The sequence below is a fragment of the Achroia grisella genome, unplaced genomic scaffold, assembly GCF_030625045.1.
Source record: "Achroia grisella isolate CSIRO2021 unplaced genomic scaffold, CSIRO_AGI_Agris_v1 utg567, whole genome shotgun sequence".
Classification (NCBI taxonomy): domain Eukaryota; kingdom Metazoa; phylum Arthropoda; class Insecta; order Lepidoptera; family Pyralidae; genus Achroia; species Achroia grisella.
In genome coordinates this window covers 1,705,806-1,994,163 of record NW_026712947.1, presented here as the reverse complement: position 1 = coordinate 1,994,163, position 288,358 = coordinate 1,705,806, and the positions used below count along the sequence as shown (strand labels likewise).

General features: G+C 35.0%; 4 protein-coding genes across 4 annotated transcripts; 2 read left to right on the top strand and 2 right to left on the bottom strand.

Moving 5' to 3' along the window:
- Positions 1–16,354: 16,354 nt before the first annotated feature.
- LOC131848680 (heterogeneous nuclear ribonucleoprotein H2) lies at positions 16,355–36,508 on the bottom strand. The gene is made up of 9 exons (XM_059198606.1): positions 36,234–36,508; positions 35,020–35,148; positions 33,455–33,619; positions 30,655–30,793; positions 19,888–20,039; positions 19,746–19,760; positions 18,889–19,016; positions 17,515–17,622; positions 16,355–16,789 (listed from the first exon to the last, which is right to left on the bottom strand). Exons 1-9 carry the CDS (start codon positions 36,352–36,354, stop codon positions 16,661–16,663), a joined length of 1,086 nt encoding a protein of 361 aa, XP_059054589.1. The 5' UTR covers positions 36,355–36,508; the 3' UTR covers positions 16,355–16,660.
- Positions 36,509–36,683: 175 nt separating this feature from the next.
- LOC131848643 (peptidyl-prolyl cis-trans isomerase G) lies at positions 36,684–61,254 on the top strand. The gene is made up of 20 exons (XM_059198565.1): positions 36,684–37,025; positions 38,363–38,468; positions 38,817–38,904; positions 40,152–40,181; positions 41,004–41,143; positions 43,415–43,532; positions 43,893–44,075; positions 45,653–45,691; positions 46,315–46,381; positions 46,534–46,635; positions 49,148–49,217; positions 50,144–50,212; positions 51,490–51,555; positions 52,729–52,882; positions 53,669–53,956; positions 55,265–55,558; positions 57,083–57,185; positions 58,987–59,077; positions 59,716–59,809; positions 60,827–61,254. Exons 1-20 carry the CDS (start codon positions 36,831–36,833, stop codon positions 60,891–60,893), a joined length of 2,364 nt encoding a protein of 787 aa, XP_059054548.1. The 5' UTR covers positions 36,684–36,830; the 3' UTR covers positions 60,894–61,254.
- Positions 61,255–78,860: 17,606 nt separating this feature from the next.
- Positions 78,861–285,577, top strand: LOC131848642 (protogenin-like). The gene is made up of 24 exons (XM_059198564.1): positions 78,861–78,966; positions 228,771–228,954; positions 231,225–231,349; positions 251,819–251,969; positions 253,635–253,700; positions 254,628–254,814; positions 255,315–255,440; positions 256,128–256,292; positions 257,804–257,876; positions 259,762–259,956; positions 260,548–260,636; positions 262,294–262,375; positions 262,725–262,895; positions 263,184–263,295; positions 263,614–263,766; positions 264,873–265,006; positions 276,475–276,638; positions 277,450–277,543; positions 278,108–278,256; positions 279,366–279,492; positions 281,081–281,177; positions 281,933–281,993; positions 283,615–283,704; positions 285,266–285,577. The coding sequence occupies exons 1-24, from the start codon at positions 78,909–78,911 to the stop codon at positions 285,575–285,577; spliced, it is 3,165 nt and encodes a 1,054-aa protein (XP_059054547.1). The 5' UTR covers positions 78,861–78,908.
- Positions 270,724–272,430, bottom strand: LOC131848679 (uncharacterized). The gene has a single exon (XM_059198605.1). It carries the CDS (start codon positions 272,251–272,253, stop codon positions 271,498–271,500), a length of 756 nt encoding a protein of 251 aa, XP_059054588.1. The 5' UTR covers positions 272,254–272,430; the 3' UTR covers positions 270,724–271,497.
- Positions 285,578–288,358: the final 2,781 nt, after the last annotated feature.

Genomic DNA, 288,358 nt, shown 5'->3' with positions numbered 1-288,358 from the left:
ATTATTTTTAGTACTATTAAGTGAAAGAGTTATTCAGGTAGTATCTATATAACATTAACAAATAAAGCATTAAAATTGATTTTTTTTTATAAAATCGATCACATGATCAATTGTCTGAAAGGATTTCTGTTTTCATCTACATTGGTTTTGAGGTTTTTGTTACTTAACATGCCATTACATCTAACTTAATTATCTCAAATCTAGAAAACAACCTAAACAATTTGAAAGTTAAATATATTTATAGATTACAATTTTATTAATGGTGTTTCAGTTCCAAGACAAATCTTGTATGTTTTGTTGTAATTTGAATGCAAGTTGTACATCTGACGGTAAACGGTCACCGTCGCCAAGTACATGAACAGCACCATGGATATCCGATGTATAAACTATATTACTGTAAGTTTCATCAAAATCCGTTTAGCAGTTTTTGTGAAAGAGTAACAAACATCCATCTTATCCAGATTTTAGTAAGATAAAATATGTTAGGTTGTAGGAAACATTGGATCTACTAAACCGATTTTGAAAATTCTTTTAGTGTTGGATAGTCCATTTGACGGGGGAGGCTATACAATATTACGCTACGTCCAATATGAGCGGAGCTCAATGAAAAATATTGCAGCTCCGCGCCAACGGTAAAATTTCACGCAGACAAAGTCGCGCTGTTCAAATAGTACTCATAAATCTTGTATCTCTGTTATCGAACTCTTCCGAAACGACTTGACCGATTTTTATGATGTTTTTTGTGTATAATTGTTAGGTCTGGTAATAAGTCGTTGATTATTTTTTAGATCCCTAAGTGATAAGTGTATCCAGTTGTTTTGATATACAAATTATTTAATTTATATGGAAAAACTATATGTATTTTTTTGTTAATATTTTAGAGAGTACTTAAAAGTAAATTAACTTAAGTTTGTTCTCTTTAAAATTATTGATATAGATATTCTACTAGCCTTACTCAACGCCATAGCAAAACTTTTCGATCGAAATTTTGCCATACATTTTCCATAAACGTTCCGCTTTACTCAACATACTTATTATTACTATACAAAGGTATTTTTTTATTATATCTAATCTGAAAATTTATTACAACTACAATGTCGTGTACGTTGTTTTCAAAATTTTGTATGGTCTTAGATTTTTCATGCAAATGAGCTGAAGATAGGTCCTTTTTTAGAAATAGATTTTTTTTCTTTTAAGTATAATTCTTTCTACAATAGAGTTGCCAACCGTCCTGTTTTCCCAGGACATGTCCTAGTTTTTAATGTCCTGGGAAGTCCTGAATTTGGCAGCGTCCTGGGTTTTTAAAACATGCGCGCGTCTTAATTACTGATATTCAACAGTATATTTTTATCAAATACTTTTTATTAAACACCTGATTATATTAATTACTTGAATTTTACTACATATTAATATAACTGTTGCAACACTATTACTGTGTTCTGTTTTAAAACGGATAGTCCTAGATTTTGCACTTTCAATCCAGGTTTTAATTTGTGTGTTGTGGACTTCATAGTGTATTGCTGGCCACTTAAAAGCCACTTTTTACATTAAAAAGAATGTACATAAATTTGAGTGCTTAATTTTTGGCATAAGAAAAATATACGATTATATTTAACTTTTTTTGCATCGATTTATTTTATATAGTTATAGAGTAGATGCAATAGCTTTCTGCACATAAAGAAACGACATACAAACATATAATGCATACAGAATTATCCATCACATTGTGCTTGGCAACCCTAATCCAACAAACTTGTTTTCCAGGGCCGTAAAATACTTAATAAAAAAAAAACAAACTCGTTTTATAGAAAATCTGCCTAGTGTGGAACGTTTATGGTGTACTGTATATATTTGTATTATAATAATTTCACATCATTACCTCTTTTCATGACAACTGGCCGCTTACAGACTAGACAGACACGTTCCATATTTTCACCTATAAAATATTCTCACGTCATCCGTCACTCGCTACATACAACTATAATTGAAATAATATTTTCTAGTATCGATTTATATAATTTTCCTTAATATACATTTTATCATTTGCTGAGGGTCTATTTTATTTACATTATAATTACTACCGACCCCACATTGGTGACCTACCGACTGGAACAAATACAACATAATGGAACAACAAATCGGGTATGTACCAAACGATACTAACAATTCCGGAGCCGACACATTTCGAATTGGCGTGAAAGTACCACCTTTCTGGCCCGAAGAACCAGCCGTATGGTTCGCTCAGATCGAAGGACAATTCACATTATCAAACATCACGGCCGATACCACAAAATTTTATTACGTGGTCAGTCAACTCGATCACCAGTACGCAGCCGAAGTGAAAGATATAATTGTTTCACCACCACCTACGGATAAGTACGAAAAACTAAAATCCGAACTTATAAAACGACTTACCACGTCAAAGGAGCGTAGAATTAAGCAATTATTGATGCACGAAGAGCTCGGAGACAGGAAGCCTTCACAATTCTTGCGTCACCTGAAAAGTCTCGCTGGACAAGCAGTAAGTGAAGATCTTTTGCGTACTATCTGGTCCAGTCGCTTACCCGCTAACCTTCAGGCTATCGTCGCTTTGCAAAAGGATAGCACACTTGAAGCCACCGCCGACTTGGTTGATCATGTACACGATATCGCACCACCTACCATCGCACAGGTAACGTCAACCGTACCGGAATCCGCGTTCAACACCATGTGCCAGCGAGTAGAGGAGTTAACTAGCCAAGTACAAGCCTTAGTACTAAAGCAACAAGATCAGTCTCGTTCCAGATCGAGAGGCAGACCTTACTATGGTGGACGTACTAATTCAAGATCCCGCTCCCGATCTAAATCACAAACCAACGATGTATGCTGGTATCATAGAACCTTCGGAGCTGCAGCAAGACGATGTACTACTCCCTGCACATACAAGTCGGAAAACTGCACAGGCAGCCAGTAGTGGCGGCAAATGACTGCCTAGTATGCAACGGCCGCCTCTTCGTCACTGACAGGAAAACCAAGGTCCAGTTCCTAGTAGACACAGGCTCTGACTTATGCGTATTCCCAAAATCAGCGACCAGAGGACTACGACCTAAAACCAGGTATGAATTGTTCGCAGCTAATAATACAGTCATAGCAACATATGGTTATCTCCAACTGCACCTTGATTTTGGCCTCAGAAGAGATTTTAATTGGAGATTCATCGTGGCCGACGTTACCAAGCCGATAATAGGAGTCGATTTTTTAAGTCACTACAATTTATTAATCGACTGCCGCAATCATCGACTTATAGACGGACTCACCACTCTCTCCATTTCAACCCCTCATTGCCAAGATACATCACAGGAAACAATTACAATTAAAGCAGTTACAGGAGATTCACCATTTCACGATTTGCTGCGCCAGTATCCTGAAATCACACGACCTGCCGGTGCACTAACCCAACCGAAGCATAACACGCAACATCACATCCGAACCACTCCCGGACCTCCAGTTGCATCTCAGCCTCGCAGATTAGCACCCGACAGATTGCTCATAGCTAAAAAAGAATTTGAAGATATGTTACAGAATGGAACTGCACGGCGATCCGAGAGTTCCTGGTCATCACCTCTTCATCTTGCACCCAAAAAAGATGATGGCTGGCGTCCTTGCGGAGATTATAGAGCACTCAACGCACGGACGATACCTGACAGGTATCCAATCAGACACCTCCAGGACTTCAGTTACCACATATCAGGTTCGCAAATACTGTCAAAAATTGACTTAATAAAAGCCTACAACCAAATTCCCGTAAATGAAGCCGATATTCCAAAGACCGCCATCACCACACCCTTCGGGTTATTCGAATTCCCGTTTATGACTTTCGGCTTAAGAAATGCAGCCCAAACATTTCAACGATTTATCGATGAAGTGCTACAGGGACTCGAATTTGTATTCGGATATTTGGACGACATTCTTATCTTCTCCAGAAGTCAGGAAGAGCATCTTCAACACCTTAGAATCCTGTTCGAAAGATTCAAAGCTTACGGCGTATTAATCAATACAGGAAAGTGCGTCTGGGGCGTTAGTGAGCTAACATTTTTAGGATACCACGTTTCCATATACGGTACTCGCCCACTTCCAGAGAAGATCACAGCAATTCAAAGTTATCCACTACCTAAAACCGCCAAGGAATTGAGGAGATTCCTAGGAATGCTGAATTACTACAGACGATTTATTCCTAATGCAGCACAAATACAAGGAGACCTCAATTCAAAACTCGCAGGAAACATCAAAGGTTCAACTCCTATCAATGTCACCGAAGACTACGAAGCCGCATTCAACAAATGTAAGTCCAGTCTTTCTCAGGCTACGCTCTTGTCACATCCAGATGTTCAAGCCGAATTAGCCTTATTTACTGATGCATCTGATGAAGCTATTGGCGCCGTTCTTCAGCAAAGACAGAACGATATATGGTCTCCATTGGGATTCTTTTCACGCAAACTGTCATCTTCACAAAAGAAGTACAGTCCTTACGATCGTGAACTTCTAGCCATATATGAAGGAATAAGATACTTCAGATTCATGCTAGAGGCTCGAAATTTCGTCATATTTACTGATCACAAACCCATTACCTTTGCATTCAAAACAAAACGAGATAAATGCTCACCTCGTCAATTCAGATATTTAGACTTCATATCCCAATTTACAACAGATTTACGTCACATTGCTGGTAGCGACAACGTTGTGGCCGATGCACTTTCTCGCATAGAAGAAATCGGGCATGAGATAAATTATGATGATCTCGCACGCGATCAGGCTCAAGACCCTGAACTGCAAGATCTTCTCAGAAAAGGATCAGCACTAGATTTAAGACAGACCGATGAGAATGTGTACTGTGACCACTCAACGGCATATCATCGACCATACTTGACACCATCATTCCGTCGACAAGCATTCGAGAACATGCACAATTTAAGTCACCCCGGAGCAGCAGCAACAGCCAAACTAATTGCACAGAAATATGTATGGCCTGGTATACGACGTGACTGCAAATTATGGGCTCAACAATGCACAGATTGCCAACGTAGCAAAGTCACACGTCATTCATTCTCACCTTTCACTACATTTCCCATACCATCCGAACGCTTTTCTCATGTTCACCTCAACATAATTGGCCCTTTGCCACATTCTTCTGATTACAGGTACTGCCTCACCGCCATCGACAGGTTTACTCGTTGGCCTGAAGCTTACCCACTGGTGGACATCACCGCAGAATCATGTGCAAACGCCTTCATTTCCGGCTGGATTGCCCGCTTTGGTTGCCCGCACTCCATAACCACGGACAGGGGGCAACAGTTTCAGTCAAACCTCTTCCAGCACATTTCACAACTGGTCGGTGCTCAACACAATTCCACCACTGCTTATCATCCGCAGTGCAACGGCATAGTAGAGCGACTACACCGCCAACTCAAGGCGGCGATTATGTGCCATAATAATCCACAGTGGACCGAAGTACTGCCACTGGTTTTATTGGGTATCCGCAGCGCCTGGAAGGAAGACCTGAAATCTTCAGCAGCCGAACTTGTCTACGGCGAGACACTCCGATTGCCTGGCGAGTTCTTCACTCCAGCTGCTAACACCACATCCGATCCCACGGATTTCGTCGCTCGCTTGCGCAGACATATGGCCAAGCTTACACCAACTCCTGCATCGTGTCACAGTAAGCCAACATTTTACCTTCCAAAAGATCTCTCCAGTGCAGAATATGTATTCTTACGCAGAGGTCCTATCAAGAAAGCTCTCGAACCACCCTATACGGGGCCGCATAGAGTTATCTCAAGAGAAGCTAAGACGTACAAGATCGACGTTCAAGGCAAGGACCTTACCGTCACCATAGATCGGTTGAAACCAGCTTATATGGCACGCAGCGACAACGACTCCAGTCCGCACTCTACGTCAACGCAACAGCGATCACAACCCGCACCTGAGAGACCACGTACTACACGCAGCGGCAGGACAGTTCACTTCCCGGACTACTATCGCCCGTGACACGGTCTCGGCAAGGGAGTGTTATGGTGTACTGTATATATTTGTATTATAATCATTTCACATCATTACCTCTTTTCATGACAACTGGCCGCTTACAGACAAGACAGACACGTTCCATATTTTCACCTATAAAATATTCTCACGTCATCCGTCACTCGCTACATACAACTATAATTGAAATAATATTTTCTAGTATCGATTTATATAATTTTCCTTAATATACATTTTATCATTTGCTGAGGGTCTATTTTATTTACATTATAATTACTACCGACCCCACACGTTGATAAACTGTCTTTACATGTAGACTCTTTCACGAGAAAATCAGCTTGGTGCACCAGCCTTCGCTAACGGTATACGCTGGCGGCACCAGTGGAGGATGATAAGATGGGCATGAGATCAGGTCATCGTAGCACATTCACCAGGAATATAAAATGATGGTTTCCAAAGGGAACCGTGTGGAGGTCAACCTGATATGGTACATTGCTAGCGGGGCTATTGATCCACAACACACAATCCTCTTCCCAAAGGCAGCTTATTAGTTGCCTTATCCTATGGATTACATTTCATCAAGTTGATGGTTTCGGTGACCACCACTTTACTTCCGATGGCCGCGTGTTCGATTCCTCGCACGGCACAAACATTTTCTATTCATGAATGTAATGTGTATTTACGAAAAAAAATCAATGTATTTCTGATATGTGCACAATAAAGATATATTTTTTTTTTCCAAATATTCTCATCTCCCCTCTTAAGGAGAGGAGATGGCAACATACCCCCAGACCAGGCAGAAGCACAGTCGGCCGGGGTTCAGGGCCCCAGGAAGAGAAACCGGCGTACAATGCGGGCAGAATCTAACAGCACCGCTTTCTGCATCTTTCCCGGGAGTGAGCCGCCCCGGAATCCCAACCGTCTGAGATGTTGTTCCAGACTGGTTGGGATAAGACCGTTCACCGACATAACGATTGGAATGATTTCGGTGGACATCACCCCCCACATTTCGGTCACCTCGTGAGCCAGGTCTTATTGTTATTATTATTATATTATTATTATTATTATCATCCCTCTCATACATCACCTCTTTTGAAACACTCCGACCGCTATTAATTCGTTTTATAATGTGACTTACAAAGATGTTAGAGGTACATCGGCAACTTTGTATAAAGTGTAGTTACACCGGTGAAATAATTTTTATTTTTTTAAATTTCACGACCACGGTGGACTTGTGGGAGCACACCGCTTTACGTCCGATGGTCGCGGACTCAATTCCTCGCTCAATTTTCTATTCATGATCATGATTGTTTGTATTTACGAAAAATAATGTATGTGTATCAGTTATCTAGTACCCATAACACAAGCTTTAGTTTAACTTGGGTCTAGATGGCGCTGTGTGAATTGTCCTGAGATTATTATTATTAGTTATTGTAAATTGTCATACAAGAACGTTTTGTATGGAGAGTGGTTGAGGATATGTAGTCTCAGAGGAGCCTGTACTCTGGCACTCGGGCGCCTACGACGGCGCCGCGCCGCCGCCACCCGCGCTTTCTGTAGCCGTCGCTGTTTATGTAGTTATGTCACTTGTATTACACAATACAAATCTATTTTTTGCTTCGATGGTCTAGTGGCATAGCATGGCTACACTATCCGATGGTCGCGGGTTCGATTCCTCGCACGGCACACTTTTATTCATGAGTATGATTATTTGTATCGGTCTGGGTGTATTCTATGTATATAGTTATTGGGTAGTTAAACTAGTGTTGCGTGTGATTTCGTCCCCGTGTACATTTGTAGGTGCTGACTTTACTTACCATATCATACTCGTGAACTGACTGACGTGACTGGTCTGCTCTAATCACTACGATGATTTATTCTTATTTAGTTACTCAACCAGTTGGTTGTATATTTAATATTTTCTCCATTTGAATATTTAATTGAATTAGTGCTAATGGTAGTTTGTATTCACACACTTCAACTTCCGGCGCCCCCGGGCGCCCCTCCGATCGATCCCCCTTCCATTTCAAACGGGGATCGAAATTACGACGGCCTGAGTCGAGGTTCGAACCCCTAACGGTGCCTAGACTAAAGGCGTATCCGTCACGCGGGAGTTGGCCTTCAGCCGCTCCATAAGTCCTTCCGCGGGTTTGGAGTGCCATCTGTACTCGCCCCCTATCGTCCGGTGAAGCTGTAAAGGCCAGCTGCGGCCAACAGCATTAGAGTAGTCCGAAAAAAAACCACTTCAGCTTAAAATGTAAAGTAACAATAAAATTATTTAAAAGAGCAAAACGCAAGTTTCTCGCTCCTTCTTCTTGTGATGAGACAGCTTACCGAATGAGCGGTAAATAAAAAAATGTTATGACTATTCAAAATTGCTTCAATGTAAGTTTGTTTGTTTGAATAAATGATTTTCTATTCTATTCTATTCTATTCATTAGCGCAAGTGCGTTTATTATTTCATAATTGTCCATTAAACAATAATAATACTTTTCTGAAAAAAAAAATGGGACCAATCTGAAAAAAACTCTCAGAGGAGATTTCTCCCACGTATACTTACATTGTGGAATGAACTACCTGCCGTGGTTTCCTCGAGAGACTAGAGCATGGGATTTTTCAAGGTATATTATGGGTTCTTAAGGATCGGCAACGAGCTCGTGACACCTCGGATGTTTCAGGCGCCCATACGCTATGGTAACCGTTTACCATCAGATGGGCCGTATGCGTGTTTACCACAATCGTAGTAAAGCCCTCCTGGTGTATCAGGCGTCCATACGCTATGGTAATCGTTTACCATCAGATGGGCCGTATGCGTGTTTACCACAATCGTAGTAATACTCCTGGTGATTCTGGCTTCCATAGGCTACGGTAACCGTTTACCATCAGATGGGCCGTATGCGTGTTTACCATAATCGTAGTAAAACCTAACTGATGTTTCAGGCGTCCATACGCTACGGTAACCGTTTACCATCAGATGGGCCGTATGCGTGTTTACCACAATCGTAGTAAAACCCTCCTGGTGTTTCAGGCATCCATACGCTATGGTAACCGTATACCATCAGATGGGCCGTATGCGTGTTTACCATAATCGTAGTAAAACCTAACTGATGTTTCAGGCGTCCATACGCTATGGTCATCGTTTACCATCAGGTGGGCCGTAAGCTTGTTTGCCACAATCGTAGTAAAACCTAACTGATGTTTCGGGCGTCCATAGGTTACGGTAACCGTTTACCATCCGGTGGGCCGTATGCGTGTTTGCCACAATCGTAGTAAAACCTAACTGATGTTTCAGGCGTCCATAGGTTACGGTAAACGTTTACCATCAGATGGGCCGTATGCATGTTTACCACAATCGTAGAAAAACCCTCCTAGTGTTTCAGGCGTAAGGTAGTGTTTATCATCAGATTGGCTGTACGCCTGGTTTCCAGAATCGTAGTAAAAAAAAAGTTGTCACCTATGGGTAATGACATCAGCGGTGCAAGACAAGAGCGGGTGGCGGGCCGCGCTGGCGGCTGTCGGGCGCCTGGTTATTTGTGCGCGGCGGTGCCGGGATGCCGCGCCGGCCCGCCGCCGCCGGCGCCCCGCGGTCCAAACCAAACCGGGCCCGGCGTCGGGGACGAGCGCCCAGCGGGCTAACCACCACCAACTTGTACTATTACTACATCACATTATGTTAACTGTGATATTACCTATGGACATACTTCTTTTTTTTTATTTTGTCACATAACAGTCAATTAATATACAAGTGTTAGAATTCACATCATTATTGTAGAAAAAATCAGATATTTTAAAAATATATTAAAAGAAGGTAGTTTGTTTTTAGTACTAATGAAGTAGCCAATGTAAGGAATATTACGAATATTGTAAATAGCGCCATCTAGTATTTATAGACCAACCTACTACACTGACTTTGGTCTATAAATACGGAGGTCGGTAGTTGAATAATCCTGTTTCGTTGCGTGAGCCGCGGCATTCAGTCGACGAGGGCAGAGCGTGCCAGTTGTGTTTTGGATATTAAATTGAATTGTATTAGCAATGGGTTTATCCCGGTCTTAGTTGGGCCTGGGGGGAAGCTGCAAGTAGTGAAGGTGAGTGTTAATGCATTCTAAAAGGGCCTTTTAAACCTACACCCGTGTCACAAGTCACGGGCTCTACTTGAGGTTTCCCTTGCGGTAGCCGGCTTCAAAGCCTCTGTCATCCGTCATAATAAGTGCTTCTTACACAAGTAATCTAATATAACAACATTAAATACTTACAGAACTAACTTATTCCATCACTGAGAAAGCTATTTGATTTGTTCCATTTACTGGAAATATTGCATGATTAATAAACTATCTAATATCTTATTAATATTATAAACGCGAAAGTTTGTGAGTATGGCCGGATGTTTGTTACTCCTTCACGCAAAAAATACTGAACGAATTTTAATGAAGCTTTACAATAATATAGCTTATAAATCAGAACAACACGTAGGCATTTCATGCAAGTCAAAGCACGGGCACATATTATTTTAAACTATAGTCAGTTATAAAAAAATATTATTAAATTCATACCGAATTAAAAAAAGTATTGTAAAAAAGTTAATAATAAATTTTTGCGGTAGACAATTCAGGGTATGAAAAATGGTTTAGATCCTATTTTTAGATCTACAGAATATAACAATAATCTATACATATAAATAAAATAGGTGTGTCTGTTTGTAATATTGAAATAACTAACTAACTACTAATAACGTTTTTTACTACATGCATATGAATATAAATACAGTACATACAATAAAATAACATTTTTTACCATTTTTGTCTGTCTGTCTGTTTGTTCCGGCTAATCAAAAAGACGGGACTTTTTCTGGCTGATGGAATAAGGAGTAACTTTTATTTTAGAAAAATAAAGTCAAATTCCACGCGGACGAGGTCGCGGGAACAGCTAGTAATATATATGATAATAATCGGTCAAACCTTCTACAAGTTTTGTTACAAACAGTGTGACACAAGAATTTTATATATTAGATACGAATTTAATAAGAAATACTTTACTTATGCTGTGGCTTTTGTAACATTTTGTAGTCTTACTAATTTCCGCTTGCCGCTTATTGTGTGTACCATAATCGCAAGTGCCTCCCTAATGATTGCTCATGATTTATTTGGTGAGTTTAGTTTTATTGCCCCTTGATTTTAGGGATCGAATGATGGAAAGGTGTCTATGCGAACCAGACGTGTATGTTTGTTTATCCCCTATACACAAATGGAAGAACAATGATGTTGTTCTCCCAAATGGTGTTGGACCGCCGTGATTGCGCCGTGGCGTAATGGTTAAGCATCGCGATTTATAAAAAGGTCGTGAGGTCTAATCTGTAAATACAAAAAGTTTGTGTTAAATTATTTTTAGCACTCTCTGGTTATGGAAATATTAGAAACTAATGCGAGAATGCAGGAAATAAATAAGTAAAATAAAACGGATATAAATAAATAAAATAAAACGGATATAAATAAAACTGAAGTGTCTGTTTGTAATTTCAAATTAACAGCTTTTTACTAAATCCATATGAAAGTATATACAGAAAAAAAATTTAAATGTTTGTCTGCTTGGTCTCGCTAATCTCTGAAACGGTTGGACTAATTTTGACGAGACTTTCATTCGCAAATAGCTAATATAGTAAGGAGTCACTTGGCTACTTTTAATTTCGAAATTTTCTATATTTTAAATAATAAACAAAAGTTCCTTTCCAAGTGGACGTAGTCGCGGGTAACAGGTTGTATTTAATATTATAATGAAGTAATATAATCTCAGGAGAATTCACACAGCGCCATCTAGACCCAAGTTAAGCTACCTAAAGCTTGAGTTATGAGTACTAGAGAACTGATACATTTACATAGATATATTTTTTTGTAAATACATACATATTATACATAGAAAATACCCAGACCGATACAAAAAATCATACTCATGAATACAAATGTTTGTGCCGTGCGAGGAATCGAACCCGCGACCATATGTCGTAAAGTGATATTTAAAGAAATCTCCGGTGATAGTTTTGAAAATTATTTTATTGACGGTCTCGGTGGTCTAGCAGTTTAACACACCGCTTTACTTCCATTGGTCGCGGGTTCGATACTCGCACGGTACAAATATTTGTATTCACGAGTACGTTTGTTTGTATCGGTCTGGGTGTTTTCTATGTATATTACGTTTGTATTTACAAAAATGTCTCTAAGTATTTATATCAGTTGTTTAGTACACATAACACAAGCTCTGCGTATGGTACGCAGAGCTTGTGTTATGTGTACTATGTGAGTGTGGGCGCTGTGTGAATTGTCTCGAAATATTATTATTTGATTTTACAAATATTTTGCTCTCCATGACCAGGGCTGGCCAATAAAAACTATTAATTTTTTGTTGGATCTAGATGTTATCTAGTTTAGACGGCCCTGGTATGTTCTCAAGAAACCGCTAGACAGATGCGTGTATAGTATATAGTGTGGTAGAGTTATCACCCTGAACTACTAAGATGTGGGGGGAATGAGATTGTTAATAACGTGGACTCATGACCTCATTACTAGCAATGTACCATGTCAGGTTGACCTTACGTTCCCCCTGGAAACCATCGTGACAAATTCTTGGTGAATTTGTCACGTTGACCTAACTGACCTGACCTCATGCTCATCTTATCATCCTCCACTGGTGCTCCATCAGCGTAAGCCGTTAGCGCAGGCGGGTGCACCATTCCATTATCATCCATAATAAAAATTACTAAGATAGGCACACTACTTAATATTGTTTTCATTCATGATCACTATATATTTGTTACCTTTAATTTTCTCTCGTTTGCATTATTATATTTTAATATGTATAGTACATGTTACAACAGAGCACTGATATCTATAGCACAGGTGTAATACCTAGTTTAGGATATCAGACTCCTCATTTTGTATTGCACAACTTTCTGACATTGATTACCTAGCTAATGAACTTCAACTATTATGTACTCTCCTATCTAATTTTCAGGTTACGATCACTGATTAGATTTAATGATTTTTTTTAAACAGCATATGCTGGTGGTCACTCTATTCTCCCAAATCCCGAATTTAAATGAAATTGTATTCTGTAAATATGTACAACACTTAAAATACGAGCTGAGTTTCTTATCAGTTCTTCTCATCTCGAAATCATTCCGAACTGGCTGTACATTTGACATATCATAAGTCTGTAATACCTACATGAATTAAGATATTTTGAATTTGAATTTAATCTTGTTTATACAAATAAAGCAATATTATTATTACCTACCAGCCCGATATTTAGTCTCTGTTTTTTGGAAAATATTGTTTTCAGCAATAAGGCCGCCTCATCTATACATATAAGTAAAATTGGAGTGTCTGTTTGTAATATTGAAATAACTTTTTTTACTACACGCGTATGAGTATAAATACGGTACATACACCAAAATAACATTTTTTACAATTTTTGGCTGTCTGTCTGTCCCGCTTATCTCTGAAATTGCTGGACCGATTTTGATGGGACTTTTTTGGCAGGTAATAAAGAGTAACATAGGCTACTTTTATTTTAGAAAAATAGTATAAAGTTAAATTCCACGCGGACGAAGTCGCGAGTACAGCCAGTATAAAAATATGTTAAACACGGAGTTTAAAGTAAAAAAAACACAATTCATACAAGGAATTTCATTTATTTCTTCTCTGTATCTCGTACAGTTCACAACGGATAGAAATGTGTATAAAATATACATATTTAAACTACAGTTATTTCATTTCATTCATAAATTTAGTCACAAAATTTAACCCTTCGAACGTCTTGTCACAGATCTGTGCCCGCAAAACTGACTTTTTAACCAATTTTATCCTTATTTAAAACAAAATAAGATTAAAAACGCATTTGAATCGGCCGCTGCGACAGACGACGGGCATTCGAAAGGTTAAATGCCCCCCTCCCCCCTGAACCCGTCTTGTCACATCCGGTCACATTTATTATAACCTCTCTAGGTTTACAATTAAATAAACCTAGTTCCAATACAAAAATATAGGAGGAAGGGGGATTATAGTAATGTGGGCTGATGATCTTATTGCTAGCAATGTACCATGTCAGTTGACCTCCACGTCTCCAGTTCTCCTGGAAACCATCATGATAAATTCTTGGTGAATCTCTCACGATGGACTAACTGACCTGACCTCATGCTCATCTTATCATCCTCCACTGGTGCTACCAGCGTAAACCGTTAGCACAGACGGGTGCACCATTCCATTATCATCCAAAGAAAATACAAAAATTCATATTGTAAGACATTTCAAAAGTGACAACTTCTTATCTCTATCTAACTCCGCCCCCCCCCCCCCTCTCCCTTTATCGCAAATAAAACTATAATAAATCTATCTATCTATCTAATATGTGACTTCATTTACGAATGGTATGCGACAATATCCGATGCAACAGACTATAAAAGTCATCGCTTTACATACTACATAATGTTATGATATATTTGTTTTATTTCAAGTATTCGTACAAAATGTTCTACATTTCATTGACAATTCATTCATCGAGGTAGGATTTAAATACTAGCTAACGTCTCCAGCTTTGTCTGAGTAAATCAAACACTTATAAAAGGTGTTCTTATTTATTTTAATTACGAGTTTTGAATCTTGAGAAATTTATTGCCCTTTTCAATATTAATTTTCTCAACAAAAGCTCCAAATGACGATCAATTCAATCTATGGCTATACCAAAAATCATCAAACACGGCACAGTGGTTTAGGTAAGAGAAAAGAACGAAAAAATAACATTTGTATATAATAAATCTGCGTAAGTCAGTAATAAGTACATATGTTATATACAGGTTTAGTCGGAAAGTAACACTGCACTGTAACATATTAACAATAAATTTGAATTTAAAAATGAATCTGTATTATTGTAAACATGTACAACATTTATTTGAAAAGAATACGAGCTGAGTTTCTTGTCAGTTCTTCTCATATCGAAATCATTCCGAACTGACAGTAGATTTGACATATCATGAGAGTCTGTAATAGACCTACGTGAATAAATATATTTTGAATTTGAGTAACGTGGCGTCCAAAAATTACGTGAGGTGTTTTTTTTTTATTTTCTGGCCCCCCTGGTGAGATGTCGTGAGATTTTATTGGGGAGGGCCCCATCCCCCAATCTCACATGACATTTTTCAAAATGTGAGTTTCTTACTTAAAAATTATTTCGTTTTGTTTACGACTAGTTAAGACTAGTAATCAATATTGCTGAGATTTATAAGTGTAATAAGCATGTACAATCTGGATGGACCAAAATAGTGTATATATGAAAAAAATTGCGTGATATTTGCCGAGACCCCCCCTCTCTCCACCGCAAGTTTGATCATTTGACTCGACCCCCTCTCCCCCTTAAACATCTCACGTAATTTATGGACGCCCCCTAACTAATTGATCCCGCGTGATATTTGTAGAACAAAAGTTGTTTGTTATGGTTTTTTTCCTATGCTTGCTGCTTAATAACCTTTCTGACTAAACCTGTATATGTCTATTTTAGTATAATGTATATCTTATGTATAAATTAAGTAATAAATAATTACATTATACCCGGCGCTACTCGAGTGATGACTTATCTTTCTAGTTGAAAGAAATATTAAAATCTATAAAGAATTTATTGCAAATAAAAAAAAACATCTTCATTATGAGTTTATGGAAAAGCAAATTAAAAACGTGATTAAACCAGGTTTCATTCATTTTAGTTACTGATATTGGGCAGTTACAACCGCCACGATGAAACTAAACATCTGGTAGATTCTGAAAATATTCATCTACCCTCACTTCTCTTCAAATAAAAAAATATCGACAAAAAAACACTGCGATCCGCAGTATAGTACCGAATACGTTCAGTTTGAATCTCCATAGTAATTATAATTAAATAATAAATTGAAAAATATGTACAGTGCCCTTATATGACTTAGGATCGTGGAAGACTATTCAAGATTTTATGGTTGAAAATAGAATGAGTACACCTAATAGATCCTAAACACAGTTTATAAAGGTGGTAAAACAATCAAAATGAGATGCAAAACGCCTACAAGGGAGTCCGTCCTCCTTCGAGAAGAATACACTCTATCCTGAGGAGATAAAAACCATCGCTCCTAAGAATTTCTTGTCACTGACGGGTCTAAGTAGCGGACTCTGAAAAAGGCGAGCACAATAGATCTATGTAGGTCGCAGTGCTACAGGCTCAAGCACTTAACAATAGCCCAAACTGAGTAAAAAAAAACCTACACGGTAGACGAACTAGTCCGTCCTGCTTTGGGAAGTATACACTCTATCTATATAGGAGATAAAAACCATAGCTCCTAAGAATATCCATCAATTCTTGTCCTTGACGGATCTAGGTTGCGAACTTTGTAAAAGGGCGAGCATAATAGATCTATGTAGGTCGCAGTGCTACAGGTCTTAGCACCTGACAATAGCCCAAGCTTTTCAATAAAAAATATATAAAATTCATCCATTTTGCATATATAAGGCCCAAGTCCTTATTGAACTAAGGTCTACGGCATTTTATTTCTGAGATCCAAATGCTGTCAAGGTCACGTGTACATATTTTCCAATTTAAGGTCTTATATTTAAGGTGTATGTTTTGAAGATCAGTAATCCCGGAAGTTCCTGTTCTGCTTGAAGGAGCCCCCGCCGCTCGTTGCTCCGCCCCCGGGGGACGAGTTGAGGAACAGCTCGATGTAACGATGGTCCATGTTGTTCTTGTCGCGGCGCATCGCCTGCAACAGTCAGTGTTAATAGATCAATTTCTTAATAATATTATAATTGCGAAAGCAACTCTGTCTGTCTCGCTCTCATGTCAAAACTACTGTATCGATTTAAATGACATTTTGTACACAGATAGTCTAGACCTTGAGAAAGGACATAGGCTAGTTTTTAATGCGAAAAAGGGTTGTAAGGGGTTGAAATGAGAGATGAAAGTTTGTATGGAAGAACCGTCATTTTTGGAGATGAAAGCTTGAAACTTAATATTAAGTTAAAGCTGTTGATTAAATATAAATAAATATTATTTATATTTAACTCTCAAAGTTTACAAAACTTTACCCTTAAGGGGATGAATAAAAGTTTATATTGAAATACGTTTTCGTTTTAAATTGAAAAACGGATTGACCGATTCTCTTGAAATTTTGTGAGCGTATTGAGTAGGTCTGAGAATCGGCCAACATCTATTTTTCATCCCCCTAAATGTTAGGGGTAGTCCACCCCTAATTTTTTTTTTATTTTAAGGCAAAACAACGTTTGCCGGGACAGCTAGTATATATTTAGATTTGTATTAAAAATTTATTGTTCCTTTTGTAGATTCTTGTTTTGTTAACTCCATTTTTATTCTATTCTGTTATATGTCAGTAGTCTATAATTATACCTAATATAATTTTTCTCCGTAAACCAAATCTTTTTTTTCTCTTACCTGTACAAATATAATAATACTACAGTATATTCTTACCCTCATCGCGTCCTCGTGGCACTCGAACTCGACGTCAGCCTCCCCCGAGGGCCGGCCGCTGTTGTCGTACAATATGTTGATATTGGTCGGCCATATAGGTTTGAAAAACTGCAAAATTTATACCGACATTTTCTTAGTAATATTATAAACGTCAGAAGTTTATATCTACTGAATGCATTTTGATTAAACTTTACAGTATTATAGCGTACTAGCAGATCAGCGCATGTTCTTCTGCATCACACTCACTTGACATTTATCATTATACTAGCTACTCGCCCCGGCTTCGCACGGGTGTACTATATGTCATTATATATATCATATTAATATAATCCTCTTGAATCACTCTATCTATTAAAAAAAATGCTTCAAAATCCATTGCGTAGTTTTAATGACTTAAGCATACATAGTGACAGACAGCGACAGCGACTTTATTTTATACTATGTAATGATATCGCCAAATTTACATAATATCTTTATTATAGCCTGTTTTATTTTTATATCTAAAGTATATTACTGCAAGGTTTCATCAAAATCCGTACATTTTTGAGTGAAAGAGTAACAAACATCCATACACCCATTCATCCATACACACAAACTTATGCATTTATAATATTACTTTTATTTGACTATCTTTAAATAGGTATATAGTTATGAACAAATCTATACAAATAAAAAAATAATGAGCCTATTTGGAATTTAAAATTAATAGGTTTTTATTAAATATATGCAGGATTATACTGTACTTAATTATTATAATAAAATTAATTTAAAAAAAATCGACATTCTTGTTTATGTCTGAAACTGCTGGACTGATTTTAACGAGACTTTCATTTGCAGATCGATATCGTTATAAGGAGTAAGTTAGGCCGGTTTCCCAATTAGTGCATCTATGAGACACAGTCACCTACATACATCAAAATAATAATTGCATTTAATAATGTCTAGTAAGACAAATTCAATATTGTCTACTAAGGCACTGCTGTGTCTAAACTGTGTCACCCCACCTTACATTTTCCTATTGTTATTTAGTATATAAGATCATTATTTCTATGTACATATTGTCAGTTTATCATCATCTGTAATATACATCGTCTCGACCAACAACATCTTATTATTCACCCGCAACAGTTCGCGTACCCCCAGAGGTAAGTGAAGTTGGATCAAGGGGTACGTGCGGCTATCAGTAAAACAAACACACACACGAACTCTCACATTTATAATATTAGTCTGATTGCTACGTAAGGTTTGAGATTTTTTAAGTGGTACGCAGCAAAAACTATTTGGAAACCACTGATTTAGGCTCATTTAATTTAGACATCAATCGAAATTAATTAAAAAAACATTTATTCTATGAAGTGTATGGAGTATACTCACGTAAGCTATATCCTGTGGCGTGGCTTTGAATGGCAATCCGCGCATGTGCACGCTGAAACAGCCGCCGCCACCACCGCCCCGGTTGCGGAACCCGCCGCGACCACCGAAGTTACCACCACCACCACCACCTATAAGAGGAAATACAGACAGACATAATTGCTGTAGTTTTTTAAGTATATACACGCATACATACGTGAGCAACGCGCTCGTGACAATCCTTAGGAGTGCATAAGCAACTCACCGCCCATCGTGGATAATTCACCACGATTTAACATTTTTTAAAGTTATCTAGTGCCCATAACGTGAGCTCTGCCTAGCTTGGGACTAGATGGGGCTGTGTCAATTGTCCAGGGTTATTTTTATCTATACGTCTATACATATAAAAAAAATTGGAGTCTCTGTTTGTAATATTGAAGTAACCATTTTTTACTACATGCATATGAATATAAATAACATACACCAAAATAACATTTTTTACAATTTTTGTCTGTCTGTTGGTTTGTTCTGGCTAATCTCTGAAATGGCTGGACCTATTTTGTCGGGCCTTTATTTTGGCAGGTAGCTGATGTAATAAGGAGTAACTTAGGCTACTTTTATTTTAGAAAAATAAAGTTAATTTCCACGCGGAAGAAGCCGCGGGTGCAGCTAGTGCGGGTACAGTTATTAATAATTTTAAACTTCATTTTTAAAGGTTACAACTGGAAGAAAAGGCAATTAGAAATGGGAACAAAAATTAAAATTTCTACCAAGATCCTCTGGCGCCAATTCATCCAGAGAATCTGTTTCTGTCGCACGGTGTGGGTCTGTACCCTCGGTTGCCACGGAAAAATAACACCTAATAGCATCAAATTGCTAACCTCTACCAAAAGATCCTCTGGCGCCAAATCGTCCAGAGAACCTGTCGTTTCTGTCGTACGGCGTCGGTCTGTACGCTCAGTTGCCACGGAAAAATAACACCTATTACCTTAGTATAAATAGCATCAAATTGCTAACCTCTACCAAAAGATCCTCTGGCGCCAAATCGTCCAGAGAACCTGTCGTTTCTGTCGTACGGCGTCGGTCTGTACCCTCGGTTGCCACGGAAACCGCTCTCCATCCTAGCGCCGTAAGCGCGCACCTCTTCCGCTGAGCTCCGGAACACTTCTATATATCTGCGAATGATAACCCATACTACAGACACTGTCGGGATATGAGTTTATAGTAATTCTGTGGCGGTACTACTTGGTAACAATTTATACATCTATACATATAAATATAATTGGAGTGTCTGTTTGTAATATTCAAATAACCGTTTTTAACTACATGCATATGAATATAAATACGGTACATACACCAAAATAACATTTTTTATAATTTTTGTCTGTCTGTCTGCCTGCCTGTTTGTTCCGGCTAATTACTGAAATGGCTGGACCGATTTTGACAGGACTTTTATTAACAGGTAGCTGAGGTAATAAGGAGTAATTTAGGCTACGCGGACGAAGTCGTGGGTACAGCTAGTATTAAATATAAAATTGGGTTGATATTGTAATATGTCATTTATCTTCTTGTGATGAGACAGCTTTCCGAATGAGCGGTAGCTTAAATTTAAGTTCATTTCAATAAAGATTTTTCTATTCTATTCTTATATTCGATGTTTTATTATGAAACATAGTTGCCAACAATTGTTACAAACAATAACAAATATATAACATTGACAATTTGTATGAAACATTTCAGAGTTGTTACATGTTGTGCAATTGCAACTGCCATATTGTTCTTACATAATCGAAACACTGCTGGCCTATTTTGGATATTAATTTCCATGCAACTGATTCCGAGATTCAACTCCAGATTAGATCTACTGCACACTCTAATAAGTTTTACATGAGAATTATTAAAAAAAATGGCCAAAAGGATGTCGCCACAAAAGAAGCGGCAGATAATACTATAGAATTGATATTTTTTTTTACAATTGTTAGCATTAACTAAAAACAGAATTCGATTATGTAAACCATTTGCAATCGTTACTCATTTTGAACAGAACGAAATTAAGTTTTGCTAATGTATATTAACTATTTACCAATCATTACATAGTAAAACAAAGTCGCTGTCGCTGTCTGTCCGTCGCTATCTATGCTTATATCTTTAAAACTACGCAACGGATTTTGAAGCGTCTTTTTTAATAGATAGAGTGATTCAAGAGGACGGTTTATATACACAACACATGTACACCCGTGCGAAGACGGGGCGAGTAGCTAGTTGCAGATAAAACCGAGTATGTATGTTCCACGATTATAAATGTCAAATAGTTCAAACATAATCGCAAACTTTAATTTAAAATTATTTTATAAATATACTTTTGTAATTCTCTCTTTAGTAGATATTGTTAAGTTGTTTTATTAAGTCAGCCGAGCACCTAACATATCAATTCTGTCTAATGATATCCTCTGAACACGATACAGACTTGCATGTCTAGTGTGTGGTTCGCCGTAATGTGTATTAAATGTAAAGTGTTTTATTGGCCAATAAAGTTTATTATTATTATAAATAAATAACAAATTTAATATACCTTTGCTCAAAATCCTGAGGCCCTATTACGTAATACGGTTTCTAATTTCAATTGTTAGCAATTGTTTCAATCATAATTAAAAATTCTATTCCTGACTTGACAAATTACAACATCAATAACAATGTACCTTTTAAACTACTATATTCTAGAATAAAATTAACAGATCTTATAATGTAATATATAATTATTACTATTGAAATTGCTAAGTCATCAAATGGACCAATTTGAGATGCGTAGCCGTAAGAAGATTCTGTTATTTCATGTGTCGCATGGACGAAGAGTACAGTCGCGAGTACAGGTAGTTTAAAATAATAAACGTAATTTCAAAATTACTAATAACACTAACCATTACTGTAACATAAATTAAATGTACTAATTACACAATTTATATTCAGAATCTACCTATAATATTTACATAAACGAGATGTGCGTTTCAAAACAACTATATTTTTAAATTATAAACTGCATTTATATTATTTTGTTTAATTCCGCTACAAGCATGTGTGAGACTACAAATATTCAGTAGAGAAACTGTGTAGCTGTCTTCTAAGCTACATCCGAGCTTTATTCAATGCCTGTTGATGCCTCGTTCAACGAAACACGTGTCGCGATATGGGTGTAGACTCAATAACGGTCGGAATTTGATCACCAATAGAGAAGGTATATACGCTTCCTGCAGCGGTGGTCAGGTTTCCGCACTGAATATTTGTGGTCTCACGCATGGTAATTGTAGCAGAATTAAACAAAATAATATAAATTCATTATTTAATGAAATTAATAAAAATAATATATCTATATTAACAAAATATATAGTGTTCCTTTTTTTTGTATTAAATATATTCCCAAGAAAAGTTAATTATTCGAAATTTAATTAAGAACAATAATAATAATAATAATCTCAGGACAATTCACACAGCGCCATCTAGACCCAAGTTAAGCTAGCTAAAGTTTGTGTTATGGGTACTAGATAACTGATACATATACATAGATATTTTTTTTTGTAAATACATACATATTTTACATAGAAAACACCCAGACCGATACAAACAATCATACTCATGAATACAAAATGTTTGTGCCGTGCGAGGAATCGAACCCGCGACCATCGGTCGTAAAGCGGTGTGCTAGACCGCTAGACCACCGAGGTCGTCATACAATGATGTTGTTTATTAAATAAATAACTTATACACGAAACTGTTATTCGAGATATTACTAATTTAGTAACACGCCGTCGCTTCAAAAATATACTTTACGCCAGTACAAATAAGACTACTATTTACTTCAAGCCGAGTCTTAAACAATGTCAATTACCACAAATATTATGTAAACAGGTAAAAGCATCAACAGACTGTTACTACTTATACGTTACACGAAAACGAAATTATAGCGCGTTGTAGCCGAACAACGCCATCTAGTGTCAAAATTTAAAAGATGTATTTAATGAAGATTGAACATGTATACGGTCTCTATAGTTCCTGTAATGGGAAATACCATAAATAAATATACAATTCCACCATCTTCGAGTCTTCCCCGGCTCGTGGGCCCGGCGTTCTCCCCGCTCCCCGCGCCCCTCGCCCCTCGCTCGCCCATACCTTCGACAACTCAACATCCAATCACGTTTGCACTTTGATGCCATCATATTCCACCTCACTTTATTGTGTCTAAGTCATAGACAACAGCGTTTTTTTTTTTTTTTCTTAAATTATCTCATATATAACTTTAAAATGTAACTGTATTTCTTTATACTCGAATGAACTATATGCGCTGTAGTATGGTGTGGGTGAGATTCATTAACGTTTCGTTTCACACTTAAAATTTAGCCGCGTTTTACAAATAACGACTTAGTATTTCAGCTGTACCACATTCGTGATATATTAAATGATTAATAACTGTATTAACTTCAATATAGCAATTGTTAAGTGTAAAATTAATAACTGTTAACCGCGCCATGTTACAGCTCACATGATATAGTGTGTTTTTTGTATAATCATAATTTAGTTTTAGTTTCTTCTGATTTTTAATAGAGTTATGACTTAAATACAATAAAGTGTGAATATGAGATAGCATGCGAAAGGTGCATTCATTTAACCAATTTTAATTAGTCTTTTCGCCTACTTGATGAATATTTCCAATAACTGGTTGACGTCTATGGTCTATAGAATAAAAAATAAATAAGAATCATAAATAGTTTAAAAAATAAGACGCAAAATTACAGGATATATGAATAATGTCAGACCTATCCTTTTTTATCTATACATATAAAAAAAATTGGAGTGTCTCTGTTTGTAATATTGAAATAACCGTTTTTTACTACATGCATATGAATATAAATACGGTACATACACCAAAATAACATTTTTAACTATTCTTGTCTGTCTGTCGGTTAATGTTATGTTCCGGATAATCTTTGAAATGGCTGGACTGATTTTGTCGGGACTTCTAATGGCAGGTAGCTGATGTACTAAGGAGTAACTTAGGCTACTTTTATTTAAACAAAAAAATAAAGTTAAATTCCAAGTGGACGAAGTCGCGTGTACAGCTAGAATGTAATATAGTAGTTTCATTACAACACGAATCATTTCATCTAACGTTACGTATTTAATTAGTGTATTTGTAGTATATACTTATAAAAACTAGTAAAAATTAATCTATAATAATAATAATCTCAGGACAATTCATACAGCGCTATGGTGTTATGGGTACACGATAACTGATACAAATACATAGATATATATTTTTTTCGTAAATACATACATATTATGCACAAAAAACACCTAGGCCGCTACAAATAATCATACTCATGAATACAAATGTTTGTGCCATGCGAGGAATCGAACCCGCGACCATCGGTATAAAGTGTGCTCAACCGTTTGACCACTGAGGCCAAAAATTAAGAGTAGCAACATGTAGGAATCAAAATACATAAATGGCTGCAGGCCAACTCCAGCTTGACGGATATGCTTTAGCCTGAGTGTCCTCTTAAGGACGGACAGTGTGATTGGAGTCGTCGTCCTCGCCGGCGGGGACGGTGTCGTGTTTGTGTAATAGCGAGATAGTGTTCGATCTGAATTCGATTCGATCTATTCGAAGCTGAATACAAATGTATCATTACATAGTACAAAACAAAGTCGCTGTCGCTGTCCGTCCATATATTTGCTTAAACCTTTAAAACTACGCAACGCATTTTGAAACGTTTTTATTTAAGAGATAGTGATTTAGAGGAAGGTTTATATGTATAATACATGTACACCCGTGCAAATCCGGGGCGAGTAGCTAGTAAAATAAATTGACAATATGAAACGCAGTCTACATGAGTGGCTTCAACTTCAATATGTTTCTATAGACCATAGAGCGAAACCAACAACAATCCTTACCCCAAATCAACCCCATCCACTACACCAAAAGAATGGGTGTGGTTTGTGAGCCAAAAACAACCACGGTGGACATCCCAAGATGCTTAATTTCTTTTCTTAAAAATTTACTAAAAAATACTTTATTTAATCAAAATTTAGGTACAATATATTAAGGAGATACTATTTTATATTATCAATGAAGTACTGCAAATAAATTTCATGTTAGAATTAATTGATTCTAAATATATACAGGGTAGGTCATAAGAGGTATTTACAAAACCAGTAATTTATATCTATATGATAAACAAATTTAATTCCTTCCAAATCTTAGTTAAAAAATTCTTACTAGTCTATACATATATATAAAATTGGAGTGTCTGTTTGTAATATTGAAGTAACTGTTTTTTACTACATGCATATGATTATAAATACGGTACATACACCAAAATAACGTTTTTTACAATTTTTGTCTGTCTGTTTGTTCCGGCTAACCTCTGAAGTGGCTGGACCGATTTTGACGGGACTTTTTTTGGCAGGTAGCTGATGTAATAAGGAGTAGCTTAGGCTACTTTTATTTTAGAAAAATAAAGTTAAATTCCACGCGGGCGAAGTCGCGGGAACAGCTAGTATATAATACAATTTTAATTTTTAGATGCTTTTAGACATTTCAATCTCATAGTTGAGTAGCATCCACAGTTAATTGTATTATTGTATATGTAAAGTCTAGTACGACTCTTAAATATTATGTATAATGGATAATTAAATGAGTAAATAATCTCAAAAGCGCCATCTACTTTCAATCTAAGCAGAACTTAAACTATGGAGACTAGATATACTTAAGTACTATTTGTAAATGCCTACAAATTTACTTAATTCATTAATTCCAATAGTGCAAGCGTATATACTGTAATTTATATAATAGTATCACCACATAATCTTATTAATATAAATACTAGATTTTAAGACAAACTTGCTGTCCCCAAGTATCGTTTAGAAAAGTCAAAAGGTCTTTTATGGGAATAGGTATAAAAATTTACAATAAGATACCAAAGGATATGTTGGAATTACCCTTAAATGAATTCAAAACATCTGTTAAATCATATTTACAGAGCAATAGAGCAAGAGCCCACGACTGCCAGACATACGTCATTTTAATAAACCTGAAAGTTCTTGTATGTATGTCCCCAACACAGACAACGATCAAATCCAATGGATCGTGGTTCCTTTGATGCCATCAAAGGTGTAAAAAAAATCATATCAAATTCGTTATTTTAGGAAACTCATATTTTCATATATTGTTCGTTTTTATAACGACATTAGTAATTCAGCTGGTTCCAACCCCCGCCGGATATATTAAATGATTAATAACTTACGTATTTTAATAAAGCTGAAATTTATATATATTATTGAGAGTGTCTCAAAATTAAAATGCCAACTGTTTTCTTGGTTCCTTATCCTACCAGACTCATTGATATATTGTTTTTGTATAATTTCATTTAGTTTTATTTTCTTCTGATTTTTTTAATAGAGTTATGACTTAAATATTATAAAGTGTGAATGCCAGACCCATGCGAAAGGTGCAAACTATACTATTTTATAAATAAACTTACGTCATTTTAATAAAGCAATTTATATATATAATCTAAACTTGATGAAATTGCCAATAACTGGTTCCTTATCCTACCAGACTCATTGGTCCGTATATTGAACAAATACAATTTCAATCAAATTCGTTATTTTTAAGAATCATAAATAGTTCGTAAAAATAAGACTCTGCTCGTTGCCAGATATATAATATACTATTTTAGAAATAAACTTATCATTTTAATAAAGCTGAAATTTATATATATTAAATTGAGAGTTCTCTCAAACTTTGACTTTCCTAAAATGCCAACAGTTTTTTGGTTCCTTACCTACCAGATATTGAATATATTGGGTAATAACGGTATACAATACATATCAAATTCTTTATAACATTTTTAATTGTTCTATGTCTGTCTGTTAGTGTGGTTCCAACCCCTGTTTATACTTTTTAGAAATAAACTTACGTCATAATAAAGCTTTTATATATATTATTGAGGTTCTCTCACTGAGTTTCCTATTTTGCCAGACAGTTTTCTTCCTAATCCACCAGACTGATGTAACCGTAATTGGAGTAACTTAGGCTATACAATTTAAACAAAAAATCTTTATTTTAAGTGCTCCATTTTTTCAATATTGTTCGTAGCATTATTATAACTTGCTCTGCTCATGTAATTAGTGTGGTTCATTACCCCCTGCCGAACCCCCTAAATTATACTATTTTAGTATTTAATTTGTATTTTAATATGAAATTTATATATATTAAGAGTTCTCTCAAACTGACTTTCCTAAAATTGCCATACAGTTTTCTTGGTTCCTTTCCTACCAGACTCATTGAAACCGTATATTGGGTAACAACGGTGTATACAATTTCATATCAAATTCGTTATTTTAAGATATATATTGCTCGTAACAGTATTATACTTGCTCTGCTCGTTGCCATTATGTGGTTCAACCCCCCGCTGGACCCCCTAAACTATACTATTTTATAAATAAACTTACGTCATTTTAATAAAGCTGATATTTATATATATTGTGCCACGCGCGAGTTCTCTCAAACCATCGGTTTCCTAAATTGCCAGACCGTTTTCTTGACCACTGAGGCTCATTAAACCGTATATTGGGTAACATACAATTTCAATCAAAATTCGTTATTTTAAGATGCTCCATTTTTTCACATATTGCTCGTAACAGTATTATAACTTGCTCTGCTCGTTGTCGAACCAAGAAAACTGTCTGGTAATTTGGAAGTCGTCGTCCTCGCCGGCGGGGACTCAGTTTAATAGTTCTCTCAATAACATATATAAAGTTCAGCTTTATTAAAATACAAATTTATTTATAAAATAGTATAGTTTAGGGGTCGACTGGGGGTTGGAACCACATAAGGGTATGGCAAAAGCAGAGCAAGTTAAATACTGTTACAAGCAATATTGAAAAAATGGAGCATCTTAAAATAACGAATTTGATATGAAATTGTATACACCGTTGTTACCCAATATACGGTTTCAATGAGTCTGGTAGGATAAGGAACCAAGAAAACTGTCTTGCATTTTAGTAAAGTCAGTTTGAGAGAACTCTCAATAATATATATAAATTTCAGCTTTATTAAAATGACGTAAGTTTATTTCTAAAATAGTATAGTTTAGGGGGGTCCGGCGGGGGGTTGGAACCACACTAAGGGTCTGGCAAAGCATAATACTGTTACGAGCAATATGTGAAAAAATGGAGCATCTTAAAATAACGAATTTGATATGAAATTGTATACACCGTTGTTACCCAATATACGGTTTCAATGAGTCTGGTAGGATAAGGAACCAAGAAAACTGTCTGGCAATTTAGGAAACTCAGTTTGAGAGAACTCTCAATAATATATATAAATATAGCTTTATTAAATGACAAGTTTATTTATAAAATATATAGTAAGGGGGGTACGGGTTTTAAACACACTAAGGGTCTGGCAACCAGCAGAGCAAGTTATAATACTGTTACGAGCAATATGTGAAAAAATGGAGCATCTTAAAATATACGAATTTGATATGAAATTGTATTTGTTACCCAATATACGGTTTATGATCTGGTAGATAAGGAACCAAGAAAACTGTCTGGCATTTTAGGAAAGTCAGTTTGAGAGAACTCTCAATAATATATATAAATTTCAGCTTTATTAAAATGACGTAAGTTTATTTCTAAAATAGTATAGTTTAGGGGGGTTCGGCGGGGGGTTGGAACCACACTAAGGGTCTGGCAACGAGCAGAGCAAGTTATAATACTGTTACGAGCAATATGTGAAAAAATGGAGCATCTTAAAATAACGAATTTGATATGAAATTGTATACACCGTTGTTACCCAATATACGGTTTCAATGAGTCTGGTAGGATAAGGAACCAAGAAAACTGTCTGGCAATTTAGGAAACTCAGTTTGAGAGAACTCTCAATAATATATATAAATATCAGCTTTATTAAAATGACGTAAGTTTATTTATAAAATAGTATAGTTTAGGGGGGTCCGGCGGGTGGTTGGAACCACACTAAGGGTCTGGCAACGAGCAGAGCAAGATATAAATACTGTTACGAGCAATATGTGAAAAAATGGAGCATCTTAAAATAACGAATTTGATATGAAATTGTATACACCGTTGTTACCCAATATACGGTTTCAATGAGTCTGGTAGGATAAGGAACCAAGAAAACTGTCTGGCATTTTAGGAAAGTCAGTTTGAGAGAACTTCAATAATATATATAAATTTCAGCTTTATTGAAATGACGTAAGTTTATTTCAAAATAGTATAGTTTAGGGGGGTCCGACGGGGGTTGGAACCACACTAAGGGTCTGGCAACGAGCAGAGCAAGTTATAATACTGTTACGAGCAATATGTGAAAAAATGGAGCATCTTAAAATAACGAATTTGATATGAAATTGTATACACCGTTGTTACCCAATATACGGTTTCAATGAGTCTGGTAGGATAAGGAACCAAGAAAACTGTCTGGCAATTTAGGAAACTCAGTTTGAGAGAACTCTCATTAATATATATAAATATCAGCTTTATTAAAATGACGTAAGTTTATTTATAAAATAGTATAGTTTAGGGGGGTCCAGCGGGGGGTTGGAACCACACTAAGGGTCTGGCAACGAGCAGAGCAAGTTATAATACTGTTACGAGCAATATGTGAAAAAATGGAGCATCTTAAAATAACGAATTTGATATGAAATTGTATACACCGTTGTTACCCAATATACGGTTTCAATGAGTCTGGTAGGATAAGGAACCAAGAAAACTGTCTGGCATTTTAGGAAAGTCAGTTTGAGAGAACTCTCAATAATATATATAAATTTCAGCTTTATTAAAATGACGTAAGTTTATTTCTAAAATAGTATAGTTTAGGGGGGTCCGGCGGGGGGTTGGAACCACACTAAGTGTCTGGCAATGAACAGCGCAAGTTATAATAATGCTACGAACAATATATGAAAATATGGAGTTTCTTAAAATAACGAATTTGATATGATTTTTTTTACACCTTTGTTACCTGGTACCTGCCAGAGGAACCACGATCCAGGTTTCATATTTGGGGATCGTTCTTATGTGTTGGGGACATACATACAAGAACTTTCAGGTTTATTAAAATGACGTATGTCTGGCAGTCGTGGGCTCTTGGGCTACAAAGGCTATTACTCACTAAACGATTACTTGAATGACGAGCGTGCATGGCAATAGTTGTTCATGCACGGGATTTTCATTTAATGTTAGACATAGACACCTATATAAATACACATTGTAAATAAACTGGTTTAAAAAAAAAAGTAATTCAATTGAGTTTCTTGCCAGTTCTTCTCAATTGGATCTATATTCCGAATCGGACGGTAGGGAAAAAAATAAAATTCTCTCTTTCTTTTTAATCTATTCTATTCTACACTATTCTGAATGATTTGCGAACGCTTGGCTGGATGGATGGATGTTTGTTACTCTTTCACGCCATATCTAGTGAATGGTATTTAATGAAACTTTACAATAATATAACTTATACATCATAACATATAGGCTATAAATTTCATGTTTAGTCATCAATAGTATTTTCTGTGAGAGAAACAATAAAGAATTTCATTCATTCATTCATTCATTCAATTAAAAAATATACCTCAACAACTAACCCTGTATTTAACAAAATATATATCAAAAAGTCTGTCTGTCAATATTTATGTATCATCCACAAAACTTTGGATGAAACGTTCAAGATTGCCACCGCGGCTTGCACAAACCACAGATAAGGAACTGTCCCCCCACCTGTGTCCTATTTTCTCCCTGTCCCTGATGAGAGCCTCCTGAGCACTCTCCTTGTCAACGAAGTGCACGAAGGCCTCTCCCGAAGCCCGCCCCGTGTGGTCGGATAGCAAGTGTACCCCATCTACGGCGACTGTCAGTCCTGCCCCACCCGACGTGCAAATAAAGATATGGTTATGGTATTTGTAGGGCCCCTTTGAGTTCACTGTGGTCTATGGGCAATGTTATAGTTTCATCTTAATATTATAAACGCGAAAGTTTGTGAGTATGGATATTTATTACTCTTTCACGCAAAAAATACTTAACGGATTTTGATTAAACTTTACAGTAATATAACTCATGCTTCAGAATAACATATTATATTTTTTATTGAAATTAAAACGCGGATGAAACCGCGGGCACAGCTAGTATGGTATAATTAGGTATGTTTGTATTACGTGATATGAATAATTTTTTTTACACCTTCAGCTACGTTTACACTACGAATCGTTAAATCGGGCGCGTGAAAAATCGTGCCGTGTAAAAGCAACTAATGATTTAAAGAAATAGAAATAATCTTTATTTAAATAAACTTAATATAAGCACTTTTGAATAGTCAAGTTTTTTTATTCTACCGCTCATTCGGAATGCAGACTCATTACAAGAAGAATGAGCAAGAAACGTGTGTTGCTCTTTTAAATAAATATTGATTTACTTATATTTAATTAAGAACAAGGATTAGGCATGCGACAATCGACATAGAAACCGCTACGCACTTAATCTCTGTTCAATCAGATAACATTGTCAGCGCTATGAATTTTAAGTTAGATATCTTCTACAAAAACATTATTATCATTTATATTTTTTTTAATTAAACACTATTATTTAGTTAGTTGTTATTATTTCTTATAATAATATACTTTAGTACTAGATATGTGTACGATTTTGTAATCGTAGTTTTCTCTTTGTTACCCGATTGGAATAAAAGAAATTCTAAGTTCGAAATTGATATTAAATCTATATATATAACTCAAAGGTGACTGACATAGTGATATATAAAGGCACAGCCCACTGGACGGATCGGGCTGAAATTTGGCATGCAGGTAGATGTTATGACGTAGGAATCCGCTAAGAAAGGATTTTGATTAATTCTACCCCCAAGAGGATAAAATAGCAATTTTAAACTGATCGTAGATGTTCTATGACGTAGGCATCCGCTAAGAAAGGATTTTGATTAATTCTACCCCCAAGAGGATAAAATAACGCGAAATGAATAGCAATATCTTGATTTATGTTGTCTATAAAACTTCACATATATCTGTTGAATATAATTTTATTTAGAAATATGTAACTAGGGTAAATCTATAATTATTATCATTACATAGTATAAAACAAAGTCGCTGTCGCTGTCTGTCCGTCCCTATGTATGCTTAAGTCTTTAAAACTACGCAACGGATTTTGAAGCGGTTTTTTTAAATAGAGTGATTCTAAAGGAAGGTTTATATGTATAATACATGTACACCCGTCCGAAGCCGGGGCGAGTAGCTAGTATTCCTTTTCCTATTTTTTTTATTTTTACGATTTAAGGTCCTTCAAGACCGGACATATAGTTCATTTGGTTTCATTCGATAGAAATACATAAAAACCGATATCTATCAAAATACAAAACTCGTAGTTGATTTTAAGCGGACTGCAATGAATAGCCCGATTTACACTAATGTGTAATTTTTCTATGGATTCTTTCGATGATTTATTTTTGTCTATGGATGGAGTGCATAGAGAAAACGGGATGTAATGAAAAGTCCTACTTATACATATTACTTTATTTTTTTATAGTCAACCATAGACAAAACAAGAATTAAGGATGGACATGGATATATCTAGATGTCACCAAGTTTATGGTAAACCAAGCAAATGACTTGGATCACTTTGCTAGCTGGACATTGTCTGCCCGACCTCAGGATAGTGTGGAGGCGTGAAAGGGAAGGTTTTGCAAAGTGGAGAATACATATTAGGGTATTAAAACTAATGTTTCTCAGTATGAATGTTTGTCAATATGACCTTTTTTTTTATTAGGGGTTTTAGGCCATTGTCAGGTATTAAGTTAAGTTACTAATAATAATATTAGATATAGATTAAAGCTGTGGAAGACCTCCATAGAAGTAGTACTGTGACCTCAATGAACTAATGTGCTCACTCTTTTTTTTTTTAAATATCTTATTTCAAACCTAGGCCCATCAGGGACCAGAATTGAAGGATATTCTTAGGAGAGGTGGTTTTTATCTATTTTTGACCTTCCTTAATTCCTAAACAGGGTTTGATCAATTATAATTTCAAAAAGTGCTTAAATCAAGTTTATTTGAATAAATGATTTTCTATTCTATTCTATAATGCAGAATTATTTCATATAATTTTGTAGCTATCTGGTTCAAATATTTCTATTTGAACGAACTGAAATTAACTATATTCATATATCTTACGAATGAAATAAATGATGAAACAGATTCCTAAAATCTCAGAATATATGGTCACTTATAAAAATTTTATTCTGTTGCAAAATTAAAAGCCTATGCATATGTAGTATGACCATATTAAACTCAATAAAAAATGAGACAATAATTTTGTTTTTAAATAAACCATTCATTGAAAATTATTTATATTTATATATATATTCTATACTTCTATGTAATAAGTGATAAATTAAAATGTTACTCCTGACCACAGTGAAACAAAATACTCATATAGGGTACTTTCTATCCCCAAAAGGAACATTTGATGATTTCATTAATGGATTTCCTTTTCTAATTATTGAAAATGTTCTTACCATCAAAGAATTGTATGATTTCATCCTTGGAGCAGCCGAATGGCAGTCCTCGGAGTTTCACCACCCCCATATCATCAGAGATATTGGGTATGCCGTCGAAGCCGTTCTCGTTTTGTCGCATGGCATTTAGTGCCCACTCCATATCTTGGCGGTCGGTGGAGAAAACTGAAAAAGATTGGTACGATGTCTCTTTTTTAAATAATGTCTTTTTTATTTTAAATACAATTTTCCACAGACATTTTCGTCCGTGTCTTTTTTTAATTTACTTTAATATTATTATATTTCTTTAATTTCCACTTTTGTACAACTCCAGCCGAGATGTTACAATTTGCCTAACAGTGGCACCGAGGCAGACCTTATCCGTCTGGCCCAGAACCACCGCTGGCCGGCCGGGTGAGTTGACAACATGCAGTGTCACCTATCTTTATTTGGAGCCAGTTACATTTACTAATATGCATATACAATTATATAAATCTTACACTACTACTAATTTCACAGTTTTCACAGATGTCTCAATGTCTGTAATAGACAATATATGGTAGGTAACACTTTACGTTCATAAGGAGCTAAAATGTCCTACATGAATGAATGAATTTGAATATTGTGGTATCATTGATACTTGTCATATAGCAGAGCAGTATTTTTAAATACAAATATTTATACATGCAAATAGTCGAATCCTCGATCATTAGAAGACAATGTGCAAAACTGCTAAACTACCAAAGTCAAAATCGTATTTAAATACAATAAATAATTGCACCAGATCACACTCCTATGAGCTAGCTGGCCTCAAATCTCGGATCGAAATTACTATGGTCTAGGCTGTCATAGAACCACCCTAACAATACCCTTAGACTAGTTGAATCCTTCAGGCACAAGCCTGTCAGACTGCCAGGCGAGTCCTGCACACGTCTGGAGCACCCTCTGTACTCGCAATTATTTTGTGTTGTGAAGCAGTAAAGGCCAACCATAGGTAACAGCATGTGAATAGTATAAAAAATGGAGTTTAGGGTATTATTCCATCTTAATAACATTATAAATACAAAAATTTATGAGTATAGATGTATGGATGTTTGTTATTCCTTCACAAAAAAATTATGGAACGGATTTTGATGAAACTTTACAGTAGTATAGATTATCCATCAGAGTAATACAGACTATAAATTTCACATGAGCACATACATATGAATGCAACTGATTGGGATAAACAATACAATAAAAAATCCCCATTCTTACCTGGTACTGATTTTTTGTAAATTTCTAATTGTAGTAAAGTTTAGTGTTAAAAATATAAAGTAAAAACAACAAGATGACCAACTACTTGCAGTTTGTCATAAACCCCTGTGGGTCGATATAGACCACTTCAGCATTCAGAACCGAGCAGCCAGAATCATTGGTAATCAACGTCTATGTGACAGACTCGACCCATACAACTTACTTGATATTGCATCTCTGGTATTTTCCGGTGCTCATGGGCGGCGGTAATCACTTACCATCAGGTGAGCCGCATGCTCGTTTGTCCCTGTGTTATAAAAAAAACTAGCAATCACCGTACTAAAGCATACCTTCAATATATCTCTTCCCCATGTTTTCCTTATCCTTTTTCAGGGCCGCATCCACATCGTCTTGACTTTCCACCTCCACAAAGCATTCTCCTGAAGGTCTTCCTGGGCGGACCTCAGTCATATGCACTCCTGTAAAAAAATACATTATATTACAAGTATGAAACAGCATAAATAACACAACTGTTGTAAAGTTGCTTATGCTAGTATGGCCAATTATATTACAAGTATAAATTCAGTATAAATACCCTGTGTTATAAAAACTGCAATCACTGGTATGGATCCAATAGATCTCTTCCCCAAATGCTGTAAACCACTTTTCAGGCAAAATAAAGATATTTGTTGTTGTAGTTTATTCAAGTAATAAGAAAAAGACTAGGTAAACGGGGAAAAATATATATTAATATAGACTACTTACATATTAGAACAGAAAGAAGAAATTTGAAGTAACAAAAAAAGAATCTACAAAAGCAACTATAAATTTTAAATACAAATTTAGAATATAAAAATGTTTCTTCATTAGCCAGTTACAACATTGGTGTAAACTTTTTCAGGCAAATTAAAGATATTGTGTGTGTGTGTAGTTTGATGCAAAATAAAAAAAAGTTTTACTATCTATTTCTGTGTAAAAATATAATTATCTGCTCTTCCTTACCCCATTTGTTTGTGGTCACCGTAATATGTTTTTCTCTTCCATTCATACCTGTCAGTTCATCATTCTCAGTCAACAGTGTTAATATATAATTTGGATTTCATAACATATTTTTTTTATTCTGAATATGTTTTGTATCTGTACAATTTTAACAACCACTATTGGGATTGTCATAACTGAAATATCCGGATATTTCAGTTACCTGTTGTGTAGGGTGGAGAAAGAATAGTCCCCGACTAGTGGGTTCATTGCTGGTAATATAATTGACTATGCGGTCATCCACCAGGAACCAACACATGATAGAAACCATCATATTTTAGTATTTCAGTTATTTGGTAGTAAAATTCGCCATGCTGACCTCATCCTAATGAAATCATGCTTCACCGGCGGTTAGCTGCGCATATGGCAAATGGATGCTATATTATTCAATAAAAAAACGAATTACATTCAAGCTCCAGATTAAAATAAAAACATGGCAAATGAAAGCCATCTCTGATCAGCTTGGTTATAATAAATTGCCATTTTCTTGAAAACTCATAAAATATTTTTAAATTAAACATATTACCTTCTTTGCCATTGATGACATTGACGCCGTCGAGAAAATCTAGAACATCTTCAACACTTGTGGAGAAAGGCAAGCCGCGTAGCTTTACTATGTGGCTACTGTCCCCCGACCCCAACATCATTGAGTCTGCTCAGTGCAAAGAAGTTGTGATGACAATATTTTACAACAGAATTAAAAAACAAAGTTTTCAGTATCACTACGACACAAAAATAGAAAGATTTTATAGAAATCAATGAATTATTTTTTTGTTTTTATAGCGTCACAAATTCCTTTCAACGAATGAATGAAACGAAATGAAGGAAAAGAACTGAATTGAATGAAGGACGAGAACGAATCAAACAAAAAATGCTTAGGATGACTGACTGAACTGACATAGAACGGACAGTATAATGACATTACATTAAAATTGGCATATTTATTTCATTCACTGCACAGAGTACATACCTTTAATTTCATTTATCTTCTATAATTATATTCTTGCTTTTTTGCAAACATCGAGTAAAAAATTATTTAAAATATCAAATTATATACTGAATTCTTTTGTTAATGTCGTAGATCTGCTGCATTTTAAATAGGTGGTGGATATCCGTTGCAAAAATGACTGTAGACGGGGACGAGAAGCCTGTAAACGATCGCGTGTTCATGGACATTTCCATTGGCGGTTTGCCTTCCGGTCGTATAGTCTTCGAATTATTCAACGATGTGGCTCCAAAAACGACTGAGAACTTCCGTGCCTTATGCGCTGGAGACATGGGAGTTGGGAAGGTTACCGGGAAACCTTTGACGTACAAAGTAAGCCCAAAAAATTGTTTTTTTCATGGATGGTTATGGTATGGTACACCCGCCTATCGGTTTACGCTGGCGGGGCACCAGTGGAGGACGATAAGATGAGCATGAGTCAGGTCAGTTTGTCCATCGTGTTCGTCCGTGGTGGAGGTCGACCTAATATGGTACATTGCTGGCAATGGGGTCACTGGACCCCATTACTAACAATTCCCTTCCCCCCGACCCCTAAGATTATGTTTGTTGTGCAGATAAGTGTCAGACATTGAAATAGTAACAACCTGATTTAACAGAGGTAAATGGCTATGAAACTATTCATAGAAATGACAATCTGTATTAAGTCCTTGTTGGTAGTTCACATCTTTAGCGGCTATGTTGGGGCCGCTATTATTTTTGTTTGTAATGTGTTCCATGTATTGTGGCAGCAGCAGGAAAGGAGGACATGGAATGATGAGTCCAAATTGGCTATGTACATATTTATAATAATTAAAAGTATTTACAATGGATATATATGTATGTATAAGAAAGCTATTCAGTCTCGAATGACAGTCCTGTTATTTTATTGCTCTGTCGTAGCTAGGCAACGGTGTTGCCGCACTATAATAGTAAATTCGCCACACATCTAATTCATCTGGCAAACAGCTTGCTTTATAATCAACTAGTGGTCCATTCTGGCTTTGCACATATGTGTTGCAAATCTTTTAATTTCTCAGCTTGTTTGATGCACATGAACATGCATGTATTGTACATATAAACCTTCCTCTTGAATCACTACATCTATTGCTGAAAACTGCATTAAAATCTGTTGCATAATTTAAAAGATATAAGTGATCAGACAGTAGTGGCTTGATTGTGTTATACTATATAAAGATGAGTAAAGCAGATTAAAGAATAAAAACTAAAGTATGACATCTAAATCCTCCAGGATGAGAAGTTGTGAATAGTATCATGGGCATCCCATGATTATATGATAATCATAGTGCTGATCATATTAGATTTCTGCATTTTTGATAACCTTTTTAATACCACTTTTATCTCGACTGAAGTTGAGTTATATGTGAAACTTACTGACCTGCACAACTTCATCTGTGTTTCATTTCCCCTTTGCAAAATTTTAACCTTTTTCAATATTTTTCATTGCAGATCCGCTCCTATTGGTCGTAGTGTAATGTTATATAGCTTAAAGCGTTCCTCAACAAATGAACTATCCAACACAAAAATAATTTTTCAATTCGAACCAGTAGTTCCTGAGATTAGTTCATTCAAACAGACAAACAAACTTTTCAGCTTTATAATATTAGTATAGATTTATACTGTTGTTTACTGTAATACTATTTTGTTTCCAGGGTATGGTCTTCCACCGTGTTGTGAAGGACTTCATGATTCAGGGGGGAGACTTTACCAATGCTAATGGAACTGGTGGGGAATCCATATATGGTGGTACCTTTGAAGGTTTGTGGCATGTTTGATATTTGTAATCTATCTATATACATAAAAATTAATTGCTGTGAGAATGACTTAACCAATTTGTCTAATTTTACTCTTGAAATATTTGTGGAAGTCCAGGGAAGGTTAAACGGGAATAAAATATCAAGAAATTGCATGTGAAATAGCAAAAACAACAATTATATTTTCCAATACAAACTGCTGATACCTGTCAAACTAAACTTCAAAAATCCTTTGACATATTTAATTTTAAGGCAGAACAGAGTTTGCGGGGTCAGCTAGTTCCTTTATATTTTTATTACTTTATATTAGAATCAGTCTTACAAGCTATAGTCATATTAATAATGTTTTCAGATGAAACATTTGAATTGAAGCATGATCGGCCATACTTGTTGTCTATGGCAAATAGAGGCAAAGACACCAATGGATCACAGTTCTTTATGTAAGTTTGTGACAGGAGAATGGTAAGATGGGGACAGATTAATCTAGAAATTAAATAATAATATATTTTTAAACAATATATTATCACTTAAACTATTTTTCTTATTCACACATCGCCATCTAGTTCCAAATGAAACTGAGCTATGGGTATTAATAAGAAATAATAATTATTTTTTTTGTTAATTCTTATACATATAAAGTTCATTCATTCATAATTTAAGAGCTACGCTCTTGTCGGCGGAGCTCTTGCCACTCCGCGATCTTCCATTATGCTCTTTAATTCTTGATACGACACGACTCCCATTTTGTCCTCAATTTGTTTGATGTAGCTATGCCTTGGTCTTCCCCTCCCCCTCTTTCCTTCTATTTTCCCCTCAATAATAATTTTCATGAAATCATCGTGCCATATATGAAGTAAGCTACAACAAATAATCATAATCTTTCATATAGAGATGAAGTATTCAGACAAAATGATGATACTCATGAATACTCATGAAACTCAAATTGTGTCTATCGAGAATTGAACCTGGGACGATCAGAAGTAAACAAAATTATGTAAATGGTGATGGTAAATGGTAATTTTAGTTTAAATTGATTATTAGTTCTTGAAGCATCAGATACGTTAGATCTAATGTATTTGATGAAGGAGAGGTATGGAGGGTTTATTGAGGAAATTTATGAAGATAATTAAAATAAAGAACTTGTATGATTTATTAAATTGTTACATAAAAGGATATATTAAAAAATATTATTAAATTTAAAAACATAAATGTATCAAGTAACGAATGCTGCAGTTCTCACGATAAAAAAAATCAAGTAAAAATTCAATACAATGATCTAATAATATTGAATTTTTACTCCATCTATCTAGAAATAGCGGCAATTTATTTCCTAGGTAAAGGTAGGGGAGCACTCTCCGCGATATCAAGCTATAAAAACATAATAATTTGAATTAATTGTATAAAATAATTTATCTCCATCAAGTAGTCATTATTATATTATATCGAAGTACGTACTATTTTGCGGAAGTCTATTCCGCAAAAAGGTACCTAATTGTATAAAATATAAAAATGACTTGACGTTAATATGGCCTGCACGTCGTCGGGCCTGGTCCTCGAATCCTCGCGGGCCAGGCCCGGGGCCGGGCCGCGGACGTGACGCTGGTGTTGTGTACGTTGCGTAGAGGGCGGTGCGGGCGGCGCGTGCAGCTGGCCCGCTATCATTCTTGTTGTGTTCTGTGTGTTGTAGAACAACACAGCCGGCGCCGCATCTCGACAAGTGAGTATACCACTTTATTATCATCTGCTTCTTCCTTATCCCAATTATTTGGGGTCGGCGTAATATGTTTTGCGCTTCCATTTATCCCTGTTCGCAGTCATCGCGTTATTTACTTCCTTTCTTACCATATCATCTTTCACACAGTCCATCCATCTCTTTTTCGGCCTTCCTCTGCCCTTATAACCATCCACATTCGTATGTAACACTTTTCTTAAAATATTATCCTCGTTCCTACGCATTACATGTCCATACCATGATAGACGATTACTCTTCAACCTCTCTGACACCGGTGCCACTTTCATACTACCTCTAATGTATTCATTCTTTATCTTATCCATTCTTGTCACACCACACATCCACCTCAACATTCTCATTTCAGTTGCATGCAGTCGTCTTTCATCCGTCGCCTTTATCATCATAATAATCATAATCATTAACATAAGTAATTAATTATTATAATATCTATGACTGTGTAAATGGTTAGATAATACATCCTCGTTAAATTCCAACGGGGATTGAAATTACGACAGGCTTAGTTATGGTTCGAATCCTTAGCCATACAGACAGCCAGACTAAAGTCATATTTGTCAGGCAAGAGTGGCCTTCAGCCGCTCCATAAGTGCTCCCGCGAATTTGAAGTGCTCTGCACTCGCCCCCTATCGTTCTGTGAAGCTGTAAAGGCCAGATCAGGCCACCAGCATTAGAATAGTAATAAAAAGATGCTGTGGCTTATGGAACTGCATGCTAATATGATAGGAGAAAGTGCATGATAGCTATAATGTGAATATGTTGAATACAAGTTGGTGTCTGTTTGTCCATCAGTGTGCACGTAGTGTTCGGTCACGTGGTGGGCGGCGCGGCGCTGGTGAGGCAGCTGGAGGCGCTCCCGGTGGATCGCAACGCGCGGCCCCTGCAGGACGTCGCCGTCAGTGGCTGCGGACAGCTGGTGCGGCTGCGGGCAGGTCGGTACACTGGCACCACACCCCACAGTACAACGCGCGGCCCCTGCAGGACGTCGCCGTCAGTGGCTGCGGATAGCTGGTGCGGCTGCGGGCAGGTCGGTACACTGGCACCACACCCCACTGTGACCCGCCCCCCTGCAGGTCGGTACACTGGCACCACACCCCACTGTGACGCGCGCCTCCTACAGGTTTGATAGACTGGCACTGCACCTCACTGTGACCCGCCCCTCCTACAGGTTTGATACACTGGCACAGGTTTGATTCACACGAGTTGACTCTCGAGTGGTTTATAGCCGAGTGAGCCGAGTGAGAAATTCAAGTTGTGACAAGTTTACCCGCTGTAGGTTCTTTGAAATTACGTAGAAATCTGTTTGTGTGAGTTGTTACTGTTTAATGTTTTGGTTATTTATGACTGTGTGTTATTAGCAAGTAGTGAAAATTAGTAAAAGTGTGAAAAAAGCAATTGTGTGGTCATTTTTGATAAAAATTTAGATTTAAAAACCGTTATTTGCAGGTTTTGCAAAAATAGAGATTTTGGTAATACAACTAACTTGATTTCCCACATGAAAAAAAGTTTTATACTCCAAGTGACTCGAGTCAATAAAAATCACTCGAGTTTTATCTTCACTCGAGTGAGAAAGTTACCAGTACCGAGTGACTCGAGTCCCATCACTAAAGAATAGAATAGAAAATAATTTATTCAAATAAACTTACATTGAAGAACTTTTGAATAGTCATTACATTTTTTAATCTACCGCTCGTTCGGAAAGCTGTCTCATCACAAGAAGAACGAGCAAGAAACTTGCGTGTTGCTCTTTTAAATAATTTTATTATTACTTTACATTTTTAAGTTTAAGTGTGTGAATACAAACCACCAATTAGCACTAATTCAATTAAATACTCAAATAGAAAAAATATTGAATATATAAATATTGGTTATGTCAGGTATTGACCGGACTGTTTGCCAATCAATACCCTTTCAAGAGAAATCTTGTTTCCGTTGAGGATAGATTACGTCTGTCAGAACAAAATTGATGATGTTATAACACTACAAGCCAAAACGAAAACGTAGCGAGTTCTACTTTTAAACTACCGCCATCTATTGACGTAATAAGGAACTAATAATAATAACCCTGAACAATTCACGCAAGGTAAGCAGAGCTTGTGTTAGACAACTGATATAAATATTTTTGTGTAAATACATAGAAACCATCCAGACCGATACAAACAATCATACTTAAATATATATACAAACAATCATACTTAAATATATATATATATATACTCATACTTAAGAATAATGTTTGTAGCGTGCGAGGATTTGAACCCGCGACAACCATTGAGGCCGTCATAAACTGACTAACTAATTGCAATAAACAGTGAAGGTATTCTGTAAATCTATACATATAAATTAAATTGGAGTGTCTGTTTGTAATATTGAAATAACCGTTGTTTACTACATGCAGATGAATATAAATACGGTATATACACCAAAATAACATTTTTTACAATTTTTGACTGTCTGTTTGTTCCGGCTAATCTCTGAAATACCAGCTATTTCAGAGATTAGCCAATTTTGACGAGACTTTTTGGCAGGTAACTTAGTAACAGTAAGAAGGAGTAACTTAGGCTACTTTTATTTAAAAAAAATAAAGTTAAATTCCACGACGAAGTCACGGGAACAGCTAGAGTTTAATATAGCATAATAATATATATGTATATATATTATATAGTATAATAATGATAATAATTGTTAAAATTATACAATTTATTGTTGTTTGAAAAAATGGTAAACATGTTCTATATTGTTCATGTGAAGTTAACCTACGAAATATATATATGTATTATATTGTGATAATATATTTATTACATATGTAAATTGTCTGTAAAAATACTACACACAAAATACTAAAATAAAGAAATAAAATCTATGCCACTAGTGAGAAAAGAATTATTATCAATTAAAAATTAATACTTTCATGATTGTTCTTAATATATATATTTGAAAAATATTTTAAATACGTTAAGCATTGTTTAGGTCCTCCATTACATATACAAATAAAACCTTTTTTCTTTTTAGTTTTGCTAGCTGTTACCCCCGACTTTGTCTCTATTTCACCCCTTCAGGATTATTTTTTGAGACGAAAGAATATCTCCTCGTGATATAGTCTATTTTTCATATGTTCAGCCATTACAAGACAGACAAGACAGACAGAAACTACTAATGGTATCGATTTGCCTTATGGTAATTATAAATATGTTAATTTACAGGTAAGAAGCGTAAGCAGGAGAAGGAAAAAGAGAAGGAGGACAGTGATGCGGACTCGGAGCACTCGCACAAGAAGGATAAGAAGAAGAAGAAGGACAAGAAGGAAAAGAAGAAGAAGAGGTAATTATTATTAATTAATATTATAACTAGCTGTCCTGGCAAACGTTTTGCATATGAATTAATAACGCTATAAAAAATAGGGGTTGGTGATAGAAGGGTGAAAATTTAGAGTTGTATGTATTTTTTAATGACACATAATAAAAAATAGAAATAAATAATTTACCCAAAAATTAAAAAAATAATGTTAGGGGTGGACAACCCTTATCACTTAGGGGTATGAAAAATAGATAGTAGCCGATTCTCAGACCCACTGAATATGCAGTTTCAGAGGAGTATGGTGACTTAACATTGTGACACGAGAATTTTATATATAAGATTTTACTGTGCACATAATATTTGTACAAAATTGTTACACTACAGACAACATTCCGGACCATCAGCAGACGAGGAGGAAACCACCGACCAACCCTCGCATCCCCTCGTGACCACCTCCAAGATCGACCCTCGAGATATTCCTGACGTGCCCACCAACCGGTTCCTCATGAGAGGCGGCCGCGACCAGGACAACAGAGAACGGAACGACCCGAGGAGGGACAGAGAAAGGTATAGTGTTAGAGAAGCCCCATCCGATCGATCCCCCGTCCAAGTCAAACGGGGACATACCGACAGTCGTATCCGTCAAATTATTTCAGCCGTTATTCTCTAAATTGATGATACTCTGCATTTATTTCTTTGCAGTTTTTGTCAATTTTTACAGTAAATTTAGTATAACATAAATATTATGTTCATTAATTATTATTTTTAATGCTAAAATAATATTGAATTAATATAATGTTAAAACTGCTATGCGAAATATGAAAGTATTGAAAATAAAAATTATATATTCTTTGAAAATATTTATGACTGTCATGACCCGCGATATAAACTTTGTCTGCGTTAGAGAATTTTTATATGATTAAATCCGCTCCTATTGGTAACGACGCGTAAATGTTATATATGCGGCGTTATATTGCATCTCTGTTCATTTTCTACCGCATATATCACGGGGATTTCCTCGACAAATGGACTATCCCAACACAAAACTGAAATACCATTTCATTATGAACCAGTAGTTCCTGAGATTAGTTCATTCAAACAGACAAACAAACTTTTCAGTTTCATAATATTCCAGTTCCGAACGTATTCCATTTAAATTTAATTTATTTAATATATTATAAAGTTGAAGAGTTTGTTTGTTTGCGGGTGCTCATGGGCGGCGGTAATCACTCCATCAGGAATGCTGTTTGTCCCCTGTGTTATATAAAAAAAAACATATAAATTAAATTGGAGTGTTGTTTGTAATATTGAAATAACCGTTTTTGATAGATGATAGATATTTGGAGATATTTAATTTAATTGACGACCTCGGTGGTCTAGCCATCAAGCACACCGCTTTACGACCGATGGTCGCGGGTTCGATTCCTCGCACGGCACAAACATTTGTATTCATGAATATGATTGTTTGTATCGGTCTGGGTGTTTTCTATGTATAATATGTATTTACAAAAAAAAAATCTATGTATTTGTATCAGTTATCTTATTAATTTTACAAACTTTAGCTAAAAGTATTCTTTAGTCTAGATGGCGCTGTGTGAATTTTTTGGGACTATTATTATTATTGTTATATATTTAAGATATACATGTTATTTTATTTGAATGGCATATTATTTAGATAAATGTAATGAACCGAAATATTTATTTTATTTTTAATGTTATATGTAATTATTTTCTGTCCATTACATTATTATTTTTCCGCTAGAGAGATCGCCATTCGTATACCCGCAGTATTAGGATTATCAAAGGCCTTTTAGTATTTGTAAGTATATCTCTTATTATAATACCCTGCGAACTCCATATCACATTTTATTTTAATGCGAAACCATTCTGTCTGTCTGTCTCGAATTCAAAATTCCAAATTACTACTGAACCATTTAAATGTCATAACTATTTTTACACAATTACTTTATCAGTTTTAGACCTCATCACAAGATAAATAGTGTGTACGTTTTAAAGCAAAAAGTTTTGTATTCAGGAAACGTCGAATATAAACTACCAACCAATATTTTAAACGATGTTATTTTATATTAATATTATGTTGTTTTATAGGCTGTTGATTAAATATAAATAAATATTTCATTCAGAATGCGTTTCCGGGAGAGAGATCGATTCTTAATGCAGTGGTAGGATAAAAGGCCGGGTGTGTATTTGTAAATTCGTAATTTTTATCCATTAGAATGATGACACTTTTTATCGAGTCGAATTTCTTGAATGTTTGTTCTTTGTTTTCGTGCTAAATCGCTGGTCACTGTTCCATACGGACAGTTTAATTCAGGACACAGAGACATAGCTAGTAGTTCATAAAAAAATTGAATTGTCCTATCATATCTGCCATTAGGTGTTAAGTCCGCCATATGTACTTTTTACCTGTGTATGACGTGCAATAAAGTTATTTAAATAAAATAAATAAATTATTATTGTTATTAAGATTATTTATATAATAAAAGAGTAGAATAGAATAATATTTATTACTATCACACATCACAACACAACAATGTCGATGCTCAAGCAGCATATAAATTATTATAAATTTAAATAGAAATAACAAATACAATACAAATCATTAAGAGAAAAAAAAATTAAATAAAAAAAAATAAGAATAATATACATCTTCCTGAGGAATTCACACAGCGCCATCTAGTCCCAAGCTAAGTAGAGCTTGTGTTATGGGCTAGACAACCGATATATAATACATGGATACATTATTTTTTGTAAATAAATACAGATTATATATATAAACACCCAGTTTGTATGAAACAATCATAATGACTCATGAATACAAATGTTTGTGCCGTGAGGGACGGGACATTGAGGTCCCAAAATATCGGATAGTGAAAGCAGTGTGCTAAACCACTTAGACCACCTTGTAGGGAATGGTCTGTCATAAATTTAGACTAATATAGTTAATATTTGTATTTATAAGTATATTTCTAGTTCTAATATATGTTTTTGTATACTGTGATAGCGTTACCGCACTCCGTCGAGATCGCGGTCCCGTTCTCGTTCAGTGACTCCGCCCCACTGGCGGCAGGCGCAGCGGAGAATCATCAAACTCTCAGAGTTCGAGGTAACACCTTCAAATATTTTTACAATAGCTGGACTTTTTTTATATAATGTAATGGTGCACCCGTCTGCGCTAACGGAGCACGCTGGCGGGGCATCAGTGGAGAATGATTAGATGAGCATGAGGTCATGTCAGTTAGCTATATCAGTATAAATTCTTGGAGAAGTTGTCATTTGTGTACCTAAATGTATATAGTTATAATGTAATTGCGGTGCCCCTACGGGGAATCACACGTTTTATGTACTTCTTATATTAATAATACTACCTTTTGCTCGCTCGCGTTATATTATCCCCTTAGGGGTGGAATTTATCAAAATCCTTTCTTAGGGAATGCCTACGTCATATATATACATACGGGCGAGTAACTACTATAGAATAAAATTAGATTATATTTAATTAGATTTTGAAGGGAAGACCTGGTGTCTAAGCTATAGCCTAGTTTGGGCTATAGCTATAGCTTAGTTTGGGCTCCAGATTTCCCACAAATTATATTTGTGATTTTTATTGTTGGCATTTATATAATAAAACTGGAATTATGTAATTTTTGGAGATGAAATAAAATATATGTATTATTAAAAAAAAATCACGTATTTAAAGATAATATTTCTATTTAAGTGTTATCGTTCCAAATAACTTTATTTATTTGACCCAATATTGGAATATATATTTTCTTTCGACATTTTATTATAGGGAATCATTATGATAAATATATCATCTTGTGAGGAGATTATTAATTATCTGAATATTATTATTATCCAATCGCGACACATACAAAAGTAATAACTGTAAGTATCATTATGAAGTCTGTAGTTAACCTAGAAACTATCGTAGTTAATTTGTGAGTTACTTACTTAACTGATTTCGTTCTAATATTTTTGTCCTTTGCTGCCCGCCAGCGTGTACCATTTGCTCAGGTGAGATTACCATTCAATCAAAATAACCCCAGAATCTAAATTAAAAAAATATGATTAAGAGTCTGTTCAGGTTACGGCCACTGATTAAATTTACCATTTTTTTATACTACTATGGTGGCAAACAAGCATACGGCCCATCTGATGGTAAATGGTTACCGTAGCTTATGGACGCCTGAAACACCAGGGGTGTCACGTACGCATTGCCGACTCTTAAGAAACCTTAATATACACTTCTTGAAAAACCCCATGCTGTAGTCTCGTGAGAAAACCTCGGCAGGTAGTTCATTGCACAATCAAATTCAAAATATCTTTATTCATGTAGGTCTATTACAGACTCTTATGATATGTCAAATCTACCGTCAGTTCGGAATGATTTCGAAATGAGAAGAACTGACAAGAAACTCAGCTCGTATTCTTTTCAAATAAATGTTGTACATGTTTACAATAATACAGATTCATTTTTAAATTAAAATTTATTATTAATATGTTACAGTGCAGTGTTACTTTCCGACTAAACCTGTATATAACATATGTACTTATTACTGACTTACGCAGATTTATTATATACAAATGTTGTTTTTTCGTTCTTTTCTCTTACCTAAACCACTGTGCCGTGTTTGATGATTTTTGGTATAGCCATAGATTTAATTGATCGTCATTTGGACCTTTTCTTGAGAAAATTAATATTGAAAAGGGCAATAAATTTCTCAAGATTCAAAACTCATCATTAAAATAAATAAGAACACCTTTTATAAGTGTTTGATTTACTCAGACAAATCTGGAGACTAATTCTAATTGCACGCGGGAGGAAGCTCCTCTGAAACCGCACTGTCTGAAACCACTTAGGTTCTAGCGTGTGGGGATGAATTCCTTGACTACCTTTAGATAAAACTGCGAACAGGGATGAATGGAAGAGAAAAACATATCACGCCGACCACAAATAAATGGGGTAAGAAAGAAGCAGATGATGATGATAAAAATGCAATAGCATATGCTGATCACTACATTCGGCCTAATTGAATTAAAAAATGAATCTGTGCTTTGTAATCATGTTTAAGTTCATTTGGAAAGAATAGGTGCTGTCTTTCTTGTCAGTTCTTAGCTCGAAGGCACTCTTAACTGACGGTAGATTTGACATATTCTTTATAAGAGCACCGTGCGTTGGCTTACTACTCTAATTTTAACCCAAATGTTGTCAGTTCGAATCTAGTCGACAGCAAAAATCTTTGTCGGTTTATATTTCTTCTCTCTGGTGAGAGATAGCGGTAGATTTGCTTCTGCTATGTTGGTTTAAAATATACTGAGCGAAATAGTAATATAATGTATGTACCGAGCGAGGAATCGAACCCGCGATCATCGTATCTAAGGCGTAAGTGCGTTACAGCAGTGTCGACAATTGTACTGACTACACCCCATCTGGAATGCCTACGTATTGTTTAATAATTTTGTATAAAAACTAAAATGATGACTGATAATTAATTTTTAATCTTATTATTTTAGTACGGTTTTGTTCATTGTTAACATCAGTTTAGCGGTGTATATATATATATATATACACCGCTAAACATATATATATTAGTAATATTTGTGGTTACTTACAGCGTGTAGAACAAGAGCGCAGCGAGAGGGAAATGCTGGAACAACGCAACAGACCTACTGAACGACCGCACAGTGAGTAAACAGACTGTAGTATATATACCTACAGCGATACCGAGCGATCCCCGTACAATACAAACGGGAATCGAAATTACGATGGCCGAGGTTCGAACCCGTAGCGGTGCCCTCAAATTCTCTAGGATAGTACTGAGGCTGATGAAAGGCGCGCCGACCCTACCACGTGCAAAATCTATAATCATTACATAGTATAAAAGAAAAAGTTGCTGTCGCTGTCTGTCCGTCGCTATGTATCCGCTTTAAAACTACGCATCGGATTTTGAAGCGGTTTTTTTAATAGAGTGATTCAAGAGGACGGTTTATATATATAATAGATGTACATCCGTGCGAAGCCGGGCCTAGTAGCTAGTGTTAAATAGTAAATAAGCGTTTGCCTCAAGAAAAAAGTTCAGATTTAATTAATTAAAAATAGAAAACAATAAAATCATAACTATCTTTAATGATAGCATATTGTGGATGGAGACCAAGATGACGAGCAAAAAGTAAAACGGCACCCTAGTAGTTGTAGAATATTTTTGTATTAAATTGACTTATGTCATATAAAAACAATATAATATTATAAAAAATATAGACAAAAAAGGTATATAAAATAGTTTCTGTATAAAGGTATATAGAATGGTCTGAAATAGTTTTTGTTACTTTTTATTTTTCAATTACCGACCTCCGTATTTATAGACCAAAGTCAGTGTAGTAGGTTGGACTATAAATATTAGATGGCGCCCCCGTGTGTGAAACACGGGGGCGGTGCGATTCCTTAGTCACATCTACATGTACATTTACATTAGTAACATAAAATGCAAACTACCTTCTTTTGATATATTAAAATAAGTCAGAATCTTTATTAGTTTGTACCATATTAATAATTTAATTTTTAGGTATATTTATTAAAAAATTAGCTTATAATTGAATATGTGGTTCTCCAGGTGAAGAAGAAGGTGGCACTCCTGAACAGCCCAGGGAGAGAGAGGAGGGAGAGATTGATTCTTCACATGGTATGCATTTTTTTATTGGGTTGTTTGGGCTATTAACAGGTGTTAAAACCTGTTAGCATTGCGACCTACACAGATCTATTGTGCTCGCCCGTTTTTAAAGTTCGCTACCTAGACCCGTCAGGGACAAGAATTGAAGGATATTCTTAGGAGCGATGGTTTTTATCTCCTCAGGATAGACTGTATACTTTACAAAGGAGGGCGGACTCTTGTCAACCGTTTAGGTTTTTTTTATTGAGGAGTTTGGGCTTTTGGCAGGTGTTAAAACCTGTAGCACTACGACCTCTATAGATATTATGCTCGTCCTTTTTCAAAGTTCGTCACCTGGACCCGTCAGGGATAAGAATTGGTATGTACTAACAATAATATGTCAGGACAATTCACAGCGCCATCTAGTACCAAGATAAACAGAGCTTGGGTACAACTGATATCAACATGTATTGTTAATTTATTATATGTATTATTAAAGCATATTAGTGTTGAAATATTTACCATAAGTTAGGTAAATAACAAACATGTGCCTTTTACCATAACTGCTTTTCTACCGCTTTATGTGTTTTATACTACTATGGTGGCAATCAAGCATACGGCCCATCTGATGGTAAATGGTTACCGTAGCCTATGAACGCCTGAAACACCAGGGGTATCACATGCGCGTTGCCGACCCTTAAGAAACCTTAATATACCCTTCTTGAAAAACCCCATGCTGTAGTCTCGTGGAGAAACCTCGGCAGGTAGTTCATTCAACAATCTAGGTGTACGCGGGAGGAAACTCTTCTGAAACCGCACTGTTCGGGACCAGTTAGGTTCCAGTGTGTGGGGATGAATTCCCTGTCGATGGCGAGCGGTGCGGTGGTATAAGGTGGCTGTCGGCATCATGTCGAACAATTCCTCAGAACACAGTCCGTTGTATAATCGGTAGAACACACAAAGCGAGGCGGAGTCTCGCCTCAGGCTGAGTGGCTCGATACCGCCAGAGAGATTTGATGTTTTGACTAAAAGATTAGCTGGTAGAGAATTCCATATTGCATTAAGCTCACCAATTGTATTCATTTTAAATATTGCAATAAAAAATAAATACAAATAATATATTTCTTCTTCTTCATCTTATATATACATAGACAACCAGACCAGAACTAACAAACAATCATACTCATAAATACAAATGTTCGCATCGTACGGTATATCGAACCGGCGACCTTCGGAAGTCAGGTGGTGTGCTAAATGGCTACACCATTGAGGTCGTGAATATGTAATATTAATAACAATTATATCAACAGAGAGATCCCGCCACGAGAAGATCGACTACAACGCTCTGGACTTCGAAGAGGACGTGGAACATGAGGGTGAGTATTATAGATAGATATAGATAGTTTATTTTATTTATTAGGACTAACAAACAGTAATACAATATTTTATGTATATACAATTTTTGCCCGTGGCTTCGCTTATTCGTTAATTTATCCCCTTAGGGGTGGAATTTATCAAAACCCTTAGGGGATGCCTACGTCATAGTAGCTTTATTTATGTATGCAAGTCTCAGCCCGATTGGTATAAAATTGTCAAAGTTTCATACAAAGTTTCATCCCCTATTTTATCCCCTTGGGGGTAGAATTAATCAAAATCTTTTCTTAGCGGATGCCTACGTCATAACATCTACCTGCATGCCAAAATTCAGCCCGATCTCTTCAGTGGTTTGGGCTGTGCGTTGATAGATCACTATGTCAGTCAGTCAGTCTCCTTTGAGTATATAACTCAATATTTAAATGTGATAAGGTGAAATATTACTAAAGGAAATTTATATAAATATGCAAATTTGTTTACAGAAGTAGTGCTGAACAATAATTCATTATATTTTACTAGCTACTCGACCCGGCTTCGCACGGGTATACATGTATTATATATGTATAAACCTTTCTCTTGAATCAGTCTATTTATCAAAAAACACCGCTCCAAAATCTGTTGCGTAATTTTAAAGATTTAAAACCTTTTTTTTTATTATTTTTTCTTTATATTTAAAGTACTTGTCAATATAACAGTTGCACTAAATCTATCTATTGTAATTTTGTATCATTACATAGCATAAAATAATGTCGTTGTTTGTCCGTCCTTAGCTTAAATTTTTATTATATATATAATACATGTACCCGTGCGAAGCCGCGGCGAGTAGCTAGGAATAACATACGAGGTGGAATTTCAGCAAGAGTAGCTGAAATTCCGCCTCGTTTTTTTTTTTTTTCGGACTACTCTAATGCTGTTGGCCGTAGCTGGCCTTTACAGCTTCACCGGACGTTAGGGGGCGAGTGCAGATGGCACTCCAAACCAAGGAAGGACTTATGGCGCGGCTGAAGGCCAACTTCCGCCTGACGGATACGACTATAGTCTGAGGGCACCGCTAAGGGTTCGGACCACGGCTCAGGCCGTCGTAATTTCGATCCCCGTTTGAATTGGACGGGGGATCGATCTGTGTTATGACCATCATAACGCACTTATATCGTAATATATTATTATGGTCGTAGAGGAAAGAGCATCCCACAAGCGGCGAGCGGAGCGCGAACAAGCTCGCGAGCATGCTCGGCGACATGTACAGCGGCCTGCGACCGAGCATCGTGCTGACATGCTCGCACTCGCGCTCGGCGTGCAGCCCAAGCATGACAAGCACGATCAGCACAGGTAATAGAATATATCTTAATAATATTAGAAACAGGAAAGTTTGTGAGTATGAATGGATGTTTGTTACTCTTTAATGCAAAAACTAATTTTTATGAAACTTCACATTTATATAGCTTATATATCAGAATAAAAGGCTGTGAATTTCATGCGGGTGAAATCGCAGGAACAGGTAGTTAGAATAAGTTTAAAAAATAGGTTATAAATATTATTTTTGTATAGTAACCGTAAAGGTGACGGATGATAGACAACTGCATGCAACTGAAATGCGAATGTTGAGGTGGATGTGTGGTGTGACAAGAATGGATAAGATAAAGAATTAATACATCAGAGGAAGTATGAATGTGGCATCGGTGTCAGAGAGGTTGAAGAGTAATCGTCTATCATGGTATGGACATGTATTGCGTAGGAACGAGGATAATATTTTAAGAAAGGTTACATATGAAAGTGGATGGTTATAAGGGCAGAGGAAGGCCGAAAAAGAGATGGATGGACTGTGTGAAAGATATGGTGAGAAAGGGAGTAAATAACGAGATGACTGCGAACAGGGATGAATGGAAGAGAAAAACATATTACGCGACCACATACAAATGGGATAAGAAGCAGATGATGAGTAACCTGATTTTTATCTGTCAATTCGGTCTCCAAGGTTAAAACGCAAACTTTAAATGTATATTTCTGTAGTAACAATTCAACTGACAGTTAATTTTCGTCCGTGATTAAAAAACATAGATGTAAGAAGTTTTTTTTAAACTCAACTGAGGATTATTTTCCGTTGGCCGTAATCAGCGCCCCCCCGCACCGCGAGCCCCGCGAGTGGCGGCGGGAGGCGGCCCCCCGCCTGCCGTCGGCCGTGGCCCCCGCGCCGCCGCCGGGCCCCGCCGCCGCGCCGGGCCCCGCGGGCCCCGTGCGCCCCGCGGGCCCCGCGCGCCCCGCCGCCTCGGGCCCCGGCCTGGGCGGCGGCCTCGAGCTGCGCCCGCAGTCGCACGCGCCCGACGACTACGACCCCGTCACCTTACTGCGCAGCACCTTCAACAGGGACAAGAAGGACAGGGGGAAGGAGGTTGCGAGGGACAGGTAACATTTTTTTTTATATTACGACTAGATTTCCCGGCCTGGATTCGCACGGATGTACACGTATTATACATATAAACCTTTCTCGTGAATCAGCTACTACTAAAATGTGCAGTTTAAAAGATATAAGCGAATAGACAGCGGAACCGACCTCATTTTATACTATACTAGGTTTTGCCCGCGGCTTCGCTCGCGTTAATTTATCCCCTTAGATGTGGAATTAATCAAAATCCTTTCTTAGCGGATGACTACGTCATAACATCTACCTGCATGCCAAATTTCAGCCTGATCCGTCCAGTGATTTGGGTTGTGCGTTGATAGATCACTATGTCAGTCACGTTTGAGTTATATATCTAAATATATATAACTCAAACGTAAATAGGTAGGCTGTTTGTTTTTCAGCATCTTTATCTAAGATAAAGATGCTGAAAAACAAACAGCCTACCTATATATTTATGTTATAATTTAAACCCCATTTGGTCGCAATTGGTCAAGCCGTTTCTAAGGAGTATCGTTACAAAAAGTATAAATGTGATCTCTGAGATGGCTCTACGTTTCGCGCTCCGTTGAATGATTTTTTGGGGAGTGTCTAAAAATTTCTCAGGAAACAGAACTTTTTACGAACACTACACTCATAACTTCTTGTTACGTGCCGCAACACCGACCACGGCAATGTACCTATCCCGCCTACACTACGCTACCAAGGAACAGGACATTGTTGACTACATCCGGACTAAAAGCAACCTTACATTGAGGGTGACGCAGTTGGAATCGAGCCACAACGCGAGCTTCATAGCGTTCGTGGCCCTGGTCCCCACCAACATGCTGCCCACCTTCATGAAGGAGGACTACTGGCGAAGGGGGTGGTCTATCGGCGCTACCGTGGCAGATTGCCGTCGTCAGTGCCGTGACCATAGAGACAATTTTATTTACATATTTTATTATTATTTCTTATGTATGTTAGTCTATAAGGTATTTATAATATGGGCCATGTAGCCTGAATTAAATAAATAAATAAATAAATAACCGTATAGACTAGCCACTATAAAAACATTTTGTTTACATAATTGTTTACGCAAATAGACTGACAGTCCCTCTGATGGTATGTGGTAACCGTCGTCTACGTATATAACCTATACTACGAACATCAAGCCATCATGAATTGACTACATGTAATTCCTAGTGCTGCATATACTCACAAACTAAAGTACTTAGGTAGTAAGGCTGATCTTATGCTTAATTGCCACGATTTCTTCTAAAATTGTGTATAAAAGACGTTAAGATTTTAATGAGTTGATCATATTTTTATAGGAAAGAAGAAAAACCAGAACGTTCGGACAGGCGTGACAAGGACAAGGATAGACTGGAGAAAACGAAAGAGAAAGAAGATAGACGGGAGCGGCACAGAAGCGAGAGAGACGATAGAGAGTCTAAATATTCGGAATATAGACGAGAGGAGAAAGACAAGAAAGAGGAGAAACGGGAGAAGGATAGAGAACGATCAAGGGAAAGAGATAGATATAAGGATAAGAGTGAAAAGCGTAGAGAAGATGAAAGGGATAGAGATAGGAAGAAGAGGCGTTCACATTCGTCTAGTGTTGAAAGGTATTTTTATGTAAATACTAGCTTTTGCCCGCAGCTTCGGTTGCGTTAATCTATCCCCTTAGTGGTGGAATTTATCAAAATCCTTTCTTAGAGGATGCCTACGTCATAGTAGCTTTATGCATGCAAAGTCTCAGCGCGATCGGTTTAAAATTGACAAAGTTTCATACAAACTTTCATCCCCTATTTTATCCCCTTAGGGGTAGAATTAATCAAAATCCTTTCTTAGAGGATGCCTACGTCATAGTAGCTTTGTGCATGCAAAGTCTCAGCCCGATCGGTTTAAAATTGACAAAGTTTCATACAAACTTTCATCCCCTATTTTATCCCCTTGGGGGTAGAATTAATCAAAATCCTTTCTTAGAGGATGCCTACGTCATAGTAGCTTTATGCATGCAAAGTCTCAGCGCGATCGGTTTAAAATTGACAAAGTTTCATACAAACTTTCATCCCCTATTTTATCCCCTTAGGGGTAGAATTAATCAAAATCCTTTCTTAGAGGATGCCTACGTCATAGTAGCTTTATGCATGCAAAGTCTCAGCCCGATCGGTTTAAAATTGACAAAGTTTCATACAAACTTTCATCCCCTATTTTATCCCCTTGGGTGTAGAATTAATCAAACTCCTTTCTTAGCGGATGCCTACGTCATAACATCTACCTGCATGCCAAATTTCAGCCCGATCCATCCAGTGGTTTGGGCTGTGCGTTGATAGATCACTATGTCAGTCACTTTTGAGTTATATATATTTAGATAATGTAAAATGTAAAAGTTTGTTTCTTAAGTACATCTAAGCATAAATGCTTAAAAAAATAATAATCATAATAACCTCGGACAATTCACACAGACAATCTCGTCTCAAGCCAAGCAGAACTTGTGTTATAGCTATTAGACAACTGATGTAAATACCAAGAAGATACCACTGAAATTTCATACAAACACTTACCATTTGTATCTATAAATATATACGTAACATATATAGAAATAATGTCTTTATTATTATTATTAAATTCTTCGATCTGAGTATTTCTATATATGTTACAACATACATTCAAACAATCATACTCATAAACACAAATTTGTACTGTGCGAGGAATATCCACAACCATCGGTAGAAAATTGCTAGTCCACCTAATTCGTAATCTATCTATACATATAAATAAAATTGGAGTGTCTGTTTGTAATATTGAAATATCCGATTTTTACTACACGCATATGAATATAAATACGGTAGGAGTGCCTACGTTACTCCTTATTACATCAGCTACCTGCCAAAAAAGTCTCGTCAAAATCGGTCCAGCCATTTCGGAGATTAGCCGGAACAGACAGACAGACGAAAATTGTAAAAAATGTTACTTTGGTGTATGTACCGTATTTATATTTTTATTTTAGAAAAATAAAATTAAATTCCAAGCGGATATATATATGAATATGTAAATTTGATACAAATAACATTTTATGTATGTATGAATGAATGTTATAAATATTATTGTATGTGTCTTTGTACAATATTAACATTACTTGGCAGGTCGAAATCTCCAAAACCCAAAGACAGAAAACGTTTGGAATCTGAGGATCAAGAAAAAAATCGAGTGCGATCTAAAGATGGCGACGAAGATAGCAAGAAGAAGGTATGTTGCACAGATATTTTAACTAAAACGAACTTACCACTTCATGTATTTATATTATTTTGTTTCTATAATTATCATGTGTGAGAGCACAAATATTCAGTGTGGACACTTGACTAGCGTTACGACCTTCTCTATTGGTGATCAAATTCCGAACGTATTGAGTCTACACCCATGTTGCGACACGTGTTTCACCTCTGAACAAGGCATCATCAGACGTTGAATAGAGTTCGAATAGAATAGAATAGAATAGAAAATCATTTATTCAAATAAACTTAATTTAAGCACTTTTGAATAGTCATAACAATTTGTTTTTTATCTACCACTCGTTCGGAAAGCTGTCTCATCACAAGAAGAACGAGCAAGAAACTTGTGTGTTGCTCTTTTAAATAATCCTTGTAAGTTTACATTTACAAGTCGAAACGTGTGAATACAAACTACCAACAAGCACTAATTTTTGGGTCAAATATAAATATGCAATAAGATTAAATCAGTCGTAGTGATAAGAGCAGACCAGTCCCTACAAGCAGCACTCGTTTCACGAGTATGACGGATGAGCCAGCCATCACTGCGCTCGACCATATTTTAGGGAGCCCAATGACCCGGCCCACCACGCCGCCACAAGTCTGGACATTTTAGTGAGCATGACTACTCATTCCACACGACCACGTCACAGCTACAAAAATTAATATAGATTGGAAGCCTACTGTTAACTGTTAAACGAACAATCACGGTTTTAAACAAAGTATAAATCGATAAAGTAGTAATTATATACATAAAATTCTCGTGTCACAATGTTAGTTACCATACTCCTCCATAAAGATTGACCGATTTTTATGAAATTTTATATGCATATTCTGTAGGTCTGAGAATCGGCTAGTATCTATTTTTCATACCCTTAAGTAATAAGGGTTGTTTTTTCTTTTTTGGACAAAATTTTATTTTTTATAATGTGGCATTAAAAATACTTGATTGGTGGTGATAGAAGGGTGAAATTTTAGGGTCGTATACCCTAAATTTTCACCCTTCTATCACGAACTCTTATTTTTTAATAACGATTTCAATTGAAATAGAAATAGAAATAATCTTTATTCAAATAAACTCATTACAAGCACTTTTGAATAGTCATATTTTAATTCTACCACTCTATGTAGAATCAGCTATTGTAGATATATTATTGTAATATACACTATATATTATTTTAATTTGTAATTTAAATAATGTAAATTAAATATTGTAATGGGTGAAAACTGTGATTGATACAGTTTATGCTGTAAATAATATAAATGACGTAGTGGAGTAACTTGAAACAGTCATGCTCGCTATAAAGTTCAAACCTGTGGCGGCGTGGTGGGCCGGATCGATGTGCTCCCTCTAATGTGGTTGAGTGCAATGATGGCTGGCTCATCCGTCATACTCGTGTACGGGTGCTGCTTGTGGGGACTGGTCTGTTCAGGTTGCGAACACTGATTAGATTTTTTGATTTTTTTGATTTTTTTTATATAGCATATGCTGGTGGTCACTCTATTCTCCCAAATATGAATTTAAATGAAATAGTATTATTGTAAAAATGTACAACATTAAAAAAAAATACGAGCTGAGTTTCTTGTCAGTTCTTCTCATCTCGAAATCATTCCGAACTGACGGTAGATTTGACATATCATAAGAGTCTGTAATAGACCTACATGAATGAAGATATATTGAATTTGAATTGAATTTGAATTTTGAATTTAATTTATATAGCAAAACAAAGTGTGCGTGGTCAGCTATTATACATATATACATCATTGTAATATTTTTATAGGAAGATGAACGGAACGAAGCACGCAAGGAGCTAATGGAGATCGTGAGGCTCATCAAGTCGAGGCAGCGCGACAGGGAGAACAAGGCAGCAGGTGACAATCATAACTTTCATAGCATAGGGGACAAACGAGCTTGCGCCTCACATGATGGTAAGTGATTACCACAGCTCATGAGCACTCACCCGCAACACCAAGCACCCGCAACACTCGGGGAATTGCAAGTACGTTGACTTTTAAGAAGGAATAAGCTCTTTTCCATTGCTGGAAGGTGATTCCACAATGTGGTTTAACGTTGCATAAAGTTTCTGATCTGTTCCTGTTATATTTATTTATTTATTCATTTTCAATCACACAAATGTTATAATAACTTGATTATATATTGGACCCCGCACTAGGCGAACCTGTATCGCGGGAGTTCATAAAAGAATTATTAACTATTATAAGATCTATGAGTAGAGTAGATGTGACAACAGACAAATGAAGATGTTTTAGTTTGATATCATAAAAACTAACCAGATCAATTGTCGATTACTTAATATTAAATAAAATAAAAAAAGTACTTTAGAGTCTAACACAGTACAATTATTTTATTTTATTTGTTATGTTATCTATAGATATATTGATAAATGTCAAGTGTCATGCGAGCGAAGTTGCGCGGGACAGCTAGTATTATTGAAATTGTTTGCAGAAATAAAAAAAATTGCGATAAAAAATATGTTATTTTTTATCAGAAGCCAAGAAAAGGCGAGATTCATCCGACTCGTCATCGTCCGAGGAAGAGCCTCGCTCGAGCGATCGTCGAGCCAAGCGGAGCCACACGCCGAGGTTAGTCTATACAGTCACATAGAACAGTTTTATATAATGTTATTAAAAATTTGACGGCTTCGGGGGTCTAGCGATTTAGCACACCACTTCTGATAGACGCGGGTTCGATTCCTCGCACGGTTCAAGCATTTGTATTCATGAGTAAGATTGTTTGTTTAGTCTGGGTGTTTTCTATGTATATTATTTATGTATTTACATAAATAAAGTGTATTTATGTAATTGTATCAGTTATCTAGTAGTTGTGTTATACAACGCCCAGCGTTGCTTGGGACTAGATGGCTCTAGTCTAGTCTCTGTCCAGGTGTTTATATCTATGCAGTCAGCCAATTAGGGGGCGTTCAAGTATTACGTAAGCACTATGGGGGACCGGAAGGTCTTTGGTTAGCTTATTTTGGATGCCATGGGGGTGGGGGAGTCTAGGTGATCATTACGTGATCGGCAGTTATTTACCTTTTTACACGAATTGCAACCCTCACATTGTCTTTGCTAAAAAACAATACATTAATTCAAAAATATTTACGTAAGCTTAGCGGGGACTGTAAGAGCTTTGCTTACTTTTGCTGACACGGGGATGGGGAGGTTAATAATTGTAATAAATCTACTTACGTAATACTTAACTGCCCCTTATATCATCTGCTTCTTCCTTATCCCATTTATTTGGGGTCGGCGTAATATGTTTTTCGCTTCCATTCATCCCTGTTCGCAGTCATCGCGTTATTTACTTCCTTTCTTACCATACCATCTTTCACACAGTCCATCAATCTCTTTTTTGGCCTTCCTCTGCCCTTATAACCATCCACATTCATTTGTAACATCTTTCTTAAAATATTATCCTCGTTCCTACGCATTATATGTCCATACCATGATAGACGATTACTCTTCAACCTCTCTGAAACTGCCCTAAGGGGCAGTTCACGATATAATTATAATATGTTCCACAGATCATAAAAAGTAACTCAAGATTACAAAGTACGAAAGTACAGCAGTTGTTCTAAATTTTGATTGATATTCTTGCAGAGGTCGTGGTCGTTCGTCGTCCCCGGCAACTTACCGCCGTGGTCGTCGTCGCTCGCCCGACCACTGACCACCGCATCACGACACCTACACTAGTGATACCCCGCCACGCCGTATTAAAACTACATGTCACATCAGACAACCGTCACCTATATATTAACTAGCGAATGTACATGTATTATACATATAAACCTTCCTCTTGAATCACTCTATCTATTGCTGAAAACTGCATTAAAATCAGTTGCGTAATTTAAAAGATATCAGCGAACAGACAACGGGAGAGACTGTTTTATACTATATATATATAATACGAAGGAAAATCTATACAGAGTTTATGAAACTTGCTCGGACTTCGTCATATGATAAATAGATATCTGTGCTACTGTTCATGTATACACGATGATTACCATTTACCATCAGATGGGTCATCATACATCCCATACAGACGATCATACATACAACACACCTATATCTTTTACATCCCATATACAATATATGATCATATATACAACACCCCCTCCGATCGATTCCCAGTCCAATTCAAACGGGGATCGAAATTACGACGGCTTAAGCCGTGGTCCGAACCCTAGCGGTGCCCTCAGACTATAGTCGTATCCGTCAGGCGGGAGTTGACTTTCAGCCGCTCTATAAGTCCTTCCTTGGTTTGGAGTGCCATCTGCACTTGCCCCCTATCGTCCTGTGAAGTTGTAAAGGCCAGCTGCGGCCAACAGCATTAGAGTACATACAACACACATATTTTAATGCCAAATCATCTCATGATCTTGGTGGTAGGTGAGATAAATCTAACAGATTGATAACTAATCACTCTAATTGCGATACGGTGCATTTTTTTTTAATTTTACTACATAATAGTGGTATGACGAAACAACAATGTTACAATATTTTGTTGTATTTGTTGTGATTATGAATGAGCTTTGTGTTTTTTTGTTAATATTAATGGACTTATACTGGAGTTTAACTATGTGTAGCACTTGATAATAATTCTCTTTGAATTAAAGATGAGGTTTTTTATAAGTTAAGTATGTGTTGCATTTTTATTTGTATACTAGTTATGCCCGCGGTTGCGATTTGTTTCACCCGCGTGAAATTTATAGCCTATACGTTATTCTGATGTATAAGCTATATTGCTGTAAAGTTTCATCAAAATCCGTTCAGCAGTTCTTGCGTGAAAGAGTAACAAACATCCATCTATACTCACAAACTATAATCTTAATAAGATTTGTGGATTAAAGTTTTTATAAGTTAGGCTTGTTACCAGTGTGTTGTTTACACACCAGGTCATATGTTGAGCACAGCACGATTACTCTTAAAAACGACTTTAAATTATTTTCAACTAGATACTCGCTCCGGCTTCGCACGGGTGTACATGTATTATACGTATAAGGGTCCGTTCAAGATTTATTACAATTATTTACCTCCCCATCCCCCGTGTCAGCAAAAGTAAGCAAAGCTCTTACACTCCCCCCTAAGCTTAGGTAAATATTTTTGAATTAATGTATTGTTTTTTAGCAAAGACAATGTGAGCAATTCGTGTAAAAAAGTAAATAACTGGCGATCACGTAATCATCATCAAGACTCCCCCACCCTTATGTCATCCAAAATAAGCTAACCAAAGACCCCCCGGTCCCCCATAGTGCTTACGTAATACTTGAACGGCCCCTAAACCTTCCTCTTGAATCACTAAAACCGCTTCAAAATCCGTTGCGTAGTTTTAAAGATCTAAGCATACATAGGGACAGACAGGGACAGCGATGTTTTATACTATGTAATGATAGCGTGTAATTTTGCCGCTATACTAAGTCTATGGTAACGTTTATCACTGACCAATCCTCAAGGACCGATCGGATTTGAGTGGTAAATGGAGACCTGAACGTCGTCTACCTTCGATGAAGTTTTGTTCTCAATCAGTCCAGCCGTTTCGGAGGAGTATCGTTACAAACAGTGCAAATTTGATATCTAAGATCGCTCTAAGCTTCGCGCTCCGCTCAATAAATTAAAAGCTACAATTTCATGAATATGTTTAAAGGTATTACTATATTCCCAACAAGATCACAATTGCAACTTTTACAGTGGATTCATATAATCAGGTGGATCAGGTATAATCCGTACAGTCGACGCCAATGACGGCATTTGATTGGCGCATTTACAAAGTGGGCGGGACGTAGCAACCAATGAGCCAATCGTATGACGTCGAAGGGACAAGAAATAGAAATAGAAATAATCTTTATTCAAATAAACTCATTACAAGCACTTTTAATTAGTCATATTTTGATTCTACCACTCATTCGGAATGCAGATTCATCACAAGAAGAATGAGCAAGAAACTTGTGTGTTGCTCTTTTTAATAGATGTTTTTTTTATGTTATTATTTATATAAAAAAATAAATCTATTAAAAAGAGCAACACACAACTTTAACAATAACAAGTAAGAGGCATGCGATAATCAACATAGAAGTCGCTACGCACTCATTATTAATGTAATCAGATAATATTGTCAGTGCTATAGATTTAAAGTTTTTCTATAAAAACATTATTATCGTTAACGAATTCTTCAATTTTAGTAAGATTTTTTGCAAAGTAACTGTTTTATTTGACATTTAAATCTTTTTTCAGGCAGATTTATAACAGACTCTGGTATTTTATTGTAAAACCTTACGCAATTGCCATAAAACGAATTACTAACTTTAGCCAAACGACATTTAGGTAAAATCAGTTTGTTATTTTTACGTAAGCTTTTATTAGTGCAATCACTAACTCTTTTGAAGTTGTCCAGATTCGTCCCTTCGACGTCATACTATGATTTTACCTGATTATGTGAATCTGTAAATGAAATACTCAAATGGTTAATAGAAAATTCGCAAGTCCATCACATTTAATACAATTGAGAGAGAAAAAGTAGGATCTCGTAATAGTCTAGTATAGTTTTAACCATGTTAGAAGTTTTAGACCCTGAGGAAATTGGTCTACTTGAACTGTTCCTGGCTCGCGGCCCATTCGATATCAAAAGATATCTATACATATAAATAAAATTGCAGTGTCTGTTTGTTATATTGAAAAAACCGTTTTTCACTACATACATATGAATATAAATACGGTACATACACCAAAATAACGTTTTTTCCATTTTTTGTCTATCTGTCTGTCTGTTTGTTCCGGGTATTCTCTGAAATGGTTGGACCGATTTTGATGGGACTTATTGGCAGGTAGCTGATGTAATAAGGAGTAACTTAGGCAACTTTTAGGTAAAAAAAATCTTTTACTTTAGAAAAAAAAAATTAAATATCACGCGGACGAAGTCGCGTGTGCAGCTAGTTGTAAATATTACTGATACTAGAAGTGCCTATAAAGCAATTTCTATTATGTTTTATCTTTTATAAGATAAGTAACTCTTGAAAAATTTCCATTATTGCTGTGTTCAGTATTGGTTTGTTATTTGATGAGAGTATCGAAAAAGTCGTTTAGATTTTTAATAATACAGCAATTTCCAAGAACGTTTAGGTATAACGTTGTACTGATAATAAAAAGAAATGTGTCTTTTGCTCTTTTAATACAGTTATAGATTTGTGTAATATTAATATTCTGGATTGACTGTGTACACTAACCTATAAACCTTCACATCCTATGTAGTTGTAGCCCACTCATGCATAAACGAAATAACTAAACTTTGGAAAGTTTACACTCTTTCCCGAGGAGATAAAAACCATCGCTCCTAAGAATATCCTTCAATTCTTGTCCCTGACGGGTCTAGGTAGCGAACTTTGAAAAAGCGAGCACAATAGATCTATGTAGGTCGCAGTGCTACAGGTGCTACAAACATCTGGCAATAGCCCAAACAACCCAATAAAAAAAACCTATAAACCTATTCTGCAAGTTGTCGAGTCATTTAACAAATGTACCTATCTGTACTAATCTTATAAAGCTGAGTGAGTTTGTTCGTTTTAACGCGCTAATCTCAGGAACTACTGGTTCGAATTGAAAAATTCTATTTGTATTGGATAGTCCATTTGGAAGGCTTTAAGCTATATAACATTAAGATACGACAAATATAAGTGAAGTATCAGTTAAAAGTGTTGGAAAACCGGGTAAAATTATTCATATTTGAGCTTCCGTTGCGTGCAAAGTCGCAGGCACATCTCGTCGAATAAACTTACACTTTTACATGTAATATTGATGTAAAAGTGTAACAATTGTATCAAAATACTATATTATTTAATTAAATATAGTATAAAGGAGAAAACTTGCTTAATCATTTCTTTGCATGTAAAACTTTTCATTTTCCCGTCGTTAAAATTTTCTATTTTGGTACATTAAGTATTTTTTTTGTGGATCATAATGGAATGGTGCACCCGCCTGCGCTAACGGTTTACGCTGGCGGGGCACCAGTGGAGGATGATAAGATGAGCATGAGGTCAGGTCAGTTAGCCCAACGTGACAAATTCACCAGGAATTTAACACGGTGGTTTCCAGGGGGAACCGCGTGGAGGTCGACCTGACATGGTACATTGCTAGCAATGGGGTTATCAATCTACATTACTAACAATCCCCTTCCCCCCTACATTAAGTATTTAAGTAGTTGACCCGGGATGTAAGCTAGCTCCATGCAAAATTTCATTTAAATCAGTCCAGTCCTGCAAGATTAGCGTGTAGGTACAGACAGAGAAACAATAAATTTGAAAAGATCTAAGTGTTCTATTTCACTTCTAACGCCTCTCTGAATCGGTTTTTGGCTTTTTTTTCCTATGTACAGACATTCAACCTCTATTGTTTTATTATATGTATAGATGCGTTTATAATAATAATAAACTCTTTATTGTGCACATAGAATACAATAAGAAAATCAGTAAATAAACGATTAATTACAAAAGGCTGTCTTATCGCTACATAGAAGAGGTAAATGGCATACACAAGACACTATAATTATTAAACGTATAAATAGACATACATATATAGATATATACAAATAAACTTACACATATACAACATATTGGAAGATTTCAGAAATAAATAGGTAAAAATGAGCTATAGAGACATATAATGAGATCACACGGTTTTTGAATATTGCATGAGATTGAGCTGATTATAATAAACAACACGAAATTTTACACAAAAGAAGTGGAAAATAAATTTCAATTAAATGTGTATTTAATTTGTAACTTGTGTAATCTGTAGATTTAGTAGTATATAACAAAATTGTTTTAAGGATGTATGTTTTGTATGTTACAGTATATATTCATTAATTTGTTTAGTGGAGTTAGCACTAACAGATTTCGTCGTAGCAGAGACACCTATACCTAAAAAATTATACAACGCAAGTGCTTTTCAGAGCCACTAAAATGTTCATATATAATGACTTTATTTACTTGGAAGAGGTTTGAATGTAAAATGAAGGAGTTTAGAATAAAATTATTAAAAGTATGAACTTGTTGTTTCATTTGAAACTGACATCAGAAAGCAGGTTTTTTTTAAGAATAATAACGTATTGATGCACCCGCTTACGCTAACGGTTTACGCTGGGGCACTAGTGGGGGGTGATAGGATGAATATGAGGTCAGTCAGTTAGCACATCGTGAGGAATTCACTAGGAATTTATGAGGATGGTTTCCAGCAGGAACCATGTGGAGGTCAACCTGATATTGCACATTACTAGCAATAAGATCATCAATCTACATTAACTATCACCTTTCCCTTCTATTTATTATGGATGATAATGTAATGACGCTAACGGTGTACGCTGGCGGGGCACCAGTGGAGGATGATAAAATGAGTATGATCTCAGGTCAGTTAGCACATCGTAAGAAATTCACTAGGAATTTATCAGGACGATTTCCAGGGGGAACCGCGTGGAGGTCAACCTGTCATGGTACATTGCTAGCAATAAGATAATCAATCCACATTACTAACAATCCCCTTTCCCCCCTACTGTTGGATATTGTTTAGTAAATATTGCGTCATTCATTTTTAATCTATGGTATCACTACAGTGGCAGAATTCCTTTTGTCTTTCCTTGAAAAGGGAAAAACTGAACCAAAAAACAGTCGCAGAGCTTTGTCATATTTATCTGTGTTTTGTGATGCGCTGCTCTGCGTTTTGTTTGAATTGTTACGTTAGAATTGTTTCTTTAATTTTGTATAAGACCCAGAGGTAAAAAATTGGACAGAGGTTAAACTAGAGCCATCTAGTCCCAAGCTAAACCGGTGTGTTATGGGTACTAGATAACTGATAAATACATAGATGATTATCTTTTTGTAAATAAATACATATTATACATAGACAACACCCAGACCGATACATACAATCATAATCATGAATACCTTACGAGGAATCGAACCCGCGAATATCTAAAGTAAAGCGGTATATTATACCACTATACCATTGAGGTCGTAAAAATACTGATCAGATCTTTATTAAATTTATATCAGACCACACGAGAAGCGCTGGCTTAAACTTACACGGTAATGTATAACACTGACCTGACCTCATTCTCAACTTATCATCCTCCACTGGTGCCCGCCAGCGTAAACCGTTAGCGCAGGCGGGTGCACCATTACATTATCATTTATAAAAAAAAAATATCCAACAGTTTTAAATATTTTTTAGTACCTGTCTATTTAATATTTATTTTCCAAATGAATATGTAAAGATTTATCAAACCAGATTGTAGGACACACCTCGGAAATAATTTCAAGGCTCAATAGTTTGGGAGCGTGAATCACCGTACCGCGTCGGTAAGCGTAACGAACTTTGCGTATTTATATTATTCTAGATCTATCTATCTATATCTTTGTTTGGGCGTCTATTTAACTTTGTATCGACAGGGCTGCCTATTGATTTAATTATTCAGGCTCGGTAGTATGCGTGTGACACCCCTAATGTTATATAGAGCCTACACAAAGCCTATTGTAGGCTTTGTGTAGGCCCTAGGCTATATTTTGTCACGATGGGCTGACCTGACCTGATCTCATGCTCATCCTATCATCCTCCACTGGTGCCCCGCCAGCGTAAACCGTCAGCGCAGGCGGGTGCACCATTCCATTATTAACCATTATAAAAAAAATATAGGACATTTCTTTCTGGTTTCGTGTTTATACTCGTCCGAAACTGCTTGATCGATTTTGATGTAATTTTATATATATTCAGTAGGTCTGAGAATAGGTTTATAACAATTTTTTATATCCCTAAGTATTAAGAGTGACACACGGCAAAATTTTTTTTTTAATTTATTTTATTTTTATTTTTTTATTATGTGACATTAAAAACTACATACAGTCTTAAATTTTCACCCTTCTACCACCTAACCCTAATTTTAATAGTGATATTAGTATTTAAATATATATGGCAAAACAACTTTTGCGGGGTCAGCTAGTAATATAAACATATTGTAAAACAAAGTCTTTCAAGTAAGTGAGTTACTGAACTTTTAAGAAAAGATGGCTAGAGGAAGAAAGTAACACACACACGCTTCCAAGCTCCCGTCCAATACAAACGAGGATCGAAATTAGGACGGCCTGAGCCAAGGTTCGAACCCCTAGTGTTGCCCTCAGACTAAAGTCATATCCGTCAGGCGGGAGTAGGTCTTCAGTCGTTCCATAATAAATTATTTAAAAGAGCAACACGCAAGTTTCTTGCTCGTTCTTCTTGTGATGAGACAGCTTTCCGAACGAGTGGTAGATTAAAAAATGTAATGACTATTCAAAAGTGCTTCAATGTAAGTTTATTTGAATAAATGATTTTCTATTCTATTCTATTCTAAGTCCTTCCTTTGGTTTGGAGTGCTATCAGCACTCACCTCTATCATCCGGTGTAGCTGTAAAGGCCAGCTGCGGCCACCAGCTATCGAGTAGTCTGAAAAAAACGCTTCCACAATTGAGTATAGCCCTAACGACAACCTACACCTTTTAAAGTGTGGGCTAACGTAGGTACTCCTAGCTGGAGACTCGGCAACTCGTGACTCCGGCGACAGCGCTTGTAGGTACACCATATGGTTTTTTATGGCTAAAAATCCCACACAGCCCCTCCTTAGCCCTCTGTCAGAGGGACGTTCTTTTAAAGATTTTTCCACAGCATTAAAAAAGGGGAAGAAATAGAAATAATCTTTATTCAAATAAACTCATAACAAGCACTTTTGAATAGTCATATTTTGATTCTACCATCATTCGGAATGCAGACTCATCACAAGAAGAATGAGCAAGAAACTTGTGTGTTGCTCTTTTTAATAGATGTTTTTTTATATAAATAATTACAGTATAACAAGTAAGAGGCATGCGATAATCAACATAGAAGTCGCTACGCACTCATTATTAATGTAATCAGATAGTATTGTCAGTGCTATGGATTTAAATTTTTTCTATAAAAACATTATTATCGTTAACGAATTCTTCAATTTTATAGTAAGCTTTTTTGCAAAGGTGTTTTATTTGACATTTAAATCTTTTTTCTGGCAGATTTATAACAGACTCTGGTATTTTATTGTGAAACCTAATTAATTAAGGGAGGAATTAGAAAAAGGATAAGAGGGAAGAGATTGTGCGCCCGGAACCTCGTCTCACCGTGAGATGCGCTAAACCACTTCACCGCCGGAATTTTGAAGTGTGGTATTTCACGGCTCGGGCATATAGCATGCTCTACCACTTATAAAATCAATAGAGCTGTTCATAGGTACCGGATGACTTTGATCTTTAGCGGCTATGTTGGGGCCGCTATTATTTATATTTATGTGTTCTTTCTAGCAGCAGCAGGAAAGGAGGAGGTGAAGTGTGAGTCTAGTGGTGGCTATGTACATATTTACATTGATGAAATATTACAATAGATATATTAGTAGAGCAAAGTTTTAAATTAAACATGTACTCATATACGTGAATCATAATATTTAATAAGAAATTTTGATTTTTTGACGGGAAAGGAATAAAAAAAATAAAAAAAAGGGTTGAATAGTGCTTTTTTTAAATAACTCGATAACGGTAAGAAATATGAAAATATGTTTTAGAGAGAAGTTGTAGAGAAAAAAATTTTGCGCAAAACAGGTGTTCTTCATTTTTTCATTATCTGCTGTTGTTTAGCCACATAATTAAAAAAAAACTATTTTCAACCCTTTTTTTTAATTTTTTCATCACTTTCCCGTCAAATTAAATAAAAATTTCGTTTAGAATATTATTTTTCATGTATTTGCGATTTTATTTTTTATATTGCACCAAAACTGGTCACATCATGGTTAATTTAAAATCTTACTGGACTAATAACTACATTAGAAGTATATTTACAAGGAAGCGATTCGGTCGCGAATCACAATACTGTTATTTTACTTGTTCCATCGTAACTAGGCAACGGTGTTGCTGCACCATGTTAGCAAATTCGTCACAGATCCATCTGCTTTTTCCTTATCTCATTCATTTGGGGTAAAAAGATTTTCTCTACCATTCAACCCTGTTCGCTGTATATATAGATATATAGTAGGCATCCAGACTTTGGTAACTGTGCGAAAAAATTTGCATAATAAATGTACGTATGATATGTATGATATAAAAATTTTAGTACTCAATAGATTTATATTATTTTGTTTAATTCCACTACCATTAGCAAGTGTGAGACCACAAATATTCAGTGCGGAAACCTGACCACCGCTACTGGAAGCGTCACGACCATCTCTATTGCTTATCAAATTTATATATGAACCCAATCGTATACGGGAATGCTATTTCATTATCTAAATGGTTCTTATGATTAGTTTTCTAAATATTAATTATAAACTACATAATATTTGTTGATAATTTACTATAAAATATTTACCTTGTTTTTCAAGACTTTTTTACTTTTCTAACTAATTAGTTAAACGCAGCTGGCCTTTACAGTTTCACTGAGCTATAGGGGGCGAGTGCAGATAACACTCCAAATCCACGGAAGGACTTATAGATTGACCGAAGGCCAACTCCTGGCTGACAGATACGACTTTAGTTTAAGGCACCGCTATGCGTTAGAACCTCGACTCAGATCGTCGTAATTTCGATCCCTTTTGAATTAGACACTTATTCCTTCTTAAAAGGCTGGCGACGCACTTGAAACCCTGGTATTCTGATGGGCTGCGGTAATCATTTACAATCAGATGAAGCACAAGCTCATTTGTCCCCTATGCTTTTAGAGAAATGTCTTTGGGCGCTAATAATAACCCTGTATTGCTTTTAGTTTTTTTGGTAAATTAATTACAGTAATAATATAACAAACTAGCTTTTACCCGCGGCCTCGCTCGCGTTAATTTATCCCCTTAGGGGTGGAATATATCAAAATCCTTTCTTAAGGGATGCCTACGTCATAGTAGGCAAAGTCTCAGCCCGATCGGTTTAAAATTGACAAAGTTTCATATAAACTTTCATCCCCTGTTTTATCCCCTTGGGGGTAGAATTAATCAAAATCCTTTCTTAGCGGATGCCTACCATGCATGCCAAATTTCAGCCCGATCCGTCCAATGGTTTGGGCTGTGCGTTAATAGATCACTATGTCAGTCACCTTTAGAAAAAAATAATATAAATTGAACTTTAAGCCATATCATCTATTATTATTTTTATAATAACAAAAACTTTTTGCCAGTTGGTTTCCAAATTTTTTATTTATTTATATTTTGTTTTTTTTTTCGTGTACTATCATTTGTCACACATTTGAACATTAAGTGGTATGTTTGTTGGGTTCTCGTCATGGCATGCTTGGTATATGTCACACACATCTTACTTTACTTTTATTTATTTGATAAGGTCCTAAGGCATTTCGCGTTTCAGTCTGCGATCAGTTGGCTCACTTTCATAATTGTCTTTGCTGAGGGATATAATTTTATATTCTTTCCTCCTATAATGTTCTTATTTCAAAACTTCTTGTTTGACAGTGTCAACCTTCAGATCATGATGCGGCTGTTCATTTGTGACATAGTTCATGGTTTTTTTTAGTGGATGATAATGGAATGGTTCACCCGCCTGCGCTAACGGTTTACGCTGGCGAGGCACCAGTGGAGGATGATAAGATGAACATGAAGTCAGATCAGTTAGCCCAACGTGACAAATTCACCGGGAATCCATCACGATGGTTTCCAGGGGCAACCGCGTGGAGGTCGACCTGACATGGTACATTGTTAGCAATGGGATCATTAGTCCACATACTAACCCTTCCCCCCAATCGTTGCTTACCATCCAATGATAATTGAAAATAAAACAGGATGGTCTTTCACCTATTAGAGGCCCTGGTCACATTAGGATAATGGGGCCTATGACCATAGTAATAAAGCACTATTTTGTTAGAATACATAACGTAATTTTTGAACATGACTCTTAAGAGATTTATATCGGGATGTCTTATCTTCAAAATAAACCAGGTAAAAATAATTTTAAAAAGTCGTTATGTGATGAAAGGTTCAAGTTCTTGCTGGACATTTATAAAAACAATTACAAAAACGAACAAATTGACCATAGTCGGTAAGCGTTTGTTAAGACTGATTTTCAGGCGAGAGTAGAGGAGCTATCGGTTATCGTTTGGTAATGAAATAGGGACTAGACTAGAGTGAGGGGCCCCAATCCATCGCGGGGCCCTGGGCACGTGCACAGTGTGCGTAGTGGGGATGAGGGGCCTGAAATAAACCAGTAAAATATTATAGGGCGGTAAAAGGAATGAAAATTACTAAGCCTACAACGAATCATAAGTTTTCGTTGTAGAATGGATTTTTTAACTAATTAATATTAAATAGTAATAGCAAATTAAGATAATTCAAGCCTGAATACCAAGTTTAGATATTTGAAGTCTATACATATAAATAAAATTGGAGTGTCTGTTTGTAATATTGAAATAACCGTTTTTTACTACATGCATATGAATATAAATACGGTACATACACGAAAATAACAGTTTTTACAATTTCTATCTATCTGTCTGTTTGTTCCGGGTAATCTCTGAAATGGCTGGACCGATTTTGACGAGACTTTCATTGGCAAGTAGCTGATGTAATAAGGAGTAACTTAGCCTAAGTTACTCCTTTTATTTTAGAAAATTCTCTAATTAACTTTTTTGTTAAGTTCCACGCGGACGAAGTCGCAGGTACAGCTAGTATTAAATAAAGTTAATAATTAGTACGTAGAGTGGGCGATAAAGGAAAGGGAATTGTTATAATACAAACATATACTTATTAAAATCAAAAATAATTTATTCATGTAGGACATTTATAGCCATTTATGAACGTCAGGTATTTTGTCTTTCTTTCTTTTGTCTGGCCTTAGTCCCAGTTGGGGTTGGCCTTCTCGTCAATCTTCGTCAGTACGGTCTTTCCTGGGTACTTTTAGGTGTTATTCCGGCGTATCTCAGATCCCTACTGATAACATCTTTGTGAGGGGGGAAGGACATTGTTAGCAATGTGGATTGATAACCCCATTGCTAGCAATGTACCATGTCAGGTCGACCTCCACGTTTTGCCCCTGGAAACCATCGTGTTAAATTCTTGGTGAATTTGCACGATGGGCTAACTGACCTGACCTCATGTTCATATTATCATCCTCCACTGGTGCCCCGCCAGCGTATACCGTTAGCGCGGGTGCTCCATTCCATTATCAACCCTCAAAAAAAACATCCTTGTGAGACGGGGTCTGCCGCGTCTTCTGTGCTGGCTATTCAAGTGAAGTACTGTTCTTCTTATAGGGCTTGATGGGGGTCTCACCTGACCGTGCCACCTCAGGCGGCCTCCAAAACCTTCTCCAGTAAAGGTATCGCCCTAACATCAAGATTTTTGTATTAAAAATCTTTTTCTACAGTATTATCAAAAGAAACTCTACATAACTTTTGGCCCTAAAAAAGTAAAGCAACAAAAGAATGAAGTGACAATTTACAATTTGGTATTTGAAAAATTAAGAAAGGAAAGAGACAATCTGGAGTCTTTTGAAATGTGGTGTTAGAGGAAGATGGGAAGAATTAGCTGAAAGGATAAAGAAAGAAACGAAGAAGTACTACACAGGGTAAAGAAAAAAGGCAGATATTGAACACAATAGAAAATAGACGAGGAAAAATGTTAGGACACTTGATACACGATGATTTCATGAAAATTATTATTGAGGGGAAAGTAGAAGGAAAGAGGGGGAGGGAAGACCAAGGCATAGCAACATCAAACGAATTGAGGACAAAGTGGGAGTCGTGTCGTATCAAGAATTAAAGAATGTGATGGAAGATCGCGAAAAGCTCCACCGAAAAGAGCGTAGCTCTTAAATTATGAATGAAATATAACATAGGTATATATTATTGTACTAACTGGTAACTATTATTGTCAACTGGAAACACAATTAATCAGATTCCCTCTAAGAAGAAGATCCCTATTCTCTCGTAATAAGAAACAAATGACATATATATATATATATATACTACTCGATGGATTTATTTTATTTTGTTTAATTCCGCTACAATTAACATGTGTGAGACTACGAATATTGGGTGTGGAAACCTGACCAGCGCTACGACCTTCTCCAGTGGCGATCAAATTCCGACCGTTATTGAGTCTACACCCATATCGCGACACGTGTTTCGCCTCTGAACGAGGCACCATCAGGCGTTAATTGGAGTTCGGGTACAGCTCGGAAGCCTAGTGTTGATTCATCGGCGACCAAACTGCAAATCAATAACGGTTGGAATTTGATCGCCACTGAAGAAGGTCGTAGCGCTGGTCAGGTTTCCACACCCAATATTTGTGGTCTCACACAAGTTAATTGTAGCAGAATTAAACAAAGTAATATAAATCCACACCAAAGTAATATGGAGAGGAGAGAAGTATGATCGGAGTACGAAGACTGGACCGGGTAAGGAACAGTGATCTTAGGTTGAGGACGAAAGTAACAGATATATTGTCAAAAATAGACCAGCAGAAGTGGCGATGGACTGGCCACATGATGCGAGATACTAGGGAAAAATGGAGTAGAAAAATAACAGAGTGGTATCCTAGAGAAGGAAAGAGAAAGAGGGGAAGGCAGATGATGAAATGGGAAGATGAGTTGTAGTCACCTGTGGGCACAAAATGGAGAAGAGTTGCACAGGATAAGAGTCAATGGAAGTCGCTGGAGGAGGCCTATGCCAAATGGCACACTGAAATTAGAGACATATTATAAAAAAAAAAAGAATTTGTATATTATAGTTAAAAAAAAAATATTTGTAAATTTCAGAATAAATGGCTTATTAAAATAATATAAATCCATCGAGTAGTGATATGGACTTCCGCAAAATAACATCTAATTCGATTAAGTACATATATATATGTAACTGTCTGTCTGTCTGTCTCGCTTTCAAGTTGTACGGTGTCATTTTTAAAGCTAAAAGCCTGAAACTGATTTTTTAGGCTGTTGATTAAGTTAATATTTTTTTCATTATTTGGTCAAGGTCCCTATTTAACGAGGACGTAGTCGCGGGTACTGCTGGTACGGCTGCTGCTAGTATCATATATATATAAATATATATGTACATATATATATGTGTATGTTACAAAACAAATATATGTTTTATTGAAACGTGTTTCTCGTATATCTAAACTGATTTAGGTTCACCCGATTTTTCGATGGGACGAAGCGTGGAGTAAATTGCATTAGATTATTTCGCCAATGTAAATAATATTACATGTTATTGATTTAATTCAAAACCGTTCAGACACCGTGACCTACAGACGTACATACATATCTATACATATAAATTTAAATTGGAGTGTGTGTTTGTAATATTGAAATAACCGTTTTTTACTACATGCATATAAATATATATACGGTACATACACCAAAATAACATTTTTTACAATTTTTGGCTGTCGGTCTGTTTGCCTGTTTGTTCCGGTTGATCTCTGTAATGGCTGGACCGATTTTGACAGGACTTTTATTGGCATATAGTTGATGTAATAATGAGTAACTTAGGCTACTTTTATTTTAGAAATATAAAGTAATTTCCACGCTGACGAAGTCGCGGGTACAGCTAGTCTATTATATATTTGACAGCCTCGGTGGTGTAGCGGTTTACCGTACCGCCTTACTTCCAAACATCGCGGGTTCTATTCCTTGCAAGATTCTAACATTAATATCTATGAGTATGATTGTTTTTGATTGTCTGGGTGTTCTCTATGTAGGTAATAGGTATATTATGTATGTATTCATCAAAATATATATTTAAAAACTTATATCACTTGTCCAGTACTCATAATACAAGCTCTGCTTAGCTTGGGACTAGATGGCGCTGTTAATTATACTAGAGTATAATCATTTGTTAGAAACACATTTTGTCAAAGCCTAGTCACTAAACGATTACTTGCATGACGAGCGTTAATAGTTCATGCACGGGATTCTCATTTAATGTTAGACATAGACACCTATATAAATATACATTGTAATAACTTTTAATTGAACTGACATTTAAAAAAAAACAATATCAGTTAAGTTTCTTGTCAGAAAAGTACGGCGGAAGGTAGGAAACAAAATATTAAACAAAAAACTTGGCGTTCCTGAGTGGCTAAAATGTCCTGCATAAATAAATGATTTTCTAATTGGAATTTAAATTCTTATTTAATGATTGTATTATGTAATACTAGCTGTGCACGTGTTTCACTCGCGTGAAATTTGTAGCCTATATATTATGATGTGTAAGCCATCAGAATGTACTTAGTAAGTAAGTAGTGTATAAAGATTGATTATAATAAACAACGAGACAGTATACACTGAAATGCCGTACCTATCATTTGCCTAACAAGCACCACTCTTATATGGCGACCCTGCCAGGATTCGAACCTGAGATCTTTTGATGTACATCACACTATATTATTTTAAAGTTTCATCAAAATCCGTTCAATAGTTTTTGCAAAAAAGAGTAACAAACATCCATCCATACTCACAAACTTTCACGTTTATAATATTACTAGTTTTTCCCGCGGCTTCGCTCGCGTTATCATAATGGTTTTTATAAATAATAATTTTACAATTTTAATTTCATTTCACCAAACACGCAATATCAAATATTATAATTATAAAATCCATTCTTCATCATCATCATCACCCTTGTGTTAAATTTCTTATTTTCAAAGATTTTGCGACGGGACAATTCCCGGATCAGGCCAGCGCCGATATATACATATATATTATTACTATATTAAATAATAATAATAGTCTCAGGACAATTCTCATAGCGCCATCTAGACCCAAGTTAAGCTAGCTAAAACTTGTGTTATGGGTACTAGATAACTGATACATATATCCATAGATATTTTTTTTGTAAATACATACATATTATACATAGTAAATACCCAGACCGATACAAACAATCATACTCATGAATACAAATGTTTGTGCCGTGCGAGGAATCGAACCCGCGACCATCGGTCGTAAAGCGGTGTGCTAGACCGCTAGACCACCGAGGTCGTCGACTAATATACTTACATTATAATATTTACTTTTAGTGTTACATCAATTTCGTAGTCAACGGCTAACCAGGGGGCAATTTCATACATAATCATCTACTTAACAAAGCACGTTTATCTTAGTCTCATCTACATATTTTTGCCGGCAACCATTTTGATTTTATTCTATCCTGTGATTCTGGTTGAGAGGTGAGTTATTGCAGCGAAATTACTGGGTATACAGTATTCAAGATTTCTGTATTGCTAGGTTTTATCATTTCTGATTCTTGCAGGCATTTATAGGCTGCGGTAATGGTATAGCTTTAGGCCGGGCGTTAGCTTCATTTACTACTCATGGTGTAGGTAAAGAAAATATTTTAAAATATTCATTTTGTTTGTATAAATAATAGCTATTCTTGTTTTTTTATTATATATAATAATAATAGTCTCACGACAATTCACACAGCGAAATCTAGACCCAAGTTAAGATAGCTAAAGCTTCTGTTATAGGTACTAGATAATTGATACATATATACCTAGATATTTTTTTCGTAAATACATACATATTACAGGTAGAAAACACCCAGACCTATACAAACAATCATACTCGTGAATACAAATGTTCGAACCCGCGACCATAGCAAGCAAGTAAGCGTGTTTAACCGCTAGACCACCGAGGTCGTGATATATATTAATATATATATTTATAGACATTTATATATATATATATATGTAATATTTTCTTAGCGGATGCCTACGTCATAACATCTACCTGCATGCCAAATTTCAGCCCGATCCGTCCAGTGGTTTGGGCTGTATGTTGATAGATCTCTATGTCAGTCACCTTTGAGTTATATATATTTAGATAAATTTTATAATTGAAAAAAAAAATCTATAACTATGCATTGTTTTTAATGTTCCTAAAAGGATAGAGGTACGCACTTCCTCATACGTAATTCTCTATCATAATAGTGGGCTATAATTCTACAGTTGCAATTTATAAACAGTATTAATAATTTATACTTAATTAGTACATTAAATAATATTATAAATTTAATTTTAGTTTGTCACGTAGATAAATAACTGTTGAAGTGTATTTATACTCAATACGTGTAAACACAGATCAACTGCAGTGAGGTAGGTCGCCTCTACTCTGTGCAGCGGGGGAAAGGGGAATATATCTCCAGGTTGATCTCCTCGCGGTTCCCCTGGAATCCATTATGTAAATTGATGGCGAATTTACTATGAGGGGCTAACTGACCTGACCTCATACATTATCATCCTCCACTGGTGGGACACTAACGTAAACAATTAGCGCAGGCGGGTACTCCATTCCATTATTATTATGAATTAAAAAAAAAACTCTATGTAGCGCAGTTATAGAGTTAGGGCGCTTGCACACTGCGCTGCATCCCGGTGACATAGTTGTGGATGCAGCGCGTGTTTCAAAGCGGAAGTATAATGCGATTATCGATTTGCTTATGACAGAAGATGCGTTGAATGAACAAGGATGGAGGACCGGCGGGGGGTCGCGGGGGCACCGGCGGGGCGCGGGGGGTCGCGGGAGGGGGAGGGGGCCGCGGGGCCCCGCCGCGGCCGCGCCGTCAGTGCGCCGGAGGCAGCGGGCTGCGCTGATCGTCTGTACGCAGCCCGCCAGACGCGAATTTCGAGTGTGGTGCAAATGCATGTGTTTTTATGGCGTTCTTATTACTGCGACTGTTGGTGGTGGCAGTGATCGCGGCGGCAGCCGACGGTTGGTTTCGTTTTGTGCTATGTTTGTGTGTACACGTGCTCGCCCGGAGAGTGTTTACGGCGGCCGGCGCATGCGTCCGCCTTGTTTGCGTCGTGGGTCAAACACCGGCCTAACCTACGAAAGCCTACCTAGCTATCTGTGGTCAAGTAAGTCTAGGATGTAGAGCAGGAGGAGCAGAGATGCCGGTGGGACTGCCCGCCGCTGCAGGTAATCGATGGCCCCAGTGGAACGCGTATTTGCTGGTGCGTCGTACACCAAAACAAGTTTTGCCCTCCCCCAAACTGTTCCGTTGTAGGTACTTACGTTTACTATGTGCTCGCTTGTTGTTCATTTACTGTTGTTATCTAATACAATTGATGTTTTTCCTATTACAGTTTACAAGCTGTAATTGCTGTTCAATTAGTACTTCGTATTGCCTACGAGCGTATTAACGACTAGTTGAGACATCTTGTACGTTTCTCATTGAAATTACTTGAGAATGAATTATAACCTTCACTTGCTAAAGTAATGTATAGACCTACATAACCAATTTATCTATTATTATTTATAATTAATTCGTTAGATTGCCTACTTTCACAAATCCATCTAGGTAAGTAGTACTTGTTTTATGCTATATTCCTTTTACTATAGCTTAATTAGTATTTTTTTAAAATTAGTATTTGACGCTTTCAATTACCATAGACATTTTTATAGTTATCTATGAAGTTTTAGTTTTGGCGCGCAAAATTTTTCACACAGTTTAGTAATGTAGAGCATCATTATTTTTAATCTGTATTATATATATTAATATTCTAAATACAAAATCGTTATTTTTCCATTTTTCTGTATCATCATTAGTAATACCACATTAGTTTCTAATCACTATACCCATTCTACAGTTAAAGCTTGAAGAATTCGATCTGAAGAAGTCAATTTGAAGAATTCACTGAAAAATAAATGAAACCGTAGTACTTAAATATACATTAAAATATTTGGACAACCATTTTACATATTTTTTATCTAGCTATACACTTCTGTATTCGTATTCACTCCAAATACTGTAATATTTTACGTTTCACCAAAAGAATAATTTGTGTGAAGAATAACAAACCAAATTACAGTTCTCGTGACCCCCGATCTTTCTGGGAAATGAACGTATCGAGCAAATATTGATATTGCTGTGCAAACTCGATATCTTACTGTACTACAACCACTCTTATTCTACATACACACAGCCCACTTAGCGGGGAAGCATCTTAGCGTCGACTATACTGTTTATTTTTTTTATACCCCAATAAACTTGATAGGAATGAACTAATTGCAACTTTCTTGCATTATCGGAAGTTTCAAAATCCTTACTCATGTATTATTTACTTATGACTATTTTGCTATTTGACTGTTATTCACAAATTCTTAACTATGTAAAGCTGAAGAACATTTCTTTATAAGAACAACTCGCAAGTTTCTTGCTCGTTCTTCTTGTGAAGAGTCTTCGTTCCGAATGAGTGGTAGAATAAAAAAGTATGACTTCAAATGTATTTATATTACTTAAGTTTATTTGAATAAAGATTATTTATATTTCTGTTACCAATTGAATCATTTATATACTCAATATAGAACAGATATTTTGAGACTGAAGAAAAATTCTAAACGGATTAAGCCTATAATAATATACTTGGTATAAAATTATATTTCTTATTAGAAAAGTTTAATGAATTTTCTTTAGTAAACAGAAGGTGAAACGAGAAAAATTTCAAATCACTATAGTGTAGTACGAAAGTTGTTTGTATCAACCGATTTGGGAGCAAACTTGGAACGCTTCGAGCGTCTGAACTAGGTTACTAATAATCTGGCGCTATGTACAAATTGTCTCTACCACTATTGAACTTTATGTTTCCCTTAAATTGAAAATCTAACAAAATAATGAAATAAAAAAATTATCTGTCTGTTTGTTCCTGCTAATCTCTGAAATAGCTGGACCTATTTTGACGAGACTTCCACTCGCATAGCTAATGTCATAAGGAGTTTTGGCTACTTTTATTTTAGAAAATTTAATCATAATTCCACACGGACGAAGATTCTGGTAAGAGTTTATAATATTAGTAAGATCTAGATCTTACTAATATTATAAACGCAGAAATTTGTGAGTATGGATGGAAGGATGTTTGTGACTCCCATACAAAAACTATTGAAAAGGTTTTGATGAAACTTTACAGTAATATAGCTTATACATCAGAATAGGACATAGGCTGTTCTTTAAAAAGATATTGTGCGAATTGGGCGAAACATAATGAATTTATATGTAATGTAACACTAGTATGTAATAAAATAATAATAATATATTATGATAAAAACGAAGATAATGAAAAAACATCGAGACAAAACCACACTGAAGATTAGCGTATCGATTTCCTTTCCTTCCACATTCTTTATTAGTTCATCCGAAGAAACTAATTTGAATATCTAATAAACTCTGAATTATTAATATTTTGTATATTATTTACAGTAGATAGCACCTTACGCTTCAGGGGAACGCTTAATGCCTTTGTAAATATATTTTATAACTTCCCTAGTATAACTGTATCTACAGTCAATATCAAAAGTAATTGAGCAATTCATACGTCCAAAATTTCTGCACATTCCGTCAGAAATCCAAAGATTTTAGAAGCGGATTTGTGAGTTAACTGATCAGGTAAAATTGTTGAATGTTAATAACTAGTTAGTAAAAGAAGATAGCAGTTCTTGTCCGAGTACCTACCATCACTTTGAATATCATCTACCATCTTGGAAGAGAACTGCTAACAATAAAGACAGACCACTGGAGATAGTTGGAGGAGGCCTATGCGTGCTAGCAAACAGATAACAGATAATGTAAATATTAAAAAAAACTAATATCTGAATAAATGGTTTATTATTATAAAAGAAGATAAAATTAAAATAATAACTTCCAATTACATGTAATAAATGTACAAAGTTAAAAGCACTGGAATGTTACAAATTAGTAATAGTTCGTAAACTCGGGATGTGATTACGAACTGAGGTTGTAGCAACATCAATAACACCCCATCGACATTACTCATGGGAACTAAGGTCACACGTCTTTTATTCGAAACGGCTTGTACTCGGCCAGTCAACGTCATTCATGGTAAATCTGAGGGAGATACTCCTGTTTTGTAATACGATACAAAAGTATAGATGAAGTGCTCTATTGTTCTACTTGGTTCTGATAAAATTCGTTAATTAAACGATGTAATATAACTTTGTACGCCTAAATATAAATCTGTTGGAACAATTAGAGATTAACAAATTACAAGTTATTCAATTAAGAAGCCGAGATTGTTTTGTATTCAGCAAAGTGGAGTTATGATTTAACAAGAGCTACTGATGTGTTGATACATTTACAAATTTTTAAGTCTAACATCTAATTTTATATTTGGAAAATGTATTATGTATTCACTTGCAATTCCCCCCAGGCCCCTCTTCCTCTGGGCACACTGGGCACGTGCCCCGTGATGGATTTGAGCACCCTAGTCTAGTCTAATCCATACTCCATTACCGAACGATAACCGATAAATACTGTACTCTCGCCTGAAAATCAGTCTTAACAACTGCTTACCGACTATGGTCAATTTGTTCGTTTTTGTTAATTTCTTTATAAATATCTGGCAATAACTTGAACTCCTCATCACATAACGACTTCTTAAAATTACTATTTCCTGGTTTGTTTTGAAGGTAGGACATTCTGGATACCAATACACTATACATTTCTAAAGAGTCATGTCCAAAAATTACTTTGTTTTTCTAACCAAATAGATTCTAACCAAATAGATAGATAGATAGATAAAAATTTTATTTACGTTAAAGGCACACACACACACAAAAGGCACTGTAATAATAAGAACAAAAATAAAACAGATATACACATTACATTAGTGAAGTCAAACAAAATACAATACACAACAATTATACAGATAAAATAAAATGCAATACAGATAACAAAAAACGGTATGAGTAACGTAGTGTGTGTGCATAGCCCATACGTAAAAAGGCAGCACCTCAGTGTATTGTTTGCAGCATACAAGCAGCAAACCACTGATATTCAGGCACTGCCCAGAGACATACGCGAGGACGCATGTAACAAGACCACAGCTTGTAATCAGCCCTATTACATTATCATAAATATTAATATATTAAAAAAAAAAAACTATAATAAAACAAGAAATAGGTATAACATATAGGCATAAAATGTATAGGAAATTATTATCAATTCATATAATAAAATAAATATGAAAAACAAAAGAGAAAATAGAATTATTGCATAAGAGTGTGAAGTGTTTAAAGGAGTGTTGAGTGTTGAGTGCTTTATTGCTATGGGCCTCTAATAGATGAAAGACGGCCCTGATCCCCCTGGTGTTACGGGTGCTCATGGACTGCGGTAATGTCAGGTGGACCGCAAGCTCGTTTGTCCAACGTTTCAATTACAATAACGAACATCTTCAATGAAGAACTTCAATCAAATCTTAGTACCTTTTGCAAGTTATTGTATAATATGTTAGTTGAATATTTTATTTATTCACTAATATAATTAGCGAGGTGTCACCTATGGTATATGTGGTATGTTAACTTCCTAATTTTCAATATTTTGCACTAAACTAATGAATTACATAATATTACTAGTTGTCCGGGCAAACGTTGTTTTTTTACATATAAATTAAATTCGCTATTAAAAAATTGGGGTTGATGATAGAAGGGTGAAAATTTAGGGTTGTTTATATTTTTTAATGCCATTATAAAAAATAAAAATAAAAAAAAAATTGTGGTGAGCTACTCTTAACACTTAACAACTTATTCACAGACCTACTGAATATACATATAAAATTTAATCACAATCGGCCAAGCCGTTTTGGAGGAGTATAAACACGAAACCTGACACGAGAATTTTATATATTAGATAGAGTATTTCTAAATCATTTAATACATACGTATAATGTTTCTTTGTAGTTTGTTACAAAAACAAAAAGTAGACCAACTTTCTTCATTAAAATGAAATTTGCGTTTGTATTTTAGGAAACTGTTTCGTTAATCAATATGATTGAAGTAAAACATCTATATACACATCATCATATGTATGATATTATAACTAAGAAACTAAGAATAAACATTTTGTTACCAAAATTAATCATCCTATTAATATAAATAAACGCATTTTTTATTATACTGCTATGGTGGCAAACAAGCATACGGCCCATCTGATGGTAAATAGTTACCGTAGCCTATGGACGCCTGAAACACCAGGGGTGTCACGTACGCATTGCCGACTCTTAAGAAACCTTAATATACCCTTCTTGAAAAACCCCATGCTGTAGTCTCGTGAGAAAACCTCGGCAGGTACTTCATTCCACAATGTAAGTGTACGCGGGAGGAAACTCCTCAGAAACCGAACTGTATTTATTCTTATTTTATAAATTAATACATTCTTTTACTGTATTAATTATTTTATATTAATTATTTACCTTGTAAGGACTATATACTATTTATGCAACATATAATCAATCATATGAACTAGCTGTGCGTGCGGTTTTACTCGCATAAAATCTATAGCCAGTGTTATTATGATTTCTTGTCAGTTCTTCTCATCTCGAAATCATTCACTGACGGTAGATTTGACATATCATAAGAGTGTAATAGACCTACATGAATAAAGATATTTCGAATTTGTGAAATCTACCGTCAGTTCGGAATGATTTTAAGATGAGAAGAACTGGTTCTTATCTCGAAATCATTCCGAACTGACGGTAGATTTGACATATCAAAAGAGTCTGTAATAGACCTACACGAATAAAGATATTTCGAATTTGAATTGGAATTTATAAGTTATGGTATCGTAAAGTTTCATCAAAATCCTATAATTTATAAGTTATGGTATCAAAAGTTCAGTAGTTTTTGCGTGAAAGAGTAACAAATATACATTCATCCATACTCACAAACTTTCGCGTTTATAATATCAGTAAGTATATTCAATTTTCCAGTTCCAAAAAAGGAGAGAGTAAGTAGTCACTACATCTAGTGCTATAAAATCACTTGATTCAAAACAAATATTTATTTAGCACGTACAAATATTTGTAATATCGTGGAAATCAAATTTGATGCTGGGATATAAAAGGAGTTTCACTGCCGGCCAAATTAAATTATTACAAACGGTTAGAGAGCTTGAATAAATGTAGTTGTATGTTTAGCATAACAAGGGTTTGTAATTTTATTAAAACATTTCTATTTTTTACCTAAGGTGTGCCGCTGAATATTATTCTTGCTCAAAAATTTAATTTCCCAATTCATTTATAACATCAAAATTCATTCATTAAATTTCAGAACTGTACTTACATTTAAATGTTTGAATATTTTACAACAATTATGTTTAATATTATTATAGAAATTAATAGTTTAATAGCATTTAAATTCAAATTTTTTTATAGCATTCAAATGCATTTTTTAGTGCTTCCGCCATGTTTGACGACTATAAATTGAAATGTAGCTTACATTTCAATTTATAGTCGCAATATTATTTTATTCAAGAACCTTAGCCACAGCAACGCGTGGCGGGTCTGCAAGTATATGTGATACCAACGTTTGCCCGCGGCTTCGCTCGCGTAGTAGTAAGTATTATTATTAATTAGGTGTAGTTTTTGCGGCTTTACTTTTGTTTAGCGTATGTAAAAAATTAGGGACTACAAAATCTAAGAAGATTTATACAAATTTTCATCCCCTATTTTATCCCCTTAGGGGTGGAATTTATCAAAATCCTTTCTTAAGGGATGCCTACGTTATAGTAGCTTTATGCATGCAAAGTCTCAGCCCGATCGGTTTAAAATTGACAAAGTTTCATACAAACTTTCATCCCTTATTTTATCCCCTTGGGGGTAGAATTATCAAAATCCTTTCTTAGCGGATGCCGACGTTATAACATCTACCTGTATGCTAGATTTCGACCCGATCCGTCCAGTGGTTTGGCTGTGCGTTGATAGATCACTGTATCAGTCTTTGAATTATATATATTTAGGTAGGCACGTTAAATAAATACACATATACACAAGAAAAAAGCAGCATATACTAGGTAAAATGTCACAAGTAACACAGTGTAGAAGGAAACATTCATAAAGAGAGAAAGTAGGAATCGTCCATATAGAGAGAGTATAATCGATGTAAATCCACTTTGTTCACAGTAACACGAATCAGCTGCTGCGTATAAACATTGAAATTAGATTAGCAAGGTCGCAATAACCTTATAAGTATTTACTTATTTCAAGACGTTGGTAATTTGTCTAGTCTGTTCAAAGGAGATGAAAGGAAAAAGCAATATTGAGGTACAAGTAAACAAAGTAGATGTTTAGGAACACACCAATATGTCAGACGGTAAATATGGAATAATGAAAGAACCCGGCACGAATTATTGTCATCATTGATATGTTGATAATATAATTTTGTTTCACAAACTCAATATGTAATTCTACATCTAAATACATATAACTCAAAGGTATAAGTATAAGACATAGTGATCTATCAACGCACAGCCCAAACCACCGGACGGATCGGGCTGAAATTTGGCATTCAGGTAGATGTTATGACGTAGGCATCCGGTAAGAAAGGATTTTGATTAATTCTACCCCTAAGGGGATGAAAATTTGTATGAAACTTTGTCATTTTTAAAAAGATCGGGCTGATACTTTGCATGCATAAAGCTACTATAACGTAGGCATCCCTTGAGAAGGATTTTGATAAAATCAACCCCCATGGGGATAAAATAAGGGAAGATGCAGGATGTAAATGTACTATTTTGTACCTATCAGTACTTAATGGAACAAATAAATTAAGACGAACGAATTAATTTTTAGTTCCTTAGGCTACTTTTATTTTAGAAAAATAATGTTAAATTCCACGCGGACGAAGTCGCGGGAACAGCTAGTTCTCTATAATAGTCAAGTACCATAAAGAAAGTACGTAAGGTTTTTTTTTCTTACATATATTTAGGGATTTTAATTATATTATGATAATGCCAGTCGCATTGTAAGTATTGAATTGAGAAATTTCTACATAGTATAAAACAAAGTCTCCCCGCTGTTTGTTGTTTGCTTGTGCTTTTTATATAACACAACCAACAAAGTACAAAATTAGGAACACACCAATAAGTCAGACGGTAAATATGAAATAACTAGCTTTTGCCCGCGGCTTCGCTCGCGTTAATTTATCCCCTTAGGGGCGGAGCCTAATTGAGGCACGTTATGTAACCATTTTATTAGTTATTTGATTTTACTTTTGCAATTCCTTAAAAAGATACTATCCGTAACCGAAATTATCCGAAACTAATGGACAATCCGAAAAAATTCATATCCGCATCCGGTATAATAATCTTTCCTATATCCGAAACCTATCCGTATCGGAAATTTTATATCCATAACATCCCATAGATGTATAGTCAGGAGTTTAATTATAATAATAATAATAATCTCAGGACAATTCACACAGTGTCATCTAGACCCAAGTTAAGCTAGCTGAAGCTTGTGGTATGGGTATTAGATAACTGATACATATATATAGATTTTTTTTGTAAATACATACATATTATACATAGAAAACACCCAGACCGATACAAACAATCATACTCATGAATACAAATGTTTGTGCCGTGCGAGGAATCGAACCCGCGACCGTAAAGCGGTGTGCTTGAACGCTAGACCACCGAGGTCGTCATTATTAAATAGAATAACTTTATTGAGATATCTTCATCCACATTAAGCTTCCGTAAGCCTCTCCATCGAATTGTTCACTATCATCTTCGTAATTGTAGGAAAATTAATCAATTTTATGTTGAAATTTACCGCAATGAGACTAATAAGTACAGTGTCAATAATCTCTAACTGATATTGTAATAGGAAGCACGTGTAAGTTGATATATATATACATATCTATACATATAAATAAAATTGGAGTATCTATTGAAATAACCGTTTTTTACTACATGAATATAAATACGGTACATACACTAAAATAACATTTTTACAATTTTTGCCTCTCTGTTTGTTCCGGATAATCTCTGAAATGTCTGGACCGATTTGGACAGGACTTTTATTGGCAGGTAGCTGATGTAATAAGGAGTAACTTAAGCTACTTTTATTTTAGAAAATAAAGTTAAATTCCACGCGAACGCAGTCGCGGGAACAGCTAGTAAATATATATGTTTAGTATAGTGTTTGTTATCCTTGCTTCACAAGACTTGTGTCGAATAGACTTGAATACGCTCACTTATCTACGATTTCCCATTCGGAATGCCCAAATGAGGCCCTCAAGATATTTTTTACTCGTGTTTTGCTTAAAAAAAGACAGTTGCGTGGTTGAAAGACACGATCAAGGCCAAATGGCATAACCAATAAATTGTAAAAGATTTTGTAACATTTCTTTCTATAATAATGTCATAATATTGTTAGCTGATGATGGCAATTTATTATTTGCTAGCTACTCGCCCCGGCTTCGCACGGGTGTACATGTATTATATATATGAACCTTCCGATTGAATCAGTCTATCTATTAAAGAAAACCGCTTCAAAATCCGTTACGTAGTTTTAAAGATTTAAGCATACTTAGGGACAGATAGCTGCCGCGACTTTGTTTTATACTATGTAATGATGTTGTTAACTGGGTCTTTACATGAATAATTTTATGGTAAACAAAAGTGTCTATATTGAGAAATAAAGGTAATAACGTCGAGAGAGGTAAATTTCTTTATCTATACATCTATACATATAAATAAAATTGGAGTGCCTGTTTGTAATATTAAAATAACTTGTTTACTACATGCATATGAATATAAATACAGTACATACACCAAAATAACATTTTTTACAATGTTCATCTGTCTCTGTCTGTTTGTTCCGGCTAATCTCTGAAATGATTGGACCGATTTTGATGGGACTTCTATTGGCAGGTAGCTGATGTAATAAGGAGTAACTTAGGCTACTTTTATTTTAGAAAAGCAAAGTTAAATTCCACGCGAACGAAGTCGCGGCTACAGATAGTTTAACATAAAATTATGCGTCTTAAAACCCGGTTAATAATATGAATAATGAATATTAAACATATTTTATTGTCTATGTGTTCTTAAATATGAACTTTATATTCTTGGATTTTGTGTTTAACCCATCCTTATCTATGGGACCTTTCCGTAATAATAATAAATTTTATTTAATTAACCAAGATGTTTTACAAAATCTTTACATATCAAAAATCTCATATTCTTATTTATATATTTCCTTAAGCCGGGGCTGGGATCTCCTTGTAAGCATAATTAAATACTTGTGATAGGAGATCACGCTCTTCTACGGTTATTTATTATTATATTAAGAATTTGTTTCTACTGTAAATAATGTGTGTGTGTATGTATGTGACTGTATATGTGTGTGTGGAAGGGTGTTGGGTACGAATGTATATTTATTAAAATATTATAATCATTATATATATATTACATTGTGACTACTTTCCTCAAACCTTTCCGTAAACGATTGGACATAGAGTTTCTTCATGCAATATTACCAATAATTCCTCTTTAATTTCAAACATTGATATACAATCACGATAAGACATAGAACTTATTCTAAGCATACTAAAAAATGCGGACTTTTAACAATATAGCTTTATTCGGAGATTATGAACCGTTACTTTGTAACTATAGGTACCAATTCCACGAATGTTGTAACAGATAATGTTTTTGGTACAACATGAGGAACTTGTATTATGAAGGGAAAGTGATAGATTATGGTAAAACATTTTTATTGTAATGTAAACGAACTACTGGCGAATACAATCATTTGAGTATATACTCAACGTGTCGTATATATAACTAACTGCACCCGCGACTTCGTCCGCGTGGAATATAACTTTATTTTTCTAAAATAAAAGTAGCCTAAGTTACTCCTTATTACATCAGCTACCTGCCAATAAAAGTCTCGTCAAAATCGGTCCAGCCATTTCAGAGATTATCCGGAACAAACAGAGTGACAGACAAAAATTGTAAAACATGTTATTTTGGTGTATGTACCGTATTTATATTTATATGCATGTAGTAAAAAACGGTTATTTCAATATTACAAACAGACACTCCAATTTTATTTATATGTATAGATGTATAGATTATATTATGGTACTACAATGTATATAGTAGTAACGGCGAGAGGTTCCGATTCCAGCTCGATGGGCACACAGCCAAAATCTCATTATTTAACAAAAGCAAGGCATTCTATCAAGGAATAAAATCTATGTCTCTCTCTGAACAGTGCCTAATCTCCCCTATGTTTGAGCAAATATCGCATCAATTAAGTCATTCCTTAATTACGATACTCATAATCAATACTTATGAAGATACAATTTGACTTTTTACTAATATTATAAAAGCGAAAGTTTGTGAGTATGGATGGATCGATGGATGTTTGTTACTCTTTCACGCAAAAACTGCTGACTAGATTTTGATAAAACTTTAAAGTAATATAGCTTATCATCATCACCATCATCGCAGCCTGGAAGACGTCCTCTGCTGCACATAGGCCTCTTCCAAAGATCTCCACGACGATCGGTCCTGCGCTGCTCGCATCCAATGCCTTATATATATATATATATAAAAAATAAAGTCGCTGTCGCTGTCTGTCCGTCGTTACATATGCTTAAATCTTTAAAATAAGCGGTACATTTAAAAACAAAATTGTTGACTATTCAAAAGTGCTTAAATTAAGTTTATTTTATTAAACGAATTTCTATTCTATTCTATTCTTATAAAGATCCAGATTAGTCAAGGAACTGTATTAAGCTCTCGTATCTATGTAAATAGGTGATGATATAATATTTTAAGGCGCAAATTTGTTGAGTTTATCTGTGTAGATAATGTTTATTGGCTATTGGTTTATTTCATGTCCGCCATTAAGACAGACATGTTATACGTAGCTTTAGTTAATATATTCCTTTCTACTTAAACACAATCAAGTATCTTATAAATATGACATTCGTTGTTCTAACTACCTTGAAGTTTATAAAGAACTAGACCCGTCCTGGCTTCTCATCGGCATTACATATCTTTAGATTCTCTGCTTGTTATATACTATAATACAAATGTATTATACATACAAACCATCCTCTTGAATCACTCTATCTATTGCTGTAAATTTCATTAAAATCCGTTGCGTAGTTTAAAAGATATGGACGAACAGACAGCGGCGGTAATTTGTTTTATGCTATGTAAAGAAGAATAAGATGAAATTTATCGATGATTGAAAATACTTGGTTAATATTTTAAATTTTAAATAGGAGAGCTTTGGAAGTTTTAGGCTATAAAAATTGTAACATTAATACTAAAAAAAAGATTTAAAAGATAAAAGAATACAGATCTCGTTTGTTTCTTAAATTTTTTTGTTGTCATTATTTTTGTCTTTTGTCAGTTATTGAACTAGTGTGATTTCATAACTTAATTTTGTCATTGTTAGTAGAGTTTTTAAATAACTAATAGTGATAATAAAGTAATAATAAAAAAATGAGATTTTTCTGAGTTTTGTCAGCCAAAGTCTATCAAAAATCAGTCTATTGAAAAGAGCAACTCACAAGTTTCTTGCTCGTTCTTTTTGTGATGAATCTGCATTCCGAATGAGTGGTGGAATCAAAATATAACCATTCAAAAGTGCTTGTAATGAGTTCATTTGAATGAAGTTTATTTCTATTTCTAGTCTGAATCCAGTAATGGCTGGTAGACAGTAAACAATTGATATTACAATATGTCAGTAATCTTAATACATATTGAGTTTGTCAGATAGAGCAACGAATGCTGTAAAACTGACACCAAGAAAGCTTCAAGAAGAGTATCTGATATTCATGTTGAGATCAGAAGAATGCGGTTTGAGTAGAGAAGACATAAAGTTCATCTCTTACTCTTTTCACATTAGATTGTACCTACTTGTGATAAGGTTTTAACCTACTTATATCATGAATCTAGTATTCATGGTAAGATCAGAAGAATGCAGTTTGAGTAGAGAAGTCATAAAGTTCATCTCTCACTTTTTTCACATTAGATTGTACCTACTTGTGATAAGGTTTTAACCTACTTATATTATGAATCTAGTATTCATGGTGAGATCAGAAGAATTCATCTTCTCTCACTCTTTTCACATTAGATTGTACCTACTTGTGATAAGGTTTTAACCTACCTATTTTAGGATACTCATAGTCAATGCTCGTAAAAATACAATTTTACTTTTTACTAACATTATACACGTGAAAGTTTGTAAGTATTAATGGATGTTTGTTACTCTTTCACGCAAAAACTACTAATGAAAATAATTAATAAAGTAATATAGCTTATACATCAGAATAAAGATAAAAATTTTATGCGAGTGAAACCGCGGGCACAGTTAGTTTATTAAGCTTTAGCCTACTTATATTACCAATTAAATAATAAAACAGGCAATGCCCAAATATTGTCATCCTTCATATGATTTATATATTTTAAAGATATAAAAACAACAGACTGATTAACTGTTTGCAGTATTATATTTCACACGTACCTATGTATTGTGTATCGTCAGGTATTATAATAAAACGAAACAGTCATTTTTATTCTTAGATAATCTCTCAACAGGTTCTATTCTATACACTTCTGATAGTAACAGCCCGCTTCGGCAGATATACTAAATATGAAACGAAACGATGAATCGATGCAGCATCGGGTGCGTACCCGATGCTGCATGGTTTATAAACGGAAAAAAACCTGCTCATATTATATTTCTATCTATGAATAGGGGCCTATCTTTACGGCATACGCCTTTTGAGATAGACAGAGAGGTCCGAGTATCACTTGCTTGTATCTTTATTCACATTTGCTTGCACGCTTGCTTCATTCACTAGGCATATAATTTGAGGTTATAAACTAAAATTATTCTCGAATTATCGTCGCAACTTAAGCACCTAAATGATTTTACATACCTGATTGTAAACATGTAAATATAACACGCGTAATGCTATAAGATATAAACCATGTCATACCACAACCGCCATATTAGATTCAATATGACGTCATTCCAACCTAAAGCAAATGGGCCACAAAGATGAAATACCTCGTTTGTCGTAATCCTATGAGTAGTTTACGATTTTAAAAGCTTACGTAGCTCCGAGTGTTAGGCTAGGTACTAATGTAAACATCTTGCTATAACAGATTAAATAAGTTTGTGGAAATCAAAGTGTTAGAGTGGGACTGCGTCGCATCGCGCTGCTAGCAAGGTCAGGGGCCCCGGCCGCGCCGCGCCGCCCGCTAGCTCCGCTCCTTTATTGCCCAAAAACAGCAACTACTACTAATATAATCACATTGCTCTCCCTATCTCCTCTGTACCACGTTTAGGAAATATAATCAACCTTCTAACACGTGCTTGACCATTTAACCCATTTCAATACTATATTTACGTCGGATTTCGATCCGTTAGACTTGGGAATTTTTATGCTGACAAGAACAGGTGTAAGCGAAACTTTAGCTCTGATATCCCGTGTAATCCTTTGAAGAAATCACGCATGCGAGTTTCAGATCGACTAGGCAAGAATTACAAAGGGATCAGATAACATGTATGAAAGAACAAAAAGGTTATACAGTAGATACCGATTAGATAACGAAGGGAAATCGTTTGTTGATCTCGTTCTTCAAGATTACGACCGATGGGAACCACTTCTCGACTGTAGTTTAGCAAAAAATGTTTTTGATTCCAACGTGTCTAGTTGGTTAATGCAAAAAAGGTGGGGAAAAAATGCGATCCGATGAAACAATATATTATATGCTGTATGAGAATTTTATCAAATTAATATTTGCAAATATGTCTATAGACTCTAGAGACGATAATGGTGGTGTACAAATAAAATCTTTTATCATTGAGGCACTGCCTGTAAAATATTTTCTGCAGTGGGTAATGTGAATAATTAAGAAGTAATGTCAATGGTATTGAAAGGAATGTGATCATCATTCATTGTCCACAGGCCTTCTCTCATGAGGTAATTAATTTTATTGCACTCTAGAGAATGTATGACCATAATGAATATAGTATTATTCCGTTGGCGTTTCTTGTTTTTGTAACATTCAATAAAATCGATTCTAACGCAAATGTTTCTAAATTAATACATAAAGTACAAATAAACCATAACATTATTGGAGCGTCCGATTGTGTTGATTGAGAGATGTTTAATGTATTTAAAGTAACGGCATTTGCTAAACCTCAATAATGAAGGGAAGAAATTCTCCATGACGCAATGAAAATTCCAACTCGCCAGATTTTGCGGTTATTAAGTATCTGAACGATTTTCGGTAACTTTATAATATTTTAACCGACAGATGTTATGGGTTTACTCAATCAAAATTATTCAATTATTCACCGCACATCTTGCTATCAATCAACGTTTGCTCTGTTCACACCACGCGTTCACCACCGTACGGGTATAGATATAGTACAAACACGTTTATCAGCGGCTAGAAAAAAAATAGGAAAGATAGGAATTTTTTTTTTAATATGACATATGTTAAGGATACTAAGAAATTCGCAGTAATACAAATGCCATCAAAATACCAAATAAATGAGAATAATAATAAATTCAAAATAGTATACGTGGCATCTAATAATAAAAAGGCATGCGTAGATAGCAACGAGAACATCGAAGAAGAAAATGATCTAATGAAAGCGTGTATTAAAAAACAAACAAATAATGTAGATAAAATGAAAATACTAATTACTGGTAATAGTGTTGCTGTTAATTATCTTATTCAATTAGAAATATATGTATGTAGTAGTACAAATATAAAGAAATACAAGCACTTTTGAATAGTCATATTTTTTATTCTACAACTAATTCGGAACGCAGACTACAAGAAGAATGAGCAAGAAACTTGAGTGTTGCTCTTTTGAATAAATGATTTTATTTTTAATAAATAATTACACAATAACAAGTAAGAGGAGTGTTATAATCAATATAGAAACCGCTACGCATTCATTCTTAGTGCAATCAGATAATATTGTCAGCGCTATGAATTTTAAGGTTTTCTACAACAAAATGATTATCATCTATAATTTTTTCGATTTTAAAATAAGCTTTATTAATATAAATTTACAAAGACTAAACAAGCTAGAATTGGTTGCAAATAGCGAAGAATCGTATCTAGCGGAAGGCATTGGAAGGTAGGAGGAAGTCACTGGCGATAAACAGGCAATATGACAAAAGTTTCCTGGTTGTTATTTTTGTATTAATATCGATATTATTAAAGCTGAACCGAATATTATTATTAATTTAGTTATTGTTATTTTTAGAGTCGTTTTGAAAGGAACATTGGCCACCCATTCAGTTATGGATGGATTATTTTCCTCATCTTCAAAGTGAAGGTTTACAATATATTAAAGAGAAATGACATATCTGTATATAGAAGCGAAATACAAAACTCTTATTTCTAATTCATAAAAATATCTAACATCTAATGAAGCTATTTTTGCTATAATATAATATACTCCGTGGTATAAGCGTTTTAGGACAACTTTACTTTCGATGATCGCGGGTTCGATTCCTCGCACGTTCCATTTTTATTCATGAGTATCGGTCTGGTCTGATCGGTCTTCTATGTATATTATGTATGTTTATACAAAAAAAAAATATATTTAAGTATTTATATCAGTTGTCTAGTACCCATAACACAAGTGTGGGACTAGATGGCGCTGTGTCAATTGTCCAGCTTTCATCATCATCATCATCATCGCAGCCCGGAAGACGTCCACTGCTGGACATAGGCCTCCCCCAAAGATCTCCACGACGATCGGTCCTGCGCTGCTCGCATCAAATGCCTTCCAGCGATCTTGACCAGATCGTCGGTCCACCTTGCTGGAGGCCTTCCCACGCTGTGTCTTTCGGTCCGTGGTCGCCACTCGAGGACTTTACTGCCAACCATCAACGGCCATCTGTCCTACGAGCTATGTGCCCTGCCCATTGTCACTTCATTGCCCAGCTTTATTCATTATTTATTATTAATATAATTTTGTAGGTTGGTTTCGCGGGATCAAAACCGAGGTCATCCGGCCGTCAACGTGCCATCCACAACTGGCCACTGTTCATGACGGTTAGAACTTTCCATCAGATGGTCCGCCAGTTTATTTGCTATTCGCGGCAGTATAAAAAGTTAACGAGAAACCATATATACGTCGATAACGGCCATAATAAATATTTATATAACTAGTGTAAGATATACATACCAGTTTATCGTGCAAGCTCTACTTCTTTACCTTACCGTAATCAATAAACTATTGTACACGTAATTTCTTAGTACGTGAAATTCAGTATATAGACTGAGTCAGAGCATCTGCTCCTTACAAGTCTTTTATTTTTACTAGTTCCGGAAAAGGATTTTATAGCTTTATCACTTACTACCCTGGCTTCGTATGGGCTCTAGATTAACTACTTATTATAAATAACGTATTTATGTGTTATGGGTAAAAGAAGTCCATTTAAGGATTTTTTTAGAAATCTCGTCCATTCTCAATGTTTGTAAAAAGTTAGTTTGATATTAATATTCATTTTTCTTAAATCAATCTGCTAGATAACTGACACAAATACATAGACAATTTTTTTGTAAATACATACTATTCATAGAAATAGATAAACAATCATACTCATGAATACAAATGTTTGAGAGCAATCGAACCCGCGACCATCGGAAGTAACCGGTGTGTAACCGCTAGACCACCGAGGTCATCAAATAATGATATAAAGGAATATAATGTTTTAATTTAAGTTTTACATGAATAAACAATATTTGTATGTCGAAGAATAAATAAGAATAAAGAATAAGATTTCAGACCGTGACTCAAATATGCCTCTTGTATTTGATACACGAGTGGATTAGAATAATTTAAATATAATTAGTAATTAGTAAGCAAGTTTAATTATTACATGTGTTATTTTATATTATTAAAACTCTATGTATTCAATACCCAAAGAACGGGACTGTTAAACATTGAAACATCTGAATATTAACAACTAGCTGTACTCGTGACTTAATCCGCGTGGAATTTAACATAAAAGTCAATTAGAGAATTTTTCTAAAATAAAAGTAGCTTAAGTTACTTCTTATTACATCAGCTACCTGCCAAAAGAAGTCCCGTCAAAATCGGTCCAGCCATATCAGAGATTAGCCGGAACAAACAGACAGATAGATAAAAATTGTAAAAAATGTTGTTTTGGTGTATGTATTTATATTCGTATGCATGTAGTAAAAAACGGTTATTTCAATATTACAAACAGACACTCCAATTTTATTTATATCTATAGATTAATTAATTAATTTAATTATTTCATTGTATAATTAAATTAATAAGTCATTTAATAAATTGTATTCACATATATTTCCACTGGAATTAGTCTAATCATGAGAACTGCATGAAAGTCCGTTCAGCAGTTTTTGAGATTAGCACGATCATAGAAACAGACGCGGCGGGGAGACATTGTTTCTATAGTACATATAGGTGAAAATATTGATTCTTTTAATGATAGCATATTTTTTATGCGCAATTTTAATAAAATATGAGCATTCTGCATTCTTTGTTATTCTTTCGCGCAATTACTACTGAATGGATTCTGATGAAACTTTATAGTAATATAGCTTATGGTACAGAATAACACATAGGCTATATTTTTTAACGAAGTTTATATACATAATGGTAACGCGGATGAAACCGCGGGCACAGCTACTAAACTATAAGTGTGCGAAATTTCATACTCCGTTGTCCACGGAATTTTCTTAATAATGAGTATAAAGCTTTTGATTCATGTATAAATCATTACATAGTATAAAACAAAGTCGCTGTCGCTGTCTGTCCGACCCTATGTATGCTTAAATCTTTAAAACTACGCAACGGATTTTTAAGCGGTTTTTTAAATAGATAGAGTGATTCAAGAGGAAGGTTTATATGTATAACTTTTGCCCGCGACTTCGCTCGCGTTAATTTATCCCCTTAGGGGTGGAATTTATCAAAATTCTTTCTTAGGGATGCCTACGTCCTAGTAGCTTTATGCATGCAAAGTCTCAGCCCGATCGGTTTAAAATTGACAAAGTTTCATATAAACTTTCATCCCCTATTTTATCCCTTTGGGGGTAGAATTAATCAAAATCCTTTCTTAGCGGATGCCTACGTCATAACATCTACCTGCATGCCAAATTTCAGCCCGATCTGTCCAGTGGTTTGGGCTGTGCGTTGATAGATCACTATATCAGTCAGTCACCTTTGAGTTACTCCTGTGAACTTGGCACACGATATTCAAAAATCGACTTTTTTTTTTAGAGTTCTGACATCCTTTTGAATAGTTCTAGAGTTCTTTATAATCATTTTAAATAGTTCCGATGTTTAAATTAAAAAAAAACAAATTTTAAAAAATCGTGCGCTAAGTTCACGCAGCGCACGAAATCACGAAAATCACAAATTTCTTCGGAGTTCTAGCTTGCTTTACAATAGTTCTACAGTTCTCTATCAGTTATATCAATAGTTCTAGCGATTAAAACGAAAAAATCGATTTTTGAAGTTTCGCCGCGTCCAAATTATAATTCATATAAGAAAAGATCAATTTCCGACGCGAGTTCTAGCCGATCTGATAATAGTTCTGGGCAGCATTCTCCGAGTTCTACAGAAAAGCTTCATAACTTTTTCCTGGAAAATAATTATTTTGCAAGTTATTGCAAAAAATATAAATCTACAAAAAAAAAAATTACGAGTTCCAGCTGATCTGATCGGAGTTCTGGGTAGCGCTACCTGAGTTCTATCGAAAAGTCTAGTAACTTTTTTCTGTAAAATAATTATTTTCCAAATTATCGCCATTTTTTACTTTTCAAGACTGACTTGTAGGAGAATTTTTCTTTTGACGAGTTCTAGCCGATCTGATCGGAGTTCTGGGTAGCGCTACCTGAGTTCTATCGAAATTAATTATTTTCCAAATTATCGCAATATTCCAAATATCTTGAAAAGTTAAAAATGGCGATAATTTGGAAAATAATGATTTTACAGGAAAAAGTTACTAGACTTTTCGATAGAACTCAGGTAGCGCTACCCAGAACTCCGATCAGATCGAATAGTACTCGTAAAAAAAATTCTCCTATAAGTCAGTCATGAAAAGTAAAAAATGACAATAATTTGGAAAATAATTACTTCACAGGAAAAAGTTACTAGACTTTTCGATAGAACTCAGGTAGCGCTACCCAGAACTCCGATCAGATCGACTAGAACTCGTAAAAAAAATTCTCCTATAAGTCAGTCATGAAAAGTTAAAAATGGCGATAATTTGGAAAATAATTATTTCACAGGAAAATGTTAGTAGACATTTCGATAGAACTCAGGTAGCGCTACCCAGAACTCCGATCAGATCGGCTAGAACTCGTAAAAAAAATCTCCTGTAAGTCAGCCTTGAAAAGTTAAAAATGACGATAATTTGGAAAATAATTATTTCACAGGAAAAAGTTACTAGACTTTTCGATAGAACTCAGGTAGCGCTACCCAGAACTCCGATCAGATCAGCTAGAACTCGTAAAAAAAAAATCTCCTATAAGTCAGCCTTAAAAAGTTAAAAATGGCGATAATTTGGAAAATAATGATTTTACAGGAAAAAGTTACTAGACTTTTCGATAGAACTCAGGTAGCGCTACCCAGAACTCCGATCAGATCGACTAGAACTCGTAAAAAAAATCTCCTATAAGTCAGTCATGAAAAGTTAAAAATGGCGATAATTTGGAAAATAATTATTTCACAGGAAAAAGTTACTAGACTTTTCGATAGAACTCAGGTAGCGCTACCCAGAACTCCGATCAGATCAGCTGGAACTCGTAATTTTTTTTTTTTGTAGATTTATATTTTTTGCAATAACTTGCAAAATAATTATTTTCCAGGAAAAATTTATGAAGCTTTTCTGTAGAACTCGGAGAATGCTGCCCAGAACTATTATCAGATCGGCTAGAACTCGCGTCGGAAATTGATCTTTTCTTATATGAATTATAATTTGGACGCGGCGAAACTTCAAAAATCGATTTTTTCGTTTTAATCGCTAGAACTATTGATATAACTGATAGAGAACTGTAGAACTATTGTAAAGCAAGCTAGAACTCCGAAGAAGTTTGTGATTTTCGTGATTTCGTGCGCTGCGTGAACTTAGCGCACGATTTTTTAAAATTTGTTTTTTTTTAATTTAAACATCGGAACTATTTGAAATGAATATAAAGAACTCTAGAACTATTCAAAAGGATGTCAGAACTCTAAAAAAAAAAGTCGATTTTTTAATATCGTGTGCCAAGTTCACAGGACCCTTTGAGTTATATATATTAGATACATGTACATCGGGGTGAAGCTGGGGTGAGTAGACAGTATAATGATAAACAAATGACATGAGATAACAATTCGACGCGTAACTGCAGTGTACAAGTTGCAATTTGCCGTATCATCAATGATGTGGTCATGCACAATGCTCAACAATTTATCAGCTGACCCACTGACCTAATTAATTGATTTACTCCAATCATACATACATTTGTGTATGTTTCACCAATTGGATTGTGGAATTCATAGTATGCATTTTACAGCTCTGATTACTCGTGATAAAAAATAATGTTTATCATTACATAGTATAAAACAAAGTCGCTGTCGCTATCTGTCCATACCTATGTATGCTTAAATCTTTGAAACTACGCAACGGATTGTGAAGCGGTTTTTTTTAATAGATAGAGTGATTCTAGAGGAATATTTATATATATATATATATAATACATACCCGGGCGAAGCCGGGGCGAGTATCTAGTTATAATCTAGCTGATCTAATATATAAAAATGAATTGCTGTTCGTTAGTCTCGCGAAAACTCGAGAACGGCTGAACCGATTTGGCTAATATTAGTCTTGAAATATTCATGGAAGTCCAGGGAAGATTTGAACGATGATAAAATATGAAGAAATTGGATGTAAAATAGTAAAAATTACAATTTTATTTTCCCATACGAACTGTCAAACGGGGTGCGTTATGAAATTTATTGTGTATCTAAACTTCATAACTTTAATTGTGAGGCAGATTGGAGTTTGCGGGGTCAGCTAGTACTTAGTAAATAAATAAAAATGTGGTCGAGCGCAGTGTGGCTTACTCTTCCGTTATACTCGTGTACGAGTGCTGCTTCTAGGGACTGGTTTAATCCTACTTAATTGTTCAACCAGTTGATTGTGTATTTAATATTGTAACTTTAATAAATTAGTGCTAGTTGGTAGTTTATATTCACACATTTCAGTTTAAAAAGTTAAAGTTACAACAAATATTTAAAAGGGCAACACACAACTTTCTTCCACGTTCTTCTTCTGATGAAATAAGTATGACTATTCAAAAGTGTTTATTTAAATAAAATATTATCACATATATAATCATAATAAAAATCAATTCTATTCTACATAATGTATGCTGAATAATATAATATCTCAGGACAATTCACACAGCGCCATCTAGTCTAAGCTAAGCGGAGCTTGTGTTATGGATACTAATCGACTTATATAGATACATAAATACATTTTTTTGTAAATACATATGCACAGTATACACTCAGATACAAATATTCATGTTCATGAATATAATACTGTACCGTGGAATTGAACCCGCGACCATCGCAACTAAGGTAGTACGCTAACCCGCTACACCACCGAGGCCGTCACATATATAGGCGACGGTTGGTACTTACTTTCAATCAGGTGGGTCTCGTTTGCATTTCCAGTTAGGAATACTAAAAAGGCCAAAAGCTGCATCAAATCTAAATGAATTGTTCATATTGTTGAGTTGTACTTGAGATGTACCCTTCGTTTAAAACAGGTTCTGATGTCCATTCATAAGAGTATTAGGGTTTCTACTTAACATGCGATTCATCCGTGTTCTGATCATGTATTCAGTTTAACATTATAAAAACCTAAAATATGGTCGAGCGCAGTGATGGCTGGCTCATACTCGTGAACGAGTGCTGCTGGTAGGGACTGGTCTGCTCTTATCACTACAACTGATTTATTTTTATTGTATATTTATATTTGACCCAAATAAATTAGTGCTGGTTGGTAGTTTGTATTCACACGTTTCGACTTGTAAATGTAAACTTACAAGGATTATTTAAAAGAGCAATATACAAGTTTCCTGCTCGTTCTTTATGTGATGAGACTGCTTTCCGAACGAGCGGTAGATAAAAGTGCTTGAATTAAGTTTATTTTAATAAATGATTTCCTATTCTATTAGTTTAGCCCGCGACTTTGATCATATGACCTCATTTATACTATATTATATCCCTAATACTCGTGAACGGGTGCTGCTTGTGGGCACTGGTCTGTTCAGGTTACGAACACTGATTAGACTATTTGCTTTTGCAATAGCACATGCTGGTGGTCACTATATTCTCCCAAATTTGAATTTAAAAATGAGCTGTATTATTGTAAACATGTACAACATTTATTTGAAAAGAATACGAGCTGAGTTTCTTGTCAGTTCTCATCTCGAAATCATTCAGCACTGACGGTAGATTTGACATATCATAAGAGTCTGTAATAGACCTACATGAATAAAGATATTATGAATTATTAACCGGGTTGGAAAAAAGATTTAAATATATAGTATAAAACACTTTACAAAAAAGCTTAATCAAAATTTATGATTTTGTAAATGATAAGTAATAATGTTTTTGTAGAAAAACTTGAAATTCATAGTGCTGACAATATTATGTGATTGCACAAAGAATGAATGCGTAGCGGTTCTATGTTGATTCTCATGTTGGTCGCCTGCCAATAATATACTTAAACCATACCACTTACAAACGCACTGACAAGCAAAGAAAAATTATAACAATCGTTATCAAATCAAATCAAATTTGTTTTGTGATTGTAGAATATTGTAACTCATTATATTATGTTTTACCTCATTAGGCATGCAAAATTAAAAATTAATTCAATATATTTCTCGTTTAATATAAATAGATAACTCTGGACAATTAATAGAGCACCAGCTAGTCCTGCGGTAAGCAGAGCTTGTATTATGGTACTAGACAACTGATATAAATAGTCAGATACTTTTTTTTTAAATACTTACATAAGGTACATAGAAAACATCCAGACCGATACAAACAATCATACTTATGAATACAAATGTTTGTACAGTGCGAGGAGTCGAAGCCGCGACCATCGGAAGTAAAATAGTGTACTAAACCGATAGACCACCGAGATTGTTAAAATCTATACATAGAATTGGAGTGTCTGTTTGTAATATTGAAATAACCGTTTTTTACAACATGCATATGAATATAAATACGGTACATACACCAAAATAACATTTTTTACAATTTTTCTTTGTCTCTTTGTTCCGGCTAATCTCTAAACTGGCTGTACCGATTTTGACGGCACTTTTCTTGGCAGGTAGCTGATGTAATAACCTAACCTTAAGCTACTTTTATTTTAGAAAAATAAAGTTAAATTCTACGCGGACGAAGTCGCGCGTACAGCTAGTATAAAATATTAAAGAAAACAACTATAGAGTGTTTCTTTATTAGCGAGTAACATAGGCTGATTAGACCCGGCCAAATTCGCGGTATTAGACTCTACTATAAACACATAATCATTTTATAGCCAAATAATAGAACTGTTATTGTAGACTCTAATTCAAGTCATCCTGTGTTGCCCGCTGCAAAATGACCGTCCGTTTATACAATCCATTAATATTTATTGTTGCAACTATACCACTCGGTACCTGCATATGTTCATTGATAATAGAATAAAAATAGATTAAAAAAATGTATATCGTCAATTAAATAGAAAAATTAATTTTATTTTACAAATGTAAGAATATTATCAGATGGAAATTTTTGTAATAAAAAATAAAAATAAAAATGATATTTTTCAAACTCAGAAGCTAGAATTGCCTCCTTTTGTAAATAAAAATAGATTAAAAAAATATATATCGTCGATTAAATAGAAAAATGATATTTATTTTACAAATGTAAGAATATTATCAGATGGAAATTTTTGTACTAATAAATAAAAGTAAAAATAAAAATGTCGTTTTTCAAAATTAGAATCTAGATTTGCCTCTTTTATATGTCAATTAAATTAACCACTCCGTCTTAATCATTATCTAAATACTTTTAAAATGATATACAATACTTGTATGTAAATTTACAACTTTCGAGGATCGAACCCCTAACGGTGCCCTTAGACTAAAGTCGTATCCGTCAGGCGTTTAGTCCTCAGCCGCTTATAACCGTAACCCACAGTAACAAGAATAAAACATATTATGGTGACCTCAAATCAATGTGATAATCGATGATGATGCTGTAGCAATTGCTGGATAACTTAATAAAGATAATTAAGATTCGAAAGCACAGTCAATTTTTTAAACAAATACACATTGTGTGTGTTAAAGTGTAATATGAACGTGGATGGATGGACATGGAGAGGACGCCCTAAAAAAGGCGGATGGATTGTGTGAAAGATGATATGAATAAAAGGAGAGTATGCTCAGATATGACGACCGACAGAGAGCAGTGGAAGAGAATGACATATAGCGCTGAACTCAAATAATGGGATAAAGGCAAGGCAATGATGATGACACATCGCAAAAAAAAATACAAACATTTTTTTTCCAAAAATGCTATCTAAATCGTTATAATTTTTATATTAAAAAAAGACACGAATTGTTCTTGAGCTAACACATATACCACTTATAGATTCGTAAAGAAAGTAAAAATATCACAGTCAAAATTTGGATGAGCTCTCGTGTAAAATTTACCGTTTGCATCATGTGGCCCTTTTGCATTTAATCAGCTATGTGTATACCTAACACAAATCCTAATCATCATTACATAGTATAAAATAAAGTCGCTGTCGCTGTCTGTCCGTCCCTATGTATGCTTAAATCTTTAAAACTACGCAACGGATTTTGAAGCGGTTTATTTTAAATAGATAGAGTGAGTCAAGAGGACGGTTTATATTATACTAGCTTTTGCCCCCGGCTTCGCTGGCATTAATTTATTCCCTTAGGGATGGAATTTATCAAAATCCTTTTTTAGGAGATGCCTACGTCATAGTAGCTTTATGCATGCAAAGTTTCAGCCCAATTGGTTTAAAATTGATAAAGTTTCATACAAACTTTCATCCCCTATTTTATTCCCTTGGGGGTAGAATTAATCAAAATCCTTTCTTAGCGGATGCCTACGTTATAACATCTACCTGCATGCCAAATTTCAGCCCGATCCGTCCAGTGGTTTGGGCTGTGCGTTGATAGATCACTATGTCAGTCACCTTTAAGTTATATATATTTAGATTTAGATAAAATACTTCCATTCTAAAAAAGCATGTTAAAAAATTGAAAAGTTCGTTAACGATAATAATGTTTTTGTAGATAAACTTAAAATTTTAAACGCATTTTGGTGATATTTTATAGCTTATAAGTCAGAATAACATACAAATTTCATGCGGTTGATATCGTGAACATAGCTAGTGATAAATAAATAACAAATGAATTAATATTAATCCATTTAAAATTATATTATTGAATTATGAGTACGTCTTAGTACAATCTGCTCACTTCACATACCAGTAGGTCAGTGTGGACTGACCTTACGCAACTGGATTTGGCTATACAAACAGCAAACAGACAAAGAGGTTTCAACTTTAGAATGGGGTCCTTATATCAATTTAGTCAATGATAATAGTCTAGTCTGTAGGCATTTGGACATGTAAATTTTTTAATACACATAAAAAACTGGTTTTGTATTACGTTGTGCATGTTTTAGAGATGTGCTAAATTTAGGTAGTCTGGCTGGACCTCAAAGTTTTCTTAGGATCAGTTATATTGAGAGTATAGTTATGTTATATATTATTAGTAACTTATTACAATTTACAAGTGCTTAAGAAATACTCTATCTTATTAAAGGTATAAAGTAAAATCATCATTTTTGCATTTCTGTTTGAAACTGAATAGAATGGAAAATTATTTATTCAAATAAACTTATATTGAAGCACTTTTGAATAGTCATCACATTTTTTTAATCTACCGCTCATTCGGAAAGTTGTCTCATTACTAGAAGAACGAGCAAGAAACTTGTGTGTTGCTCTTTTAAAAAAAATATTCTTACTTTACAATTTAAGTTTAAGTGTGTGAATACAAACTACCGATTAGCACTAATTCAATTAAATAATCAAATAGAACAAAATATATACTGATTTTAATAATATTAATACGATTACGATTTTCACTGAATTTTTTAAATGTTTATATATATAATATACATACAATAGTTATATGGTCTCCATCAGCGATGTTATGGGTATGAAATTTCGGAAACGGATAGGTTTGGGATATAGAAATGATTATTACCGGATACGGATACGGATGCGGATATGAAATTATTTCGGATCGTCCGTTAGTTTCGGATAATTTCGGTTACGGATATTATTTTTTTAAGGAATTTTAAAAGTAAAATACAAATAGTTAATAAAATGGTTACAAGACGTGTTTCTGTTAGGCGCCGCCCCTATCCGATATTATACGAAACTTTTATTTCGGTTTCAGTTACGGTTACGAATATTTTTTATATCGGATATCCGATATGTTGGAATTACCCTTAAATAAATTCAAAACATCTGTTAAATCATATTTACGGAACAAGGCCTATTACTCACTAAACGATTATATGTTTAAATTCAGTGCATGAACAACTAGTGCATGGCAATAGTTGTTCATGCACTGAATTTTCATTTAATGTTAGACATAGACACCTATATAAAAATACATTGTAAATAAACTGGCTTTAAAAAAAAAAGTAATTCAATTGAGTTTCTTGCCAGTTCTTCTTAATTGGATCTATATACAGAACTGAACGGTAGGAAAAAAATAAAATTATAATGTAAAAATTTAACGGTCATAAGCGGCAAAAATGTCCTACATGAATAAATGATTTTTGAATTTTGATAGTTTCGGTTACGGTTATGGAGCTCCCTAATATCCCTGGTCTTCATGACACACTGTGTAGGAAACCAAGGTGGATCTATTCAAGGGCGGATCCAGGGGGGTCATGGGAGTCATGACCCCCTGAGCTGGTTCCAGGACGTAGGCGGACCACTAATTGAACATAATGATTTTATTTATATATTTTAACACCATTCAGATTTTACGTAACTGCATACCTTCAATATTTAATCAATTTAATATACTTAATATAATAACTTTGTACATTATTAAAATACCTACTTTTTACTTGTATCTATTGTTATTAAAATTAAATTATAAGTTCTTGACCTGACCACGACTATGTGACCCCCTCCTGGCTCCAAAGCTAGACCCACCCTTGGATCTATTAAATTTCCGACAAAGTATATATGAATATTGTAGGACATACAACATCCCGATACAGTCAATAAGAGTCTGTAATAAGAATTGTTGCAAAATCGGTGAAAAATAATAATCTATAAATAAGTCACATAGTAATAATTCAACCCATATCGATTTATAGAGTATATGTCATAGTAAAACCGAATAATCTATGCTAAACCTTAACTAACATAGAGCCTGAGCTTAGCTGCGCATTAGCGCTGAGAATTCAGTATTAGAATAACTAAGATCCCCGAGTGTAAGGTGCAAGCTGAAAACTAATACAATAACAAACAGCCGCGATTAACAGGTAGCTTCAAACTTGCCTCTATCTATCTATACATTAGTACTATATGTTACTACTAGCTGTCCCGGCAAACGTTGTTTTGCCTTAAAATAAAAAAAAAATTTAGGGGTGGACTACCCCTAACATTTAGGGGGATTAAAAATAGATGTTGGCTGATTCTCAGACCTACTCAATACGCTCACAAAATTTCATGAGAATCGGTCAAGCCGTTTCGGAGGAGTATGGGAACGAAAACTGTGACACGAGAATTTTATATATAAGATATACTAGCTGTTTCCGCGTTCGTCCGCGTGGAATTTAACTTTATTTTTCTAAAATAGTAGCCTAAGTTACTCCTTATTACATTAGCTACCAGCCAAATAAAGTCCTGTCAAAATCGGTCTAACCATTTCAGAGATTAGCCGACACAAACAGACCGGCACAACAGACATATAGACAAAAATTAAAAAAAATAATTATTTTATTTTTTTTTTATTTATTTATTTGAGCTACCAACAAGACATACACTATGAGGTTACAATTATTATAACTTGCGAAGAGTTCAGGTATATAGTGTTGACTTAATTACTGGTTGCCACGGCACGCGATATTGGTTACAGAAGTTTATATATATATATATGTATACAATTATTATTATTTTATTTTTTTTATTTTTTTTTTTTTAATTATTATATTTTTTGTTTTTTATATATACTATATTTATATATGTATTTATATTATATTTATATGTGTATAAATATTAAAGTTTTAATTTAATTGTGTTGTTATTATTATATATATATATAGTATATTAATTATAAATAATACTATATATATATAATACTAACTGACCCGCGTAACTTTGTCTGCATCACTCACTATATATATCATATTTATTTACGTAATATCTTTTTAAATTTTTGCCTATCAAAATGCGTTCAATACACAGTACATGTACACCCGTGCGAAGTCGGGGCGAGTAGCTAGTTATTATAATATCCTTTACGTACTACGAATCCAGCTTATGTGATTATACAAAAGAATCGATTTTTATGAAGGTAATTAATCAATAGGTACGAAATGAGGTGAGTACGTACAGACAATTCAGTACTAACCAAGGACATTGTGGCACACTTCCATTCAGTCTTTTCTAAAAGACCCACCGATTTAGGGATGCGCCGTTATATTTAAAATTTATCGATAACTGGCTACTCAATACCGGCTTCGTACGGATGTACACCCTGTGTACATGTATTATAATAAACCTTCCTCTAGAATCACTCTATCTATTAAAAAAAACCGCTACAAAATCCGTTGCGTAGTTTTAAAGATTTAAGCATACATAGGGACAGATAGCGACAGCGACTTTATTTTATACTAGATGAAAACCCGGCTTCGCTCGGGTGAAATGTGGGTAGATATTTCTGTAGTCATCGGTTCTCATGGAATATTAAAAGTAAGCAAGGCATAGATTTGTAAAGCTTTGTTCATTGTGTTTGATAAATATAGTAAATAAAAAGTGCAAAAGTTTTTATACAAATAATTTTTATTTTTTTGTATAACTTTAAGTTGGGCTAAAAAGGACTTGTATCCAGAGCCGTAAAACAAATTAATAAAAAAAATTACCAAATTTGTCCCGCGATCGGCCAATTTCAGGTTTCAAGAAAAAACATGTACTCTTTTATCATAAAAAAAGTGTCAAAAACAATATTTTCGCGAAACGTCAACGACCGAAGAAAATGCTAGTGAAATGAAAAGATGGCGACTGCGGTTTGTTTGTCAGTGTCATTAGAATTTAACGGAATACTCCATAATCCGAATTTTGCGGATATATGTTGTCGACTCGAAATCAATATTTTTTTATGTTTTGTTTTTCACATAAGGTTTCGTTCGAGTCTACCGTACCCCTTGATGGAATTATTAATATAGACTATGTAATGATAACAATAATGATTATGTGAGCCAATATTTTGATGAAGTCTTCCGTAAAGTCGAAACAATTGTAACTTTATAGTTATACTTTATACGAAATGGGGAGAAACTTCGAAGAGTTCCCGTGACTTCTGACCCGAATGTAGGGTTAATAAGGGGATCCTTGCCGATTTTCAACTGTCTTTTTTTTATATTACTATTTTTGTATAATTTGACTACTACCTAGTACGAATATTTTAAAGTTTCGATTAACTTTCAGTTCTAACATTCCGTTAACAAACTAATACGTTGTACGGGAACGCAGTCGCGGGTCCATCTATTCTATTATTATGTGATAAAATGAAGTGTTTGTCATTCTAGTAAGATTACCATGTTTGTATTCGCCTACAAGAAGTTCAACTGTATTAATAACTTGCTACTCGCCCCGGCTTCGCACGGGTGTACGTGTATTATAATACACCTTCCTTTAGAATTACTCTATCTATTAAAAAAGACCGCTTCAAAATCCGTTGCGTAGTTTTAAAGATTTAAGCATACATATAGATAGACAGCGACAGCGACTTTATTTTATACTATGTAGTAATGGCACGTGTACGTTTGTACGCTTGTGTAGATAATGAAACAGAATTATTTAGAGAGAAGTAATTACAGATAAATATACAATAATAACAACCCAAGTTAATTCACCGCGCTATCAAGTCTGAAGCTAGAGCTTATGTTATGGGTACTAGACAACTGTTAGAATTACTTACTTACAAATCATACTCATGAATACTTACAAATCATACTCATGAATACTTACAAATCATACTCATGAATATAAATGTTTGTATCCTGCGAATCGAACCCGCGACGATCGAGCGCGAAGAAGCTTACTTCGCGACTATTAGAAGTAAAGCTATGGGTTAACAGCTAGACTATCGCGGCTGTCATATATCTTCGAATATAATTTACCAAAGGACGACAAATGTATCTTCCACACTTAACCTGGCACCACATTACATATTTAAGTTTAAGTCACACTTTTGTCCCATCCGAATACCATTCGATTGGCGCTTCTGGCCTTACACCCCGTTATCTATGGAAATACGCCAATCAGCGCATACGTTCGTCCGACTGAACCTAATAATGTGAGGCCAGATTTACGTATATATAAACATTATATATTCGCTTACATGTCGTTACAGAAATTGTGTACTAAATCAGATTGAGATGTTGCTCTTGAGGTAGTTTCGGTTATGTATCAATATTATAGTGAATATTGCAATATACTCTTACGATATTCTTTAGGTACATTTTAACAGTGGAATTAATAACAATAATAACAATCTCAGGACAATTCACACAGCGCCATCTAGACCCAAGTTAAGCTAGCTAAAGATTGTATTATGGGTACTAGATACCTGATACATATACGTAAATATTTTTTTATAAAGACATACATATTATACATATAAAACATCCAGACCGATACAAACAATCATACTCATGAATACAAATGTTTGTGCCGTGCGAGGAATCGAACCCGCGACCATCGGTCGTAAAGCGGTGTGCTAGACCGCTAGACCACCGAGGTCGTCAGGAATTACAGGCATAAATGGAGATAGACAATGTCTGTATCTCATCGAGTATATAAGTACTGTATCAGGTAATATTATGTTTAAAAGTATTGTCTCTAATATTCTTCTTATCAATGTAAAGTTTAGTAATATAGCAAAGTCTCTAACATAGCTTAATTCAGTAAAAGCACTTGCAGTTCTTAACTTCATTTTTGCTGTAAGACAAACTTCTTTATATACTATAGATTCACCGTTTGTGTTCCGGGTCCATCAAGAGCCAGAGAAGGAAACTCCGAGCAATTCCCGGACTTGTGACCCTTTGCCGAAATTCGTCAAAACGCAACGCATCGCTCGTGCTTCTCTCACAGCCCGACAAATCTTGTAGAAGCCTGCAAATGCAGCTTTAGATACACGTTCTAGTTTCGAACCCACTGCAGTTAATTCTAAATTAATTACATAAACGTGTGGAAATGAACTATGTACTTACACAGTTATCAAATAAAAAATAACAACTATTTTCCAACTAATGTTAACAGTGAAATGATTGTACAAGGTACGCTTCCTTGTGGCTATAACGCAAACAACTTCAATGGGTACATTCAAGATGTAAAGATAAGCCTCAATTAGGATCTAAATCTATGAATAAACAATGTCTTTTAACATTCTAAGTAGATAATTATACGAGAAAACCAACCAGTAAAAAATTGATATGATGTAAAAGTTGGTTCTACTAAAACTTTGCATATCTATTTCCCTTGGTCTTGGCATCACGCGTGAATGGTTGGACCGATTTTTTTATTGTGGTTGTTATTATCAGGAGAAGGTTCGTATGAAAGATATAATTAAGAAAGTTCCGCCAAACATTAGAAAAGCTAATTACGAATTCAATATTTCATAATTAAGACAGTACAACATCCAGGATCAGCTAGTGAAAGAGAGAGAGACGAAGTTAGCATTTCATGACTTCACTGTGCTGGTGTCGGGTCCAAACTCCGAGAAGTTGCCGGGACTTGTGGCCAGGGTGTAGGTTTAAGGGTCCCTTTTGCCAACGTACGTCGACTCATCTTCACTGCTCGAGGTTCCTTCCCTGTCCAGCCAAATCTGGTAGGAGCCTTTTAATCCATCTTTAGATACACGTTCTAGTATAGAACCGTTCTATATAGTAGAAGATATTTTCAGTATAATGTTCTTATTTTTTAAATCTCGGTTTATTATTTATTTTGTATAAATTAATACCAAAAAGTGGCAAGAACTGTTTATTTATTTGTAAATACATAACAGATTTATTTAATTATAGAAAGATGTATTATCACAAGTAGTACCTTGGGCTATATTTAAATAAAACATAAATAAAATGTTACCCTGAACAGGCATCTTGATATATTATTTTAAGCAACGTTTTCCTCTTTATTCTCCGAATTGGCGATTTTGGGAGATTTTGCGAATGAAATTGACCAATGGTATGATACCAAAACAAGAATATTTGATTAATTAAGCACAGCATATCATGTATATGGATAGTTAACTGGCGGAACTTCTGCGTCCAATTTCACCCATTTCTGCTATAATTTTCATTTGAGTTCTACGCGTATTGCTCATAGCGTATTCTATAGCTTTCCTCGGTAAATGGACTATCCGATACTAAAAGAAATTTCAGAATCGGTTCAATAGAGAGAGATCTAGAAACCTACTACGTCACAATCTTTACCTCTTTATAATATTAGTATAGGTAGCTATGTTATAAATTCATATGTGTATATTACTATGTGATAGATGATATGAATAAAATGAGAGTAAGCACAGATACAATGGCCGATAGGGATCAGTGGAAGGACATGTCACTGCGCCGAACACAATAGGCCTAAACGCAAGGCAATATGAATGATATCACTATAGCGACCCTAATTTCTCATATTTACTCTCCAGAAAAACTGACACCGTTCTTGATATAATTAAGACTAAAAATATAAATACACACAAATACAAATGTAAACAATCCTAATACGATACCGACAGAATAACTTGAGACCTGAAAATACCGTCCAATTAAGAACGTTGTTTGATGTCGGTTGAAAAAAAAATATTCGTGTCGCCTAAGGGAAAACTCGATTTATCCAAATAGGAAAAATTTAATTTGCAAGCAATCTCGTTTGCCCAAATATTTGGATAATTGGCCAATTGCCCGACAACTGTTGGTGATAGCCTAATTCGCAAAACTCATATAAAATCTACTCGAACCAATAGATCGCTGTTAATTGAGTCATATGAAACTGTGTTCTGAAAACAATGATTATTTACTATTATTAGCTAATAATAGCTAGTAATATTCGAGTCTATTTTCCTCAACATGGTACAACAATATTATAAAATAGGTGTTTTAATCTAAAGTAGGAATCATTAATTTAATATGTGTTTATTTTATTTCATATTTTGCGGTTTCCATCAGTACATAATGTATGTACAATGAATATGTAAATATATTGCACATCTAGCTTAATATATTTAATCGAATTAGATGTTACTTTACAGAAGTCCATTACACTACTGAATAGAATAGAGTTTGGATATTACTTGGAAGTCTGAACAGCGATCCGCGACTCAACAGTCACCACTAGGCTAACAGTCAAAGGCTTCCAAGCTGAATCCGAACTCAATTCAATGCCTGATCATGTCTCTTTCAGAGGCGAAACACGCGTCGCAGTAAGAGTTTCCGCACTGAATATTTGTGGTCTCACACATGCTGATAGTACCGGAATTAAACAAAATAATATGAATCCACTAAGTAGTAATTTAGATTAGCTTATGACTAATTTATGTTATATGTAACTTAATTTTAAGACAATAACTTTAATAGGAAAAGTGAAATCCTGTGGTGATAGTATAAATGTAATAATTATTGAAGATTTGTACAACTAATGTCCGATTGATTATAATGACGATGATGATGCTACAAGAATATTTTGGCTTAGATTAGCTAGATAGAGAAACAGAAGTTAAATATGTTTATAAACCAGAATACAAATCAATTACTATAGAACAGTAAATGTACCGCGTCAATGCTACCGCGAGTTTGGAGTGTAAGCGGTTCTAACTAGAAACTCGGCTCTGATATTTTTTTTGTTATAAATTACGATGCTGGCAAACAATCATACGGCCCATTTGTTGGTAAACAGTTACCGTAGTCTATGGACGCCTGAAATATCAAGGATGTTGCCGACCCATAAAAAACTTAAATATATACAAAGTGTAAATTCAAATGCAATTATTCCATAGTATATTATATAGTTCAAATGGCTGAATGAAATCTAAACAATAAATGTAGTATTATTACTTCAGAAGTAATTAATCTAATAACCACAGGGAACCTATTGACCAGACCCAGGGCAGGACAGAATAGAAAAGATTAGAGGAGATCTTTGCTTTGAAGCAAGTAGACGACCAAGAACTATTGGACATACTGTAAATAATAATAACATTTCAACTGTTAACTGTCATTATGACATTAAAGCCCCATCTGTGAGTCCAATTCAGGCAGGCAGGCAGGACATCTCACAGATGGGGGTTTAGGCCCATCTGTGGAGGATACATTAATCTTTGAAAACGAGGTTCTAAAAATCATCGATGGGGCTATAATGTCCAATGATACAATAATTTTTGAAACTGAGGTCTCAAAAATTATTGAATGCTTCACAGATGGGGATGTTGTGTCTTAGTCCAATAATCGGCTCCTTCGCAGATGAGAAGATAATAACAATGTTACGTCTGAATAAAGGGCTATAATAATTAATCCAGCTAGGAAATTGGCGTGTACTTTATCAGATTCATTCACCGAATCATGAGATATCGATTGAATCAATTCACGTAGAAGTTTTCGTTGATTGGAAATTCAGTCCTGATTGATTACCCCACAACTGAATAACGTCTATAATGAGTTAGTTTTAAAGTCATATTTTAAATGATAAATTGAAATTACTTTCTCCTCAGCAATTAGAAATTACCTTCTTCTCGGCAATGCCGTCATAATGCTAGTTTGTGATGGTCGTGGTAAAGCATGGCATTTGCAATTTCCCTGGTATTGCGGGTGCTCATGGGCGGCGGTAATCTCCTACCATCAAGTGTGACGCAATCTCGTTCGTCCCCTATGCTATAAAAAAGGCGATTACTCCTCTCCATCGGGTGGTATCAGTTTGTTTTCCATTTCAGTTATTGAACGGGATCTCATAAGTACACTTACAGATAATAATAACCCTGGACAATATGAAAGTGTCATCTAGTCCTAAGCTAAATAGTGCTTGTGTTATGGATACTAGACAACTGATAGAAATACACACATTTTTGTAAATAACAAACACATAGAAAACACCTAGTCCGATACAAACAATCGTAATCATTATTACAAATATATACATCGTGCGAGGATTCGAAATCGCTACCATCGGAAATAGAGCGGTGTCCTAAACCGCTGGTCCACCAAGGTCACAATAGATAAACCAAATTTGCAATATTCATACAGAAATGGGCTATCTGTCTGTCTATTTCTAACCTACTAAATTGTTGAATGGGTTTTAATATTTAAATGAAATTATTTAACACAAAAAACAGATCAAGTTACGATAAAGTATAAAATAATTTATTTTTGTATTTTCCTTTACATTAACATTTATTTGAAAACAATACGAGCTGAGCTTCTTGTCAGTTCATCTCATCTCGAAATCATTCCAAACTGACAGTAGATTTGACATTACATAAGAGTCGGTAATAGACCTACATGAATAAAGATATTTTGAATTTGAATTTGTACACGTATAAGTAAATTTTCCGAAAATCATATGACGATAAAAAAAATACAATAAAAAAACTATCGATAAAGTTTAGGAGTAATGTTAATCACTACACGGCAGACAGATGTAGGTACTGGTTACTGCGCAGACCGGAATTGTTCGGCAAATCAGGTTGAACGGGTTCTAGTAAGACCTACTGTTATGGAGCATTTGAGAGTTAGAAAAATCTGTGAGAAAATTGTTCGTTAGCTAACGAGCTCCTAATGTTACGTTTCTTCGACGGTCATCTGCCCTATTGTTCGTTTATGTATCAAACACATAAAGGTATTACCACAGATCTTCAAATAAAAAAAAAGAAACAAGGTTTTTGCGACACTCGTTAACAAGGCATAAGAGTTGTTACATCAGTCCTTATTTGTATTATGAATGGATTGAGTGTATAACTGTTCCTTTGTTGATTGTCGCATGCCTAATTCTTGTTAATGTGTATTTATTTAGGACAGTGAAGAGTTCTTCTTGGGATGAGTCTGCGTTTCTAGATAGAGATAGAGATTGAGTAGAATAAAAACATGTGTCTATTCAAACGTGCTGATGAGTATGATTGTTTGTATGGGTCTGGGTATTCTCTATGTATAATATGTATCTATTAAAATATATCTAGTACTCATAACACATGCTCTGCTAACCATGGGAGTAGATGACGCTGTGTTAATTGTCCAGGATTATTTATTTATTTACTAAAATTTGTGATATGAAATATACTAATTACTTGTAATAGGTATTTAGTTTATAGGTTAAACTGGCGTTAAGGAAATGGATTTAAAAGCAAACGAGTTAACAGTTGATGTTTACTTTTAAAAATATTTTCCTATACTACGTGTATACACTAACATTTTTATTACATTATTGCTCTAAATATATTATAAAAAGCGCATGAAGAAGTCGCAGAATATGGTTTTGTCCCATTCGGTGTCAAGCCTCTTGGTCTGTGGGGTCTAGGACCCTATATATATATATATATATATATAACCCTATATAGAGCGCTAAAAGGCTTTTTAACAAAAAGGTTAGACGACATCACACAAGACCGAAGAGCTGGCAGCTACCTCGGACAAATAATCACCTATTACTTAATAGCGATTTTAATTTATATCGCAAACCAATGTTTGCCGTGACATCTAGTTTTAGTGAAAATATGTGTTTTTAAGATTATGAAATTTAGTAAAGTCGATATTAAGAACATTTTCAGCGAGTTATGTAGTTATTGTAAAATTCCTTTGAAAACTACATTACTCTGTGGCCTTTTTACAAGCTTAACAGATGCGTAAAAAATGTTAAACTTATAACTGTTAAAGCTTTTGCTTCTGCCCAATGGAAGATTACTTAGATCCCCTGATTCCCTAGTTATAATCCCTAGACAGCCGATCAGGGAAAATAAGTAATTTTAGATTATTGATTGTCTCGTTTAACATGAAAATTGGCAGACATTATGAATTTGAAATATTATTTTATTCGTAAAATATTTCTGCGATTAATATCGAGAAAACTTTAATTGGGTACCTTCTTCAACAAGTTTGATGTATTATGACTAATTATAAATAATTTTACGAGAAAAACACCGTCTCTTTAATACGTATTAATTTATTTTTCATAGATCCGATCATTATTCGCAGTTTATAAGATTTAAATTGTTGAGAGTAATAAATGCAGAGGCGGATATCTTGCTAATCTTAGTGTGGGATTACGTGGGGTTTTGTATTTTCATTTAATTATTTATAAATTAATATAATATAATATAATAATATAATATAAATATCAAAAACAAACAATAAGAGGTCTATGGTTTTCTTTAAGCAAGGAATCACTACATTTTTAATGCCATTCGTATTCATCTTTCGGCTTCGTCAGGTTATCTGTATTATGTTCAAGTTTCAAATTTCGAACGGTATTCCTGTTAGTTATTTTATTTTTTAATATATGGCTTGAGGTAGTGGTTTACGAATTTGAATCGTTTTCAAATTTCGAATTCTTCTTTTCAGGTCTTAGTCATCTTAAAATAACTATATATCCACGATTTTATTATTACATATTTACAATCAATTGATATTTTAAAGGTTTCATCCTCATAGGTTTACTTATAGAACGAAATATTTTTTATAAAACTGAGTTAGCAGTTTTTCAAATATAACATTCTGATACTACACTTGGTTGCAAAGATTCATTATATTTCATACTAATAAGGGCAGTGCGCACTCTTAAAACGTAGTGTTTATTTGCCCAGTGTCACATTATATGTGCTCGGCGCGTGTTAATTTTGAATTCTCTATTTTTTAAAACTCTTTTTTTTATCTCACAAAAAATAGGTTGAGGAACAGGTCACACGAATTAATACGGCGAGATATATAAAAATTAGATATTTATAGCATTGACCGAATAAATATGAATAAAATGAAATTCAAATTGTGCGTAAACGATTGAAAGTCTGAAAACAACTTCGCATTGAATTTAAAGATTGTTTCTTTTCGTTGTATCGATAGGTATAACAACTATAACAGAAATTGTTTATTTCTTCCAATCACAACGAATCTGACAGTACTAAATATACCGTAAAAATATTACGAAATGTAACCAAAAGTTAAAAAGGAACTCTGTTGATTTGTTTGTCCATTTTCAGAAGCTACTGATGTCGTTGCAAAACGTGATATATTTCTTTTATTGTACTTTACTGACAAAACCTGATGATATTATAGTTTCAATGGATGATGGAATGGTACATATGCTTGTGATAACGGTTTACGCTGGTGCCCCCAGTGGAGAATGATAAGATGAGCATGAGGTCAGGTCTACAAATCAACCCATCTCTACAAATTCACCAGGAATTTATCACGATGGTTTCCAGGGAAAACCGTATGGAGGTCAACATAATAATGGGGGTCACCTATATACACGGCTATAACGTCATCATGTGAAGTATCGAGATCCTCTTATGTCTTGCTAATCTTTTTTTTTTCTGTTCCTTGTATGTCCGCAATCAGTAATTGTACTATAATTGGATTGGACTTGCTTATCTGGATGACTAAGATGTTGCTTCCGTACCTAGTAATTTCTCTGCTATGTATTCACCTAATAATAATAATAGTTGTTGGTGGACATCACCAAGCCGCATGACGAGAACCTCGTGAAAGCCGAAACTGAGAAAAAGAGAAAATATCTCGACCTGGCTCACGAGGTGACCGAAATGTGGGGGTGATGTCCACCGAAATCATTCCAATCGTTATGTCGGTGAACGGTCTTATCCCAACCAGTCTGGAACAACATCTCAGACGGTTGGGATTCCGGGGCGGCTCACTCCCGGGAAAGATGCAGAAAGCGGTGCTCTTAGATTCTGCCCGCATTGTACGCCGGTTTCTCTCCCTGGGGCCCTGAATCCAGGCCGACTGTGCTTCTGCCGGGGGTAAGTTGTCATCTCCTCTCCTTAAGTGGGGAGATGAGAATTTTTGTATAATGATAATAATAAATCTCAGGACAATTCACACAGCGCCATCTAGACCCAAGTTAAGCTAGCCAAACCTTGTGTTATGGGTACTACATAATTGATATAAATAGTTTTTTTTTAAATACATACCTGTTGTACATAGAAAACACCCAGACCGACACAATCGTACTTATGATTACAAATGTGCTGTGCGAGGAATCGAACCCGCGACCACCTTAGTAAGGCGGTGCGCTAAACCACTAGACTACCGAGGCCGTCAAATACAAACTAAAACACATCATACAAATCAAGCTCCTTGATGATAACAATAAATTACATACACATCTCAACGCAAAGGACTTTGCGCAAAGTTTACTCCTGTATAAAGGTTTCTACGTGATTCATCACTTTCATTTGTTAGATTACAATATTTCCCTCCAAAATCCCAGTCAAGATGTCGCTAAGCACAGTCCTCGCAAGTTCCTAATTATACTAAAAACAGGAAACAAACACGAAGTGATATTTAAATACTCATTTATTCCATTTGTCTCCAAACAAACCAGGCCTGTCATTAGTATCGCCGAGAGAATGCCTAAGGGATGTTAATAAAACCTCTATTCAACCCTACTTGCCAATAATAATTAATTAAATTCAACCCATTAATATTATACGAGTTTAAATATATTTCGAGGGAAGGGGATTGATATGAAAATTATTATCAACTTGCCTTCTATGCAATCCTCTCCTTTTTTTAATATAACGCAGAAGACAAACGAGCAGGATCACCTGATGGTAAGATTACCGCCGCCCATGAGCACCCTCAACACCAGGGGAATTGCAAGTACGTTGTCGGCCTTTTGAAAAGGAATAAGCTCTTTTCTTGAAGATTTCAATATCGTATTCTTTCGGTATTTTCTTCACCTTATTGTCCTCCATTGATGCCTACAAACTTATGTACTGTTATGGTGGGTCGCACTAATCAAAACATCCTTAAAAAAATCGGCAAGTTACAAATATGCCTAACTTTAGTAAAGTATAACTACCTTGGAGCAGTGCATGAAAAAATACTGGCTGTTATAAAAATCCAGAAAATTACAGATAATATGCGAACTTTAGAGTGGCACCATTAGTACATTAAAATTGTGAGCCTACAGTACCTGACTATGTACCAGTAAAACTCACTACTATACGCTGTATGTACCTTATAATAACGTCTATTGATTTATTATAGGGTATATACTAGTAAATTGCTCGATGTATTAAAAAAAACATATATAAAAAAACTATTCCAAAAATAATCTTCTCCTAGGTTTTTTTTTTAATTTATCCATTTAAAATTTTGCATGTTTAGGCTGTATGTAAAACTTAGTGATAACTTGATCAGTGATGTCAGCCTCTATGATGCAACACGTGTCCTATACTAAATCACTCGACATTAAAAAACTAACCTAAAAGAATAAAATTCTCTTTCTATACTCACATTTCAAATTGTCCTCTAACAATTAAAAATGTACAAATCGTTAAGTTTTATTTATAAGACGGCTGTTTCTTTATATATGTTTCCAACATACTCGTGTATACCTACTCTTTTGAAGGTAAATTACTTATTTTATTAGATACCTATTATTAAATGTTTTCTCAATCGATGTACAAATTATTTGGCTTTGTATAACGAGCCTGCCGCGTTGCTCATTTCACGTGTTGGAACCCGACGAGGCGCGCGGCCCCGGCCGACGACCCCACTACCATAGACTAGAAACGTATAATATGCAAATAGGTAAATTTCAGCAAACAATACGCTAACACTTCAGCGTATTATTTACGTTTCTCAAACATTAGCACGTGTTTTTGTAGCTGTTCTAACCAGTCTAGATTCGGCTATACTTTAAATATATTCGTTACAATATGTTTTATTTTTCTGACTAATCGAATTAATTTTATAGAAGATTAGGCTGTATGGCCTTGTACCTTTGCCTTTCCACTTGCAGATAAAAAATAAGTAGTAAGTCTACTGAATGGATTAGATTTTGCTATAGACTATACAAATCTTCAGTGCAAAAGATGAGAGCTACGTGTTTAATATCTTTCATTTGACAGGATTGTTATACAGACTTAGCTATCTATGCTGAAAGATCAATATATTCTCGATAAAACTCAGTATACGTTGATTTCAGAATACAAGCTAACGACCTCTTGTTTAGGTTCATGAGATCATTGTATAAAAATTCAGTATATTACTCTAAACAAGTATTTTATCATTCAATCAACTGCCTATGTGGCTGAACTATACAACATAAGCTTTCACTTCTGCTATTAGGATGTTAAATTGAAACAAATTTTCCAAGCTGTAAAAAAATCATCACTTTACAAAATGGTGTTAGAATTCTAATGCCCGTTCGTAGATGGAGAATAAACACCCCAAGTATTTATTCACTGGCAACAATATAAATTCAATTCATTGTCAACATTCCAATTTTAAAATTAATTCTATTTTTGTATTTAAACCTATTAAAATTTATATAACTCAAAGGTGACTGACGTAGTGATCTATCAACGCACAGCCCAAACCACTGGACGGATCGGGCTGAAATTTGACATGCGAGTAGATGGTATGACGTTGGCATCCGCTAAGAAAGGATTTTAATTAATTCTACCCCCAAAGGGATGAAATAGGGGATGAAAGTTTGTATGCAACTTTGTCAATTTTAAACTGATCGGGCTGAGATTTTACATGCATAAAGCTACTATAACGTAGGCATCGCCTAAGAAAGGATTTTGATAAATTCCACCCCTAAGGGGATAAATCAACGCGAGCGAAGCCGCGAGCAAAAGCTAGTTACACTATAAAGTTGTCGGCTCTAAATTAGGTGCACATTTCGTTTTACTTGTATACGAGTAGGCAAAGAATCTGGCTACTCGTAGACGAGTAGTCTATTACAGTTTGCATGATCTGTGCTCGTACGTCACGCCAGTGATCGTTAATGAAGAATTTTTTTCTGGTGTCTTACGCACGGACGTATTAGACGAAGTGACCTTGTACAAAGCAGCCTAGACAAATTTAGTTGTTGCAAAACAACTTGGAGTAGTTACGTGGCCGGTGTATTTTTAATTCGGCCGTGTGTGGGGGCGCTGAAGGGAGAAAGGGCCGCGGCTGTAGCGTACGTATGGCGCATTGGCCGTTGATACACCGGTTACAGCGACCATAGATCATTAATTTTTATAGATTATTTTATTTTTAATTATGGACGAAGGTTTGAAAATTGAAAAATAAATAAACTGTACGTTTTAATTAGGTAATTTACACAATCATTATATGATTATAAATATAGATTTAATTTATTATGTTGTTTATGTTTATAATTCTAACATACAAGTATCGTGTTTGTTTTGGAATGTAATAGGCTAAATTAAAAGGAACACGTCGTGATATATGATATGTCGCGTACATACTTTTTTGTGTAATAATTAACTTGACGGAGACGTATCAATTTCTTTGTACTATTTAATAATTGTATAGAATAAATGGCAATGGTTGCCAGAGCCGTAAAACATAATAATAAAAAAACTCACATTTATCGAACAATGGCTTCTATTTTTTTGTACCTAAGTGATAGATCTCTGAACTATTCTGTTGCTCTGTGTCATAGGATGGGGGCACTTACGGTTTTTTGCGTTTATTGCGTATTTTATTATGTTTCACGTGTAGGTAGTATTATATTGATCCTCTGATATAGATTTAGTTACCATAAACCTAAAACCTAAATAAATAGACTATTTATAGAAGAAGGCATTACGTTTATATCCTTCTGGTCCATCCGTAGAACCAACAAGAGGGGAACTGCAATGAATAATGTTAGGAAATCGAGTATAATGAGAAGCAGGCGAAATTGTGCGGATCAGCTGGTTGTATATACAACTAGCTGTGCCCGCGGCTTCGCCCACATGAAATTTATACTCAATATGTTATTCTGATGTCTAAGCTATATTACTGTAAAGTTTCAACAAAATCCGTTCAGTAGTTTTTGCGTGAAAGTGTAACAAACGTCCATCCATACTCACAAACTTTCGCGTTTAATAAGATTATCTTATATATAAAATTCTCGTGTCACAGTTTTCGTTCCCATACTCCTCCGAAATGGCTTGACCGATTCTCATGAAATTTTGTGAGCGTATTGAGTAGGTCTGAGAATCGGCCAACATCTATTTTTCATCCTCTAAATGTTAGGGGTAGTCCACCCCTAATTTCTTTTTTATTTTAAGGCAAAACAACGTTTACCGGGACAGCTCGTTAATATAGATTGTATAGTTTTACTTTTCTTTTATTTAAAATAGCAACAACATTCTTATTCATTATTCTTGGTTGATATAAAAGAATATTATTCGAAAGTGTTTATAATACGTTTATGTGATTTAACGATTATATGCATTTCAATGTTGCCATCTCGTTTCTGTTTGTTGCAAGTTTTGTTTTACAGCTCAATATAATCTGAGCTCCAGTTTTTCAGATAGTAATGATGTAACGTTGGTTGGTTTAGATAAATAAATCTTCTCGCCACGATGATATACTTTTTACTACTGCAAATTGTAAATAAACCTCAACCTACCTGATGGAAGGAACTCTCGCTTCGAAAAACAGAATGAACACCGCAAATCAGAATCATACGAGTATACCATCATCTTATATGCTACGTTTACATTCAGCTGCTTCCCCTGCCACTCGCGCTGCCGGAAAGATTGCCGGGCGACAACTGAGCGAGAGGGCTGAATGTAAAAACACGCTGCCACTCGCGCTGCCAGTCCTTTGACTCGCACTCGAAAAACCGACAATTGAGGGAGCGCCGGGCAGCGCGAGTGGCAGCGCCAATGGCATAGGAAGTGTTTCCACTCTTGTTTACACTCTCGCGCTGCTCACTTCCCTGCCCACTCGGGCTGAGTGTAAATTGGGCATACTGTAATTATTTATATAAAAAAAAATCTATTCAAAAGAGCAACACAAATTTCGTTCTCATTCTTCTTGTGATGATTCTGCATTCCGAATGAGTGGTAGAATCAAAATATGACTATTCTTTTTATTTACTATTTCAAATTCATCAAAATTATCAGAATTTTATCAGAAATACAAGTGGAAAATGTAGTAAATTCATTTTTTCATTCATTCAAATGATCAACGCGGTAGACTGGTAGGGAATGCCATCAGGCTAATGCCTGCCTGTCGCCTGTCCGCCATGTGTACATTTTTGTGTGCAACAGAATAAATAAGTAAATCCATCATATCGATGTCCCTATCGATGAACTATCAGTTCAAAATAACACCTGTTTCGTGAATATTGTAAGCCAGGGCTTTCAAGGGCCGTACATCACTCACGGCCGTCCAAATCGAATTCGAGTCTCGTAACTCTGTTAGTATGTATTTGTGTTATATTTATATAACAGATTTTTTAATTAACAAGTATTCAATTAAATAAATATTCACATATTACAAAAACGTGCCATTCGAGCGATTTACTGTATGAAGAGTCGTGACTCATTAAGAGAGAAATTCAAAGAGGCAAATATTCTCACCGTTGCTTCTCAATTTATATATTCAAATATCCTATATGTTCATAAAAATCATGACTCATTTCCAAAAAAACAGCAATATTCATAATGTTAATACTAGATTTAAAGACAAACTTGCTGTCCCCAAGTATCGTTTAGAAAAAGTCAATAGGTCTTTTATGGGAATAGGTATAAAATTTTACAATAAGATACCAAAGGATATATTGGAATTACCCTTAAATAAATTCAAAACATCTGTTAAATCATATTTACTGAGCAAGACTATTCTTATTCTTGCTATAGCTAAATTAAAATGCCCCTACATTTTAATTTAGCTATAGCAACTCTATTGATGCGTCCTGTTTTTAAACTGAATTATCGTGGTTAGTTCAACTTCAAATAGAAATGTAGATTTTTTTTCCTAAATACATGACAATGAAATACAAGAAATTATACAAATCATATTACTTAAGTAAAGAATTCGAATAATTTCTTTTTTTTTATTGTAACATTAAAAATTGAATTTTGTAATTTAAAAACCCAGGACGCCGCTTTGTAACTGGTCCTAGGACATGTCCTGGAAAAACAAGACTGTTGTCAACTCTACTTGTCTGACTTCAATTAATCCATTGCGAGCAATGTACCATGTCAGGTTTACCTCCACGCGGTTCCCCCTGGAAACCATCGTGATTCCAGGTGAATTTACGATGGGCTAACTGACCTGACCTCATGTTCATCTTAGCATCCTCCACTGGTGCCTCAGTGTACCGTTTGCGGGAGAACGCCTTCCACACTCATCCTTGATAAATTCCAGGTGAATTTACGATGGGCTAACTGACCTCACGTTCATCTTAGCATCCTCCACTGGTGCCTCAGTGTACCGTTTGCGGGAGAACGCCTTCCATACTCATCCTTGATAAATCATCGTGAAAAATTCTTAGTGAATTTGTCACTATGGGCTAACTGACCTGATCTCATGCTCATCTTAGCATCCTCCACTGGTGCCTCAGTGCACCGTTTGCGCGGGAGACCGCCTTCCATACTCATCCTTGATCAATCATCGTGATAAATTCCAGGTGAATTTACGATGGGCTAACTGACCTCATGTTCATCTTAGCATCCTCCACTGGTGCCTCAGTGTACCGGTTGCGGGAGAACGCCTTCCACACTCATCCATGATAAATTCCAGGTGAATTTACGATGGGCTAACTGACCTGATCTCATGTTCATCTTAGCATCCTCCACTGGTGCCTCAGTGCACCGTTTGCGCGGGAGACCGCCTTCCATACTCATCCTTGATCAATCATCGTGATAAATTCCAGGTGAATTTACGATGGGCTAACTGACCTGGCCTCAGGTTCATCTTAGCATCCTCCACTGGTGCCTCTGTGTACTGTTTGCACGGGAGAATGCCTTCCATACTCATCCTTGATAAATCATCCTGATAAATTCCAGGTGAATTTACGATGGGCTAACTGACCTGACCTCAGGTTCATCTTAGCATCCTCCACTGGTGCCTCAGTGTACCGTTTGCGCGGGAGAACGCCATCCACACTAATCCTAGAAAAATTCCAGGTGAATTTACGATGGGCTAACTGACCTGACCTCATGTTCATCTTAGCATCCTCCACTGGTGCTTCAGTATACCGTTTGCGCGGGAGAACGCCTTCCACACTCATCCTTGATAAATCATCGTGATAAATTCCAGGTGAATTTACGATGGGCTAACTGACCCGACCTCATGTTCATCTTAGCATCCTCCACTGGTGCCTCAGTGTACCGTTTGCGGGAGAACGCCTTCCATACTCATCCTTGATAAATCATCCTGATAAATTCCAGGTGAATTTACGATGGGCTAACTGACCTGACCTCATGTTCATCTTAGCATCCTCCACTGGTGCCTCAGTGTACCGTTTGCGGGAGAACGCCTTCCACACTCATCCTTGATAAATTCCAGGTGAATTTACGATGGGCTAACTGACCTGACCTCAGGTTCATCTTAGCATCCTCCACTGGTGCCTCTGTGTACTGTTTGCACGGGAGAATGCCTTCCATACTCATCCTTGATAAATCATCCTGATAAATTCCAGGTGAATTTACGATGGGCTAACTGACCTGACCTCATGTTCATCTTAGCATCCTCCACTGGTGCCTCAGTGTACCGTTTGCGGGAGAACGCCTTCCACACTCATCCTTGATAAATTCCAGGTGAATTTACGATGGGCTAACTGACCTGACCTCATGTTCATCTTAGCATCCTCCACTGGTGCCTCAGTGTACCGTTTGCGGGAGAACGCCTTCCACACTCATCCTTGATAAATCATTGTGATAAATTCCAGTTGAATTTACGATGGTCTAACTGACCTGATCTCATGTTCATCTTAGCATCCTCCACTGGTGCTTCAGTATACCGTTTGCGCGGGAGAACGCCTTCCACACTCATCCTTGATAAATCATCGTGATAAATTCCAGGTGTATTTACGATGGGCTAACTGACCTGACCTCAGGTTCATCTTAGCATCCTCCACTGGTGCCTCAGTGTACCGCTTGCGGGAGAACGCCTTCCACACTCATCCTTGATAAATTCCAGGTGAATTTACGATGGGCTAACTGACCCGACCTCATGTTCATCTTAGCATCCTCCACTGGTGCCTCAGTGTACCGTTTGCGGGAGAACGCCTTCCACACTCATCCTTGATAAATTCCAGGTGAATTTACGATGGGCTAACTGACCTGACCTCAGGTTCATCTTAGCATCCTCCACTGGTGCCTCAGTGTACCGTTTGCGGGAGAACGCCTTCCACACTCATCCTTGATAAATCATCGTGATAAATTCATGGTGAATTTACGATAGGCTAACTGACTTGACCTCATGTTCATCTTAGCATCCTCCACTGGTGCTTCAGTATACCGTTTGCGCGGGAGAACGCCTTCCACACTCATCCTTGATAAATCATCGTGATAAATTCCAGGTGAATTTACGATGGGCTAACTGACCCGACCTCATGTTCATCTTAGCATCCTCCACTGGTGCCTCAGTGTACTGTTTGCACGGGAGAATGCCTTCCATACTCATCCTTGATAAATCATCCTGATAAATTCCAGGTGAATTTACGATGGGTTAACTGACCTAACCTCAGGTTCTTCTTAGCATCCTCCACTGGTGCCTCAGTGTACCGTTTGCGGGGAGAACGCCTTCCACACTCATCCTTGATAAATTCCAGGTGAATTTACGATGGGCTAACTGACCTGACCTCATGTTCATCTTAGCATCCTCCACTGGTGCCTCAGTGTACCGTTTGCGGGAGAACGCCTTCCACACTCATCCTTGATAAATCATCGTGATAAATTCCAGGTGAATTTACGATAGGCTAACTGACCTGACCTCATGTTCATCTTAGCATCCTCCACTGGTGCTTCAGTATACCGTTTGCGCGGGAGAACGCCTTCCACACTCATCCTTGATAAATCATCGTGATAAATTCCAGGTGAATTTACGATGGGCTAACTGACCTGGCCTCATGCTCATCTTAGCATCCTCCACTGGTGCCTCTGTGTACTGTTTGCACGGGAGAATGCCTTCCATACTCATCCTTGATAAATCATCCTGATAAATTCCAGGTGAATTTACGATGGGCTAACTGACCTGACCTCAGGTTCATCTTAGCATCCTCCACTGGTGCCTCAGTGTACCGTTTGCGGGAGAACGCCTTCCACACTCATCCTTGATAAATTCCAGGTGAATTTACGATGGGCTAACTGACCTGACCTCATGTTCATCTTAGCATCCTCCACTGGTGCCTCAGTGTACCGTTTGCGCGGGAGGACGCCTTCTATACTCATCCTTTAAAAGAAAGTAACTACAACTCTATGGTGTAGCTAGTTATAGGCGTTTGTTATTCTTGTTGCGTGCCGTTTGAGCGTTGGGCGGTTAATCGATGAGGGTGGTGGTATGGGGCTTTAAATATTTCCTACTGTGGGGTAACTCCGGTTCAAGGGCGCACGATGATTGATTTATCATAAACTAGGAAATGTTTTTTTGTGGTAAAGGAAGTTATGTACTTGTTACGTATACAGCTATAACAGTTTGCATACTTACTTACCTATATTCAGAGAAATTTATAATTAAATTTTTAATTATAGTTATTCATACTAATATTATAAATGCGAAAGTAACTCTGGCAGTCTGTCTGTCCCGCTTTCACCCCAAAACTACTGAACAGATTTAAATGAAATGTGATACCTACACAGATAGTCTAGATTCTGAGAAAGGACATAGGCTATTTTATGCGAAAAAGGGTTATTAGGGGTTGAAATGGGTGATGAAAGGTTTTACGGATTTTTTTTAAGCTAGAAGCTTGAAATTTTTAATATATATACATAGTGGCTTCCCGCAGTTACTATATATAATTGTTTCTTTTCTTTTAATTTCATTTATTTTCTCTTCTGTCTGTTTTTTTTTTGCTTCTTTTTTATTTTTATATTTGTTATAAATATAAAAATAGCTTAAAAATATCCGTAAAACCTTTCATCACCCATTTCAACCCCTAAGAACCCTTTTTCGCATAAAATAGCCTATGTCCTTTCTACACAATCTTTCTGTATTTTTTTACGTGAAACGGCTGCTCGTTTGTGATACTTACGAATATTTGTTTACTGTCGGTTATACGTTACGTTAATTAGATAGACAGATAATATTTCTGACGGACTCGGTGGTCTAGCTGTTTAGCACACCGCTTTACTTCCGATGGTCGCGGGTACAATTCCTGGTACGGTGCAAACATTTGTATTCATGAGTGTGATTGTTTGTATCGGCCTGGGTCATTTCTATGTATATTATGTACGTATTTACAATAATATCTAAGTGTTTATATCAGTTATCTAGTACCCATAATACAAGCTCTGCTTACCGTGCGACTAGATGGCGCTGTGTTAATTGTCCACGGTTATTTATTATTATTTTACTGATCAGTGCCACGCTATGACACGAAGACGTGAAGTCCGTAGTAATTCATATAATATAGGTGACGGTTACCACATTCCATCAGGCGAGCCGTATGCTTATCAATCATTCCTCTTACATAAAATATTATAGTTTACAATAGTGGTAACTCTTCAGAGAGATACCATTAATGGCATATGTTTCAGTTTTATCTAACCATCAGCTTGCGATCTACTTGGCCGGCAGTTTCACATTCCTAGTATTGAATAAGGAAAAGAACACTATTCTGTACGAAGAATAATAATAATTCTTCTCGCACGATCAGGTATTAAAACCACTGGTTCAATCAAGCGTTAATTGTTAAGGTTTACAAAAGGAAGAGATTATTCTATTTGGTTGATTGATATCGCTTAATCTTACGCTGATCTTAAAATAGATTGTAGAGTTACGTAAGAGGACACTCACTACTAAATAATGTTTAGTAATATTACACAGCAAACACAACTTTTTTTTTTTATTATTTAAAAAAAAGGTGAATTAGAAATGGACGATGTCACTTATGCCATGTTGATAAATCAAAATAATAACGAAACGAATACATATATATATCAGGATAATTCACACATCTTCATCTGACTCAACTTAAGTTAGCTAAAGCTTGTGTTATGGGTACTAGACAACTGATACAAATACATAGATATATATATCTTTTGTAAAAACATACATATTATACATAGTAAACACCCAACTGATACAAACAATGATATTCATGAATACAAATGTTTGTGCCGTGCGAGGAATCGAAACCGTGACTATTGGAAGTAAGGCGATGTGCTAAACCGGTTCTAACCACCAACCACCAACCACCTCCAATATGTACATAGTAGAATAAGAATAGAAAATCATTTATTCAAATAAACTTATATTGAAGCACTTTTGAATAGTCATCACATTTTTTTTAATCTACCGCTCATTCGGAATGCTGTCTCATCACAAGAAGAACAAGCAAGAAACTTGTGTGTTGCTCTATTAAATAAATTATTCTTAACTTACAATTTAAGTATAAGTGTGTGAATACAAACCACCGATTAGCACTAATTCAATGAAATAATAAAATAGAAAAAACATTCGATATACAACAACTGGTTAAACAATTAATAAGAGAAAATAAGTCATAGTGATTAGAGCAGACCAGTCCACACCAGTAGCACCCGTTCACGAGTATGACGGTTGAGCCAGGCACCACTGTGTTCGACCATATTTTAGTGAGCCCAATGACCCGGCCCACCACGCCGCCACAAATCTGGACATTTTAGTGAGCATGACTACTCAAAACACCAGGCCACGTCATGAGTGTATTAATAAAGTATTAACCCGTTATTCTCCTGGAAACTTAACCATTATTTTCAACAATTATATAACTGTCCATAATTTAACTGTATAAAAATATAACTGTAGTTCTATTAGGTAGTAATTACTAACTTTTTAGGCTCGTTTAAATTTGGGGTGAGGCGTTTAATTAATTAGCACGGACATTATGAATGATTAGTTATGAGTTACATTCTGTTTTGGGTTAGCAGAGCCTTTTATTATCTACATTAATACAATTTTATTATTAACTAGCTCTACCAGAGACGTGCCCTTGGAATCAAAATAAATCATTTTTCTAAAATCAAATTAACCTAAATTACTCACTAGCTGTTTGCGAGTGAAAGTTCCGCCAAAATCGGTCTAGCCGTTTTAGAGATTATACAGACGACTAGCAAGAATAAATAGACAGACAATTTATTTTATTTCATTTTTCAATAGAAATAGATATAATCTTTATTCAAATAAACTCATTACAAGCACTTTTGAATAGTCATATTTTGATTCTACTACTCATTTTTCGTTCTTTCTACTTTTTATGTATGTATCGTATATTAATAAAAAGTTATTAATTTGAAATTACAAATATGAGTAATACGTTTATTTATTTATATTTCTATAGATTTTTTTTCTGCTCCTTTTATTTTATCCTATACTTCGACGATAACAAAGTTATAGACAATTTTTACATCACAGAAGATCGAAGAGCTGGCAGCTACCTTGGACAAAGAATTAGTCTAGCTATTCAAAGAGGGAACGCTGCCAGTATCTTCGGAACGTTGCCTAAAGGGACCCCTTTGAATAATATATTTTAGTCATCATATTATTATACATATATTTTTTTTAAGCTTTTTATTTTAGGTTCTTAGTTGTACAATTAGGCTATGTAAATACTAGTTATATAATAATATGTATATAAATATTATATATAATGTAAATTTTTTCTTAATGTAACATATTAACCTATGTAAATCCGCGTGATTTAACAAGTTTTCAATATCGGTAGTCTGTTGCCATTTTCCTTAAACCGTAGAGTAACATGTTCATGTTAATATGTTGTTAACGAGTGTATACCAACTTATAACTAAGGAATGAAAGTTCGCATTTTGTCAATGGATTTGTCTGTAACTTTCCCGACAGTAACATTCGGTGCCATTTTCGCATCATTGGCTTCATTAGAATCATTATAAATTGTGTCACTACCTATATTTTTAGAGAGAGAGAGATGAACTTCTTAGCATTCCATGATCTACGGTGCGGTAGAGAGAAAGAGATGAACTTCTCCAGGATCATCCTCTCATACTAGCCTCACCAGCACTCTGAATCCATATATCCAACAATCCAACGCTTCAATTCAGATCAAACATCAGATGGCAATTGTGAGTAGCTATGACGTGGTCTGGTGTTTTGAGTAGTCATGCTCACTAAAATGTCCAGACTTGTGGCGGCGTGGTGGGCCGGGTCATTGGGCTCCCTAAAATATGGTCGAACGCAGTGGTGGCTGGCTCATCCGTCATACTCGTGAACGGGTGCTGCTTGTGTGGACTGGTCTGCTCTAATCACTATGACTTATTTTCTCTTATTAATTGTTTAACCAGTTGTTGTATATTGAATGTTTTTTCTATTTTATTATTTCATTGAATTAATGCTAATCGGTGGTTTGTATTCACACACTTAAACTTAAATTGTAAGTAAGAATAAATTATTTAAAAGAGCAACACACAAGTTTCTTGCTTGTTCTTCTTGTGATGAGACAGCATTCCGAATGAGCAGTAGATTAAAAAAAAAATGTTATGACTATTCAAAAGTGCTTCAATGTAAGTTTATTTGAATAAATGATTTTCTATTCTATTCTTCAATGGATGAATCCATTGATCCTTGCGGGTGCCGGGTCCAACGTGTCCCAGAGAGGGAAATCCCAAGCAGTTCCCGGGACTTGTGACCCGGGTGTAAGTTTAAGGGGCCCCTAGCCGATGTACGTCAAACTCACCTTCACCGCTCGTGTTTCTCTCCCTATAAGGCTAATTTTTTCGTGTTATATAACATACATCTTTTTCCCGTCGAGTAGCTTTATTTTGTAGTCCGTTTCGGTTTGAAGGGTGAAATTTAGTTCAGTTTTCAGAATATAGATACATTGTCTCTGAGGCCAATGGAATAGCATCGCTTAAGTGACGGGTTATCCGTGATGCTGTTCATATTATGTAGGCCATAGTTTTCACTTGTAAATATATTTATTATCTAAAGATCTATCAGCTTTTAATCCTTTCTAAAGATTAGAATGTGTAATGCTCTGCTAATTGCAATTGAACCCTGTACTTCCTTTATAATCAGCAACCTTACTCACACCGCTACGAGGGATGTCACGAAATAAATTAGTTTTCACACAAGTCCAAAACAAGCGGCGTTCCGAACAATCTCATTTCGTCTAACCTCTGTCTAAGCGTCAAGTCTGTCTGTCACAATCAGATAAACTAAACTGAAACGGTCACAGAAATTCGCCTGAACTAATACGGTTACATAGGCCATAAATTGTTTTAACCTACCCAAGTTTTTTTTTTGCGTCTTAATATGACAGACATTGACGAGTTTTGTGGTTCTTTATTTCTCACTACTTATGTTATATTATCGTCTGTTGATTGCGGGTTAGAGTCAGCACAATAAAAAATTAAGGCACGGTATTGTTTGCAGAACCACTGCTGGCGATGTAGCTTATCAGGTCAACCTCCTGGAAATTGTGATCAAATAATTATGAATTCGCAAAGATGGCAATCAGATTTAACTACATACTGGTTCTAAATATACGTAATAGATATGACGTATAATTTCAACAAATATTTCTATAAACTAAATCAAATAATTTGCTTCTTATATCTCTTATAAGTCAACTCTTTATAGAGCCTGAACAGGATAATAAAGCAATATCAGGAAATGGTCAGCCCTCTCAGTGACCGGATGGTGGCATTAGTATGGCATGCACGTTTTTATAGCCTGTACCATAACGCACTCATGTGCCATTTGTCACTAATGTAATAATAACAGCTAAACCTGAGCCATAACAATGAGAGACTCAGTTATTAGGTACGAATTATGGTATACATTACTTAGGATCTAATGCTTTCGCAGGAAATGGTAACCAATTAGGATGGGGTTCTTGTGGAGCATTTTTTCTATATACACTCAAATAAACTTAATTTCTATATGTGTAATTTAGAAAATAACACCATCAATATTTGCAGTTTACTGTTCTTTTGGTCTAACAATTTGGGGATTAGCGACAAGCCTTGTGGAACACCAGCTTTAATTAAAGTCCAAAATATTAGAGTAATACGGTTGATCTCAGTTCTTATGCATCTGCTATTTACATAATCTCAGTAACAGAGATATTGTAAGAAAGATGTCAGAAGATTACGGTAGAGAAAGCAAGAATTAAAATGTTCGAGTTTCTTCTTTGTGGGAATACCATAAAGCTTTGAGAGATGGCAGACTTAATTAACGACCCGGCTATTATACCAACTAAGGATGACCTTTTATACATCTGATATTTGTTCTATACTAACATCCTATGATAAGAAATATAATTTTCGATAGTTGATTATATCTATTTATATGTTGATCTATCGCCTTTGTTGTGCCTGAGCTAACAGACAACTCTAGTTTTGTCACTTCACTATGCTTTTATTTATAGCTTATTTTACGTGTTTTTTTTTAATATTGCCACTGCTATGTAGATTAAGTTTACTGATACTGATTTACAGTTCATCAAAAGTAAAAATAGTACTTCAGGATTTTATTACTATTTTATCGAATTTGAATTAAATCTTGTTGTTGTTGTTGTATGTAATATATATTATACTTGACAAGACTTCGCACTTTAAGTCAAAACGTTTTGAACGGTATTTCTAACTTATATTTCGATATTAGATATTACGGAGGAAAAAGCATTTCCAAGGTCACTATTTTTATACAAACAAATCCCTTTAGGTCACGTAATTAATTCGGAACAGTCAACGTTATTCTCGCAAATGGTAATTTGTATAATTTATTCACTAATAAGCCATTTGTTAGATATTATATTTAGGTATTTATATAAGGTGATAGTTTAACAACGTTCTCACCAAAACTTTAAGTATATATTTTTATCTGCGACTTTGTTCGTTTGTTGATTTACCGCAAAAGTATTTTACGTGCTTCTCTATTTCAAATGCTGCCTGTTGGTTTAAATCCTTGGCACTTTCATATTGATCATAAGTTCTTCTTCATCCTTGGCTTTTGCTGTTACGCGGAGTCTGCTTTCCTAATCATAAGGCGACGCTGTTAAGCATCGTCATTTGACATACCTAACTCCTTCATATCCCTATAGACATTAGTCAGCCAGGTAGTTAGTGGCCTGCATCGTCCACTTTTCATTGTAGGCAGTTCTAGACTAAGTGGTTTTCGGATTTTTAAAAAATATGTGGGTATATATCATACGTACCACCTAAGGCTATATTTTTTAAGCTTTTCGGTAATAGGTATCACTCCGAAGCTGTTCCTTACATGCTCGTTTCGGACTTCACCCATAAGTTTAACTCCACCTGCATAACGAAGCATGCGCATTTCTTCTTTATAATTATAATATTACTATATTTTTTGAAGTCTATGGTGAATAGATATCTTTTAGGTAATCGCGCTACATCCTAGATCTCGCCATCTTTTCCCATTAGATGAGGTAATCCCAAGCGCAAACCCATTAATAATAAAAAAATATATATTATACCTAAAATTTTGTGACAAAACCTATCGCAAACATATTTCTAGAAAGGCAAAGAACCTAAAGGTATAAATTTAAATGTCTTCAGTGATTGAAGAGATTTTCTTACATGCCTCAGACAAATATTTTTAACATCATAAATAGTTACTGATTTCTTTCAGATCTCTGAGCCGATTTATGTGATTAAGTATTTATGTATTCGAAAAGAGAAGTTCTCGAATTGATCGCATAAAAAATTCATTGACTTTGGTTTGTTTACTATTCTTATTCAATAAAAGAAATTATTTGAGCATAATTCGAATGTCGATATAAATAGTGGAAAAGTATGAAATAATAACTTAAGGTGACTACTTTTAATCATAGTATAATCTTATATAACTGGTCAAAGTCGCTGGAAGGCATTGGATGCGAGCAGCGCAGGACCGATCGTCGTGGAGATCTTTGGGAGAGGCCTATGTCCAGCAGTGGACGTCTTCCGGGCTGCGATGATGACGATGAATCTTATATATAAAATTCTCGTGTCACAATGTTACCATACTCCTCCCAAACGGCTTGATCGATATTTATGAAATTTCATATGCATATTCAGTAGGTCTGAGAATCGGCTACTATCTATTTTTCATACCCCTAAGTGGTAAGGGATATCCACTCCTAAACATATTTTCTTTATTTTTTCGACATAATATTTTATTATTATTTAGGATTGAAAAATACATACAACCTTAAATTTTCACTCTTCTATCACCAACCCCTATTTTTTACAGCGTTATTAATTTATATGGCAAAACAACGTTTTCTGGGACAGCTAGTAATACTATATTAGAGTATCATCCTGGGTGGTCAAGCGGTGTAGCACGCCGCTGTACTTAAACAATGGTGACAGGTTCGATTCTTTGCACGGTGGCAACATTTGTATTCATGAGTATGATTGTTTCTATCTGTCTGGGTGTTATACAAGAAATATATATTAAATCTATCAGTTGTCTAGTACCCATAACACATTCTACTTAGTTTTGGGACTAGTTGGCATTGTGTGGATTATCCTGAGATATTATAATAATCTACACTAGAGTAAAACTAAGCTTTGTATTGCTTTTACAGAATAAGAATTAATAAAGAGTCTCAGACTTACTAATTATTTATAACAGAATTATATCAAAATTCTATTACTTACTAAACGATTACTTGAATGACGAGCGTGCATGACAATAGTTGTTCATGCACGGGATTTTCATTTAATGTTAGACATAGACACCTATATAAATGTACATTGTAAATGAAATGGCTTTTAAAAAAAAAAAAAAAGTAATTCAATTGAGTTTCTTGCCAGTTCTTCTCAATTGGATCTATGTAATGAATTGGACGGTAGGGAAAAAATTGAAATTATAATGTAAAAATTTGACGTACATAAGCGGTTAAAACGTTCTATAGGAATAAGTAATTATTGAATTTGAATTTGAAAACAATATGAATCCGTTTAGTAATGTAGCGAAGCAGGGAAAGTCGCGGGTAAAAGGCAGTAATAAAATAATTTGTGTTACACGAACCCTCTGAAGGGACACGTAAACATTCTCTTCCAATAATTTAGGTCACCAGTCCGACACCCGAGCCAAGTTTTCTGTCATACCTAGGGTTGCCAATCCCAAGTTTTTTTTTTAATGGATGATAATGGAATGATGCATCTGGCTACGCTAACGGTTTACGCTGGCAGGGCACCAGTGGAGGATGATAAGATGAGCAGGAGGTCAGATCAGTTAGCCCATCGTGACAAATTTATTAGGAATGATGATGATGATGGTTTCCAGGAACCGCGTGGAGGTCAACCTGACGTGGTACATGGCTAGTGATAGAGTCATGAGTCCACATTACTAACAATCCCCTTCCCCCCGCCAAACCCAAGTTAAAAAACGCAGGAGTTAGAGTTGTAATACCAGGACAATGCAGTTTAAAATCAGGACGCAGGAATTCAGGGAGGAAGAAGAATTGTCAACAATGTAGACCGATGGTACATTGTCAGCAATGAGGCTAGAAGTCAGGTTGCCCTCCACGGTTGCTCCTGGAAACCATCGTGACAAAGTCCCGGATTAAATTAAATAAGTGAAATGAAATACAAGTAATTCAAATCATATTTTTAGAGTGCCAAAGAGTGGAACACACTTCCAGCTTTTGTGTTCCCGGAGAAATACAACCCCGGATTCTTGAAGTCTATGGTGAATAGATATCTTCTGGGTTAGCGCGCTACATCCTAGGTCTTGCCATCATTTACCATCAGATGAGGTAAGACCAAGCGCAATCCCATTATTAATAAAAAAATTAAATAAATTGATACGTGTTCGAAATTAGTTATTAAAAGAGGCCAGAACGCTGTTAAATCTATTACTAGGACATGTCCTGAGAAACCCAGGACGCTGTTAAATCTATTACTAGGACATGTCCTGAGAAAACAGGATGGTTGGCAACTCTAGTCACACCCTGTATTCGCAACTGAACCTTCGTTTATATAGAGCAGAGTTCTTAATCACATTGCTATTGAGGTCACTAATATCGAGATAGATCTCAGGTTTCCTCGTTTCAAGACTTGTCACATGAACTCACATCACGTTACGATTAAGCCGAGCATTGAGTAGTAAATATTTTTTAGGCAGTAGAAATATGATACTTTGTCAACGGTTTTATATAGTATCAACTTTAGTAATAGTTATTGCAGTGAGAGGATTTTTATATGAAACATGAAGAATGACGGTAAATTGCATGTTTTTTTGAGTTCTTCGATTTATTTAATACAAGTTGTGACCGCGGTTTCATCCGCCTGAAATTTCAATAAAAAATGTAGCCTATGTTATTCTGATGCATATGTTAGCACATGAAACCTTTTTTTGTAAAAATTATTGTTATCATTACATAGTACAAAACAAAGTCGCTGTCGCTGTCTGTCCGTCCCTATGTATGCTTAAATCTTTACAACTACGCAACGGATTTAGAAGCGGTTTTTTTAATATATAGAGCGATTCAAAAGGAAGGTTTATATATATATATATATATATATATAATAAATACACGTGCGAAGCCGGGATGAGTAGCGTTCTGTAGTTTTGGCGTGAAAGAGTAACAAACATCCACACTAGGTATCATAGAATAGAATAGAATAGAATATCCTTCCTAAGAACCATCTTTTCATAATTATATTCAGCAACATAATAATACAGTCTCTGATAAAACAACTAACATTTGATTTAAGCTCACATAACTGGCACGTGTTCTATACCAATTCATCTAGCTAAAATGTTATAAAATCAGAGTAAGGTAAGGGTTTTGAAAAAGCGAGAGTTATGTAGGTTACGCGGCAATAATATCGTATGAAATACGGCTCTTATCATATTTTCTACGTTAGATATCCGTTCTCTGAAAAATTACAATCATGTATAAGAGTAAGAGTTTAAAGAGATTTTAAACGTATTTTCATTACATTGAAATGTACTTTTTTTATTAATTTATCTCAATAATAATGCGAAAACTATAAACTTTATTAAATATAAACTAGTATAATGATATTTGCAGGTTTTATAGTATATAGTCCTATTGCTTGTTAGCAGGTTGTCTGTAAGAAATTGCTTATAGAGATAAGAGCCCCTATTGTAATTAATTTTTTATTTACTTATTGTATTCTATGTGACACACAATAAAGAGTTTATTATTATTATTATTATAACCGCACACCGCTTTACGTCCGATGGTCGCGGGTTCGATTCCTCGCACGGCACAAACATTTGTATTCATGAGTATGATTGTTTGTATCGGTCTGGGTGTTTTCCATGTATAATATGTATGTATTTACGAAAAAAAAATATCTATGTACTTGTATCAGTTATCTAGTACCCATAACACAAGCTTTAGGTAGCGTGGGTCTAGATGGCGGTGTGTGAATTGTCCTGAGATAAAAAAAATTATAAGTTGTGTAATGACGGTTTAAGTTTATAATAAAAGTTTTAAACGTAAAGCTTATTTTATTCGTTTTACAATATTTAAATAAAAACTTATCTATAATACGTTATTTTTTAATATTAATTTAATAAAAAAATATCGTAATAATTCATTACAAATACAAATCTTCAAAGTGCTCTTTCTTCTTTGTATTTAGGATTATTTAGTTGGTTTTTTCAGTATTTTTTTTTATTGGCTTGTTTGGGATATTGTCAGATGTTTGTAGCACCTATAGCACTGCGACCTACATAGATCTATTACATTTTTTCACTAACTAAAGCTTAGAGACAACTGACGCAGAGATATTGTTAAATATTTTCTGATTTCCTACATTTTGGTAAATAGAAAGTTTCAATATAGTTATGTTACTCACATGTAAATGTACTAACTCTTATATCCCGCCCTGCTGACATTGCCGTTCTAAAAAAGGGCACTCCCTAAACAAACATCCCCTATTCATAGATAGATACAGATACAGATACATAATACGTAGCGAAATACATTTATTCTTTCTCTGACAGTTTTCGTTCTCATCGAAAATATGGCGGAAAAACAACAAAAAGTTATTAATAAATAACATTTCGATTATCTGATCAGGGAAATATAATAATCACATTTTTGATCATTATATTATACATTTTACACAATATCAAAAATGACTATGAATTTAGAATTATGTATACATAAACTCGGTTTTAAAAACATGTATAAATTGAAGTTTGTATCGTAGAAGTCAAAGCGAGATAAATTAAAGAAAGATCGATACAGATCACGACGGCCTGAGCCGAGGTTCGAACCCCTAGCGTTGCCCTCAGATCGGTCAAGCGAGAGTTGGCCTTCAGCCGCTCCATAAGTCCTTCCTTGGTTTGGAGTGCCATCTGCACTCGCCCCCTATCGTCCGGTGAAGCTGTAAAGGCCAGCTGCGGCCAACAGCATTAGAGTAGTCTAAAAAAAAGTACAGATATAATCTTTCCATAGTACAAAATGAAGTCGCTTCCGCTGGTTATTAGATCTTTTAAGGGTTGAGTTTGTTCGCTTAGATCTTTTGAACTACGCAACGGATTTTAATGCAGTTTTTAGTAATATATAGAGTGATTCCAGAGGAAGATTTATATATATAATACATATGCTGAAGCTAGTAATGAATACATTACAAAATAGACTTTTCATTATATATATCTATATATAGTACACCTATCTTCAACATACGCCAGAACCTTCCAACGTTTACTAATTAGCTGTCCAGTTAAATATAATACTTTAACTCGATTAAAGGGATGTATTTATAATTTTACAATTGTTTACAAAATTATTAGAGCCCCGGGGCTGTCTGTGGTCTGGCTATGGCTAGCAAGTAGAATAAAGTGAGATTATTATTTGGGTTAAAGCACAGGTTAAACTAAAGGTATGGCTAACGTGACCATTTATTCTTTGACTCAAAACGGGACATTTATTTATATCAATTAATAGACAGTCAATAAAGGAAACAATTTATTAAAGCTAATTCTTTAAAAAAAAGTATTACCCCCGTAAAAAGGGAGATGTAACATATATAAAAGAATAATAATAATTAACTCTTTATTGTGTACACAAAATAAACAATAAGAAAATACAGTAAATAGAAAAGTAATTACAATAGGCAGTCTTCACGCTATATGCAGTCTCTTACAGACAACCTAGAGGAGAGGACGTATCGTCGATTAAATAGAAAAATGTCATTTTTCAAAATTAGAAGCTAGAATCGCCTTCTTTTATATAAGTCAATTAAATTAACCACGCCGTCTTAATCATTATCTAAATACTTTTAAAATGATATATGATACTTCTTTGTGAATTTAAAACTTTAAAGGTAAAAATAATTTAAATTAATTTAAAAACTTTAATTGCTTGTCTACAAGACAATATAAAAATGGCACGTTTTTTTATATTCACCTTAATTATCAATAATAATCTACATCACAACCGGCCCGCTCGACTAAACATATTTTCACCGAGTTTCCAAAAACGGGACAATTTTGCGTCCCAGAGTTAATTTCGGGGACACCGGGACTTGTTGTTATAAAAAGGGACAGTCCCGTTTAAAACGGGACGTCTGGTCACATTAGGTATGGCCAACGGCTGTAATTTCTTATCAACACTAATTAAATTATTTAATTAAATATAATTAGTAATTCAAATTGAAATTAAAAAATCATTTATTCATGTAGAACATTTTAGCTGCTTATGAACGTCAAGTTTTTACATTATAATTTTTTTTCCCTACCGTCCAGTTCGGTATATAGATCCAATTGAGAAGAACTGGCAAGAAACTCAATTGAATTAATTTTTTTTAAAAGCCAGTATATTTACAATAGATAGGTATTTATATAGGTGTCTATGTCTAACATGAAATGAAAATCCCGTGCATGAACAACTATTGCCATACACGCTCGTCATTCAAGTAATCGTTTAGTGAGTAATAATATATTTTATATGTTTTTATATACCTTGATTTTAACGTATAGAAAAACATTTAAACCATTTCTTGGTCTATATTAAAATGGGCAAAAGTTTGTAAGATTGCCATCATTCGGTATTTAGTTTGAAAATGCAACTCCATTAATATAAACTGCGCATTTCGTTCTACATTTGCCCATTCACGGACGAAGCCCCCTCCGATCGACCCCGTCCAATCAAACGGGGATCGAAATTACGATGGCCTGAGCCGCGGTTCGAACCCCTTGCGGTGCACTCAGACTAAAGTTATATCCGTCAGACGGGTTGGCCTTCAGCCGTGCCATAAGTCCTGCGGGTTTGGAGTGTGTGTGTGAGTAGTTCGATAAAAAAGGACGAAGGGCTATCACTGTGTTATAATAAGAAAAAAATATAGAATTTCAGTTAGTATTACTATAATAGACTACTGCGGTTTTGTAAAAAAACAATATAGGTGGAAGCAATCAAAATAAGTGTTCTCAGTATGCTTGGCGGCCATCTTGCATCATGGCCGCACGTCAAAGGGTCGTTGCACTCGCAATGCTGCGGCAAAGCGTCCATTCATAACAAAACGCACGTACCTTTTCCAAATTACTATGTAATGATAAATTATTACTCATGATTCGCGCCTTTATAAAAATCTAATTAATTATTCATTCACAAATAAGTGTTGGTTACATTTTAAAATATGGCGGCAGGCTTTGTTGTGTGACTCACTGTATAAACACCGAAGTATTTATTATCCTACAATTACGAGTAACTAGTTACTTAGCTAGTTTATTTACTTATAAGTAGTTTATGATGAGTTAACAATTTATTTTATATGTATTTTTATGTTATACGATATCGATATAATAATATAACCATGTGAACATAAAAAAAACTTAAAACATTAAACGTAATTAAAAAAGTTAGCTTTGAAGTGTTTTTATCTAAATCTAGATTGATTTAATAATAATTATAATAATCTCAGGACAATTCACACAGCGCCATCTAGTCCCAAGTTAAGCTAGCTAAAGCTTGTGTTATGGGTACTAGATAACTGATACAAATACGTAGATATATTTGTTTTCGTAGATATCCCAGACCGATACAAACAATCATGGATACAAATGTTTGTGTCGTGCGAGTAATCGAACCCGCGACCATTGGAAGTAAGGCCCGTGTGCTAAACCGCTTCCGATGGTCGCTGGTTCGATTTCTCGCACAGTACAAATATTTGTATCATAATTTGTATTGGTCTGGGTGTTTTATATCTATCTGAGTATTGATATCAGTTATTTAATACCCATAATACAAGATCTGCTTAGTTTGTGACTAAATAGTGCTGTACGAATTATCCAGGGTTATTATCTATACATATAAATAAAATTGGAGTGTCTGTTTGTAATATTGAAATAACCATTTTTTATTACATGCATATGAATACAAATACGGTATATACACCAAAATAACATTTTTTACTACTTTTCACTGTCGGTCTGTCTGTTCCGGCTAATCTCTGAATGGCTGGACCGATTTTGACGGGACTTTTTTTGGTAGATAGCTGATGTAATAAGGAGTAACTTAGGCTATTTTTATTTTAGAAAAATAATGTTAAATTCCACGCGGACAAAGTCGCGGAAACTAGTTAAAAAATCAATATATGTCAATGTGCTAATTTTGATGATTTATTTTTACTTTGCATAGATATCCAAAACAATGTTAATCAAGTATGAAAATAGGACATGACGCAATGTTATTTAGATATATATCAAATTAACTTTAGCTCCTAAGCTTAAACTAAGTTTCTAATCCAACTTAGTGTCAGTGCCTGACGAACTACCAGTTAAATAATTGAATTATTAACCTTCTAATTAGTCGAGGAGACAGGGTCCATGTCTTTAGGATATTTGGACCCAGTACATAACTATATTTTTTTAATATTTACGCCTGGTTTAGGCTGTAAGATTTAGGCCTGATTTGAATATTTGAGGATATTTTTATAATAAAAATTTAATTAAAAAAAAGGCATTCTTCCAGCTCTTCATATGTATGTGTATGTACATACAAACATCCTGGATGAAGTCGATGCGACAGGGTATATGTCTTTAGGCTATTTGGACCCAATACATAAGTATCTTTTTTTAATATTTAAGAATAATAAAAATTTAATTTAATTAAAATTAAAAAATCATTCTCATCAACTATTTATATATCTACAAACATACATCGTAGGTGTAGTCTATGCGACAGGGTATATGTCTTTAGGCTATTTGGACCCAATACATAAGTATCTTTTTTTAATATTTAAGGATAATAAAAATTAAATTTAATTAAAATTAAAAAATCGTTCTCATCAACTATTTATATATCTACAAACATACATCGTAGGTGTAGTCTATGCGACAGGGTATACGTCTTTAGGCTATTTGGACCCAGTACATAACAATTTTTTTGTATATTTAGGCCTGAATTTAATATTTAAGGATATTTTTATAATAAAAATTTAATTTAATTAAAATTAAATTAGAAACAATACTCTTCATATATCTACATACATATATCCTGGGTCAAGTCGATGCGACAGGGTATATGTGTATAGTCTATTTGGACTCAGTACATAACCATTTTTAATATTTAAGCCTAATTTTATCCCGTTACTGGGAAAAGGCATGCTCTTTAAGTCTTCATCTATTTATCTATATCTTAGGCTGAGTTAGACCATGTTTATCAAGCAATAACCCAACGATGACAATATACTATTTTTCAATTTACACTCTCAGATCTAGAGGTCTTTAAAACTTGCTGGTTATATTTTTAAAAAGTTTTATCCTTTTTTTTATGACAATGAAATGGTACACCTGCAGGCGCTAACGGTATACGCTGGCGAAACACCAGTGGACGATGAAAAGAAGAGTATGAAGTCAGATCAGTTAGCCCATCTTGGTAAATGGCAATTTACCACGATGGTTTCCAGGGGGAACCTAACATTGATGCAATGGGGTTATTAGTTCACATTATTAATGACCATTCCCCCTTCATTTATAAACTAATAGGCTTTCTCGAGATGTTGGTACTCAATTTAAAATATCCTGAGCCCTCGTGGGCGGGACGGCAATATCAGGAAGATCTCCACGCCTTCCTCCCATGGAAATCATTGCCGTTGATTTCTAGAACATTCTTCATAGTGGAACAAGTGACCTGAATTCATACTGACATACCACCCTCCACTGGTGCCCCGCCAGGGTATACTGTTAACGATGGGTGCTCAACATCATCATTGTCTAAAAAACTATGGCCTTGAGATCATCAAAAGTCGATCACGAAGTCAATCAAAGAAAGCAAATAAATTAACAAAGTAAACACTTAAACAGCTTGCCATTACTGATGTCATTGTGATTGGTAGACATCTATATTATTATTGATTGTGTAGTAGTTTATATATATAATATAATTCATATTGATACTCTTATTGTAACTGATTTTGGTTTCTATGAGCATTGAATAATTTAATACATTTTATATGACGACCTCGGTGGTCTAGCGGTCTAGCATACCGCTTTACGACCGATGGTCGCGGGTTCGATTCCTCGCACGGCACAAACATTTGTATTCATGAGTATGATTGTTTGTATCGGTCTGGGTATTTTCTATGTATAATATGTATGTATTTAAGAAAAAAAAAATTATCTATGTATTTGTATCAGTTGTCTAGGACCCATAACACAAGCTTTAGCTAGCTTAACTTGGGTCTAGATGGCGCTGTGTGAATTGTCCTGAGATTATTATTATTATTATTATTATATATATTTATATTTGTGTGTATATTCTAGATCTTATTAAATTTTTTTTTGTTATCTTAAATATAATAAATTTATATGTATCTGTATATAGTTAAAAAACCCGCATGTTAGTTGTTTTAATGGGGGCTGCCTGAAAACAAGCGCTGTATAGTTGCACCTCAACAGCTGAGGCAGCTCCTATTGCCAACTTTGTATGTTAGTTTTTATTTCTTATTTCGCAAACTTCCTATTGAATCACTCTATCTATTAAAAAAACCTCTTCAAAATCCGTTGCGGAGTTTTAAAGATTTAAGCATACACAGGGACGGACAGACAGAAAGGAACGGAAGACGGAAAGAAAGAAAGATATAAACGAACAGACAGCGACAGCGATTTTGTTATATACTATGTAAAGGTGTAGTTATTTTTAAAATTCGATACAATAATATTAAAAATAATTATTTTTAAAATTAAATACATAGAGTCGGAAAGACAGCGACAGCGACTTTATTTATACTATGTAATGATTAGTAAGATAGTAATTTTCAAAAACTATTCTCAAAATTAATTACTACATCTTTTGTATAGTTAGTCTACAGAGATAAGAACATTTTAGCATTTTATGGACTCACCGTGCGGGAGCCGGGTTAGAAAGGGACTTAACAGTTCCCCAGACTTGTGGTATAGGTTTAAACCTGGTCCAGAAGTCCCGCTGTTGAGAAGTTAATTTTTAACTAGACTTACAAAGTAGGTAGGGTATTAACCTTAGCACAGTTAGTAATATGACTTTCTTTATGCATACTATAATACTTGTAACTCTAGACATTAGCCGCTGTAAAACTGGAATGCATAGGTACAGTAAAAGCGCCTCCACACAGACTTAAAATCGGTGACAATATCGGAATAGTGGTGATGGTATATTAAATAAGGTGTTACGTATGAATGTTGATGATTATAAGAGTAGAAGAAGACCGAAAAAGAGATGGATGGACTGTGTGAAAGATAATATGGCAAGAAAGGGAGTAAATAACGAGATGACTGCGAACAGAGATGAATGGAAGAGAAAAATATATCACGACGACCTCAAATAAACGGTATAAGGAAGAAGCAGATGCAGTGAGCCAGATTTCTCGTGTATTTCTGTTTCAGCCAACAAATATATTGATTTCGGTTGAACGATAAGAGGTAATTTAGTGATGTACTAATGACCTAAACTGTACTAGATGTTAGACCCTATAGATAAATAAAACCTAAGGATAGTACTGAACTGTGTATATTCCGTAGTAAGAATAATCTCATTCTCTCTTTTATTACATTTTTTTTCGGACTACTCTAATGCTGTTGGCCGCAGCTGGCCTTTACAGCTTCACCGGACGATAGCAGGCGATTTTTTTTATTACTATGGTGGTAAACAGGCATACGGCTCATCAGATGGTAAATGGTTACCGTAGCCCATGGACGCCTGAAATATCAGGGGTGTCACGTGCGACCCTTAATGGACGCCTGAAACACCAGGGGTGTCACGTGCGCGTTGGCGACCCTTAATAAACCTTATTATAGGTCCGCTGATTTTCAGTTGGACCCAAAGTACGCACGCACATATATTACAATAGAATAGAATAGAATAGAAAATCATTTATACAAATAAACTTACATTGAAGCACTTTTGAATAGTCATAACATTTTTTTTTTTTTAATCTACCGCTCATTCGGAATGCTGTCTCATCACAAGAAGAACAAGCAAGAAACTTGTGTGTTGCTCTTTTAAATAATTTATTCTTACTTACAATTAAAAAATACGTATACATAAATATTATAAAACAAAGATTATACAATTAAAAAAAAGAGAAAATTATATAAATAATAAATAGCAAAATTATATTACTAACTATATAAACGCGGAAGTTTGTTAGTGTCAATGAATGGATGTTTGTTTGTCTTTCACGTAAAACCTACTAAATGACTTTTAATGAAACTTCCCAATAATTTAGTTTATACCTACATCAGAATAATACAGGCTAATTTCACGCGGGTCAAACCACGAGCACAGTTAGTAGCTTTATTATAATATAATAATAATAATAATCTCAGTACAATTCACACAGCGCCATCTAGACCCAAGTTAAGCTAACTAAAGCTTGTGTTATGGGTACTAGACGACTGATACAAATACATAGATATTTTTTTTTTCGTAAATACATACATATTACACATAGAAAACAATTTATCTATTAATTGTATAAGTCTTAAAATAGTGTCATTCTGTTTATTTGCTTTATCGGAAATTCCATTTAATTCAATTTTATTAGATACTAGCTACTCGCTCCTGCTTCGCACGGGTGTACATGTATTATATATATATAAAACTTCCTCTAGAATCACTCTATCTATTAAAAAACCGCTTCAAAATCTGTTGCGTAGTTTTAAAGATTTAAGCGTACATGGACGGACAGACAGCGACAGCGACGTTGTTTTTTACTAAGTAATGATAAGTATATAAGTATCTTATGTACCACGTGTATGATACACATGGTGTATGATGATGATGGCATTTGACAAGTAAATTTTTTCTTGACTTTGACTAAAGCCCTCTCGTTAATTTTAAACTTTCGTGCTTAATATACATTATTTAAATTATTAACCGGGTCTTAACACGAATAATTTTATGGGCAATAAATGTATTTACCTCTTAAAATTATCATCTGCGTGGAATCCAGTCATAAATAAATTCAAGCAAAGTTCAGTAGCATCAATAGTCAATAAGTGTACGGATACCGTGAGTGCTGTGTGTCGCGAACTTTCGTTAAACAATCTAGTGACGGTAGATGAAGAAAAAACTGCTGTCACCTATCTACATTGACATCGCTGTTACTCCAGTCAGCTCGTGACCACGGCTAGTGCAACCTAGTCGAAACGTCGAGAGAGGTAAATACCTTTATTTGTCAAAAATTATTCGTGTTAATAATTTAAATAATGTAAAGCTCTCTCATAGCGACTGATTCTAGGGCTGTGTGTCGAGGTTTTTATGTGGGAACTACTTAGATATTTAAGTAGGTGGTAAACGCAATAGGTGGTTGACCCCTCGCTGACCGCTTTCACTGGCTGCCTGGAGACTAGACCTGAACGATCTGTGGTACTTAACTTGAATACCACCATTAGAACTTTACGAATAATCACAGTATCCATTTAACAGTGACCCCAATACGCCTGCTTGGGGGAAGGGGATTGTTAGTAATGTGGATTGATAACCCCATTGCTAGTAATGTACCATGTCAGGTCGACCTCCACGCGGTTCCCCCTGGAAACCATCCTGTTAAATTCCTGGTGAATTTGCACGATGGGCTAACTGACCTGACCTCATGCTCATCTTATCATCCTCCATTGGTGCCTCGCCAGCGTAAACCGTTAGCGCAGGCGGGTGCACCATTCCATTATCAACCCTAAAAAAAAAATACGCCTGCTTGAGGAATGTCGAACTATATTAAGATTAATTCTGACGATGTCATAAAGGAAACAACGAATTTTTGTATACTAGTTGTGCCCCGCATCATTGTCCGCGTTGTAAAAGTTGTCCTTCGAAATATATCTTAATAATTAATTAATAATATAACTATGTCCAGCAGTGGACGTCTTACGGACTGCGATGATGATGATGATGAATTATAAAGGCGATGAAAGTGTGTGAATATGGATGTTTATTTTATTTATTTATTTATAAAAACTTCATGCACAAATATAAAACAAAATAAAGGTGCATATGGAGTACTTAACACTATAAGGCATTTTCTCCCAGTCGACCATAGGGCAAACAGAGATTAGTGGGCGGTGCATTTAAGTAAATAATAACATGAAATAAATAATAAAAGGAGGAAGGTACAATTATAATAAAATTCATAAATTGAAATATATATATCCAACTACATACATACTTAAATAAGAATATATAAATATAAATATATTATATATATATTCAAGTACATAATAAAATACATTAAAAAAATTATTATTCACGTTATTCTTTCACGCATAAACTACTGAACGGATTTTGATGAAACTTTACAGTAATATAGCTTATCCATCAGAATAGCTAATGTTAGCTTAATGTTAGACATAGACGCCTATATATAACGCAGATAACGGTAAGAAACGCTCTGTTTGTTAGGGAATCTTCTATAATAACAATGAAAACTGTAATTACTAAACATACTTGACGACCTCGGTGGTCTAGCGGTCTAGCACACCGCTTTACGACCGATGGTCGCGGGTTCGATTCCTCGCACGGCACAAACATTTGTATTCATGAGTATGATTGTTTGTATCGGTCTGGGTATTTTCTATGTATAATATGTATGTATTTACGAAATAAAAAATATTTTCTATGTATTTGTATCAGTTGTCTAGGACCCATAACACAAGCTTTAGCTAGCTTAACTTGGGTCTAGATGGCGCTGTGTGAATTGTCCTGAGATTATTATTATTATTATACTATATCTTTATTTTGTAGTTTTAAATATACATGTACTTCCAACTATTATGTTACTTCAAAAGTGTTATAATATATTTAAACTAGCTGTCCCGGCAAACGTTGTTTTGCCTTAAAATAAAAAAAAAAATAGGGTTGGACTACCCCTAACATTTAGGGGGATGAAAAATAGATGTTGGCCGATTCTCAGACCTACTCAATACGCTCACAAAATTTCATGAGAATCGGTCAAGCCGTTTCGGAGGAGTATGGGAACGAAAACTGTGACACGAGAATTTTATATATAAGATAATAAATATGACAATATATATATTTGTTCTACAGTTCCCTTCTGGTCTCTATAACATTGTTTTTTTAAATTAATTTACATTTTTTGGCGCCAAAATATTCTTACTTTTTATATGGATTTATGCACACTAAGGAACATCCTATACAGCTATATTGGTATTATAAACTCTTAATACAGTCTTACTGATAATTATTTTACAATATAAATTCAATATAATATTTATCAATATATAAATCGTTGGATATTTAACACGCCATTTTAAAAAAAAGATATTCAGGCTTATTTCTTCTCAATTAAATCTACATATATACTGAACTGGATGGTAGGGAAAAATTTTAAATAAAAATTTCGACCATCATAAGCGGCTAAAATGTCCACTGCATATGAACTGGACTGGACACAGGGAAAAAATATTAAGACAAAAACATGACATTACTAAGGGTTTAAAATGTCCTACATGAACAAATTATTTTAAATTTTGATTTGACTTAACGGCTATACCAATTAGCATCTTATCACAATATTTGGCATAGACAGGAATTTAGAATATGTTTTTATCTCGGTGAAGCAATTTTAACGTCACTAGTATGTCGTGAGTCGTGAGTACAGTCTGTAAGGTGATAATCATTACTGCACAGTACATTAATATTATATAACTCATATTATATACATTACTTGCTGGGATATTATGTTCCCCACGTAACAAGAGCTCTTGGTAATAATTAGCGGATAAAATATTATATAAAACTATTTCAGAACAACACATATACTTTAAGTTCCATACGTTAATATTTTTTGGCATTAGATGGCGCTGCGTAAATGAACTAATTATCATGAGTATCTAATTAATCCTCCTAAACACAGCCTCCTTAACACTACACCAAATATATTGTCGCTCTGGAGACACTGGACTTTTTTATTTGAAAAGAATACGAGCTGAGTTTCAGTTTCAGTTGTCAGTTTATCTCATCTCGAAATCGTTTCGAACTGACGGTAGATTTGACATATCATAACAGTCTGTAATAGACCTACATGAATGAAGACATTTTGTATTTGAATTGGAAGTATATATATATATATATATATGAATATCCAATAAATGAATGAAGACATTTATCATAACAGTATTTGAATTTGAAAGTATATATATATATGAATATCCAATACAATCACATCCAAATCATGTGGTTATCACGTCGGCAAGGAATGCTTGTATCTAAGTAATTGTTAGGAGTCGTGACTCTTGCGCATTCCAAGTTGACGTCGCTATTGCTTAATCATTAGACACCATTTTGCTTTCATATTGTCTGGAATCAAGTTACAGGCAGTTCTTTTAAAAGTAACTTAGATAGGGAAATATTAAAATCTCTTTGCTTTTATGTATTTTCAACTGTAATCTTGTTAGATCGGGTTCTTTTAAAAGTAACTTAGATAGGGAAATATTAAAACCTCTTTGCTTTTATGAATTTTCAACTGGAATCTTGTTAGATCGGTTTCTTTTAAAAGTAACTTAGATAGCGAAATATTAAAACCTCTTAGCTTTTATGTATTTTCAACTGCAATCTTGTTAGATCGGGTTCTTTTAAAAGTAACTTAGATAGCGAAATATTAAAACCTCTTGGCTTTTATGTATTTTCAACTGTAATCTTGTTAGATCGGGTTCTTTTAAAAGTAACTTAGATAGCGAAATATTAAAACCTCTTAGCTTTTATGTATTTTCAACTGTAATCTTGTTAGATCGGGTTCTTTTAAAAGTAACTTAGGTAGGGAAATATTAACACCTCTTTGCTTTTATGTATTTTCAACTGTAACTTGTTACCTCTTTTTAAAAGCTTTCAGGTATTAATCAAACTGAAGTTTGTTAAAAGTAACTTAGTGGGTTCTTTTAAAAGTGATTTAGGGAATTTAGCTTAACTAACTTGAGTTATATGAGTTATATTTATTTACTTTTAACATTATTGCCATTTCTCAGTTTGTATTCATACAAAATACCAAGTATGTAATGCTGAACAAAATTAAATTAAAAGTGCAACACGCAAGTTTGTCGCTCGTTCTTCTTATGATGAGTCTTCTTTCCAAATCGCTTATTTAGTAGAAAAAATAAAAATATTATATAACTATTGCTTATATTCATATAAGCAATATATATCAAAGTGCTTATATTATGTTTATTTGAAGAAAGATTATTGTCTATTTCTATTTGTTTAAAAATAATTCAAATATTTAAGAATTCAAAAGAATTTAAGTATACTAATATTATTAGTTTTGAAAAATTTTAATCTTAAAGTAATTTGTACCATGTCAGGATTGACCTTCTCGTGGTAAAATCATGGTGAATTTACCATGATGAGCTAACTGCCTTCAGTGGTGCCCCGGCGGGGGAAACCCTTAGCGCAGGTGGCTACACCATTCCATTGTCATACATGCAAATAATACATGCAATCTTTGGGGGAGGCCTATGTCCAGCAGTGGACGTCTTCCGGGCTGCAATGATGATGATGATGACATGCAAATAACCTCTTCAGTGTTATAACGTTAGCGCGGACGAGTGCACTATTCCATTATCATCTCTATTATCATAAAAAATAGATATTATAAAATGCATAACGTGATATGTGAATTTGAAAAAGAGTATGTTATTTACAACTGAAATATTCTATTTATTACAATAATGTGTGTATATGTGCGTGTTTGAATACATTTAAGCTCCTCAAGGTTCATAAACACGTTAGCATCGTAAGTTTACCGGTGTGAGGGTTACAGAATACAAATATAATCCTCTTATTCACATTCTAGAATGTATTGTGACTTTGTAGACGTAAAAATAAAGTAAATAAATAAAATCTATATATATCTTTTTATAAACGAAATGGGAAACAACCCGTGGTAAGTCTAGCCGGCTCTTGTAAAGTTAATAGGTCTTTTGTAAGTATAAATTAAAGTTTGTAATATCGTATCGTACAGTATCGAAAGTTATTTTGGATAAGTTAAACCCCGTCCAATCGATCCCCCGTCCAATTCAAACGGGGACCGATGTTACGACGGCCTGAGCCGAGGTTCGAACCCCTAGCGGTGCCCTCAGACTAAAGTCGTATCCGTCAGGCGGGAGTTGGCCTTCAGCCGCTCCACAAGTCCTTCCGCGAGTTTGGAGTGCCATCTGCACTCGCTCTCTATCGTCCGGTGAAGCTGTAAAGGCCAGCTGCGGCCAACAGCATTAGAGTAGTCCGAAAAGAAAAAAAAAGTGTAGGTTAAAAGGAATTTTTAATAATTCCGCCTTTTTTTTAGTAATTGGTTGATGGCACTATATATTATATGGCACTTATTTTTTTTTATATAAATAATTACAGTATAACAAGTAAGAGGCATGCGATAATCAACATAGAAACCGCTACGCTCTCAATCTTAGTTCAATCAGATAATATAACACATATTTGTATTTGTACAGCACAAATATTTGTATTTGTGCTGTGCCCACATTCACGTTTGATTGTTTGTATTGATCTGGGTATTTTTTATTTATACATTTTTATAGTGGATGATAATAATATGGTGTGCCGCGATGGTTTACGCTGGCGGGGCACCAGTGGAGGATCCAGTGAATCTGACATTGCTAGCAATGGGGTCAGCAGTTCACATTACTAACAATACCCTTTCCTCCCTCAATGTAGGTATATATTATATTTACAAAAAAATGTATCTCAGTATTTATATCAGTTGTCTAGTACCCATAACACAAGCTCTGCTTAACTTGGGACTGATGGCGTTGTGTCAACTATCGTGGGATATTATTATTATTATTAATTTTACCTATTAAAATTAATAATAACTTCAAATGAAAGAAAATGGGTATGATGTCACAACTGCTAACCTATATGGAGTATTTTTTTGTGTGTCCAGTCCAGTCTCCAGATTTAAACTCAGGACCTTGTGAATGTAAGTGCGGATACTGAACCACTAGGTTAGTAGGACTGATGATCTTATTGGTAGCAATGTCAGGTTGACTTCCACGCGGTTGGCCCTGGAAACCATCGTGATAAATTCGTGGTGAATATGTCACGATGGGCTAACTGACCTGATCTCGTGCTCATCTTATCATCTTCCACTGGTGCCCCGCCAGCGTAAACCGTTAGCGCAGGCGGGTGCATTCCATTATTATCCATGAAAAAAAAGTAAGATCTCATATGAAATACTATATCTGTAATTAACCCCTGGATAACTAATAAAGTGAAAATAACAACTGCGGTCCGTGGGTCAGGGGTCAATCGATAACTCCCACGCGACATCATATGACCTCATAATCATTTTAATTAATGCAAATTAATATATAATTACAGTTCACATTGTAATTTGTAAAAATATGTTGATAAACGCCGGTATAAAGTATTAACTTACAAAGGTCATGTGAATATTAAATGTATACATAAGAAAAAGACAAGAAAAAAATGTTTAAACAGATTAATTTCAGCATTTTTAATCTTTTTTTTTATTAAGATTGCCAATCAAATGTGGCTTTAGCTAGAAAAGTTTTTCTTTTTTTTACCCTAATGTTGACAACATACTGACCATCCGATGGTAAACGAATGGTAAACAATTAAATATAGATTTTAATTATAAACATTTTTTTAATACAAATGGAAATAGTACAAATAATTCAAATAAACTCTATACAAGCACTTTTGAATAGTCAAGTTTCTTGATTCTACTGCTCTTTCGGAACGCATATTCATCACAAGAAGAATGGGTAAGAATCTTTTAAATAGATATTTTTTTTATATAAATAATTACACACTAACATGTAAGAGGCATGCGATAATCAACATAGAAACCGCTACGCTCTCAATCTTAGTTCAATCAGATAATATATAATCTTAGATTTCATATTAAACTGCTTAGCCGGTGTGGTGACAACCTAAAAACCCCTTACGGAGATACTTACCCTACAGGGGGAGGGTAATAGGTCGTTACTGTAAGGAAGCTCGTGGTAACTGGTAATTTTCTCCTATAGGTACATATGAGAAGGCCCATTTCGCCGTTCAGTCGACCCATTAGAAGTGCATTCACCTTACAAATGCCACCCAAGTGCTGACCTTTGGTGCAGTAATATGTTCCCTTAGTCATAAAACTATTTTTTTAATAACCCATTAGTATCTATTTATACTTGTAGTTATTTTTGTTTAGTAGTCGCATTTCCTTAGTTATCATTATCATTACCTAGTATAAAAAAATTGACAAAGTTTCATACAAACTTTCATCCCCTATTTTATTCCCTTAATTAATCAAAACCTTTCTTAGCGGATGCCTACGTCATAACATCTACCTGCATGCCAAATTTCAACCCGATCCGTCCAGTGGTTTGGGCTGTGCGTTGATAGATCACTATGTCAGTCAGTCACCTTTGAGTTATATATATTTATATGAAAGGAACCGGCCCGAATTATTGTCATCATTGATATGTGGATAATATAATTTTGTTTCACAAATCCAATATGTAATTCTACATTGTCTATAACTGTCAAGTACCTGAAATAGAGTATCTAAGTATTGAATTCAGAAATCTCTATCATTACATAGTATAAAACAAAGTCGCTGACGCTGTCTGTCCGTCCCTATGTATGCTTAAATCTTTAAAACTACGCAACGGATTTTGAAGCGGTTTTTTCTAAATATATAGAGTGATTCTAGAGGAAGATTTATATAATACATGTACACCCGGCCAAAGCCGGGGCGAGTTGCTAGTTAACAATCAACAAAAGACTATTATATGCGTGTGGGTATCAAATACTTGGAAATATGTGTATTTTTTTAAATTAATTGTTTATTTAATGTAATTGATTTTTTTATTTTTATACATACATAATTAAAATAATATATGTATATTATTTTAAGTTCTCTTCATTTCTTCCAGCAACAATCCTCGGCTCGCTTGTTTCTGAACTACCATTAGCAGGTTTCTGTATATTTTGAAAATACGATTGGATCCGATAGAGATGTTTATCTGGCTCCACTAGTATTAATGTACATTAGTATTTTATTAAATATGTTTTCTTAATTGATACCACTATATAACGTTTATGAAATTATCTAAATATGTTTTGAAAGGGATCAGAAGGGATCTTAAATGTTAGGTCTAAGCAGCTTAGCTATTACTGAATGGAGTGAGCCAGTGATTTACACATAACGGAACGTTTTGTGAATGTCTTATCTCCAGTCATGCAGAACATATAATGAGATGGTGATGACGGTCAACCATATATATCCATTTATGTATATATATACATACTGAAATTGCCTTTCGAGGTCATAAATCCATGCCTTTTTTGGGGGATTTGGGCTATTGCCAGTTCCAATGGCATTTTTTGGTTTGGGCTATTGTCAGATGCTTGGACCTGTAGCTCTGCAACCTACATACGTTCAGTTACTTTACATTTTTAAGTATTAGTGTGTGAATACAAACTACCAATTAGCACTAATTCAATTAAATACTCAAATAGAAAAAATATTAAATATACAACCAAAAGGTTAAACAATTAATAAGAGGAAATTAGTCATAGTTTTTTTTTAAAGGATGATAATGGTATGGTGCACCCGCCTGCGCTGACGGTTTACGCTGGCGGGGCACCAGTGGCGGACAAATCAAAATGAAGTCATGTTGGTCTAACGCGACAAATTCACCGGGGCTTGTATCACGATGGTTTTGGTTGGCTCTACGCTGGATGACGATCTGTCCAGTTATTAAAAGTTTTTTATGATCGCCATAATTTCTTAGTGTAGTGATTAGAGCAGACCAGTCCCGTATTTAAAACAGACTTCGTTTTAAAATACGAGTTTATGACGGACAAATCAAAATGTATTCATGTTGGTCTATCTCAAAGGCATCTACTCAATCTAAATATATATAACTCAAAGTTGACTGACATAGTGATCTATCAACGCACAGCCCAAACCACTGCACGGATCGGGCTGAAATTTGGAATCCAGGTAGATGTTATGACGTAGGAATCCGCTAAGAAAGGATTTCGATTAATTCTACTCCCAAAGGGATAAAATAGGTGACGAAAGTTTGTATGAAACTTTGTCAATTTTAAACCGATCGGGCTGAGACTTAGCATGCATAAAGCTACTATGACGTAGGCATTCTCTAAAAAAGGATTTTGATAAATTCCACCCCTAAGGGATAAATTAACGCGAGCGAAGCCGCGGGCAAAAGCTAGTAACTATATAAATTAATAAATTGGTAATCAGTAATAAAAATTGTTAATAAACCTAAATAAATAAACAAAGAAAAAACATCAGTAAGTATCAAGAAAAAGTTACTTTTAATTACGTTCATTTAGTGAATGAATTCAAACATTGTTACCGAAAGGACAATAGAAAAAAATGTCGACTTATTTTCCTTTATAATGTCAACAATCTAGAACTTAATACAAAGAACTTGTAGTTAGTTTCCTAAAAAACATTTATCAATTAGTTTATTTTCATTACGTTAATGCAGCACGACGTAATTTCTCTTTGATTGTATAACTCTCTAAATATACAATTAAGTTTCAAAGAACTACCAAAAATATGGTGAAAATTTAATTTTATCTTATTATTTTCTACTGGTATTGTTTTCGATATATATAGTTTTGGATATAACGATTCAAAAATGTGTATATATTATACATACACATTTTTGAATCGTTATATCTCAAAAACGGTAGCTCGTAGGTAAAAAAACATTAACACATTTTTTGTAGATCATTTCATGCTCTATAATTTTTGTCTGAGGTATTTTTTTGATGAAACTTACCGTATTGCTGATAATCGCGAAAAACTCATGTTTTGACCTTTGACCTTCAATAAAAAAAATTCCATAGGGGGGAAAGATGGGGAAACTTTCAAACTTTATTTTTAATTATATTTTAAACAATCTTACTGATTTGCAGCTTAGTGGGAATTTAGGTAACTGGGAACATCTAAATTGACCGCACTAATATTTTATTTATATTTATTTATTTATTCATCCAAAACAATACAAATTGTGTAGGATAACATAATAGTAACTTTACAGTAGATTTTCGTCAACAACATAATACCAACTTAAGCAGTAAGTCTCGTTATATCAGCTAGCATAGTGCAATAGGTCCTTACAAGACTTTATGGTCATCATTATAATATTTATTTATTTATACTCTTTATTGCACCAATTACAGAACAAAAACAAAAAAAAACAATTAAAATGGAAAATATACACTGATACAAAAGGCGGTCTTATCGCTAAGCAATCTATTCCAGACTACCTTTAGGTGGATAGAGAAATAAAAATAAGAACAGGGTAGGTGGCGCACGTAATAAACAAAAATAAATATATAGGACTCAAATATACATAAATATAAACATATATACACATTAATACATATATACATACACATACATATACTTAATAGTGCACATACATTTGGAAAGAATGAAGGAAGATTAGTTATGAGAAATATTCATCTCATCATCATCATCATCATCGCAGCCCGGAAGACGTCCACTGCTGGACATAGGCCTCCCCCAAAGATCTCCACGACGATCGGTCCTGTGCTGCTCGCATCCAATGCCTTCCAGCGATCTTGACCAGATCGTCGGTCCACCTTGCTGGAGGCCTTCCCACGCTGCGTCTTCCGGTCCGTGATCGCCACTCGAGGACTTTACTGCCCCAACGGCCATCTGTCCTATGTGCCCTGCCCATTGCCACTTCAAAGTCGCAATTCTTCGGGCTATGTCGGTCACTCATCACTCAAATATTCATCTACGGAATAGTAATACTTATTCAGTAAAACTCAATCCGATCTCACGTGTTGTATCATTCGCCGGTTCGCATCAACCAGTGTCTTTATCAGCTTCAACTGGCCTTCTCGAGGGTGGTGCATCTTCGGCACCAAAATTGTCGGATCGAAATTTAGCGACCAGTTCTGGCACTGGCGTACTGTTAACACACCTCTACACACATCGGTCAATTTCTTTCTGGCTTGAACAGCATTTTTTGTAATTATCTTTGTAATTTCTCACACACAAGCCTTACTATATGAGCTCTCAAAGCATATAAAAATTATACGGCTTAAGTGTGAATTTGAGTGCAAAAAATACAATTAAATCCTAAGTTAGGAAAAAACGAAATTACTTTCCGAACAACCTGATAGTTTTTAACTTGTAGAATGATACAAACGTTATTACTAATATTTAATTTTTTAACTTAGAAAGTGTAGAGGAACACTTGTATCTTGCACAGTTTACACATTTAGTTTAGTTTCTTCTCATCTCGAAATCACTCCGAACTGACATAGATTTGACATATCATAACAGTCTGTAATAGACCTACATGAATAAAGATATTTTTATATTTATTTGAGTTTTCAGTAATATATTCAACGGTTATGATTCCACGTGTAACTTAATTTATAAAACCTTTTCCTATGTTTCTAAAATTAACCTTAAAGCATTGCGTATTTAAATAAAACGTAGATTTTCATTAAACTCATTCTTTTTGCAATCATAAGTCAAGTAGGTAATCATACTTCTTGCGTAGGTAGGCGTATCTATTTTTGGTTTAATAACTTCGTGTCGATATCGAAAATTCTAAATAATTGTTTGGAACATATCTGAATAGAGCCTGATTTCTAGACTCTGGTATATATAGGTATATCATTAATTATTACTAGCTAGTATTCACGCTTATTCCAGATTTTAGTCCAGTAATTTTCCTATTCTATAAATGTAGGTAATTTTTAGATTTTAAATACAAAAATTACGTGTCACGTTGTTTGTCCGTGATTGACTCCTAAACAATTGAACGAATTGCAAATTTCATTTGCACATTGTGTGCAATTTGATCCAACTTGAAAGATAGGATAGCTACATCTCAATTTATAGTCGCAGTATTATTTTATTCAAGAGCCTTAGCCACAGCAACGCGTGGCCGGATCTGCTAGTAAATTTATATGTTTGTTTGTTTATCACCGCTCGCTATCGACAGGGAATTCATCTCTACACGCTGGAATCAAAATGGCCTCGGATAGTGCGATTTCAGAGGAACTTCCTCCTGCTACATAGATTGTGGAATGTATCACTCACCCGTTGAGGTTTTCTCTAGACTCTCACGTACACTTAGATTGTGTAATGAACTATCTGCCAAGGTTTTCTCTAGAGACTACAGCATGGGCTTTTTCAAATATGATTATATATTAAGGTTTCTTAGGAATGGGTGACACCCCTGATGTTTCAGGCGTCCATAGGCTACGGTAACCGTTTACCATCAGGTGGGACGTATGCTTGATTACGAATATAGGAAAATAAAAAAACCCTCTTGACGACTGAACGGCTGAATAGATCTTAATGACTTGACGTGAATACCTTCACGGCTGTAATCTAATATGGGGTAGTCAGAAGCACTGTTAACTGTTGACAAATTAGTGAATACAATACTTGACATGATAAAATTCGCTTGATATGTTGATCTACCGTTTTTTTTGTATTAATTTGATTTATTAACCGTATTTACATCACCGGAGAGTTAGTCAGAAATGTTAATGAAATACAAACTTTTTGTTGTTCGCCAGATTCTTATGACCATAGAGCAAGGGTCTTCAACCTGCGGCCCGCGGGCTGCTTGCGGCCCGCCGATGTGTTTTCTGCGGCCCGCCAACAGCATTGCCGTGGGCCTCTGCTTTTGGTGGGCCGCACGCTGTTGTTATTGATTTTATTTTTATTTATTTATTTATTTACTTAATACAGAAAACATGTGTACTAATTTACTAAAGAAACGATGATATTCACAGAAGTCTGTGTTGCAATAACGACAATATATAATTCCAAAAACTAAAATAAAAATATAAAAATACATACAATGTAATGTAAAAAAAAAAAATATTTAAATTTACCAAAAACAAAGAAAATTTAACTTAATCAAAAACAAAAAGAACCTATGCCTATATATTGAGAGTGCTCAATAACGACGCAATGTAAAATAAAAAAAATCCTAATCAAATACCTATGATGCCGCACGCAATGCAGTAAAATTTTTTTGGCCCTCGATTTGTAAAACATTGAAGACCGATGCCATATATGTCTATGAGTGGTCAGTAAACCATTCGACCACGACGCTCTCCACAGCTTAAAGTTTAAGCTCCCAGCGAGAATTCCTTATGAATGAATTGCTCCGTTCATTGATAATACTGTAAATTGTATTATGGATGCGTAAATAAATTATTCAGAGGAATAGGGCAAGGCTTCAGATCAAGTAAATCCCATAATAAACATAATACGTTGAGGATTGCAGAGAGAGCTTGAATGTTGGAAAAATGTGGTTATTTTAGGTTTTACATTGTAAGTACGTAAATTTTATACAAACTAAGTGTAGCTATTATATTTAAAGAATATAATAACTACACTATTTATAGAAATATAAATAATAATAATAATCATCTCAGGACAATTCACACAGCGCCATCTAGACCCAAGTTAAGCTAGCTAAAGCTTGTATTACGGGTACTAGATAACTGATATATACATATTATACATAGAAAACATCCAGACCGATACAAACAATCATACTCATGAATACAAATGTTTGTGCCGTGCGAGGAATCGAACCCGCGACCATCGGTCGTAAAGCGGTGTGCTAGACCGCTAGACCACCGAGATCGTCGATTATATTTATAGAAATATAAATAATCTTTATTCAAATAAACTCAATACAAGCACTTTTGTATAGTCATATTTTTTAATCTACCACTCATTCGGAACGCAGACTCATCACAAGACGAATGAGCAAGGAACTTGTGTGTTGTTCTATTGAATAGATTTTTTTTATATGTAAATAATTACACAATAACAAGTAAGAGGCATGCGATAATCAATATAGAAACCGTTACGCACTCATTCTTAGTGCAATCAGATAATATTGCCAGCGCTATGAATTTTACGTTTTTCTACAAAAACATTATTATCGTTAATGAACTCTTCAATTTTATAGTAAGCTTTTTTACAAAGGAAGTGTTTTATATGACATTTAATCTTTTTCGGGCAGGTTTAGAACATACTCTGGTATTTTGTAATAAAACATTACGCAATTATTAATAAAATAACATGCGTAAATATCGTCAAATGGTTTTCGACTTTTCGACAAAGCCCATCCTTGGCGCAGCTGAAGAAGTCGTAAATATATGACGTCACATATATGTGCTTCTTCAGCGAGAGAGTTCGATGAGAAGTCGAAAATTTAGGACCTCACCTATTGTCACACATTGTCACAGTTTGTCACAGCTCTCAAAGCCCTCTATCCTGTGTGATGCTATTTATGAATTGGCAGTAAAAACCATATTCGCAATAAATGGTTGATAACTGAAATTTGTACAAACCAATATACTTACAACATAACCAATATACTTACGACATAACCAATATACTTACGACATAACCAATATACTTACTTACAATATTTTTTTGACTGTGAATACTAAACATTACCGGTCTTATTACAAAAAATCTGTTAAAACTCGGACGAAACGTGGTCTAAATGGTCGTGGTTTAAACCATTCCTAAAGTTAATACTTGGAATAAACCTAACATTATTACGAATCCAGATCTAACAGAGGACTACTTAGTACTACAGTTAAATCGTTCATTATGTATTCCATACAGAAATCAGTCACTCATGTCTGTCACCGTACAATTACGTTCCATTTTACCAGAAAACTGAAAAGATCAAAAATAATATTAGTTCAAAGAAAAATGTATAAACTAAAAATAAATTTATTTCTATTTATCTATGTCTTCATTATAACTATTTCATTAATATATAATATTTATTAATGTACTATTAGGCTGAAAATCAGTTTTAAATTACAAGTAGGAGTCCTATACGGAGAAAAGGAACGGCGAGATATTTTTATTGGATCGTTCGAATGGTGACTATTTCAAAGTCAAATGAGTGAAAAAATAACAAATAACGTCTTTTATATATTTTTATTGTCGTAAAATTTGCTTTAAATATTTTTAGTTAATATATTTTTAATTTAGTTAAACTATTTTTCCAAAAACTACAACTTACAATAGAATTTTTAAAATGGAGTTTGTATTTTTGCATTTAGACCACTGTTAAACTAGGGGCATCGCAGGTCTAACTTTAGACCATAGACGAATCACGATTTAGAGATAAACTTCATTTTGTAATAAGGAATACATTGGTGAATGGTTTATTACTAGTGCTAAACCAGGTTTATCTTTTTGTAATAAGGCCGTACGTGTTTTACCTTAAAAAAAATCATAAACAAAAGGAAATTTTCATATAAACAAAAATATGCCCAAACCGTAAACGCGTCCTTAAAATATAATGCGCACTAAATTTGCGGCACCCTCCCTAACCCCAACTAAATTACGTTTCATTAATTTCACCGACTTTTTCAGAATCCTTGTTTGAATACGAAAGAACAAAGGATTAATCAGTTCTATTCACAAATGGAAGACAATTTTAGGGAAATATTAAGTTCTGGATGGTAACACTGATAATAAAAAAAATAATCTGAGTTTTTTACAGTAGTTTCAAATATATTCAGAGAAATATAACAATTTCATTATATACAGCTAAAATGTCATCTACTAAAGCTTTCTTATAAGTTTAATTAGCTACCTGCCCCGACTTTACACGGGTGTACATGAATTATACATATAATCCTTCCTCCTGAATCACTCTATCTATAGCTAAAAATTGCATTAAAATCCGTTACATAGTTTAAAAGATTTAATCGAACAGACAACGGACTTGATTTTATACTATGTAAAGATACTGACATGATTCGTAAGTGGTAACCGTCGTCTGTGCCATGAACAGCACTACGGATATCACGTTATCATGTGGCGCCCGTGATATCACTAATTTTTGACATTCCAGAGACGAAGATGTTAGTCTATATTTCTCTAATTTCACTGCCTAATCTGCACTCTACAATCAAAACGCAGATTACCAAGCAACCTGCTTGGTGGCTGAAGTAGGTGATATTGAGGTAACAACGCAGACGACGGTTTACCTCTGAACAGAGTGAGAGAACTCTAGAAAGACGAAACATAAAAAAGTCAAAAATTAATATCAATTATATATTCTTAATGCATGATGCAGTAATAAAAGTCCTCTAACCTCGGTCTCGTCTACTTCAGAAATGATGCCCAAAATACGGTCTACCTGCTCTCCTGTTCTCTGTAACCATCATCCTGCAAAAAGGAAGATCTAAAATATACGAATAAATGCGCTAAAGTCAACGCAAGATTCTAAATTAAATACATTTAGTTGCTATTAAATCGAAAGAAAAAGAAGAATGTACAAAACGTAGTATGTGTCCTAAGAATATCCTTCAATTCTTATCCCATACTGGTCTAGGTAGCGATCTTGAAATAAGGGCGAGCACAATAGATCTATACAGGTCGCGGTGTTAGAGGTCATAGCACCTGACAGTAGCCCAAGCCTCCATTAAAAAAAATGTCTTAAAAGCTTGGCTGTCAGCTGCTGACAATGATAAAAACAATTTTGCTGGGCTAAACATTATATTTAAATCACATAAATTTGATAACACTGAGCAATTGCTGATAGACAAAATCGTGGAAACCAGAGAGAAAAAGAATCAACGGTGCCACTCTATGGCACTTCTGTTTTACTATCACCATAAACTTGTTGTTGCTAGCAACAGTATGTGGATTGTTTTTTTAAATTGTTGTTTTTTTTCTATACTTCTATTTCTATGCAGTCTATTATTATACCTACTTTCCGGACGACTAAGGTCACGTCTCTTATCCTATAATTTGTATCTATCACCTATCTACCTTTGGGATTACAATCATAAAGGTATAGTTTTGTTATATTATTATTTATTTTTAGTTTATTCGGCAAGACGTTAGACAAATTGAGCAATTTTTTATTGAACCAATATCTTTCAGTCGCAAGTATTGGCGTTTGAGAAATGTGTTGTACGTTTCCAGCACTCGTAAGTTATTTGTTAACCTTACGAATATATCTAAAGCGAAATACCAAACACGCATGATTGAACTTATAATCTTGTTCAGGTAGATTTTGTGCGAAATCGACTGTGTGGTACTTCTGTTACCCTAGTTGATTAGTTCCCAAATTCATTTTTAACTAGCTGTGCCTTCGGTTTTACTCGCGGAAGATTAATAGCCTATGTGTTTTTCTGATGTATAATTAGACAATTTAAATGATGTGAAAATTTATATTATATATATAGTCAGATTTACCTCACATATTCTGGTTTTAAGTAGCTGTACTCGCAGTTTCAGTGTCGTGAAATTGATAACCTATGTGTTATTCTGATGTATAAGCTATATTACTGTAAAGTTTCATCAAAATCCAGTTTTTGCGTGAAAGAGTAACAAACATCCATCTCTCCGTTCCTAATCACAAATATTCGCATTTGTAATATTAGTAAGATATTTGTTTTAATAACAACATTTCTACTTGACTCTTCTAGGCTAAAGAATGTTGGGAAATATACCAAAGTGGGCAATAATTAATTTTGTGATAATTGATATACGCCAGCCACAATTGTAATAATTAGTTCAAGAATCAAATAACAGATGGCGCTAAACTGATAATTTATTTTTTTCGTATAGTTTGGCCAATAACTATAAATGTACACGGCTACTATGTCGCAGGTTCTAATAGTTTAATATAAGAGTGGCGTTGCCTTCATGGCAAAATTTCATGGTTTACGGACCGCGACGGAGTGAATGAACGGTGGCAGGATGAATGGTTTGAGTACAACTATGCAAACGTGACAGTATATTGTACAATTCAATTGTTTTAAGTATTATGGCCAATAAAATTTATATTAGAGTATTTACTATCTGCGACTTTCATCCCCTGTTTCACCCCCATCCAGATTGTTTCTGAAATAACATCCTCGGTGATAAAAACTACAACTATGCAAACGTGACAGTATATTGTACAATTCAATTGTTTTAAGTATTATGGCCAGTAAACTTTATATTAGAGTATTTACTATCTGCGACTTTCATCCCCTGTTTCACCCTCATCCAGATTGTTTCTGAAATAACATCCTCGGTGATAACAACTACAACTATGCAAACGTGACAGTATATTGTACAATTCAATTGTTTTAAGTATTATTGCCAGTAAACTTTATATTAGAGTATTTACTATTTGAGACTTTCATCCCCTGTTTCACCCTCATCCAGATTGTTTCTGAAATAACATCCTCGGTGATAAAAACTACAACTATGCAAACGTGACAGTATATTGTACAATCCAATTGTTTTAAGTATTATGGCCAGTAAACTTTATATTAGAGTATTTACTATCTGCGACTTTCATCCCCTGTTTCACCCCCATCCAGATTGTTTCTGAAATAACATCTTAGGTGATAAAGACTACTATTATGCAAACGTGACAGTATATTGTACAATTCAATTGTTTTAAATATTACCAGTTAGTTTTTTATTGGAGTTTGTTTTTATTTTTTTATTGTGCAGATTATTAACAGATTTATCCTACATATGACTTAAAAAATAAATGGTACAATGGCGGACTTATGCCAACTGTTTTGGGATAAGACCGTCATTTCTTCCAGTCAACCTTTGAGTGACAAAGGAATGGAGTGGTGGATACAGGTACAATAAAAAAAAAATACGCAGAGTTATTATCCGTGCGACTTTCATCCCTTATTTCACCCCCATCCAGATTGTTTTTGAAATGACATCCTCTGTAACTGAATTCTGCTCTGAACACACAAATAAATATTCAAAATAAAAACTGCTTGTCCTTTGTAAATCTTGGATGTCTTGTTAGGTTATAAAAATTAAGTTAATATTCGGAGATCGTAGATTTATTGAAGTTACGTTATCCTTGGTTTTTTTGGACTTTTTGATCCAAGAAGTTTGATTTTTTTTTTTTATTAGGTCACCAACTAGGTTTTAACACTGTTATATTATATATAACACATTACAATCTATTTATACTAAGCGCAACCTTAATTACAGGCAACTACGACATTTATGTGACAAATTTGTGCTCACAATTAACAATTAACAAAACATAAAAAACAACTTAAAGTTCTACCTATATAAAACGTGTACTGATTCAACTAGAACTTATAATACTATTGAGATATCTGCGAAATCTGCAATAACTATTACTAAATATGTCAACTGATGAATGTTTCTTTGAATAAGTGTTATAAGTTCTCATTAGCCTGTTTAAAGGTGAGTAGAAGCCCAAATTACTTCGTGCGAGATTTTCTATAAATATATTATATTTACCAGGTCTAGGGAGTTTAGGTGGTATTAGAATATTAACTTTATACAACAACTCTGAACAGTTTAATATGCCATTCCCTAATTTCCAAAGAATTATGTTTCTTTGGAAATTAGGGATAGCTAAGGAAATGGTTATTTTTATTGCAGTATTCCACTACCCTAATTTGTAGTGCATATCAGTTATTTATATTATTAACCGGGTCTTAACACGAATAATTTTATGGTAAAGTGATGTATTTACATCCGCGTGTCAATGTCAAGTTTGACACATTGATCTGTAATTGTCAGTTGTCAAAATAGAGTGATATTAGCATTATATAAAAATGAGGAGGATGGCGTTTCTGCGAATGTCCTATTGTTGTGTTAAAACAGTAATCAATAAAAATCATTAAAAAGGCGTGTTATTTTTATTCAACGTGTAATCAGAAGGCCTGGTACACATTAAATGGCGACGAGAATCAAAAATATTTAAAGGAATTCGCATTTTAAATAAGACAAAAAGTAATCGGCATGGCGTCGAACATTTTATTCAAATCATTTCAAGAAGGAGATGATATTAACTGCTTCTTGGAAAGAATGGAGCAACACTTCACGGCAAACGACATTGACAAGGTAAAACAATTACCTACATTACTTATATCGTTACATCAAGATGTATATAAAATTTTGAAAAGCATGGTGCATCCATCTTTGCCAAAGGAAAAAAGTTATAAAGAAATCGAGGAAGCGTTAAAGTTAAGATTCCAACCAAGAGTGTCACATTTTCGAAAAAGAATAAGATTCTACAGCTTACGGCAAGCGGAAGGAGAATCAGCATCAAAATGGTTTACAAGAGTAAAGGAAGCTGCAACGGAATGCAACTTTGAAAAGAATATTGAAGAAAATGTAAAGGATAAATTCGTTACGGGGCTGAGACCAGGACCCATACAAGACAGATTATGTGAGGAGGCAATAACAAGAAATATCAAGGAATTATTGGATATAGCCTTAAACAAAGAGTCAGCTTATCAAGAAAATAAGGAGTTAGTAATTGTTAATAAAATTTCTAGTAAATCCAATAATAAACAATATGGTTCACAGGTCAAAATAAATAATAAACAAAAGAGCGACAGGAAAGCTCAGGATATTTTAAAATGTATACATTGTGGAAAACCTAACCATTCATTTGCTAAATGTAAGTACAAAACCTATAAATGTAAAATTTGTAATAAAATTGGGCATCTAGCTATAGTATGTAAAAATAAGCCCACAAATAGTATAGACATTAGGGAAGAACAAGTAGATATGTTTATGATGGTACCAATAACAGATGTTAATCATATTTCTCCATTTATGGTAAAGTGTTATGTAAATTCAATCCCTTTAAACATGGAATTGGATACAGGTGCAGCCGTTTCCTGTATACCAAAAAGAATTTATAGTGAGAAATTTAGTAATGTTAAATTAGAAGGAACTCCATTAGTATTGAAAACTTATAGTGGTGAAATAGTAAAGCCTGTTGGTAAAATTTCAGTTGCATTGCAAGTCAATGAAAGAAAATGTAATTGTTCTTTGTTAGTGGTAGAAAATGGGTGTAGAAATCTTTTTGGTCGGGATTTAATGAATATATTAAACATAAATTTGAAAGAGTTAACAGATTTGAATTCAATAGATTCACTAAATTTAGAAAATATTTTGCAGGAATATTCAGATGTTTTTAAAAATGAGCTGGGTGTTATTAAAGGTGAAAAGATTCATTTAGAATTAAAAGAGAATACAGAACCTATTTTTATGAAGCCTAGACCCATTCCTTTTTCTTTTAAAGATAAAGTAGAGCATGAGTTAACAAAGTTAGAGAACGAAGGAGTTATTACCAAGGTGGATAATTCAGATTGGGGAACATCTTTAGTACCGGTTATTAAGGAGAATGGTCAATTAAGATTATGTGCTAATTATAAAGTGACTGTTAACAAATATTTAAAAGATGTAAATCACCCAATACCTAGAATTGAAGAAATATTTACAGCTCTGCAGGGAGGTCAGAATTATAGTAGATTAGATCTTCGAAATGCTTTTAATCATTTAATATTAGATGAAGCTACAGGAAAACTGTTAGCTTGGTCTACATCAAAAGGTATTTATAAATTAAATAGATTACCGTATGGTACTAAGCCAGCTAGTGCTATATTTCAATCAAAACTTGAGAAAATTTTGCTAGGAGCTAAAGGGGTAGTCAATTTTATTGATGATGTAGTGGTTACGGGTGTCAATGACCTTGAGCATCTTCAGAATTTAAGAGAGGTTTTAAAACGTTTTAAGGATGCAGGCATAAGACTTAACAAAAACAAATGTATATTTTTCAAAAGGAGATAAGGTATTTAGGCCATATTATTTCAGGAGAAGGGTAAAAAAAAAGATATTTCACATTTAGATAGTATAATTAAAGCACCCCCACCCCAAAATATTTCAGAAGTAAGATCTTGGATAGGCATGGTTAATTATTATGCTAAATTTATACCAATGTTATCTACAAAATTAAAACCTATTTATGAATTATTGCAAAAGGGTTCAACATTTAATTGGTCAAGAGAGTGCCAAGCAAGTTTTAAATTAATAAAAAAGGAGATCATTTCTGATAAAATATTAATTCATTATGATAGGAATAAGCCCTTAAGATTAGCATGTGACGCATCAAATAATGGTATAGGTGCTGTATTAAGTCACATTATGTCAGATGGTTCAGAGAGACCTATTACTTTTATATCTAGAGTGTATACAAAAGCAGAGAGAGGATACTCAATGATACATAAAGAAGCATTAGCTTTATATTGGGCAGTCAGTAAGTTGTATCAGTATTTGATAGGAACTAAGTTTGAGTTATTGTCAGACCATAAGCCTTTAAAAGCTTTATTTGGTGAGCATAAAAGTTTGCCACAAATGGCAGCAGGTAGATTACAAAGGTGGTCATTATTTTTGTCTGGGTTTGATTATACATTAAATCATATTAAAGGTACAGAAAATGTAAATGCAGACTGTATGTCTAGATTACCATTACCTGTCACTGATAACATGTATTATAAAGAATATGATTATATTAATTTTGTAGAAGATCAAAATGTAATTGATGTTAATAGAATAAGATCTGAAACGCGAAGGGATCCTATTCTTAGTTCGGTATTTAATATGATAAGATATGGTTTTTCAAATAATGTAAGTGATGTTTTCAAGCCATTTTTACAGAGGAAAGACGAGTTATATATTGATAAAGGAGTAATCATGTGGGGTTATAGAGTTATAATTCCAAAAAAATTACAGAATTTGTTATTAAAAGAGTTACATTCGACACATGAAGGTATTGTAAGGATGAAATCTAATGCTAGGTCATATTTTTGGTGGCCAAAAGTGGACCAGATGATTGAAAGTTATGTAAAAAATTGTAACATATGTATGTCGATGCGTCCAGAACCACCAAAATCTAATATTATTTCATGGCCAAAAACAAATAGTCCATATGAGAGAGTACATGCAGACTTTTTAGGTCCATTTAAAGGTAGAAACATTTTACTAATTGTTGATACATATTCAAAGTGGCCAGAGGCATTTATTATGGAAAATACTGATTCTAAATATACAATAGAAAAGTTTAGAGAATGTTTTGCACGGTACGGTTTACCAAAAATTTTAGTTACTGATAATGCAAGTGTATTTGTATCAAGAGATTTTTCTGAATTTATATACAAGAATGGTATTAAACATGAAACGTCACCACCATTCCATCCAGCAACCAACGGTTTTGCTGAGAATTCTGTAAAAAGTTTTAAATATGGAATGTTAAAAGCATTAAAAGATGATTTAAATTGTAATAATTCTTTTCAAACATTAATGTACAGGTACTTATTTCATTATAGAAATTCTATTCATAGTGTCACAGGAGTTTGTCCTTCTCAATTGATGTTTCAAAGGAAACTTAGAACTAGACTAGATTTATTATCCATAAAGGAAGAAAAAGGGGAGAGGATTAAAAGAGGGAGTAGACAGGATACATTTAAGGAAGGAGATTGGGTATATTGTAGGGATTATAGAAACCCAAATAAAAAGGTTTTTGTAAAATGTATTATTGATGAGGTCTTGGGACAGAGAACTTATTTATGTAAAGTAGTAAATGAGAATTTAATATGGAAAAGACATTTAGATCAAATAATAAGCTCTCCATCCCAAACTAATCAAGATTTTAATCAAATAATAAGCTCTCCATCCCAAACTAATCAGGATTTTAGTATTGAAAAAGTAAATTCAGAAGATATAACTTTGAAAGAAGTATGTTCTGAAGTTGTAGTTCCTAAGAGTATATTTGATGAAAACATTTGTAATAGAGATTGTAGTAATAATAATAATTTAAATAGATCTTTAGAAACTATTGTAACTTCTCAAGTAGGTGATTCTGAGGGAAATAATATTTGTAGCAATGTTTCAAAAGATGATAATTCTATAATAGGGTCTAATTGTAATTCTGAAATTATTGGTTTAAGGCGCTCACAAAGAGAAAGAAAACCTATTGTAAAACTCAATTTATAGGGGGAGTATTTGTGATGTATTTACATCCGCGTGTCAATGTCAAGTTTGACACATTGATCTGTAATTGTCAGTTGTCAAAATAGAGTGATATTAGCATTATATAAAAATGAGGAGGATGGCGTTTCTGCGAATGTCCTATTGTTGTGTTAAAACAGTAATCAATAAAAATCATTAAAAAGGCGTCTTATTTTTATTCAACGTGTAATCAGAAGGCCTGGTACACATTAGGTAAATAAAGGTATTTATCTCCCTCGACGTTTCCACTAGCTCTAGCCGTAATGTTATTAAAAATAACTTAAATATACATAATAACCAGTTTTTAATATGTATATTCCTTATCCAGTTACAATATTTCCTGATAATGTTGATAATTTCTATTTCTAAATGATATATAAATGAATTTCTAAAGTCGGGTAAGTAATTTTGAGTTTGTTCAATACAAACAAAATCTTTTGTCTTTAGAACAGTAGTTTAAACGAATATAAATATTCATTTAATAGAAATCTTTCATGAAACCTCTTTAGGGATTACGTTAATTCTTTCACGTGTTGTACAACTATTGCCGTGACCTTTCCGCCATGTTGAATTTAAACTGGCCTAACGTATCAAATATTTATGTCTGACCACTTTAACTACTATATTGGTACCGAAAATAATTTATACATGTACAGTCCGTACTCATTTGTCATTCAGAATAACTACTCCGCTTTTTTTTCGGACTACTCTAATGCTGTTGGCCGCAGCTGGCCTTTACAGCTTCACCGGACTATAGGGGGCGAGTGCAGATGGCACTCCAAACCAAGGAAGGAATTATAGAGCGGCTGAAGGCCATCTCCCGCTTGGCGGGTACACCTACTCCGCTTACAGTACTTATAGCAACACTAACTGCTTCCCGTAACTTCGTCTGTATTTCTATTTAAGACTAGCTGTACCCGCAACTTCGTCCGCATGAAATTTAACTTTATTTTTCTAAAATAAAAATAGCCTAAGTTACTCCTTATTACATCAGCTACCTGCCAAAAAAGTCCCGTCAAAATCGGTCGCGGGTACTATAATTTTAGGTCATTCTGCTCATTTTGTTAATAACTCATTTATGTTACAGCTAATGTCAGTAAAAATAATGTATTTAGACCTAAACTCATGAATTTTAGGCTCTCAATTTATATGTACCTGAACCAACGGCTTATTAAGTTCCAATATAACTTTTGTTAGATCCCCAGCGGTTATACAACCTGATAGACGAATCCGTAATTGTATCCGATCTCAACAGTGACCGGAGTGCATTCACCCTACTAGGCTTTGCATGCTGGTTGCGCGGGCGCAGGTATTTCCGCAGCGGGGATGGAGCAAACGGGGGAGGGGGGTCGACTCGTGGGAGACTCGTGGCTTAGGAATGTCGACCATTGCCTGCTGGCATGTGGATAACGGCTAAAATCGTCCTTGCTGTGTTACGATTCCGCACAGAAATTTAGTTTCGATTTTAAACCCAATGCGTTTGGCAATAAAGGTGTTTCGCAGAACGGAACTGGTCGAATTTTGTTTGTGTGACTTGTTATGTTAGGGTACAGTGATTCATTGTTCGTTTAATAGTGTAAATAATAATGTTTTAAACTCATTCAAAGCCTCTTGTATAGCATTTTGTTATTATTCATTTGAAACGATTGCTGAAATGAGGTAGTTTAATTTGACACTATGTTATTTGTTCGTTATATAATATCTAAAATAATACTAGTTAATAATAATAATAATAAATGCATATTAATCATTAGTAAGAAAATTTCTTTCTTCATCATCATATAACTCGTCCACGCTTGGCTAAGGCCCGCGTGTTTGAACGTGTTACCCCCGTAAAAAGGGAGATATATAAAACATATATATATATATAAAATAGCTAGCTGTCCCGGCAAACGTTGTTTTGCCATATAATTAATAACGCTATAAAAAAATAGGGGTTGATGATAGAAGGGTAAAAATTTAGGATTGTATGTATTTTTGTATGTTGTATCATAAAAAAATAGAAACTAAAAATTTTGTCTAAAAAATAAAAAAAATTAGGTAGGACTACCCCTAACATTTAGGGGGATGAAAAATAGATGTTGGCCGATTCTCAGACCTACTCAATACGCTCACAAAATTTCATGAGAATCGGTCAAACCGTTTCGGAGGAGTATGGGAACGAAAACTGTGATATGAGAATTTTATATATAAGATAATAAAAAGCGTAAAAACCAGCAAAAGCCGAGTTAATGAGACAACAATGATGATAATAATAATCTCAGAACAATTCACACAGCGCCATCTAGACCCAAGTTAAGCTAACTAAAGCTTATATTACGGGTACTAGACAACTGATACAAATACATAGATATATTTTTTTGGTAAATACATAAATATTATAAATAGAAAATACCCAAACCGACACAAACAATCATGCTTATGAATACAAATGTTTGTGCCATGCAAGGAATCGAACGCGAGAAATCATTGTGAAAAAGACGGTGTGCTACAACGCTAGACCACCGAGACGCTGTCGATGTGATGATAATATAACATGTTAGAAAACTTGATAAATCGTATTATTCAATTATCTAGCACTCATTAAAATTCGGATATACTTCAACTATGATTTGAAACAGTGGTTCAAAGTGTTTGTTATTAAAAATGTGTTTAGATATGACATATATACATATATATAGCTACTAGCTGTCCATACAAACATTGTTTTGCCATATACATTAATAACGCTATAAAAATGGTTGGTGATAGAAGGGTGAAAATTTAGGGTTGTGTGTAATTTTTTGATGATTTCATGAAAATTATTATTGAGGGTAAACTAGAAGGAAAGAGGGGGAGGGGAAGATCAAGGCACAGTTATATCAAACACAATAAGATGAAAATGGGAGTTGTGACGTATCAAGAATTCGCGGAAAGTGGCAAGTTAATGCCAAATAATAAAAGAATAAAATAAAAAAAATCGAAAAAATGAAAAAAGCTTTTTGGGGTGACAACTTTAACACTTAGGGGTATAAAAATTAGTTAGAAACCTATTCTCAGACCTACTAAATGTACATATAAATTTTCATCAAAATCGATCAAGCCGTTACGGAGGAGTATAAACACGAAACCTGTGACACGAGAATTTTATATATTAGACTAGAAAAAAAGTAATAAAGAATTTTCTCGACGTCTGGATTGCGTTGGATTTAAAGAAATTCACGAGGTAATCGTCAGTGTTTTCATTTTCAGCGAGATAAATGTACGTAACCTCAAAGTTTAGTAATATTTTCAATCTGCGACATTCATCGAAACCAATAAAATGCTCCTCCGACTAACTGGCTGGTGAATCAACTGAATCACAAAGTTTTATTACACTTTATAAAATAAACTAGCTTTTGCCCGCGGCTTCGCTTGCGATAATTTGTCCCCTTTGAATGGTGGAATTTATCAAAATCCTTTCTTAGGCGATGCCTACGTCATAGTAGCTTTAAGCATGCAAAGTCTCAGCCCGATTGGTTTAAAATTGACAAAGTTTCATTCCCTATTTTATTTCCTTGGGGGTAGAATTAATCAAAATCCTTTCTTAGCGGATGCCTACGTCATAACATCTACCTGTCCAGTGGTTTGGGCTGTCATTTGATAGATCACTATGTCAGTCAGTTACCATTGAGTTATATATATTTAGATATACATAAAAAACACCCAGTCAAATACAACCAACCATACTCGTGAAATCAAATGTTTATACCGTGCCATCATGTGATGGACCATCGAAAAGTATGGCGGTGCTAATTGTACCGTGCGAGGAGTCGAACCTGCGACCATCGGAAAGTAATGCGATGTAATAAACTACTAGACCACGATGGCCGTCATATAATTATTTCGCTAAAAAATATTCTTACGAAATGCGAAAACATTTTTATTCCCTATAAAACTTTATTAAAAGTGTCCATTAGCGGGAATCGCTACAATATAAAAGGGCTAAAGTTCACGGAAAGCAAATCCAATTACCGCCCTGGCTGTTTAAAATGGTTTTTAAACCGGTTTCAGCTGGATAATTGCGGATAATTGCAGTTTAAACTGGAGGCAGATGCCCAGGCACCTGTTATTGAAGACTTCATGTTTGTTATGAATTGTTTTTAAGTTAATGAGATACGACTTTCACTGAAGTGTATTACAACAAAAAAATATAACAAAAAAAAACATCAAATACAAACAACATTGTGAGAGACACGAGAATTTTATATATTAATAGCTAAATGCGTTTTTCTAGCTATTACCAGAAATGAAAACGTATTTTATATTCGTAATATTTTATTGGTACGTCTTAACAGAACTGTGGCCAAGACAAGAATGAATAATTATCTATTAATATCCTTTACAGATCAGTTTTCTACCCTCACTATTTTAATAAAAATTATGAAACTAACTCGGTCGATATCAATAGTATTACTTCTATTTGTAATTAAACAATTCGTTATTAATCAGCACATAATATCATATTAATATTCAATTATTATAAATATATCTATTATACAACTCTGTATATTTATTATCGAAATTATTATAATCTAACAATATGTATGTAAAATTCTCGTGTGATATTATTATTATTCATAACATATAAAAAAAATCTGTATTGTTGTAGACATGTACAATATATATTTGAAAAGAATACGAACTGAGTTTCTTTGTCAGTTCTCATCTCGAAATCATTCAGCACTGAAGGTAGATTTGACATATCATAAGAGTCTGTAATAGACCTACATGAATAAAGATATTTTGAAATGGAATTTATGCCCTGCTTATCTTTAACCTTAAATGAATTTTCAATTTGGTTTTGTATTCAATATATTTTAGATTACTTGAATTTATTATTATATAACATTGATTTAATTTTATTTATTGATAGTTTTTGGGTCTTATTCGGTCTAAGTTTGTTTGATTTTAATTATAATTGATTAATTTAGTTTGATCAGATTCTAATTGTAATTTATAATATATACATAAGGGCGGTATACCATACAATGTTAATATAAAAAAAATTGTAATTAATTTTAATGAAGATAGATAAAATTAACAAAAAAATAAAATAAAAACCTTAAACGAATGATTTGATTTGATTTGATGTCGTAAGGTGATTTTTTTCGGGATATTGTTATTGGATGTTACTTTGTGGATGGATGTAAAGGGAAGGGACGCCCTAAGAAAAGATGGATGGATTGTGTGAAAGATGATATGAATAAAAGAAGAGTATGTTTAGATATGACGACTGATAGAGATCAGTGGAAGAGAATGACATACTGCGCCGACCCCAAATAATGGGATAAAGGCAAGGCAATGATGATTGTTATTATTAATATTTATATATTCTATATTCTCGAATTTCTTCGGTGTTATTAATTAGAGTTACGGGTCATACTGACCAAGTAATTAACATATGTTCAATTTATTGTTATTTTGTCTTACTGCAAAAATATAAGCACGATACGACAGGTATTTAATAGTGCTGCTTTTTGCATTGTGATATATGTATTTGGCGGTAGATTAAATTATTATTAACTCAGTTTTTGATGATTATTATTATTATTATTTTATATATGTTTTATGTATCTCGGACGGGAGTAATATGTTCAAACGTGCGGACCTTAGCCAAGCGTAGATGAGTTTAAAAGTTCTATGAGGATGATAAAAGTTATGACGAAAGAAATTTCTTTACAACACGGCATCTGTTTAGTATGACGGCTTTTTGTAATTGTTCTATTGTAGAGGAGGGGATCTGCAACGTGTCTACGTGTTTGATAAGACTTGGTATAATTCCTGTAGTTGACAGAACTATTGGTACTGTATGGATGGTGTGTGCTTTCCATTGTTTTTTTAATTCTATTGCTAGATCTGAACACTTCGTTAGTTTTTCATTGATGTTATTATTATTTTATATATGTTTTGTATATTTTTGTTTTTACGGGGGTAATACGTTCAAACACGCGGGCCTTAGCCAACCGTGGATGAGTTATATGATGATCATCGAAGTGATTATTATTATTATTATTTATATATATATATATATATTATATATCTCCCTTTGATGGGGTAATAGACTGATCATTGCGGGTAAAAATCACCAAACAATGACAGTATAAATGATGAATGATGAGGATGGATAATTCTTAAGTGAAAGACAAAAATTTGCGGACTATTCTACAAGTGTTTAATATTACAGCTTTTTGGAGAACGATGAAAGTAAGTGGGTGAAGTTGTAATATCTTGAGGCTAGTGTGTAGGGATGCTGGGATGACACCTGTGGACGAGGTAATAATTGGTAGAGTTTTCACTGTTTCTACCCGCCATTGTATTTTTAGTTCTATTGCCAAATCAGTATATTTAGCAATTTTTTCTGTATGTGTTTGTAAAAGATTATTATTATTATTATCATCTTTTCTCTTTCTTTCTCTTGCTTTACAAGTTTACAAGAAGGTAATACTCACCTACACTGGCCTTAGCCAAGTGTGGGAGAGGTTGTGATGTGTGATGATATTGTTGAGGAGGTCAAGAATTTTCGAGTTATGCGACACGTATTTAGTATTGTGGCTTTTTATAGGAGATATGTTATTATTATTATAATATATATATATATATTTTTATATCTCCCTTTTTACGGAGGTAATATATTCAAACACGCGGGCCTTAGCCAAGCATGGATGAGTTATGTGATGAAGATAGAAATTTTCTGACTATTCGGCATGTGTTTAGTATGACGGCTTTTTGTAATAGGTCTATTGTAGAGGAGGGGATATGCAACGTGTCTAGGTGTTTGTTCAGACTTTTTGGTGTAATTCCTGTGGATGACAGAACTATGTTATAATACTATGTAATTATTACTATTTTTTTTTATATATATATTATATATCTCCCATTGATGGGATAATAGACTGATCATTGCGGGTAAAAATCACCAAACAATGACAGTATAAATTATGAATGATGAGGATGGATAATTATTATTATTCATAAAATTATTTTTATATTATTATTATAATTATTATTATTATTATTGTTTACTCATTATTAGTATTTTAACTCTGATTATGCCGGTTTTTTACGCTTTATAACGTATACCACACTTACGGGCAGAAACCAAGTAAGTGCCGCGTGTGTGTGTGTGTATGTGTGTGTGTGTGAGAGTATTATTATTATTATGTTGTTATTATAAATATCAGAGCGATGAAGTCATCCGTAATTAAGTTAGATATCGCTTAGCTAAGCAAAGCATACACTTGTTATAATATCTACAAAAATATGTTTATATAATAGTACAGGCTTGTACAAATGGTATGCGTACCGATCTGGCGCCGTATGTTTGTGCAGTGACGCGTTTCGCACTGCAGTGACGTGAATTCAAATTCCGTATTCAATAGTATATAGTAAATTATTTTACATTTCTTACCTAACAATTTTATAAATAAACTATCTGACCCGTAAACGTTGTTTTGCCATATAAATTAAAATCGCTATTAAAAAACAGGGTTGATGCTAGAAGGGCGAAAATTTAGGGTTGTATGTGTTTTCAATGTTAAATCATAATAAAATAAAATTAAAAAAAAAATGTCGAAAATCTATAAAAAAAATATGTGGGGTGACACCCTTAACACTTAGGGGTATAAATATTAGTTAAAAACCTATTCTCAGACCTACTGAATGTACATATATCATTTCATCAAAATCGGTCAAGCTGGTTTGGAAGAGTATAAACACGAAACTTGAGACACGAGAATTTTATATACTACAGTAGCTACTCGCCTCGGTTTTGCACGAGTGTACATGTAATGTAATATATCCATAAACCTTCCTCTTGAATCTCTGTATATATTAAAAAAACCGCTTCTGCTTCGCTTCTATTAGTCGTAGCGTAATGTTATATAGCTTAAAGCCTTCCTCAATGAAATGACTATCCAACACAAAAACAATTTTTCAATTCGAACCAGTACTTCCTGAGATTAGCGCGTTCAAACAAACCTCAGCTTTTTTAATATTAGAATAGATGACAATATGAATATGTAGTTATAAGTTTCAGTTGAAATAAAAATGTTTGTATGCCACCGCGGCACACTGGCGTAAGGAGGCGGGTGCCGCGTAATTGGAGTGGGTTCAATGCCCCGCTAGGCCACCCTATCCCCCATGACTCGTGAATGCATGCCGTGTAAGCATCACTGAAAATTTCTGCGTTAAAAATATCTGCAGGTGTATAAACCGTACTTACCTAATAATAATGGACTCGTCCACTCTTCTTTCTCTTTTAAACTTTAATACGAGATTTAGATCACGCAACCGTAATTATAACACCTTCTATCTTCAGGTTTACTCAAATAATACTTCTTATTATAATCCAATAGTTCGAATGTGTCTCCAATACAATGAAATTCATGTCTCGAATAGAAATATAGATATTTTCCATTCAACGCTGGTCCAGTTCCGGAGACAATTAAATTTCCACCGCAAAGAGACAAATTATATTTAACATTGTACCAATTTTCTTTTCTTTAATGTAAATAAAATTCTGTTAACATGATAATTCATTGCATTACGTAGTTATATATCATTTTCTATTTAGTTTCCTTTTCATTATATAACCTTATCTAGTGTATATTGAATGCGTCTATATAATTTAGCTCTTAGGCATACATAGTGTTGGATTACAATCCAGTTCTGTACCGAACTACACGCTCCTATTATATTATTATATTGATTGTAATCTGTTTTATATACTAATAAATAAATAAATAAATAATAATAACCCTGGACAACTAAAACACAGCGTCATCTAGTCCCACGGTAAGCAGAGCTTGTGTTATGGGTACTAGACAACTGATATAAATACATTGATATATTTTTTTGAAAATACATACATAATATATATAGAAAACACCCTGACCTATACAAACATACTCATGGAATAGAAATAGAAATAATCTTTATTCAAATAAACTTAATATAAGTACTTTTGGTATAGTCAAGTTTTTTATTCTACCGCTCATTCGGAACGCAGACTCATCACAAGAAGAATGAGCAAGAAACTTGTGTGTTGCTCTTTTAAATAAATATACGCGTAGCGGTTTCTATGTTGATTGTCGCATGCCTAATCCTTGTTGTTAATGAAATATAAGTATGATTTACTTATATTTAATTATTAACAACAAGGATTAGGCATGCGACAATCAACATAGAAACCGCTACGCACTTAATCTCTGTTCAATCAGATAACATTGTGCAAGTGCAAGCATGAATACAAATGCTTGCATCGTGCGAGGAATCGAACTCGCTACCGTTGGAAGTAAAGCGGTGTATTAAACAGCCGGACCGCCGCCGTCATGAATGAACTTAAAGTATGCCTTCAAGACGTTTATGTCAGATGGGGTAGTCAGAGGTATTGTCGACGTCATACAACTTTTGAGATACCCTTAATTCTGTAGGTATATTTAGCATAGCCTATTTTTTTTATTGGGTTGTTTGGGTTATTGTCATATGTTTGTAGCACTTGTAGCACTGCGACCTACATAGAATAGAATAGAATAGAAAACCATGTATTCAAATAAACTTAATTTAAGCACTTTTGAATAGTTATAACAATTTGTTTTTTATGTACCACTCGTTATAATAGATCATAGATCTATTGTGCTCGCCCTTTTTCAAAATTCGCTACCTAGACCCGTCAGGGACAAGAATTGAAGGATATTCTTAGGAGCGATGGTTTTTATCTCCTCAGGAAAGAGTGTAAACTTTCCAAAGGAGATATTTCGTTTATGCATGAGTGGGCTACAACCACATAGGATGTGTAGTGGCGTTTCCTCTTCAGTTTGGCAGAATCTGCAGATTTTTGTCGTGCATAGGCCTAGTTTTGCCATATGCTTATTTAATTTGCAGTGTCCTGTGAGGGCCCTAGTCATTATGGCCATATAGCACGGCCTAAGTGTATTTAGTAAACTCTAAATTATCATTACATAGTATAAAATAAATTCGCTGTCGCTGTCTGCCCCTAAATGCATTTAAGAAAGTCCTCGTATGCTTAAATCTTTAGATATATATGTAGATAGATAGATAAATTCTTTATTCACAATTACAGACACATAACATACATGAGATATAGAAAAAAACAAGAAATTAATAATAGAAATGTAGGTGACAACTTTAAAACTACACAGATTTGGATTTTGAAGCGTTTTTTAATAGATAGAGTGATTCAAGAGGAAGGTTTATATATATAATACATGGTCACCCGGGCGAAGTCAGGGCGAGTAGCTAGTATAGTATAAAATAAAGTCGCTGTCGCTATCTGTCCGTCCATACACAAGGACGGACAGATAGCCACAAAATATTTCTTTAATATTTATAATAATGTAATTTAAATTTAACTTTTATATAAAGTAACATCATAAAGTCGCTGTCGCCGTCTGTCCGTCCCTATGTATGCTTAAATCTTTAAAACTACGCAACGGATTTTGAAGCGGTTTTTTAATAGATAGAGTGATTCAAGAGGAAGGTTTATATATATAATACATGGTCACCCGGGCGAAGTCAGGGCGAGTAGCTAGTATAGTATAAAATAAAGTCGCTGTCGCTATCTGTCCGTCCATACATAGGGACAGACAGATAGCGACAGCTATTTCTTTTTAATATTTATAATAATGTAATTTAAATTTAACTTTTATATAAAGTAACATCATAAAGTCGCTGTCGCTGTCTGTCCGTCCCTATGTATGCTTAAATCTTTAAAACTACGCAACGGATTTTGAAGTGGTTTTTTTAATAGATAGAGTGATTCAAGAGGAAGGTTTATATATATAATACATGGTCACCCGGGCGAAGTCAGTAGCTAGTATAGTATAAAATAAAGTCGCTGTCGCTATCTGTCCGTCCATACACAAGGACGGACAGATAGCCAAAATTTCTTTAATATTTATAATAATGTAATTTAAATTTAACTTTTATATAAAGTAACATCATAAAGTCGCTGTCGCCGTCTGTCCGTCCCTATGTATGCTTAAATCTTTAAAACTACGCAACGGATTTTGAAGCGGTTTTTTAATAGATAGAGTGATTCAAGAGGAAGGTTTATATATATAATACATGGTCACCCGGGCGAAGTCAGGGCGAGTAGCTAGTATAGTATAAAATAAAGTCGCTGTCGCTATCTGTCCGTCCATACACAAGGACGGACAGATAGCCACAGCTATTTCTTTTTAATATTTATAATAATGTAATTTAAATTTAACTTTTATATAAAGTAACATCATAAAGTCGCTGTCGCCGTCTGTCCGTCCCTATGTATGCTTTAAATCTTTAAAACTACGCAACGGATTTTGAAGCGGTTTTAATAGATAGAGTGATTCAAGAGGAAGGTTTATATATATAATACATGGTCACCCGGGCGATATACGAGTAGCTAGTATAGTATAAAATAAAGTCGCTGTCGCTATCTGTCCGTCCATACACAAGGACGGACAGATAAGCAGAGCTATTTCTTTTTAATATTTATAATAATGTAATTTAAATTTAACTTTTATATAAAGTAACATCATAAAGTCGCTGTCGCCGTCTGTCCGTCCCTATGTATGCTTAAATCTTTAAAACTACGCAACGGATTTTGAAGCGGTTTTTTAATAGATAGAGTGATTCAAGAGGAAGGTTTATATATATAATACATGGTCACCCGGGCGAAGTCAGGGCGAGTAGCTAGTATAGTATAAAATAAACTTGTCGCTGTCGCTATCTGTCCGTCCATACACAAGGACGGACAGATAGCCACAGCTATTTCTTTTTAATATTTATAATAATGTAATTTACTGCCTAATCCTTGTTGTTAATTTAACTTTTATATAAAGTAACATCATAAAGTCGCTGTCGCCGTCTGTCCGTCCCTATGTATGCTTAAATCTTTAAAACTACGCAACGGATTTTGAAGCGGTTTTTTAATAGATAGAGTGATTCAAGAGGAAGGTTTATATATATAATACATGGTCACCCGGGCGAAGTCAGGGCGAGTAGCTAGTATAGTATAAAATAAAGTCGCTGTCGCTATCTGTCCGTCCATACACAAGGACGGACAGATAATTCTGTAGCTATATTTTTAATATTTATAATAATGTAATTTAAATTTAACTTTTATATAAAGTAACATCATAAAGTCGCTGTCGCTGTCTGTCCGTCCCTATGTATGCTTAAATCTTTAAAACTATGCAACGGATTTTGAAGCAGTTATTTTTTTAGATAGAGTGATTCTAGAGGAAGGTTTGTATATATAATACATGTACACCCGTGCGAAGCCGGGGCGATTAGATAGTATATAGTATAAAATAAAGTCGCTGTCGCTGTCTGTCCGTCCATACACAAGGACGGACAGATATTCTTACAGCTATTTCTTTTAATATTTATAATAATGTAATTTAAATTTAACTTTTATATAAAGTAACATCATAAAGTCGCTGTCGCTGTCTGTCCGTCCCTATGTATGCTTAAATCTTTAAAACTACGCAACGGATTTTGAAGCGGTTTTTAATAGATAGAGTGATTCAAGAGGAAGGTTTATATGTATAATACATGTACACCCGTGCGAAACCGGGGAGAGTAGCTAGTATAAAATAAAGTCGCTGTCGCTATCTGTCCGTCCATACACAAGGACGGACAGATAGTCCTCGTATTTCTTTTTAATATTTATAATATATGTAATTTAAATTTAACTTTTATATAAAGTAACATCATAAAGTCGCTGTCGCCGTCTGTCCGTCCCTATGTATGCTTAAATCTTTAAAACTACGCAACGGATTTTGAAGCGGTTTTTTAATAGATAGAGTGATTCAAGAGGAAGGTTTATATATATAATACATGGTCACCCGGGCGAAGTCAGGGCGAGTAGCTAGTATAGTATAAAATAAAGTCGCTGTCGCTATCTGTCCGTCCATACATATGGACGGACAGATAGCGACAGCTATTTCTTTTTAATATTTATAATAATGTAATTTAAATTTAACTTTTATATAAAGTAACATCATAAAGTCGCTGTCGCTGTACGTCCCTATGTATGCTTAAATCTTTAAAACTACGCAACGGATTTTGAAGCGGTTTTTTAATAGATAGAGTGATTCTAGAGGAAGGTTTATATATATATAAAACATGTACACCCGTGTGAAGCAGGGGCGAGTAGCTATTTATAAATAAAAAAAACTATAAATTCGTATTCGTATACTTTCGACCGTTTATTTATGATTTTTTTAACATTATCCCACAGATTCAAATAGCTAATTAATTGAGAAGACTCTACTGGTATAGGTAGAACTTTTTGTTATTATTTATTTATCAGATTCAACTAATATCAGTTAAAATTAACTATTATATAAATAACTTATAGCGGCCAGAGATTCATTCCTACGAGTTAGAAAATATCGCATATACCTACTGCACAAAAAAAAAGTCAAATTAAAAGAATCTCCCTTTTTTGGAGTCGGTAAAGATTGTAAAATGTAACAAATTGAAGCACGTGCAGTGAGGGGAGCGGCGTGGGTTTCCCACTAGTACCTTGACCGGTAATAAAAAGCCGCGGTACGAGATCAACTGAAGCAAAATAATAATAAAACAAACAATAAAAATGCAATAAAATATAGTAAAAAACCAGTCAAGCGCGAACCTTTTAGATGACTAAGAGTTCTACATCATTTCGCCCACTATAGAGTAGAGCTACAACCACTCACGCTTGGCCATTCCTGTAAATTTCGTTGGTATGCCTTAGGTTTTTTTTTAATTTATTTTAGGTGATCAGCAGCTTATACACTTTATACATCGTATATAGTTTTACATTATTAGTAAAGCAAGGTATTAAGTCCGCCATATGTACACATTGTTTTTGTGCATTAAAGTTAAATAAATAAATAAATAAATAAAATAAAATAAAGCCAATAATAGCACCTCATGAATTCATCTTTAATATTAAACTTATATTTAAGTTGGTTATTTAAAAACGATACAGTTAAACAGTTAAATAGGTCAGCTAAAGTTAAAAAACATGATAGGGTGAATACGGTTGAATGTGACTTAAGGCATTTAAATTACACGAGATGAAAATTACACACAAAACTAAATTACAGGACATGAAAATGTGAAATTCACTAAATTTTATGTATTAAGAAGGTTAGCTTGTCATCAGGTGCACTATTCATTTATTTACCATTACAGTTAAGTAAAAAAAGACTGACAAATTACACACTTTGGACAATTAACACAGTGCCATCTAGTCCCACGGTAAGCAGAGCTTGTGTTACGGGTACTAGACAACTCATATAAATACTTAGTTTTTTTTTTTGTGTAAATACATACATAATATAAATAGCAAACACCCAGACCGATACAAACAATTATATTATTATAGTAACATCTTTGCAATGTCTGAGGAATCGAACCCGTGATCATCAGAAGTAAATCGGTGTGCTAAACTGTTAATGTATGTTGCATGGAAAAAAGCCAAAAAAAGTTTCATAATTCTAGCTTCAAAAATTACGAATTTCCATATAAACTTTCATCCCCTATTTTATTTTACTCCCTTTTTACAAACATTGAATGTCATATTTATTTATATTTAATCAACAGCCTAAAAATAAGTTTCAAGCTTCGAGCTTAAAGAAGGACGATATATCCATACAATCTTTTACCTCTCCTTTCAACCTTACAAGACAGACTTACTTTCGTATTCATAACATTAGTAAGAATAAGGATTTCTGCTTATTGTATGTCAATTTGTATGCAGTTTGTATTCAAAAAAATATACCATTTGATGCGGAACCCGAAAAATTTGTAGTGTACATTTACGGCAGATATCGTGATACCGCGCAAAACTCCGACGTAACATCTCCCCCTCCACTCGCGGCCCGTCAAGCTTCCGCACTGAATATTTCATGAGCCCTTTGAAGACACCGATGTTATTATAGGATAAAATGCGAATCGCTCAACCGTTAATGTTATACTTAGGGATACACGTTTCGGTGAATGCTCCGTTTGCTGACAAAAGCATCTGTCACGACTACTGCATATTTTTAGTTTGTTATCGGTGTTTCCTTCACTGGAGCGTCAATCAAGGAGGGAACTGGTACCTAAAATACACACATAGGAAGTATGAAATTGGCATCGGTGTCAGAGAGGTTGAAGAGTCTATCGTGGTATGGATATGTAATGCGTAGGAATGAAGATCATATCCTAAGGACGGTGTTACATATGAATGTGGATGGTTATAAGGGTAGAGGAAGCCCGAAAAAGAGATGGATGGACTGTGTGAAAGATGATATGATAAGAAAGGGAGTAAATAACGCGATGACTGCGAACAGGGATGAATGGAAGAGAAAAACATATTACGACGACCACAAATAAATGGGATAAGGAAGAAGCAGTTGATGATCTACCAAATTTCAACTTAACCACGATGCTATTAAACCAATTTAGCGATTAAAACAAAAAAAAAACTAAATGTAGAATATGATATAAAACTGAGTAATTTTAATGATTTACCTGTAAAATTTGTTTTTGTTCTATTTTATTATTTTTATATTATTTCGGCACTGAATAAACATTTTTGATTTGATAAATATTGAGACTGTTGTTAAACATATTTTTTTTATTCATTCATTTATGTATTCCTAAAAAATACTTCGTCTGTTCCTACTAATTCTCCGGTGAAGGAAACACCGATATCAAACTGAAAAATAAACCACATATTACGTTGAAACGTTGGATTCAAGTGTACTCAGCAAAACAAAATACAAATTTGAGCAGACCAGTACTGATGCAATATAAAATAGCACTTTTAGGTAATATTAAAAAATAAATATATGAATGTGTGTATTACATAATTGTTTGTATCGGTCTGGGTGTTTTCTCTTGTATAATATGTATGTATTTACGAAAATAAAAATTATCCATGTCTCTGTATCAGATGTCTAGTACCCATAACACAAGATTTAGCTAGCTTAACTTGGGACTAGATGGCGCTGTGTGAATTGTCCTGAGATTATTATATTATATAGATAAATAGCTAGATATTCATATAATAATAATAATAATAATCGAACAGACTGTTCTGCAGTATGACGAGTTATTGTATATGTGTACTTATCTTTATTAAAAAAATTTGCTCCTCGCCCTAGTTTCGCCCTGGTTTACATGTATTATATATATAAACCTTCCTCTTGAAGTCTTGAATCACTATCTATTAAAAAGAACGGTTCAAAATCCATTACATGGTTTTAAAGATTTAAGCATATATAGGGACGGACAGACAGCGACCGCGACTTTGTTTTATACTATGTAATAATGATAAATAAAAAAGAAAGAAATGTGGACATATCAAGTCAATCAAGTGTTGCGTTTTAAAAAAAATCATCAGTTTATTTTAAACTCTGATTACCTCAATAACGGTTATGATTAACTGTATGTTTGATATGAGGTTCTTAACTCTGGACCTTTAAGTTAACAGATAGGTTAATGAGCACCTTACTCCCATTACCAATAATCCCCTCGCCTACTTGGATATGGACGTATGTGCACTTCTTACGTTGTTTAATCCCCTAACATTATATTAAGACGACCAGTAGTATAAGGCCTCTATTATTAAAACCTCGATGGTATAGTGGTTTAGTACACTGCCTTATTTCCGAAGGTCGCGGGTTCGATTCCTCGCACTCTATGAGTGTGATTGTTTGTATCAGTCTGGATGTTTTCTACGTATAATGTGTAGGTATTTAAAAAATAAAATGTAAGTATTTATATCAGTTGTCTAGTACCCATAACACAAGCTCTGTTTAGCTTGGGACTAGATGGCGCTGTGTGAATTGTCCTGAATTATTATTATTATATTTATGTAAGAAGCACAAATTAAAGATGACAACTTAGGCTTTGAAGCCGGCTACAGAGTACCTTCTTTTAATATCTTTTTAAAATATCGGATTTTTTCTACAATATTGATGTGAACTCTAACATTTATATTATGTACTTATTTCTGTCAGTTGTTTAGTGATCATACTAAAACTTTGCTTAGTTTGGATATTCTGCTTAGTAAGAATACATCTGGAAATTCCAGATATATTTATTCTACAGAAAAACAGAGTTTTGTTAAGAAAAGTGAACTGTAAAAGTAATTCAAAGCTTAGAGAAATTTCTTTATTGTTTGTAATATACGTTAATTAAAAATAATATTGGCTATATAACATAATCATAAAGTAATGAGAACGCGAGTGTAGCTTGGGTAGCTTACTAGTATTTTGAATGTTAAAGGAGAGAAAGAAATCAGTAAACAACTATTAGTAAGCAAAAGATGTTATTATTTTGAGAATATTACTATTTCATATCTATACATATAAATAAAATTGGAGTGTCTCTAAAACATGTTATTTTGGTGTATGTACCGTATTTATATTCATATGCATGTAGTAAAAAAACAGTACTGAAATAACTGTTCTTTACTACATGCATATGAATATAAATACAGTACAAAATAACATTTTTCATAATTCTTGTCTGTCTGTCTGTTTGTTCCGGCTAATCTCTGAAATGGCTGGACCGATTTAGTCGAGACTATTTTTGGCAGGTACCTGATGTAATAAGTAGTAACTTAAGTTACTTTTATTTATATAAGACCACATTGTGGAATCACCTTCCAGCAATGGTATTTCCGAACCGATACGATATTGAAACCTTCAAGAAAAGAGCTTATTCCTTTTTAAAAGGCCGACAACGTACTTGCAATTCCCCTGGTGTTGCGGGTGCTCATGGGCGGCGGTAATCACTTACCATCAGGTGAGCCGCATGCTCGTTTGTCTCCTGTGTTATAAAAAAAAAAAGAAGAATAAAGTTAAATTCCACGCGTACAAAGTCGCGGGTATAGCTAGTTATAATTATATTTAATTATATTCTTGACCTATTACATTATTATGACAACCCTGAATACGAGAATCGGTCGTAAAATGTAAATTAAATGAACATTAGCTCTGTGCCCGCAAGGGTTGTTTAAATTTAATTCCGTTATGGATACGCTCATTTGAAGGGGCTGTAATTTGTTGGTAGTTATTTATATCCTTATATATACATGCTAAGTACATCGAAATCCAACTCAAAATTATTAATTTACATATGACCTTTCGGCGACATATGACCTTTTTTGTTATGCGGAGGAATGAGGACCATGTCTTATGGAAAGGGTATGGATGTAAAGGGAGGGGACGCCCTAAGAAAAGATGGATGGATTGTGTGAAAGATGATATGAATAAAAGAAGAGTATGTTTAGATATGACGACTGATAGAGAGCAGTGGAAGAGAATGACATACTGCGCCGACCCCAAATAATGGGATAAAGGCAAGGCAATGATGATGATATGACCTTTCGGCCTCTTGTTCATATAATATTTTTATTTTTTTATTTATTCATTTATTTCAGGCAACTAGGCCCATATTATAAATACCTTATAGACTAACATACATATAATATAATATTTAAAAACTAATACAATAATATTATCTGTGTGATCACGGCACTGAAGACGGCAATCTGCCACGGTAGCGCCGATACACCACACCTTTCGGCCAGTAGTCCTCTTTCATGAAGGTGGGCAGCAAGTCGGTGGGGACCAGGGCCACAAACGCTTTGAAACTCGCGTTGTGACTCGACTTCAGCTGCGTCACCCTCAATGTCAGGTTACTCTTGGTACGAATATAATCGACAATGTCCTGCTCCTTAGTGGCGTAATGTAGACGGGACAGGTACATTGTCGTGGTCGGTGTAGCAGCACTTTTTTAGCCACTTCAGTTGAGAAGAACTATATTATATACTAGCTGCACCGCGAAACTTTGTGTACATCACACTTACATGACATTTATCATTATATTTCGCCCAATTTATATAATATCTTTTTAAATTGTAGCCTATATGTTATTCTATATGTATAAGCTATATTACTGTGAAATTTCATCAAAATATATACTGTTTTAAACTTGACGCGGTCATTATTTTTACGTATAATTAGTAAAAATCACGGGATCTTACCACGTTTTATATTTATTTGCTGAGTTCCCGATATTTCGGTGGTGTTTCAACCACCATGATCACGGGTAAACTGGTACGATCCCGTGATTTTTACTAATTATTCATCAAAATATGTTCAGTAGTTTTTGCGTTAAAGAGTATCAAACACACTCACAACTATACTCACAAACTTTCGCATTTATAAATGTTAGTAAGAGTTACCACGACATATGCTGACCTGAGACCTATTTGGTACTATAAAATTAATATAAATAAATGTAAATTAAAATTTAAAAATTATTTTCAGTATGCTATGTAACAAATAAACTATTTTCTTTCTTTCTAAATGTTATAGCGTGATATTAAATAACTCACAACAATCCTCAATTATTGGGCTATAAAACGTAAAAAGAATTCGGACGCGTAGTTTTGGAGATCTGCGTGTTCAAACACACAAATGCTTCAGTATTGTAATGTTAATACAGATGATGTATTTGTAGTTTTTTCATACTACTCGTCCCCTAAACGTTATAGCGTGATGTTTAATGGCTTACAAGAATCCTTAATCATTGGGCAATACAACGTAAAAATATTTTTTCAAATCGGACGCGTAGTTTTGGAGATTAGCGTGTGCAAACAAACCAACAAACGTTGTAATGTTAGTACAGATGAAGTACTTGTAGTCGTTTGCAATCGTTTCCACGGTTACTTTAGGGTCCAGTGCTTCTGAATGGTTTAGAAAGGGTTACCAGCAGATCGCTATCAGAATAACAGGATTTCTTTATGGCAATTTACCATTCGTAAGTGAAGGGTCAAGACCTGGTTCTTGGAAATATACGACCGGTTTCGACTGTGAGTGTGATGTATTAAATATATTGTAACACTATCTAACAACACTGCCCGTGGTTTTGGTATCAGCCGAGTGAAATATCTATATAAATTATTTATTCATATTATGTATTATAGTTTATAAGTATATTCACATATGTATTTATATTTAATAATATTCTTATTATTTTTTTTTTTTAGATTTGGATTTCAATTTCTTAATTAATTATAATAATATATGTATGTAATGATGAGCAATGTATAATGACAATATTTCAATTGACAATTGTCTGTTGCATGTCAGAAATGACTAAATGTGCGAACAATATAATAATATTCAAAATACCACATCCAATGTACCACATTTTATGCAATAAAATTTCATTTTATTTCATTTCATTTCAATGCACCGCCAACATGAATCTCTGTTTGCCCAATGGTTGACTGGGAGAAAATGCCACAAGGTGTTAAGTCCGCCATTTGTACCTTTATTTATGTATTTGTGCATTAAAGTTTTAATAAATAAAATAAATATAGCCTATGAGTTATTCTAATACATAAGCTATATTAATGTAAAGTTTCATCAAAATCCGTTGAGTAGTTTTTGCGTGAAAGATTAACAAACATCCATATTTACAAACTTTCGCGTTTATATTCGGATTAGGATAGGGTTCGTTCATTCATAATTTAAGAGCTGTGCTCTTGTCGGAGGATCTCGCGCCAGCTTCCACGATCTTCCATCAGTCCTTTTAGCTGTTGATACGACACGACTCCAACTTTTTCTTTAACTTGCTTGATATAGCTGTGTCTCGGTCATCCCCTTCCTCTCTTTCCATCTATTTTTCTTTCAATAATTTATATATTTATTTATTAAAACTTTAAAGCACAAATACAAAAAATAAATGTGTAAATAGCGGACTGAACACCATAAGGCATTTTCTCCCAGTCGACCATAGGGCAAACAGAGATTAGTGGGCGGTGCATTATTAAGAAAATAACATGAAAATAAATACAAGTAGGAATAAATAAAGTAAATATATATATCCAACTACATATATACTTATATATAATGCATAATATATAAAAACATAAATATATAAATTTATACACAAATACATACATACTAAAAAAAAAACATCAACAATGAATAGTCCGGTAAAAGCAAGAGATCATTTTGACAATTTTCCATAAATTAATGTCGTATTATTAATTACCGATATCCTTGGAAAGATGTTTAAGTACTTTGGATTGAAAGGTAAATTTGGTAGTACTAGATTTTATATCAAGGGGCAAAGCATTCCAGTGTTTAATAGCCTGATGCATGAAAGATTTAGAGACGAAGCTCGTACGATGAGCAGGAACGTGCAAAAGTAGATTCCTAGACGGACGAAGGTTACGATGAGAGATGTCCCCATGAAAAATAATGTTGTTAATTAGTTCGTCGTGTCGTATCAAGTGCCCAACATTTTCCCGCCTATTCTCAATAATATCTATGATCTGTCTCTTTTCTTTAATCCTCTCAGGATAAGGTTAGTAAAACAAAATTGGGTCAATCTGACTGACTCTCCAGTGAAATATTAGATAATGGTCAATTAGATAAATTGACCATTCTGACTATGAAATATCAGATAATTCTAAAGAAGGCAATAGGACCCGTGCTATATGGGGTACAAATCATAATAATAACTCCGGATAATTTACTAAGCGCTATCTAGTCGCTAGGTCAGCAGAGCTTGTGTTATAAGTACTAGACAACTGATATAAATTATAGACACATTTTTTTTTAAACTTAATTACTCACTTTTAAACTTAATTTAAGCACTTTTGAATAGGCAACAATTTTTTTTTAATATACCGCTTATTCGGAAAGCTGTCTCATTACAAGAAGAATAAGCAAGAAACTTGTGTGTTGCTCTTTTAAACAATCCTTGTAAGTTCACATTTTACAAGTCGAAACGTGTGAATACAAACTACCAACCAGCACTAATTTATTTAGGCATATGAGAACAGAATAAAATTGGAAATACATACATACATAATATACAGAGAAAACACCAATACAAACAATTATACTCATGAATACAAATGTTTGTACCGTGCGAACAATCGAACCCGCGACCATCAGGAATAAAGTGGGTTAAGCCGCTAAACCACCGAGACCGATATGAAATGTTATATCCAAGAAGCGAAAGCAAAATATCTGTGGTTGTTATCTTGAATTATGGTCTGTTATCGACGTCTTCATCATAATGAGCTGAGATGACAGCAGAATCCTGGCATGGGCAGAAACGTATCGTTACATTAGAATATCTATATGTTACATATATATATATATATACATACACTAGCTGTTCCCGCGATTTCATCCGCGTGGAATTTAACTTTACTTTTCTAAAATAAAAGTAGCCTAAGTTACTCCTTATAACGACAGCTACTTGCCAGAAAAAGTCTTGTCAAAATCGGTCCAGCCATTTCAGAGATTAGCCGGAACAAACAGACCGACAGACAGATAGACAAAAATTAAAAAAAAAATATTTTGGTGTATGTATCGTATTTATATTCATATGCATGTAGTAAAAAACGGTTATTTCAATATTACAAACAGACATTCCAATTTTATTTATATGTATAGAGTATAGATGTATAGATAATGGTGTTGAGATTGACTTTATGTGTTCAATACACACAAACGTTGTTTTGCCTTGATGAAAAATAAATGTTGGCCGATTCTCAGATCTACTCAATACGATCACAAAATTTCATGAGAATCGGTCAATCCGTTTCGGAGGAGTATGGAAGTACATATGAATTCTAAAATCCATGGTTCTCATCATCATCTGCTTCTTCCTTGTCCCGTTTATTTGTGGTCGTCGTAATATGTTTTTCTCTTCCATTCATCTTTGTTCACAGTCATCTCGTTATTTACTCCCTTTCCTACCATATCGTCTTTCACACAGTCCATCCATCTGTTTTTCGGTCTTCGTATGCCCTTATCATCATGGTGTATATATGGCTTGGAATCTTTCACAGTCCATCCCTCTTTTTTTCGGTCTTCGTCTGCCATTATAACCTTGGTTTATATATGGCTTGGATGGTCATAAAGACAGAGGAAGACCAAAAAAGAAAGGGAGTAACGAGATGACTGATGAATTTCATTTAAATCGGTTTAGTAGATTTGCCCATCTTCTTCCGAATACGTTCCTTCACCGATTTTTAGTAATTCTTTGACAATAGAAATTAATAATATTCAAACTTATAATTTAAATGAATTATGATCGAATTTCGATCACTAGGCGACCACTAGTTACAATAAAGTTACACAGTTTAAATTAATGATGATCGAATTTCGATTACTAGCCATTCACTAGTTACAATTAAGTTACAGAATTTAAATTATTGATGTTCGAATTTCGATTACTAGATGACCACTAGTTACAATAAAATTGCACAATTTAAATTTATTACGTCCTAATTTCGACCACTAGTTACAATAGTGTTACAAAATTTAAATTAATTTTGTTCGAATTTCGACTATTAAATGACCACGAGTTACAATAAAGTTACACAATTTAAATGAATTACGTTCTAATTTCGATCACTAGGCGGCCACTGGTTACAATAAAGTTACACAATTTAAATTAATGATGATCGAATTTCGATCACTAGGCGCTCACTAGTTACAATAAAGTTACACTGCATTGCATTGATGCCAGCGGGTTTGTACGGTGTTCAATAAATTCCACTGTCAAGATAGTGGGGGAGCAGGGGGAGGGGGCGGGGGCTCTGCAGAGCGACTGACCTACATGAAAAGTTGCAGGGATGCCAACTGTACGAGAAGCCTCGTATAGGTACCATACAAAACAATTATTCTTCGATACTAGAATATCTTCAACCTCGTAAGATGTTTTAACGTCCGGAAAATTATATTATATTCATAAATATTTGGATTGGATGCGACCAGTGCAGGACCGATCGTCGTGGAGATCTTTGGGAGAGGCCTATGTCCAGCAGTGGACGTCTTCGGGTAAAAAAGATCGGGTTCGGGTTGTAAAGGTCAGCTCTGCCCGTGGCCACGGCTAGTGTAATCTAGTCGAAAAGCACGTTCAAGTATATTAATAATTCGACGTTTTTTTTTTATAATTTTGTTAGGTAAGCCGGGCTGAAGTTTCAGTTCAACGCCTAGTTGATGATATTCCTACAATCACCCTGCCTCCCACATATTATATAAGAACTTCTTTATTCATGTAGATCTGTTATTTATTTATGGAAAACCATGTCTATTTACAAACATAGTTATAAACATAATTAAATGAGAACGGCTACTTATAGGTTGTCACGGATAGAAACGTAATATAAAATAAATTACAATACTAATACGAGAAGCGTGTATGTGTCATAAGTACTCATAACTTCATATATCAAAGAAATAACAATATACTAAAAAATATGCTGAAATTAACAAACAAACATTTTTAAATAATTCAAATGGAAATAGAAATAATCTTTATTCAAATAAACTTAATATAAGCACTTTTGAATAGTCAAGTTTTTTTTATTCTACTGCTCATTCGGAATGCAGACTCATCACAAGAAGAATGAGCAAGAAACTTGTGTTGCTCTCATGACCATATCATGGCCCTCGCTAAAGATATGCTATCAGAAAACAAGTATATAAGTTGTGTGTAACATGTTATAGAAATAGAAATAGAAATAGAAATAATCTTTATTCAAATAAACTCATTACAAGCACTTTTGAATAGTCATATTTTGATTCTACAATTCTATAAGTACGAGTACTTATAATAACTCTAATCTACCGTCAATTGAATTAGAAATTCGATGTTCACTACCACTAGTGGTCTAGTGGCCGAGGCAGTGATGTGGGAGTCGTTTTGTTAGTCTACTCAATGTGCAGTTTCAATTAATGCACACAGTATCTTAGTTATATTCAACGTCATTAACGTCATTTTATAGAGTCACTAGCTGTGCCCGCGATTTCACTCGCGTGAACTTTATAGCTTAACGTACAGGCTATAACTTCATGAAAACTCAGTAGTATTTTTCATACAGGTGATTCTGATCCGTTCATTAGTTGTTGCGTGAAATAGTAACAAACATACATCCATACTCACAAACTTTCGCGTTTATGATATCTAATATACTACTACCTAGCAGTTTAGCACAACGCTTTGTTTCCGATGGTCGCGGGTTCGAACTGTTTTGATACGGTCTGGGTGTTAATCAAATATTTTTAAAATATATACGTACTATTTAGTATTTATATCAGTTGTCTCTTAACCAGAACACAAGCTCTGCTTACCTTGGCGCTGTGTTAATTGTCCAGGAGTATTACTATTATAAAATATAGTTTTAACATTACATATTACAATAAATTAAATTGCTACTAGAATTTAATTTATTCGAATTCTAGAACGTTCTAGATCCTTCTAGAACGTTCTTGAACGTACTTACCGTACGTAACGTAAACGAACTCAAGATCGTGAAGGATGTAGACAATAAAATTTGTAAGCAACAGAAGTGCATGCGACCACACTCGTATACTGTGCTCTGTTTACCATACGCCCCGCATGTGTACAGACACCACATTTTATGATAATGCGGGATATATTTTTTTATACTACGTAGGTGGCAAACAAAGCATACGGCCCATCTGCTAATAAACTGTTACTGTAGCCTATGGACTCCTGAAATACCAGGAGAGACTTGTACGCGTTGCAAAACCCCATGCTGTAGTCTCGTGAGAAAACCTCGGCAGGTAGTTCACTCCACAATCTGTACCAATTTTCTCTAGAAACTCTAGGGATGTCACGTGCGTGTTGGTCACTCTTGAGAAACCTTAATATACCCTTCTTGAAAAACCTCATGCTGTAGTCTCGTGAGAAAACCTCGGCAGGTAGTTCACTCCACAATCTGTACCAATTTTCTCTAGAAACTCTAGGGATGTCACGTGCGTGTTGGTGACTCTTGAGAAACCTTAATATACCCTTCTTGAAAAACCTCATGCTGTAGTCTCGTGAGAAAACCTCGGCAGGTAGTTCACTCCACAATCTGTACCAATTTTCTCTAGAAACTCTAGGGATGTCACGTGTGTGTTGGTGACTCTTGAGAAACCTTAATATACCCTTCTTTAAAAACCTCTTGCTGTCGTCTCGTGAGAAAACCTCGGCAGGTAGTTCACTCCACAATCTGTACCAATTTTCTCTAGAAACTCTAGGGATGTCACGTGCGTGTTGGTGACTCTTGAGAAACCTTAATATACCCTTCTTGAAAAACCTCATGCTGTAGTCTCGTGAGAAAACCTCGGCAGGTAGTTCACTCCACAATCTGTACCAATTTTCTCTAGAAACTCTAGGGATGTCACGTGCGTGTTGGTGACTCTTGAGAAACCTTAATATACCCTTCTTGAAAAACCTCATGCTGTAGTCTTGCGAGAAAACCTCGGCAGGTAGTTCATTCGACAACCTAAGTGTACGCGGGAGGAAGCTCCTCTGAAACCGCACTGTCCGAGGCTACTTACGTTCCAGCGTGTGGTGTTTTAATTCTACTAACTTTACTTGGTTTCACCACACTTATGGGATAAGTGATGTACTCCACAAAGCGTAACAAACTAGAAAAAGATGTGTTTTTTTTCCGGACTACTGTAATATCTTCAACTTCGTATAATTTTATAAGATGTTTAAACGTCCGGAAAATAATAATAATACCTAATCATTATTCATAAATAAACGGTTTTTTCCGGACTAATCTAATGCTGTAGGCCGTAGCTAGCATTTACAGCTTCACCACACGATAGGGGGCGAGTGTAGATGGCACTCCAAACCAAGGAAGGACTTATGGAGCGGCTGAAGGCCAACTCCCGCCTGAAAAAAGCGTGTGAAAATGGTAGCTCGGTAGAGTCGAGTAAGTCCTTTAAATTTCCGTGAGCATGGTCGCCCTAGTGTGACACAATGAGGTCTGGACATTGCAATTGCGGTGACGTAACCCTGCGCCCGCGCATTTGCTTATATCGCAATTATCTTCATTCGCTAAACTAACTTGCGTATCTTCAGGACCCCCGCTTGTGTATACTAGCTATATACTGCAGCGATGCCCGTCTAAATATAGGTATAAAGTGTTAAACTGAAGCATAATCAGAGATGTGCTAAATATCACTCGAATCTGTTTAGGATTTTCATTGTTATTTTTAACAAACATAGAAACAATGTCTTATTAATATTATAAACACGAATGTTTGTTAGTATGGACGGATGTTTGTTACTCTTTCACGCAAAAACTACTGAACGGATTTTGTTGAAACTTTGCAGTAATATAGCTTATACATCAGAATAATATATGGGGTATAAATTTCAGGCGGGTGAAATCGCGGGCTCAGCTTGTATACATATATTTATTTACGAAATTTACGCTCAAAATGTTATTATATTGTCAGTGTATATCTGACAGATAATTTATTAAAAACAAAAACAATGCAATAAAATATTATAATTAGTCTTTTAAGACCAATATCCTTCATCCAAAGAGCTCTTATAATATCTTATAATTATATATGTATAGCTGTACCCGCGACTATGCGTGGATTATACGAAAAATTACGAATTTCCATACAAACTGTCATACTTACCCTTATTTTATTTTACGTCCTTATGGGTAAATGTTTTTACGAACCTGGATGTCATATTTATTTATATTTAAGCCTAAAAATAAAATAAAAAATAAGTTTCAAGTTTCTAGTTTTAAAAATGTCGATATTTCCATAAAATCTTTCATATTTCAACCCTTTATGACCCTTATTTCGCAAAAAAAAGGACTTCTTGAAAATTGCCTTCAACAAAATGTCCTTTTTCAGAGTCTAGATTATCTGTGTACCAAATTTCATTTAAATCGGTTCTATAGTTTTCGAGTGAAAGCGCGACAGACATACAGACAGAGTTACTTTTACATTTATAATATTAGTAAGGAAGTAAGGTTTATATCAACATTATGTTAATTAACTATAGCATGATGAAGTATAGCAACCACATTGTAGAATCACCTTCCAGCAATGGCATTTCCGAACTGAATTCGAACTATTTCCGAAAAGCTTATTCCTTCTTAAAAGGCCGACAGTAATAACAATAATAATAAAAAAAATATTTGCAATAGATTTTGGGTACATACATATAAGATGTTATACAAAAACATGGCCCTTGCAAAATTTGCTTATATCAAGCGTACAAACGTACTTGCAATTCCTCTGGTGTTGCGGGTGCTCATGGGCGGTGGTACTCACTTACCATCAGGTGAGCCGCAAGCTAGTTTGTGCTATAAAGAAATGGAATGCAAATGAATAAATAAATAAACAACAAATATCTAGAGGGACTTGTAATCTATTTATTTGTCTGTACAGTTTGAAGCGTCAACAAAAACGTAAAACTCAAATCAAACAAACAAAAAGTAGTAAAGAAATCTCTCGATGACATCCATAAAGACGCTTAGAGGGCAGTGATATTCAACCAACTAGTGAACCTAGTGGCAAAACATAATATAAACCTAACTATAATAATCTGTATAGATATACATATAAATAAAATTGGGGTGTCTGTTTGTAATATTGAAATAACCGTTTTTTACTACATGCATATATGAATATAAATTTTGTGTTGTTGAATAATAATTTTGGAGACAGACAGACAGACATAAACTGTAAAAAAATAACATTTTTTACAGTTTATGTCTGTCTGTCTGTTTGTTCCGGGTAATCTCCGAAATGGCTGGACCGATTTTAATGGGATTTTTATTGGCAGGTAGCTGATGTAATAAGCAGTAGGCTACTTTTATTTTAGAAAAATATTTAATATAACATTTTTTACAATTTTTGTCTGTCTGAAAGCAGTGATACTCAACCAACTAGTGAATCTAGTGGCAAAACATAATATAAACCTAACTATAATAATCTATATATATATAAATAAAATTTGAGTGTCTGTTTGTAATATTGAAATAACCATTTTTTACTACATGCAAATTAATATTACGGTACATACACTAAAATAATTTTTTTACAGTTTTTGTGTGTCTGTCTGTCTGTCTGTTTGTGCCGGCTAATCCAGAGATATTATTACTTGGTCTGAGGAATAGTGGGCTAGTACCATTGTCAATATTTATATGTTATTATTAACATATAGCCCGTGGTGACGTTCATATAAGCTTACTGTTTTATACTACGATGGTAGCAAACAAGCATACGGCCTATCTGCTGGTAAACGGTTACCGTAGCCTATCGACGTTTGAAACTCTAGGGATCTTGAGAAACCTTAATATACCCTTCTTGAAAAACCTCATACTGTAGTCTCGTGAGAAAACCTCGGCAGATAGTTCATTCCTCAATGTAAGTGTACGCGGGAGGAAGCTCCTCTGAAACCGCACTGTCCGAGACCACTTAGGTTCCAGCGTGTAGGGATGAATTCCCTGTCGATGTAGTGCGGTGAGATAGTAAAATGTAGCTATGGACACCAACTCGAAAAATTCATTCCATTTAAAATAAAATAAAACCTATATACATGAAGATCTATCAAAAACATCTCAGTATAATGCACCGCCGTCTTAAACTTGCCTAGTTTAAGACGTGCATGCACAAGAATTCAGGGCCCTTTTAAAAAAAAAAAGTAATTGAATTGAGTTTCTTGCCAGTTCTTCTCAATTGGATCTATATACCGAACTGGACGGTAGGGAAAAAAATAAAATTATAATGTAAAAATTTGACGTTCATAAGCGGCTAAAATGTCCTACATGAATAAATGATTTAAAAAAAAAAAAAAGAAAACTAAAAAAAAAAACGTTAGGTAAGAACTTAGGAATTGGCGAAGTAACCGGTAGACGGAGTAGTATATGCCTTGTAAATACCTTTTGATAGTACATAAAAAACCGGAACGGCTGATGCATCGGCGGGAAGCTTCAGACTGGAAACGCCGGAACATGCTCGCTAAAAAGTAAAAAAAAAATAAAACAAACCGGAATTACGACAAAAAGTGAACTGTGAAATTAAACAATCATCAATAATTAAACAAAACCTGGACTATAACAAATAGTGAACTTTGAAAATGGTGTTAAAATAAGATGTCAAATAATTGTATATGCAATGTAAGAATTCATAATGTAACAATACAACACAATGTATTGAAAACTAAACTAGTAAACTGTGAAATAAAAAAGTAAAATAAAATCGTGATAAAGATAGGTGACACTGCATGTTGTCAACTCACCCGGCCGGCCAGCGGTGGTTCTGGACCAGACGGATAAGGTCTGCCTCGGTGCCACTGTTAGGCAAATTGTAACATCTCGGCTGGAGGCTCCTCTGGAGTTGTACAAAAGTGGAAATTAAAGAAATATAATAATATTAAAGTAAATTAAAAAAAGGCACGGACGAATATGTCTGTGGAAAATTGTATTTAATTAACAAAAACAATACCTTTTGATAACAATTGTGAAAAAAGTGTAGTGTGCCCGACAAAAATCTTTTGAGAATAAATGTGTGAGAAAAATTGTCAGTCCTTCGGGGGCCCCCTGAGAACGGGGGCCCTAGGCACGAGCCCCGTGTGCTCTTGTAGTAAAGACGATATTGGTATTTTGCTTTCACGACCAAACCAAACAAATGCACTCACTGCTAGCGTATAAACATACTATACATAATTCAAATAGCATATGTAATGTTGGTATTTACATGCTGAGGGGGGCTTATGGCCATAACAATAAATGACGTCGCCCTGGAAGCTCGGGATATGACGTCAATTGTGTATGAATAATTTATATATACCCACTTTATTCCATAGCATCGTCACATGCGTATTCTGTAATTTCACTGATTATAAACAAGCCTCTGTTATCGGTGTTGTCATCATAGGAGAATTAGTCATTCATTCTTGGTGATTTTCCCGCCACGGTTATGCTAGTTGGTAGTTTGTTCACACAGTTTAAGTTAAAAAAGTAAAATAATTACATTATTTAAAAGAGGAACACGCAAATTTCTCTACTCGCTCGTTCTTCTTGTGATGAGACAGTTTTCCGAATGAGCGGTAGATTGAAAAAAAATGTGATGACTATTCAAAAGTGCTTCAGTGTAAGTTTATTTGAATAAATTATTATCCGTCATACTCGTGAACGCGTGCAGCTTGTAGGGACTGGTCTGCTCTTATCACTACGACTGACTTAATCTTATTGTGTATTTATATTTGACCCTAAAAAATTAGTGCTGGTTGGTAGTTTGTATTCATACGTTTCGACTTGGAAATGTGAACTTACAAGGATTATTTAAAACAGCAACACAAGATTCTTGCTCGTTCATGTGATGAGACAGTTCTTCGAATGAGCGATAGATTGAAAAAAAATGTGATGACTATTCAAAAGTGCTTCAGTGTAAGTTTATTTGAATAAGATTTTCTATTCTTTATTCTATTCATGGGTTTACTGACCTGACACCATGTTTATATCATCCTCTACTGATGCCAGCGTATACGGTTAGCGCACAGCTACACATCCTATGTGGTTGTAGCCCATTTATGCATAAAACATCTTCGGGAATGTGTACACTCTATCCTGAGGAGATAAAACCGTCGCTCTTAAGAATATCCTTCAATACCTGTCCCTGATGGGTCTAGGTAGCGGACTCTAAACAAGGGCGAGCAGAATAGATCTATGTAGGTTGCAGTGCTACAGGTTCAAGCAGTTTTGTTATCATTACATAGTATACAACAAAGTCGCTATCACGGTCTGTCCGTCCCTATGTATGCTTAAATCTTTAAAACTACGCAACGAATTTTGAAGCGATTTTGTAATGGATAGACTGATTCAAGAGGAATGTTTATATGTATAATACATGTACATCCATGCGAAGCCAGGGTAGGTAGCTAGTTTTTTTTTATAAATGTCTAGCAAGTACTTGAAGCTCTCATCACGTAACGATTTTTTTAAAATTATTTTTGCTTGGTTTGTTTTGAAGATAGGGCATTCCCATATACATCTCTTAAGAGCCATGTTCAAAAATGATTTTGTTTATTCTAACAAAATAGTGCTTTATTACTATGGTCTCTAATAGGTGAAAGACGGCCCTGAGAATACAGATGTATGTATGACTAGCTTTTGCCCGCGGCTTCGCTCGCGTTAATTTATACCCTTAGGGGTGGAATTTATCAAAATCCTTTTTTAGGGGATGCCTACGTCATAGTAGCTTTGTGCATGCAACGTCTCAGCCCGATCGGTTTAAAATTGACAAAGTTTCATACAAACTTTCATCCTCTATTTTATCCCTTTGGGGGTATAATTAATCAAAATCCTTTCTTAGCGGATGTCTACGTCATAACATCTACCTGTATGCCAAATTTCAGCCCGATCCGTCCAGTGGTTTGGGGTGTGCGTTGATAGATCACTACGTCAGTCACCTTTGAGTTATATATATTTAGAATATATATAAATCATGAACGTGATGTCAGTACATCTAAATGTATGGCGACAGGTTCTGATTTATTTACCTCAGCATTTAGTGATGGATGTGTTTTTTTTATTGTATTAAAAGAACACCAACGTGATATCAGTTAATATCAATCTATCATACTAGTGTTTGGATGGCGATATATATAAATAACATTTTTTACAATTTTTGGTTCTTTGTTTGTGTTTGTTTGGACCGATTTTAGGACATTTTTTGAGTGATGGATGTATATTATATAACTATTAAAAAAAATCTAAGTATTTATATCAAATGTCTAGCATTTTATTGATGGCGCTGGTTAAAAGAACTTACCTGAACGAGAAGTTCGGTTACAATTACATATAATAAATCTATGCATATAAATAAAATTTAAAAAATGTTATTGTAGTGAATGTATCGTACTTATTCATATGCATGTAGTAAACGGTTATTTCAATATTACAAACAGACACTCCAATTTTATTCATATGTATAGATGATTAACAACAGTTAAAGATTAATATTCATAAAATAATTCAATTCATGTAGAAATAAAAATAGAATTGAGATACCACTAGTTCGTGAGACAGACGTTGCGTAAGACGCGAAGTGTCGCAAAACAAACGGCGCAGACGCATGCATTAGGACAGTGGCTCTCAACCTCTCAGCAATGAGGGACCGGTTGTCAACATTTCTGTCACACCATCTACCACAAACAATGGGCAGGGCACATAAGTTATTTCGACATAGCTCTGTCCACGTAGCTCGTAGGACAGATGGTCGTTGGGGCAATAAAGTTCTCGAGTGGCGACCGCGGATCGGAAGACGCAGCGTGGGAAGGCCTCCAGCAAGGTGGACCGACGATCTGGTCAGGATCGCTTAAAGGCATTGGATGCGAGCAGCGCAGGACCGATCGTCGTGGAGATCTTTGGGGGAGGCCTATGTCCAGCAGTGGACGTCTTCCGGTCTGCGATGACAATCCAATTTTCCCCATACCACAGTCTGCGCTAACTATTTACCCTGGCGGGGCATCAGGTCAGTTAGCTCATTCATTCATTTCATTCATAATTTAAGAGCTACGCTCTTCTCGTTGGAGCTCTTGCCACTTTCCGCGATCTTCCATCATGCTCTTTAATTCTTGATACGACACGACTCCCATTTTGTCCTCAATTTGTTTGATGTAGCTATTCCTTGGTCTTCCCCTCCCCCTCTTTCCTTCTATTTTCCCCTCAATAATAATTTTCATGAAATCATCGTGCCGTATCAAGTGTTCCTGACAAATTCTCCAAGAATTCTTGTCATGATCCAGGGGGAATTGGAGGTACCTGACATGGTACATTGCTATGGGGTCAGTAGTCCACATTACTATTAATCCAATTTTCTTCTGCGAACCATTGCTTTATCGCTACTGCATTGGCAAAACGTGAATGGCCTCGCCCAAGGCTGTCTCAGCGGCGCAATCAGATGTCTGACTTGGTATCTATGTTATCAGGATTTTTTTTTAATAAATGATAATGGAATGCACCCGTACTGGTGGAAGTCGACTGGATGGACTTGAGGTCAGGTCAGTTAGCACACTGTGATTTTATTTGACGACCTCGTCGATTTAGCGGTTTAACACATTGCTTTACTTCCGATGGTCGCGGGTTCGATTCCTCGCACGGTATAAACGTTTTTACTGATGAGTTTGTATCCATTGGGTGTTTTCTATGTATGTTATATAACAAAAAATGTATTTATATCCTATGATCTAGTAATAATAACTGTGATGCTGTTCACACAGCTTCAACCGAGTACTTTTAACTTTCTTCTTTATTGTACCTATATACTACCTGTACCCGCGATTACATCCCCCTAGTGGAATTACGAAATTATTACCAAGTAAAATCAATTTTTATATTTCATCGTTATAAATCTGTTATTGTAATTGAATATGATCTTCAATGAAACCTATTAAAGTGAGTAATAGGAAAACTACGGGAAACTTGACGAGAAATCGAAGGATTGTTTACGATTATAGTTTTAACAGCGGATTTATTTTCGTAAACCCGTTATCATCTTTATTGGAGATTTGCAAAAATATTATCTCGTATTCATCTTGATACATACACATAAGATTTTGCCTTTAAATAAATAAAGTGAAGATTTTTTCAAATTGCCGCAGTATTTCTATGGTTTTCTTTTTTCAACAAAATTTGCTGTTTCTTTTTAATATGTATATAATAATGTAATTTAAATTCTACCTTTTATATAAAGTTACATTATAAAGTCGCTATCGCTGTATGTCCGTCCCTATGTATGCTTAAATCTTTAAAACTACGCAACGGATTTTGAAGCGGTTTCCTTAATAGATAGAGTGATTCAAGAGGAAGGTTTATATGTATAATACATGCGTGTTATAGTATAGAATAAGCCGAAAAATTCAAAGATTTGCAATACATCTGTGCGTCTCTGTCTGTCTCTAAGGACGGCTAGTAAGTAATAAGATTAAAAGTAATATAAAAAATGTGTACTTTAAAATATACTTTTTAAAATGATTATTAAGGAATGCCGTAGAAATTCCGGATACTAACGACAAACCGAGCGGACGGATGCGCGCGCGCATTTGCAAACCATATAAGGATTTAAATAGCTACAGAAAATGCAATATCATTCCGAGAACTAAACATATACTAGTACAAAACACGTTGTGAATATTAAAATGGATACAGTCGCATATAAAAAAAACGAGTTTGACGGTTTTATATTGTAATATAATATTTTCGATCCGCACAGAAGCCAGTATTTCTGGCTGCCTAGAAAAAACAAGATTATAAGTTGTTTTTTTTAACACAGACTTCTCATTCATAGTCAAGTTATCAATTGGAAATTTAATGTTACGATTCATAGAAATCGTTTGAACTTTAGTAATTATAATTTCAAATACTAATATATAAATGCTTACGTAGATTCATTTGAATAGGTTCTACTTATATTTTAAATATTATTGAAAATACTTTATACGAGACGACGAATTTATGAATAGAATAAAATAAAAAATTTCTTTAAATTAACTTACATTTAAAAATAAACACCTTAGAATAGATGTTACTTATATTTTGAATCTACCGCTCAATGGTAAGTTGTTTCATCACAAGAAGAATAAGCAAGAAACTTTGCTCGTTGCTATTTCAAACAGTTTTATTGTAACTTTACATTTTAAAGTTGAAATGTGTGTGTTCAAAATAAGAATATCGACGAAAAAGGGGGAAGAACAAGACTCAGCTATGTCGAGCATAGCAAGGAAAAATTTGGAGTCATCTTGTATCAACAACTAAAGAGGTCGCTGGAAAATTCTTGGAAATCGCTCCACTGACAAGATCGTAGTTTTTAAATTATAAATGAAATTAAATTAAATATTTTAAATGCAAATTTTTGTTTGTTTATATTTTAATCACGCGGAAGCGATTAAACGAAAGTTGATTAATTTTGGCATATACTTTATTGTCTCTATTACATGTAGACTACTTAGAATTCCGGAAAAAATGTGGATTCCCGTGGGATTACCAAAAATGGAACTGCTGAACGTATCTACTAGAAATTTGTTATAAATGAGACATTATTCCGGCGTGAACAGTATTTGCAATAAGAGACCATGGGTCTGAGGAATTGAACCTGCGACAATCGAAAGTAAGGGTGTGTTTAACCACTAAGCCACCGACGACATCTTACTAATATTATTACGAAAGTTTGTGAGTATGGACGGATGTTTGTTACTCTTTCTCGCCAAAAATACTGAATGAATTTTGATGAAAGTTTATAATAATATAGCTAACATATCAGAATAACACATAGGCTATAAATTTCATGCAAGTAAAACCTAAATATGAATTGTATAATGAAAGTTTACAATTTACCGCAAGTACCGTTGGGGATGGCAAACAGGCTGTTTTTTTATTGCAATTAAAAATAACTATTTTGCAATTGAAAATACAAGTATTATTGTCAATTTTCAACGTACTTACTGCTGTTACAGTCCTTGATATTTGTTAACTTCAGCAGGTGTGCAATAGTTACTGAGTTAACCTTTTCACTTTTGTAAATTGACACCTTATTATAGTCAGTTCAGTAATGATCTTCTTTACATAATTGATTTTAAGTAATTAAGTCATTTATTTACATTACAGACAGATATATGTATATATAGTTAATTTTAAACTTTCGTGTTTAATATACATTATTGAAATTATTAACCGGGTCTTAACACGAATAATTTTATGTTAAACAAAGGTATTTACCTCTCTCGACGTTTCGACTAGGTTGCACTAACCGTGGTCACGAGCTGGTCAGCAATCAGTAAAATTATTCGTGTTAAGACCCGGGTCCGGGAATAGCTAGTAGTAAATATATAGATAAATCATTTAAATAGTAGATAGAAATATTTGTTTTTTTGTGAATACAAATATATTAGTATTGCACGAGGATCGAATCTGCGACCATAACGAGTTGAGGTAATGAGTTAAACCATTATTACAAAATAATTTAAATAATATACATATATATAAACAACGTCGCTTGACTTTGCACGGATGCATTACTTTTTTTTAATTTCTAGACTTGTTCTATACTGTAACACGCATGTAACATCATCATTACATAGTATAAAACAAAGTCGCTGTCGTTCTCTGTCCGTCCCTATGTATACTTAAATCTTTAAAACTACGCAACGGATTTTGAAGCGGGTTTTTTTTAATAGATACGATGTTAAGCTAGCTAAAGCTTGTGTTATGGGTACTAGACAACTGATACAAATACACAGATATTTTTTTCGTAAATACTACATATTATACATAGAAAACACCCAGACCGACACAAATAATCATACTCATGAATACAAATGTTTGTGCCGTGCGAGGAATCGAACCCGCGACCATCGGACGTAAAGTGGTGTGCTAAACCACTAGACCACCGAGGTCGTCTATTATCATTTGTTTTTACAATGGATGATGAATAGAATGGTGCACGGGTCTACGCTGGCGGGGCACCAGTGGAGGTTGATAAGATGAGCATGAGATCAGCTAGCCTATCGCGGTAAATTTACCATAAATTCGATATTATCAAGTTTAGTTTTCATCATTCCATTGGCGGATTTCCAAAAAGGATGTAGCAAATGCGCCAGTCGTAGGTACAGTTATCGGCACGGGCCGTCCGACTCTTATCGGACATGTACAGGGCCCCTTAGTCTGCAAATAGAATGTGATTTAATTCTATCACGAGAAATATTTACCAATACCATTAAACGTTATGTAAACAGTTACAAGTTTAATTATAGATGCTGTGCTTGTGATCTTATTCAGGAAAATTGCCGTCTTGTTGAATCCGAGTTCCCATAAGGTTTTATGTTTTTCTAACATTGGAAAGATTTTTACTCAAACTCCTACACAGTGGCACACCCACGCGGTACTTCTCTATTTTTAGTAATCCAATACAACTATATTTAGTTCTAGCAATTTATTAGAATGACTTTTTCTTTATTGCAACACATCCGAAAGGGATAGAAGAGTTATTGTTAGTTATGTAGACTGATTCAAAATATCTGTTAAATCATATTTATTGAGCAAAGCCTATTACTCAATAAACGATTACTTGAATAACGACCGTGCATGGCAATAGTTGTTCATGCACGGGATTTTCATTTCGTGTTAGACATAGACACCTATATAAATAGACTAGCTGTCCCGGCAAACGTTATTTTGCCTTAAAATAAAAAAAAAATTAGGGGTGGACTACCCCTAACATTTAGGGGGATGTAAAATAGATGTTGGCCGATTCTCAGACCTACTCAATATGCTAACAAAATTTCATGAGAATCGGTCAAGCCGTTTCAATTTTATATATAAGATATTGTAAATAAACTGGCTTTTAAAAAAGTAATAAATTCAATTTTGAGTTTCTTGCCAGATCTTCTCAATTGGATCTATATACTGAACTCGACGGTGGGGAAAAATTTAATATAAAAAAATTATGTTTATAAGCGACTAAAATGTCCTACATCAATAAATGATTTTTGAATTTGAATTTGATGATGCCATTGCTAGCAATGTACCATGTCAGATTGACCACCACATGGTCCCCCCTGCAAACTATCGTTATAAACTCCTGGTGAATTACTCATGATGGACTAACTGATCTGACCTTATGCTCATCCTATCATCCTTCACTGGCGCCGCTCAGCGGAAACCGTTAGCGCAGGCGGGTGAACTGTACCATTATTTTTGATATTTTTTTTATAGTATAGAGAATAAACTTGCTTGAGTCTACCATCAGATGAGCCTAAAGTCAGTTGTCCTCTATACTATAAAAAAAGATATCTACCAATAATTATTTTTCCAAGTGTCTATAGAAACGGAAAATAGTACGAGGTACAAGTAATACATTTCCGACTGTACACAAAGAATTAAAAAAACGTAGTTCCGTTTTCTAAACAATAGCAGTACATGATATGAATTCTCACACTTGTCCCGACTTGCTGGGTGCCGAACATGACGCTGTCAAAACGGAATTAATTTTTTTTTTGGACTAGATACTCTAATGCTGTTGGCCGCAGCTGGCCTTTACAGCTTCACCGGACGATAAGGAGCGAGTGCAGATGGCACTCCAAACCAAGGAAGGACTTATGGAGCGGCTGAAGGCCAACTCCCGCCTGACGGATACGACTTTAGTCTGAGGGCACCACTAGGGGTTCGAACCTCGGCTCAGGCCGTCCTAATATCGATCCCCGTTTGAATTGGACGGGGGTTCGATCGGAGGGTACGGAATTCATTTGTATGGACTTTTTATATGTAGCAACATCCCCTGTTGAAGATTCACATACTTGTACATTGTAACAGTTGCACAATTAGCAATACCAGTCTCCCGATGGTCGAAATTCGACGATAATTAATTTAACATATAATAAGACTATAGACAAATAATATTAAACACAAACAATATTAATCTATTTTCAAAATTACTATAGACAATAAACGTCAAATAGATGGTAATGTGTAATGTTTTTTTAGAGATTCAATGTATTTTTAGGCTTAATTAAAAAAAAACTTCTTTCTTATTGTCTCTATATGAACTATAACATAAGTGTGCGAAATTTCAGTATTTTCTATGTATATTATGTATATATATATAAATATATATAGGTAAAGTGTATAAACATGTATTTATATGAGTTGTCTAATACCCATAACAAGATCTGCTTAGCTTGGGATCAGATCGCGCTGTATACATTGTCCTGGTTTATAAAAAATAATATTTACCTACTGTTTCTTTTTAATTCTTCTTCAAAAACAAGCTTAGGGTGTTAAAATAATTAATCAAAGCAGTTACGATGGGAACAGCTGCGATAAAACTGTACATAAATATCTTTATACCTATCGTCCTAAAGCGTTACATAACTTGCAAACTGGAGACGAAACCGGTTCCCCAATTTTAAGAGTCCACAACAATACTAGGGATGTGACATTTTATAAATAATCGATTGGTTTAATAACATAATCGATTACAACAATCGATTATTTAATCGAGTTATTGGGCCTCGGAGGTTTTACTTTCCGGTGGCCGCAGTTTCCTCGCACGGCACAGACATTTGTATTTAAGAGTATGATTGTTTGTATCGGTCTAAATATTTTCTATATAATGTAAGCATTTACGAAAAAAATATCTATGTATTTGTATCAGTAATCTAGTACCCATAACAATGTTTAGGTAGTTTAACTTGGGTCTAGATGGCGCTGTGTGAATTGTCCTGAAATGATTATTATATATATGTATTTATCAGTTGTCTAGTACCCATAAAACAAGTTCTACTTATCGTGGGACTAGATGGCGCTGTGTGAATTATCCTAGGATTTTATTATTATTATTTAATGTATACATTAAATATAAGGAAACAGACATAATTTTTTTGGGACACTTAGGCTAAATATTATAAGTGTATTATATTATATCGGCTAACATTTTATCTCATTTTGTTTTCGATCATAAGTGTGTTTTGGGTTATCTAAATATTATAGTCTTATAGTATTTACCAATATATTGTATAAAAAATTAAATAAGTAAATTTCAAATTCAAATTCAAAAATCATTTATTCATGTAGGACATTTTAGCCGCTTATGAACGTCAAATTTTTACATTATTATTTTATTTTTTCCCTACGGTCCAGTTTGGTATATAGATCCAATTGAGAAGAACTGGCAAGAAACTCAATTGAATTACTTTTTTTTTTTTAAAGCCAGTTTATTTACAATGTATTTTATATTGGTGTCTATGTCTAACATTAAATGAAAATTCAGTGCATGAACAAATATTGCTATGCACACTCGTCATTCAAGTAAATTTGATTGCTTGTTCGACTATTAATTAATCGATAGATTGAAGTCGATTTATTTAATCGATTATTTCCCAACCCTAAATATTACGCACAAAACAAACGAACAAGCTCTTTGGGTTTGTGCCAGAAAAGTTACAATAAACCACCTCCATACAGGAATACGGGCTGTGACTCGAATAAAATATACTTTCAAAGGAACACTTTGGTTCCATGCCTTTAGTTACAGCTAACGTAAGACCACTAAAAAGATTAGGGTTTAGCTAGAGTTCCCAACCGTCCTATCTTCCCAGGACATATCCTAGTTCTTGTAGTGTCCTGGGAAGTCCTGAATAGTTATTTGACAGCGTCCTGGGTTTTAAAACATGCGCGCCTCTTAATTATTGGTTTTTCAACAGTATAATTTTATCAAAAACTTTTTATTAAATACCTGTTTATATTAATTACTTGAATTTTATATAACTACTAGCTTTTGCCCGCGGCCTCGCTGGCGTTAATTTATCCCCTTAGGGTTGGAATTTATCAAAATCCTTTCTTAGGAATCCTACGTCATAGTAGCTTTATGCATGCAAAGTCTCAGCCTGATCGTTTTAAAATTGACAAAGTTTCGTACAAACTTTCATCCCCTATTTTACCCCCTTGGGGGTAGAATTAATCAAAATCCTTTCTTAGCGGATGCCTACGACATAACATCTACCTGCATGTTAAATTTCAGCCCGATTCATCCAGTGGTTTGGGCTGTGCGTTGATAGATCACTATGTCAGTTACCTTTGAGTTATATATACTTAGATTGAGATTGAAACTCTATTACTGCGTTCTGTTTTTAAACTGGATAGTCCTAGTTTTTTTAACTTTAATGCACACAATATAATATATAGTATAGTACATTTGGCGGACTTAACACCATGCGGCATTTTCTACCAGTCAACCATTGGTGGTGTAGAGAATAATTGTTGGCGGTGCAAAATTATAAACATAAACAAAATGCAACAAAATATAAATATATATACAATATATATATATACTTAAGAGATACAATAATATATAACATAAATATATACAAATATGATACCTATATACACATAAATACACACATATATATGCAATAAACTTAAATATATACCAAATAGTCTGACAGTCACAGTTTTTAAATTTGATCTTGGCAACCCTAGGTTAAGCAATCAAGAAAATAAGTTATTTTTCGTTCACTCTCAAATGATAAATGTACTAGCAATGTCTTGGATGAAATGAATACGAATATAATGGGGGAAACGGGATACTTAGTAACGTGGACTGATGACTAGCAATGTACCATGTCAGGGTGACCTCCACGCGGTTCCCCCTGGGAACCATCGTGATAAATTACTGATGAATTTGCCACTATGGGCTAACTGACCTGACCTCATAGTCATCTTATTCAAATTCAAAATATCTTTATTCATGTAGGTCTACTACAGACTCTTATGAAATGTCAAATCTACCGTCAGTTGGAATGATTTCGAGATGAGAAGAACTGACAAGAAACTCAGCTGGTATTTGGTATTATTATGAAGCTCCACTGGTGCCCCGCCAGCGTAAACCGTTAAAATTCTCCAGGAATTTGTCGCGACTGGCTAAAGACCTGATCTCATGCTCATCTTATCGTCCTTTACTGGTGCCCCGGCAGCGTAAAACGTTAGCGCAGGCGGGTGCACCATTCCATTATCACCCATAAAAAAATACGAAGATAACAAGTTAAAGTATAGGTATTTGATAATAACCCTAAAGATCATAGACAATTTATGGAAATAAGTAATAGAACAAAAGAAAATAATAAAAACATATTTTTATCCATAAATATGGATCATGGACAATAATAAAATAGAAAAAAAAAGCTTTTGTCATTTTGTTAAATGATTTTTTAAGTAATCTATAAATTAAGAATGAGTGATAAAGTTTTTAACAAAAAAGAAAAATGAATATTGAAAAATGAATTATCAGTGTGACCCACATGGATAAATATTACATTTTATTATGCTATATAAATAAAAAAAAGTGACATATGTTTTTAAAGGCGACAAGGTCCGCGTGGAATTTAACTTAATTTTTCTAAAATAAAAGTAGTCTAAGTTACTCCTTATTACATCAGCTACCCCTGCCAAAAAAATCCCGACAAAATCGGTCCAGCTATTTCAGAGATTAGCCGGAACAAACAGACAGACGGGTAAAAATGGTAAAAAATGTAATTTTGGCGTATGTACCGTATTTATATTCATATGCATGTAGTATAAAAAACGGTTATTTCAATATTACAAACAGACACTGCAATTTTATTTATATGTATAGATGTATAGATAAATAAATAAAAACAACATATATGTATGTATATATAAATATAAACTATTTCATATATAAATAATGTAAATGTGTCATCTATATATATATAATAAACAAGTAGTGAACCACAATTAGCCCTACGTAAAACTTCCTGTATCAAATCGCAGCTGAAGAATAAAATATAAAATAAATGTCAGTGAAACAAATAAAATCGAAAAAAAAACGTGTCCAAAACGCAACAACACCAAATACAAGTACCAGGCTCGCATAGTTGAAATATAGTATGTTTGGAGCCAATTCTTGTCACGTGGGCTACTACACACTAGAGAGGGACGGAAGATGTTTTGGCGGTTGCGTAAAAGAGATGAACGGTTGTAACCTTGACCTGCGCAGTAGATGCGTATGACGCCACCGATGGCGGGCGGCGGCTCTGAGTACTAAATAAATGGCGCGCAAAATGTTTTGACATAACCTAGCTTAACTTTATGTCTTTATTGTAGAACGTAGATGCACAGATTGATAGAACGCCAGAGGTGTTTATTGAAACATAGATAATAGAGTATAGATAGATCAAGAACAATGTCAATATACAATTTTAGATTTTTTTTTCGGACTACTCTAATGCTGTTAACCGCAGCTGGCCTTTACAGCTTCACCGGACGATAGGGGGCGAGTGCAGATGGCACTCCAAACCAAGGAAGGACTTATGGAGCGGCTGAAGACAACTCCTACCTGACGGATACGACTTTAGTCTGAGGGCACCACTAGGGGTTCGAACCTCGGCTCAGGCCGTCGTAATTTCGATCCCCGTTTGACTTGGACGGGGGATCGATCGGAGGGCTTATCTATACATATAAATAAAATTGGAGTGTCTGTCTGTAATATTGAAATAACCGTTTTTTACTACGTGCCTATGAATATAATACGGTACATACATCAAAATATAATTTTTTACAATTTTTGTCTCTCTGTCTGTCTGTTTGTTACGGCTAATCTCTGAAATGCATGGACCGATTTTAACGGGACTTTTATTGGCAAGTAGCGTTAGACGATTTACGTAAAAATGATTATCTATGTATTTGTATCAGTTGTCTAATAACCCTACACATCATCTTTAACTTTTAACTAGCTTAACTTGAGTCTAGATGGCGCTGTGTGAATTGTCCTGAGATTATGATCATTATTATTATTATATAATTATACATAACAATCATGGGAACTGCCTGATTGTTAAGATAGTCTGTAATCACCTGAACCTGAAACTTCTCGTTATTGAAAATAACATTAACTTTACAAAAGCACTATAGTGTTTATTTCCTGTAGTGGTTTTGATCGTTGCTGACAGTTTGTCTTTGTTTTTTTTATTTATTGTCATATTTTCAACCGCTTTTTGTTCTTACCTAATATTTAGTTGGTAGAGAATGCCACATGGCATTAAGCTCGCCAAATTGTACAATTTTTAAAAGTGCAAGAAAGAATAAATAAATAAATAAATATTTACTTCTTTGAGAGGAGGTAAGGGGATTGTTAGTAATGTGGAGTGATGACCCGAGTGATATAAATACTTCATCATCATCATCAGCCTGTGTCTGTCCACTGTTGGACATAGGCCTTTCCCGAAGACTTCCACCACGTGCGCTCTTCAGCCTTCCGCACCCATCCACTCCCGGTCACCTTTGTAATATCGCCGGTCCATCTTGCTGGAGGGAGCCCGACACTCCGTCGATATAACTATATATATATATATACATGTTTATTGTAACGACATAAATAATATATATATCTATTCTATATATAGAATTGAAGGAGATTATTAGTAATGTGAACTAACCCCAGTAAGTAATGTACCGTGTCAGGTTAACCTCTACGCGTTTCTCCCGGGAAAACCATCCTGATAAATTCTTGGTGATTTGATCCGCGATGGGCTAACTTACCTGACCTCATGTTTATATCATCCTCTACTGGTGCCCTGCCAACGTAACCTGCTAACGTACATTTACACATCTTATGAACTTGTAGCCCACTCATACATGAACGCAAGATCTCCTATGGGAGATTATATACTCTAACCTGAGGAGGTAAAAACCATCGCTCTTAAGAATATCCTTCAATTCTCGTCCCTGACGGGTCTTGGTAGCGAACTTTAAATAAGGGCGAGCACAATAGATCTATACAGGTTGCACTGCTACAGGTCTTAGCACCTGACAATAGCCGGGGAGAATGGGATTGTTAGTTATGTGGACTAATGAACCCATTGCTAGCAATGTACCATGTCAGATCGACCTCCACGCGGTTCCCCCTGGAAACCATCGTGATACATTCCCGGTGAATTTGTCACGTTGGGCTAACTGATCTGAGTTCATGTTCGTCTTATCATCCTCCACTGGTGCTCCGCCAGCGTAAACCGTTAGCCCAGGCGGGTGCACCATTCCATTATCATCCTTTAAAAAAAAAAACTTAATAATAGCCCAAAATCCCTAAAAAAAACTGTTAGCACAAGCGGGTGCACCATATAATTATTTCTAGTCTTTACATGAATAATAGTGTATTCACACAATGAGAAATGTCGGGATCCTAAATAACTTATCCCTTTTTAACGTTACATAACATGGGCTCTTATGTTCTTAATTTCCGACAGGCCCGCTGGCGAGTGCTTATGTACACAACACTTTGTTATTCAAATACATATTTAGGTTAACTCATTAATAATTCAATATCTACTTACTAAATACTACTTACTCACGTAAACATTGTCTGTTCAATTATTCGACGTAAACATGAGCATCCAAAGATAATTTGTTGCGAAAGCATACACAACCTACATATCGCACATTTCCAGGGGAAATAATTATCTATAAATATTACCGGAATGTATCGTTTCTGTAGCGCCCCTATATTGAAGATCTACCTTCACGACTGTAATCCTAGTTGGGGTAATCAGATCTTTATTATTTTTCGGCTTTAGGTGCAGTAGAAAAAGGGCGAGCACAATAGATTTATTATAGGTCTAAGTGCCTGACAATAGCCCAAACTCCCCAAATAAATTAAAAAAAAAAAATGGTGTCCGCAACGCTTGATGTTGGAACATTTTGCTGCGAATATTTGGATACAACGTGATTTTTTTATACTACTTAGGTGGAAAACAAGTGTCTTAAGTACGGTATCTGATGGTAAATGGTTACCGTAGTCTATAGACACCTGAAACTCCAGGGGTATCACGTGCGCTTTATCGACATTTGATAGAGGGCAAAGTCGGTTTAAATACATATATTGTAGCATATTTTCTTTTTAAAGCTCCGCAGACATTGTGTCATGTGAAGTATGTAGTAACCCTCGTCTCTTCTGATACATCTCCAGTCCAATTTAAACAGGGATCGAAATTACAAAAGCCTGAGCCGAGGTTCGAACCCCTAGCGGTGCCCTCAGACTAAAATCATATCCGTCAGGCAGGAGTTGGCCTTCAGCCGCTCCATAATTCCTTCCGCAGATTTGTAGTGCGCTCTGCACTCGCCCCCAATTCTCAGTGAAGCAGTAAAGGCCAGCTGCGGCCAACAGCATTAGAGTAGTCCGGAAAAAACTCATTCCTATTTCAAAGGAATATGGTGTTACGAATATTAGCTAACACAGAAATTACAGGTAGCTATGGATGGTACTCTTAGATTGAAGTAATGAGTGTTTATGGAAAGCAAAAAAGAAAAGAAAACAAACAAACGATTCAAAGGCACGACAGAAGAAAAAACAATGTCGTAAATTATCGCTATGGGTACGTTACTTATCATAGCATCAACATGTCTAACGCGACTTGCCTAAAAGATTATCTGCTGGATGTAAAAATATAGAAAACTTTAAAACTAATATCGCGCTATGAGCTGAAAGGGCCTCCACTCAGCTGGTGACGCAGCGTGTCAGTGCAGCGCTGATTTTCGATGAAGCCACTTGAAAAAAAAATAGCATTTTTAATGATTATATAGATTTTAAATATTTAAAATGAAGAGTGAGTTAAATGGATGAATTAGATTAGAAATTGTTTTATTTAAATATATATTTTTAATGTTAATTGTGACAAAAACAATTAAGTTATCCTGAACTCAATGAAGAGTAAGTTCAATAGATGAATTAGAAGTTATTAGAAATTTAATTAAATTAAATTTAGTAAAATAGATTTTAAGTGTAAATTGTAACAAAAAGTATTAGGTTATCATGACCTCACAATACAAACATTTGTGTTTATAACTCTATATGTTCGGTTTGGTATGGATATTTTTGTACGTGTATTTTATATATAATACTAGCACGGCCCGGCCACGCGTTGCTGTGGCTAAGATTCTTGAATAAAATAATATTGCGTCTATAAATTGAGATGTAAGCTATCCTATCTTTCAAGTTGGATCAAATTGCACACAATGTGCAAATCAAATTTGCAATCGGTTCAGTAGTTTAGGAGTCCATCGCGGACAAACAACGTGACACGTGATTTTTATATATGAAGATTAGTGTCAATGACAGTAGTTGCATCCAGTCAGCATAAAAAACTAAATGATGTTTGACTTAAATTTAATAACGGACAATTTACACAGCGCCATCTAGTCCCAAGCTAAAAGTTGAACAGAGCTTGTGTTATGTGTACTAAATAACTGATATAAATACTTAGATATATTGTTTTTGTAAATACATACATAATATACGTAGAGACCTAAACAATAATACTCATGAATATTATGTTTGTACCGTGCGAGGAATCGAACCCACGGCCATTGGAATATATTAAATATACAGAAATTTGTACAGCTTCACGTTACATGTTTCTGTTCGTTTGTCAGAGATCGGGTAAGCTACGGTGTGTAGAATACGTAGACGTAACGTAGCAGCTGCTACGATATTGGTTCCGATGGTCGCGGGTTCGATTCCTCACACGGTACAAACATTTACATTTATAAGTATGATTGTTTGTATCGGTCTGGGTGTTTTCTATGTATATTATTTATGTATTTACAAAAAAATAGCGAAGTATTTATATCAGTTGTCTAGTACCCATAACACAAGCTCTACTTAACTTGGGACTAGATGGCGCTGTGTGAATTGTCCAGGGATCGTACACCAGTTTGTGCATTCCATTACAAAAACAGAGAGCGTCTCATAAAAAGCTCCGTATGTTGTTCCCAAATGTTGGCTGAATATTTAATTTCCTTATTTAATATTACACATAAAAGCCTCCCGTACCTTGTAGGGTACAGGAAATTTGTTTTTACGTACCAAATTTTTCTCCAATAAATAATTTACGGGAACATTTCGAGGCTGCGCATGTGGAATATATTATATGTATTCAGGGTTATTGGCATCTACACGTGGAACGGAATAAAGCAAATAAATTTGCACATAAAAGTGGGTTTTATAAATATTGCATATGTAAATAACAATTATGAAATAAATACTTGAATCACTAACGTGTTATTAATTGTTCTTGTACGGAATTTATCTAATGACTAGCTTTTGCCCGCGGCTTCGCTCGCTCGCCGTTCTTAGGGGTGGAATTTATCAAAATCCTAAAAAATATTTTAATTCCATAAATTTTATAATAAACTAGCTTTGGCTCGCGGCTTCGCTCGCGTTAATTTATTCCTTTAGGGTTGGAATTTATTAAAATCCTTTCTTAGGGGACGCCTACGTCATAGTAGCTTTATGCATGCAAAGTCTCAGCCCGATCGATTTAAAATTGACAAAATTTCATACAAATTTTCATCCGCTATTTTATCCCCTTGGAGGTAAAATTAATCAAAATCCTTTCTTAGCAGATGCCTACGTCATAACATCTACCTGTATGTCAAATTTCAGCCCGATCCGTCCAGTGGTTTGGGGTGTGCGTTGATAGATCACTATGTCAGTCATCTTTGAGTTATATATATTTAGATAAAAATATCAATATATTAACAGGCAAGCAAAAACTATGTGCCCAAAGGAGTATGAAATTTCGCACACTTATGGTTTATATAGAGGAGTGCAGAATGCCAATATTTTTTACTTAATAAAAATTGCATAAAAATACATTAAATCAATAAAAAAACATTACATACACTTTATATTTGACACATACATGCACGTCTGAGTGGTAGATCGGGGCAACACCGCGGACGGCTGTAGAATAGAATAGAAAATCATTTATTCAAATAAACTTACATTGAAGCACTTTTGAATAGTCATAACATTTTTTTTTTTAATCTACCGCTCATTCGGAATGCTGTCTCATCACAAGAAGAACAAGCAAGAAACTTGTGTGTTGCTCTTTTAAATAACTTATTCTTACTTACAATTTAAGTTTAAGTGTGTGAATACAAACCACCGATTAGCACTAATTCAATTAAATACTCAAAAAGAAAAAAAATATTGAATACATAACCAACTGGTTAAACAATTAATAAGAGGAAATCAGTCATAGTGATTAGAGCAGACCAGTCCCTACAAGCAGCACCCGTTCACGAGTATGACGGATGAGCCAGCCATCACTGCGCTCGACCATATTTTAGGGAGCCCAATGACCCGGCCCACCACGCCGCCACAAGTCTGGACATTTTAGTGAGCATGACTACTCAAAACACCAGACCACGTCATAGCTACTCACAATTGCCATCTGATGTTTATAGTATTCACATTTCACATAAGAATGCATGCGGCAATTAATACAAAACCCGCTACGCTTTCATATTTCTAAAATAACTGAATCAAGAAAGCAATGTCAGCTGTCAAAATCAACAGCTGATACATTATTTATATTTTAATTTAGTTTTACTAATAAATACTCATATATTTTTATAAAATAATCTGATATCTTTTTCATTTCTTAAATGGTTGTATCCCTTTCAAGTGATGAAGCTGGTCCAATCAGCTCTGAGGCGCTGTGTGCGAATCTGTCCGAAAATAAACAGGATTATTCAACTACCGACCTCCGTATTTATAGACCAAAGTCAGTGTAGTAGGTCGGTCTATAAATACTAGATGGCGCTATTTACAATATTCGTAATAATCTTTACATTGGGTACTTCATTAGTACCCACTAAAAACAAACTACCTTCTTTTAATATATTTTTAAAATTATCGGATTTTTTCTACAATTATGAGGTGAATTCTAACAATAAGGAGTAACTTAGGCTAAAATTTATTTAAAAAAAAAACTTTATTTTAGAAAAATAAAAATTCCACGCGGGCGAAGTCGCGACTTCGTAACAGTAATAGCTAGATAACAATAAAAAAACGGCAGTCTCTATGTGTCTTCAACGTGTTAAATAAACTATAACGAGTATTGAAACGTGCCATATAAAAATTGAAGATTAAACTTCGGAAGAAATAAACTGAAAGTTAAGACTTGTGCATTTCAACTTTGCTTTTGTAATTCTAAACGGATTCCCAAAAGTCGCCTTTGATAGGTGTGTTGGGGGAAAGTCAAGCTCGGGTGTCATCGATAATCTGTTTTCCCAGGAAAGTGCTCGTTAGCGGTCACTTTCATCGTTAAACTTATTGTCTAACTTTATTTCTTATGAAATTTTATACAAAAAAAATTCATATATTATATATTTTATGCTGTTGCTGTTATATTATATATGTTATATATATTATGCAGGTGATTTTTATAAGCCATTATATCTAATACGATTTCGTTCGTGTGAAATTTAACTTGAAGTTTTTAAACAAAATTTTCTCCTCTAAATACTACTAAATTTACTACTTAAAATTACTCCTTATTAGATCAGCAACCTGCCAATAAAAGTCAGAATCCCGTCAAAATCGGTCCAAGATTAGCCAGAACAAACAAACAGACAGACAAACGAAAATTGTGACAAATGTTATTTTGGTGTATGTACCGTATTTACATTCATATGCATATAGTAAAAAACTGTTATTTCTATATTGCAAACAGACACTCCAATTTTATTTATATGTATAGATATATAGATTACGTATATTATAATATATTTTAAATATGTTTTTATTGTACAATAATTTGAGGTAGACATTATTTAACCCCTAGATTTATTTCAATTGTAGTGCCCACGGGTGATCACTCAGTCCCAAGTCCCAACGTGTAAATTTACTTTCATTGCGGAGTGATCCACCGGTGGGCATGCGGTCTTAAACGTGTTAAATAAATTTTATAGAATGAAATCCCAGCATAAACAGTGTTTTGTATATTTTTCTGTCTGTAGGTACTATCCAAATGAATCCTACATTAGAACATTAGCATCGGTCCACAGAATAGAAATAGAAATAGAAATAATCTTTATTCAAATAAACTTAATATAAGCACTTTTGAATAGTCAAGTTTTTTGATTCTACCGCTTCTTCGGAATGCAGATTCATCACAAGAAGAATAAGCAAGAAACTTGTGTGTTGCTCTTTTAAATAAATATTGATTTACTTATATTTAATTAACAACAAGGATTAGGCATGCGACAATCAACATAGAAACCGCTACGCACTTAATCTCTGTTCAATCAGATAACATTGTCAGCGCTATGAATTTTAAGTTAGATATTTTCTACAAAAACATGATAAATTCTTCAATTTTATAATAAGGTTTTTTACAAAGAAATATTTTATAACAATTTTTTTTCTGGCAAATTGAGTACAGACTCTGGGAGTTTGTCTCGGGGAATCTATTTATATTCAATGATTTTCCCGGCTTCTTTGATGAACTAGGCAGTTAAATCGGGTATCCAATAGAGACGATCTCCCTAGACAGTTTTCATGATATATAGAATTTTCCACGCATGTTATATGTAATTTTTTATACTATATATTGGGGATTAAAATTAAATTGTCTAGTAGCGGGGGAACCCTATTATACATCACGCATGGTTATCTAAATCTTTCGAATGCGAGATTTAATTCCATCAGCTTTCCGAACGAGTGGTAGATAAAAATCAAATTGTTATGACTATTCAAAAGTGCTTAAATTAAGTTTATTTGAATAAATGATTTTCTATTCTATTCTATTCTATCAAAACGGTATTATTAAGGGCTCTTATTTACTGTGTTATGTGATGAATCTGACGTCAGATGGAATGGATGTGATATTCGTATTGCTTGTGATTTATTTTCTAACGTAATTCAAATGAACGGAAAGTGTCTAATTATTATCTTTAATATTTTAAATACTGCCCTCTCCCTCTTTCCTTTAATGTATATATATGTTTTTCTCGTTTTTGTGCCACAGAAAACCAGCTGTATGTTCACATGGGACGTACAATAAAGCTGAGTGGAACAATTTGAGTGCCTATATGGATGTAAAAAACGATTATTTTATGTTTATTTTTAACTAGCTGTACACGCGACTTTAAATGAAATTTAATTTATTATTCTAATATAAAAGTAGCATAAGTTACTCCTTATTACATCAGCTACCTTCAAAAAAGTCCCATCAAAATCGGTCCAGCCATTTCAGAGATTAGCCGGAACAAACAGACAGACAGACAAAAATTATAAAAACTGTTATTTTGATGTATGTACCGTATTTATATCCATATGCATGTAGTAAAAAACTGTTATTTCAATATTACAAACAGACACCCCAATTTTATTTATATGTATAGATTATCTACTAAGTAAATTAAGTTTAATTATATATACATTTTTTTTATTCTTTTTTTCGTTTGTTTGTTTTTTATATTGTAGCATTGTTGAAAAGCACTGCATAAATACATATTTGTCCTTCTTTCTTTCTTTCTTTCTATAAACGTATATAACTGAATAGAACAGTTCATATCACGTGGTACTTCTCACGGCACACTCACTTGCCATTTCAGAGAACTTTATCATGTGCCTTACACCATTTTTTTTCTCCTTCACTTTTCCGCCCATGACACACCGAAATATGGGATGCGACCATCTCTGCTGCTGTTATGTGGACGGTATACTTGAAACCTGGGACATCTCAAATTAATAACCAAACGAGAAGCACTGAATCACTGGCAAAAAATGCCAGGATTGACATATTCAAAAGCCCCAATATCGGGCTACTCGAACAAATACTCCAATAGACTACTGCTATTGAGTAAAAACAACATATGCATGATGACTAGGGACCTCACAGGACACTGCAAATTAAACAAGCATATGGCTAAACTAGGCCTATGCACGACAAAAACCTGCAGATTCTGCCAAACTGAAGAGGAAACGCCACTACACATCCTATATGGTTATAGCCCACTCATGCATAAACGAAATATCTCCTTTGGAAAGTTTACACTCTTTCCCGAGGAGATAAAAACCATCGCTCCTAAGAATATCCTTCAATTCTTGTCCCTGACGGGTCTAGGTAGCGAACTTTGAAAAAGGGCGAGCACAATAGATCTGTGTAGGTCGCAGTGCTACAGGTACTACACACATATGACAATAGCCCAAACAACACAATAAAAAAAATTAAAAAAGTATGAATGAATGTTTGTTACTCTTTCACGCGAAAACTACTGAACAGATTTTAGTGAAAATTTACAGTAATATAGCATATACATCAGAACAACCCAATAAAAAAAAAATTCTCATCAATATTTAATAGCAGGGGGTACCGCGTGGAGATCGATCTGACATGGTACTAACACTCCACTCACCCCTGGGGGTTTTAAATAACATTAGAATGACTGTTTATATGCACTAACGTATATATATAACTTTTTATTTGCTCATACCACGTAAAGGGTTGTATGGGGTAGTAACTTATATAGGGTGTCATAAAGAGTCGACTTATGCGTGTTTTATTACACTTAATACGTTATGAGAACATAAGATACGGAGCTTAATTTAAATATTATTATATTCATTTGCAATTTTAAGGGTTGAAAGAAAGAGGGGAGAAAATCATTTATTTGGCACACGTCGGAAGCAGTTCAGTAAGACATATACATTGTATATATTAATATTAATATCTGTCTGTCCGTATTATATAATGTTTCAATACTAATATATTTATATTCAAATTCTATGTCTATATATCTGTCTCTATGTTACTTTATCACGACAAAACGGCTGAACAGATCTTAATGAAATTTAATATGCGGATAGATTTTATTGCAAGGACGGACATAGTCTATTTTTAATCTTAAAAGCAATATAATTTGAAGAAGATTTTTTTATTTTTTCGTTAAGAGTTTAAATTTTGAGGTTTAATACTTAGGAACATCAGTTTTTGGAATGTCACGTAATTTAGGATCTTTCCCACCCCTTTGTCACACAATGTTTTAGGTCTAGGTCACTTTGTTGAACTCCTCTTCCCCTTTGTCACACAATGTCTTAGGTGTAGGTCACTTTGTTGAACCCCTCTTCCCCTTTGTCACACAATGTCTTAGGTCTAGGTCACTATGGCGAACTCCTCCCAGCCCTTTGTCACACAATATCTTAAGTCTACTTCATTTTGTCATCCTCCATTATATGTGAGGTTATTTATTGTTGTTATAGATATACGATGTTTTTACCTATTTTATAAATTAGGTCTCTCCGGAATTCCTCTATAGCATTTCTATAGAATATATTGAAGCTCTACAAATCGACAAAAAGTAAGTTCTTATAATATATATTTAATAACACAAGGGTCGGCTGTACGAAAAGGTTTGTATTATGTTTGTTCATCTTCTTGATTTTCAGCATACAGATTGTCATATATTATTATTATGTTCTAGTATGTCACCATATATATTGCGTAAGCTGTAACTTTACAATTAAAAATTATATATTTATACCAGCAGACACGGCCACGCGTTGCTGTGCCTAAGGTTCTTGAATAAAATATATACTGCGGCTATAAATTGAGATGTATCCTATCTTTCAAGTTGGATCAAATTGCACATTAGGTGCAAATCAAATTTGCAATCGGTTCAGTAGTTTAGGAGTCCATCGCGGACAAACAACGTGACACGTAATTTTTATATCCAGCCATTTCAGAGGTTAGCCGGAACAGACTGTAAAAAATGTTATTTTGACATATGTACCGTATTTATATTCATATGCATGTAGTAGAAAATGGTTATTTTAATATTACAAACAGACACTCCAATTTTATTTATATGTATAGATGTATGATCTCAACGGGGTGTCTACGATAATGAATTTTGATGCCCCAATTATAAGGGTTTTAGTTGCTTCTAATGTATATGTCTATATGTATAATAGTACATCAGTGTCGTATAACCAATCATATCACACAATTAAAATGATCTGGACATTACACCCGAGTCATTTGTTAGAGTTTGAACTCATTTCCTAATACGATGCGAAATTTCAAAGTCAGTTTGACCGATACGTGGTCCCTCCGGCAAACCGTCATGTTAAATTCCTGTATAATTTTATAGATAGATTAACTTTTCCCCGCGGCATCGCTCGCGTTAATTTATCACCTTAGGGGTGGAATTTATCAAAATACTCTCTTAGGGGATGCCTACGTCATAACATCTACCTGCATGCCAAATTTCAGCCCGATCCGTCCACATAGTACACATAACACAAGCTTTAGCTAGCTTAACTTGGGTCTAGATGGCGCTGTGTGAATTGTTCTGAGATTATTATTATTATTATTTAAATACTTGCCAATGTAAAACGAAGACTTGGTCTTGACCACCGGCCAAACTGGAATGGTCAGGACCTGACTATTTTGTGTAGTATCCGGTGTTTTTACCATCACGTATGTTTGCAGTGAGGGATCCAAGTTTCTCAGCTGAAATATAATTACAATGATAATCTTTATATCACTGTATATAGATAATATATTAAAAATATTTATAGACTCTGGTAGTTTGTTGTAAAACCTTACGCAATTATTCATATACACCTTTCCATTATTATCCATTCAATAAAAAAATGTTTATCTATGGTAATTACATGATTTAATATATAATGTGTTGTTACAGATGTACATAATGTAACATGGTCACCGTCACCACGCGCCAGACTGCCGTGCGTGGTGGCAGACGGCCATAGGATACAGCCGCGTCCCCCGCCGCCCCCGCTGGCGTCCGATGACAAGCCACGTGCGCTGGACAAGCAGCAGACCTTCATCTGGACCAGAGACAACGTGGAACTCAGCCAGAAAAGGTAATACCTTTTCTGGCTAATATATAATTTTAGATACGCCCTAAACACGCGAGTGAAACGGTTTTTTTAATTTTTTTTATGGATGATAATGGAATGGTGCACCCGCCTGCGCTAACGGTTTACGCTGGCGGTGCACCAGTGGAGGATGATAAGATGAGCATGAGGTCAGGTCAGTTAGCCCATCGTGATAAATTCACCAAGATGGTTTCCAGGGGGAACCGCGTGGAGGTCAACCTAACATGGTACATTGCTAGAGTGAAACGGTATTATAATCTTAAATTCGCTCCTAAACATGCCACTGATATGGTATTATCAGTATAATCTTAAATGCGTAAATTTATTGCACCTTTATTGCATTTATTTTGACGACCTCGGTGGTCTAGCGGTCTAGCACACCGCTTTACGGCCGATGGTCGCGGGTTCGATTCCTCGCACGGCACAAACATTTGTATTCATGAGTATGATTGGTTGTATCGGTCTGGGTGTTTTCTATGTATAATATGTATGTATTAAAAAAAAATATATCTATGTATATGTATTAGTTATCTAGTACCCATAACACAAGCTCTAGATAGCTTAACTTGGGTCTAGATGGCTCTGTGTGAATTGTCCTGAGATTATTATTATTATTATTATTGCACGTTCTTCTTGTGATCAGACAGTTTTCCGAATGAGCGGTAAATTAAAAAAAGCTCAATAAAAATTTGCTTAAAATTTTTTCAAGTTTATATGAATAAAAGATTTCTATTCTATTACTATAAAGTTTCATAAAAATCCGTTCAGTAATTTTTACGTGAAAGAGTAACAAACATTCATCTATCCATACTCACAAACTTTGGCGTTTATTACAGTAAAATTATAGTAGAATTATAATAATAATAATAATAATAATAACAATCTCAGGACAATTCACACAGCGCCATCTAGACCCAAGTTAAGCTAGCTAAAGCTTGTGTTATGGGTCCTAGACAACTGATACAAATACATACATATATTTTTTTTTCGTAAATACATACATATTAGACATAGAAAATACCCAGACGGATACAAACAATCATACTCATGAATACAAATGTTTGTGCCGTGCGATGAATCGAACCCGCGACCATCGGTCGTAAAGCGGTAGACTAGACCGCTAGACCACCGAGGTCGTCAAATATTATATATAGTGTATATATATAATTATAGTATATAAATATATAATATATTAGTAAGATTATACATAATATAACCTATACTGAATCATTAACGAATAAATATGCTAATTTGGTACTATTTTTATGTAACTCCATGATTGGCCCATCTGATGGTAAACCTTCACCGTAGCCTATTCTCACTAAACTTATTTGACTATACCGTTCATGAACATTGTTTTACACAAGGCAGGCCTGAAGCGACAGAGAAATTTAGGGGCAAAGGAGATTGTTAGTAATGTGGATTATGACCCCATCACTAGCAATGTACCATATCAGGTTGACCTCCACGCGGTTCCACTTGGAAACCATCTTGGTGAATTTATCACGATGGGCTAACTGACCTGACCTCATGCTTATCTTATCATCCTCTACTGGTGTCCCGCCAGCGCAAACCGTTAGCGCAGGCGAGTGCACCATTTCTTTATCATCCATAAAAAAAAATAGTTTACTAAATAAAATCCTAAAGAGTAAAAGGGTAACTAAACTAAATACAATCCTAAAGAATATCCAATTATTAAATCAGATTTGAATTTTCAAATTAACTACACCTTTACATAGATCAAAATAAAACAAAATCTCCGTCGTTGTCTATTCGCTTATATTCGTTGTCTTTCTTTCTTTCCGTCTTCCGTTTCTTTCTATCTGTCCGTCCCTATGTGTGCTTAAATCTTTAAAACTACGCAACGGATTTTGAAGCGGTTTTTTCAAGAGGAAGGTTTATATGTATAACACATGTATACCCGTAGAAGCCTGGGTGGATGGCTAGTATTATAGAATAGAATAGAATAGAAAATCATTTATTCAAATAAACTTACATTGAAGCACTTTTGAATAGTCATTACATTTTTTAATCTACCGCTCGTTCGGAAAGCTGTCTCATCACAAGAAGAACGAGCAAGAAACTTGCGTGTTGCTCTTTTAAATAATTTTATTATTACTTTACATTTTTAAGTTTAAGTGTGTGAATACAAACCACCAATTAGCACTAATTCTATTTACAGTACCTACCACTTGTATATCTATATAGATGGTGCTGTATGAATCGTCTTGAGATATTATTGCTATTTCCCACAGGATATTTACAAATGGCACCCTGGAAGTGAGCCGCAAACAGAACAATAGCGAGGGAGTGTACCAGTGCAAGGTGTGGCAAAACGGGGGCTATGTCCTGGGATATCCGGTTAATTTGAAGTTTACCCGTGAGTACTTTAATACTTTATTTACATACTAGCTTTTGCCGTGGCTTCGCTCACGTTCAGTATTATTATTAATTAGGTATAGTTCTTGCGGCTTTACTTTTGTTTAGCGTGTGCAAAAAATTAGGGTCTACAAAACTTGTTTGTACACAATATTCTTAACTAATCTGTCTTTAGGCGCTAAAACTATCAAGCTATTGGGTGGTTCAATCAGTCGAAAATCTAAGAAGATTTATACAAATTTCATCCCCTATTATCCCCTTAGGGGTGGAATTTATCAAAATCCTGTCTTAGGGGATGCCTACGTCATAGTAGCTTTATACATGCAAAGTCTCAGCCCGATCGGTTTAAAATTGACTTGAAGGATTTTGATTAATTCTACCCCCAAGGGGATAAAATAGAGGATGAAAGTTTGTATGAAACTTTGTCAATTTTAAACCGATCGGAATGGGACTTTGCATGCATAAAGCTACTATGACGTAGGCATCCCGTAAGACAGGATTTTGATAAATTCTACCCCTAAGGGGATAGATTAACCCGGGCGAAGCCGCGGGCAAAAGCTCGTTTAATAAAAAATACGAGCCGAGTTCTTCTCATCTCGAAATCATTCCGAACTGACGGTACATTTGACATATCATAAGAGTCTGTAATAGATCTACATGAATGAAAATATTTTGAATTTGAATATAATATCTGTTTTTCTCTGGTGGCCGCTAGATTCAGCTTACAAATGCTGGATACAGCGCGTGTTTACATAATCAATGGAGCCCTCGCGAAAGTATATTACATTGTGAACAATTTATTGCTTTTACTCGATTGCCCAAAAAAAACTGCTCTTTTTATTATATTAACTCGACTCGGCCTGACTTCATTCTGCTAAGTTCGCTATTATTTATTGAATTTCGTTTTCTGTGTAACTGAAATGGTAATGAAGCGTACGGCCTGATGGTAAGTGGTAACATAGCACATATCACACCATCACATGATATGATTTTTTTATAGAAGATAAGATAATGGTGCACCCGCCTGCGCTAACGGTTTACATTGGCGGGGCACCAATGGGGTATGATAGGATGAGCATGAGATCAGGTTAGTTAGCCCATCGTGACAAATTCACCAAGAATTTAGTACAATGGTTTCCAAGGGAAACCACCTGGAGGTCAACCTGACATGGTACATTGCTAGCAATAAGATCATCAGTCCACATTACTAACAATCCCCTTTCCCCCCAGTGACATGATATCATCATTTGACACCTGTGATACCATCATCATCCTGTGATATCATGATGCCATTTGAGTTCATTAATTCAATAATTAAATTCCTTAGTGGAGTAACGGTTTAGCACATCGCCTTACTTCTAGCGGTTGTAGGTTCGATTCCCGCACGATGCAAACATTTCTATTCATGAGTATGATTGTTTGTATTGATCTAGGTGTTTCTATTCATATTTGCTAGCAGTCCCGGCCACGCGTGGCTAAGGTTCTTTCAAGTTGGATCAAATTGCACACAATTTGCCAATCAAATTTGCAATCGGTTCAGGAGTTTAGGAGTCCATCGCGGACAAACAACATGACATTTAATTTTTATGTTTAAAGATGTTATATAGTACCAATATATATCTTCTTCATCCTCGCTTTCATCTTCTAATCCTGGGGCGGTATACATTTCGCTGGTAGCCATCGTCTTTCAACAGGCCCAACTCCTTCATGTCCCTATGGATATTAGACAGCCAAGTAGTTGGTGGTCTGCCTCGTCCTCTTTTTGTTGTAGCCATGGAAAGGCACTTTCTCACAACGTGGTTTTCAGGTTTACGCAGAATATGTCCATACCACCTAAGTCTACATTATTTAAGCTTTTCGGTAATAGGTACCACTCCGAAGCTGCCCCTTACATGCTCGTTTCGGACTTTATCTCTAAGCGTAACTTACGATCGCGCAATTTACTCCACCCAGACATGGTTCTATGAGCAATGTCGGCAGTAATCGTACCATCCTCCGAAATAACAGAACCCAGGTATTTGAACTTGCTTACTCTTGGTAGGATTTCTCCGTCCAACTTCAGTTCAGTGTTTATTGTACCAGATATTTCGGGGCCGAAGTTCAACACCATATACTTAATCTTAATTATACTAATGCGCAATTCAGAAGACTCGAGAGCTTCACTCCACAGATCTAAACTGTCTGATGTAGTACCCATATGTATAATATATCTATATACATTATAAAGTGACCATAGTAGTTCTGCTTACCTTAGGACTAGGTGGCGTTGTGTGAATTATCCAGGGTTATTATTCATCATCATCATCGCAGCCCGAAAGACGTCCACTGCTGGACATAGGCCTCCCCCAACGATCTCCACGACGATCGGTCCTGCGCTGCTCGCATCCAATGCCTTCCAGCGATCTTGACCAGATCGTCGGTCCACCTTGCTGGAGGCCTTCCCACGCTGCGTCTTTCGGTCCGTGGTCGCCACTCGAGGACTTTACTGCCCCAACGGCCATCTGTCCAACGAGCTATGTGCCCCGCCCATTGCCACTTCAGAGTCGCAATTCTTCGGGCTATGTCGGTCACTCTGGTTAATATTATTATGATGAAATATGATTTCTGTGGTAGGTATAAAGTATTACTTTACTTTAATACACGTGCCGCCTAAAAGCCTCATTAACAGCCTACTCTTTATATTTCCTAAGTAAACTTATTCTAGACTGTTTTAGGCAATTTTTGAATCAAATGTAAAACAGTTCAACCACTTTTCACTTCGCTTAATTCTAGTATAAGTGAGTGCTTAAACAAACTTATAATATATACAATACAAACATATTAAAATACATTGAACTCCGGCTTTTAAGTAATACTAGTGACCCCGGCTTTGTGCGGATATTTCAGTTAATTTACATACAATATTAATGAAATGGCTGTTGTACCTGAGACTTCGTCTGGAATTTAACTTTATTTTTCTGATATAAAAGTAGCCTAAGTTACTCCTTATTACATCAGCTACCTGCCAATAAAAGTCCCGTCAAAATCGGTCCAGTCATTTCAGAGATTAGCCGGAACAAACAGACAGACTGACAAAAATTGTAAGAAAATGTTATTATTGGTGTATGTACCATATTTATATTAATATGCATGTAGTAAAAACGGTTATTTCAATATTACAAACAGACACTCCAATTTTATTTATATGTATAGATTGTACACCTAAACCATTTTTAGAAATCACTGTATTAATACATGAAAACTGTTTATTAAGGTTTCTTAAGGATCGGCAACGCGTGACACTTCAGGTGTCTCAGGCATCCATAAGACGGCCTCGGTGGTTCAGGTTAGCACACCGCCTTACTTCCGATGGTCGCAAGTTCCATTCCTCGCACGACAAAAACATGTGTATTCATGAGTATGATTGTTTTTTGTTTTTTTAAATATTATATTATACTATGTATAATATAATATTTAAAAAAACAAAAACTAACAACAAACTAACAAACAAACACCCAGACTGGATGTTCTATGTATAATATGTATGTCATTGTATGTATTTACGAGAAAAAAATATATCTATGTATTTGTATCAGTTATCTAGTACCCATAACACAATCTTTAGCTAGCTTAACTGGTCTAGATGGCGCTGTGTGAAGAGTACTGATATTATTATTATTATTATTATAGGCTTTTTTTATATGCTTTTTATAGGCTTATTTCATTTACTCGTTTGCCAACTACGTAGTATAAAAAAATGTAAAGATTGAAGCATAGAAGCAGACGAAGTCGCGAGTAATAGATAGTAATAATAATATAGTGATTTTGATTTCAGTAATTTTCTGAAATTAGCGTAGTAAAGGTCCAGATTTCACGTCAACTTTGATTTCTCTCGGGAGGATCCGGTACATCTCAAAGTCATCTAAATTACGAGCAGTCATTCTAACAATTGTTGGTTTCAAGTTTGTTTGTTATTCAAATGTTATTCATAATATCCATATTATAAAGTTGGTTTTAAGATTGATTTTCGTAACTGATGTCTATATAGAACTGCCTGATCGAAACTATGTATTTATTTATTTATTTAACAAAAGTTACTTAGAAATAGAAATAATATTTATTCAATTAAACTCATCACAAGCACTTTTGAATAGTCACATTTTTTTATTCAACTCGCTCATTTGGAACATACATACATATACATAACGGACATACGCCTACAAGGATAAAGGATAATATATATATATCAATAAAATTGGAGTGTCTGTTTGTAACATTGATATAAATAACCGTTTTTTACTACATGCATATGAATATAAATACGGTACATACACCAAAATATCATTTTTACAATTTTTGTCTGTCTGTCTATTTGTTCCGGCTAATCTCTGAAATGGCTAAATCAATTTTGATGGGACTTTTTTTGGCAGATAGTTGATGTAATAAGAAGTAAATTAGGCGACTTTTATTTTAGAAAAATAAAGTTATTCACGCGGACCAAGTCGCGGGACAGCTAGTATACTAAATATTTGTAATCGTATTGAATTTCTTTTCAATATAATTTACGCGATCTAATCGAATAAGGGATGATACGCTAGGGCGTATTTTTAAATCCAGATTATAGACCATATTAATGTAATGCGTAGGAACGAGGATAATATTTTAAGAAAAATGTTTCAAATGAATGTGGATGGTTATAAGGGCAGAGGAAGGCCGAAAAAGAGATGGATGGACTGTGTGAAAGATGATATGGTAAGAAAGGAAGTAAATAACGCGATGACTGCGAACAGGGATGAATGGAAGCGAAAAACATATTACGACGACCACAAATAAATGGGATAAGGAAGAAGCAGATGATGATTATAGACCATATTAGGTCCAGCCATTTCAGAGATTAGCCGGAACAAACAGACCGACAGACAGACAGACAAAAATTATAAAAATTAATATTTTGGTATATGTACCTTATATATATTCATATGCATGTAGTAAAAAACGGTTATTTCAATATTACAAACAGACACTCCAGTTTTATTTATATGTATAGATGTATAGATTATAGTTATTTGTCTGTCAAACTGTATGAAATTAATATGGTTGTAACGTATAGTATGTAGAGAAGTTAGTTGTCAGTAACGGAAAGAGTTGGCACGAGTAAAGGTCAGACAGTGATTGATTGAAAGCAAAGGGAATCGCTCAAAGGGAATTTTTAAAACCACGCTTTCATCATTTCGTATAATTTACTACAATTTCGTCAGCAGGTTAAAACCTATTCTTAGGGTATTTGAGAAAAAACTGTTAGCAATAATTTTAATTTACAATTTTATATATTTTACTACCTACTCGGCCCGGCTTCGCACGGGTGTACATGTATCTAAATATATATAACTCAAAGGTATGACATAGTGATCTATCAACGCACAGCCCAAACCACTGGACGGATCGGGCTGAAATTTGGCATGCAGGTAGATGTTATGACGTAGGCATCCGCTAAGAAAGGATTTTGATTAATTCTACCCCCAAGGGGATAAAATAGGGGATGAAAGTTTGTATGAAACTTTGTCAATTTTAAACCGATCGGGCTGAGACTTTGCATGCATAAAGCTACTATGACGTAGACATCCTCTAAGAATGGATTTTGATAAATTCCACCCCTAAGGGGATAAATTAACGCGAGTGAAGCCGCGGGCAAAAGCTAGTTATTTATATAAACCTCTTCAATCACTCTATCTATTTAAAAAAACGCTACTAAATCCGTTGCGTAGTTTTAAAGATTTAAGCATACATAGGGACGGACAGACGGCCACAGCGACTTTGTTTTGTACTATGTAACGATAGAAAATATATTCGTCATAATATTCGTCATTTCAAACGTTTCCAACTATGTTAATTATAAAATACATGTGGGTATATTGAAATTTGAATTGTCAAATTTAGCTTGAGTAAACGTTGACTATTGGAAGTTGTAGATAAATTGATATTGTAAAGTTCTGGGTACTGTTTCAGCAATCCGGCCAAGTATATTCAATAATTGGATCTGATTGGTTGTTATTTGTGACTTTATAATCAATACGCATAGGTATGTTTTAGATCAGAAGTTCCCGAACTTTTTGTGTCGTAGACCCCTTGCCATATTTTTCGGTTTTAGGTAGACCCCATTCATACCTGGTATTGATTTGTTCTAAATTTCTAACTGCAGTAAAGTTTTGGTGTTATCATAAAGTTTCTGTAGCGCATCAGAGATGTTTGCAGCAGCGCGGGTAGATGGATTTGAAGCCATAATGCGAAAAGAGCTGCATCACTGATGTCTAGAATTCTGGGGAACTCAAACAGCATCCTAAAAACTGTTGCGAATATACCTGATTGTCCGCTCCAGAGGCACTGGACAACGTTGCATTGTGGACCCAGTGCTTCTGGACGTGGACACAGATATATGAATTAAATATATCTACGTATATGTATATTATAAGTTACTAACATAGTTTTATAAGTTTTTTATTAGCACAATATGGATGTAATCCGAAATTAGAATTAAAATAAATAAATAAATAAAGTAAAACCAACAATATGATCGCTGTCGTAGACCCCTGAGGGTCGATATAGACCCCTGAGGGTCGATATAGACCACTTTGGGAATCACTGTTTTAGATAATATATAAATACATTATTCAATACTAATATTGTTTTTATGGATGATGGGAATGGTGCACCATCTGCGTTAACGGTTTACGCTGGCGGGGCACCAGTGGAGCTTGATAATAATACCGAATACGAGCTGAGTTTCTTGTCAGTTCTTCTCATCTTGAAATCATTCCGAACTGACGGTAGATTTGAGATATGATCATAAGAGTCTGTAGTAGACCTACATGAATAAAGATATTTTGAATTCGAATGAGATGACTATGAGGTCAGGTCAGTTAGCCCATAGAGGCAAATTCTCTAGGAATTTATTACCATGGTTTCTAGGGGGAATGGCGTGGAGGTCAAGCTGACATTACCATATCAGCTTGACTGTCAGCTGGACTAATAACTCCATTGCTAGCAATCCCTTTTTACTAATATTAGTGAGTTCCATACGTTAGTTCTACTATTCTGTCAGAATTGGATCACTAATGAGAAAGGTCGTAACGCTTCCAGTAGCTGTGGTCAGGTTTTCTCACTGAATATTCGTGGTCTCACACATGGTAATGGTAATTAAATTAAACAAAATAGTATATAATTAAGTAATTAAATGAATTTCCATAAATAACACCTTATTTGATAAAATATTAAAAAAAAACTAATGCTTAATAGACGTTCGGTTCATAAGGCTAAAATATGGTCGAGCGCAGTGATGGCTGGCTCATCCGTCATACTCGTGAACGAGTGGTGCTTGTAGGGACTGGTCTGCTCTCATCACTACGACTGATTTAATCTTATTATATATTTATATTTGACCCAAATAAATTAGTGCTGGGTGGTAGTTTGTATTCACACGTTTCGACATGTAAATGTAAACTTACAAGGATTATTTAAAAGTGCAACACACAAGTTTCTTGCTCGTTCTTCTTTTGATGAGACAGCTTTACGACCGAGCGGTAGATAAAAAATATTGTTATGTCTATTCAAAGGTGCTTAAATTAAGTTTATTTGAATAAATGATTTCTATTCTAGTATTATAAAGAGAGAATAAGGTTTCGTTTCAAAATACAGACAGGGCGGATGACTAGTATGCTATAGTTAGTGTCAAAGGACCACGTTTTTTCCTCGGGCGTATTGTGTTATACAAATTGGGGTTGATTTAATTTACTTTCATTAATTAATATACAGTCTAGTGATTGTGTTTATTTATTCAGTGCCTCATATTAGTACAATGATAGTAACCTAAACATTTACAAGTATTGGAGACTAACTCATCGCCCCAAGCTCTATAAGAAACTATCTACTCGCCCCGGCTTCACACGGGTGTACATGTATTATGCATGTAAACCTTCCTCTTGAATCACTCTATCTACGAGTTTCAACAATGTCACAATACAAAAAACCAAACGAAAAAAAGTTTAAAAAAATGTATATATAATTAAACTTAATGGATTAGAAACCTATTATTATATTAAAGGTTTTTAAAAAAAACCGCTTCAAAATCCGTTGCGTAGTTTTAAAGATTTAAGCATACATATAGACGGACAGATAGCGACAGCGACTTTATTTTATACTATGTAATGATTATATTAAATAGTAACTGTGCCCGCGACTTCGTCCCTTTGGATTTTAACTTTCATTTTTCTAAAACAAAAGATTTTTTCAAAAATAAACGTAGCCTAAGTTACAACTTATTACATCAGCTACCTGCAAATAAAAGTCCTGTCAAAATCGGTCCACCTATTTCAGAGATTAGCCGGATCAGCCGGTCATCACAAAATCATAAAAATTTTACATGAAAAATCGATGTTTGTTGGTCTGATACGATATTGAAACCTTCAAGTGCCCTTCAAGAGCTTATTCCTTCTTAAAAGGCCTTGTTGCGGGTGCTCATGGGCGGCGGTAATCACTTACCATCAGGTGAGCCGTAAGGTCTTTTTCTTTATAGTACAGGGTATAGTTCAAGTATAGGTCCGCAAACGTTTTTTTTATAGTACAGAGACCCTGTACTATAAAAACAAAGTTTGTTAATATTTGCGACATTGCTTTTACGAAAGAGATACTTATTCGGTTTCTTTCCTTACTCCATACTTCTTACATTCTTAATCTTTCTCATAAATGATATATCATATAATAATAATAATAATAATATGTTGCCATCTCCTCTCCTTAAGAGGGGAGATGAGAATTTTTGGATAAAAATAATAATCTCAGGACAATTCACACAGCGCCATCTAGACCCAAGTTAAGCTAGCTAAAGCTTGTGTTATGGGTCCTAGACAACTGATACAAATACATAGATATTTTTTTTTTTCGTAAATACATACATATTATACATAGAAAATACCCAGACCGATACAAACAATCATACTCATGACTACAAATGTTCGTGCCGTGCGAGGAATCGAACCCGCGACCATCGGTCGTAAAGCGGTAGACTAGACCGCTAGACCACCGAGGTCGTCAAATATGTATGGAAAGGTGAAGAATTGGAACTATGGTCACTCCACTTAATGTTTTGTAGCTTGTAGCCGATATTCCATCTGTGTTTGACCGAATTACCACTTCGGATTTGGTAGTGATATAATACTAAAATGGTATTTGGGCATTTTGCCCAACTTTTACTCAGAGGAAGGCATTGCAATAAACGATTTAGACTTCGTGATTTGTCGGTACGGTTCGTGATTTGTCGGTGTTTACCCGACTGTCCATGAAAGGAGAGTATAATGTTTTACTAATATATATATACTGCATTTGCAGTACTGTAGACAAATCTCATCGAGAGGGAAATATTGCCCGACTGACAGATTGTCCTGGTGCCGCAAAATTAGGTGAGCCAACCCTATATAAAGTGGCATAGTACTAGGAAGATGTATGTATTGCATCATTACATAGTATAAAACAAACTCGCTGTCGCTGTCTGTCCCTACGTATGCTTAAATCTTTAAAACTACAAAACAGATTTTGAAGCTGTTTTTTTAATGGATAGAGTGATTCAAGAGGAAGTTTTATATGTATAATACATGGCCGTGGCATACCCGGTCGAAGTCGGGGCGAGTAGCTAGTTCAATAATAATTTAATTAAAGTGACTTCACTCTACACATTTAATTTGACGGTTCCCGCAATTTTTAAACATAGATAACCGTTCTCTAAATTGCACAGAGCACGTTATAATCATAGACTACAAATAGAATAGAATAGAATAGAAAATCATTTATTCAAATAAACTTAATTTAAGCACTTTTGAATAGTCAACATTTTTTTAAATCTACCGCTTATTCGGAAAGCTGTCTCATCACAAGAAGAATAAGCAAGAAACTTGTGTGTTGCTCTTTTAAACAATCCTTGTAAGTTCACATTTTACAAGTCGAAACGTGTGAATACAAACTACCAACAAGCACTAATTTTTGGGTCAAATATAAATATGCAATAAGATTAAATCAGTCGTAGTGATAAGAGCAGACCAGTCCCTACAAGCTGCACTCGTTTCACGAGTAAGACGGATAATAATTTAAGAATAGAAAATCATTTATTCAAATAAAGTTACACTGAAGCACTTTTGAATAGTCATCACATTTTTTTTCAATCTACCGCTCATTCGGAAAACTCCCAAATGTTACAAATAAAGTTGACCGAAGACAACAGCCACATATATTAATATATATTAACATGTATATTATATTTGATATAAAATATGGCATAAATAAATTGATGAATTTTATTATAGATATGAAATGTTTATTTTTTTTATTTAGGGAAAATATACAGTTATTTTGTTACATTAAATATTTTCTGTAATGTTTACTTAGTGTTTTGCGCCTAGATTTATGTATGTATGTATATTATTATTATTTTATTTATATGTATGAAGGTATCCGCAAAATACCAGCGTTGTGGCACCTCGTCAAAACATAGCGCGGAGACCTATCTGGTACTATCTAATTGGTATAAACCAATATGTATCTAAATGTCGTTTAACTAAAGTTAGTAATTCGTTTTATAGCTATTGCGTAAGGTTTTACAACAAAATACCAGAGTCTGTTATAAATCTGCCTGAAAATAGATTTAAATGTCATATAAAACACTTCCTTTGCAAAAAAGCTTACTATAAAATTGAAGAATTCTTTAACGACAATAATGATTTCATAGAAAAACTTAAAATCTATAGCACTGACAATATTATCTGATTACACTAATGATGAGTGCGTAGCGATTTCTATGTTGATTATCGCATGCCTCTTACTTGTTATACCTACTATAATTATTATATAAAAAAAACATGTATTCAAAAGAGCAACAAACAAGTTTCTTGCTCATTCGTCTTGTGATGAATCTACATTCCGAATGAGTGGTAGAATCAAAATATGACTATTCAAAAATGCTTGTAATGAGTTTATTTGAATAAAGATTTCTATTTCTATGTAATTCAAACTTTAAAAATTATATTTTTATTGTTATGTGTACCAAATAAACTCATTTTCTTTCATCGTTTAAAAAGTGGTCTGCGTGGGTACCTTAGTCTCACCTATTGCAGTTCCCAAGCAGCTTGTAAACTATATTTCGGTTATAGGATGCAGATTAGAGTATACGCAAATTTCTTGCTCATTCTTCTTGTGATGAGACAGATTTCCGAATGAGCTGTAGATTGAAAAAAATGTGAAGACTATTAAAAAGTACTTCAATGTAAGTTTATTTAAATAGATGATTTTCTATTCTATTGTTAGGGTTCACATGGATATTTTCGAGATATCTGATATTTTATATTAAAAGAAGGTAGTTTCATTATTACTCGGTATCGTTAAACTAGTTGCATATAACCCCCACTCATATCTTCTCTGTATAAAAGGGAGGGTTTTTGTAAGCCGCGGCATTCGGTCTTTGAGCACAGGATGTGCTGGTTGTATTTTAATTGTTAAAATGAATTGTGTTAGAGACATAGTTAAATTAATGTTATATAGTTGTTATTTTATTATAATACATACTTTTACTAGTACATAGAGTTGATATATATAACACTATGTATTAAGTTGTTGATCCTTTCAATTACTTAAAAAAATAGTATTTCACGAGTACAGCTGTTTTTTTTATAACTGTTGTAAACATAAATGTACGCCAACGATCAATTGGACGTTAATTACGCTATTAGATTTGATCAAAATGACATCGTAAATATTAAAATGTCATTTGGATGATTGATTTCTGCCGTTGACATTGTAGATGCTGTTTTTAGACATTAATTTATATTTATAGCCACGGTGGTGTAGTGGTTTAACACGCTTTACTTCCGATCGCAGGTTCGATTCCTCAAACGGTACCAACATTTGTATTTATGAGTATGATTATAAGTGTTTTCTGAATATATCTTTCATGAATATGATTGTTTGTATCGGTCTGGTTGATTTATGTATATATTTTTTTAATTAATAATAATGGAATGTTGCACTCACCTGCGCTTACAGTTTACGATAGTGGGGCACTAGTGGAGGATGATATGGTGAATATGAGGTCAGGTCAATTAGCCCATTAATCGATTCATCAGGAATTTGTCATGATGATTTCCAGGAAACCACGGGGAGGTCGAACTGATATAGTACACTGCCAGTAATGAGTTTATCATTCTACATTATTAACAATTCTCTTTCCATGAATATTATATTTACAAAATATATATATATGTAAGTATATCAGATACTAGCTGACTCCTAAACAATCAATACGTCAAAGGTTTTTTGAAGTTTAGTTACGCAATAACTTTCTGAACACATAACAGCTATCAGAAGTTTAGGCAGGAAAATAAAATTGCTGTTTTTACTATTTTCCATGCAATTTCTTCATATTTCATCACCGTTTAAACCTTCCCTGGACTTTCACGAATATTTCAAGACTAACATTAGCCAAATCGATTCAGCCGTTCTCGAGTTTTAGCGAGACTAAATCAGCAATTAATTTTTATATATATAGATGTAGTACCCATAACACAAGCTCTGCTTAGCATAGGACTAGATGAGTATATGGTGCTGTGTAGAGTCGAAATAGATATAGATAGATAATCCCGGTAGGAAAGGAGAGAAAAGAAGAGAAATGTAAGAATCTATATAATTATCATTACATAGTATAAAACAAAGTCGGTGTCGCTGTCTGTCCGTCCCCATGTATGCTTAAATCTTTCGGATTGATTCTAGAGGAAGGTTTATATGTATAATACATGTGCACACGGGCGAAGCCGGGGTAAGTAGCTAGTATATGTTACACGATAATTATTAAATTACGGGTTCTTTTATTGAGTTCAGTGGCAAGAACCCGTGATTTACTAATTATATATATATATATATATATATATATATATATATATATAACCGCGTCAAATTTAAACAGTAGTATTATACTAGCTACTCGCCCCGGCTTCGCATGGGTGTACATGTATTACATGCATAAACCTTCCTCCTGAATAACTCTATCTATTAAAAAAAACCTTAAAGCATAGATAGGGACGGACAGACAGGGACAGCGACTTTATACTATGTAATGATTATATTAAAGACTTAACTGTGCCTGCGACTTTGTTCCCGTGGATTTTAACTTTAGTTAAACGAAAGTTTTTCTTTTGAATGAAAAATTCTTTTGAATTATTCTAAAATAAACGTTTATACTATGTAACGATATGTTACACTACAAGATAGCCATAGACAAAAAAACCCGCTTTCATATAATAGTCATAAAATTAAGCAAATATGAAGTAACATTATTTATGGTATGTTGTGTTCACAATGAGAAAAATAAATAATAGCGGATTGAGTGGCGGCACGGCCCGCGGCCGTACATATTTTGGCAAAGTTTCTCTAACTTCATACATTTAGCGTTTATTTATGGCTAAAGATAACATCGTTGGAAGTATTTTGCGGAACAATTATTATATACCTGAGTAAAATTGCGACTTTGAAGTGGCAATGGGCAGGGCACATAGCTCGTAGGACAGATGGCGTTGGGGCAGTAAAGTCCTCGAGTGGCGACCACGGACCGGAAGACGCAGCGTGGGAAGGCCTCCAGCAAGGTGGACCGACGATCTGGTCAAGATCGCTGGAAGGCATTGGATGCGAGCAGCGCAGGACCAGCAGTGGACGTCTTCCGGGCTGCGATGATGATGATGATGAGTAAAATTACTACATACGGGTTTATTCAATCACATAATATGTATTTTAATCATATTGACATTTCTTCGGCACAGCCTGTTTATTAAAAAAATTAAATAACTGACCTGCGCAAATTCGTCTGCATTACACTTATATGTTGTTGACGACCTCGGTGGTCTAGCGGTCTAGCACACCGCTTTACGTCCGATGGTCGCGGGTTCGATTCCTCGCACGGCACAAACATTTGTATTCATGAGTATGATTGTTTGTATCAGTCTGGGTGTTTTCTATGTATAATATGTATGTATTTACGAAAAAAAAATACATTGTAGATGATTATTGACATTGTAGATGCTGTTTTTAGATATTTTTTTTATGTATGATAATGGAATGGTGCACCCGCCTGCACTAACGGTTTACGCTGGCGGGGCACCAGTGGAGGATGATAGGATGAATATGAGATCAGGTCAGTTAGCCCATCGTGAAAAATTCAGCAGGAATTTATCACGATGGTTTCCAGGGGGGACCGCATGGAGGTCAACCTGACATGGTACATTGCTAGTAATGGGGTCATGAGTCCACATTACTAACAATCCCTTTCCCCCCTGTTTTTAGATATTGAATTCACGAAAAAAAAATATCTATGTATTTGTATCAGTTGTCTAGTACCCATAACACAAGCTTTAGCTAGCTCAACTTGGGTTTAGATGGTGCTGTGTGAATTGTCCAGAGATTATGATTATTATTATTATTCATTACATAAAATTTAGATTTTTTTACATTAAAACCTATTTTTATTTGGTTTAGCCTAAAAGCCAGACGTCAGGTTGGCAACACCGGCTGTATTTCTTATTTCTGTTTATTTGTTTACCATCCAATTACGTAAAAATCTCAAATTACATAAAATTGAGATTATTTTTTACATTAAAACCGATTTTTATTTCGTTTAGCCTAAAAGCCAGGCGTCGCGTTGGCAACACCGGCTGTATTTCCCATGTCACTGTCCCTTTACCAAATGCTATTCATTTGTCAACGTTTATGTTAACACGTTTTGTTGTATTAACAAGGGAAAAAGGACGTTATTGTTATTAATAGAGGGAGGAAATTGCGTTATAACTGACTTGTTGGCCATGTGATATTGAGTAGGATTTCTTTAAGGAAGAACGAATAGTTGACTTTACAATTAAGTGGCTGTTCATATTAATATTTCCTTTTTTATCCATATACTAGCTGTGCCCGCGGTTTTATCAACGCAAAATTTTTATCCTATGTGTTACTCTGCTTGGGATGAATGAAAGAGAAAAACATATTACGCCGACCCAAGTTGAGCTAACTAAAGCTTGGGTTATAAGTACTAGATAACTGATACAAGTACATAGATTTTTTTCATAAATACATACATATTATACATAGAACACTCAGACAGATACAACCAATCATACTATGAATACAAATGTTTGTGCCGTGCAAGGAATCGAACCCGGGATCAGCGGAAGTAAAGCGGTGTGCTAGACCGCTATACCACCGAGGTCGCAGAATTCAGTGTGAAGAATTCTAGATTAGGTCGACTTGTAACTGATGACATTAGCTGCATGTGACACTTTTTCATACGCGAATCGTCTTTCACGCAGGACTTTGCAGGAAGGTTATTCCACAATGTGGCCCGTTTAAAATTTAATTGAACTTAATATTTCATCGAAATAATGCTAACTCCAGGCTCTATTATCATTATCATTACCATTACGAGAGTACTTGGAGTTAAATCGATAATGTCTGGTATGTTAAAGCGAGCCAGATTCAGTGATAGGAGTTCAATTAATTAATTCAATCTGGTATAATTAATTTAAACACTTCATCGACGTTATACATAATGTTGTTATATATAGTAATGTTGATACGGTGAGAAATTTTGTATGTATGTATACATATTTGCATAATATGTTACCGCTAAAAAGAATCCATTTATCGTATCTCCTCAGTTTCAAGACACTCTCCTTGATGTGAAGCCAAATCTCGAGGTCCTTGGCGTTGATATATCCAGTGAGGTTCAGTTTCGCGGTCATTTGGAGGACAAGGCTAAAATAGCCTCAAAAAAGCTTGGTGTGCTCAGTAGAGTGAGACGGTATTTCACGGCGGCCCATCGCTTGCAATTATATAAGGCGCAGATCCGGCCGCATATGGAATACTGTACTCATCTCTGGGCGGGAGCACCACAATACCAGCTACTTCCATTTGACCGCATTCAGAACCGAGCAGAATCATTGGTAATCAACGTCTATGTGACAGACTCGACCCATTGGCTTTGCGGCGAGATATTGCATCTCTGTGCATTTTCTACCGCATATATCACGGGGAGTGTTCTGAGGAATTGTTCGGATTAATACCAGCTGCCGAGTTTCAACACCGTACCACCCGCCAGAAACTGAAATACCATCCTGATCATCTGGATGAATGGCGGTCTTCCACAGTACGGTTTTCTAGAAACTTTTTGCCCCGCACAACCACATTGTGGAATCACCTTCCAGCAATGGCATTTCCGAACCGATACGATATTGAAACCTTCAAGAAAAGAGCTTATTCCTTTTTAAAAGGCCGACAACGTACTTGCAATTCCCCTGGTGTTGCGGGTGCTCATGGGCGGCGGTAATCACTTACCATCAGGTGAGCCGCATGCTCGTTTGTCCCGTGTTATATAAAAAAAAATGTGGGTATTTTTTCAAAAAAAGATGATAATGGAATGGTGCACCCGCCTGCGCTAACAGGGCATCAGTGGAGGATAAGATGGACATGAGCTCAGGTCAGTTAGGCCGTCATGGCAAATTAATAAGAATTGATCATGATTGTTTCCAAGGGGAATCGCGTGAAGGTCGACCTGACATGGTATATTGACAATGGGGCTACGATCCTCATTACTTACAATCCCCTACTCCCTTACGTACATACATGTCGTAGCAGATGCAGTTTTGTAGGCTTTTAGAATAGTTATGTTAGGTACTCTGACGTCACTTGCGTTATTCTCGACCAACATGGTCAAGAATATCTCAATTGTTTAACTCGTAGGTTATTAAAATGAAACAAACTTAATGTAAGCACGTTTGAATAGTTACTGTATTTGTGATTCTACCACTCATTCGGAACGCAGATTCATCACAAGAAGAATGAGCAAGAAACTTGTGTGTTGCTCTTTTAATTAACTATTATTATTTCTAAGCAGACATGACTTACAAAGTCATGTGAGCCAGGTACAAACCTGGCTCCACGGTGACTCAGTCACTCTGTAACATGGTAACTCAGTAACTGCTCACCTCAACCGTGTTCGAGTACAAGAAGACTTTGCTTATCCCCTCCAAGAGGGCGCTAGTGCGCTGACCAATCAGAGCGAATGCTCATGTACTCGCTTACAGTTTAACAACTCTTTAAGATTATAGATTTCGTAATTACCTACTTGCTTGAGAATTATAATAAGTCGAGCTTGTTATAATTCTCTAAAATACTATTAAGAATGATAGTTATTAAATTGCATGTTTTTGTTATTATAATTAGGGTTTATGTTAACGATGTTGCCAGTCAATTGACTGCCCTAATTTCTGTAATAAATTATGGCAGACAATTGAGTGCCTTATTATTCGATCTTAAATTATTAATTCAAATTAATCATAATGGTTTCTATAAATATTAATTCTACAATTACATTTCACAGTAATAGCAAATATAATTGTAATTAAAACTCTTATTTTCAAAGATTTTGGGACAGTACAATTCCCGAATCATGCCAGCGCCGATATACATATTTACTGACTTTGTATTATATTATTGTGAACGTGGATGGAAGGAAAGGGAGAGGATCACGAATTAAGATGAATTGAATATTTTATTTTTTTATTTTATTTATAAGTATTACATATATATCATTTATTTTTACAATTATCGCCAAACTGCTTTGCAGTTTGTTGGCGAATAAGGACTCATTTTTACTTATACGTAATTTACAATTTAACTATAATATATAAATTATACTAATGCATTTTTTCGAGTAACCATCTTTTCAATTTATATTTAAATATTTCTTTACTTGAACAATCGTTTTCGTTATAAATATTATTAAATATTCGTGGAGTAATGTACCTTCTTGTTCTCTGACCATAATAGTTGCATACCATCGGTTCAATATACATATTTATAGTTGTTTGTCTCATATTATACTCAGTATCATCGATGATATGCATAAAAAAGTAACTCAGATATGACGGTTGATAGAGATCAATGGAAGAATATATCATACTGCGACGACTCCCAAAAATAGATTCAAGAAATGGCATAACAGTTCAAGAGTTCTTAAATATAAGTTTCTTTGAAAGATATTTCTATTCTAATTTATTCTATTCGTCTAGTCGTTTAGCACACTTACTTCCGATGGTCGCGGGTTCGATTCCTCCCACGATGCAAATATTTTTATTCATAACTATGATTATTTGTATTAAGATGTGTGGTTTCTGTATATATTGTGTATATACTTACAGAAGAAAATAAGTATTTAGTGTCAGTTGTATAGTACCCACAACACAAGCTGTGCTTACCTTGGGAGTAGATGCCACTATTTGAACTGTCCAGGGTTATTATTTAATACTATCTTTTTAATATTATAAACGAAAGTTTGTGAGAATGGATGTATGTTTGTTACTCTTTCACGCAAAAACTACTAAATGGATTTTGATGAAACTTTACAGTAACATAGCTTATACATCAGAATATCATATAGACTATAAATTGAAAAGCGAGTGAAACCGCGGGCACAGCTATTTATTGATTATTCAGAATTTTGCCAGACGAAGTCACGATATTTGTTCAGGTAAACTATAATATGAAACATTATAAGTAGGAGCAAACAGTCATTACACCCCAAGTAGGGGGTGCCATCAGGGAAATCGTTGTAAAGCACTCACAAATCGCCGTCTCTCAAGACTTTATCTCGGGCAAAAGTTTTAATGCCGCCATCAAACCGAGAGGACGGTTAGCTGATATTATACATGTTTTATGCATATTTTAATAAAGAAAAATGATTCCGGGGTTTATTTGTACTTCAGCGGTAAAGTTTGTTTAAATGTCTTGAGCGGGTACCTCTCTCATAACTGTTTCAGCCAGCCACAGAGCCGCATTTTTATAATCTGTGTATGTTCAAAATCTACCCGGTATCATCGTAAGCACAGATTATTATATTAGAGTCCGTTAGTTTGTGTTCCCGCGCTTTGCCTTCCCCTCCCTCACCTAGTACTGAACTGACTGTACGGCGGCTATGACGCGCGCGCGCATTGTGTTGTGAATTAAAATAAATTAGAACTGTGAAACCTACTGTGAAAGTGTGTGAAAGCTAGCGAAGATACCTTCGAGACCCTGAAACCCAAGAAATCCGCAGAACCATACATGCACGTGACAAACATAGTAAATTCCCTAACATTTTGGTAGCAGAGAGTAGTTTCCCAAACAGTGTAATTACAGGGTTTCTAGACTGACTAATCTGCTCTAATAACTATGAATTGAGGTGAAAGGGGATTGTTAGTAATGTAGACTGATGATCTTATTGCTAGCAGTACCATGTCAGGTTGACCTCCAAGCGATTCCCCCTGGAAACCATCGTGATAAATTCTTGGTGTATTGGCACGATGGACTAACTGACCTGACCTTATGCTCATCCTATCATCCTCTACTGGTGCCCCACCAGTGTAAACCGTTAGGGCAGGCGGGTGTACCATTCCATTATCATCTATAAAAAAACTATGATTGATTTATTCTTATAATGTATTGAATATTTTGACCCTACTACTAACTACCATTTGATCATAAAAATGTAAACTGACAATAACATTTTTTAAACGAGCAACACGCAAGTTTCTTGCTCGTTCTTCATGTGAAGATACAGCTTTCCGAATGAGCGGTAGATTGAGAAAAATGTGATGACTATTTAAAAGTGCTTCAATGTAAGTTTATCTGAATAAATGATTTTCTGTACTATTGTTTTTTTTAATAGAGTTTTTTAGAATTTTGTAAGTTACCACGCTAGTTCTTTTGGGTACCTTTGTAGTCGCAATTAGACCTTTACATTTATATACGAATTCAAATTAGCCGATAAAAATAGCAGTCTGTAGTAGCAGATATAAAAGGCTCTTTGTACGTATTTGAAATTTTCCCTACGGCAATAAATAAATATAATATCTCTGGGAAATATTACTGAATGATTTTATATCCTTATAATATAATTGTATTTATATACTAACATTATATATTGCTAGAGAACATTGAGGACTTGTGGTTTAATACTCCGACTTGGTCTTAAAGAATCAAAGTTCGAATCTAGACGACACCAAAAAAAACATGGTATGCTATCCATTTATGATTGACCCTACAACTCAACAGAAAGTTACTTTCGCATTTATAATATTAGTAAGGACTTTATAAAATATAAAACGAAATATCTCCTTTGTAAAGTATACCTACATTATATCCTGAGGATATAAAAACCATCGCTCCTAAGAATTTCCTTCAATTTTTGTCCCTCACGGGTCTAGGTAGCAAAGTTTGAAAAAGGGCGAGCACAATAAATCTATACAGGTCGCAGTGTTACAAGTCTTAACACCTAACAATAACCCAAACCTTAAAATAAAAAAAATGGATTTTATATGTATGTTAGTTTAGTAAACTGCCTGAAATAAATAAATATATATAAATTATTCTTTGTTCACAGATATAGGGAAGCAATTTACTCAGCAGCCAACAAATACGACAGCGAGCATCGGCCAGCCGGTTGTGTTTACCTGTAATATTAGTTCAGGACCCTCTGCCATGATTACCTGGATGAAAAATGAAGAACTTCTTCCTGATAACATTAGCAGAAGGTAAAAATTTTATATTTGATCATCAGATCTTACCATTACAAGTCAAGACGATTCTTTTGCCTCTTAAATAAATATTCATATCCTACAGTTTCAGAAGAGCCTCCTCGCGTGTATTATATATGGGTTGAACTATCTGCTCAAATTTTCTCAGGAGTCTACACTATGGAGGTTTACTAGGTTTCCTTAGGGTCGGCAATGCCCATGTGACAGCCCTGCTGTTTCAAGTGTCTATAGGTTACAGTAACCGTTTACTATCAGATGGGCCTTATGCTTGTTTGCCACCATAATTGTATAGCTTGTATAGCGTAAAGCTGTAGTTTGCCCAAAATCAAGCTGTATACTATATACTGAGTATTTTTGAAAGCTCGAACCCTGTCTATAACTGAATCATTATCATCAAAAAACTGAATCATTATCATCAAAAAACCTGTTAAAATTTTTAATTAAAATAAATTAATCATCTGGAAGCGAATTTTTTTTTTTTATGCTTTTCTTTTTCCATTTATTTTATTCAGTGAAACTGAGTTCATTACAATTTTTCTATTAAAGACTTTTAGTTTTTAGATATTTGCAACTTGCAGAACCGGCCACGCGTTGCTGTGGCTAAGGTTCTTGAATAAAATAGTATTGCGGCTATAAACTGAGATGTAGGCTATCCTATCTTTCAAGTTGGATTAAATTGTACACAATGTGCAAATCAAATTTGCAATCAGTGAAGTAGTTTAGGAGTCCATCGCGGACAAAGAACGTGACACGTAATTTTTATATACAAATATTTCATATATTCTTTATTGCACTTAAATATATTTTAGGTATGTTAATTAGAAATAATGTTAACAAAGAAGGATCTCTAGTCAACCCAATACAGCATGGCATATGAAAATGTGCAAATTATAACTATTACAAATAATGTACAAATAATAAAAATTTCTAACTATACTAAAGTTGCAGCTTTCAGTTAACTTTTACAGATTTACCGGACGGAAATGAGAAAGAATAACGAATTATAGAAAGAATAAGGACTAACTTTTACTTAAAAAAGGGGATAAAATCACTAGTATCAGTCAGAATGAATACATAAGACTAAAGGTCTTATATTTTGAAATTCTCTTACATCTGGATCCACCGGCCGGATTTAAAATCTTTTTACATTTAGTTACAATGCTTGATAAAGGTTAAAAGCTATTTAACATTACGCTACAGTATACCTTACCTTTTACAGGACAGAAGAAATATTTACATTTCTTTTAAAAAATATTTTCTGATAGCGTGCACGAGCAATATGACACTGATGATATACTGCTCGAAACCCTACAGCGTCCGCCATTTCTTCTAATTTAGACTGTGGGTGAAACCGCAGGGCGCATTTAGTTTAAAATTATGACAAATTAATAACCCTGGACAATTCACACATCCTCATCCAGTCATAAGCTAATCAGTACTTGCGTTATGGGTACTAGACAACTGATAGAAATATTTATATACTTGTTTTTGTATATAGAAAACACACAGACCGATACAACAATCATACTCATGAATACAAATGTTTGTACCGTGTGCTGAATCGAACCTGTGACCATTAGAGGTAAGGTGTGCTAAACCATTAGACCACCGATGCCGTTAATATTATACTCATTGCAATGATATAATTTTTCTTTCTTACAGATCACTGTTTCTTCCAAATCAATTACTAATCACAGATGTGACTGAAGAAGATGAAGGTGTATACAGGTAATTATATAATAATTAGTTTTAAATATAATTAAAACTATTTCAAATTAAATTACTATAAAATCTAGACACGCGGCAGCGTGTCAAAGCCGAGTTTCAAGTAAACTCGCAAGCAGCACCGTGTGTATATTTACACGAACCATTTGGAGCCACTTTTGACCCCCTCATTATAATAACAGAATTTGTAATAGATCTCCCTGAAAAAGAGGACTGGTCTGTTCGGGTTACGAACACTGATTAGACTATTTGTTTTTGCAATAGCATATGCTGTTGGTCACTCTATTCTCCCAAATTTGAATTTAAAAATGAACCTATATTATTGTAAACATGTATAACATTTATTTGAAAAGAATACGAGCTGAGTTTCTTGTCAGTTCTCATCTCGAAATCATTCCGAACTGACGGTAGATTTGATATATCATAAATGTCTGTAATAGACCTATATGAATAAAGATGTTATGAATTGAATTAAATTGAAAAAAAAAGATATTTCGAATTGATTTATTATATCACTAGCTACGCCCCGGCGTCGCCCGTATGTACATGTATTATATATATATAAACTTCCTCTTGAATCTCTCTATCTATTAATATGACCTCAAAATCCGTTGCGTAGTTTTAAAGATTTAAGCATACATAGGAACGTATAGACAGCAACAGCGACTTTGTTTTATACTATGTAATGATGATGATTATTCTAGTGGTTACTCTATTATCTCTAATTGAATTTAAAAATAAATATGTTTTTCTGTAATTATGTACAAGCTTTTTTGAAAAGAATACGAGCTAAGTTTCTTGTCAGTTCTTCTCATCTCGAAATCATTCCGAACTGACGGTGGATTTAACATATCATAAGTATGTAATAGACCTACATGAATAAAGATATTTCGATTTGATTTCTTGATTCGTTTCCTATTTCATCCCCAGATGCCTGGCAACCAACCCGTTGCTAAACAAAACTCGTACCAGCCGTCCAGCCTGGTTACGAGTTGAGAACATAAGGTCTCCCCTGGCAGCGTCATTTTTGCCAGTACACTATGAGAGCAATATTGTGGTAACTCGAGGGAGCACCATTGTACTGCCTTGCCCTGTACTCGGGTGGCCAAGACCTAAGGTTTGTAAGCCTACAGTTTTCATTTATTTATTTAGACTAGTGGTCGCTCAGTGGAAATTCGGTCATAATTATTTTAACACAATGTAAGACTAAAAATAATTTTAATCTATTCTCAATTTGACCACAGACTTTAACAATAAACAAAAGAGTATATAAGCGTGTGTGTGTATGACACACACTAGTGTGTGTAATGTTTTTTTTAATGATTTGATGTATTTTTAATGCATGTTTTTTTTTAATATTAGGATTCTGCTCTTCTCTATATAAACTGCTAGCTACTCGCCCCGGCTTTGCCCGGATGTACATACATTATACATATAAACGTTTCTCTTGAATCGCTCTATCTATTAAAAAACCGCTTCAAAATCTGTTGCGGAGTTTTAAAGATTTAAACATACATAGGGACAGACAGACAGCGACCGCGATTTTTTTTTATACTGTGTAATGATAAGTGTGCGAAATTGCATTTGAAAATCTAGCTAATTCATAATTTGTTTCAGATCAACTGGCTGAAAGGTGTTCAGACTATGTTAGAATCTAACACTCAGGTTTTGGTACTGAGAGACATCGAGAGACGACACGAAGGAAAATATAAATGTATAGTTGAAGGCACCGATTTGGAAAAGGTTTGTGTTATACCACAGATAATATAATATTACATAGTTATACTAACTATTATACTAGTGTAATCTGCAAACGTTTTATTCCCATATAAATGAAAGTAACGCTGTAAAAATAACTATTATACTAGCTGTATCTGTAATCTGCAAACGTTTTATTCCTATATAAATGAAAGTATCGCTATAAAAAATAGGGGTTTATTTACTTACTAGCTACTCGCCCCGGTTTCATCCAAATGTACATGTATTATATATATAAACCTTCCTCTTGAATCACTCAATCTATTAAAAAAAACCGCTTCAAAATCCGTTGCGTAGTTTTAAAGATTTAAGCATACACAGGGACGGACAGACAGGGATAGCGACTTTGTTTTATACTAAAAAAGGTACTACTAAATAAAAGTAGCGTAAGTTATCCCTTATTACTTCAGCTATCTGCCGAAAAAGGTCCCGTGAAAATCGGTCCTGCCTTTTCATAGATTAGCCAGAACAAACAGACAGATAGACAAAAATTGTAAAAAATATTTTGGTGTACGTACCGTATTTATATTCATATGCATATAGTAAAAAACGATTATTTCAATATTACAAACAGACACTCCAATTTTATTTATATGTATAGATGTATAGATAAATTTGTGTGTAAATAAATAAAAAAAAAGAACTATTGACCAATTTGCATTACTTTTGCAGATATTCAACATTATAGTTGGTGAAGCGGTGAATATCACCATCCCCCCTACCCCTAAAGAGGTGGTACGGGCCACCACAGTGAGGTTCAACTGCACAACGACGGGACATCCTAAACCTACAATTACTTGGTTCAGAGACGGCAAACCCTTACTAATGGGTGGAAGAGTAAGTAATAATTTTATAGATTTTAATAGGTAGGGAAAAAAATCTAAATATATATAACTCAAAGGTGACTGACATAATGATCTATCAACGCACAGCCCAAACCACTGGACGGATCGGGCTGATATTTGGCATGCAGGTAGATGTTATGACGTAGGCATCCGCTAAGAAAGGATTTTGATTAATTCTACCCCCAAGGGGATGAAATAGGGGATGAAAGTTTGTATGAAACTTTGTCAATTTTAAACCGATCGGGCTGAGACTTTGCATGCATAAAGCTACTATGACGAAGGCATCCCCTAAGAAAGGATTTTGATAAATTCCATCTCTAAGGGGATAAAATAGGGGATAAAAATTTGTATAAATCTTCTTAGATTTTGTAAGCCCTAATTTTTTTAAAAACTACAAACTACAACTAATTAATAATAATACATCTACGCAAGCGAAGCCGCGGGCAAAAGTTAGCTAGTTGTAATATAAAATGACGTTCATAAACGGCTAAAATGTCCTACATGAATAAATGATTTTTGAATTTGAATTCTTACTAATATTATAAATACGAAAGTAACTCTATCTGTCTGTTTCGGTTTCACATCAAAACTACGGAACCGATTTAAACGAAATTTGATAAACAGATAGTCTAGATCCTGAGAAAGGATATAGGTTACTTTTTAATGCAAAAAAAGGGTTGTATGGAGATGAAAAGTTTGTACAGAAGTATTTTTTTTTATGGATGATAATGGAATGGTGCACCCGCCTGCGCTAACGGTTTACGCTGGCGGGGCACCAGTGGAGTATGATGAGATGAGTATAAGGTCAAGTCAGTTAGCACATCGTGACAAATTCACCAGGAATTTATCACGATGATTTCCAGGGGGAACCGCGTGGAGGTCAACCTGACTTTGCCCATTTCCCTATGTATAGACGTATTGTCATTTTTAAAACTAAAAGTTTGTAATTTATTTTTTAGGCTATTGTTTGAATGTAAATAAAGAAATAGGAATGAAGGAAGCAAGGACGTAGGTATGAAGATAATATTTAAAATAAAGTATTACATATAAATGTGGTTGGTTGTAAGAGTAGAGGAAGGCCGAAAAAGACCTGACAAATATAAACAATCATACTAATGAATACAAATGTTTGTACCATGCGAGGAATCGAACCTGCGACCATTGGACGTAAAGCGGCGTGCTAAACTATTTTTAAAATCACTAGTATCCTGACGACTTAGGCGTAATACCGGTTAGTCAGGGAGAGAAACACCTCAATGCCTACAATATTCACAATTACCTATCTCCTATTTGTTTTTATAATAATATAAACACTTCAACTTTTTCGCTCCAAAACTCCCGCTGCTTACGTTCAAACATCCGTCATCCACTTGTCAATGTCACATAGATTACTTTGGCTCTGGCCTCTGACGTTCCGTTTCAGGTTACATGATTATTGACTTTACCATTTTTAATTAATGGTGCGTCACACGATAGTTAACACTATTTAAAACATTGTTTCAGTATAATCAACGACTGTCACCGAAGGATAACCGCGTGGAGTTGGTAGTCGGTGGCGTTACTTCGGATGACGCTGGTAATTTTTTTTTTTTTGTAAAAGTTATGCTAAAATTCAAAGACTGGTCTGGACTGGTCTTGGACTGGTCTCGCCAGCACTAGCGCAGGCGGGTGCATCATTACATTATCATTGCTCAAAAAATATATTTTTTATTTATTTATTTATTTAAACTCTTTATTGCACCAGACAAAGAAAACACACAAAATGATATAATACATAAACTGATACAAAAGGCGGTCTTATCGCTAAGCAATCTCTTCCAGACTACCAGTAGAGAAAGTAACATTAAGATAAGAAAATAGTAGGTGGTGCACGTAATGAACATAAATATACATTTGTACATAAATATATCTATTAATATATATAATAAAATATAAACATACGTAAACATACATATACTTAATAATGCACATATCTTCAGAAAATATGAAGGGAACTATGAGAAAGAGGACAATATGAACTTAAAGGGAAAGAAAGTGGGATTTGACAGAGACTTTGAAACTAGCAAGAGACTGAATGCTCCGAATGCAAGGGGGGAGTGCGTTCCATAACCTGACAGCCTGGACAGAAAAGGATTTAGAATAGAAGGAAGTGGAATGAGAGGGATATCTGAGAAGGAGGTTGTTAACATTACGCGACGGATAGCTACTGTTCTCACTGAGAAATGTGAAACTGTCTTTTAGATAATCAGGAGTGTGGGGGTTAAAGAGAATGCTGTAAAGGAGTGAAAGGATGTGTAAGTTGCGACGAAGACGGATAGGGAGCCACTTGAGTTGAGTACGATAATGGGAAATATGATCATATTTGCGCAGACCAAATATGAAACGTATACATAAATTTTGAAGTCGCTCAAGTTTATTTAGTTGCTCTTCAGTGAGATCTAAATAGCAGGAGTCTGCGTAATCGAGGATAGGAAGAAGTAAGGAGTGAGCAAGTGCAATTTTGGTTTCAAAAGGGAGAAAGTTACGCAATCTGTTTAAGCTACCTGCTGCCGCAAACATTTTTTTGCTGACCTCGGAGATTTGATGAGACCAAGACAAAGTACAGTCAAAAACAACGCCAAGATTTTTTACAGATTTCTTGTATTCAATAAGGACCCCATCAAAGACTACAGGTGGAAGGTCATTCCAAGATATTATATAATATATTTTACGGAAATGTTGTTTTAGTTAACGTTTGCGTCTATATATAGTCTGTCTGTGTATAGTCTATATATAGACTAGCTGACCCCCCAAATGTTGTTTTGTCATATAAATTAAAACCGCTATTCAATAATAGAAGGTGATAGAGGGGTTAAATTTGGGGTTGTATATATTTTTCTATCCTAAATAATAATAAAATGAAAATCAAATATTATATCGAAAAACTAAAAAAAGTATATTTAGCGGTGGATATCCCTTACCACTTAGGGGTATGATAGTAGCCGATTCTCAGATCTACTGAATATGCATATAAAATTTCATAAAAATCGATTTAGCCGTTTCGGAGAAGTATGGTAACTAACATTGTGACACGATAATTTTATATACAAGACTAGCTGTCACGGCAAACGTTGTTTTGCCATATAAATTAATAACGCTATAAAAAAAATAGGGGTTGATGATAGAAGGTTGAAAATTTAGGATTGTATGTATTTTTGTATGTTGTATCATAAAAAATTTTGTCTAAAAAATAAAAAATTAGGGGTGGACTACCCCTAACATTTAGGGGGATGAAAAATAGATGTTGGCCGATTCTCAGACCTACTCAATACGCTCACAAAATTTCATGAGAATCGGTCAAGCCGTTTCGGAGGAGTATGGGAACGAAAACTGTGACATGAGAATATTATATATAAGTTAAGGGCAGCTCGTTTGTACGCACTTGGGTACAAATAATCACAAATAGTTGTTTTTCTGTGTAGGGATTTACCAATGCTTCGCGAGCAATGCGGTGTCGGCAGCGTCGATGTGGGCGGCGCTGCGAGTGACGGGAGAGGGCGCGCCCGCCCCCGGGGCCCCGCGCTGCTGGCCCGTCGGGGCCCGCCACGTGCTCGTGCGCTGGGCCCGCCCCGACGTGTTCTCCGTGGTCGCGTACACCGTGCAGACTACCGACTCAGGTACGGGCGACCACCCCGCCGGGCCCGCCACGTGCTCGTGAGTAGGGCCCGGCCCCACTTGTACACCGTGCAGACCACCGACTCAGGTACAGGCCCTTATGAGGCCTGATGGGGGTCGAGCCCAGGTGTGTGACATCAGTACAGTAAATCAGAGAGCAGGGGATCGTGCAAAAACAATATCTATGCTGCAAATCCTGATGATGATGGTGATGATGATGATGATGATGATGATGATGACGATGATGCTGATGATGATGATGATGATGCTGATGCTGATGCTAAAAATCCATTATATCTTTAGGGCATAAGCCTCTTCTCATATGAGATTGAATACTAATAAAAATATATGAAAATAATTTAAACTATTACATTAACTATTGTTTTTTTATGTTTTTGGAATGGCAAATATGCTAACGGCAAGTGGTAACCATCACCTGTATACACTACAGACATCACGTTATCATGTGACAACCGTGATATTACTGATGCGATACCATTCCCGGGTACTAAGACATCATGACTCTTATGTGATTTCAATTGTACTGTAATTGTTTATAGCGGGCACTTCTTTACATAATTTGTTTGTTTCAGCCGGCACGTCATCTTCACCGGGCCAGCCGCATACTAACACCAAGGAGGAAATAACTGTTCCCAAAGCACTCACCCCGTACACTTTTCAGGTATGTTAAATATTTAGTAATATTACTAGTATTAACCTATTATTTAATTCAATTCATGATGATGGAGTAGTGCACCCGCCTGCGCTATCAGTTTACGCTGGTGGGGCACCAGTAGAGGATGATAAGATTATCATGATAAATTCACCACGAATTTATCGTGATAGTTTCCAGGGGGGAGCGTGGAGGTCACATCCATAATTTGAAATCATATCCAGAAATGAGTCTGTATTTTTATAAACATGTGCAAGGTCATTTAAAAATAATAAGAGCTTAGTCTCTGGTCAGTTCTTGGCTTCAAAGCACTCCAAACTGACTGTAGATTTGACATATCATAAGAGTCTGTAATAGTAATAATAATAATAATAACCTACGTTAATAAATATATTTTGAAATCGAGTCCATTTGAATATGTTTTTGGCTCGAAAGCATTCCAAACTGATGGTAGAATTGACACATCATAAGAGTCTGTAATAAATATAATCGATTAAAATTTGATTTGAATGGTATATGGTACATTGCCAACAATGAGGTGATCAATCCACATTATAACAATCCCTTGTCCCTCTGCTATGCTAATATTAAAAAGAGGTTAAGTTTGTGAGGTTGTAAGGGTAATATCTGGATTTCCTGAACCGATTCTGAAAATTCTTTTACTGTTGGATAGCTATAGATAGGTTATACACTGTATAACATTACGCTAGCACAAAAAGAAGCGGAGCTGCATTGAAAAATGTTGCAAAAACTATGAAAATGCAGACGAGGTTGCGTGTATTAGCTAGCATATCTCGCAAACTCACAAACTTTACCTCTTTATAATATTACTACAGATAAATTATTTGAATATATATTTATCTATTGACCATACAGTAGTGCGTAAACGTTAAAAACGTCCTTAAGTTTGTGACAGTTCCTTAAACAGAATATAACAAAAAATACAATTTAAACAAAATGGATAATTTAATAATACAAATCAACAGTATGTCAGAAGACTATGAATCGCCGTGGAGGTACTGTGAAATATTCACACAAATAAACAAACTACCAATATTACATGATGTTCGCTAAGTCAATAATAGGATTCTCTGAAAATCTGTAAAACTTTACATAATCTCATTTTTGTAGTCGGACTAAATTTAGAATTAAGACATATTGTTTTAGAAAATTTTAGTCCGAAGTGTGATGAGGGTGTGTGGGATTCTTATCAACTAAAAACCATGCGGTGTACCTACAAGCGTCATTGCCGGAGTCGTGAGCTCTCCGGCAGCGTTGGGCCGCCCTATCGATTGTGTAGGGCTGGGCCTATCACGTTGTTAGGGCGACCTATCTCGCCCTACTAAGATAGAGCGGGCCATTAGTTAAAAGTAAGAGGTTTAGTTACGTAATGATTTTTTTTGTGAATGATAATGGAATGGTGCACCCGTCTACGCTAACGGTTTACGCTGGCGGGGCACCAGTGGAGGATGATAAGATGAACACGAGGTCAGGTCAGTTAGCCCATTGTGACAAATTCACCAAGAATTTAACACGATGGTTTCCAGAGGGAACCGCGTTGAGGTCGACCTGACTGCTAGCAATGTACCATACATTGCTAACAATGAGGTTATCAATCCACATTACTAACAATGCCCTTCCTCCCTGACGTAATGATTGTGTGCAGGTGCGTGCTGTAATTCAGACATCATCGAAGAGGACCATAGCGAGTGACATGTCTGAGGGTGTCATCTGCCAAGGACAAGGAGGTACATGTTTTATATGTTATAAAAATTACTTACGGTTCACCGGATGGAAAATGGGAGCCATCGCGTATATGTGCCTAAAAAAATTAAACGAATTATTGCATGAATTAATATACACGTAACATTTAACTACCAATAAACATATTTAGGGTTATTACGAGGTTTAATAATACACTTACCGATAGATCTTATATTTCAGGGTTTAATAAAGTTAAAATTAAAAATATTTATTGACTCACCGATACATTCAGTGTCACTAACCACTTTGGCTAAGAAGATATCGCAAGAAATGAAACGGTTACTTTTTTGTGTTATATTTTTAAACGGTCTTTTATTTTACCTTGCCTTTCAGTTCCAATCTATATGTCACGGCCTAATGACGACAAAGTCTTAATATCTTGGAGGGAATTCGCCGAGGAGTCACCTGGTGTTGTGCAGTGGATTCTCCAATACAAAGCTTCGAACAACAGCAGAGAAGAGAACATCACTTTAGATGGTGTCATCACCAGCTACACTTTGGACGGTAATTGAAATCCTACATTTTAGGTACATAACTTCGACGGTATAGAGGAAATTGGATTCAGTTCTGGTGATATATTATATTGTTCAGTTACTGATATGATAATGATGACGTTGATGATGATGGTGGTGATGACGATGATAATTGTGGTGGTGATGATGTTGATGATAATCATTATCATAATGAATGTTTTATATATATGTATATTTCTATATGTCTTATCAGTGTTCCAGTAATTTGAGCAGCGTGTACTGATATAAGTCTTAAATATTTTAACATGTTTGGTTGTAGTTCCTAAATCTGAGTCAATCCTGGTGCGAGTGCTGGGTTCCCGTTCGCTGGAGTGGTTGGTGCAGGACTTGACGCTGGTGCCGTGGTCGACCACAGACAACCTGGACCGTGGGTGAGGTTCCGTTGATCTCCAAATAACATTATATATGATAGAACGGTTTGAAACAAGGTGGGACGAAATTACTTATGGTATATTATTGTAAATTTAACTATTATTGTTGTAAACATGTACAACATTTATTTGAAAATAATACGAGCTGAGTTTCTTGTCAGTTCTTCTCATCTCGAAATCATTCCGAACTGACGGTAGATTTGACATCTCATAAGGGAATAGTCCTACATGAATAAAAATATTTTGAATTTTCAGTAACGAAAATTGTGGCGATGATTTTGAAGAATATTTTTGGAATAATTTCTATCAAATTTCCAGTGGGATGGCATCCGTGGTACCTGAAGCTTTGAAGGCAACTCACATTGGTACCCAAGAGTTCACGGTCACTTGGCGTTGTGAGAGTACAGTGCAAGTATATGGCTACAGGATCTGTGTGACCAACGACGATGACTTTAAGAGATGTGTTGAAACGTAAGTAAATTTCAACACATTTTGTTTTTTTTTATACCACTTAGGTGGCAAACAAGCATACGGCCCATCTGATGGTAAACGGTTACCGTAGCCTATGGACGCCTGAAACACCAGGGGTGTCACATACGCGTTGCCGACCCTTAAGAAACCTTAATATAGCCTTCTTGAAAACCCCCATGCTGTAGTCTCTCGAGAAAACCTCGGCAGGTAGTTCATTCCACAATCTAAGTATACGCGGGAGGAAGCTCCTCTGAAACCGCACTGTCCGAGACCACTTAGGTTCCAGCGTGTGAGGATGAATTCCCTGTCGATGGCGAGCGGTGCGATGGTAAAAGGTAGCCGTATGCATCATGTCAAACAATTCATCAGAACACAGTCCGTTGTATATTCGGTAGAACACACAAAGCGATGCGAAGTCTCGCCTCAAGCTAAGTGGTTCGATACCGTTAGAGACATTGGGATATAAAAAACATTACTTAAAATAATATTCCTGGATCTACACACAACGCCATATTATTAGTCCCAAGCTAAGCAGATTTTGTATATTTTATTTGTAAACACTCAGACTCATGAACACAAATATTTGTGCCGTGTGAGAAATCGAACCCGCAATAATAATATACCTGGATAACACACAACGCCGTTTAGTCCCGAGCTAAGAAGATATCCCTGAACAACTCACACAGCGCCATCTAGTCCGAAGCTAAGCAGAGCTCATGTTATGAGTACTACACAACTAATAGAATATCTAGATTCCTTTTTTATTTCAAAATTTTCGCACACTATAAAAAGATCGTATAGGTACTAGTCCCAAGGTAAGCAGATTTTGTGATATGGATACTAGACTACTGATATAAATACATATAGTACATAATATACATAGAAAACACCCATAAAATATCCTGCATGCTGTCTTATTCGTTCTCTTTGTCTATTTACATGCTCAATCGGGAATTTTGACGTGAAAGCCGATTCTCTCGTTTAAGAGTGCACGTGTAAAATCAACTATAAATTAGGTGCGACAAAGGTCTACAGACGACTTTATCGAAAGTGTCCATTTGGTCAAAACGTAAGGGAATAAATGTTTTTTTCTTTTATTTTACTAGCGACCGTGAATGGGTGACGTTCATGAATTTGAAGCCAGCGACGGAGTATGAAGTCACAGTGAAGGCTAGGGCGGCAGGGGCTGCAGGAGAACTGTCCACCAGCCTACCACTGCATGTCACCACACAGCCGCTGGGTAAGCCAAATAGTTATGTACAGGTTGAACCCTACACTTGGTTGATAATGATTAAGTGATAATGTTGATGCTGCTTGTGGGGACTGGTCTGCTCGGGTTACGGACACTGATTAGACTATTTGCTTTTGCAATAGCATATGCTCGTACTCACTCTATTCTCCCAAATTTGAATTTTAAAATGAATCTGTGTTATTGTAAACATGTATAACATTTATTTGAAAAGAATACGAGCTGAGTTTCTTGTCAGTTCTTCTCATAGTTATTTTTAAACTTTCTTGTTTAAAATACATTACTAGCTGTTCCGGCAAACTTTGTTTTGGCATATAAATTAATAACGCTATAAAAAAAAATAGGATGGTATGTATTTTTGTATGTTGTATCGTAAAAAAATAGAAACTAAACATTTTGTCTAAAAATAAAAAAAAATTTGGGGTGGACTACCCCTAATATTTAGGGGGATGAAAAATAGATGTTGGCCGATTCTCAGACCTATCAAGACCGTTTCGGAGGAGTATGGGAACGAAAACTGTGACACGAGAATCTTATATATAAGATTTATATTATTAACCGGGTCTTAACACGAACGTGGTCTGGTGTTTTGAGTAGTCATGCTCACTAAAATGTCCAGACTTGTGGCGGCGTGGTGGGCCGGGTCATTGGGCTCCCTAAAATATGGTCGATCGCAGTGGTGGCTAGCTCATCCGTCATACTCGTGAACGGGTGCTGCTTGTGTGGTCTGGTCTACTCTTATCACTACGACTGATTTAATCTTATCGTATTTTTATATTTGAGCCTAAATAAATTAGTGCTGGTTGGTACTTTGTATTCACACGTTTCGACTTGTAAAATGTGGACTTACAAGGATTGTTTAAAAGAGCAACACACAAGTTTCCTGCTTATTCTTCTTGTGATGAGACAGCGATCCGAATAAAGGGTAGTTTAAAAAAAAAATTGTTGTCAAAAGTGCTTAAATTAAGTTTTGAATAAATGATTTTCTATTCCATTCTATTCGCATTGTGGACGGCTCGTTTTTAGGAAAAGAAAATACTAATAGAAAAGCTGAATAGAAAAAATATGTTTATTGCAAAAATTTCTAAATATCTAATTTGACACAAAAAAAATACGACATTCTCTCTTTTTAAAATATTGACATAAAAAGAATTGTACATAAAACCTCAACATACTCCGCCCCTTGCGACTATATCGCAAGACAGACAAACAAAATAAATTTCACACTACTTCTAAAATCACAAACATAAAATAACCTATAAGTTTAGGCGGTGAGGTATTTTTACGACACGACCAGTGCGTGTAATTGGATGTAACGACTCGCACATTTTATCAGTCTCGACACAATGTGTATTGCTCTTAGTATCCGTAAAATCTCCTGAACTAACTTCTAATGCATACAATCGTTGAACAGGCCTCATACGATCACCCATAGCCGTTTTAACTTTAGCTACTCTACAACTACCATCAGGACCTGGATAAATCTCTACAATTAAACCTAGTGGCCAATGTAGACGTTTGGTATTATCACAACCCACCAAAACTACATCACCGACTTTATGTACCTGATTCCGTTGTTTCTGTTCTCTTTGAATCAAAAGTGACAAGTATTCATTCCGAAACCGTTGCTTTAAGTCACAGCTTAACTTTTTTAAATATCGCCAACGAGACGTCAAAATATTGCCATCTATGTGACTCAAATCATTGGTTTCACCTTCCTCCACATCTACCTTCAGAAACATTGCGGGTGTCAAAGTTCTCAAATTCTCTGAACTTTCCTTTATATAAGTCAATGGTCTCGAATTAACTATACTCTCAACTTCACACAAAATCGTAGCGAGTTCACAATAACTAAGTGACGCCTTTCCAAGCATTCTACGTAAAATTTCTTTGACAGTTCTCACCATTCTCTCCCAGAACCCTCCCCACCACGGCGCAGAGGGTGGCGAAAATCGCCATTCAATTTTTTGAGTGAGGGATAAAGAAGAAACTTCCTGCCAATTCATCTGATTCATAATATTCGCAGTGCCTCTAAAATTAGTCCCATTGTCGCTATAAATTATTCTAACTTTTCCCCTTCGTGCTAAAAAACGTCTTAATGCTAAAAGGAAATCTTCAGTTGATAATGAAGTGCACAGCTCTAGATGCACAGCTCTATATGTTGCACACGTAAAAAGAGCAATCCAGCACTTTTCCCCTGACTTCAGTAATAATGGTCCCGCAAAATCTGTACCTGTTACTTCAAACGGAGAACCACATGTTATTCTATTAATAGGAAGTGGAGCTGGTGGTGTATATCCAGCTTTCGCAGAATAACGTTTGCAAATAACACATTCTCGTATAATTTTCTTCGCAATTCTTCTGATTCCTACAATCCAATAATTTTCGCGAAGAATACTTATTAATGTTTGAGAACCACAATGCAAATTTGTTACGTGTGTCTCAATGACAAGTCTCATAACAATCACATTGTTGCTTGGCAACAGGATTGGTGTACGAAAATTCTCTGTATCGTTCGACAATGTAAGTCGAGTCTTGATCCTTATTAAATCATTATCATCCTTAAATGTATTTAATTTAAGATTCAAATTTGTATTATTAAAACTTTCTTTTTGTATAATGGCCAGTATAACCTTTTCAGCTTTAATATATTCAGTAACTGATATATCACCTTGGTCTTTTCTATTATTTACTTTATTTTTATTTTTTATTTTTATTTAAACTCTTTATTGCACCAGACAAAGAAAACACACAAAATGATATAATACATAAACTGATACAAAAGGCGGTCTTATCGCTAAGCAATCTCTTCCAGACTACCAGTAGAGAAAGTAACATTAAGATAAGAAAATAGTAGGTGGTGCACGTAATGAACATAAATATACATTTGTACATAAATATATCTATTAATATATATAATAAAATATAAACATACGTAAACATACATATACTTAATAATGCACATATCTTCAGAAAATATGAAGGGAACTATGAGAAAGAGGACAATATGAACTTAAAGGGAAAGAAAGTGGGATTTGACAGAGACTTTGAAACTAGCAAGAGACTGAATGCTCCGAATGCAAGGGGGAGTGCGTTCCATAACCTGACAGCCTGGACAGAAAAGGATTTAGAATAGAAGGAAGTGGAATGAGAGGGATATCTGAGAAGGAGGTTGTTAACATTACGCGACGGATAGCTACTGTTCTCACTGAGAAATGTGAAACTGTCTTTTAGATAATCAGGAGTGTGGGGGTTAAAGAGAATGCTGTAAAGGAGTGAAAGGATGTGTAAGTTGCGACGAAGACGGATAGGGAGCCACTTGAGTTGAGTACGATAATGGGAAATATGATCATATTTGCGCAGACCAAATATGAAACGTATACATAAATTTTGAAGTCGCTCAAGTTTATTTAGTTGCTTTTCAGTGAGATCTAAATAGCAGGAGTCTGCGTAATCGAGGATAGGAAGAAGTAAGGAGTGAGCAAGTGCAATTTTGGTTTCAAAAGGGAGAAAGTTACGCAATCTGTTTAAGCTACCTGCTGCCGCAAACATTTTTTTGCTGACCTCGGAGATTTGATGAGACCAAGACAAAGTACAGTCAAAAACAACGCCAAGATTTCTTACAGATTTCTTGTATTCAATAAGGACCCCATCAAAGACTACAGGTGGAAGGTCATTCCAAGATATTTGCGAAATATATCTGGAGCTACCTATAATGATGGCATGTGTCTTCGAGGGGTTCACAACAAGGCCGTAAGACTTACTCCAGGCAGATATACGGGCAAGATCATCATTTATTGTGGAAATGGCTTGAGAAATATCTACCAAGGTAGCCTGAGTGTAGATTTGGAGATCGTCTGCATAAAGATGGTAGGAAGATTGAAGTGTAGAAGTGATAGAGCCAATAAACAAAGCGAATAATAGAGGAGATAAGACACCACCCTGAGGCACGCCAGCTGACGTAAGGCACCAAGTAGACAAAGCGTCATCTATGCGAATACGCTGCCGACGCCCCAACAGGTAACTACGAAACCATTCAATTGCCGTTGGAGATATGTTGAGAGAGGACAACAAACCTAATAGGATATCAAAATCCACAGTATTAAAAGCGTTACTGAAATCAAGTAATGTGAGAACAGTAAGCTGAGAGTTCTCCATAGCAAGACGAATGTCGTCAGATATTTTCATAAGAGCGGTAGTCGTACTATGACCAGGGCGGAAACCAGATTGTAAAGGATTTAAAAGGTTATGTCTGGTTAGGAATGAATTAAGCTTTTGTTGGACTAAACGTTCAAAGGCTTTGGATAGGAAAGGGAGAATGGAAATAGGACGATAATCTGCGAATGAGGTAGGAATGTTCTTTTTGGGTAGAGGAATAATGTAAGCATCTTTCCATTTGGAAGGAAAGACGCCGGAGGATAGAGATCTATTAAAAATAAAAGTAATGGAGGGCAAAATGATATCAAGAATAGGAATGATCATATTACGACTAACGCTATCAGTACCCACGGCATTCGAAGAAATTGAAAGCAAGCTCTTCTCAACATCACAATCGGTCAATTTATCAAAGAAAAAAGGAGAAGAGTCAGGGGTAGAAAAAGATGAAAGAGTACGTAAGGTATTTATTTTTCCAGTGATATCTATAGTAGGACAAGAACAAAAATGTTGGTTGAGACATTCTATATCAATAGCAACAGGATTATCATGATGTTTTTTACCAACCCCTAGTGACTTAAGAAATTTCCAGACTTTAGCTGGATCTCCATTTTCAACGGATTTATGAATGTGGCGTCTTTGAGCTTCTCTACACATCCTATTGCAGAGATTCCTGGCGTTGATGTAATCATTTCGAAATCTGTCGGGGTTCGACTTGAACTTTGTCTTGGCCCTATTCTTCCTCAGTATTACAGTCTTAATCTCATCTGTGAGCCAGGGTGCAGGCAAATGCTTAACTCTGACAGGGCGGATAGGGGCATGTCTATCGTAAAGATCTACAATCAGTTTATTGAATAGATCAACTTGTTCGTTAACGTTAGGTAAAGTGCTGATAGTTGACCAATCACAATTTGAAGCGTCTTTGCGTAAACAATCCATGTCTATAGAACCAAAACTGCGCTGCATAAGGATTTTGTGTTTCATTTTAGGTGGGCGAATTTTATAGGAAAGGTAAATGAGGTTATGAAAGGAGAAACCATCTGCAGGGAATTGACCAAAATGGGCAACATGGTCAGGAGATGAAACGAGGATTAAATCGAGCAAGGAAGGATTGCAACTAGGGAAGAAATGGGTAGCGCTAAGAGGTAGGATATTTAGGTTGCAGGCGTTAACTACAGACTGAAGACGATTTGCCCGGTAGTCATTTTTTAAGAGGCAGGTGTTAAAGTCACCCATAATAATGGTATGACTATAGGAAGGAATCAGGTTCTCTAGGAGCTGTTCAAATATGGAAAAATAGTCAACCGAAGGTGATGGGCTGTAAAACACTCCTAGGAGAATTTTGGAATGGGAAAGCGTGACTTCGATAAAAAGGTGCTCAGGTTCATAGGAAGGGTTAGTGCTGACGGAGGAGTTAATTAAAACGAAAGGGATATCGGAGCGCAGGTATATGGCAACACCACCGCCTCCCCTGCCAGTGCGATCACATCTAATTAGACGGAAACCGGGTAAAGAGTATGAGATGGAAGAAAGACAGGGCTTCAGCCATGACTCTGAAATGAAGATGGCGTGAAGATTATTAACTTTAAATGTCGCTAGCATTTCAGGAAAATGTGCTGGTATACTTTGTGCGTTAATATGAACGGCATTAAAGTTCTTAGGTAGTTCTGAAAAGGTATTATTTAATATTTCATCTAAAGGAAGAGATGCGCTATGAAAACTGTCATCGCTGTTAAGAGACGAAGCAGAATTAAATGAGTCATCAGTATCACTATTCATAGGCGTATGTGCACAAAATTAATATATAAATATAATACAAAATATGTATATAAAAACAACAATAATAATATACAAAAATTACAAAAATATTTTATCTATGTATCTACCTGCAAGTAGTAGGTGTTAAAATTAAATAAATTATATCTTTTACAACAAAAACGAAAACAAAAACAAATATAAACACTCAGATTGAATTAAGGTGGCAATATTAAAGACTATGGCTGTATGAATATAATGCCAAAAAGTCAAAAATTTGCCATTTTGGCCAAAATTACCATAAATACGTATTACATTATCAGATCTGTCAAATGTCAAGTCAGTCACTGTCATAAATGCCAAATGTCATCAAAGTGAAAATAATTAATTATATTTGTTTTTAATGTGGGTTGGTAATTGTATAAAAGTATTTTTTAAAAAAAACAAATGAAAAACAAATGTTATATAGTGTGCTACTTACGAAATTTACCTACCCACAGAATTTTGAGAATAAGAAAGACCACACGTGAATAATACTGCCACCACAACCACTTATTCAGCTTAGGAAGAGATTACTTTTTTAAAACACGTTTGGAGCGTGTTACACCTGCCGTGTCCAATGTCTTCGGGGCGATGGCGGGCTGGGTAGTTGCTGGGAATGTCGTATTGTCGCTCGTAACACTCTGCGTCAAATTAATGAGTCGGTTAACCTCGGCAACTGAACTGACTTGATGTTTTTTACCATCAGACCCGACGATCATCACGGCACCATTTTGAGTCCAGCACTTGGAGATACCGAAGTGTTTCCGAGCAATCATAAAAGCGTCATGTCTGACTTTAGTGAGAAACTCGGACAATGTGATGCCACTGCTTTTAAATCCAGTCTTCGCTATCCAAACTTTATGACGCTCCTCAATACCATGAAATTTTACAAGGACGGGCCGAGGTTTTCCTCCGGTTACACGACCCATACGATGAATACGTCTTATGCTGTGTAGTGGAACGTTTACCTTGAGTTTCTCAGCAAACATCTTAGATACATTAAGTGTCAAGTTGATATCACTGTCTTCAGGTATCCCATGTAACAGCAGAATCTTGCGTCGACTGTGCATTTCAAGGCGATCTTGTTGTTGTGCCAAAACCTGAACTTGATGTTGGAGATTAAGCAGTGAGTCTCCGATCAAGGATTTAAATTGTGAGAAGTCTGTAGCAAGTGAAGCCAAGGTAACTGGAGCAGCACTGGCTTTCTCAAGGTTGTCCTGGAAGGCTGCCATCCTTGTATTGAAGTGCTCCATCATCTGCTCCAATGACTGCTGTATTGTTTCCATTGTTGTAATTTAAAGTTGTTTAAAGTGAAAGTGCAAAGGAGATAACACTACTGCAGGTAGATCACTACTATACTTATACTTTATGCATAAAATATAGTATAAATATTTTGTAAATATAAAATTAAACAATTAAATAATCAAGAGCTAAGTTTCAATATGTTCACTGTTTCACTGCTACCCACCAAAAAGTTTACTACTATACTACTCTTTACTACTATTTTTATAAAATCTTAAGCACCAGCTGACCATTCGAACAATCTTTGAATATTTAGAAAAATAAAGTAATATATTAGAAAATATCCCTACAGTAAGCATAGTACAAGTATTAACGTTTCGTAATTCTTTATTTACTTCTTCATTATTTGGCACAGCTTCTGAAATAGGCCATTCTCTAGAAGGTTTCTTAAGCCAATCAGGACCTTCCCACCATTTACTTTTGACTAATTGTTTTGGGTTACATCCTCGAGAAGGTAAATCAGCAGGATTTAAATCTCCAGATATATGGTGCCAGTCATTGACATCTGTTTTAGTAACAATTTCATTCACTCTGTTATGAACAAAAACGCTTAAACCTGTCTGTCTCCGAATCCAAGCGATAACTATACTCGAATCAGTCCAATAATATTCTGGACAGTTTTCAAGCTGTAAACCCACTTTAGCTGTAACAGCTAGCCTAGTTCCCATTAATGCTGCAATCAATTCGAGCCTAGGCACAGTTATGGGTTTTGTTGGAGCAACTCTCGTTTTCGCTATTACAAGTCGTACTGTAATGACACCATTATATTCAGATCGCAAAAATATACAACTAGCGTACGCGGTTTGGCTTGCATCACAAAATATATGTAGTGAATTGTCACTGATTTCGATTAAACTTTGACTTAAACGTCTTGGTATCCTACATTGTTCTAGGATATCTATATTCTGTAACCAGTCATGGACTCCCCTTTCAATATCCTTTGGAAGTTCAATATCCCAGTCAATATTTTTCTCCCAGCATTTTTGTATCAATAATTTTGGGATTAAAGTCGTAGGACACGAAAACCCTATTGGATCATAAATACTTTGTGCTAATGATAATAAGGTCCTTTTTGTAATCTTTGTCCCCAAAATATTTTTGAACGGAATTTTTAGGCCAAATTCATCATGCATAGGATACCACATAAGACCAAGAACTGATGTTTTCGTTACCTCTTCATCCGTAATAATAGGTCCCGTTACCCAACATCGTAATTCGAACTTGCCTTCATTCATAATTGCCTTGGAATTTGAAATAAATTCTATCATCTCACTCTCAGTATTAACACTAACTATACAATTATCTACATAGAAACTTGTTTTCAATTGTTTAGCTGTGATATTGTCATATTTATCAAGATGATATAATATGGTTGCAGCTAAAAGGTACGGACTTGTAGTTACTCCGAAAACTACTCGCCTATGACGATAAACCTTAAGTTTTTTATCAGACGTGTTAACGTCTTTCCACCATAAAAACTTCAGGTACTCTCGATCTTCAGGATGAAGGCTAATTTGTAAGAAGGCCTTTTTGATATCTGATGTTATACCTATCGCACCTTTTCTAAACTGTATTAATAAGCGAGGTATATCTTCAATTAGATTAGAACCCTTTTCAAGACACGAGTTGAGACTGACACCTTTCTTAGTAGAAGCAGAAGCATCGAAAACTGGCCTTATTTTGGTTGTAAGACTGCTATCCTTAACCACAGCATGATGTGGTAAATAGTGACCGTATTGAGTGTCATCATTCTCTACAATTTCTATTATACCGCTTTCTAACCACTCATTAAAAACTTGGTCATACTCTGATAATAAACCTATTTTGTTAAGTTTTACAGTCGTCGTGTTCAGCCGTTTTAGAGCCACCTCATAATTAGGTGATAAAATATCCCCAGTCTCCTTCCATGGTAATCTAACTTCATATCTATTCTCTTCGTTTATACATATGGTGTCCCTGAAAAAATTCCCTACTTCCTCCTCGCGTCTTGTTACCGTTTTGGCTTGTGCATTATCTATAATACCTAACGTTTCTAACTTCCAAAAGTCCTCTATATTAAACGAACAAGTAAGAGCACTTACAGATACTGAAGAAGAAGTCGAATACGAAGAGCAATACACACCACACGCGGGGCCTTGTATAGTCCACCCAAGTTTCGTTTCAGTTGCGAAGAGATAGTCGTCTACCTGCACTGATCGTCCGGTTAACAAGGTACCTAAAAAATCAGAACCAATTAATAAATCTATTTTAGAAACATCATCTATAGGATCTGAAATAAAAACACCTTTTTCTTTTAAAACAGACAAAATATCATTTCCCTTTTTTATCATAGGTATGTTACTACATATTGTCGCCTTTTCAAATGCTCTCATTTTACATTCATATGTCCCATCTAAATTTTTGACAGTTAAATTGTAAATTTTATGCATTTGTTTTTGAGTAATAGTTCCACCAAACAAGTTTTGACTCATTTCTTGTATGTCATATGCCTTTAGTTTTAATTTATAAGCCACATCCTTAGTGACGAATGTTTGTTGAGCACCACTGTCTAAAAGAATTCTGACTGTAATATTCTCATTTCCGTTACATATTTTTGCTTTCAAAGTCTGCAATAAAACTGTTTTATTAGGAATACCACCCTGATTGAGTACTGATTGAGACTCTTGTGACGTGCCGGCGGTGCTTGTTTCCACATTAGGCTTATTGACATCACTGCACATTATAGGAAAATGTCTCTTCGTACAAACAACACATTTCGGGTACTTTCTACACCTTTTTGCAGAATGTCCAATGTTAAGACATATGTAACACGCATTTTTCAGTCTTAAGTATTCTTTCCGCTTATCCAAGTTTTTACAAATAGCAGTAGCACATTCTGAGCTGGCATGTGAATTCTTATCGCACCACACACATATCTTTTCTTTACGCTCAACGTGATTCCTATCAGGAGATCTTTTCTTTTTATCCTTACTATTTGTCATATTCAAACATGCAGCAGAAGACATAGAAATATCCTGTCCCATATAATTATTAGATGTTTTAAAACGAGACAAACGTATCCTTTCATCAGATTCAACCTCCGACTTGACAAAGTTCAAAAGCCTGGATAATGGACTAATATTTTCATTATTTCGTTCATTAATATGTGACCTATTCCAAGCTTTCAATATATCTTCAGGTAATGAGGATTCCACCAATGGTAATAAAAAAGATGAGTACTTCTCCTGGGTTACTCCCATAGATTCGAGTGCCAAAATTTGTGTTGTCAGAGCGTCATATAATGTACGAATTGACCCCTTCTGTACACCTTTTGCCTGCGCTAGAACCAGATTAAGTAACTCTCTCACATAGTATTCTATTATCATTTCATCTTTGGCAAACCGATACTTAAGTTGTTCTATGGCTACATTATAATTCTCGCCTGATGGTGGAAAACTTTCTAAGAATTCTCTCGCTACTGACCCTGTTTCCATGCATTGAAGCAGGTAGTGGAATTTGTCATCATTATCAATCTGGTCATCAAGGTGTATCTTTTTGAACTGGGACCAGAACCTCAACCAATTCCTGATCTCCCCATTGTACCTCGGAAGTTCAAGCTTTGGAAGGTGAAAGTGTCTATTGCCATTTGTTTTTGACGACAACTGACTTTCTTCTATTTCATTGACAGCTGACTTCGGTGGAGAAATAGAAAATTTACTTGCCTTTTGCTTCAACATATAGTAACGTGAGTCATAGATATCCGCTTCATCGATGTCTTTATTGAATTGTTCTTCATCACGATTATCATCATCGAGCCATACACTAACAATTTTATTCTGCGTCAGTGTAAGTATGTCGAATAATTTATTCAGCTTCTCAAACTCGGCTGGGATAAATTCGTCGTTGCTCTCCAATAGCCCTTCCAACTTTTGAGCACACAATGAGAACCTACGACGCGCTAATGTCCTCTCTGCCTTAATCTTTTCCATTTTAAATACCAGTATACCGTCCTGTCACGGTCGCCAGTATGTGGACGGCTCGTTTTTAGGAAAAGAAAATACTAATAGAAAAGCTGAATAGAAAAAATATGTTTATTGCAAAAATTTCTAAATAATTTATTTGACACAAAAAAAATACGACATTCTCTCTTTTTAAAATATTGACATAAAAAAAAGAATTGTACATAAAACCTCAACACGCATATTAAGAAATTTCCATATGTTTAGTGTCTGGAAGATTCCGAGAGGTAACATGCAAGTTTGTGAACGCAACGGCGCTGCAGGTGACGTGGGTTGCGGAGGGTACTCACTTCTCAGTGTCCTACACCAACAAGATGTACGTCCCGCTCGAACAGTGGGACAACGTTGACACCACCAGTAACACTGTCCTGGTAAGTTAATATATTTTTTTTTCACACACAAGTCTGTCGTAGATGTCAAGCTGGTTATTAACGATTTTAACCGAGCATAAATGCATTTTTCGTTATTAACGGTTATTTAACCGCATTTAATTCTTGGTACTTTCAGTAGCTAAAACCCAAAAGGCAATCCCTTTTGGGTTTTATCACAAACAAAAGATAGAATAGAATTGAAAAATCCTTTACTTATGTATATAATTAATTTTTTTTGTAAATACATACTCGTACATAAGATATGATACATATAAAACACCCAGACTAAAAGAAACAATAATAATAAACTCTTTATTGTGCACATAGAAGAAATACAGTCAATAGAAAATGTATTTTTTTTTTCGGATTACTCTAATGCTGTTGGCCGCAGCTGGCCTTTACAGCTTCACCGGACGATAGGGGCGAGTGCAGATGGCACTCCAAACCAAGGAAGGACTTATGGAGCGGCTGAAGGCCAACTCCCGCCTGACGGATACGACTGTAGTCTGAGGGCACCGCTAGGGGTTTGAACCTCGGCTCAGGCTGTCGTAATATCCATCCCCGTTGGAATTGGACGGGGGATCCATCGGAGGGTGGAAAATGTTTGTAACGTGCAACGAATCGAATCCGCGATCGTCAGAAGTAATGCGGTAGTCTAAACCACAAGACCACCGATGCCGTCGTCGATATTACGTGCACAAGTTACTAAAACTTCCTATATGTACAGTTATTTTTGAAGTTTAAGTCAATTGAAAATTATATGTGCAGTTGCTTTTGAGGGAGTTTAAAAGAATTGTTCTGATTGCTCTAGATCAATGGGATAGACAGAACTACGGATACTATTTTGAAAGTGACTGCGTACAACCCGGAAGAGAGCAGCAATGTGGTCGACTGCCACGCAGCAAGTGAGTATACCACATGATTTTTTTTAAATAAACATTTTATAAAAAAATTCTTCGTGACTTGACTTGGTCTACACTATACTTACTAACATTTATCACTATATTTCGCCCATTTTACATAATGTCATATTAAAATATAGCCTATGTGTTATTTTGATGTATAAGCTATATTACTGTAAAGTTTCATCAAAATCCGTTCAGTAGTTTTTGCTTGAAAGAGTAACAAACATCCTTCCATACTCAAAAACTTTCACAATGATAATATTAGTAACTAGTTGTGCCCGTGGTTTCACTCTCGTTAAATTTCAGTGTATACATTTCAATGAAAAATATAGCCTAAGTGTTATTCTGATGCACAAGCTATGTTACTGTAAAGTTTCATCAAAATCCGTTCAGTAGTTTTTGCGTGAAAGAGTAACATACTCACAAACTTTCGCATTTATAATACATAAATGATACAATTTATATTTCTTTAAAATTATGCTTAAAAAATACATTAATTCAATCAAAAAAATATCTAGTATGGAATAATTTCTATGGTTGTCTAATATCGTGTTTTTTTTTTAGAAATCAAAGACCTGCATTATGAGTTCATCCCGTCCGGTATCCGGGTGTCGTGGAATGGTACTGGTGTTGAGACTGTGCGGTACTCACAGAACCTCACGCTGTTCGTGGAGCAGTGGGCCAGTTGTAACGTCACTGACAACTCCGTTGTGGTAAGTGGTATTTGTGGTTTTTTTTTAATATTTTTTTCTCATTATACTTGATATAGGTAGTACATTAAAAAGTTATTTGCACACATCACTAAAAAACAAATAGTTGACTCTGAAACTTGGTTTGACATTTGAAAACTACTGTTTTTGTTATTTAATAATAATGATAATAATCTCAGGACAATTCACACAGCGCCATCTAGACCCAAGTTAAGCTAGCTAAAGCTAAAGCTTGTGTTATGGGTACTAGACAGCTGATACAAGTACATAGATTTTTTTTCGTAAATACATACATATAAATATATACTATGTAAATACATAGAAAACACCCAGACCGATACAAACAATCATACTCATGAATACAAATGTTTGTGCCGTGCGATGAATCGAACCCGCGACCATCGGACGCAAAGCGGTGTGCTAGACCGCTAGACCACCGAGGTCGTCAAATTTATGTATTTATTAAGTAGTTTATCTATACATATAAATAAAATTGGAGTGTCTGTTTGTAATATTGAAATAACCGTTTTTTACTACATGCATATGAATACAAATACGGTACATACACCAAAATAACATTTGTTACAATTTCAATCTGTCTGTCTGTTTGTTCCGGCTAATCTCTAAAATGGCTGGACCGATTTTGACGGGACTTTTATTGGTAGGTAGCTGATGTAATAAGGAGTAACTTAGGCTACTTTCATTTTATTACTTATAAATGTGCGAAACATGCTCCTCCGTCGCGCAATTTTTGCAAATAGGGATGCATTCATATATATATGAATGTAATTTATTATATATAATAACAATAATAATAATATTTCACACAGCGCAATCTAGTCCCAAGCTAAGCAGAGTGTGTTATGGGTACTAGACAACTATATAAATACATGGATACATTTTTTTGTAAATAAATACATATTATACATAGAAAACACCCAGACCGATACCAACAATCATACTCATGAATACAAATGTTTGTACCGTGCGAGGAATCGAACCATCGGATAGTAAAGTGGTGTGCTAAACCACTAGACAACCGAGGCTGTCAATATATAAATAATTAATGATTTATTATATAACTAAAGATTATCATTATAATTATATTTCAGCTGAGAAACTTGGATCCCTCACTGCAAACATACGTGATGGTAAAAACTCCGGATACTACACAAAATAGTCAGGTCCTGACCATTCCAGTTCGGCCGCTGGTCAAGACCAACTCTTCGTTTTATATTGGCAAGTATTTAAATAGAATAACTTATTTGCAGTACTACTGAACGGATTTTGAAGAAACTTTACAGTAATATATCTTATACATCAGATATATATGTAAATGTAAATGTATGTTGGACTCCAGTCTCCGCAATTAGCCTCTCATTCGGGCCGTTGTGCGTGCAGAGCCAGACTACTAACGTAGCCAGCCAAGCTCCTCCCAGAAGCGCAGAAGACTTCTGGTGTCTTCACAGGCTTCACGGAGCGACCTCACCGTTCCGAGGATTTGTTTTCGTTGTTGGGCCACTGCCGTGCACTCCAGGATTACGTGAGCCGCCGTTTCTTCAGCTTCAAAACAGCCCCGACAGAGGGGACTGTCTGTAGCATCAATTGTGTATAGGTTTAAGGAACAATGGCCCGTTATTATCCCTATCATTATTTTGAGGTTATGTCTATCTAGATTAAGTAGACGTGTTGTTAACCGATGGTTCGGTTTTGGAGTTGCCACTTTAGATTGTTTGCAATCAGTGGTTAGGTTCCATCTTATAATCATAAAATTATTTAAAAGAGCAACACGCAAGTTTCTTGCTCGTTCTTCTTGTGATGAGACAGCTTTCCGAACGAGCGGTAGATTAAAAAAAATGTAATGACTATTCAAAAGTGCTTCATTGTAAGTTTATTTGAATAAATGATTTTCTATTCTATTCTATTCTATATTCTATTCTTTTATATATGTACCTATAGGCTATAAATTTCACGCGGGTACAGATAATCTCCTCCGATCGATCCCCCGTCCAATTCAAACGGGGGGATCGATATTACGACGACCTGAGCCGAGGTTCGAACCCCTAGCGGTGCACTCGGACTAAAGTCGTATCCGTCAGGTAGGAGTTGGCCTTCAGCCGCTCCATAAGTCCTTCCTTGGTTTGGAGTGCCATCTGCACTCGCCCCCTAACGTCCGGTGAAGCTGTAAAGGCCAGCTGCAGCCAACAGCATTAGAGTAGTCTGAAAAAAGCTGGTACAGCTAGCTTTATATATAAAATTCTCGTGTCACAATGTTAGTTACCATACTCCTCCGAATCGACTTGACCGATTTTTATGAAATTTTATATGCATATTCAATAAGTCTGAGAATTGTCTATCTGTTTTTCATACCTCTAAGTGATAAGGGTGGTCTACCCCTAACAATTATATTGTATTTGTTGGACAATTTTTTTTATATGGTGACATTAAACCCTAAATTTTCACCCTTCTATCACCAACCCCTATTTTTTAATAGCGATTTTAATTTATATGGCAAAACAACGTTTGTGGGGTCAAATAGTATATCCTTCAGGCGATGCGGCTAAGGCAATTTGTTCACTGGTGAGGTAATGGAGTGATTGAATTTAGGGTACAATGGGACTGGCATGTACATAGATGGTATAAAAGTCCCTAAATTTAAAAAGAAATAAAAAAAACTAGTATATACAATATAAATATATCTAGGCGTAATATAATAAGATATAGGTATATAATAATAAGGTAGATATTTGAATGTATTTAAGAAAGCCTCTTAGTCTGTCCGTTTATAACCCGTTCGCGGTCATCACCATCTAGTCATGTTTTTCAGGTATGGGAGTAGCGGGCGGCATCAGTGGGCTGTGCGTACTGGTCGTGATAGCTGTGTGTGTGTGGCGACGGAGGAAGAACACCAGATCACCTCACAGGTATAAAAAAAATATAGTATCCTTGGATAATTCACACAACGCCATCTAGTCCCAAGCTAAGCAGAGGTTTTGTTATAGATATTAAACAATTAATATCGTCAGTGTGCTCCCTCCAATATGGTTGAGTGCAATGATGGCTGGCTCATACGTCATACTCGTGAACGGTGCTACTTGTAGGGACTGGTCTATTCGGGTTACGAACACTGATTAGACTATTTGCTTTTGCAATAGCATATGCTCGTACTCACTCTATTTTTCCAAATTTTAATTTGAATTTTAAAATGAATCTGTATTATTGTAAACATGTATAACATTTATTTGAAAAGAATACGAGTTGAGTTTCTTGTCAGTTCTTCTCATCTCGAAATCATTCCGAACTGACGGTAGATTTGACATATCATAAGAGTCTGTAATAGACCTACATGAATAAAGATATTTTAAATTTTAATATAAATCTTTAGACATTTTTTTCTACCTATATACAAATACATACCTACATAATATAGGTACATAAATAACACCGAGACCGATACAAACAATCATACTCATGTATAAAAATATTTGCACTGTGCAAGGAATCGAACCCATGATCATCAGAAGTAAACCGGTGATCTAAATCTCTAGACCTCTAGTCCGAATAGTTTCAATCGAGAAAAAAGAAACTCCTGTACTAAAATAAATAGCTACAATAGTGATTTTTTTAAAGATTTTGTTATCCAGCATTTGAGTTTTATCTAGAAGTATATTTGTTACAGACCCCGCCGTAGAAACACGTCGCCCAATGAAGGAGACGAGGATGAAACCTCAGAAATGAAGGTATGCTAGAACATTTTATTAAATGAAAGGGACTGACAGATGGGACTGACTGAGGGACTGACAGTGGGACTGACAGATGGGACTGACTGAAAATCAGGGCTGTGTAGAGTGCGTAAACGTTACGCTCACAGCATCAGCTGAGTTTAGGGTTGCCAACTATACTGTTTTAAACAATATTATAATGTTTTTCAGCAATTTATACTTTTTACTGTTGAACAAAAATGAAGCATATAAAATACTGAGATCATAAGATCATCAGTCCACATTACTAACAATCCCCTTTCCCCCCACTTGACAGTTGAAATAGGCGAAACTAGGAGGGGATTGTTAGTAATGTGGACTAATAATAATAATAATAATAATCTCAGGACAATTCACACAGCGCCATCTAGACCCAAGTTAAGCTAGCTAAAGCTTGTGCTATGGGTACTACACAACTGATACAAATACATAGATTTTTTTTTTTTCGTAAATATACATAGAAGACACCCAGACCGATACAAACAACCATACTCATGAATACAAATGTTTGTGCCGTGCGATGAATCGAACCCGCGACCATCGGTCGTAAAGCAGTGTGCTAGACTGCTAGACCACCGAGGCCGTCGAAACTAATGAACCCATTGCTAGCAATGTACTACGTCAAGTTCACCTCCACAGAATTTCCACTGGAAACCATGGTTATCAATTCGTATTGAATTTACCACGATATGCTCCTCTCCGATCGATCCCCCGTGCAATTCACTGGGATCGATATTACGATGGCCTGAGCCGAGGTTCGAACCCCTAGCGGTGCCCTCAAACTAAAATCGTATCCGTTAGGCGAGAGTTGACCTTCAGCCGCTCTATAAGTCCTTCCTTGGTGTGGAGTGCCATCTGCACTCGCCCTCTATCGTCCGGTGAAGCTGTAAAGGCCAGCTGCAGTCAACAGTATTAGAGTAGTCCGAAAAGAAAACCACGGGGGATGGGAATTGGTAGTAAGGTGGACTAATGATCTCATTGCTAGCAATGTACCATGTCAGATCGACCTCCACGCGGATCCCCCTGGAATCCATCGTTAAACATTCCCGGTGAATTTGTCACGTTGGGCTAACTGATTTGACTACATGTTCATCTTATCATCCTCCACTGGTGCCCCGCCAGCGTAAACCGTTAGCGCAGGCGGGTGCACCATTACATTATCATCATTAAAAAAAACTCACTTAATCTTACGTTCATCCTCCACTGGTACTACGTTAGCGTAAACCGTTAATAAAAAAAATAGGTGAAACTGTTGTTTTTTTGTGGATCCACTCTTATGTTGACCGCAGCTGGCCTTAACAGTTTCAACGGACGATAGGAGGCGAGTGCAGATGGCACTCCAAACCAAGGAAGGACTTATGGAGCGGCTGAAGGCCAACTCCCACCTGACGGATACGACTTTAGTTTGAGGGCACCGCTAGGGCTTCGAACCTCGGCTCAGGCCGTCGTAATTTTGATTCCTGTTTAAACTAGACGGGGGATTGAGAGGGGGGCGAGATTACGGTACCTACGCAGACGATTTAGTACAAAGTATCCCTAAAGGTCAGGGTAGTGTGTGTGAGGGTGCAATATTCCTGTAAGACCCTCTGATATTTCACAGAACATGGGCGGGGGACTCGCTAACGGCGGCGGCTCCAAGGATGCTGGGGAGCCGCTCCTCAATGGCCACGTGCACATCACAGAGAATCCGGTTAGTTTGCATTATCTTATATATAAAATTCTCATGTCACAGTTTTCGTTCCCATACTCCTCCGAAACGGCTTGACCGATTCTCATGAAATTTTGTGAGCGTATTGAGTAGGTCTGAGAATCGGCCAACATATATTTTTCATCCCCCTAAATGTTAGGGGTAGTCCACCCCTAATTTTTTTTTATTTTTTTATGATACAACATACAATAATACATACAATCCTAAATTTTCACCCTTCTATCATCAACCCCTATTTTTTTATAGCGTTATTAATTTATATGGCAAAACATCGTTTGCCGGGACAGCTAGTTAATTTATACAACTTTAATGCACATATGGCGGACATAACACCATATAATAATTGTTCGGAGTTAGTTCACCATATAATAATAATTGTGAGCATTGAATATTGTAATTCATTCTATATATATTTATATTTGTGTATCCTAGATCTTATTTAATATATTTTTTTTTGTGTTTAAATTATATGTATCTGTATGTAGTAAAAAACCCGCATCTTAGTTTTTTTTTTATGTGTAATGGGGGCTGCCTGAAAACCAGCGCTGTATAGGTGCACCTCACTAAGGTTGTGCTTATATCAGCAACAGCTGAGGCAGCGCCTATTGCCAACTTCCATGTTATTATTTATTTCTTGTTTTGTGTCTTATTGTATATTGTATTATTTGTGTTATGTTGGCAATAAATCAATTATCTATCTACCTATCTATCTAATAATAATTGTTTAATTGCCGGCTCAAGTATAAATAAATCATATAATGAGTCAAATTATATTATATTAATCAAAGTCCTGTACTTTGAAAGACAATAAAACAAAATTAACAACCAGTGCATTGTTGCATTACATATATGAGCAAATATATATATATATATACACTATGTACCCATACATACATATGTACACACACATATGCTTTGCAATTTTTAATATTATGATATTGGTTAAGTGGTTTTATGAGTTTATGCATCACTACATAGGATAAAACAAAGTCGCTGTCGCTGTCTGTCCCTATGTATGCTTAAATCTTTAAAACTACGCAACGGATTTTGAAGCGGTTTTTTTAGTAGTTAGAATGATTCATGAGGAAGGTTTATATATATAATACATGTACACCCGTGCAAAGCCGGGGCAAGTAGCTAGTTACAAATAAACAAATGTTTTCTATTTAGAATATTAATTCAGGTATTTCAGGTGTCTAAGTAAACGAGCCTAAAAGTGCGGGTTCGATCCTCGCATGATGCAAACACTTCTATTCATGAGCATTGTTGTTTGGATCGATTTGCATGTTTTAAATACATACTGTTTTTATAAAAAAAAATGTATTTAAATATTTCTATTGCAAATATTTTTAATTTTATTTCGTAATTTCTTAAGTATTCTAGTGGAATTCAATACACATAGTAATTTTGGAACTAGATGGCTGTATGTGAATTATATCAGGTTATTACTTTCACCAATACACATCTAGTAAAACCATACCGTTTTTATATCAGACAACAATTATATCAGTTTCAAAGTAATCTTTAGATGTCTTCGTTATAGCAATCAAAAACACCGAATGGCAAGATGAGGAAGGGCCGTCTGTACGTGGACGCGTTCGACCTGTCGCGGTACGACGATCAGGACACCACCCTGGAGACGGTCCTGGACGCTTCGACAGCCACCGCGGCCTACAACCTGCTGGACACCTCCCGCTCTCCGCACTACGACCTCTCCCTCTCGTCCCGCGACCTCAGCGCCAACGACTCCTTCAACAAACTCCCCGACGACAACATGAACTCAGAATTGACTAGAAGTACAGATTTCGAGTCAGACAACAGCAAAATTCAACCCACGCTGCAACCGAACGGTTGAAGCCGGCCTCCGCACCGGTATAAGTACAACACGAGGGGTAGGCGGCCCCCGGGACCGGAATACCGGTTCGACGCGTCAATTTCCACAGTTGATACGTATATTATAAGTACTGAGAGAATTGAGATTTTGTACAGAAAACGTTGTAATAGTTTCTTAGACGGAGTTGAATGGACGCACGGACACAGTGAGGACGACGGAAGGGACTACTTAATGTTGTTAATGTTTATATTGAGGCTTCAGACTGGCGAGTACGGGTTTGTGCGAGGATAGCTTGGCGTGTAATGTTCCTAATATAGACTTTATTTTAATGACGTAAGGCTGATTTTTCGTATATAACATTACGGGTACACAATAATTTAAGTGAAAATCAGGTCGAAAATAACTCTTGTTACAAACGCACGTGAAGTTATTCTCGCTTGAACTGCCAGTGGCTAGTAACCGGCCCTTCACCGATCGACACGCAGTCACATCATCCCCCTACCATTAGATATTGTTATACTTAAATGTATTGTATATAGTTATTATATTGCTCGTTTTGGGCGAAGCACTCTTGTATAGGTATAGTTGTTCATTGAAATCGGCCTGAGAAGCGTCAAGACAATAACGCAGTAATGGCGCGTAAATTTATAACCTCAAATATTTTGTTTCGCGCGTGACGCAACTTTACGCGGGAACAGAATACTTGTGTGTACTAGTGTTTTTACATTAAATTACAGTGCCTCCTATATAGTACATACAGTTTCGACAAGAATACAAATTAAAATACAATTAGTTACACCGATAGTGCAACGTAAACGTACAAAATAGAGACCAAAATGTAATCCAAACACCCAAATTCAAGTTTACATACCATGTTAGTATTTATTGATGTTATAAAGTATTTATTTTTCAGTGTTTTATTTTTCATAGACAGTTCTTAGATAAAGCCTCAGAAGCTATCTGTTACCTTCACAATTACATTCCAGTTTAATGTGACATCACAATAATTACTTATGTACCTAGCTTTTATAACGCACAGTTTTTATTTTCTATATTAGGGGCTATTAGAGACTATATCACATCAATTTCAGTATTTACATTATTACACATCCCTTTCCCACACTCCTCTGAATTCTTAAGTCACATTTTATTAGTTTATATATAGAGTTTTAAACCTATAATTTAATAGGGTTGACACGAATCTAAAACCTCATAAAATCTAAGGTGGTTTAACATTATCATTTTTCAGTAAGTTTATATATGTATATTATTTCTAAGATTATTTCTATTTATATTCAATATGATGTTAGTACTCCTTCAGTCCTTTGTTATACAGTGTGATATAATTTATAAATGGCCCCTGTTCTGTTATAGTTTTTTTTTATTAACAGTTATTTTTTACACTTCTAACACAAAGTTGTTTCTTTCTAGATACTTAAAAACCTAAGAGACAAAAGTAGATAGTATAAAAAGTAAAATGTAAAAAAATATAAAAAAAAATATATAAAAAAAATAATTTATTACAACGAACTACTGATATTGTAAATGATACATGAAATAGTTTATGGAACGCGTTATAGTTATTAAAAAAATACTGTTACTAAACGTTGTTTGTTTGGACGCACCTATTCTTTTCCAATGAGTTCGGTTGACCGGCCTTTTTTATTGATCGAGTTCGTTGTACATAATTCCATATCACAATTTATATCTACCTCAATTTCTTCGTTGTAAGATTCGTTTAGATGTTAAAAATTAATGTTGAAACAATTAGTTCTCTGTAATTTTGCCCATCGACCTGTGGTTTTAGGTACCTTTTATAATACCTGCTAAAGACGGCACTTGCTGGTTAGTTTGTAATTTTTTTATTTATTTATTGTTAGAACATTAAGCATTTAACTAATCCTCTGATTATCATGAAGCGTTATGTCAGCGTTATGTTTGAATCTCTCAACAGGTTGTAACTCCTCAATTGGATCAACATTGGTTCTAGGATAACCAATATTTATAAAAACTAATTTCATCTACAAACACATATTATCTAGACTATAATAAAATAATTTTACAGCAGAAATAAAGTAAATAATTGCATTTTTTTAAATACGTAAAGTCAATTTAATAGGTTTTGAACATATCTTATTTCATGAACTATAAATATTAGTTTATTTTATAAATTAATTGTAAACAAAAATTATAATCGAACAGTTAGATTATAGTTTGAATAAATTATCATAATAATTCAAAGGAGCAATAATTAATAAATATTGTGTGTAATAATGTCACAACATGATAAAATGTAATCATGGCCTATAAAATATATAGGCGGTGGTATAGCAGTTTAGCACACCGCAGCCAATTCTGATGATCATGTGTTCGATTCTTCGCACGGTGCATACTTTTGTATTCGTGAGTATGATTATTTGTATTGGTGTGGGTGTTTTTTTATGTACATAATGTATTTAAGTATTTATATCAGTTGTCTGGTACCCATAACACAAGCTGTGGCTTGGGACTAGATGACGCTGTGTGAATTGTCCAACAACAATATAACACTGTAATTTTATCGTGTTTAATCTGAGTTGACATATCAATAATTTTTAAAGTACACGATTATTTCTTCAGCAGACACTGTACTGTATCATAATAAAGTAATATAAATATTTAACGAGATAAAAAAAAAATTAAGTAAATAAAAATAACGCAAAAAAGTAAAAAAAACTGTCTATGGTACGTTCTAAAGACCTCATACAATCTTTTATTGCAAAAATCTTATTATGGTTTTCGAAATTTTAGTTTAACATATAT

What these genes read in the sequence shown, in the direction of transcription:
- LOC131848680 (XM_059198606.1), bottom strand. Translation starts at nt 36,354, where the DNA reads ATGATGTTGGGGTCGGGGGACAGTAGCCACATAGTAAAGCTACGCGGC. An exon ending in AGGGAGAAAATAGGACACAG is followed by an intron (nt 20,040 to 30,654) that starts GTGGGGGGACAG and finishes TATCATTCGCAG; the next exon opens with ATATATAGAAGTGTTCCGGA. An exon ending in CGCCACAGGATATAGCTTAC is followed by an intron (nt 17,623 to 18,888) that starts GTGAGTATACTC and finishes TAAATTTTGCAG; the next exon opens with TTTTTCAAACCTATATGGCC.
- LOC131848643 (XM_059198565.1), top strand. Translation starts at nt 36,831, where the DNA reads ATGACTGTAGACGGGGACGAGAAGCCTGTAAACGATCGCGTGTTCATG. An exon ending in AATGGATCACAGTTCTTTAT is followed by an intron (nt 38,905 to 40,151) that starts GTAAGTTTGTGA and finishes TGTGTGTTGTAG; the next exon opens with AACAACACAGCCGGCGCCGC. An exon ending in ACGAAGATAGCAAGAAGAAG is followed by an intron (nt 57,186 to 58,986) that starts GTATGTTGCACA and finishes ATATTTTTATAG; the next exon opens with GAAGATGAACGGAACGAAGC.
- LOC131848642 (XM_059198564.1), top strand. Translation starts at nt 78,909, where the DNA reads ATGGCGTTCTTATTACTGCGACTGTTGGTGGTGGCAGTGATCGCGGCG. An exon ending in TTTAAGAGATGTGTTGAAAC is followed by an intron (nt 263,767 to 264,872) that starts GTAAGTAAATTT and finishes TTATTTTACTAG; the next exon opens with CGACCGTGAATGGGTGACGT. An exon ending in AACACCAGATCACCTCACAG is followed by an intron (nt 281,178 to 281,932) that starts GTATAAAAAAAA and finishes TATTTGTTACAG; the next exon opens with ACCCCGCCGTAGAAACACGT.
- LOC131848679 (XM_059198605.1), bottom strand. Translation starts at nt 272,253, where the DNA reads ATGGAAACAATACAGCAGTCATTGGAGCAGATGATGGAGCACTTCAAT.